The sequence below is a fragment of the Emydura macquarii genome, unplaced genomic scaffold, assembly GCF_026122565.2.
Source record: "Emydura macquarii macquarii isolate MOO-44397 ecotype Brisbane River unplaced genomic scaffold, CSIRO-AGI_Emac_v2 contig_1424, whole genome shotgun sequence".
In the NCBI taxonomy this organism is placed as follows: Eukaryota; Metazoa; Chordata; order Testudines; family Chelidae; genus Emydura; species Emydura macquarii.
The window spans coordinates 74,226-362,583 of record NW_027131561.1 but is presented as its reverse complement, the minus strand read 5'-3'; the positions used below and the strand labels follow the sequence as shown (position 1 = coordinate 362,583).

Sequence of the window (288,358 nt, the reverse complement as noted above, 5' to 3'; positions counted from 1 at the left end):
TATCCCACCAAAATATATCTGAGCACATCATAGACACTGATGCTATTAATTTTCAGACCAGCTGTGTAATTTTTGGAACTACTATTATACCCATTTTAGATATAGGGAACTAACACAGAAGGTGAAATCCTTGCCCAGTGAAGTCAAGAGGAATTTTGCCAATGATGTCTCTGGGGCCAGGATTTCACCCAGAGAGATTAAGTGATTTACCAAAGGTCACACAAGAAGTCTATGGCAAAGCAGTCATTAAATCCAAATCTCCGGAATCAGTGTACAGTCCTAATCACAAGGCCACCATTCCACATTTTTGCATGAGTTTTAACAAAAGAGAAATGACATGATCCTGGGCTGGAAGAGTTTACAATCCGAATTAGATAAATACATTATGCTAAACTGTTAAAGAAGGGAGATATGAATATTACAATAAAGATGTGTGTCACATGGGGCCTGATTCTCCTTTTATTCCTTTGAGAATCAGAGTATCTTGGATCAGATTGTTATAGCTGAGAATAGAATAGGATAAAAGAAAATACATAGGCCTTATAGGCACACAGCTCAGTAGTCAAGCTAGTAGGAATAGTAGGTTTAAGAGAGAAATTTGAAGATGGAGGAGGAAAATGCTTGGTGCATAAATCACTCCAGTTATGGGAACAGCATAAGAAAAGCCACAGGAGGGAAAAAAGAAGCATCCAGGCAAGATGAGTAGGCAGAACATGGATATGATGTGGGCAATAGGCAGAGAAGATTGTAAGCAGAAGCAGAGTTGTGTTGCACTTTGAAAGTGAGGATGGGAAGTTTCAATGAGGATGAATGCCTGAAGGTAAATTAGTTAAAGGACTGAGTGTTTTATTTTGAACAAAAGTCAAGACAAACAAGAAAAACTTGCCCTCATATTGAAGAGAACCATTTTTGCAGCCAGTGTTCAGGACTGTGATATACGTTCCTATTTTGTCGCTTCATTAATGCAGCTGCATAAAGATAATTGAGAAAAGTATGCTAGATTTTTCATCAACAAGCAATAAAACGTGATAAATATGTTACATGGAATGGCAAATGTTAGAATTAATAAGCTGAAATGTTGATGAATTACTGTTTGTATACTTGACATGTAATAATTGCTTCATTTATCATCTAAATCTGGAGAACTTAAATAGCAAGCATTTATAATTAATTTTCTCCTTCTGCAAACTGCAATTCATTCCACAGTCAAAGGAGTCAGTGTTAATTTCTTTTCTACCAGCCACAGGCCATAAGTTAATGTATTCAAAAAATCAGAACATTTAAAATAACAGTCTAATTAAATTATTTCCTCTACTGTTGGAGAAAAACGTGTGATTCTTCAGGAGATAATCAGTCACCACAGTAAACACCATTTAGTTCTCTTCACAAATCTGGCTCTAACCTCTGGCAATCTTAAACTGTCAAAATGAGGAATTCACGTTACTTCACAGATGGCGGATATTGACTTGAGTCTCATTAGTGATTTTAAATGAGAATGACAATGGGAGTTCATTAAACAATAATATTTTTCAATATATTAAATTTTCTTTAGCATGAAGAAGACTGTGTATGTCAGAAACATTCCCTTTTGATCCATTCTTATAGTATGATAAGCTAGAAGACCCCCAGTTCTTCAATTCATTCTCTTTAAATCAAACCAAAGATGGCAGTATCACAAGCCACTATCTTTGATTTTGGGTCAGGACTCAGAATTCGCATGGATTATAAAGACTTGACTGAGTCGCAAGACAGATATTAGCTAAATGGCTCTTGATGGATTCTTGGTTGAGTATCAAGGGCTTGATACTGTACCACTTAAGTCAACGAGTGTTATTCAGGATCAAGCACCAACCGAGGAAGGGACAACAAGGTGTTATTATTTTACTTATTGTATCTGAACTTAAAAGTTAGTGTTATCTTGCTCTAAAACTAGATTCATTTGAGCCAGCTGAAAGAACTAGAAATTTCTACTGGCTTTGGCCAAGAGTGGGATGAGCTCTGGTGGTCTCACTTAAGAATCGCAGAACTCAGAATGGATCAAGCCAAATGTTTCCCGATCTGTTCTGTGTAACAGGCAAGTGGACAATGAATTAGGGTTCAAAGGATCCATGCTTTGGCAGATCTAGTGGTCTAAAAACACCCAGGCAGGTGCAGCACGTGCTATTATAGTAAATAGGCGTGAATAGCAGCCATGGAAGGGCATTTGCAATGCTAGATGTGGAGGGAAGATTAATTTTAGCATTCCCCCCCCCCCCCAACCACCCTGCCAAAATCCTCACTTAGCTGACCATACATAGCCAGATTGCTCAGACTGTGTTGTAGGGAGGATGAATTTCACCCAGTGTAGCTTATTAGGAGACCTGTTTTATTATATGGATATTATGAATTGTTACCACTGAAAACTAATTACGTTGGCTTTTCAGCTATTATATGCTCATCAGAATAAATACAATAATTAAATTTTATCAAGGGTCAAAAAATAGAGTGCTCTGAATTGAATTGTCACCTCATGGTAGTGTAGAAAATCAATTTATTGTCACGATTTTTTCTCCATTTATATGCCAACAAGAAATTCCCAGTAGGATACCTTTCTGCATCTGTAAGTGTCTAAATATCTTTGAGAGTCTGGTCCTAAATTGCTTTTAAAAATGGGACTTAGGTACTTTTGAAAAATTGTCCTTAAGACTATTTTTAAATTTGAAAGTTCTGGATTACTGTTAGGTTTCAGCCTCTGTTGACTTCAAGCCACGAAGATAGACTGTTTGTTGAATCCTGGAAGCTCTTCTTTTCTGCTTGGTTCTGGATACATGATAAGTCGTAATACGCTGCCACCATACAGCCTACTGAAGACCATTAATTCAAGCATTTTCTGTGCATATATTATTAATAAGCAGAACTGTAACAGAAAGATGCAAAATAAAAAATTTATACATAAAGATTTATGATTAGCACTGCCTAATAATTAAGTCAAAGTATAATATTTCCCCTCGCCTCCTGCCACACATACACACTTTTTTATTGTTGCTCTGAATCTCTGAGGGGCCAAATTCTGTGGGGTCTTCATGAGTGGAAATTTAGAAAGTTAAATGCCATTCAATTAAAACAAAAGAATTTTTATGAGAAATATATGAAATATAGAATTTAGAAACTGAACACTTAAACCAAATTGCTGAATTTTATATTACTCAAAATGTGGATTTCATTACATTTTAATAAATAGTAGAGATTTTTTCTTTATTATGCACACAGTAGACTGAATATTTAATTTCACTGGAGTAAGAGACAGAAGGTGGAAAAGTAGACTTAGTTATTATAAGACAGACAACTAGAGAAGCAATTAGGTTTATGAATTGGCAAAAAATGTGAAAGGACAACCAAAAAAAAAAAAAAAAAAGTAATTAGATCCACCAATGATAATTTAAATTTAGAACAAAAATGGGTTAAGTATCTAGCATCTTCTATTCTTATTAACTATTTGTCAAGATGTGGAGAATTGAGCTGTTAGCAATGTTAAGTTCTTGTCATGAAATAGGGACAGCAGAAAGTTTCAGTCTTCTTCAATTTAGAGCAGTGTGTTGTTCTACCATAACCTCTAGTGTTCTGCTGTAAAAATGGACTAAGTGATTAATCCCAGAACAGTCACACAATCAATGTAGGATGTGTTAACATGTTAATACAGAAGTAATACATCTGAGTAAAGCATTATAATAAATGGAAAAATATCAGTCTGAATCCATGCTTGTGACAAAAGCTGTAACAAGTGCTGATATTGTGTGAACATAGATCCTGATCCTGCAACTGACTGATATAGGCAGACTCTTGCGCCCATTTTGCAGATTAGTCCCTATTTTGAAAATTCACTGTGACATTTTATTGCTCACAGATTTGTAAAAAGTTTCAATGAAAAAACAGTCAAGTGAGTTACAGTAATGGGCAAATTTTTTCCATGTTTTTGTGTCATACAGAGAATGAAACTACTACATAAATCAACCTTTTTAAGCACAGTTATAATACAGGTACACTAAATGCAATGTAATTACAATAGTACTACTTTTTGTTGAATATAATTACCACAGATTTACCTATGTTATGAAATATATCCTTGTTGATTTTTTTTTTTAAAGCCAAGCCATTGAGATGCACCTATTACAAAAGGAGGTTTACTAGCTGGAAAGTCACCAGTGATTTCTTGCACTGATTATTTGTATTCATAATCAGTTAATTGTACTGCATGCATGCTGAGTTATTGAAGAGAGACACAGAATGTTTATAAGATGTATAGCAAAGGCTTTGGGAAATCATTTGTAATACAGTTTCAGAGGACTTTTAAAACTAGAAATGGACCTAAGCCCTGGATAGTAACATCCTATAATCTTTGGAAGCATCTGTAGTCTAAAACTCAGATCAGGATTTAAATTTTGCATCATGAGTCCATCTCACCTATTAACCACTTGCTACAGACAGACTATGGAATAGTCTAAGTAAATTGAAGTTTAGCTTCCAGAGTTGGAGCTAAAATTTCATTACATCAAAAGTAATCTGATTATTAGCTTGATTCTTTTTCATAAATCTTATTGCAAACCGATGTTTAACATAGCCAGACCAGAGTGGATTAGGACAGGGGTCTGGAATCCTTGTGGCCTGGGCCCTTCAGTCACAAAAGAGCCTTGGATGTAGAAGTGAGAGAGGTGGCCATCCCTTTTAGTTCATGGCTGCAGTGTTCACATGGGGGAATTGCAGCACAGCACTTTGGTGTGCACTTCTATTCATGCCTTGGTAGTCTGAACTGCCAGGGCAGTATAGACAAGCCTTCAGAGCAATAAGTGATAGAACAGTACACTGCCAATTTCTGTAGCCTGGTTGCCTTCTGGATTAGTCTTCGGCTGGCTGGGATGCCTCACACAGAAGACAGGTATCCCTCAGGTTTAGGCTGAGCATGAGAACTTGTCTGTGGTGTGGTGGGAGAAAGTCTCCCTGGAAAGGGAAGAAAAAATGTTGGTGTCTCCAGGAAATAAGTGTCATTTAAGTACAGGAATAAGAGAATTGTGTATGGGACCTACTTTAGGGATATTTGTACCCAACTGAAGAATGTTTTGCTCCCATTCCAGTCTGTCCCAAGAGACAGAGGAAAAAAATATTAGTGGTAAGGGTTATATTTAATTGCATTCTTAGAGCCACTTCTAGAACATAAGCTGAAGTGAATGGGAATAAAATATAAAAATCAATAGCATAGTTACGTGTTCATTCAATTTTTACTTTTCATTTCTTTATTTCCTTCTCCCTCTCTTCTGCATGTGTTCATCCTCACTTTTGTGCTTTTATTTCCTCCATCCTCTTGTGTAGTCTCTCCCTATCTCTCTTTATTCCCTTGTGTGTCTCCTGCATTGTCCCCCACACTTTCTGTACATCACCAGGTTGCTTGCCCTAGGCATCCTCTAAGATCTGGGCCTAACTTTTGCACTCACCTGGCCTCTGGCCTGCAGTGTCTGATCATTCTGCTATGTCAATCCAGTCATAAGTGGCTCAGCCCTCCAGCTGAGCCCTGGACAGGTCACTCTTTCTTGGGTTGTCAAACCCCAAAATACATTAATTTAAATGAAAAGTACCACGGGTATGGCAAGGCTCCTTTTCTTCAGAGGGCTTCTGGCATGCTGTGACCCACACTGGGCTCACAGGCTAATGTAAAAGAACAGTCCCACCACAACTGAATCTGCATCAGGCCCTCTTTTCCTGCAGGGAGAGTGCCGTCAGGCAGCAATCATCTGAAGAGCCTTTGGCCAGCCGTTTTCCAGAAGCTGAGGACTGGTGGCCTGCTCTCCTCACCCATCTGTCCCAGTTGTTCTGTGCTTTCCCCTTTAAACTACTCCCTCCAAGAGATCTCTCACAGGTGTGGTGGGATAAGGGTGACTTAATAGGGGTAGATCATTATCCCTGTGTTGCCCAGTGTGGCATTTGTATACACTGTCACACCACCCCATAGTTCAAGGTTTGCCAGTTGTTATCATGTGATCTCTATTCTCTTCATCAAACCCTCTCCTGCATCTCTTCTTTGCACAGTTCCCTACCTTGTCATCCTACCCATTCCCCTCAATCACTTTCCTTCACTTGATCTCTTTATCTCAAATTCTATTTTCCTTCCCACTTCAGATTTTCCCATTTCTATTTTCTTCTTTTGAAGCATCTTTTCTCTCTCTCATTGTATCATTTCCCGTTGCTCTGTAAAATGGAACAATGGGTAAGATAATGATTTATGTAATTCCCATGACAGGGTTAATTCTAGGGATGACAATTAATCACAGTTAACTCAAGCAATTACTATGTTTTGAGTTAACTCAATTAAAAAAAATTAATTCCAAAAAATCGCAGTTTTAATCGCATTCTTAAACAATAATAGAACAATTTAAATAAAATATATATATTTTGGATGTTTTTCTACATTTTTAAATATATTGATTTCAATTACAACACAGAATACAAAGTGTGCAGTGTTTACTTTATATTTACTTTTGATTAAATATTTGCACTGTAAAAAAAGATAAACAAAAGAAATTTTATTTTTCAGTTCACCTCATACAAGTACTGTAGTGCAATCTCTTTATCGTGAAAGTGCAATTTAAAAATGTAGATTATTTGTTACATAACTGCACTCAAAAACAAAACAATGTAAATCTTTAGAGCCTACAAGTCCACTCAGTCCTACTTGTTCAGCCAATCAGTACGACAAACAAGTTTGTTTACATTTACAGAAGATAATGCTACCCACTTCTTATTTACAATGTCACCTGAAAGTGAGAACAGGTGTTTGCATGGTACTATTGTAGCCATTGTTGCAAGGTATTTATGTGCCAGATATGCTAAACATTTGTATGCCCTTTCATGCTTCAGTCACCATTTCAGAGGACATTCTTCCAAGCTGATGACGCTTATTAAAAAAAATAATGTATTAATTAAATTTATGATTGAACTCCTTGGGTGAGAATTGCATGTCTCCTGCTCTGTGGTTTTACTCACATTCTACCATATATTTCATGTTATGGCAGTCTCAGATGATGACCCAGCACATGTTGATCGATTTAAGAACACTTTCACTGCAGATTTGAGAAAATGCAAAGAAGGTACCAATGTGAGATTTCTAAATATAGCTACAACACTTGACCCAAGGTTTAAGAGCAGTGCAATGAGAACTCCAAAAAAAGCATAGCACTGCATCAACGGGTACACACTTCCCGTCAGCGCAAGGCAGTGGAGACAGTGCGCTAAATGGAAGTTATGAAGTCGACAAGAGCTATGCAAGCTACTAACTCCCATTGACTGCTGCCAAATTTCACCAGCAGTATAGACCAGGCCCTGGTAACTGCCTGCAGGATCACCAGTCAGTTGATAGCAGGTTTAATTTACTATCTATACTAGAACTGATTGGCTGTAGATCTATGATCAGAATTAATTCTAGCTCCAGTATTCAGGCTCTGATCCTTTTGTGCAGCTGAAATTACATTACAAAGCAGTAGTTATCTTTCTAATCTAGTTCTGCACAGCTGGTGCTAACAGTTCAGCATTACAGTAATCTAATCAGCTGCTTTTTATAGAAGTATTGTAACAATATACATTAAAGGACAGTAGGGTGTTAAATAACACAGTGCAGTGGTCTGAGAATATAGACACTTCAGTTATACAGTTTAATGTGATACTGACTGGATAGTGGAGATCATAAGTTGAAAAAAAGCTTCAGTATGTGCGATGGTGTACTGCCAATAAAGGAATGGTGTTAAAGTTAAGTTCTATAACATGAAACAAAGGCAGGCTGATTTTGCTGAATCCTTTGTTAAACCCAGTTAAGTAAGAAGTTCTGGCAAGGGAATTAGTAAATATTAAACTACAAATAACTTGTATTCTCCACTATAAGGCAAACATCAGGCCATAAGAGTTACTTATCATTATGTAATGCAGCCTGTAAGGGGTTCTTCTGTCTCAGCCCCTTTGCTTGGTTTCCCTCTGGCCAACAAATGATTCAAAGACCCTTTGGTTTGCAGTCACCAGGGCTTTTATTTATTTACAAGGTGTACATGAATTCCCACCACCTTACAGTACCTTGCTTCAGCCAGCAACTTCAGGGCTGTTCAGGGAAGGCCCAACACGGTCCCTCCCTTAGCCCTTTTGGACCAGCATATAAACCCTGCTGGGTCAGCGGGGCAGCTGCTGCCCATTGCCTGATCAAGCCTGGGAAACTGCTCTGGTTAAGCTGACAGCTGCCTCCCCTCAGGTAATCAAGCCACTGCCCAGCTAACCAGCTCTGCTGCCCCTCAGCTATTGAGGCTGGAGTGACAGGGGGCTGGCCAGGGGGTCACCCCCCAGCACAGCCCCAGTCTGAAATCTCCCATTTTTCTCCTACTGCTCTTGATTTAGTTTAATGCAGTGCACCTGACAGGCCAGCAAATGTATATTTCTGATTTATTAAGACAAAGAAAACCGGGACCAGATTTTCAACTAAAGCTTTTGTTTGTATGTGTACACTTTTTGCACCCTATTACACATGCAAGCCTCCAATAACATGCAAATATTGGTTTGCACAAGTTCTGCCATTTGCATGCCCAAGCTACAACAGGAGGGAAAAAACCAGGCATGAAAGTGATTTGACCACACAAGAACTGAGGGCTGGGTTGAGGCTCCTTTGAACATATTAGATTCAGGCAGATTACCTCACTATAGGAATCCTCCAATGGTGTAGATATGTAGTGGTTAATACACCACTTCTGTTCCTTACTGTCAGCATAATGGGTACTACAAGTGTGGCCTTATCACCAGACCAGAACAAAGCAACCAAAGGATCAGGAGGAACAACTGTGCCTTAAAATCTCTATCTTATACCAAATTCTCATTGCTTAGAGCCAAGGATTGGGCTCAGTAAGTCCTGCTGGTAATAAAAGCACATAATCCATTTTCAATATTTTAAGGTGTGATAATGATCATTTAACTATTTTATCCATGATAAATTCTCTGTCATCATTGAAGCCACTGATAAATAAGTAGCCTGGCCTCATTAAAGTAAACCTCTCACACTGCTCTCAGGATTTCAAAGAGTATGGGCTGCATGTTTATAACATAGTTCTGGGGTTTTCTATTTTCCTTTGTTTTCTTGGTTGAGTCTTTTATACTTCACAATCAGAGCTGATAGATGGATAAAAGCTTCCTTGGCCAAAGATATTAGTAATCAAATGCATTTTAAAAAAAAAAAGGCGAAATGGGATTATGTTGGTTATATTTTATTGCTCCATGTTTTAACATCAGTGTCCTCTACACTTATTTACTGTTTTTTCCCAAATTAAATAGAACTCTGTGTCTCAAAATGTATTATTCTGTTTTGACACAATTTTCTTTATTTTGATATACAAGATACATTGTTTCAATTAGCTTTTTCACATTCCTAATAGACTAAATTCAAATATTTGTATAGTAGTAAAAATCCAGAGTAATATGAATTCCGATGGGATTTAGGTCCTAACTTCTTAGGTTTCTTTGAAAATCCCAGTTAAAGCTTTGTGTGTGACCTGAAATCCTCTTTGTGGCATTGGTAGACCAGATGCCAGCTCTTGCCAAGGCTGTAGGCTTCAGCTGAGCACTGACAAATTCACAGCTGGAAACCAGATCAGCTCATCTGTATGCTAGGACTGTTCAAGATAGGTGTTAGACATTTCTACAATCAGGGATGTCTTTATGCCAACTGGCATTTTAAATTTACATGTATAATTGTTTTATTATTAGGTTTGGAAAGATTCAATTTTTATTGGTATATGTTGGTAAATGTGTATTTCACTATACACCCACAAACAAACAAAATATATTTCCATCAATAATAAATTAAAGTTTACAGATAGGCAAAATAAGAAAAATGCTGCTTAAGAACTTATTAGAGTTTGATTTCAGGATATTTACTTTGTACATTTTGACATGTGTCATTGAGAATTTGTCTTTTATTAATTATAAAGCTTCAACTTTTTAATTCTCAACATCTACTGCCATTAAACAATTATTTCCTGACTCTATCCATTGTATGACCCTCCTTAATTTCCTACAATTATGAAAATTTAAATCTATAAAAATAGAAAAACCCAATAATTTTGTGCAACAAGGAAAATTTAAATGGATAAAAAAAATTTAAAATGTTTAAAAATCAACATTGATATTATCAATCAAAATTATTATAAAAAATTCAAATTCTGCCAAGACTACTTTTGAGGAATAACAATCTTATTTGCAAACATGTCAGCATTTCAGACCTTGTAGTACCAGGTCTTCAGCAATGTTCAGCATCCCACAATTCCCATTGGAAGTATTGCTGGGAGTCACTGGATGCTGAGATCTTTTGTTATTAACCAATTGTAGTTGATAAAATAATAATATTTGGTCAGTCATTTTGTTGTGAGAATATATATATATATATATATATAATTTATATTTATATAAAAATGTTTATATTTATAGAATTTATATATATATATATATAAACTAAATATTTTGACTCCTGAACTACTGAGGTCTGAATATCACTGGGTTAGGGCATTCACCTAGCGTGTGTGAGACCCAGGTCTAAATCACTACTCTGCCTGATTCAGAGCAGGAACTTGAAACCAGGCCATCTACTTCCCTGGTGAGGGTCCTTGTGAGCAGGTGCTTAGAATGGACCACACTGAGAATGCCATCCTCAGGGCAGACTGCAAGAAACAGAGCAGGCACACCCCCAAAACCTGGTGGTTTATTCTATAATTAGAGTAATCAAACCAATAACAAAAGGGCTTCTGTAGCACCACAGTGTTTAACAAGAAGCCAAACACAGTCCCCTTTAGGAGTCCAGGCCTTGGTTCCCCTCCAGGCAAACTGGTTTAATATACTGAGAGGTTACTGAAAACAGTTCACCCTATGTGAATCCCAAAGAATCAAATACTTATTCCCCAGGTCATATTTCAGATCTTACCCAAATAACATGCTGCAAGCAAATCCTTAGTAAACTAACTTAGAATTTATTAATAAAAAAAATAGAGATATAAATGGGTAAAAGATCACATACGAACAGATGATTGCAAAGCCCTTAGATCAGGTTTGTAGCAGTAATGGAATAGTCTGCTAACTTGTAAAAAGCCTCTGTGGTAACTTCCAAAAGATTGGATGGTCCTCAGTCAATTGTTCAAAATACTTTTAGCTGTAAATCTACAATCCAGAGAATTGGAACAGAAATAAGGCAAAATGGAGATGTCTCAGGAGTCTTTTATATCTTCTGCCACGTGCATGGAAATTTACTGTCTCAGACAAAGCACACAGTCCCTGTGTATGGAAAGTTACTGACAAAGATGGAGTCTGAGGTCCCATGTCCGCATCACATGCTGTTACATATTTTGCTGAATCACAGGGTGGCCACTGGCACCTTGCTGTCTGAGGTATCCTCAGGGAGAGCTATCTGGACAGTTGATTTTTCCTAATGGCCCATCAAGCTTGAATAGTCCATCCATTGTCAAGACTGGATATAAACTACTTTGTGGACATCACTCAAGAACAAACACATTTGAGATACAAATATATAACCAGTAATCATAACTTCAGATACCGTGATGATCCATGGTTTTAACCAGGATAATCATACTTGACAGATTGTAATTTTTCTATTGACACCTTACATGATACACTTCTATAAGATTTTTTGCAATGGTATAACAGTGATAGCAACAATGATTCAAATGGTCATCTTCAATCATACAGCATCACAGCCCTAACCACTGTGCTAAAGTTTACTGTGGGGGGACTCCCTCAATCTTCCCTTCCTGTTGAAGCTGTTCCACTTTGTATAAATACTTTAATAGTCATTAGGCCTGGGACACAATGAGAATGACTCTAAAGCTGGTGGTAAAGGCAATCCCCTGGAATTTGGAGTAACCTGCGCCCCAATCCCTGCACCAATGACTATTTAAGCATTTCATACAAAATGAAACAATATCAACAGGAGAGATTGAGAAAGACTCGCCCTATAGCACAGTGGTAATTTAGGACACTCAGCCAGGAGCTAGAAGTTCTGGGTTCACATCCTTGCTCTGATTCAGGCACAGGGGGATCTGACCTCACACACTAGGGAAGTAAGCTAAGCGCTGTACTATACAATACAAGGGGGAGCATCACCTTTTTAGCCATCTCTTGTTGTGTAGGGTCCAACTGGTAGTCAGCATCTGAAACCAGGACCTGCAGATGAGAGGCATCATTTGAGGATCCTGCCAGGATTTAGGAATGAGCTAGGAACTGAGCAGCTCAGGACTGAGGATCTGTATCTGCTCACTGGTAGATATTTAGACACCTAGAGGTCTTTAGGTGCCTACAGGTTTAGGCAACTGAGCAGGAGTTCTGAAGATTCTAATTTTAGATTTAGGCATAAAGTGACAGGTGGTGCCTAAATCCCTTTGTGGGTCTAGCTTTAAATGCTTAAACAGACCTTGAAATAGACCTTATTGTCCATTATGTTTATTGATGATATGACAGCAACAATCAGCTTCACTGTTAGTAGAATACATAATGATATGTCATGGAGCAGGGAGTCTGTAATCCTTCTCTGTATTTATCTGATGAGAGAGCACATGGAATATTCTGAGTATCTCAATCCCTGAAATATATTGCAAAATTTGGAAAGAGTTCTGAGACAAGCAATGAAAGTGATCAGAGGTTGAAGAAATTGACTTCTGCAAAAAATTTGAGACCCAAATATGAATAATGTGGCTAAGCAATGACAAAGTAGACAAATATATCCCTGCAAGCATTAGAAGAGTAGAGCACCAGGTTCTCGATGCATCTTTCAGTCATTTCCCACCTGTGTAATTATGCTGACTTCAAGAGAGTTACACTATTGTGTAGGTGAAAGGAGAATCAGGTTCCAAGAATAGAGAGCAATTATTTAGGGTGGTAAAAGTAAGTAATGTGATGAAACTAAGAGAAAATGTAAGCTGAAAAACCTCCTGACACTGAATTCTACTTAGATTGTGCAGCTAGATTCTCTGAAGAGATGATTGTAAAATTATAGATTGTTTGAAAAGAAGAACTCTGCTGGTATATCTATTGAGGCATTTTTGTGTGGAGTTCCACAGTTTTTAAAAGTTAAAAGAGTTTCTCAAGATAATTAAATTTTATCAAATCCTCCAATGAATAGCCAGGCAATCGAAAGAGCATTTTGTAACTCACAAACTTAATCTTTGTAGGTGAAAGAGTAACATTATTATTTGTTCACTACAAGATTTGCTTCATTCCTGCTATGACATCTCATTTGCAGAGTCTGGAATCTAAAGCCCAGGATTTTGGATAAAGTGCAAAAGTGTCTGCTTCTGAAAAGGAAGAGCAATATATCATATTGATTGAATGAAGAAATTCTAATAAATGAGAAGTCACTAAGGGTTGGAGGTAATCTTTGCTACTGAAGATTGAATGTCATTTGCCATTATTTCATCAGGCTAAAAAAATTCCCACTTAAATGGTCTCAAAACTTTCTTCTTTACAACTTCTGACTTCAGCTTAATTGAATGGGCCCTATGAATAATAAGATTTTATACTGATAATGAACTGATAGGAATTTAACATAATAATATATAAAAAAGATTTTAGAATTGACAAATCTATGTTCAAACAAGTGAACCCAGAGATCAAATAAGGCTCACAGATGCATCAAACATGACTACCCATGACTGCAAAGGACAAAACAGATCAACTCAGATTTTATTGCTGGTGTATACAATCACCGAGTAATTTCTATCACTCTGGGAAAAACATAAAACCAGGATATATTATGGTTGTGTGCATTCATTTCTGATGAAGAAAATATGTAAGTCTGTATAAGAATTATGGCTCCGCTTATGCAAAGATTAATGCAGTTGCTTCACTTGAACCATGTGAATAGTCCCATGGACTTTGGGTACGTCTTCACTGATGGGGCAAATTCACCGCCAACAGCTCAATCTATCTGGATTGACTGAGTGGTCAGTTAAAACCTGCTCAATCGATCTGGAAGTCGATGTGTTAAAACCACCCCCGCCGAATTTGTATAGACCAGGCCTCAGATGAGTCTAAGCATGAGCGTAAAGTTAAGCACCTATGTAAGTCTTTGCATAATCAATCTCTTTGTGCATCCCTATGTTTCCTAGTAAGTTGCCATTGTGGCTGTTGAAGCTGCAAAGCTGAGTACCCTTATGCTCTATTGAAGGTACCAGATATTGCTACATACTTGTTCATGTTCAGAATCTTATTTAATGACTAGTCTTGCTGATTCATTTAGAAAGATCAATGATTTTTTAAAAAATATGTATTATTCTTCATGCAATATTAAATCATGGAAATAAAATATGGGTCCCTCAGAAATAGAACAGGTTGACAAATACTCACAAATTACATTGTCAATATATTTTCTCCTGTGAATTGCTGAATACATCATTTCATTATGAAGTTTCTACTTTATTCCAACACTTCTACAGAGAAATAATATTTGTCCAAAATTTGTCATGAATTCTCCCACATCTCATCAAATAAAATGTAAAAGTATTATTTTACAAGCTTTACTTACAAATCAGAAACATTAATAGTGGGATTTCCCCTCCTTGCATTTGCAACCCCAATAATTATTGTCCAGTATTGGTCTAACTGCTCCCAATCAGTGACATCAATAGGAGCACAGAATTAGGTCAATGCACAGCACTTTTGAAAATCCCACCCCCAAGGCCTTTTATTTTTTGTTAAGCTTATTTGTACAGCTCATTGTAGAACTCTCTGGGTAAAAACAAGAGCTGGTTGAAAGTTTTCTGACAGAGTGCTTTCCATCAGAAAATGGGAATTCATCAAAATCTAAACATTCTGCAGGAACATGATTATTTCAACAAAAAATTGTTTAAAAAAATCACAATGAAGGCTTTTGATAATGTCACAATGTTCCTTTTGGATCTTATTGGAATGGATTTTTTTTATTTCTTTGTTTCAAAATAATTTTGCTTCAAAATGTATTTTATATTTATAAATATACAAATATGAAAATCAAAACAAAACACTTTAATTTACCCCCAAGGTTTTTTTCAGAAATTTTGTAACATGGGCAATTGATTTTTTTCTGTTTTGGAGCAAAAGCTTTTTTCCAAGTGTCAGTTTCCTATGGAACAAAAATGCCATGTTGACTGGCTCTAGTAAAAACCAATGTCAAGCAATAAAATGGTTTGTTAAATTTTTATTTTAGGTTTGTTGTACTTCTATTCTAAAAGTTCACTATGTTACTTTATGAACAATATTTCTGATATACAGAAATGATTAAGCATTTAATTCTAACACTATCTGAAAGATTAATATTGTGGATGCCAACTCCATTATGGCAACATGGATTTAGAAGTCTTTGTTTTCATTACCAGACCTTAGGTACTTATATGGCTTCCATCAGACACATATCTGAACACTGCACAATCGTTAATGTATTTATTCTCAGAACATCCTTTGATGTAGGGAAGTGGTAAGGCACAAAGAGGCAAATCTTATTGCACTAGCTCATATAGGAAGTTTATGGTGGCAGAGGAATTGAACTTCGGTGTCCTCAGGGCCAGGCTAGTGCCCTAACTACAGGACCATCCTTCCTGACTATGTTGAGCCTCCTGACGTGGTCACATTAGCAGCCACAAATAGACAGTCTTGACAACTGTGAAATCTATAATGAATTGATGTTGTCATGAAACAACAGATATGGAAGAAACCCAATTACCTCATTAAGACTCCAAAGAGGCTGATATCTTATAAGGATGCTGTGGCAAAAGATTAAATAATAGAACTGCTCCAATACTTGGTATTGACTGGGTAGTACCCTAGATTGCCCATCAACATGTCTCCAGCATTCATATATAGGTACCCTTGCAGTGCTGAGTATCTATCATATAAACTACAAAGTTGCAATATGAACATAGACCAAGGTGTGCCCATAAATACTTCTATCTCAGCCACACCCTCCTCAACAGCCTTAATATAGAGGGAAAATACCTGCGTTTTGCAGCATGCTCATAAATTTAACAAATCCAGGCTCTGTCAGATCAGATGGGGAGCAAAAATTGAATACTATTATGTTCATGGCCTACACACAGGCTACATCTGCACTTAGAGATGGGAGTGTGATTCCCAGCTCAAGCAGATATACTACTAAAAGTAGTAGTGTAGCCATGGCAGCAGGGGCAGAAAGCAGCATGACCTAGCTGCCCTAAGTACAAACCCACCCAGACCCTGTGAGTACTCGCTCTTTTCTCTGCCCATGTTACCACAGCTACACTATTATTTTTAGTGCACTAGCATAATCTGAACTAGCATGAGTATCCTACTCAAGCTGGGAATCGCATCCCCCGCTCCAAGTATAGACATAGCCACAGAGAAGTTAGATAAAAACAAAATACTCTTGCTGGAAATGTTGCAATGTACTTCCTTGGAATTCAGAACACACAGAGAGAGACAAAGCAGGCTGTTTCCTAAAAACAGAGGCACAATTTAACCCACTTTACTCTTGGCTGGCTTTCTGCAAACTAACTCCAATTGCACTCTTCATTACAGAGCCCCTTCACCTGCAAGCAGGACTGGAAATCCCCTTAAAGTTACAAGCTATTACATTAATTTGTAACACAGTTTCAAATCATCACAAGGACCCCTCACAGACTATGTCCTGCCAGCAGCTTCCTTTCATTTATGTTGAGGGAGCTTTAGCTTGATTGCCTCTGCTGATCTTAACTGTTGTATTCTATTCAGAAAAAGAGAAACTCTTAGGTAATCACTGTACAGATTATTTCCCCCCCTAACATGGCCAGAGCCATTTCTTTCCTTTTCTCACTCAGTATTTTTCGTATTGCTCCTGTCTGTTCTTTTGACTGAGACGATGCTCATGTAACCTGCAAAATGGCTAGTAATAATTAGATACTGGTATTTTATTTAAAATGTATGCATCTTTGAAAAGGCTAATAATAATTAGATACTTGTATCTAATTATCTAATAATAATTAGATACATGCAATTTCACAGGAAAAAAATGGTGTTTGTTTAACACAAGACTCAATCTTTAGCTAGGAAAAACTCTTTTAACTGATATGAAAATTTTCCCTGAGGAAAGACAGCAGGACAGAGCTCATGCTGTACTAAAGGATGGTTCAGTGGCAGCACATGCAAGAGTAAACAAGTGAACCAGAGATATACATTCATATTCGTGTAATCCTTCTACCAGTTGGAGTCGGCAGTAACAAGGGCTGGGTTCAATATCTAGGGGTTCCTTTCAACAATACAACACAAAACTGGCTCTAGTCCCCACCCAGACACCTGGGAAATTATATGCCACCCCCTTGGTGCCTCCAAAAGGTGATACTTCTCCTCTTGCAAGCATAGAGTCTGAGTGTAGAAAGAAAAATGTTTAATAAAAGGAGGGAAGTAACTCAGCATGACATTGGGAAAATAGTGCAAGCAGGATTCATAAACATAAAACCGTGAGCAAAAAAGTATATTGGACAGTGTCCTTTGCATCTCCTTTCTTTCTCCCTCAAAGCCCACTCATAGTAGCTGTCCTTGATCAGTAATGACCCTGAGCTCAGGGGTGCATCTGAACAAATTCACCTCCCACTGTGGCTGGGGGTGGGAGAAAGACGGCACCTTGCTTGTCCCGCTGGCTGTCACCATTGCACCTCTAGCCACTCCACCAGCCATGCTGCCAGCCACTCACTGCTCCACAGGTGACTCCACCAGTCACCCGCTAGCCACCCTGCCCTTCACCAGCCACTCTGCAGCACACCATCACCTTCTGCTGTCACCTGCTTTTCCATTATGACCTCTGCAGGTCACTCTTTTGAGTTCCAGTGATTGTCAGCTCTTAGTGGGTGAACCTCAGTGCTGAAGCTGGGCAGGAGCGCTGTCCCATAGTAGATGATGTCAGCTCTAGCAAGTACTTAACAAAACAAAAGACTCCTAATGGAATCTTAATGAGTTCTATCTTTGAGCAAAGGGAGGGGGGAGGTTAAATGATGCTTAGGGCTCTTAGGCAGAGCCCACACTTCCAGGCAGGAATACCTGTCCCCACCCCCATCAACCTTCACAGGGCTCTGGCATCTGAGCCCTTTGCTTAGTCATTTCGGTTCAGATGATAATGACCCTTCTATCAGAGCAGGCAAAGCATAGTTCTGCTGCCCTTTCCTCATACAATAAGGGGAACAACATTTCATTCCCCTGGCATTTAACACTAGAGTGATTTGTAACCCAACACCAGCCAAAGGGCTCATTTGGGCAAAGCAGTCCCATCATGCTGAGCACCTGAGCAGAGTGGGTGTGTTCATGCAAATACAGTCTGGCCCTGATGCCTGTTCACCTCCCCCGAGCCAGCTCAGTGGGCAAGAGCTCATTCAGACCCCACTTACATTTGTTTGGTTAGTAATTTGTGATTCCCCCTCAATTAAAAATAATTTCATCTAGTTGCCACTGAAATGCTACATTTACTACTATAGTTTGCTTGCACTTCTCTGATGCTACAGATTTCATCCCTTTTGTCACAAGGGTGGTCAGTAGTAATAGTAACTTGTCCTCCCCACACTAAACAATTCCTTTCTTCACCCTAAACAGTTCAACAGTCCTTTTCCAGGACCCACCCTAGTCTTCACTCTGTTGATGTAGGAACTGGAACAGGGCTTTGTCCCACATGCTTTGGAAGTTCCAGCAATGGGGTCTCCTGAGAGGAAGCTAGCAGTTTACTCCAATCTCAAGCCTTCAATGCTTCCTTTTCTCACAGTCTCTTCCTGCATTTCTCCAGGGGATCCTTCCAGTCTCTAGGCCTCCTCCTAGTTCTTGTGGTTTCTAGGCTAAGCCTTGAACTATAGACCCTATGCTGAGGGTCCGTCCTCTTTGCAGGCCTTTTCTGCAGCTTCTCCTAGGCTGGTTCTCCATCTGTCTTAATAGAGAATCCTACTCCATGTTTTGCCGCATCCCATATATTTCTCGGCTTAGCAAGAAGCTTACTCTATATAGTTCCAACCCAATCACTTGGTTCCTGGAATACACCTTCCATCAGTCCCTCCATACAACATTCTCTATATAGCCCTTATTTAAGGCCAAACCAGGACAATGGTCACACTTTGCCAGTAGCCTTCCTTAAAGGCTACAAGCCAGATGTGTTACAGACAGGCTTGATAATTATGAGATTTATAATGAACTGATGTAATGAAACAATATGAATGACAGCAATCCACTGGGATTTGCATGCCTCAATATAGTCACATTTAGAGCAACCTCTTTACAATATACCTAACTTATAATTTTTAAGGAAAAAATTGCCTTCCTTATTGAAGACTTCTCAATGAAGTATTATCTTCTGTAGATTAGTTTTGTACATATGTGCATTTAGGCCTATTATAATAACTAAAGAAGTGAGCCAGCTAAACAATGGTCTTTGCAATTATCCTGTTAACTTGGATCACAGTGAGATAAAAGGAGGACAAATGTAAGTTTTTACAGTCAGGCTTTGGAAGTCAATAATTATGACTGAACTTTTAAAGCCTATATTAAACAAGGAATCTGAATGCTTTAGCTTTTGTAGGCAGCTTGTATTGCAGAAATGTCACCAGTATAATTAAGAATGTTGGCTGATATCTTCTTTTGATATTAAAAGGAAAAAGATCCCATGTGAGTGAAACTAAATCTGGTTTTGTATTCCAGATCATCATACAGAATTGCCTTGTATACTTAGTATTGTCTTCCATGGAAATTATGACTGATTCCATTGAAAATTAGGTCAATCTATGGACTTTACTGCTGAGAAACATTCAGGTAAATTATTGTGGAAAAAAAAAAAAAAGACTGAAGCTTCAGGTAATACAAACACTTTTCTTAGCAAAGACTTTAGGAAGCACTAATTCAGGCATAGGATAACATCAAATGAATCCAAACAAGATAAGCAAGAGGAAAATATACTTGTATAATAAAGCATAAGTTTCACAAAGGCCTTGGTGATTAGTAGGCATTAAGTAATACATTAATTTTTACTGAGTGTCTTTAATAACCAAGTGCTTTCCAAGTAAATTTGATTTGAATGATGATGTGCCATAGGTTTCCTGCTCTTCTCTTTTCTCTGTTATAGAAGATTACTTGGGATGCAGTTTGACTCTTGAACACTCCGTTTGCCTTCAAATTGTTCAGGTTCTGATGAGAAATGTCTTTCTAAAAGGAGGATCTTGCAACGTGCTCTAAAGTTACTCATATTCTGGGTGCATCTGACCTCTTCTGCAAGTTTGTTCCACAGTTTAACACCTTAAAATCACTATTCATTTTCTTCTGCTATTACATACTTTGGCCTGGGCTTTGAGAGCTATGCTGTCCCCAGGAAATGCAGCTGTATTCTTGACTAGCTGCAGACTGAGATGAACATTACTGCAATCATCCAATCCCTACAGTGGCTTTCAATCTGACTCTGTTGCCAGTTCATGGCTCTGATCCTTTTATACCTAGCTCCTGACCCAATGATGGCTTTGAAGATCAGGATCAAGCCTTGGAATAGGCACTGAAAGCAGAGTGGAAGATGAGGAAGAGATCAGAGGACAGGAATGATGTGCACATATAACCCACTGTTCATTATATGTCCCCTCTAAATTTGATCGAGGAAGCTCTCAGTTTGAAAAGTTAGCTTTTTTACTCAAGCTGTAGAGACTCATGCTTTTAACTCAGGAAGTTACTAGTGTGGCCACAATGGCAGCTGCCACAAAAGTAGGGATTTGTCTCCATCCCCATAAGAAATATAGGAGCGTAAAGCCATAAACTGCTCCAAAATGTCTGAGGTGGACAAGCAAGTCTTTAAAATAAGAGAGGAATAAACTAGGGCTCGAAAACACCACCAACAGGCTACTGGATTACACAGCATATTTTAAAAATGAATTTGATTTTGTAGTGTAAAGGGATGCCATCCTATTCCTTGTAAACGTATTGGTGAAACTTACTAAAAATCCATTCATTCATTTCAGTAATTTAATCTCTTTGCAGAGATTGACTTGGGTTTTATCTCTCAGGGCAGGCAGCCGCTTTCTCCTGCTAGAACAGAACCAAAAACAACAAGCCAAATGGAAAGAGTGCCACCTTGTGTCTGAGCTGACATGAAATGCTATCCAATCTAGCCTTCTGATGAAGAGTTATCTGTACAATTTTCTGAAATAATTTTCTTACGTTTTTAACTTTCAGTCTTACAAAATCTCTTATGTATTTAGAATACGGATCATTTAAAACCCTTTAGACTTTAGACTTCAAAATAGTGGTTTTAGATGGGATAACTGCAATGCAAGATGTAACCACGTGGCCTACTCCCTTTCGACGGGACAGATGTCAGTAACTTGTGTCGTTCATGTTCACAGTGCTGCTGCCCTGCGTTGTCATAAAAAAGCAATAGATCTGGGTCTGAGTTTTGTTAGTTTGTTGAAACTAGTCCCTATGCTTCTGTCTGAGATTAAGACTTATATTATTATAAAGTAGGGTCCCTGTTCAGCCAGGTGCTTAAACATGTGCCTAATTTTAAATACGTTAGTTGTCCCACTGAGGGCAAAGGGTATGCACATGCTTGAAGTTAGGTTCATGCTTAAGTGCCTGGCTGAATTAGGATGCTAAGTAGCCTACAGCAATGTGTTTGTAGAATCATACTTCACTGAGATAGCAGAGACACACAGAAAGACAATATATGAAAAATAAATATTGCAAAGTCGTTTACATAGACTGTTGATGAGTAGCTGAGGTTTCATGAAATTAAGCTGCACCCATGGGTCTAGTTAGTAAAAGCAGCTTCTTTTTTAGCTGACAGTTAGTATTTATTTGTGTGTAGTTGTGTGTGTGTGTGTATATTTGAGCCTTATATACTTGCTTTATGATGGCAATTTCCCAAAAAGGAACTTTGCAAAGAGTAAACAGACAAATGTATTAAAATCTTTTCTTTATAGTGATAAGATATGTGACTCTGCTCACAGGGCAACTTGTGATCCAGCTCTGAGAATGTTAGATACTAGACTTATCTGGTCTGGCAGTCCCAGCCAGAGGAACCCTCAAGAAGTTTTATTGCTATGAGTACACACATTGGATCACATCTGTTTTTTCCATTTGACTTCAGTGGATTTATCCCATTATGTAATCACATTTACTTGGGAATTATTTAGCTCTGATCCCATGATATCTATTCAAAAACCTTTAAAAGACAGGTACGTTGATAGAGAAGATAGACAATGTTTCTGATTCTTTTCTCCTTTCACCCACTTTTTAGTAGTATAACTCCACTGGTTTTTGTTTTGTTTTTAGGTTTAGATTTCAATAAGGTTACACTGGTATAAAGTTGATGTAACAGAGTAAAGAATCAAGCCCAGTAGACAGATATATCAAGTGCATTAAATTCAGCAGATGCATCAAATTCAGTCTTGGTATAAATTGGTGCCATCCTATTAGAGTCAATGGAGCTTGCCAGGTTGGCACAAGTTTGGATAGGTGTCCAGTCCTTTACATTAATACACCTAATACTTCTCATTTAAGTGTTATAATACATCAGGGTCACTAACAAGTCTTTGGAGCTACCTAGTGGTTTTTGCATCAGAACAGTCTATCTCAGGGGTGACCAAACTTACTGACCCCCCGAGACCCTCCTCCCTGCTGGGCAGAATCTTATAGCCCCATCACCCTGTGCAGGGGAGGCTCCCCCCTGCTCCAGGCTCCCCACCCCAGTCTGGTAAGCGAAGAATGGGGGCAGGGACCTAGGGGGCTCTGTGAGCCACACTTTAGCTGTAAAAGAGCTGCATGTGGGTCACTAACCATAGTTTGGCCAGGCCTATTTGAACATGAAAGGCATTTAGATTGTCTCTGAGGCCCCAGCCCAGAAAAACATTTAACTGTATGGATAGCCTTGAGTAGTCCAATTGAAATCAATATGCTTATGTGCTTTGTTAGGTTATCATGACAGAAGTTTCTTTCAACAGCATTGTATTTTTACTGCCTTCAGCTCTGTTCAAAAACCTGTGATAGAAAGGCCTCAGCAAGCTGGTCAGTCAGTAAAGCATGAATGGCTCACAGGAAAACCTATTAATGTATGACTTTGCGTAAACAAGGGAATCACAAATAGGAGCAGAGAGTTTAGTTACCTCTTTGTTGGTACCCATGCAACCACTACTAGAATATTGCATTCAGTTTGGTGTCCACAATTCAAGAAGGATGTTAATAAACTTCAGGATTTTCAGAGAAGAGCCTTGAGACTGATTAAAGAATTAGAAAACCTGTCTTATAATGATAAACTTAAGGAGCTCCATTTATTTAGCTTACCAAAGAGGAAGTTAAAGCATGATTTGATTTCAGTCTATAAGTATCTACTGTGACCAAATGCACCTCTGTATTGACACCCTACGTGCTATTGTGATAATCTTTGTACAAAATACGCCCTGTGAGGTATCATTTGAAAACTAATAACTCACTGGTCAATAAAATAGTGAAATGTATGTAGCAGCATTGTGTGAAAAGTGATGAAATTCCCTCTGTGTAATGTTAAAGGCACATGTTCAAACTCATGTAGTTAATGGGACATTTTCAAACTCACGTAGCCCTGAGTTCACGCTGGTCTTAAACAAAGTGAGGTGTGATTACCTCAGTTTGCATATAACCAGAGCTCTAGGACAGAGATATATATAAAAAAGGAGACAAAGAAATCTGCATCTCAGCATACACAGGTAAAAGAAAACATCGTGAAGCATCTTTCCTCACTAGTCTCCATGTCTCCATATCTGGTCTGGATTGTACCCCACAATGTCACACCTACATGGGGAACAAATGTTTGATATGGGACTCTTCAATCTAGCAAAGAAAGATGTAACGTGATCCAGTGGCTGGATGTTGAAACTAGACAAATGCAGAAAGGAAAAAAGGCATAAATTTTTAATAGCAAGGGCAATAACCCATTGGAACAATTTATCAAGGATTGTGGTGGATTCTCTGTCACTGGCAATTTATAAAATCAAGATTGGATGTTTTTCTAAAAGATGTTCTAGGAATTATTTTGGAAAAATTCTATGAACTGTATTAAACAGGAGGTTGAACTAAATTATCATAATTGACACTTCTGGCCTTAGAGAGACAAGGTGGGTGAGGTGATTTATTGAACCAATTTCTGTTGGTGAGAGAGACAAGCTTTCAAGCCACACTGGGCTCTTCTTCAGGTCTGGGAAAGGTACTTCCAGCGTTACAGCAAAAGGCAAAATGGAACAGTTTATTTACCATAAATAGTTAGCGCATATTGTAAGGGACCATTCAAGGTAGAGTGCTTGTTAACACATCTGCAGTCATAGGACAAAATAGAGGGGTTAGTGGGTTACAGCTTGTTTTAATAAACCATAAATCTAGAGTCTCTGTTCAGTTCATAATTTAGTATCTAGCAAAGTAATGAATTTAACTCCCAGACTCATCTTTTGAAAGCATTGTGCAGCTTTCCTTTGAGGATGAGAACTGAGAGGTCAGATATAGAGTGATCACATTGTGAAAAGTGTTCACCCACACGTGATAGGGTGTCATTTTCCTGTGTGAGTTCATTCAAAAGCATAGGGATTGTTTAATTTCACCCACATAGTTGTTATTGGGCCTTTAATGCACTAGATGAGGTATAATATATGTTGTAATAGACATGTGTAGGATCCATGGATCTTAAAAAGTGTGTTGTGGGGCGTGTTGATCATTGTAACAGTGGAGATATGTCTGCAGTTTTGCATCTGTTGTTCTGGCAGGGTCTGGTGCTGCTTTGAGTTGGTGTGTCCTGGTCTATGTGGAGCCTGCTTCTGATGATGATCTTGGAGAGATTCGGGGGTTGTTTGAAGGCCAGAAGTGGAGTTCCAGAAAAGATTTCTTTCAGGATGGGGTCCCCATCGACTATGGGTTGTAGTTGTTTGATGATACCCCATATGGGTTCCAGTGTGGAGTGGCAGGTGACAACTAGGGGTGTGTGATCAGTAGGAGTTTTATTTCTGTATTGAAGCAGGTTCTCTCTGGGTATTTGGGTCGCCCATTCAATGATGTGATCTACTTCTCTGATGGAGTGTCCTTGTTTGGTGAAGGCAGTTTTAAGTGTGTTAAAGTGTATATGCCAGGCTTTCTCCTTGGGGCATACTCTGTGGTATCTGAGGGCCTGGCTGTAGATAACAGATTTCTTGATGTGTTTGGGGTGGTTACTGGATCTATGAAGGTAGGTGTGGGGATCTGTGGGTTGCTTCATGTGTATGGTTGTCTGTAGGGTTCCACTGTTGAAGCTGACTGTGGTGTCCAGGAAGCTGATGTTAGTGGGAGTGTTCCAGAAAGAGTTTAATGAATGGGTGATGGTTGTTGAAGTTGTGGTGGCAATGTATGAGGGAGTTTAAGCCATCTGTCCAGAGGATGAAAATATCACTGATGTATCTCAGGTATATCATTGGTTGGCTGCAGAGGTGTTAATGGGCCGGTGCTGGCTGGTCAGGGAAGGAGCATGATGTTCACATCTTTAAGAACATAGGACTGTTCAGAAAGCTGCAAGCAGAGACCGTCTTTCCTGACTGATGGATTGCCATGGCAATGTTGAAATGCCAATGGGTCATCTTGGGGGACCCTGCCTATCCCTTATGCCTCTGGCTCATACACAGGCCACCTTGACAGCACCAAGACGAGATTCAACTACAGGCTCAACAGGATAGTCAGTGGAATGTGCTTTCCGTAAATTGAGCTGACGCTGGCATTGTTTGCTCACCAGATTGGATCTCAGTACAAAAAAATATGCCAATGGTTATAGCAGCCTGTTTGTCCTGTGTAATATTTGTGAAACAAAGAAGGAGAACTTGCTGCAGGCGTGGAGGGTGGTAGTGCAGTGGCTGTCTGCTGAGTTTGAACAGCCAGACACAAAGGCTATCAGACAAGCTCAGCGAGGAACTATATAGCTTAGAGAAGCTTTGAAAGAGCACTTTAACAGCGAGCCACAGTAATGTGCTGAGATGTACCGTGTGCAACCTTATGCTGCAATTTGGAGGCCTGTTAGGAACTGTGTGATGCTTGCTGCTTATCTGTGCATGTATCACTGCTGGTGAAGCTGATAATATTGGGGTGCTTGCTGTACATTTATGTCAACTATACTGTTTGTCATTGAACCTATGCAATGTACAAGATCATTACTTTCACTGCCAGCAGGCATTATACACCATGTGTTGTAAACTAATAAAGATGAATGCCTTTCAGAATAAGAGTTTTTTCCAATTGCAAAAATAGCACCTAACAAACAATCTGAGTAACATAATAGTAAATACAGTTTAACTTAAAACATTTTTGGAACCTTAATAAACAAGGGAAAGGAACATCAATGTCCATTGTAGCTACACATACATCAGCTGTGGCTCTCACGGGTCAGTGTATGAAAAGATGTGGTTGGCTATGCTTTCCCCCAGTGTGAAATGGTAGGGTAGGTGTGCTAGCGCTAAGGCCATGTTGAATGCTGAGAGGGGTGTAGAGAGGTGCTTTGAAGCAGTTTCCCACCAATCCAAGCCCAGGATTGTTGAACCTGGAGGTCCAAAAGAGTCTGGAGCATCCACCGTTGCTGATGGAGAAGATCCATTATTTCCTGATGCATCTTCCTCTCCTTTTCTGCTGGGACTCTGGGTCTTTTTCATCTCTGCTTTTTTCCTTTTGCAGGCTGTATGCAATGTTCATCCTCCAGACCCTGTGTTCCAGGTCTGATGCAGCACTGGCTTGCAGGATCTCAAAGAATATGTCCTCCTGTATCCTCTTTTTTTCCCTCCTCTTTATGTGGGTGAGTCATTCCGCTAATGTGGAGTGTGTACCCCTCAAGGCTGCAGCATCTGCAGCTATGGGTAAAACACACGGGTAAAACACATACGGGTAAAACATGGTCAGTATAGTACAGAAAATGAAACTTAAGATTCATAAATCTCCTCTTCCCTTGCTCCCCTACAGTGTTAAACAAGACATGCTTATTGGCACTTCTGCTCCAGACTGCTTGATCCAGGTGCAACTAACAGCACCAGCTGTGAAGGTGAAGGAAGGAAGGAAGAAAGGTGAAGGAAGGAAGGAAGGTGAAGGAAGGAAGCCGTGAAGGAGATGGGGGGAGGAGAGGAAGGCTGTTGAGATGCATGAAACTGAGCATGGGGCCCTGGGCTGGAATACTGGCAATGTTTTCCACAGGTAGTGGTCGTTTTAGCTGATATCTCACTCCTGAGGGTAACTAAGGTAGAGAGAACTCAGCTGCTGCTGGTGTCCTAAAGTTGCCCGGGCCCATATGCTGCTAACCTGTTTAAGGCTGCCTGCCGAAGTTATCGCCAACTGTTGTGGGAAAGCGTCCTACTGTGGAGGAAGAAATAAAGCGGCCATCCCTAGAAACCTTCGGCAGAGGATTGCAGAATACCTCCTTGAACATTTCACCGAGATCTCTCAAGAGGATTCAAAAGACACCCTTATGTACATAAACAAAGTGCTCCACATGGCCCCCCTGACTAACTCTAGAGGAGAATGAAAAGCAGATAGCAACTCCCCCTCTCTTTGCTGTACCACTAACTCTTCTAGTATGAGTAAATTAATGAAAAATCAGTACCTGTCTCCAGGTAAGATGGGGGAGTCATAACTGTAATTGGAAATAAATTTAAACGCTTTCCTTTCCCTGCGTCAGGCTCATGAGTGCTTGACTGCAGGGACTGGCTGGACAGCAGTGAAGTCAAAAACAGGTCCTGGCTTGCAGCACAACTAGACCTCCCCAGACACTTGTCCCCCCATTCCTCCTCCTCTTACTCATCCACCCCCTCCTCACTGTGCATGGCAGGAATCTGTGACTTGGGCTCTTTGGAGGTATCCAGGGTGGTGTGTGGTGTCGTGATGGGGTCTCTGTCAAGCTCTTTGTAAAAGTGGCAGGTCTACAGCTCTGTACCCGATGATTGTTGGCCTCCCTGATGCTCCCTGACCCTACCCGCTGCAGTTCTTTGGCTTTCACACAACACTGCTGCTGGTCCCTGTCATAGCTCTTCTCCTGCAATCCCTGAGCAATCTGCTTTTAGATGCTGATGTTTCTAGGGCTGGTTCGGAGATGTGCTTGCACATCTTTTCCCCAGAGGCCCAGTAAATCCAATATCTCCTGTCTACTTCAGACAGGAGCACTTCTGGAATGTGTAGCCGGCATGATCAGCTGGGCAGTTGCACACAACAGGGGAAAGCAGCTTGGTGTGCTCGTGCAGCTGGACAATCAGCAAAAGGCATTTCAAAATTTTGCAGAGGTTTCAAAAGGGGCGGGAGGGCTTCCAGTCTACGTGACTTCTTGGCAGTGGAGTTCACTGAGCGGTCAGCATCTGGCATTGTGGGACAGTCTCTGGAGGACTATTATGGTCAACATAGGTAATGCAGCGTCTACACTCGCGCTATGTTGACCTATATACATCAACCATGGCTCAGCGCCACTCCGAGAAGGCAAAATGGGGCACTTACATAGGTGGGAGACAACTTTAAATGTAGACGTGTGCATAGCTAGGTTGATGCAAGGCGGCTTACATCAACCTAACTTTGTACTGTAGACCAGGTCTCAGTCACTAAGGTGCTTTTGACAATATTACCATTAGACTATTCATTTGATCTTTGGTATCCTATAGGATTAGGGTAACTGAATTATTGACAGCAGTAAACTACCTACTGCACATATCCAATGATTTCACGGTGTATCACATACATATTGCATACTATAGAACTTTGTACACTGAGGTCATGGTTCTTTGCTATGCAATATGCTTTTTCAGTGCAGTTGATTGATACTAGATATAAGATTGGGGTGAACTGGCACCACCGGATGAGGATGAAAAGGCATCACCATTAGAGGATTTGGACTACTGCCTGATAAATGTGAGAGGTGTCAGTTCCCAACTGTGGAATCCTGTTAATTTATCATTTATTTTATTTTACTTAGAAGAATAGTGCATGTCTACAAAAGCTTTATTTTGTCGTTTACAATCTTTTATATAAGCTCATTGACTGGGCAAGAATTTTTCACCTTCAAGCTAATAACTATCATCTCACCTTATTTTCCTTTTCTGTTGCCTCTATTGTACCAGATAGGGTTATTTTAAGATAAAAGGAAATAAGTTTGTCCTGTACACATAGCCAGGTTGACTTAACTGGCTAATATTTAACAGAAAAGCTTTTATTTTTATGGAAGGATCAGGAAAACGCATGATACACTTGTGTTACTATAAGATGAGGACTGGAGTTATTGTCTGACTTCTTTCTATTCCCTGGGGACTGACAGAGCACTGCACTCAAAATCTTTCTCTCTTGATATATAGTTAGACAATGGTAATTGTTAACTTGGTGCAATTCTTCTCTGCTTCAGTGTTTTCTTGTCTGTAAAATAAGGGGAAAAAAAAGAATTTCACCAAAAATATAGAAGTTGCAATGTGTAGCATTGTCATAAATATTGATATAATATGCTGTGAGTAGGACGGTGAAAGTTTTCAATCAAAACCTAAAAATATTTCTGCTTTTTAATGTTTCTATGTAAGTCTGTATCTTGAAAAGGGGCTGTGGCCTTCACCCTCATGCGCAGGGGCATGTGCAGGAATTTAAATTTGATCCCTTTTGGAGGGGCACATTCTGTGCCATCCCCTGGGAGGAGCTCACTCTCCTACCCCCCCTCTCTCGCACTGGCCCCAGCAGGAGTTCACTCTTCCCTCCCTGCCCCAGACCCAATCCCAACCCCAGGAGCTCACTCTTCCCATGGCCCCAGGGCCAGAGAAGTTCTGTGTCGCCAATAATTATTGGGGGAGCAGCCTGTGCCCCTGCTTCCCCTCCCCCTTGTGCATGCCCCTGCTCATGAGCAGAACATTCCCTAGAACTGGCACAAAAGGTCTCCTTGCTCCCCACTCACAGGTTGTTTATAACACTCTCGCCCACTCTTCTCCATCTCTCTTCCCCCCCACAACCCATTTCTCCTAATAGTGCTCAGTACTAGAGCTGAGCAAAAACTTTTGGAATAATAATTCATTCACTGAAAAACGGAGTTTTGGTTGACCTGAATTTGACACACATAGTTGGGGATGGGGGAAGGAGAAGCTCTATTACCACCTTTGTCCTCTCTAGCCCAGTGGTTAGCACACTCGGTGGAGAATTCAGTGACTGTGGTTCAAGTGCCCCCCTCTGCTAAATGTGGAGCAGAAGGTTGAAATTGAGTTTACCATGTTGTAGGATGGTGCCCTAACTACTGGGGTATAGAATAGTCTGGATCAGGAGTCTCTTCTGTCAAAGCTGTTCCATTTTGTATAGAATAAATGAATAGGCAGTGAGTCATTTTCACTCTTGCTATAGCCTGGTGGTTAGGGTTCTCACTCAGAAGATGGGAGACCCAAGTTCATGTCCCTACTCCAATGGCTATTTGTTTATACACAGTGGAACAGCTTTGAGAGATTGAAAGAGAGCTTCCTTCCCTCTCCCCCGCACCCAACATCACCACCTCCTTTCTGGCTTCCTGGTTCTACCACTCTCCTGCAATGTAGGAGACCTAAGTTCAAATCTTTTCTGCACATCCAGCAGAAAGGAAAAGTTGTTTCCAACATCTCAGGTGAGTGTCTTAACCATTGGACAAAGGATGATAAAGGAAGGCAGCTCCTGCTGTAGCTGTTTTGTGAGTCTAACACTTCATTTCCTTTTAAAAAGTGACTGAAAGTTAAATGAAACATTTCAGATTGAACAAAATATTATTTGATTCAAAAGGAAAATGACATTTTCAATTCACTGAAGTTTTTTTTTTAATCTTCAGTTTCAGTTTGGGTTGAACTGAATTCCTCCCCTTTTCCCCACTTTTTGCAGAACTGCCAAAGAACAAAACAAAAACAAAACAAAACAAAACAAAAAAATCTACTCATGCTCTACTCAAGACTGTATCTCTGAACCCCTGTTTCACCTTTGGTTGTATGATGAGGGTTAGCAGCCTGGAACAGCACCCTTTTCTCCTGATGGATCAGGAAATTGACCAGCTCATAGCCATTTCCTGCTTAAGATCTTTAAGAATGGTTGGCGTTTCAATGTTATTGTGACGTAAAGTGTAGTAAAGGATAATGAATGCAGTACTCAGTACCCAATACCTGCTGGAGAATGAGGAAGAACAGGCAGGTTGTACTTCCTGAAAGATGTGCACAGAAGATTTTGATGTGGGAGGACAAGAGCGTCTGCTGAGCTCCATTCTACTGCCATAGACAGAAAGAGCAGGCCATCTAGCCACTCCCAAGAAATTCCTGAAGTAAAGAACATCCTCTAATGGCTGCAGTAAGAGATTGTTGCTAGCTATTGGGTCCCACAAGAAATCAATGAATGGTCAGCGTTGGTTTTATCCTTATTCAGAAGCACAGCAGCTTTCTCAATTAGTTGGAGATGCCACAAAGAACATAGCCTGTATAGATATGCAGCTAAATAGACTGAAACTATATTCTTGACACTTTATTGGCTGATAAGAAGCTACACCTCAGGATAAAATGCACACTTGGAACATTTATTTGTCATAGCATCCCTGACAAGTAAAATTTCCCATTAGTCTATAAATAAAGAACAGCTGTGAAAACCTAGACAAGTAAGTATGGGCTGAGATTGAAAATGAAAACAGTATAAAGAACTTTAAGTTCTCTCCAAGTTTATTTAAAGCCTTGAGACTCCACTTTAAAATAACTAATCATGCTTTTCTAAAATGAGAAATGGGGTCCTTTTTTGTGGTACTGTTGGCTTCAGACCTGAAGCTTCGTACAACATGTCTGAGTGTGAATAGTTTAATACCACTGAAAAAAAAATAAGAACCAGTAAGACATGTTTTTATTTTACATCAAGGAAGGAGTCCAAATATCAGCTTGGATCATTTCTAAGCCTTTTAGACTATGCTTGTATATCAAGTACGATCCAGTACACTTTGCGTTTTCCACAAAGCCAAATGAGAAAAAAAAAACCCAAGTTTAGACAGAGATCTATTAAAATAGTCAAGATTATTACTATTATAATTAAAATGTTTACAGTTGATGACAGTTTGTGCCAGGTGCTTACAAATATAATGGAAGATAATCCCTGTACTAGAAACTTAAGATTCACACATCCCCCCTTCCGCTGCTCCCCTAAAGATTTAAACAGAGACATGCTTATTCACACTTCTGTGTCAAAGAGCTTGCACACTAAACATGGTGAACATCGCCTACCAAGAGTGAAGGAAATGAGGAGGGAATTGCTAAGGTGCATGAAACTATGTGTATAGATCAATGGCACTGAATACCAGCACCATTATCCACAGGCGGTGGTGATTTTAGCTGATATCTCACTCCTGAGGATAACACAGGCAGAGAGAGAGCAGCTTCTGTTGGCATCCAAAAGCCGTCCAGGTCCATATGCTGCTAGCCTGTGTAATGCAATGGTGCCCGCCAAAGTTATTGCTGACTAGCATGGGAAAGTGTCCTGCTGCAGAGGAAGAAATAAGGCCGCCATCCCTAGAAACATTTAGGGGAAGATTTCAGAGTATCTCCATGGAAGTTTCATCAAGATGTCCCAGGAGGATTCACGGGCCATCCCCGTGTACATAAACAAACTGCTCCACAAGGCCCCCATTGCCTTGGAGAATGAAAAGCAGATAACTACGTTACCTCTCTTTGTTGTACCACTACCTTGTCTAGTAGGAGTAAATTAATGCAAAGTGGATAGCTGTGTCCTGTTAAGTTGGAATGTCATCACTGTAATGGGAAATACATTTGCACACTTACCCAAGGATCCTTCCCTTGCATCAGGCTTGTCCATGCTCAACTGCCAGGACTGATTGGTGGAGTCTCAAACAGGTCATGGTATGTGGCATGTCCCCCATTCTTTTCCTCTTCCTCCTCCTCCTTCTCCTTGCTGTTCAGGCCAAGAGCCTGTGGCTCGGGATCCTCAGATGTATCCATGGTGGCTTGCGGGGTGGTGGTGGCATCTCCCCAACGTATGGCACACAGTTCTTTGTAAAAGCAGCAGTTCTGCAGCTTGGCACCAGATTTACCAGAAGGCCAGGGAGGCCAACAGTCAATCTCCCGCATTTCCTTAGCTTTCATGTGATACTGCTGCTCAACTCTACTGTACCCTTTCTCTTGCATCTCCTGTGCAATCTGCTGGTAGATATTGACATTGCTACACCTGGTCCATAGCTGTGCTTGCACACAACAATGGAGAGCTGCTACGTGTGCTCACCCATCTGGACAATCAGGAAAAGGCATTTCAAAAATTCATGGGGCTTTAAAGGGAAGGGGGGCCTTCTGCTGTATGTGACCCCTAGACATTGGAGTTCACAGCTGAGTGATCAGTGTTTTGTGGGACAGCTGCTGGAGGACAGGTAGGGTCAATCTATTTAATGCAGTGTCTACACTCATGGTACTTCAACCTCAGTACATCAACCATAGCTCAGCATTGCTCAGGGAGCTGGTATTATGTTGGCAGAATGGGGTACTTACATCAGTGGGTAACAAATTTAAGTGTAAACACATACACTACTTGGTCGACACAAGGACTATGGCTTATGTTGCCCTAAGTTTGTAGTGTAGCTCAGGCCTTAAAGTCTCCATCAAATGTAACTGCGCCTGTTATGTCTGAAGTAAGAGGCAATTTCTCAGACAGCTGGGTCTTGGTTTGGACAGACAACCAGAGCATCATGCAGAATATTGGAATAACATTGTCGTGTCCTTCCACCCCACCGAGCAGTGGGTGTGCAGCCAGTTGTCATTTCCACATAACCATCAGGGTAAGCCCAAGAGAGCTCTGCAATAACCAAGTCTTGATGTGACAAAGGCATGTATTTTTGCTGTGGTTGGGTCTGTGTTTGAGAGGTAGGAAAAATGTCTACCGGAATAAAGTATTTCTGCCAATGTTCTGCTATTTGGGTGTCCTTGAGCAGTGTTGAATCCAAAAGGATTTTGAACCACCTGGACAACTGGAGGAAAGGCACCCTCCAGTGAATGAGGAGAAAAACACACAGGGGCAGAATTTAAGTTTCCTGGGCGACTTTAATTCGGACACTTCCTAACTTTAGAGTACTTGAATTGATCATCTTAAAAACATTTTTAAAGTAGGGGTTTTGAATATAATATACACACCCAAAATAACCCAGGCCAACAGGTGTCTTGTACCTTTCATATCCATGTTTTGATGACTGTTATGAAGCACAGATGTTGCATGAAGTATATGGCAATAAATGGGACATATGTGCATTTGTTTACTAACATCATAATTCCTCCAGGAAAAGTCTTGCTTTAGTATTATAAGGAAATTAATTCTCTGTCCATGACTTATAAGTGGGTTTTTTTTTCTCTGAAGGGACAATAATTCCATGAGGCTCAGCTGGATAGTTAGAACATTTGGAATATTCTATCACAGTGATGACCTGAATACTCACGTTTTCTCCCAAAACATTCTAAAAATAAATATTCAGAAATGAGCACTAAGGTCTTTTATAAATCATTTTAATTTGTTTTTACTGAGCTCACATCACACAATTAAATATAATGGTACATATTCACAGCTGTGAGGTACAGAGCAGTGCACATTAAACAAATTCAGGAGATCCGAATACAGTAAAGGTTCAGCTTTTCTGAAGGACAGATGGAAGCTTTTGAGGAATTTATTTTAAAACTCAGTGCTCTGTGCAGTTTAAGATTCATTTATTTTTAAAGCCAGAAATTAGGTTAATGCATTCTGCAATAATACATTTTAGCAGTAAAAGTCCCATTTGTAAAATATTTAATAGCAACTTTTTTGTTTTTAAGATTTATTACATGATTAATAAATGCAGCTAAACACTTTGGTATGTGATATTGTGCAGCAGTAAATCTTGTACAAGTAATATGCTCTTTTACACTTACAAAATACCTGTACATAGTAATAAAGCAATGTGCCAGTTTAACTCATGATTTTCATTTTTTTAACACTATGTTTATAAGTTGAATGTTGTTCTGTAGTTGAAAAATATATTGGTACCATATATTAGAAATTCAGTGAAAACATTCATTCCAGGGTGTAATCATTCTCTTATGTACATATGTTATTAACAGTATATTTAGGTCCTGGTCCTACAACCATTTAGACTTTCTTCACGCACAGTGAGCAATGGTATTTCCTTCGGTGACGCTACTCATGTGTCTAGCTCAGCACCTATTTAAGCAACTGCAGGATCGGGGCTTTAGTAAAGAGGGGAAAATACAAAAAGACGACAAAAGAGGAATTCTCAGATGAACTGTTGCGGGGCAAGCATGCGCATTCTCCGTCTGGGGTGGGTAGAGTTCGCGATAGCTCCACGGCTATGTGTCGGTCCTTAGCCTCAGGGGTGCAGGTTAATGGCCAAAATCAATGTGGCTGTTCTCTCTCAGAACTGTATGACCTAACGACCCGAGTCAATAGGATGGTCGTGGTTCGAAGGGCAGAGAAGCCCAGTGACCAGAGTCAATAGGGCAGCCCCAGTTCACAGGGCTGTGAGGCCCAGTGGCCAGAGTCAATAGCACGGCCCCTTTTCACAGGTCAGCCATGCCTAGTGGATGGAGCCAAGAGGATGGCAGGCTGCCATCTAGGGGTGGGCGGCAGCCAATGTAGGGGGACCTGGGCCCTCTCTTCTCCACCAGGTCCCAGCCCAAGGCCCTGACAGTGGTGGGATGTTCCACCGCTGGGTCAGCAGGGATCCGACCGCAACACGCTGACCCCGTCTGGCTTAGCAGCTGGTCCTCTGTGCCCCTTCCTATCCTGTCTCCTCGACTGCCGTCTGTGTGTTCTCAGGGTCCTGTGCTCCCTCAGCTGAGGTGGCTTCTCCTCGGTCTGGCTGGTCCAAAGCATCTCGCATAGTCCTGAACTCCACCAGAATCTCAGGGTTTTCAGTTTCCATGGCCCAGGGATTCTGTGGCTCCCTGGTTGGAACAGGCAACCTACATGTTCCCTCTTCATTGGTCTGCCCCAACTTAGCTGATGGCTCCCTTTTATACCCAGTCTCCAGCCAGACCATGCCCAGCAGTGCTGAGGAGGTGGGGTCTCCTTGGCCCACAGGGTAGAGTTAACCCTGGGTGAATCATGTGGGGCATGCATGCCCTGTCGCATGAAAAAAGTGTAATTTTTAAATTATCATTATCATAGTGCCTAGGCACTTTAGTCATGAATCTGGACTCTGTTATGGTAGGTACTGTACAAATACAGAACAAAAAGACAGTCCCTGCCCCTAAAAGTGTATAATGAATTTTTACACCTCTTCAGCATCCAGGAAGGCTCAGTAGAAAGAGTTAAAAACCAATCCTTCCACTGATATTCATTGGCTTTTTTTATCAGAACCTAGAAGTCTAAAGGAGAGCACTGATCTGTTTTTCTTCTCTTTGGAGACCTCCATTTTTTTGCTTCTACTGATATGGAGCTTTGCCTCTTAGAAGTGCTTTTCAAACAGAGCTCTATGGCAAAGAACTATTTTCACTTTCAAAAGTGAATTTGGTCATATTCTGATCTCAATTGCTTTAGAGTAACTCTGGTGACATGAATGAAGTATTCTATATTTACACTGGTTTAACTAAGATCAGCATAAGGTCCACTCTCTGTAAGGAAACTGAAATTTCTAACCACTTTGAGTTTGTTTCTTGTAGTAGGTATTTAGAAAAACAGAACAAGAAGACAAGAGACTCAATATTTCATGAGCTTTATTTGGAAAAATGAGTGGGAGAAGAGCTTCTTTTTAAGAGTAGTTTTTCTTCTAATGTAAATGTCTGCTGGCAGGTTCGCCTGGTTCTCAGACGCTAACACATGTAATGATTCAAACTCTCCCACGGGGACAGCTTTATTCATATCAGAATTTGACATTTACAAGTTTATGTAAAGTCACCTTTCCCCACACACTGAGAATTACTATGCCATAGATTTTCCTATTAAATGAAGCCAATACCCAAGAGGGCAAGCGACCAAATGCAATATCCTATTGCTGGCAAACTACTGTCCTAAGCTTGTGAGAGAGGAGAGAGAAGATGATGTGTTCTACTTTGCACTTATATGGCAGTTTTCACTGAAAACCTTAAAGCACTTTACAAAAATATTGCTAAGCATTATCATTTTCATTTCACAGATGGGGGAACTGAAACACAGAGGGGAAAAGGAGCTAAGCCAAACCCCATTGAAGTCAACAGAAAGACTCCAACTAGGCTATGGGAAAGGTCCTAAGTGACTTGCCCAAGGTAGCAGAGCAAGTTAGCTACAGTGTCAAGATTCAAACCCAGGTCTCCTGGCACACAATGTTGTGCCTCATTAGCTACATTATAGCTACCATGCACAGAAAGGAATATTTTCTGACATCTCACTATTTCAAGGTTCTGCAGTGTGCTAGCCTCTCAGGGCCATATACAGACCTGATGCAACTCCATAGAAGTTGATGCAATTACATCAGGTTTTGATTTTTTCCCCTGGGTGTCACTATCCAATAGAAGTCTATGGGATTTCAAGTTCACTTGTAATTACAATGTGTAAAATTTATACTCTAGTAGTCTGCCCTTTGGTGAAGTCTGGTTGAAAATGGTATGAAAATCATTCTCCTTCACCTCTGCCCCACTTTTTTCCTGATTTACGGTTAAAGCTAAACTGCCTTTATGCAAGATTATTTTCTGCCGTTTTCCTATCATAATAACTCTTTTTTTTAAAGTTCTTAAACTTGTTTTCATTTATATTTACATTTGTTTTTTCTCCTTTATATTCATACATTCATCTGCTTTGTTGCAATATTATTTGTATTTTTCCTTTCACCTGCATAAATGAAGCATAAAATGAAGGGACAACTTTGCAGCCTATAACAGCATTGTTGTATACAGGGCTAAAATTCTCATAGAATTTTTCCTGGATCCCCCTATTCCCTGTCCCCCAATATGCTTTGAAAGCTGCAGGGGGTGGTGGTGGTAAAATATTTACCGGCACTCTGCTTCAGACAGCTCTGCCTGAATTTAAACCCTGGTTGTGCATAAAACATTGTCACAGAACAGCCAAAAAGTACTCACCTCACCACCTCTCTCTTTGACTCTAGTTTCACTTTTAGAGTCAGCAACCTTGACCTCAATTTGACTTTGCACTTTCTCCTACCTTCGAATCCATCCAGATCTATACATCTACCAACTGTCACCTCCAAAATATTACCCACATAAGACACTGCCATATCCACTTCTCTGCTGCAATTCTTATTCATATCCTGTGTCATCTGTCACCTGGGAAATTGTAATTCTCTTCTTTATAGTCTGTCCCTAAATCCAAACATTTCAGATCAAATTACTAAACAATTCACTAGATGTGGAAACAGAAACACAGACTCCTATTCTCAGACAGACAGGGATGATCATGTTCTTTGTACATTTCACGTTCCTATACACATCTCCATTCTCATAAAACGAGATCTAGATTTTCATCATGGAATAAAAATATTTGTGAATGCTATATATGGAGCACATTTTAATGTTGGACTTGCATCTCTCTCTCTATATATATACACACACACACACATATATGAACAAGTATGACACTGGAATTGTGACAAGGTCATCTTATCTACCTTTGCTTCTGGCCATGTCTCTACCTCAGCTTCCTCACACTGATTAACTCCCTGTTTCCCCAGGTGGTCCTGTAGCTCCTAGCACTTTTGGATCCCTGATGTAACTTAGATTTTCAGCTGAGACCACCCTTTCCATAATAAGCAAACAAGAGTCCAACACAACAAAACAGACATCCAGAAATCTCATGCTGGGTCTTCAATCCAACTCCAGGCTCAACTTCTGCTCCTCATTTCAAAGGGTTTTCTCATTGCCTCACTAGAAGGCCTTGTAGGGGAACACAGGCCCTCCTTCTACTTTGGGTTCCAGTCCAGGGACCCTGTGGTAAGCATACAAGGTCTACCTCCTCAGAATCCTTGCTTCACTTCCTTAGACACTTCTTAAAGGCTTGTCTCTAGGCCTTTCCCACAGTCCCTTCCACAGGGGTCTCTGTGCCTAGGCTTCTTCCTGGGCCCACTGCAAATAGCCTCCCAGCACTTTCTGCTACCCACCTAACTCTACTGTAGATAAGCCTTTGTACTCCCTGCAGGCAGGCTGCTGGCACTCTCCCAGCTCAACGGAAGAGGCTCCCTTTCATCTGTCTCAAAGCCCATTGCCTGAGGATGCAGCTAATAAGGCATCATATTTGAGTCTGGCTGCCCTTTCTTTCTTTGTTCAGGGTTTGAACCCTCTACAGATGTGACATTTATCACTCATATGTGCTTCCCCAGACACATAAGGCAGCTGGGTGCAGGTCACTCACTGCCAAGATTTGTTACCTGAGTGACAGGACTTGAAGCCAGGAGAATGAGGAATGAGTCCAGTACCGGTACCCAGATGGGAACCGGCAAATCCAGGCTACTAATCACTAACCTGAACTTAATCTTATAGCTAAAACTATGTACAAAAAACTCTAAACTAGCCTACAACTAACTGAACAGATGTTACCTACACTAAAGAGTGTAGAACTTGCAAATGCAAGAATAGCAATTCCAACAGCTGTAATGGGCGGTAGAAAGGAACTTAGGGGAATAGGGGGAGTTCTGCCATTTTTACTTGTGCTCAGTGGCATGAGGCAGGAGAGGGTGCTTGCATAACTGCTGAGGCAAAAATCTCTGACAGCTGTGCACGGGGCACACACACACCTACAGTGAAATGCACACGTGCAATCACTTGAAGAAGAACCAATAGTCATGCCAGGAACCATATCCAGAACCAATAGCTACACCAAGGGCCAGAACTGGAGTCAAGAACCAGAGTCAGAGGAGGAAGTCAGAGCCAGGAGAAAGTTGAGGTAGCAAGAACTGAGCAAGAGCAAGGTTGGGGAACAAGACAGGAAAAGGACTAGAAGCAGGGCTGGAGCAAGGCAAAGAGCAGCAAGCAGAGGGAGAATCACAGCTGCAGGTGTGAACACTCAGAGCAGCCAGAGAGGTGCTGTTGCTCCATCCAGCCTCTCTTCATGACCAATCCAGTGGTGCAGTCAATCTTGTGCTTGTTGGGTTGCCCCAGGAGACTGATTCTACTGCAGACCTTGGTCCCTGACGTCCACTGCCCCCCTTTAAAAGTGTAGAAATAAACTGTTAAAAGTGCAAACCACTTCCCAGTGATATAGAATTTCTTATCAGTGAGCATCACCCCATTTAGTTTAAATAACCAAGTCAACCTTAACTTTGCTGCAGTTATTACTGTGGGTATCTATTAAATCTCATGCCAATAATTACCTAATAAGTATAGTGGTGGTTTTCACCAGGAGGAAAAAGCTCCAGCAAATTAAGGCAACCTTACTCTTTAGTGAGAGCATCCACCTGGGGTTTAATACACTTTAACTTATTGTAAGGAGTCTATTAGCCCCTTACTGAAACTTAGTGGGTTTTTTCGGTTGGCATCTCTGGAGGAAACAGGACCCTGAAACAGACACAGACCCCAGGGCCAGTGGAGAGAGGCCAACCCAGGCCAGCCTGACTGACAGGGCAGACAGGCCAATGAGGGAGCCAGGAGGGTGGGGGGGGAGCCTGGCCCTCCCTGTGAGCTGGAGCTGCAAGCCTGGGCAGAGCAGAGCTGACCAGAGCCAAGGACAAAGGAGCCAGCAGCTGGAAGAGGAGCACAGAAAGCTGGGCTGAGCTGACTGGACCCACAGCAGCAGAACCAGAGGGGCACCCCAGGGAGTCGAGCCGAGTGCAGCTGCACTGAGCAGAGTGAAGCAGGAGCCATCTGAAACTGGGTGCGGTAAGCAGCTGGGGAGAACCAGGGGGACCCTGGGAGTGTGTGGCTACTGCCAGGGAAAGTATCTGACTTTTTGTATCTCTGCAGCATAGCCAGGGCCTGGACAGTGGGCCTGCAACGTGTGACACAGACTGTGAACCTTCGCTACACCCCGGAAACACAGTTTGTGGTGCCCCATGCCAGGGGGCAGTGTTGGGTGTTTTCCTTTAACCTTTCTTCTCTTTTCTTATTTTTTTTATTTGATTTTTGATTGCTGTTTGTGTAATGAATTGTATTGCTTTGCATTGTATGCAATGATTAGTGGGTCAGCGAAGCGCCCAGTGCAGAGTTAGTACCCCGGAGTGGGGACACCCTAGCCCCTGCCTTAGGGACCACAGCAAGATTGGGCGTTGAGCCCCAGGAATCCTGGGCCCAGCCTTGTTGGGATTACAGGGTCCCCACCACACAGGAGAGTGGGAGGGGAGCCCTCGAGGTCAGGTGGGCCTCTGGGTAAAGGGAGTGGAAGCAGGGACTCAGATCCTTTTGCTAGCCAACTCTACCAGGGAAGTGTATAAGCAAGGAAAGTTTCCCACAATAGCGGGCAAATTCCCCTGCTTACATAATATGCATTGACTTTGCAGCTTTAGTTGATTCCTTATGTAGACATGATTTAAGACACCTAGATCCTTTTCAGAGTCACTGCTGTCCAGGATATAGTCCTCCATTCTGTAAGCATGGCCAACATTCTTTGTTCCTAGATGTATAAATTTTCATTTGGCTCTATTAAAACACATTTTGTTTGAATGAGCCCAGTTTACCAAATGGTCCAGATCACTTTGTATGACTGTCTTGTTCTGATCTTTATTTGACACCCTGCCAATCTTTGTTTCATCCACAAATTTTACTGATGAAAATATTGAGTAGTGTTGTGCCTAGTACTAATCCCTGAGGAATCCCACTAGAAATACCTCCGTTCAATGATGAGATCTATTAGTTAGCCAGGTCTTAATCCATATAATGTATACTTTACTGGTATTGCCTGCTGCTAATTCTTTAAATCCGAATTGAATGCCCTACAAAAGTCTAAGTGTATTACATCTACACATATGCAAACTTGACACAATCAAACTGGGTCTGAACAGGGACTTGGAATGGTTATCTCATTACAAGAAGTAATTGTCACTGTTCACACATTCTCACCTTCTAATCAACGGTTGTGAATAGGCCTCATCTATTCTAACTGAATTGACTTTGTTAGCACTTGCCCTCCCCATTGTTGTTTCTTACCCTTGGATGCATCTATATACCTCCTATCTGTGATTTCCATTTCATGCATCTGACGAAGTGGGTTGCAGCCCACAAAAGCTTATGCCAGCAGGAATTTGTTAGATTTTGTGGAAAACTGATCATGTCAAACCAACCTGATTCCATTTTTGATGAGATTTCAAGTTTGATGTATCAGGGTCATTGTGTAGATGTAAAAACAACAAGAGTCCTGTAGCTCCTTAAAGACTAAGATATAGTGATATACTTGCTATTGCATGTAGAGCACAAGGCAATTTACATATGAGGGTAAATATAATTATCCAACTTTATTAACTGAACAATTGAAATTCAAGGAAGTTGAATGACTTACCCTAGGTCATCCAGTGAGTCACTGGTAGAGTCAAGTATACATCTCCAAACTCCTGATTGCAAGTAGAATGCCCCATTTACTTCATTAATAGTAGTTATTAATATGCAAACCCATTGTGTGTGTGTGTGTGTGTGTGTGTGTGTGTGTGTGTAGTTCATATGCTTATATAGATACATAGTAAGAAGCAGCGTATGGAAAATGAATTGAGAAAAAACTAGTTTCTATTGTATTTTAAAATCTATATGTTTTTGCTAGTCAGCTACCTTACTTTGTACATTGACAATTAGGATGCAAATCAGGTGCATTCCACTTGGTATAGTTCCGAGAAACTGAACTCATCCCATTGGGAATTGAGTTGAGTTAAGCAATCTGTTAAAGTTTCTGCAGAAGACTTGACATTTATGACAAGTGAATCCCTAAGGCAAATAATGCATCAGTGCCAAAATGCAGCACTGAGACCAGTTTGCATCAAAACCAGGGGTGCTTGCGCCTCAGATATTTCAAAAGAAGATTCTTAATAAGTTTTAATGGACATCTGAAAGAATCTATAAGGCACACTTGATCTGAATAACAGTTTCAGGGCATGTCACTTGGGAAAAAAAAAAAGTCTGATAGACAGTCTCACATAACATTCTCTTGTCTGGACTCCTAAAGTTAAAAGTTTTTGGATCAACATCTGCAAAAGAATTTCCTCTTCTCCCAGGGCAGCATTTTTGGCCTTTCTCCTCATTTGCTTTGAAGTTGGTCTCTGCTGCATTAACTGTGGCTAACAGGGTTACACTAAGAAAGTGGAAAAGTACAGCTTAGCCAATGCAGGCAGAAAAGTTGGCTGAGTTGGCAACTTGAAGAAACTTTCATGCAGTGGGGATAAAAATTAGGAGAATATTTAACAAAATTTGGAACTCTTCTGACAAACATATTGAAGACAATACATAGATTTCCCTCAGTACTCTCCTTTTAATACATAAAGACACAGGGACTTCTAAAACATCATTACCACCCAGAAAAGATCCTCTCAATATAAGGCTGATGCAGAAAGAGGCACCAGGAATGTTCTTTTCTAGGAGAAATGGGAGCAAATACCTCATAAAGTAAAATCCAAAAATATCCTAAACTTTTTGTACCTTTAATAAAATAATTTTACAACCTATTTCTCAGCAATTACTTTATTATATAGAAACAGGACTGGTTCCCCACTGCATTACATCTGTGTAATTCCTTTGACTACTGTGGAGTTACAACAGGATACAACTGGAGTAAAATGGGGGAGAATCTGGCCTGTAAACTGCACAGCTGCTTTAGGTAGCTCCTGCCTTGGGTCCCATCCTTTGAGAATCACTTTACTTCTGCTGACAGCATGACGCACAAAGGCTTGTGTCCATATGACGGCCTTGTAGACTCAGACTTTAAGGCCAGAAGGGACCATCATGATCATCTAGTCTGACCTCCTACACAGCCTCTTGGGAACCCATCAGTGCTCACTGTGTGAGAGCCCCTCTCTCCACGTCTGGGCAGATGGTATTATTTTTAAGTGCATTCCTTTTATTTTTACTTATGATAGGCACCAATCCTAGGCACTGGTGCTTGGACCTTACACTATGTATATTAGTATTTTAAAATATATAGAAAAATATCCACATGGACGCAAAGTTAACCTTTAAAAAACTCACAACTTCCTTCTTTACCAACTCATCCTCTCTCAACGCAATGTCTCCGTGACCTGTCCGTGCCTAGGGAAGTCCTGGGTCACAACTGAAACCAAGGAGAGGTGACAGAATGAGAATATAATTCAGGAATATGGGACCAAAGCTGAGCTTGCATAAGATTGCCATCAGATAAAGCCATTTAACCTTTTCAGGGAGAAGTGGGTTGCAGTCATTACTTCCCTAATAACCTGCACCCAATAATAGCCTGGTCCTGCTTCTGTGGAGGAATTTTGAATTCTTAGGGATCCTTCCCCTTCCAGCTGGTAGCACTGGATTGGGTTTATGCATGGAGAATATCCTTTTAATTGGGACTTTTCTCTGTGTTCCAGGATTTAACCCAAAAGGGTTATTTATCTTACTGCAACATTTTCTCATGTAACCATTACTGTAATTTCTTGAGAGCCATCAGGAGTGCTATTGATGCTAGTTCTTTCTTAATTTCATTGAGTAGTATGAATGGAATTAATTTCAAAGAAGGGAAAGACATGATTTAGTAAGCATTTGGAGAATGTAGAAATAATGAAAAGGACAAAACTCATCAAAAGGAATGGCCCTAGAGTGGATAGATAATGAGTATAGAGGAAATGTTACCAACATCCTTTTTTGTGTGCTGAGAATGTTTTCAGTAGATGCATTCTCCTATATTGTCTTTTTTTTTTTTTTCTGGGTGACAGATAGAAAGAAGTAAATTCTGATCACAGAAAAGATGATCAGTTGATCCAGATAGGAGAAAAGATGAAAGAATAGATGGTGAAGTATTTTAGTACTTAGCTCATATCCCTCCATTACTCTTGGTAATAACTGATCTTAGCAGATGAGACACTTACAAGGCATTGTTTGGAGAATTATAGGCTATTCTATTAACACTTTTTCATTTTTAGTTTTTAGAGCACAGAGGTTGCATTGAAAGGTTGCTTAACTCTACTGACTGAAAACTGAAATCCTCTGGCAAACAGAACCTGATTTGTTCCACTGAAGTCAATTGGAAATTTTGCTCAACATCCTGGAAGCATCCATATTACACAACTCAGGAATGCATTAGTAAATCTAAAAAGCCTGATGATAAATGAATTCATCTTCTCTGAATCCCACTGTCCAGAATCTATGTCCAACTTTGGGAGATTCAAGCCCAGTTAAAGAAAATTTGGCCACATTCAGGATCATGTACTTCCTTACCTTAATTACCTTGAGAGTCTAATCATGCTGTCTATTTCCTCATGAACAGTTTGCTTGGTCATCTAGTTTTCCCCTCAACATTTTCTATTCTCTGCTTCAGTGAAGCAGTTTCAGACATGTCATTATTTTCTATTATCATTTGTATTTCATTCTCAAGTGTTTCTAATCTAGTTTTTACAGCACACAGAACCTTGGATAAGGTTTATATGTCTTCTGAGATTTTGTCCAATTTACCTGACAGGAAATCTTTAAGTGCTGAGATTTCCTGAGAGCAAGCTGGTTGCTATGCTGCTGAATCTGACCTGGGGCTCTTCATAGAATCACAGAGTTGGAAGGGACCTCAGGAGGTCATCTAGTCCAACCCCCTGCTCAAAGCAGGACTAACCTCAGCTATATCATCCCAACCAGGGCTTTGTCAAGCTGCAGCTTAAAAACCTCTAAAGATGGAGATTCCACCACCTCCCTAGGTAACCCATTCCAGTGCTTCACCACCCTCCTAGTGAAAAACTTTTTCCTAATGTCCAACCTAGACCTCCCCCCCTGCAACTTGAGACCGTTGCTCCTTCTTCTGTCGTCTGCCACCACTGAGAACAGCCTAGCTCCATCCTCCCTGGAACCCCCTTTCAGGGAGTTAAAGGCTGATATCAAATACCCCCTCATTCTTTTCTTCTGCAGGCTAAACAAGCCTAGTTCCCTCAGCCTCTCCTCATACGTCTCGTGCTCCAGCCCTCTAATAATTTTTGTTGCCCTCCGCTGGACTCTCTCCAACTTCTCCACATCCTTTTTGTAGTGGGGGGCCCAAAACTGGACACAATACTCCAAATGCGGCCTCACCAATGCCAAATAGAGGGGAATGATCACTTCCCGCGATCTGCTGGCAATGCTCCCACTAATGCAGCCCAATATGCTATTAGCCTTCTTGGCAACCAGGGCACACTGCTGGCTCATATCCAGCTTTTTATCCACTGTTACCCCCAGGTCCTTTTCTGCAGAACTGCTGCCTAGCTTGTCGGTCCCCAGTCTGTAGCTTTGCATGGGATTCTTCCGTCCAAAGTACAGGACTCTGCACTTGTCCTTGTTGAACCTCATCAGATTTCTTTTGGCCCAATCCTCCAGTTTGTTTAGGTCCTTCTGTATCCTATCCCTACCTTCCAGGGTATCTACCACTCCCCCCATCTTAGTGTCATCTGCAAACTTGCTGAGGGTGCAATCTACCCCATCTTCCAGATCATTAATGAAGATGTTGAACAAAACCGGCCCCAGGACCGACCCCTGGGTCACTCCACTTGTGACCGGCTGCCAGGTAGTCATGGAGCCATTGATCACTACTCGTTGAGCCCTATGCTCTAGCCAGTTCTCAATCCATTTTATAGTCCATACTTTTTTAATTTGCTGATAAGAATACTGTGAGAGACCATATCAAAAGCTTTGCTAAAGTCAAGGTATATCACGTCCACCGCTTTCCCCATATCCACAGAGCCAGTCACCTCTTCATAGAAAGCAATCAGGTTGGTCAGGCATGATTTTCCCTTGGTGAATCCATGTTGACTGTTCCTGATCACCTTCCTCTCTTCCAAGTGCCATAAAATGGATTCCTTGAGAACCTGCTCCATGATTTTTCCAGGGATTGAGGTAAGGCTGACTGGTCTGTACTTCCCCGGCTCCTCTTTCCTCCCTTTCTTAAAGATGGGCACTATATTTGCTTTTTTCCAGTCATTAGGGACCTCCCCCAATTGCCACGAGCTTTCAAAGATAATAGCCAATGGCTCTGAAATCACATCAGCCAACTCCCTCAGTACCCTCGGGTGCATTGCATCTGGCCCCATGGACTTGTGTATGTCCAATCTTTCTAAATAGTCTTGGACCTGTTCCTTCAGTACTGCGGATGTTCACCTCCTTCCCATACTGTGCCACCCAGTGCAGCAGTCGGGGAGCTGACCTTGTCTGTGAAGACAAAGGCAAAAAAGGCATTGAGTACCTCAGCTTTCTCCACATCCTCTGTCACTAGGTTGCCTCCCCCTTTCTTTAAGGGGCCCACACTTTCACTAATCTTCCTCTTGTTGGTAACATACCTGTAGAAACCCTTCTTGTTCCCCTTCATGTCCCTTACTAGCTGCAACTCTAATTGTGCTTTGGCATTCCTGATTTCATTCCTGCACGGTCGAGCAATATTTTTATAATCCGCCCTAGTCATCTGACCAAGCTTCCACTTCTTGTAAGCTTCTTTTTTGTGTTTAAGTTCACCAAAGACTTCTTTGTTAAGGCAAGCTGGACGCCTACCATATTTGCTATTCTTTCTGCACATTGGAATGGCTTGTTCCTGGGCCCTCAATAAGATTTCTTTAAAATACAGCCAGTTCTCTAACTCTTGTTAGGGGAGTTTGTCTCAAACCTTTAATTACCCTCTAATTTCCTAGTTATTGAATCTGGTCAGGCACAGGAGGTCAGCACTTCCAGACATTTGCCAAACCAGACAATTTCAGGAGGTCTACAGAGTGCGTTTAAGTGATCTAAGCAGCCATTTTTGTTTGTGTTCCATGTGACCCTTCCATATAAAAATGCTTTAAAAATAATATAAAGCAGACAACAAGAGTGAAGAAAGGTTTAGCTTCCATCCATTCTGTGGTCTTGCCATGAAGAGAAGGCCTTAATGTACAAAAACTAATTGATACTTACCGTATAGGTGATATTTACCTTTTCATGTCTTTCAAATAAGAAATATAAATGATTTTTTCATGAGATACAAATAAAGTGATCAGTCTTACTCAACTTGCAATTTCTAAAATATGCCTGTTGCAACCTCAAGGTGAATAGACAGGTTAAAACACTGACAGTAAGTCAACTAAGATGCTTTCAAACCACAAAAGATATTTATCCTTCCCATCCCTAAATACAAGATGCTGTTTCAAGAAAAATTATGGATGAACACATAGAATAATGTCCACAAGTTGAATATACATGTGCACACAGTGTTGTGCAGGCACAAATAAAAGCTTAATGACTGAAACCTGATAGCAGATGTGACCTTAAAGATCATCATCATGCATTAAAGGCCAAAAGCATATGTACCTTGAGAGGCTGAAGTTACTCAGCCTTTGGGCTAATGCCTCACAACTCACACTGGGCTTGCATCAGTGATCCATTAATACATTCCAGGTTACATCTCATTAACTAAGCAGCAAATACAGAGAATTTAATAGTTCAAATGTACATCTAAAATCCATTATTAGCTTTAACTGAAGATGAAACTGAAATAAGTGAAGACAAAAGAGCATGTTTTATTGAGACAATAAAGAGGAGTCAGTGATACATGAATCAATAAATTGCAATAAGAAAACACTCATGTCCTATTAGATAAACCAAGCTGTGGGGAGGAATGATGAATTATTGGTGGAGTGATAAGTGTACCCTCAATACATTTCACATATTGGTATTAAAACTTTAAGTTGCCATTTTCCTTTTATCTGGCTGTTACTTATTTCAAGCACATGCTATTCTAGCTTTCTAAATCATATCTTTTGGTCACATGCCACAAACCTGGCTGCTCTATACGCATGGAATAAATTACATATTGGAAAATAATTTAGGCCTTAACAGCAGTTTGATCATCACGAGAATCTGTAGATCTTAACATTTATAAGCAGAAGTGCCTGAGTTGCATATTAAACCACAAAAATCTTGTTTAGAGTCATGCTGAAGGTCTGACATACAGCAAGACATTCAAGTGTACTGAAGTTGAAGCTGTTGATGACTAATAGATATTACACAAATGTTATACAGATATTACACTGCATTTCAAATGCAAAATCATTGTATTGTCAATTTTATAATTTTGATTTCAAAATTAAAATTAAAAAAAAAAATCTTATGGCAAAGTGACCCCAGAGATTGTCTCTGATCCAATAAAACACTTTAGACATATGCTTAACTGTAAGCATGCAATCAGTTCCACTGACTTCAAGTACTTTTGTATATTTGGCTTGCTATTTAGTTAAATGATTTAAAAATTATTTTAAAATTCTCAAGACAATAATTATTTATGATTCTAATTTATTTGTCAGTCTTTTACTGAAGAAAATCATATTCCTATAATTTATTTCATGAACTCTTATCTAAAAGAGTGGGTCAGCATTTTTGACTGAAAATAAAACAAAAATAAAATGAAAATTTCAGTTAAAACAAAATGAAATTTATTTCATTTAAAACCAAAAAAGTCTAACTTTTGTTTTCTTTCTCTAACCCCTTCACCTTTTTTCCTTTTTCATCACAGAATGCCAGAGAATTAATAATGTCTAGTTCTCCAACCTTTTCTCCTTCCCCTCCACCTTTCCTTTTTCCAGTCTAACTCTTTAAAACTTCCTCACTTTGGAAAAGTTAGAATGGCAAAGGGGGGGGGAAAAAAAAAAAAAAAACCTGAAAGAAAACCCACTGGACATTATTAATTTTATTGCACTGAATGACAAAAAAGGAAAAAAGAAGGAAATTATCATTCAAAATTTTGAAAAAAAATCGAGAAAAAATTGGAACAATTTTTAGGTTCTCAGTTTCAAATCTTTCAAAATGGAAACCAGGTTGAAAACTTCATTTATTCTCTGCAATCCTTTTTCCATTTTTCTTTCAGTTCTACTATCTGATAGGAGGAGGTATGTGCAGTTTTTGTGAGAAAATCCCAAATCACATGTATCTCTCCTGGCTTTGAGTTTAGCTAAAAACTGGAAGCTCAGACAAGGGTTGTCAAATGACTGGCTAAGGTTTATGAAACCTTCAGGTAAACCCAAGCATAGTTTTGAATGAAGCTGGACCTAGCTTTGAGTGAATCTAGACTGATTTATGGTTTTGCAGCAGACATGGAAAATTTGTGATTTTTATGTTTTGGAAGTAGAAATAGATGAAACTCGGTTATTTCTTACTGCATTCCACTTTGAGGTTTTTAGGCCTCAATCCTGCAAACACTTAAATATACAATGACATCATGACATGATTTTAATGGGAGTTACAGCCAGTAGTAAAGTTAAGCATGTGCTTATGTGTTTGCATGACTGGACCTTGACTTATTGGAACCCCAAACTCAGAATATAGTTGAGTGACCAAAAGAGAAGAAAGTTTTTGTAGGACCCTGCAAAGTCTAGCACAGATCTAGAAACTGAGATGGCAATGAGTGTTTACAGCTTAAATTCCTTAGCAGAACCATTGTGAATACTGCACCTTCATACAACCTGCTCTAATTTAGGACTCAGAAGAACTGGCCAGGTTCTCTTTTGGTTTTCATACATATTTACAGTCTTTAGCACACCTTAATGACTTTTTGTCTTGGAATAAATAGAATATCTCTTTCATCATCAATAATAATTTACTTCATTCCTTGCATATTTACAGTGATAAAATTTGGTGCATCTGCTATTTTGGCATGTAACTGTCCTTGCATATCTGTCCAGGTGGTTTATATCATCAACATTTATAGGTAAGCAAATGTGTACACTGTGGAAAGCAATGCTATAACCAGGGACTAGCATTTTGGTGAGGCTCCACTGTTGTATAAATTATTGCTCTGGGGAGACAATGTCACTTTTTTCTTCACTTAAGATATTCTTGAATTACACCAGTCAGAAAGCCAGTGAGGTTTACTTTTCAATAGACATTGCTCCTTTAGTACCACTGATATTAATGTTCATACTAATGTAAACATTGCTTATTTTCTGCAACAGTTCTTGAAAGTTTCTCTCTCTTTGCTACATATAGGGAGGTACAACCCTTTAAACATGCAGCATATTTGTCTACTTAGCTGGGCTGAGACTTCTCAAAAATGTCAGAAAGGAAATTTATTAGAAGATGAGATCTCTGGACAATCTATTTTATGTAAACAGATTAGCTAAAACAAACAGCTATGTGAATCCAGACCATATATGATCTGATATGACCTATAGAAATATTTGTTATAAGGACATCTAACTCAAAACAATTACATTTTAAATGTATCACAGCTGAATAATGCTTTGCAAAGATTTTTTTGAATTTATTCTAATTGCAAATGAATTTCGGTTCCCATAGCCTGTCAAACTAACAAAAGTCATGACTGAAAATAAATGACAGGGTAACATTTGAATGAAAAGGCAAGCATTTTTAGGTATTGTGAAAAAATAAATAGGAAGTTCACATATAGTAGGTGAACAGGAAGTGTATAAAGACTTAATTTATTAAGTTAATAGACTTAACTAATTAATGTAAGAGGATGATGTATTAGATTTGGTCTATTAAATCTTTAGCAGTCAGTATGGGACAATAAGTAGTGTAAAATAGAAGGTTTTTAAAAAATTTCTTCAATGCAAAACCAATAGCTGGATACTGGTAGAATGTTCACTTGAAAGTACCTTCTATATCTGGACTCTGTCTCGCATGACTTCTTCAGTTAGTTCCTATCAGATCTTTAAACAAGAAAATCACGTTTCTCACTCATCTGGAAATTAATAGTTACTCAAAACATTAGTGGGTTCACAGAAGTTCAAATCTAACTGAAGATGCCAATCTGTAACATATGACCCAGCCACAAACAAAATTCAGCACAGTCCAATTCCACTAAACTAAAACAAAAATATTCTTCACTCCTACCCACGCTCACTCCTCCACAGACTGTTACCCCTTCCTGAGCTCTGCAGAGATGTCCTCCCATTCTTGTGCAAAGTGATATCCCCAGGGCTTTCTCCCTAGAGATATAGTTCCATACTGTTTCTTTACCACCTTTTCCAGTGGCCAGTAGGAGATTCCAGCCCTTGCTCTCCTCTGGGTTCCAGACAAGGGACCCCGTGGCAAGCAGCTAAGTTCTGCTTCCTCCACTCCTTGATGCTTTGGACTACTTTTTTTAACTTGGTCTTCCTTCAGGCCCGTTCCCACAACCTTCCCGGGGCTTACTGGACATTTGCTTCTCTCTAGGCCCTTCCTTCACTCTCCAGTAAGCAGTGAGGAACTACAGAGTTCTTTACCTCTTTCCCTGAGTCCCCTTCTTTTTGGGTTTTGCGGTGTAGCAACCATTCATTGGACTTTGTAAATAGATTATGACTTAAAGTCTGTCATCTTTCCCAGTATAATTAAAGAGTGGCAGAATAGCTTTTTAATTGGGCCCCATTTTCCTTGTATTCTGCATAGGTGTTGCAAAGAAAATTTTGTTACTCTAAGGCTTCTGAGTTTTCCATCTTGATATCTCCTTTTACTGGCAGAGTCTTTATAATTCCATAAAAGATGATCTATTGTTTCCCTTACAAGTTCCATATAATCCATCCCTATGTTTATTTATTATAAACAGATTACTATTTAATCCACTGACTTGTTACAGTTCTGAACAGAGTCCCTTTGCTCTTTCACTCAGAATTAAATTATATCAAAATTTGCAACTTCTGGGTGTACAACATGGAATTTTTCCCCTTTCATTTCATGTGCCCACAGTTCTTGCCATTCCTTCCTTAGCTTATTTTTGACTAAGTGTTTAAATTCCAGTTTGCTCTAGGTCAACTTGTTCATGACTAATGACACTTTTTGCCTCATTGTCTGCCAATTCATCGCCAGCTGTCCCTATATGTGCCGGGATACATCCTATTACTATGGTCACATACAGTTGTGCCAGTTTGGTTGTTAGCAGTAATATTTCATTAAGTATACAGTTTCTGTTGTCAGTGACATTGAATAGTGCCTGCAGCCCTGATAAGGAATCAGACAGGATGACCATGGCAGCTGGCCGCATATCTAAGGCCCAGATTGGTGCCAGCAATATCCCTGATATCTCAGCCATGAAGACAAAGATAAAATTAGATAGTCTTATGGCTTTCTTGAGTCCAAATGTAGGCACACAGAAAGCTATTCTCATTTTACCCATTCCTTCCTTTTTGAAGCTGTCAGTATGCATTTGACAATAGTGTCCCCACTTATTGCAGATACCTTGATTTGCTATATTTTGTATTGTTATCATTCTTCTCCTTTTGTTTATTTTATTACATAATTCCATGTTTATCTCGGGGGGAAGAGGAGGGAGGAGTTTCCAGTGATAAAGCATTTTCCCATAATTCTAGATTTTGACCTCTTTTAATCCTCTCTTCTCATTGAGATTCTTTAGCCTACTTGCATGAGGAATTTTGAGGTTTTTGTCCTCCATTTAATTCCCAATAATCAGTATAGATTAGCTTAGTGTTATCATCTTAACTATTATCTAGTGCTTTGGCCCAAAAGGTTAAGGCTTGTCGCTTCATTCTAAGAGTGATAGGCATTTCTCTTCTTGTTATCTGCCTTACACAGAGAGATGTAGTAATGAAGGCATCACATGCTACAAGCAATGCTTGTACTTGGATATAGTCCTGTTTTCTCAGATTTGTTTTTGATACTGACCTAAAGGCCTGGCAGCCATAATCAATAATAGGTCTTATTAGTGCTCTCTACAGCATTATCACTGTTTTTTGTCTGCTCCTCAGGATAAACTTTTAAGTTTATTGTTCCTTTGCACTTATCTGTAACATTTTCAGTACAGTCCCTCAGGTGAGCTTGTTATCAAATATCACATAAGGATCTGTATATTCACTATACTTATCTCCTGGTGATATATCTATGTCTATATATCTATATAATATAGATATAATTTTTCTCTCTTTTTGAATCTTCTGGGTTGTGAAGATCATTCCCTTAGTTTTGTTAACGAAGAACTTGAAGCTCACCTGTTTCCCCATTCAGTAGTCCTCTGAAGTGCATCATCGATTCTTTTAGTGGCACTTTCAAGGTTTCTGCTTTGGCACAGCCATCAGCCAATCCTGCATACAATTTCTTTGAAAGGTCATTTATCATGATGTTAAAAAGGTTTGGCTAATGACATTCCCCTATGGAGTTCCATTTGTAATGAAATACATGATGGAAAAGGCTTTTCCTACCTGGACTTGTATAATTCTTTTGCTTAGGAAATCCCTTATCCATCTGTACATTCTTCCTGCAGTACTGAGGGTTGCAACTTTTATATAATAGTCCCTCTCTCTCCATAACACATTGGTGGCATTTTCTATATCCAGGAAGGTTACTATAATGTGTTTCTTGGATCTCAAGCTTTGAGCTTCTGTATCTATCCATACAATGTTGTCTGTCACACTCCTACTCTTCTGAATCCACTTTGTGTTCCATCTCTGAGCTCATTTCTTTCTAAAAGTGCAACTAATCTCTCTGTCACCAATTTTTCCATAGTTTTACCTAGAAATGCCATGAGGGAAATTGGTGTGTATGCCTCAGGCCTGGAGCACATCTTGCCTGGCTTTCTCACTGGTACAGTAATCACATGTTTCCAGTCCCTAGATATTTCCTCTTTCCTCCATATTCTATTGTATCATTTTAGTATTTCTCTCAAGCTTTTGTCACTTAGGTGTTTGAGCATTTCAAAGCTTATTTCATCTTCATTTGGTGTGTGGCTTTTGTTCCTGATTATCATTTTTTGGAGTTTCCTCATACAGAAGTTTTCATTTAACATAAGATCCACATTCTTCCAATTTGCATTTTTGCTTTTTGTTTGTTTGTTGCTTAGGTTAGGGCATTAGAGTATTAGTCTCATCTTCAGTATGTCCTTTTCCTTGATATTAAATTAATGTTGGGAAGTGGTCACTACCCATTCCATGCTCTCTGTAAATTTCCCAGCTGCATTACTAGGAGCTATTCCCTGGTCTGGGCAAGAAAGGCTACCATCCAGTGCATTGAATCTGGTAAATGCTCCATCATTTAATATTACTAAATTATTATTTTAACAAAATTGCTCGAGACATTTTCCTTTATCATTTGTCCTACCTCCCCACAATCTGTGGTGACTGTTCAGATCAAGCATGTGACATCTGCAATTAGTCCCCTTTTCCTCTGGGTTTCGTCCCTTTATGCTCCCTACACAGCTCCTCCGGCACCTAGACTTCATCTTCATTTGGGCCTGGTCCACCCTCCAGGTGCCTTAATTGAGCTTTCCAGCTCCAGTTAACTCTTTCAGTGCCAGTGTGTGTTATATACTCCATCACAAGAACTCATAGTAAATGCTAATTTTTAATAAGAATCACAAGTGCAGAAAACACTGTAATATTTTCAAATATACGTAAATACTATTGCAAAATCACAAGAGAAATATCTATTATTATTATTATTATTTTATTAGCAATTTAGTGCTTCTCATCCAGGGATCTTAAAAGTGCTTTGTAATGAGGAAGTATCATCAGCCCCCTTTTGCAAATGGAGAATTGAAGTACAAAGAGGTCATATGATTTAAGCTCTCACAGTGAATCAGAGTTTGAAACAGAATAAAGGACTCCATACTCCCACCCTGGTACTCTAGATACAGTACACAAAAATGGTTGGTTGCAGAATCACTACTAAATTGCACTGTATCAGGATAATCAGGATACTAGTTATTAGACAACCATTGCATTTACACAGCAATTGAACTGACTCTGATCTTCCTTATGATACTGAAAATCCAGTGAAGTCAATAGAGTTCCCCCAGTGTAAAACTGTTGTGAGATCAGAATACAGACCATAATAATGACACATATACACTTAAGCTGAGCTTTAACAAGTATTTTTGCTATATAGTGTTGTTTTTATATGGACACTATTCACTGCAGAGTGAGACTTTTTGGTTCTCTAAGATTATTCCAAAAAGTGAAGTTTTCCTTTCCATTACTGGAAAACCTTCAACTTTCATAGACAATTTTATTATATGTTTATTATTCACCCTTCTGGCACATTATTGGGATGTCTTCCTTCACTCTAGTCTCCCTTGGATAGGTGTACATTTAGGAGGATTACAGTATCTTGAATAAAAGAAAACAGCTCAAATCTTCATCCATCCTTCAGTTCAAATGAAAACTTCCAATTATGTACCTATGAATCACCAGTTCTCACCTGCAGTGTGATGGGAAGAAGTTGGCTGCTATGCCATACACTTGCATCAAGGCTATGCCAAACTGTCTTCCATCAAGTGGTGATTCCATCAAGCGGTGGTGCTCAGAAAGATAATGGAGCAAATAATCAATCAATCTGTAAGCACCTAGAAGATAATAAAGTGACAGTCAACATGGATCGAGAACAAATCATGTCAAGCCCACCTAATATCTTTCTTTGACAGTGTAACAATCCTTGTGGCTGCGGAAAAGCACTAGATGTGATATATCTCAACTTCAGTAAGGCTTTTGATACTGTCTCACATGAACTTCTAATGAGCAAATTAGGGAAGTATATCCTAGACAAACCTACTATAACGTGAGTGCACAACAGATTGGAAAACTACTCAGAGTAATCATTAATGGTTCATAGTTAAACTGAAAGGGCACATTGAGTAGGGTCTGCAGGAATCTCTCCTGGGTCTGATTTTATTCAATATCTTCATAACAGATTTGGATAATGGCAGAGAGTCTGCACTTATAAAGTTTGTGGATGATATCAAGCTGGGAGGGGTTGCAAATGCTTTGGAGGACAGGATTAGAATTTCAAATGATTTTGACAAATGGAAGAAATGGTCTGTAATAAAAAGGCATTTGTCCTTATTGAAGGTCATCAAGGTGTTACATGTAAGAAGGAATCAATTGCACAAATACAAGATAGGAAATGACTGCCTAGGAAGGAGTACTGTAGAAAAGGATCTGGGGGTTATAAGGGAAGACAAACAAAATACAAGTCACCAATGTAATATTATTGGGAATAAAAAAAAAAAAACTAAACATCATTCTGGGATGTTTTAGCAGGAGTGTTGTGAGCCAGACACAAGAAGTAATTCTTTGATTCTGGCTCAGCACTGATAAAGCCTCAACTGGAGTACCATGTCCAGTTCTGAGCACCATGCACTGGGAAAGATGTGGACAAATTGGAGAAAGTCCAGAGGAGTACAACAAAAATGATTAAAGATCAGAAAACATGATCTATGGGGAAAAGATTGAAAAAATTGTGTTTGTTTAGTCTGGAGAAGAGAAGAATGAAGAAAGACATAAGTCTTCAAGTACATAAATGGTTGTTATAAAGAGGAGAGTTAAATTGTTCTTCTTATCCACTGAGGACAGGACAATAAATAGGCTTAAATTGCAGCAAGGAAAATTTAGGTTAGACATTAGGAAAAACTTCCTAACTGTAAGGGTAGTTAAACACTGGAACAAATTACATTGATACGTTGTGGAATCTTCATCATTGGAGGTTTTTAAGAACAGGTTAGACAAACACATGTCAGGGATGGTCTAGATAATACTTAGTCCTGTCTCAGTTCAGGGGACTGGTCTAGATGACCTATCAAGGTTCCTTTCAGTCCTACATTTCTATGATTCTATGATCTTCATCATTGTCAGAATGCTTCGGCCAGCCAGCCCCTTATTTTGGTATAATTTCAATTGGCCTCACTGATTTCATTCCCTTAAAATGTGAAAGATATTTTGGGATCTAGACAAAACTTGTATCCAAGTGTGCTTCACACAGATCCTTATTTCCATCTTGTGCTGTGGGAATTTTTAGTCTTCCAGAAGTCCTACTACTCCTTCTGCTGTATTTCCCATCTTAATCACACTGGTCTTCCAAAGGACGGCATCTAGTCCTTAGTCTAATCAGAATGACATAAATAATATATAAAAAACCACAATGCTCCATTTTTATCTGTTGGGGCCCAAGTCTAACCCGTTTACTCATAATGGTAATAATGGCCAATGAAGTTTTGTCAGTGACTTCAGTGGGACCATGAGTTCTACTCGTGAGGAACTGTGGCAGAATCTGGCCCATAATAAATAAGGCAATAAGTTCATAAGAAGAATACAACATTCAAAAGCTCACAATTTACTTGATACTCTATTTGTAATATATGATCTCACTGTATTTCCTAGAGAAAATGTTTAAAACAACCATAGTACTTAAGCTATCATTTCAGAATCTGTGGTCACATTGAATGACATGTGAATGAAAGCTGATTGCTATTTGCCTAAACTACATTACTATTATAAGCAACCAAAGTAAATGAATAAATCAATTTTGGCTTTAACATTACAAAAGCGTTTTATAAACTAATAATAAAGTAATAAACCGAACACAAAACTCCTGCTGTTTTTCACATTCTCAGCTCATTACTAAGACCAAACAACGTCTTCATTATCTGACACTTACGTATGAACATCATTCATTGGAAACAGAAGCAGAAGGAGTGTGGGTTGGATTATTTTTAATACAGATTTTTTTTAGTTAAAGTTCATTTGTATGATAAAATAAATTATATTATTTTGTAGGCTTGTACAAATGACAGGCTAGATTAGAACATTTTGGGGGTTTAGAATATCATATCGTGTGTTGATATTCTAGGTAAGAAATTTAGTGAGTTTAGCTACTTAAGACACCTAGCTCTGCTGTTGACATGTTGTGAGATCATAAGGTAATTGTAAGGAAATTGTGTGACAGATATTGCAATGTATTTGTAGATTCATATTCTTGATTTTAAATCATTAAAACCCATTAGAAAAGCCTGAGAAAAGTGCATTTAGGTAAAGGGTTATTCAGTATGGGGAATCAGTTACCAGAATTAGGAAGACCAACTTTTATTTAGTCATGCCTCCCATATATACCACATACTAAGCCAAGACTTCGTCTTGAGCTACAAGAACATTATCTCTTCCTTGAACTAAGCTGAGACCTCACATGAGTCAAATGCTTTCAAATGTATCTGTATTTCCTGCTGGTGGTATTATTGACTTTGTTAGACTTTTGCAACAAGGCAAATCTACTGATTTCCTCAGACAGGAGAACACTCCAAGAAAACACTTACTCAGCACAGTAAGAGAATGAAGATATAACAATATGAATAATAAATAAATGATTAATACTTAACTCTAATATGGCACTCTTCATCAGAGTTTTTACAAAATTAGTAATAATTCTGAGAGACAGGTAGGTGTCATTATCATCATTCTGCAATTACAGCATCCGTTACATTGAAGGATTAGTACTTTTATCCATTGCCTGTCATCAACTAACACCTAGATAAGTCAACTGATCCTTTCCATGATGAAAGGCCCACTCCTGCTCCCAAAGAAGTAAATTAAAGAACTTCAATGTGAGCACGATCAGATCCTTAGGTTTCAAAGAGGGTATTTCTTTGGCCAGCTCTATATTAAAAAGTTAGATCAACCTAGGTACTGTCACAGAGGGGTGTGAAAAATCCACATCCCCGAACAACGTAGGGAAGCCAACCTAATGCCCAGTGTAGACAGCGCTAGTTGATGGAAGAAGTCTTCTGTCAACTAGCTACAGCCTCATGGGGAGGTGGATTAACTACAGCGATGGGACAACCCTCCCATTGCTCTAGTGTCTACACAGAAGTGGTGCAACTGTGCCATTGTAGCAGTTTAAGTGTAGACGTATCCTTTGTGTTTTTACTCACCGAATTGCTTGTTTGTGTGTTAGTGGATGTTGCACTGGGACAAAGAACCAAGACAGAAATATTAAACAGCAGACTAACAAAAATAAATCACTAGAGGGGGAAAAAATGAGGATAAGTTTCAGGCTATTGTCTTTTCCCAGAACCTGGAAGTAGGGTTACCAGATGTCCCAATTGTATAGGGACAGTCCCAATATTCAGGATTTTCTCTTATATAGGCACCTATTGCCCCCCACCCCCATCCCAATTTTTCACACTTGCTATCTGGTCAGCCTACCTGGAAGCTGACTTGTTTCAAATAATATAAGGCTAAAGAATCCTATGATAAATTTGCATATTAAGCAGCATTCAAACTGGGGAAATAAAAGTCTGGTACATTCCCTCCCTCATCCAATTCTCAATCATCTCAGCTGTTCTCCCATCGTTCTTCACCCAACTTATTTCCCTCTTTCCTTTTGTACCAAAGAAGTACAATAAAATGTTTAAATAATATTTTTATACCAATGTACCTATCTAAACATCCAAATTCAGATCTTCAGCTGAACCAGAGATCTGTTTGAAAGGTGCCATTTTGCACCAGGGAGTTATGAGGGGAGAGGTGAATGGCCAGTAGAATTGAGTGAATAATTGCTTTTAAGGGTAAGTGGCCAAACTGAAAAATCTGAAAAAAAATAGGTAGGTTTGAACTGAAACTGGTTTTCTCAGTTTCTTGCCAAAACGAAAAACAGGGGAAAAAACTGTTCAGATCACAACAAAACATTTTGAATGTTGATTCAAAATGACCCTTTGAAATGAAATGCGACATCAAAAAGGACACTGAAGAGTTGAAAATATCATCATGTTGATTGAACACTTTCAAAATGATTTGTTGAGGGCAGGAGGGTTGGAAATTTATGTTTTCAGATTTTTTTTGCGTGAAACTGTTTGCCAAATACAAACTGAATTTGTGAATAGTTTTAGTGCTCACCCCAAAATGTATATCTTGATGACCTTACTATTTGCTGAAATATTTTTGCTTAGCTCTAATAGCCAGTTGTAGGCAGAGTCCTCCTTGTTAAACCAGTTTGCTAGCCTCTTAGTGCCACAGGAGCACAGAAAGATATTTCTACACTGCAATTAAACCCCCATGGCTGGCCTGTGTCAGCTGACTCGGGCTCGCAGGGCTCAGGCTGTGGAGCCATAAAACTGCAGTGTAGACATCTGGGGTTGGTCGGGCTGGAGCTTAGGCTCTGGGACCCTCACCCCACATGAGGCCCCAGTGCCTGGGCTCCAACATGAGCCCAGACACTTACACTGCAATTTTATAGCTCCGCAGCCAGAAACCTGCAAGCCCAAGTCAGCTGACGTGGGCCAGCTCAGTGTTTAATTGCAGTATAGACTTACCCAAAGGGACCAGAATGGTGGCCATGATCTGGACCTAAATGGGAAAACTTGAGTCTAGTCAGAATGGAGTAACTGTGATGGTTTCACAAAATGTATAGACTTACATTATATTGAAGTTGTTAGGGTATATGAGAATGGTATGCAGTTTGTCCTCAGGATTTAGTACCTCGGAAGGTGCAGTGCGTGACATAGAATTTCCCTTGGGCATGTGGTACTTCTCCACCCATTAGCTCCTAAAGATGAGGGGATTTGGGTCATTTTAAAGTTGCATTTTATCAATGGATTGCCACTCAGCATTACTAAATAAATTATTTAAACATACTGTAAATATTGCTGAACATTCTATCTACCTCCCCTCCCCCTAGATAATAGTTACATGATATGTCTTCTGGGGTAACAATGAGGGTGCCAGATATATTCCATGTCATGGAGCTTATTTTCTATTCCACTGCAGGGGACACACCTTTTGCTATGTGGTGACCACATATTTATTTCCTGTAACACAGTTGCTTTGAGTGTGCGTGTGTGTGTGCATGTGCATATGGGTACACACACACACACACGTAACGTATTAATTAACAGTATTAGTAAAACAAAGTTTAAGCACTGAATACTACTGTTTATTGCTCACGAACTGATTTGGAGTCCAGATTAGCTTCACGGATTTGTGTACTTTATCTTAAAATCAGGTGTAGTGACTTTGAATTGCATTTCCCCCACTTCTGTACACCAGGATTGAGGAAGACATAATATTTTGAGTTTAAATTGATTCAGTAATATATTTGGAGACACACAGTTCCATGAAGATATGACCTATTAAACTGTAATGTGTATGTAACACCTGAAACCTACTAGACAATTATATAGTTAGAGTTTTTTCAAGGTATCAAAACTACTTATCTGTACACAAGATCAGATTTTCTGACTGAACGTCTGCCGCTCCCATTGACTTCAATTTAAGTTATGGGTGCTCAGCATTTTGGAAAATCAGGCCTAGGCTTTTTTCCTCAGCTGAAACTCACATTTAGTCTCAAGATTAGAGCTGTCTGAGACTATCGGTTTTCACATGCAAAATTGCCTTGTTGGGGGGAGGAAGGTAAGGAGGAGAAGTTTTTTTTTTAAATGAAACCGCAAAATATATTTTAAAAAAGGCAAAACCGATAAAATTCTGATTCTTTGATAGAACAGCAAATGTTTTGTTCACTGCTCTGCTGATAATGTTTACATTTAATTAGCTCTGCACCTAACTAGCTGAAAATGGACAAATCCACACTTTCAGCAACTTGTGGATATATGAAGAACTGATCATAGCTTCCTGGGGGCCCCAGATCTCAGGGGCCTTGCAACAGAAATAGTGCTTAAAATGGGTTTGTCCTTGTGATTTTGTAGAGCACATGAAGGTTCCTGCCCTGAGATTCATTATGAATACCATAAGGCCTCAAACCATACCAAGTTAGAGGTGATAAAAGCACTTCTACTTTAGCCAAAGTTGGTTGGTACTCACTCTCCCATAGCTGTACTGACTGTCCTAAAAGCAGTAAAAAATAATAGAAACTTATTTTTTGTAAGAAATAGACTTTACCCTTGTTCATGTCAGGTAGCATTTTATTCCACAAATACTCCCACTGACTTCAATGGGACTATTTATAGAGTAAAGTGCTATTTGACAAAACATGTTTAAGGCTATTAGAATTTGGGCCAGAGTAAGCAGCTGTGTACATAGGGAGCTGATCAGCTGACTGATTGTGTCATCTTCATAGAGACTTTTTTCCTGACCAAAAATCACACTTGAAATGGGAAATCTCAAGGCTGCATTACAATTAGACCTAACAGCTGTGTTTTGGTTTGCAGGCTGGTGTGTGCACACAGCCACATTTCCCTCTTCATTCACTCTCCTTCTACGCAGGCAAGATATTGAAATATATGGGTATCCTTTCTCACAAGTACTGTAGGCAGTAAGCTTTTTGTAACCATCACACCATGCAGGGTTACCAACACAGAACAAAGGGAGCACTTGTAATCAAAGGCTTCTGATCAAAATAAGTTTAGGCCCTGCCTGCATGATTGTTGGCACACACACAGGAGAGAAATGGAGTTTTATCAGCACTGCAGTCCTCACCTTGGAGAGCTGATAGATTTATTAGGATCAAAATGGAAGTAAATGTAAGCTGCTAGAGGGGGTCAACCAGCACTGAAAGCCTTTACCATGCAAGATTTTTACTCTAGGGCTTTATTCTCAGATTTAAAGATTATGTATCACATGTTATAGAAAGAAAAAAGATTTAATAGAAACCCTGCTCTTTAACAATTCCTTTTTTCCCTTTCTATAATTCCCCCTCAGCAGCTTCTCACCTTCAAACCTGAGAGAGACTGTCTTCTGTATAGCTACTTGCTTTAACCCTTGGCACTTAACTGACCTTCAGGAGTCACCCACCAGCCTTGCCTAATTGCCTGACCCTTCATCTTTATAGGTTAGCTGCGAGGAGGTTAATTCTCTTTCTGTCTATTTTAGCTACCTTGGACTTGTATAGACTAGTGCTTACTTCGGTATAAGTCGCTCAAGGGTGTGAATAAGCCATCCCCATGAGCAATGTAATTTACACCGACCTAACCGCCAGTTGGACATTGCTGTCCGCAGGTGATGCTCTCCCGCCAACATAGCTACAGCTGCTTGGGGAGGTGGAGCGATCATGCCGACAGGAGAGCTATCTCCTGTCAGCATAGAGCGCCTGCGGTAGCTACATCAGTACAGTTGCACTGCTGTAGTGCTTCTAGTGTAAACTAGCTCCTATTTACATGGCCTGCATTACTGTAGTACCTGAGCATCTCACAATTTGTAATGTATTTATCCTCACAATACCCCTATGAGGTAGGGAAGTGCTATCATCCACATTTCACAGATGGGACAATGAGGCACAGAGATGCTGAGTGACTTGCCCAAGGTCACGCAAGATGCCTGTAGTGGATCAAGGGCTTGAACCCAGTCACTCAAGTCCTTTCTTTCTCTGCCAGTACCTCAGAAGCAATTTTTAGAAAAAATATGTTCCTGAGGTAGCTGTCATTAGGTGCCTGTCAATCTTGACTTTGCCCCTACAATAAACACTAATTTCTCAGGCAGCTTATTAAATAAGAGAGATAAAAATTGGTGTGTGTGGGTGGGAGGGAGAGATATTGCTAATTACAATGTTGCAAAACAATCTTAGGAATACTGTGACTGAAAATTATCTGGTGACAGAGGGAGAATAGATTTGTGAAAGTACTGTCATAGGCATATCTGTAAATATGAGGGCAATCCTGCAAAATATCCATATTGTAAAGGAAAGTTTTCTGACTTTCAGAATTTCTTTCACTGTGAAGAAAAATAGTCTTCATTAGGCTGATCCACTGATGGGACTATCACTCAGTCAATGCAAGAACAGTGTGGTTGCAATCATAAAGATTAGAAATGTTAAATGCTTGAAGTACTCGTCATTCTGTAGGAGGTGTGTGAAAGGATGTACCTGACCTTTGTGGTTCCCTACAGGAGGCCCTATGGCCTTCTACACCCCAGCCAGTGAAGTGATGGAAAGGAGCAGGGGAGGGGGCCTTCAGGCTTGCCTAAAGAGGCCTTACAGAAGCAGCCAATCAGAGCCCAGCAGGCTTAGATAAAAGGAGCTGCAGAACCTTAATAGATCAGTTCCTGGCTGGGACCAGAGGGCGGGGCGGGGCGGGGCGGGGCGGGCCGGGGCGCGGCACGGCACGGCACGGCACGGCACGGCAAGACAGGGAACTCTTCTCTGACCAAAGTAGATTAAGGGATAGGCAGAGTTTGGGTCTGGCTGCATTTACTTTGCAGGGGGCGAGACAACATAAGACTCTTAACCCTGAGAAAAAGAAGATGCTAAAAGGGGCCAGGTAAGAAGAGGCCCAAGGAAAAAGCAGCAACAAACTCAAATTGAGCAGTGCATAAGGTGGGAACCCAGAGTAGTGAGTGGGCCTGGGTTCCCTCACTGGCCACAGTGGCATAAACACCAAGAAGGGCTTATTTGCAAGCCTGAACAAAAGGCTGAATTTAAAGGGCCAAACCTGGGACCTTGGTGAGGGCAATTGGACTGTTCATTTATTGGACTCTTTACTACCCCAGAAAGGGTTCATTTGGACTTTGTGATGTGGCTGGAAGGCCAAGCATTGGAAGACCTGTCAAAGTCTGCCAAAGCCTGCAGCGGATACCAGGAGTGAGAAAAGAATTGCAATACAACATTCAGTTACTTGGAGTGCCCCCCATTACAATGTGATAAAAATATATTATTCCCACTGGTAGAAAGCAAGCTCTATCTCCTGCTAGATGGTAGAAAAGGTGGCAATATGCCTATTAATTAGGTGTCAGAGGGCTTGCCATGAAGACTTGGTGTGAAATCTGAGCTTCTTTGAAGCCAATGGCAAAACTCCCATTGACTCAAGGGCCAGGATTTCATGCTTGGTCAGCTAATGGGAATTCTAGAGAATGTCTATAATATCCATGCCATCATCATAGGGAGGTGGAAGGGCAGTAAGAGGCATGCGAAAATGAAATCTTTTCACAGCAAAAAGAAAAGCATATAACGAAGAATCTGTTTAAAAAAAAAAAAAAAAAAACTTGTTCATAATACATTGGAAAACCCTATTCATGCTCAAGTCACCACTTTGCATATTTCATCTGTATAGATATTTTGTGCTACACTTCTGGAAAGAGACTTTCCCCATTAAAACACCCACTTTCATGTCTTGGAATTAAAGACTTGGCCTTGAGTAGACTAAGCTACATTGCATACAATGGACTTGATGCTCTATTGCATGGCACCATGTATGACCATTTAGAGAAGGATTTTCAAAAGCACTTTACCCACTGAAGTCAGCATAATTTTTCCTGGACACTTTTGGAAATGTGCACTCCCCCTTTGCACCACAACAAAGTGGGTACAGCACAGCACCAGTGTATGTGACTGGAGAATTTGGATTAGGTAGCATTTCATACCCACTTTAAGCAGGTTTAAATGACCACACAAGGTTCAAAGCAGTGAAAATCAGGATTCTAGGGCCAGATTCCTCATTGTTCATCAGCCCCTTTGTGCCAACTAAGCCAATTCAAAGTGGCTGCAAAGCAGCTCCAGAGCTATCCAGAAAATATAACTTGTGTAGTACTTCTTTCCTCAGCGTGCAGAGCTGGCATAGCCAGCTCTTTGATCCTAGCCAGCTCTTTGGCCCAAGCAACCACAGGAGCCCTCAGCATATGGAGTGCTGGTAGCAAGAATGGTGTGTCAGGGGCAAACACCCCCAGTTATTTCCTGACTGTTTTCCCCTTCATGTTGATAGCAATACAAACTGCATAGTAACCATATGGTGCTCAGAGAATCAAGTCAGCAGCAGCAACACTATGCTCATACCACAAAATCCTAACCAGTGCAACACAGTCATCTGGAGGAGGTGTTGAGTGCCTTGGAGGTGGGGCCCTGATTCACCAGAGCTGAGCCCAGTGCAAGGGACTGAAGGACAGTGAGTTAGGCTTCCAGTATTGTACTGTATAGTATTGCTGGGGACAAATTTGGCCCCCAGCACAGGCTGGGTCAATTCTCAGATCTATCTAAAGTTGAGCCTCAGGTGCCATAGCCATTACGTGCATTACTGCACAACATGTAATACAGCGTTTCTCTTCTGATAAAATGAATTTAAATCCTCCATATTTTCTCAGTAGCCATAAGCTAAAGTATTTTCAGCTGGAAGGATCCATGCAAGACTACACGTCTGTGCAGGAGGGAACTGGTTCCATTGCATACAAGAACAAAATGCTTACTGCAAAATAAGGTTTTGTTTTAGAGGAAAAATAATCACACTACACAAATATAGAATATAAAATTCCTAAAATAGAATGCAATGCAAACCTTCCACAAACATATATGCACACATACACAGGTTGAAATCAAACTAGTAAAACTTGTAAACTTTTAAAAAATAAGAAAGTATGGAATTGTAAAGAAATAATTAATAATCTGCATTAAAAATGTAGTCAAATTTTCTAATTAATAAGTACTGTATTTTTATTTGGTTATAATACAATAAAATCAATATGTCATGTAAAAAAAAACAGATTTCAGTGAATGAAGCCGCTAAAATCCTTACTATTTCTGTTTCATTTCCCCAGACTTTACTTACGATACTGGAATATTTTGACAGAAATTGTAACTAAGAATATTCAGCTGTGCCTTGCTTTGCAATATAAGGTTCTTGCATCACAATTCTCAGCCATACCACCTTCAAAGATATTTTATTTATTTCACACCCAAATTCACTTCTATCCTACACAAATCTGGTTTTATCAATAATGTAAATAGTTGACAGGCTACATCCTGAATATGATGTTATAGAAAATTTTACACTTTACACATACTAATGAAAATAATACATATAATTTTAAAAGTGACCTGCAAGTAATTAAAAAGGGTGCTGTTCTTCTATAAAGAGGACCTAGAAGGTTTGTATATTTTAAAAGTAGTTTTATGCTTGGGTTTGTTTGTTTTTTTACATTAAAAAGTCAGGTCTTGTCTACCTTGGAGAGCTCTGTGAAGATGAGAGAACTATTAAAATTATGATATCACAAGAGACTGTAAACTGAGAAATGAAAAGGGAAAGAGACTTTGAATTTGATTGTTTAACTCTCTCTATTTTTTGTTAGCAAGTGGATGATTATATTTTATATCAGTGAAATTTGATGATTTTAGCTTTTTCTACCCCACCTGCTTTCTAGCTGGAGGGGTAATTGTAAGAGGAAAAATATCTTGGTATGGTGTAGGGAGGTCAGTGCCCCGAGTTGTGTTCTCTGAGACTAAAAATAGATTTTTCTTAGCAGAAATACTTTTAGGCCAGAAGCCTTCAGTCCTACCTCTTCAATCCACACCCAACCATAGCAGTACATGTATTTGTCACATCAACTTGCTCCCACTGGTCTTCCAACCAGAATCTGCACTCGGTAACCTTCATGTCACAGTGCAAGACACTTATTTAGTTTAATATTTTACTATTTTATGTATTTGTTTATTTCTTTGATCAGGTGGTTTGTAATAATTTCAAAATCAGTTGTTCCACGACAATATTGTTTAACACAAGCCTTGGATACAAGAGCAGATGAGTTTTAATCTCAGCTCTGGAATTGAGTTGGAGCCATTTACTGCAAACAGTACAGTCACATTGATACCCCATGAATCTGAATAACCTCAATGACTTCCATGGGACTGTTCCTGTAAGGACTCGTGTTTGAAAAGCACTTTGAAGACGCAAGGTTCCATATAAGTAGAAGTAATAGGAAAAAATGGAGGTCTCCAAAGAGTTTAAAAAAAAGTGCTCTCCTTTAGACTTCTAGGCTCTGATCAAAAAGCTAATGAATATCAATGGAAAGGTTGGATTTAACTCTTTCTGCTGAGTCTTCCTGGTTGCTGAAGAAGTGCAATAATTCATTATAAACTAATGGGGACAGGAACTGTCTTTTTGTTCTGTATTTGTACAACACCTAGCACAACAGAGTCCAGTGCGTAGGCACTATGATAATGATAATAAAAAATTACACTTTTGTTCATTGACCAAGGCATGTTTACCCCACACTGGTTCACCAAGGGTTAACTCTACCCTGTGTTCCAAAGAGACCCCGCCCTCTCAACCCTGCTGGGCATGCTCTGACTGGAGACTGGGTATAAGAGGGAGCCATGCAGCTCAGTCAGGCCTGACCGCTGAAGAGAGAAGATGTAGGTTGCCTGATCCAGCCCTGGAGCCACAGAATCCCTGGGCCATGGAAACTGAAAGCCCGGAGACCCTGTTGGACCTCAGGACTATGCAAGATGCTCGGGACCAGTCGGACCTAACAGGAGCCACGCCACCCAAGGGAGCACAGGAGTCTGAGGATGTGCAAATGGCTGTCAAAGATAGGAAGTAGCTGAGGGGACCAGCTGCTAAGCCAGACAGGGTCAGCAAGTTGTGATCAGATCCCCGCTGACTCAACAGTGAAACACCCACCATTGTCAGGGCCCCGGGCTGGGACCTGGTGGATAGGGAGGGCCATCCTATTGACTCCGACCACTGGGCAATGCTGTCCTGCGAAACAGGGCTGCCCTATTGACTCCGGCCACTGGGACTTGCTGCCCTTCAAACCGAGACCGCCCAATTGACTCCAGCTGCTGGGCCTCGCTGCCCTGCGAACTGGAGCTACCCTATTGACTCTGGCCATGGGGCCTCGCTGCCCTTCGAACCAGGGCCACCCAATTTACTCCAGCCACTGGACCTCGCTGCCCTACGAACCAGGGCCACCCTACTGACTTGGGCCATTAGGCCATATAATTATGTGAGAGAGAACAGCCACATTGACTTTGGCCATTAAGCTTCACCCCCTGAGGCTAGGGGGTTGGGACACACAGTCGCAGGGCTATCACGAACTTTACCCGCCCCAAACAGGGAACATGCACGCTTGCCCCTTAACAATTCATCTGAGAATTCCTCTCTTTTGTCGTCGCTTTGTATTTTCCCCCAATTACTAAAGCCCGATCCTGCAATTGCTTAAATAGGTGCTGAGCTAGACACATGAGTAGCCTCATTGAAAGAAATTCCATTTCTCACTGTGCACGAACAAAGTCTAAATAATTGCAGGACCAGGACCCAAATATGCTGCTAATAATGTATGTATATGTGAGAATAATTACACCATGGAATGAATGTTTTCATTGAATTTCTAATATACAGTACCGATATGTTTTTCAACTACAGAACAACATTCAACTTATAAACACGGTGATAAAAAAATGAAAATCATGAGTTAAACTGGCACATTACTTTATTACTATGGACAGGTATTCTGTAAGTGTAAAAGAGCATATTACCTGTATAAGAATGACTACTTCACAATATCACATGTAAAGTGTTTAGCTGCATTTATTATATAAATCTTAAAAAGCAAAAAAGATGCAATTAAATATTTTACAAATAGGAATCTTACTGTTAAAATGTATTATTGCAGAATGCATTAACCTAATTTCTAGCTTTAAAAATAAATGAATCTTAAACTGCACAGAGCACTGAGTTTTAAAATAAATTCCTCAAAAGCTTCCATCTGTCCTTCAGAAAAGCTGAACCTTTACTGTACTTAGATCTTCTGCATTTGTTTAGTGTGCACTGCTCTGTACTGCACAGGTGTGAATATGTACCATTATATTTAATTGTGTGATGTGAGCTCAGTACAAACAAATTAAAATGATTTATAAAAGACCTTAGTGCTCATTTCTGAATATTGATTTTTAGAATGTTTTGGGAGAAAACATGAGTATTCACGTCATTACTGTGATAGAATATTCCAAATGTTCTAACTATCCAGCTGAGACTCATGGAATTATTGTTCTTTCAGGGGGAAAAAAGCCACATATAAGTCATGGACAGAGAATTGATTTCCTCATAATACTAAAGCAAGACTTTTCCTGGAGGAATTATGATGTTAGTAAACAAATGCACATATGTCCCATTTATTGCCATATACTTCATGCAACATCTCTGCTTCATAACAGTCATCAAAACGTGGTTATGAAAGGTAAAGGACACCTGTTGGCTGTGGTTATTTTGGGTGTGCATATTAAACCCTTCAAAACCCCTACTTTAAAAGAATGTTTTTAGATGATCAATTCAAATACTCTAAAATTAGGAAATGTCAGAATTAAAGTTGCCCAGGAAACTTTAATTCTGCCACCTGTGTATTTTTTCTCAAGACCCCTGCCTCATTCACTGGAGGGTGCCTTTCCTCCAGTTGTCCAGGTGGTTCAGAATCCTTTTGGACTCACCACTGCTCAAGGACACCCAAATAGCAGAACATTGGCAGAAATGCTTTATTCCAGTAGACTTTTTTCCTACCTCTCAAACGCAGACCCAATCACAGCAATACATACCTTTGTCACATCAAGGCTTGGTTATTGCAAAAGCTTTCTTGGGCTTACCCTGATGATGACATGGAAATGGCAACTGGTTGCACACCCACTAGTTGGTGAGGCAGAAGGACACAAAAACGTTATTCCAATATTCTGTATGATGCTCTGGTTGTCTGTCCAAACAAAGATCCACCTGTCTGAGAGATTGCCTCTTGCTTCATTCATAACAGAGGTAGTTACGTTTGATGGAGACTTTAAGGCCTGAGCTACACTACAAACTTAGGCAACATAAGCCATAATCCTTGCGTCGACCAAGTAGTGCATGTGTCTACACTTAAATTTGTTACCCACTGATGTAAGTACCCCATTCTGCCAACATAACACCACCTCCCTGAGCAATGCTGAGCTATGGTTGATGTACTAAGGTTGAAGTACCATGAGTGTAGACACTGCATTAAATAGGTTGACCCTACCTGTCCTCCAGCAGCTGTTCCACAATGACAAAACACTGACCACTGAGCTGAGAACTTCAATGTCTAGGGGTCATGTACAGCAGAAGGCCCCCACTTCCCTTTAAAGCCCCATGAATTTTTGAAATGCCTTTTCCTGATTGTCCAGAGAGGTGAGCACACCTAGCAGCTCTCCATTGTTGTGTGCAACTGCCCAGCTGATCATGCCAGGTACATGCACCAGATGCACTCCGGCTTCGAGTAGACAGATGTTGGCTCTCCTGGTCATGTGACGATAAGAGGCTGTGCAAGCACAGTTATGGACCAGGTGTAGCAATGTCAATATCTACGAGCAGGTTGCATGGGGGGTTGCAGGAGAAGGATTATGACAGGGACCAACAGCAGTGTCACTTGAAAGCCAAAGAGATGTGGCAGACATACCAGAAAGCCAGGGAGGTCAACAGTCAATCCGGTGCCAAATTCAGACCTGCTGCATCTACAAAGAACTGTGTGCCACACTTCGGGGAGACGCCACCACCACCCCACAAACCACCATAGATACATCCGAAGATCTCAGTCCACAGGCTCCTGGCCTGAACAGCAAGGAAGAGGAGGAAGAGGAAAAGGATGGGGGACATGCAACCAGGGGGTCCATTTATGCCACAAATCATGACCTGTTTGAGACTCCACCTCAGTCTAGTCAGTTGAGCATTGACAAGCCTGATGCAAGGGAAGGATCCTTGGGTAAGTGTGTAAATGTATTTCCCATTACAGTGATGGCACCCCCAACTTAACAGGACACAGATAACCACTTTACATTAATTTTCTCCTACTAGAAGAGGTAGTGATACAACAAAGAGAGGTAAAGTTGTTATCTGCTTTTCATTCCCCTAAGCAATGGGGGCCTTGTGGAGCAGTTTGTTTATGTACACAGGGATGTCCCTTGAGTCCTCCTGAGACATCTTGATGCAACTTCCACGGAAGTACTCTGTAATCCACTCCCAAATGTTTCTAGGGATGGCAGCCTTACGTCTTCCTCCACGGCAGGACATTTTCCCACACAAGTCAGCGATAACTTTGGCAGGCACAATTGCAGTACACAGCATATGGGTCAGGTAGGCTTTTGGATGCCAGCAGCAGCTGCGCTCTCTCTGCCTTTGTTACCCTCAGGAGTGAGAGATCAGTTAAAATCACCACTGCCTGTGAAAAAAGGTGCTGTAGTCAGTGTCATTGCTCTATACACATAGTTTCATGCACCCAAGCAATTCCCTCTTCATTTCCATCACCATTGGCAGGCCATACTCACCATGTTGAGTGCACAAGCACTCTTGACGTAGAAGTGTTAATAAGCATATTTTGTTTAAAACTTTAGGGGAGCAGCGGAAGAGAGTTCTGAATCTTATAATTTGGTTTATGTTGTGACTGTACTGAGAATGGCCCCTCTGTGTTTTGTCCGCAACTGCTACCATTGTGTCCTTAAGGGGTTCTCCCGCCACTCTCACGGAATGCCTGAGCCAGATAAGAAGGAGAAAGAAGAGGACTCAGGATAATATGTTCAATGAGATCCTGCAAGCCAGTGCTGCATCAGACGATTAGCACAGGAGTGGAGGGTGAACATTTTAGCCAGCCTAGAGAAGGAAAGAGCAGAGAGAAAGGCCCAAGAGTTCCAGTAGGAAAAGGAGAGGGAGATGCACAAGGACATAATGGGGCTTCTCTGTCAGCAAACACATGCTGCAGACTGTTTTGGACCTATGAGTTCAACAATCCTAGACTCTTCTCCTTTTGCAATCCATGGAGAATTCTACTGCACTACCTCTCTGCACCCCCGACAACGTTCCACACTACATCAGGAGCCGCAGCTCTACCTCTACCACTCAATCCCAGGTGCCATTTAAGACAGTCACACTAGCTTTCACATTTAGTTAAAATGGATGTGAATGTTCTTTCCTCTGGATAACTGCTATTCTAATCACTTAGGCTTGGTCTACACTTACCCCAGCGATTTGGCGGCAGTCGATGGGAGTTACGTAAAGTACGCAGATAACTTGCATAACTCCCGTCGACTGCTGTGTGTCTCTTCTGCATGCTGTCTTCACTGCACTGCTCCAACGGGAACCGTGTTCCTGTTGACGCAGCGCAAGCCACTTGCTGGGGTGGATTAACAGCGTCGACTTCTGGATCGACTGAGTGGGTCTTCACTGACCGCTCAGTCGATCCAAATAAGTTGATCTGACGGTGGCGACTTTGCCGCTGTCAGTGTAGACATAGCCCCTGTAACTTTTTAATGCATTTGCTTTTACATTGCATGGAGTTTTCTTTTCACTGATTTTGTTACTGAATAAAATTCTATTTTTTTGGACTATAATTCATCTGTATTAATACACAACATATGTTGCAGAGTGCCTAACAGTTCTGAAAGCACTGCAAAATTAAAGGCACGTAGACAGCGTTCTATTCATACATGCACACTAAACACCACACAATTCCTATTAGGCTCCAAAACAGCAGGGCCAGATAGAGCACAGTACACCGCAGCACGTTACTGCGGCTCATTGTTAAAGTGCTCCTTCAAAGCCTCCCTGAGTTGCTGAGCTCTTCTAACAGCCCTTGTGTCTGGCTGTTCAAACTCAGCAGGCAGCCGTACTGAGCTCCATCCCCAGCAGCAACTTATCCCCTTTGCTTCTCAGATATTATGCAGGACATGCGAGGCAGCTATAACCATTGAGATATTTTTCTCACTGAGATCCAATCTTGGGAGTAAACAATGCCAGCATCCCATCAATCTCATTCAATTCTCATTCAGCACCTGCTGAGCTGGTAGCTGAATCTTTCCTTACTGCTGTTGAGGTGGCTTCATGAGCCAGGGGAGCAAGAGGTAGGTAGGGTCCCCCAAGATGGCCCATTGGCATTTCAACATTGCCCATGGCACTCTGCCAGTCAGGAAAGAAAGTCCCTGCTTGTAGCTTTCTGAACAGTCCTGTTTCTTAAAGATGTGCGTGTCATGCACCTTTCCTGACCAGCCCACTTTGGTCAGTGAAGTGGCCCAGGTGATTATTCAGTGCTTGCATAACCATAGAAAAGTAGCCCTTTCTGTTGATGTACTCTGTAGCAAGGTGGGCTGGTGCCAAATTAGGGATATGCATGCATTCTATTGCTTCATCACAGTTCAGGAACCCAATTTCTGCACCTTCCACTATGTCCTTCACATTGCCGAGGGTCACCGTCGTGCATAGCAGGAGGCACTTAATGGCCTTGCACACTTGCATGATAATGGCCTCCACAGTGGATTTTCCATCTCCAAAATGATTTTCCACTGACTGGAAGCAATCTGATGTTGCAAGTTTCCACTGTGTGACAGTCTCTCGCTTCTCCACTGTGAGAGAAGCTCTCTTTCTGGAGTCCCTGGAGGTCTGGGTCAAGCTCGGCACACAGATCCAGGAATGGGGCCCGGCACACTCAAAAGCGCTGCAGTCCCTGCTCATCATTCCAAGCCTGCATTATGATTTGACCCTGCCAGTCAGTGCTTGCGTCTTGGGCTCAGAAGCGGCGCTCCACTGTCTGCAGCTGTTCCGTGAACACCACCACCAACTTTGAATTGGTTCATTCTATGTCCAACAGCAATCTGTCCTCCAATAAATTGTCACATTCCCTGCTGATTCAGTTATTCTTGTGGCTGGAGGATTCTGCAGCCTGTGCTTGCAATGCTTATGAGAATAGGACAGAGCTGTGCAGGCTCCAGGCTTCTGTCAGAGATGGTGGATAGCAAGGAGGTCTGTTCAGCTTCATGGGATTTTTTAAAAAGGCAGACATATTATGAGATATAGGTGACATTATGGGATGGAGACAGCTGCACAGTGGGAAGTTGACCCCTTGCTCCCAATGACCTCTGCGTGACTTGTTTCAGTGCTGCTATGCATTGCCAAAACTTCCCAAAAGACAGTGTCCTGGATGGTGACAAGTTGCGGACTGGGATGCCTACCCATGGTACACCACACTGTGCATCAACCCAAGTACTGTTGGTGAGTACATACAGTGCCAACGCAAAGAGCCAACTATGCATGTGCACAAGCGATATGCTAACTATGGATGGCTTTATGCTGGCATAATTTGCATCGACCAGAGTTTGTAGTGTAGACATGGCCTAAGGCTGACAAAGCCCAGGTTTGAACTTAGACCGGGCATTCCCATGGAATTCTCCTTTACTCAACAATTAAATACCCAAGAATAGGCTGAAATTGAGACTTGACGCCCTTCTCTTGCAGCAAAAATAATAATATTACTTAGCACTTGTATAAAACCTTTCATCTATAGACTTCAAAGCATATTTCAGAGATGGGAAACACAGATGAGGCATAGATAGGTTAGGTGATAAAATGCAATGGTTGAGTGTGCTAAGGAATAAACTATCTAGATTTGATTCCTTTCAACTAAACCTTTTCAGTACATCTATCCTGGAGCTGGAGGTGTAATTGCCAACTCAGATAGACATATGCATGCTTGTTTTCATCGAGCTAGTACACTAAAAATAACAGTGTAGCAGGAGCATCATGGGTAGTGGGACAAGCTAGCTGCCCTAAGTATAATCCTGTCAGAGACCCTAGGTATATACTTGGGTGTCTAGTCCATCCTGCCACCTGCATCACTGTGGCTCCACTGTTATTTTTAACGTGCTAGTTTGATCATAGCTAGCAGGAGTATGTCTATCTGAGCTGGAAATTACACCTCCAGCTCAAGTGTTGACATACCTTTTGTCTATGGGGTAGGAGTTGGAGAAAGGAAAGGGGTCTGTTTCCTTGATGGCCTGATCCTGCCATGCGTATTCAAACTAAGTGATACCTTATTCCATGGATAGCTCTGTTGGGGAGGTATATGTCTAGATCCTTTAGACTACTTTGAAAATCTCAAATCCTGAGAAAAGACTCTTTAAAGTGCTATCGTTGATTGGTAAGATGAGAGTGCTTCTTTGTGTGAGGAAGTATTTCAAACTTCATGCACCACACTGTCACAATGTATTTGCTCATTAGAAATGACCTTGCTTCAGTCAAAGTCACCAACTTTTATTTTAAGAGGCTGAACAGTCTCTGGTAGCTTAGCTTGCTGGTGGTGATCAAAGGGGAAACAAAGAAACAAGGTGACTAAACCCATTAAAGAAACAATCCTTTGAGAAGGATAGCCTTTTAAAAATTGATAGTAATCCAATCAAAGAATCACTGGGGCTTTTAAAGGCCAAAAGCATGGTATCTTTTAACGACGGATTAGAGGAGATCTTGAAAGTTTAGCCTTAAGTTATCTATTAGAATATAACCACTGAAGATTTACATACTCAGTTGTACAAAGTATTATAGCATAAAGGTTGCTTTTAGTTTTGATGGGTAGTCCAAAATACTCTATATCTTGAGATGGGTGTTGCATTGAACAGATTTGGAGAACTGGCAAATGGAAAAGAAAACCATTAACTGTATCTCATTTTAGATTTTTAGAGGCTTTTGGAATATTACACCTTAGAGAGCAATAGAGAAACTAATATTTTCTCTTTCCTTTTTAGGTAGAATCGTCATAAACCACTATCTAAAATTAAAAAGGTCATATCCTGCCATTGATTTTGAGCATTACTGCCACTTAAATCATTAGGATTTCAGTAGGGATTCAATGCATATGCTTCAAAGACATGACTTTGGGAAACAATTGCAAAAGAATGTATCTATTTTTCTGTCAGTGACTTTACAGCAACACAATATTATTGCTGTATAGCTATAAGACAATAATACAAGTAATTTGAAGCAGTTTAGGAAAATGAGTACTCCCAGTGAAGCTCATAATGAGTACTCCCAGTGAATACAGGCTTTTGTCCTTATTATAGCAAACACTGAAACCTTTTTGTGTGTGTGTGGATATTTAGGACCAGATTCTGTCTCTCACAGTATTCTTATCAGCAAGTTAAAGAAGTATGGGTTGGATGAATGGACTATAAAATGGATAGAGAACTGGCTAGAGCATAGGGCTCAACGAGTAGTGATCAATGGCTCCATGTCTAGCTGGCAACCGGTCACAAGCGGAGTTCCCCAGGGGTCGGTCCTGGGGCTGGTTTTGTTCAACATCTTTATTAATGATCTGGAGGATGGGGTAGATTGCACCCTCAGCAAGTTTGCGGACGACACTAAGCTGGGGGGAGTGGTAGATACCCTGCAAGGTAGGGACAGGATACAGAGTGACCTAAACAAACTGGAGGATTGGGCCAAAAGAAATCTAATGAGGTTCAACAAAGATAAGTGCAGAGTCCTCCACTTAGGAAGGAAGAATCCCATGCACAGCTATAGACTGGGGACCAACGAACTGGGCAGCAACTCTGCAGAAAGGGACCTGGGGGTAACGGTGGATAAAAAGCTGGATATGAGTCAGCAGTGTGCCCTGGTTGTCAAGAAGGCTAATGGCATATTGGGCTGCATTAGGAGGGGCATTGCCAGCAGGTCACGGGAAGTGATTATTCCCCTCTATTCGGCATTGGTGAGGCCGCATTTAGAATATTGTGTCCAGTTTTGGGGCCCCCCACTACAAAAAGGATGTGGACAAGTTGGAGAGAGTGCAGCGGAGAGCAACAAAAATGATTAGAGGGCTGGAGCACAGGACTTATGAGGAGAGGCTGAGGGAACTGGGCTTGTTTAGTCTGCAAAAGAGAAGAGTGAGGGGGGTTTTGATAGCGGCCTTTAACTACCTGAAAGGGGGTTCCAGGGAGGATGGGGCTAGGCTGTTCTCGGTGGTGGCAGATGACAGAAAAAGGAGCAACGGTCTCAAGTTGCAGGGCAGGAGGTCTAGGTTGGACATTAGGAAAAAGTTTTTACTAGGAGGGTGGTGAAGCACTAGAATAGGTTACCTAGGGAGGTGGTGGAATCTCCATCCTTAGAGGTTTTTAAGCTGAGGCTTGACAAAGCCCTGGTTGGGATGATATAGCTGAGGTTAGTCCTGCTTTGAGCAGGGGGTTGGACTAGATGACCTCCTGAGGTCCCTTCCAACTCTAATAATCTATGATTCTATGATTCTCAGCAGTGCCTTGTTCGCACTGAGGGCAGCTGGGAAGAGGGATACAAAAGAATTATTCAATATTAGTGGCCAGCGTAGTGCCAGCCCAACCCCCAGAGTAATTTAGAGTAGCCTTAGGGTTGTCCTAATTTGTATCAAATGCCAACAGCCTCCAAGGGCCATTTCCCTGGCTGGGGTTTGATAAAATCCAGCACTCCAGCCACTCACCCTTTTCCCCAAATAGTCACCCAAAAAGTCTTAATAGGGCTGAGTATCTAGTCCTTACCAACTTGGATGCACCACTGTCTGATTTGCATACAAACTGGTGATAATTGTGCACACAAATTTAGCTACACAACTGAATGTATAAATCTGAGGAGCTACAAACTTAAAAAGAAAATTTGTTTGTATTGTCTGTTCCCTTGGCCTCAGATAAAAGCTTTTCTCAGGAGTCCAGGACAATGGTCGTTCAAGACCCCCAGTTCAACATAAGCATGGAAGGGAATTAGGAGAAAAAATATGTTTATTGGAATGGTTCTCAATCAGGTGTACGCATACTCTGAGGTATGCAGAGGTGTTCCAGGTGGTATATTAACTTGTCTAGATACTTGCCTCATTTTACAAAAGTCTACATAAAAAGCACTAGCAAAGTCAGTACAAACTAAAATTTCATACAGACACTGACTTGTTTATACTGCTCTATATACTATACACTGAAATGTAAGTACAGTATTTATACTCCAAATGATTTATTTTATAATTATATGGTAAAAATGAGAAAGTAAGCAATTTTTCAGTAATAGTGTGCTGTGACACTTTTGTATTTTTGTAATTCTGATTTTGTAAGCAAATAGTTTTTAAGTGAGGTGAAACTTGCAGTGTGCAAGACAAAACAGATTCTTGAAAAGGACACAGTAGTCTGGAAAGGATGAGAGTCACTGGTTTATTGCATATAACCTCAGGGGTTGGAGGATGGTCCACATGGTGATGGATTCATTTATCTCTGTCCATTTAATCTGTGATTCACTTAGGAATCTTATTGACTTGGAAGGCTGAGAGATGACATTGGCAAATCACATAGATCTATGCTTCTATTGCTTAGGTACATTTTATTAATCAGAGCATTATTTCTTCAACAAGCTGCAGTGCGGAAGCTGTGACAAGAGAGGACATTCTGCTTTGGCCTTTCCTGTGACTAATAAGCCAATAATGCCTACAAATATGAACACCTGAACAAACTATTTGGTTATGGAAGCACCAGTCTCAGAAACTGTGCCCTCCTATAATGAGATAGCTTGTGAGTTATACCATTTCACCGAAGTGTAGGTAATGTGGAATAGCTGGGACTCAAATACAAGGAAAATACAAATTATCTGAATATGGAAATAAAATGGATAGACAGCCTGCAATATCTGAGATTTCTGAAGAAATGTACAAACAACAAATCATCGGGTGCTAAAAGTAGAAGAAAATCTTGTTTTGAAAACTATACTTGAGGAGACAAAAAAGGATCAGAATGCTTGCAGGTCACTGTTAATTAGAAAAGTTCCTGCTTATCCTTACAGTTAATTATGACTGAAATTGGGGAATAGGTGTTGGCAGGAAGGTACTGGATTAACAAAGAAGTCTTTGGTGAGCTTAAACACAAAAAAGAAGCTTACAAGAAGTGGAAGCTTGGTCAGACGACTAGGGAAGATTATAAAAATACTGCTTGAACATGCAGGAAGGAAATCAGGAAGGCCAAAGCGCAATTGGAGTTGCAGTTAGCAAGGGACGTGAAAGGGAACAAGAAGGGTTTCTACAGGTATGTTACCAACAAGAGGAAGATTAGGGAAAGTGTGGGCCCCTTACAGAATGGGGGGAGGCAACCTAGTGACAGAGCACGTGGAGAAAGCTGAGGTACTCAATGCCTTTTTTGCCTCTGTCTTCATAGACAAGATCGGGTCCCAGACTACTGCATTGGGTGGCACAGAATGGGAAGGAGGTGAACATCCCTCAGTACTGAAAGAACAGGTTCAGGACTATTTAGAAAGGTTGGACATACACAAGTCCATGGGGCCATATGCAGTGCCATTGGCTATTATCTTTGAAAGCTCATGACGATTGGGGGAGGTCCCTGATGACTGGAAAAGGCAAATATAGTGCCTATCTTCAAGAAAGGGAAGAAAGAGGATCCAGGGAACTACAGACCGGTCAGCCTCACCTCAATCCCTGGAAAAATCATGGAGCAGGTCCTCAAGGAATCCATTTTAAGGCACTTGGAAGAGAGGAAGGTGATCAGGAACAGCCAGCATGGATTCACCAAGGGCAAGTCATGCCTGACCAACCTCATTGCCTTCTATGAAGAGGTGACTGGCTCTGTGGATGTGGGGAAAGTGGTGGATGTGATATACCTTGACTTTAGCAAAGCTTTTGATACGGTCTGCCACAGTATTCTTATCAGCAAGTTAAAGAAGTATGAGGTGGATGAATGGACTATAAAATGGATAGAGAGCTAGCTAGATCATCAGGCTCAACGGGTAGTGATCAATGGCTCGATGTCTAGCTGGCAGCCGGTAACAAGTGGAGTGCTCCAAGGGTCGGTTCTCGGGCTGGTTTTGGTCAACATCTTCATTAATGATCTGGAGGATTGGGTAGATTGCACCCTCATTAAGTTTGCAGATGACACTAAGCTAGGGGGAGTGGTAGATACCCTGGAAGGTAGGGATAGGATACAGAGTGACCTAGATAAATTGGAGAATTGGGCTTAAAGAAATCTGATGAGGTTCAACAAGGACAAGTGCAGAGTCCTGCACTTAGGACGAAAGAATCCCATGCACAGCTACAGACTGGGGACTGATGGGCTAGGCAGCAGTTCTGCAGAAAAGGTCTTGGGGATTACAGTGGATAAGAAGCTGGATATGAGTCAGCAGTGTGCCCTGGTTGCTAAGAAGCCTAAGAGCATATTGGGCTGCATTAGTGGGAGCATTGCCAACAGATTGAGGGAAGTGATTATACTCCTCTATTCGGCATTGGTGAGGTCACATTTGGAATATCGTGTCCAGTTTAGGGCCCCCCACTACAAAAAGGATGTGGACAAGTTGGCAAGAGTCCAGCAAAGGGCAAAAATGATTAGGGGGCTGGAGCACAAGACTTTTGAGGAGAGACTGAGGGAACCAGGCTTGTTTAGTCTGCAGAAGAGAAGAATGAGGAAAGATTTGATAGCAGCCTTTAACTACCTGAAAGGGGGTTCCAGGGAGGATGGAGCTAGACTGTTCTTAAGAACAAGGAGCAACGGTCTCAAGATGCAGTGGGGGAGGTCTAGGTTGGATATTAGGAAAAAGTTTTTCACTAGGAGGGTGGTGAAGCACTGGAATGGGTTACCTAGGGAGGTGGTGGAATCTCCGTCTTTAGAGGTTTCTAAACTGAGGCTTGACAAAGCCCTGACTGGGATTATTGAGTTGAGGTTAGTCCTGCTTTGAGCAGGGGGTTGGACTAGATGACCTCCTGAGGTCCCTTCCAATTCTAATATTCTGTGATTCTATGATTCTACTGAGTTCAGCAAATTACCCAGAAGAGGGAGAACTGAGATATTAAAATTATAATTTTGTTTATTAGGTTGCTAAAGTTTGAAGTATTGATATCTGCATTTGTGTTAAACTTCAGTCATGTACTACGGCTGAAGATTAATACTGAAGTAGGTGCATGATTATATGATCTGGGCATTGCTGGGAATGGTAAAACTGTGCCTGATCTCTGGTCTTCTGAGTGACACAGAGAATCAGTGCTAGACTGAAAACTACTAAGCCAATGAACTGTGGGGAAAAGAAAAACAAAGTAACTGAAATGAGCTGTTTATATATATAAAATTCACTAGAATTAATAACAGATCATAGACAAAGGCAAATGTCATAGTTTCATTCCTTAATTGAATGTTCATGTCTATTAATTTCATAATTAACTAACCAGAAAGAAGGACTGTGAATAGAAACCTGAAAGAGTTTCTATTTTAAATGTTAACATTTACAACACACACTTTAGTATGACAGCAGAAAAAAATCCATAAAAACAAATGTTCAGGTTCTGCTTCTCCTTAATCGTCATCATTTTTCATTCAAATATGTTCTTTATTATTTGAGGTTGAAGGACACAATGACAAACAACAACCGCTCAAGAGTATATCAAAAGATTTCAACTTAATTCAAGGGAATCACAGAATGATTTCATACACTATGCCTTTTCCTCAGTGGCAGAAGACAGTATATAATATGGTGTTTTTAAATGAATGTGATGTGCATGGAGATATTGAATAAGAAAACTATGAATATATAGATATAACACTGATATATTCATAATGTACATTGCATGGTATTATAGGACTTTGGTCATCCTGAACATCCTCTTTTCCAAATGTGTTGCTAATAAGTCTTAAAATGTATTTGGTGTTAAAATGACACATTAATTTGGGTCAAGGGTAATTTACTTTTATCATGTAGCAGAATGGATCTTAATTTAAGAGTGAGACTAACAAAGCAGAATTATTACAAATATGGCACTAGTATCTCTCATCAAATGCCCACAGTCAAACCCATAGTGGTAACAAATATGGTCTTGAGACTGATTTTTTTTTTTAAATTCACATTGGGCCTAATGGGGGCTAAAGTGTGGACCTTGTGATGGTACTTTCAAGAGAGGTGAATTTCACTCTTAAGAACATTAAGAACATCCATACTGGGTCAGATCAATGGTCCATCTAGCCCCGTATCCTGTCTTCCGGCAGTGGCCAATGCCAGGTGCTTCAGAGGGAATGAATAGAACAGATAATCACCAAGTGATCCATCTCGTTGGCCACTCCCAGCCTCTGGAAAACAGCTCTTATTGTGTGTACACACACACACACACATCTCTCATTATTATATTAGTATATTTTGAAAAAATCTGCAGGATTTTAAGCTTCAGTTATTGGTTTTTTTTTTCTGGTGAATTATGAAGCACTAATATTATTCCTCAATAAACTTCAGATTTGGTGTGAGACCTGTGTATTGTGGGCCCAGATGCTGGAACAATATTTATAGTGGGGGTGCTGAAGGCGGAAACCGTGTATTACGGTTGTTGTTATTACTACTTCAAGCCAGGGGGTGTGGGAGGACCCCTAGCACCATTAGTTCCACCACTTAGGGCCCAGGCCTGTGAGCTACTTGAATTTTGCATGGGACAGCGATTCAGTAGACCTGGATTCTATTTCTCCCTCTGACATTGAGTCACTTGAACAAGTCATTTCACCTCTCTCTGCCTCTGTTTCCCCTCTCACCCTTGGTCTGATTTGTCTATTTAGATTGTCTCTTAATACCTCCTTGTGCAGTGCCTCACACAATGGAAACCCCACCTTGCTTTGATTGTCTAAGGTTATTATTGTTATTTTTGACAGCAACAACAACTACAATCTGATCAACTTGGTCCCAGGCAAAATTATGGAAAGGCTGATACAAGATAAAATCAGTGAAGAATTAAAGGATGGTAGCATAATTAGTGCCAATCAACATAGTTTTATGGAAAATAGGTCTTGTCCAACAAGCCTCATATCATCTTTTGATGAGATTACAAGTTTGGTTGAGAAAGATAACTGTGTTGATATAAGAGACTTGGGCTTCTGTTGGACATTTGACTTAGTGCCATACACCATTTTGATTAAAAATTAACTTTCAAAAAAAGCACTATAGGACATATTGAATGAATTAAAAATTATATAACAAATAGATATGAAGAATTATAAATGGAGAATCATCATCCATAGGGGTGTTCCTAGTATGGTCCCCCAGGAATCTGTTCTTGGCCCGATGCTATTCAATGATTTATTTATCAATGATCTGAAAGAAAATCATTGCTGATAAATCTTGTTGATGACACAGATATTGGTAGAGTGGTAAACAATGATAAGAACAGGTCAGTTATACAGAGCAATCTGAATCACTTGGTAATATGGGCTCACTTAAGCAACACACATTTTAATACAGACGTATGCAACATCAGACATCTAGGAACAAAGAAAGTAGGTCACACTTACAGTATGGGAGAGTGTATCCTGGAAAGCGGTGACTGTGTAAAAGCCTTTGGGGTCTGGTGGGTAACCAACTGAACATAAACTGCCAGTGTAGTGGTGTGACTAAGAAGGCTAATGCAATCCTTGAAGGCACAAACAGAGGATATTGAGCAGGAGTAGGAAGTTGGTTCTACCTCTGTTTATATCATTAGTGAAACCATTACTAGAATACTGTGTCCAGTTCTGATGTCCACACTTCAAAAAATGGTGAAAAATTTGAAAGGATTCAGAAAAAGAGCTATATGAATGAGGTTGGAAAATACGCTTACAGCAAAATTCATAAGTAGCTCAGTCTATTTAGTTTATCAAAGAGAAAGTTAAGAGAGGATAGATTCACAAGGGGGACACAGGTACCTAACTGCCATCTTAGGTGCCTAAGTTCAATGTTTGGGCACCACCGGCATTCACAAAACCACTGTTTAGCTACTGCCTAATTCTATATGTGCCTGAGTTTCTAACAGCAAAGTCCCCTTGAGATGAAGGATTTTGAGCTGCACTATTTTGTCTTAAGCACAGCACTAAGAGCACTGTTCTGCCACCATTAACTGAAAAAAGGGGAAAACATTAAATAAAATTAGTTCAAATTGTAAAATATGGGGTGGCAGTGGTAGACCCTAACATTAAGGTGTATAAGTTAAAAATTAAGCAAATATTTTAAAAAATAAGGTGGTGGTTTATAGTTTAGAAGTCTGGTGTACAATGTTGGCACACAGTCAAGGACAGTGAGATGGCAGTTTTAAGCAGTTTAACTTAAGGCCAGTGATTTGTTAGGCAGAGTGTGGTAAAGGTCACTCCAAAACTGCAGGGAGGGGTCAGTCAGGCATGCTCAGTGAAACTTGTTGTGCAACAGCTTTGATTGACAACCAGATTTAGCAGTTGTGATTGGTCTGTAAGTATGGACTCATCAGAGAGGGTCTGAAGGTGATTGGAGGATAGGTATGCCAATCTAGGATTGAAAATAAGCCAACCAGAAGAGGCCAAAATCTGTATATAAGGCAGAGAGCAGGCTGGCAAAAGTCAGTTAGTCAGGCTGTAGTAAGGTGCTGTGGCCTTCCTCGGAGCCTGGGTCCAAGGAAGGGCCATGATGCCCCTGCTGGATGGAGCAGGGAACTGTGGGCCTCAGACTGCAGGAGCAGAGGAGAGGGGCGGGGCCAAGACAGACAGGGGAAGTATAAAAGGCCAGCCTAGAAGCTTGATCATGGGGAAGCTGTTGCCAGAGAAGGATATGCCTTCCCTGAGGCTGCAGTCTGAGCCCGACCCAGGTCCCGTGCCTGGGCAACATGAGCCCTCCACTGACCAGAGCCTCAAGGGCCTGCTGGGGCTACTGGGCCCTAGTGACTGGGAAGAGCTACCGGAGACCGCTGACTGGGAAGGACCCCCTGAGGCCAGCCATGACTTAGAGGGACCCGTTGGAGCTGCCTGAGCCCTGTGTGCTGGAGAACCCACTGGGGCCCTGTGACCTAGAGGAGCTGCCATCCGCTGATGTCCCTGAGAAGTTCCCGGACCTGCCACTGGCTGATGGTGAGGGACTGGTGGGACTCCCTCTAGCCACCTACCCTGGAGAATCTGAGGAAGACTCCTGGCTCCAGGTACCCTAGTTCAGGGCTAGAGGAAGTAGCCCAGGGGCAGCTGATTACAGTCTGGCTGAGCTTGCACTCGTACCAGTGTCAGCACATTGCAGCTGGAGCCCCACTGACCCAGTGGCAGAACCCCTTGCCACTGGTAGGGCCCTGGGCTGGGATGCAGTGGAGTCGGATGGGCCTCAATCCCCCTTTCCCAGTCCCCCCGGGAGTGCTAGTCTCCTTGGAGTCCTGCAGCCGCAAAGGATACCAAGTGTTGGTGTATATAGACTCTTTTGCCAGCCCCACCCCACAAGAGGGGTGGGGTGGGATGGGGGGGGAGAGGGCAGCTGACTCTTTTGCTAGCCCTGCCCTACAAGGGGGCCGGGTGCAAGCTGGAGCGGTGACCAAACCCGCTAACTTTCCCGTTGTAGTAAGGTGCTGTGGCCTTTCTCAGAGCCTGGACCTGAGGAAGGGCCGCGATACTCCTGCTGGACGGATCCGCCAGCTTACACAGGTGCAGAAGAAGAAGATCAGAAGGGCTACTCTGGGATCCCTGGTCTATTTTTGGGGTAACACCCTAGGCACCTAAATTTCTGCAGGTGGGCATGCACAAAGCTGCCTGAGACCTGATAGCACCAAGAAGCTCAGTGCCTAACTCATTCATAAATCCTGATCAGATTAATAAACTAGATATTCCCTATCTATTTCACCTACAGAATCCAGTTCAGTAGGTGTGATTGGGCCTCATGCAAAACACAGAAGAGGTGGTGGAGGTAACCTGCTTATAACCAATAGCTCAGTGAGAATGTGGGACACAGGAGTTCAAATCTCATCTCTGCCTGATCCAGAGTAAAGATTTGAACCCAGGTCTCCCACCTGAATGCTCTCACCATTGGGCTATCGGAGTGTATTTTGAGGTTGTGCTCTCAGTCTTTCCTGTTCCACTTTATATTAAACACTATTTATATTAAACACTTAAATATTTATTGGGCTAGAGAGAGAGTGAGGCTGACTCTATAGCCCAGTCATAAGGACTCTCTAGACGATGCAGAAGATATGGGCTTGATGCGGTTTTACGGCCTGTGTTATGCAGATCAGAGTGGATGATTATAATGGTTCCTTTTGGCATTAAAATCTCTGAATCTGTGATAATCTCCAAGGCAATTTAGAAGCAGGAGGGAAATTTAAACTCAGAATAGTCTTAGTCACAATGCCTCCTGGGAGAAATCCTGGAGGAGTACAATTTGTGCACCATCTCTTTCTTAAGGTTGTGACTAAAATCCAGTCTAGCCCTAAGAGACAAAATAGCAGGTAAACTCAAAATGCCATTTTTAGTCCCTTTTCTCTCATTAAGAGATTCAGTCTGGATTGATATTTTTGGAGTGCCATCTTGTATAAAATTATTTGTAAATGGAAAAAAATATTCTCATTGATTTCAGGGTGACTACTCACAGAGTCAGGTGCTAATTAACACAAGTGGCAGATTCAGGCTGTAAATAATGAAGGGCCAGACTGTGCCCTTGTCTTCCTTGGCTGAGAAGGGCAATAACTCCTCTCTATTCCTTTGCTTGGCTTATGTGGATCCTGGGTTATGATGTGGTTTGGAGGACAGGCCCTGCTCTCAGATATGCCCTTCCTATGAATAAGTGGCAGAGAGGGCGGTGGAGTGAGTAGAGCATTGACTCCATCCACCATGTAGGACAGAGTAGAGAACCAGGCATAAGGAGGAAATAAACTGCATTCATTTTCAAAGGCTGAAGTACTCTCCCTTCCTTGGAGCAAGATAGGGGCAACAGGGAAGAAATTGGGACTCTGAGCTCCCCTTACCAAGGCTGCTCCTGAAGTGCAGCAGTTATCATAGAATCATAGGAATATAGGACTGGAAGGGACCTCAATAGGCCATTTAATCCAGTCCCTTGCACTGAGACAGGACTAAGTCTTATCTAGACCATCCCTGATAGGTGTTTGTAAAACCTGTTCTTAAAAATCTCTAAGAACAGAGATTCCACAACTTCCCTAGGCAATTTGTTCTAGGGCTCAATTAACTTGACAGTTAGGAAGGTTTTCCTTATGTCTAACCTAAATCTCCCTTGCTGCAATTTAAATCCATTACTTGCCTCGTTCTCAGTGGTGTGATGTTAGTAAACCAAGTACCAGTTCTTGCCAAGTCCATAGGCATTAGCTAAGAACGGACAAACTCATAGCTGGAAACCAAATCAGCTCACCTGTATGATAGCTTTGTTCAAAATAGATATTAGTGTTGTATTTAGTGTTTAGATTTCTATGTGATGCTTGTAAATGTTGCATGCATTAATTTCACTTGTAATGTCTGTATTCCATGCTGTGATGGGATGTACTGGAGACAAAGGGGTTAAGCCTATATGCCTAGCAGCAGAAGCCACGTCCCCTGCTCCTGCTGGTCATGCTTCAACTTCTCCTCCAATATAATGGGGTGGGTTGCTGAGCAGGAAGGAGGACACATGGTGGAGGCTTCAGTCAGGGAGTCGGAAGGTTCCATGGAAACCACGCTCGCAGGCCGCTACACCTGCCACTGGAGTTGAGGACCTGGGAAATTCCTGGATGGCGACTTAAGAAAACAGGGTAGGAAGTGGCCCAGGGGGAAGGCTACTGAACGGCCTTTGAAGAGACAGAGCATTTTGGTTGGATCCCTGCTGTCACAGTGACAATCTCGAGTCACTGACAGAGCCCTGGGCTGGGACCTGGTAAAGCATGGAGGATCCAGGTCCCCCGAACCCTGGCTGCTATCCCCCTGGTGGTGGCTCCCCCTTATAATGAGTCACTAGGCCACCTGGCCCTGAACCTAAGGGTTGCTGCCAGCTCTGGCCACAAGGCTTCCCCCCTTTATTCTCTTTTGGGCAGTGGGATCTATGTGCCCTGTGACACATGCTCTAAAGAAATATGTAAATTTTGCTGTATGACTTTGAAAATATTTGCACTGAACTTGTGACCCCAGGCATGGGAATCATTTCCCCCCACCCCTGCCCATTCAGGAGGTCTATCAAGATTAAATGGGCCATAAGGAACATAATACAAAGAATCCATGAATGGTCCCATCACACCTTGGAAATTCTGTGTGAAAATGAGCTTATCTCATGTACTGGAAGGCTAAAGGTAAAAGATAAAACAGGGTCAATGAAAATTTTTCATCTCATTGTTTGAATTCTCATAAGGCAGAGATCTCCAGCGGTTACCCCTGGGTCTGCCCTGAAAGACATTTTAAATGGACAGATTACTACATCTTTGTCATCTTTAGGAAGATAGATAGTAACTCATTTCTGTGTATATGCTTGTTTGCTTTAACATGTAAATAACTCTCATTTCTTTTTCTTAGTTAATAAACCCTTAATTTATTACAGGATTTGTCACAAGCATTGTCTTTGGTGTGAGTTCTGAGATACAAATGGATCTGAGGTATGAATGAAAATAACCTGAGCATTTTGTGATCTTTGGTATAGGTGACCATTTATCACTCAGTCCAGCTTCCCTGGGTGGCAAGATAGACCCAAGGGTAGTGTCTATGTCTCCATGGTAAGAATGTTATACTGATCTAGACGTTCACATTTGTTACTAGGTTGGTGAAATCTGATTATAGAAAATACCACCAGTTTGGGGTGTCTGCCCTGGTTTTGATAGTCTGCCCTGAGGTAGGCACTTGTGGTCAAGAGCCACTCCAGACAGTGTGACAAGTGATTTAGGAGAACAATTTATCAATATCCTATTTATAACAACCTTTTATGTTCTTGAAGTCTGTTATCATGTCCTCTCTGTCTTCTCTTCTGCCCTAAATCTAATCTTAGAAAATATCACATTTATTAGACACAGGGTTAGCTTTTGGCATTTAGCCACAGGCCTGAGTTAGAAGAATACAGAGCCATACAGCTTCAAAAGAAGGTCCAGGAGGGATTTTGACTCCACCAGTCTCCCATATGCAAGTGGAGTGCTACTGTCCTGCTTTTTGGCTACTTTCAAAGCAGTTTGCTTCCCTGGGAGTATATGGAATTTCTGTGATACTCGGAGTATAGGAACTGATTGTGGTTGGTCCATGAGTGGAATGAATGTGCAAGGTAGAGGGATGGCTTCTGGCTCTATTCTCCCTGTCACATTTACTTGGGCAGGAACAGTATGACCTATAGTTTGCATAATTTCTTGTCATAAATTCATGGTGCCTTCTGTTTTTATCCAGTCAAGATTCTGCATTATGAAATTTAACTTAAATTCTGCACCCCATTGTTTGAATTGCAAAAAAGTGATTTCATTGACCTATCCTTCCAAGTGACTTCATTTTCCATGGTAATTACTTTGAACTTCCCTTGAGGAATGATAAACTTCAAATACACACAACTTTCTACTCAGATTCATGCAACCAAACTCGGACTATAAATTAAGGATCAACATCTATTGCCTTTTGGTTTACTTTTTTTGCCTTTGGCATCTTTGCTACTAGTAGGAAATCACTATCACGAACAGGAAAAAAAGACAATATCCCAGATAAGTGAGGCTTCTTACAAAATTCGCCAATATTTCTCAAATTTTCATCTTGCTCTGCCCTTCAGTGTATTTTTTTAAACTGTTCAATCCTTTGTGTTGGTGTGGGATTTTCTCTTCGTAACTCTTCAAAACACAAAACTGCCAAGTTTACCATTGCGTTTAACTTATTCAACCACTTGTTGTTGTTTTTCTTAATATACCACAAATTCCACATGAATATGCTGAAGTCCCAGTAAAGGAAATATGCGGGTCAGGTTAGACAGGATTCCGGACAGATGGACTCCAAACAACTATGAGAGGTAAAAGGGAAAGGAATAGAGTCTATTCCTTTCCCTTCTATCAGTTTCTTAAGAACAATTCTAAGCAGCTTGCCACTTTTTAAAAGTAGATTAAATAGACAGTTTTGTTATTATATTAAATAAATAACTGTTTATATCTGAGAAAGATCTTGTGACACTCAGGGAAAACTATGGCAAACATTTTATTTAAAGGTGATACTGACTGTATATATCTTCTATTTTGCTTTCTCTGTTTTTATTATTTGGGACATGTAAACTGGCTGTTTTAAGAACTTCTATAGTGTGTGTTTTTTTTTTTTTATCTGGCCTGAAATCATCATCTTCTGTTTGTAGCTAATGGGAATTTTGCTTGAGTAAAGACTGAAGGATCAGGGCCTTTTAATATAATAAACCAAATCAGTGAATTGATACTCCATATTTGAACAGCAAATACTCTTAAAGTACTCTTAAACAATAGCATCTTTCTTTGCCCAAGTGGGCTTGGTATTTAATGTCAGTATTACTTGATTACGTAAGAGGCATTCAGGTTTATTTAAAATTGATTAAAAGCATCTCATAAAATCAGATTAATTCTGTATAATATAATGTTCTATTAGTCACTTGTAGATCTCACTTCACATAACCAGTATGTGGCGCTGTCTCCTGTCAAAAAACAGCTCTGACTTTAACAAAGCTGCTCTTCAGGCCAGCTAGTGTTTACATTGCCAGCTGTAAATGTCACAGCATAACACTGAAGAAGGACTAAATGTGATTTTTATAGTAGCATCAGGTCAATTTATGCTTTTAAGGATTATTTTTGCTTGAGTTTTAAATGTTGAGTGATGACTTCTCTTAGTTTATTGCGGCGGGGGAACGGGGTGACGGACGGGTAGAGGAACAACTCCTAGAATAAAATAATCAAAACAAACAAACAAAACTAGATAAATATATTTTAGATTTTGGGAAGAAGAAAAGAAGTGTACTGTATAAAAATTACACCATTCACAAGATAAAGGTTTTTTTTTAAAACAGAAATTTAAGAGTGGTTAGCAGTAGTCAGTAGAAAAATTCACTCAAAACAAAAATCTTGTTTGCTTTAACAAATTACTAATTTTATTTTATGGGATGTCTAAAAGATGTGTGTTGGTTTTAATTTATTAATCTCTTGTTTGCCTCTGAAGTTTGCAAAAAACATGTCACTTGGTACATCCTATTTGTTTCCAGATCTCATGTTCCATGAAGAAATTTAGTAAACTCTCTCCCTATAACTCACACACACACACACACACACTCTTATGTGTATGTAATCTCTCTCTATCAATCAGGTATATATTTAGTCCTTATGGTTTTTGACTGCCAACCTTGTGCTTGAACTACAGTGCCTGAGTTTCTCTAGTTTTTTTTAATCTCCTTGTAAGGGCACATGTCCTGTGTGAATTTGGTTTCAGGGGCATTGAACAGCCAGCCTTTTGTGTGCTAACCAACTCAGCTTCACTTAAAAGGAATTCAGAGAGTACACTGATCTCTGTAACCATGACTTTTCAAACACAAGCAACTGAATAAACTGTATTCACATACTTTTTAATGATTAAGGACTCTGTGCCTTTTGCTACCAATATTTATAAAACCAAAGAAACAGCAGGATTCATAGACTTTTCATTTAATTTTAATACTCAACATCAATTCGGTTAATACAATATCACTAACAGTGGGAATAAATCTGTCTGCCTGTCCCCCATACCTGTAGAATTTGAGCACCAAATATGATTATTAAAGATGGCTGCAGATTTTTTCAGACAGGCATTATTATTTAATAAAATGATGTCAAAAGTTGAAAGCATTTGGCGTATTTGTAAACATAATGAATCAGTCAAAGGTAATGGGCTTTGTCAGTTTTCTCATCCCCTCCAGCCTTGGGGCATCATGGAGGAATTACAGAATTCTTAGTCAAGGTTTCGTAAAATTTTAAAACAGACTAAATGGTTCAGAAACAGATATTTCCTGAAGTGGATAGGCAGACCTAGACCACCTCTGACGAAAAAGGATGTAGCTCTGGACTTTATCAGCGTTGTTAGGGCTCTACCACAATTTCCATAATGAGGATGAATTTTTACTACAGTTGAGGTGCCAGATTGGGCTTGATTCCTTTGGGCATGTTGAGTCAATGGATTCCACCAGCTGTTGCTAGTAGATCCCAGGCTGTGGGCCTCCACTGATAGGAACTCTTTTAGAAATGGGGGTACAGTTTACACCGCAACAACCTCCACTCAGATGAGGGGATCAGGGCTGGCTGTCACAGCTCAGCAAGTGGGTGGAGCCTTTTGAAGAGGTAGTTGGAACAGCTCCAGAGCTTAATTGGTGCATCTCCAAAGTAACCTTCCATTTCAGGACTCCTAGGGCATAGCTACATTGCTGTAGCTGTCCTGGGTCAGCTGACTTGGGCTTGCAGGCCTTGGACTGCAGGGCTAAAAATTGCAGTGTAGACACTTGGGCTAAGGCTCTGAAACCCTGCGAGGCTGGGTGGTCTCAGGGTACTTCTACATGGGGATAAAAAACCAGTGGCTGGCTCGGGTCAGCTGACTCAGGCTCGGGCAATTAGCCTGAAAAAGTGCTGTGTAGACATTTGGGCTCAGTTTGTATTCTGAGCTTCTCAGTTTGTATTTTGGGACTCTAAGAGGGTGGAGGGTCCCAGAGCTTGGGCTCCAGCCTGAGTCCCAAAGTCTACATTGGAATTTTTAACCCTGCAGCCTGAACCCTGTGAGTCTGAGTAATTGACCCTGGCTCTGAGATTTGGTGCCACAGGTTTTTTATTGCAATGTAGATGTAGCCTGATGGTGCACTGCACTGATTAGTTTTCAAAATTGCTCTCCCTAGCAGAACCCCTTTCGGTACACTGGTAGCACTGCCATCAGACCAGTCGCTCTCTGGCACAGCTGCTTCCCTCAGGAACAGGAGGATGAAATTCATAATTACAATTCCCCAGCCATCCACAGGGTGAATCTGGCCCATGGACTTCTAAGAGTTACCCCAGATTTCTGCCAGTGAATCAAGGGCAGAATTTGATCCAGAAATACTTTAAGCCACAAAAAGAAATTAAAAGTGAAGACTTTTCTCCATCCCTTTTTATAGCTACATATTGCTAGTGTCTGATGTTACCAAATTCCTGTGCATTGTAACACCTAGTCCAACCTCTATTTTCTTCTATTCAATTTCTTATATTATGCCCAGCACTTAAGTATCCCAGCCTCATTTTGAATAGAATTATAGCATTAGATATGAATGTCCTTGCTTTAGGCTTAACAATGTACTTGGTTCGTAAGCTTAACAAATGTTTTTCGGGTTTGATGCTCCCTTGATATACTTGTGTATTGCCTGATGTGGACAATGACAGTTGCCTGCATGTGTTCAGGGGAAAATAACTTCCTTGAGTTTCTTGCTTGCATTATGCTGGTGTCAGTTTGGGTGAGGAGAGTGGCATTACACTCGTGTAAAACTCGTATAAGTGAGATCACAGTCCTTGTTATATATTGATTTCATTGCAGGAGATTTTTCCAATGTACATTTAGCTGTATTTTAAAATATATTCAGCAAAAGAGACTCCAACAGCCAGTAGACATAATAACCTATAACATATTTTGACAGCAGACATATTTACATATCCTGCAATGACCTCAACTCTGAGTGTCAAGTGATACAAGCTTGGGGTCACCTAGTTTGGGAGATTTAATCCACAGACTACAGTTAGGAAAGAATATATTTGCTCCTTCTATTCATGGGTTTATTGCAGCATATGAGTTTACATACAGTATTTTAAAATTAATGCATAATGTAATCTATGTGCTTTATACTGTGTGCATGCACTATAAATACACAAACTAAAAGAAACAGAGAAAGCAGTTCTTGTGCATGTATTTTAGTTATTTTGTTTTAAAAAGCGCAAGATGTTAATCATTTTAATGTTGTCGTTATTACCTAACACACTGGATTAAGGATTTATAAAATTTAATTTTTAAATTACACACTAGGATGAGATTTTATGGAATGAGATTTTATGCAAGCTCCAGCCTGGAACAAATGTTTAGCATTGACTTGGGATTTTACTATGTGAAAACTCAGTCTTCGGTAAACCCCAAGCTGCAAATTCACTATACATTTTTAGACCTTAACAAAAAAGATTGAGGAATTGTTCATTAGCTGCATTTCTCAAATGTATTTACATTTATGAATGAATATATCTAAGTCTGTAAGTAAAAATAAGTCATACTATGGACTCAGTAATATTATTAACAATAGATTAAACAAATACCAGTTTTGACAGTGACAAATCAACGGACCACAGGGTGCGCAGATGTGTGTGTCTGTGTACATTCTGGGTGTGTCTGTTTAGGTCTGTATGCCTCAATGTTTCTCAACCTTTTTGATACCAGGGATGGTTCCTTTAACTGTGTCAGGGAGATCTCAGGGACCTGTGCATGGACCAGTTGTTGAGAAACAGGCTTAGTCGGTCTGTGGAGCTATGTGTTTGTGTTTGCCTGGATGCATCAGGCATGTGTGTGTCTGAGGATAAGTAGCTGTACCTGTTTAAGGGCGAGATCCTGCGGGTTGCTGCGTCTCTTCAATTCCCTGTATGTCAGTGGGAGCAAACTGGGCTCAGCACCTGGCACAGTCGAGCCCAACGTGTATGAGAGAGAGAGAGACTGTTTGTATGCGCACTAGGGGTGTCTGGGTTGCGGGGGGTCTACCTAGGAACAGCTGAGTGACTGCGTAGGCAGGGCTGAGTGCTAGTCCCGTGAATGGGGGTCTGTGCAGGGTCTGTATCAGAGTGTTGCCGGGGGCGGGGGTGCATGCAGGGGGACCTCGGAGAAGTTCACCAGCTCCCTCGCGCTCTCTCTGTCCCCTGCCTGCGGTCAGGCCGCCCGTCTCCGCTGTCACTCACATTTCTTGCAGCCAATGGCACAGCCTCCTGTCACCCTCACCCCACCCCCTCCAGGGAGTAAGGGGAGGGGAGGTCGGAGGGGAGGGAGGGGGTGAAGAGAGTTGAATGATTGAACTTTCTTGTTTGAGTTTCTGCAGCGTTGAGGTTCCCCCCCTCCCTCCCCCCAGCCCAGTCCAGTCCAGCAGCACCCGATCGGTGCACGGGAGCTTAGCCGGGTGTCTCTTGCTCTCTGCAGCACCCTCCTCTGCTCAGAACCCACCCGCCCAGCGAGCGATGGTGTTCAAGGCTCCCGGCGTGTCTCTGACCCTTCTCCTATGGATTACGGCTTCCTGGAGCTGCCTGGCTGCGGCTGGCGGGGTGGCTGCCGCTCGCAAGCAGGACGAGGCTTTCTCCGCTGTCAGTGTCTACAGAGCCAGATGCACCTCCCGGTGCCTGAGCCTGCAGATCACTCGCATATCCGCCTTCTTCAAGCATTTCCAGGTACGGTAAACTGCGCCATAGACAGAGCGGGACCCTGCATCAGCACCTAGCGCCTCGGCAGGGTGACGCTGGCTGGGCAGCGTGGCTGGCCCAGGTCTGGAGGGTGCACGCGCGGGGCGGGTGTCTGGGTGCTAGTGAGTCTCGGTGGGACCGCTTGGACTTCATCGCCTCTTTGCAAACTTCTCGGGCGGGCGGTTTCCGAAAGGGGCTGGCTCGGGTCGCAGGAGGGGCATGCTTTCCACCTCCGTGCGGTCGCCTCAGAGGTTAGGCAGGTGGAAACCCTCAACACCCCAGGAACAGCCCGTGCGGCCAGAACTAGACTCGGGGGTATTTCTGCCCAGGCTATGCAAACAAGACTTTTGTCCTGGCCCCGGGACTTCCTGGGCTCAGTTCGCTGTGCTTTCTGCGTGGTTAGCCAAATGCTGCCACTGCCTGTGAATTGCATGGGTACGTCTCCTAGACCTGTTGGAACGGGGTTTGTTTGTGCAGTGCACGGGTTGTTGGCAGGCTCCTTCCCCCGAAGCAGGCAGTTTGTGCCACGGGAAGGTGACTTGTACAGGCAAGGCAGCGCTCTTCCCTCATCACAGGTGCCCAGTTTGCTTTGCACTTCTGTCTCGGATCATTACGTTGACAACACAGGACCTGCATCCCGGAGCCTCCGCCGAGGGCTCCTGAATTCATGCCCAGGCGTTGTCCTGGGATTGTTCTCTAAAGTAGCGCGTCTCTCTGGTTTTTACTCAGGAGACTCAGAACTGGGTGAAAACTAAACCGGACAAGACACTGGGGCCGCGCGTGTGTGTGAATGTGTTTAGATGCTGAAGAAAGTCTGTGACAGGCCGATTATCTGAGTTTTCGATACTCTGATGTTAAAAAGCAAGTATTTCTGATGGTTTATTGTAGCATTTTTAGTTGGTTTCTCTTATGGTCTACTTGAAAATTTAGAATATTTTCTTTAGGGCGATGGCCAAGAGTTTGTAGCATCTGTTCCGATCTCCCAGGGGGAAAAAAAAGTGGAGGGGGGGGGGGCGGATTATAGCTACAAACTATACTACAACCATGCAGGACGAATTGGTGCGTCGTGGTGGTGGGGATGATGATGATGGGGGTGGAATGGGACACGATCTTGGGATGTAGGTCGAGATGCGTGAGGTCTAGACCTGTCTGAAGTGAAGTGAACCACACTTCTTCAACTGGTGGGTGTAAACGCGTATAGAACATTGCGGAGCAGATCTTATTAGGGAATCGTGTATCCAACTCCTTATGTCCACACCTTCCCTCTAGACGACCTCTTCCAGCTTAGTTCCCACCTGTCCTGTGCTGATGAAAAGCGTGAACTTCATCGACCAGAAGGAAATGATTAAAACACTTTACATTGCATATAAAAGCAACCTTCTCTCCCCTTAATAAAGAGACCTCCCACCTATTTGAAAAGAGGAACACATTAACGTTGTAGAGAAATGTCCCAAACCCAGATGGAGATAGGGTGAGAAGGAAATGATTTTTCTTCTCTCTTTGCGCATTGAAACAAACACTGCTAGGGAACTATTTGCATAAAGCCGTTTTGTTTATCCAAGGGCAAAGGAATTCACATGAAGTGTTGGCTTTTACAAACCGGATCCCCATATGAATATTTTATTTTCAATCGAAAAATAAAACCCAAATGTTTCATATTTCTACTACAACAGGAGCTGTCTAGCATCTGCGGCTGAATTTAAAGACTAAAAGCCTGGGAATGCAAAATAGCCCTGCTTAAATGGGAGAAGGCGGGGGGTTGGGGTACTATAATGACTGTCCACGTGAAAAAGAAAGGACACGGGAAAAGTGCATTTGAACCTGCATCTTCGCTTGTGTGGAAAAGAGCACGTGCAGTCCCAAGGTTTTACCTGAAGGTGTCCTGGATTTTGAAACAGCAAAGTGCCTGCTATGAAAATGTCTTTGTTTCAGAAAATGTCTCGAAAGCAGGGAAAACATGAAAACCAGTTCGTTAACTTGGAGGGGGATTAGTATTTTTTATTGCATTGTCAGTCGGTTGTAACTTATTTGTTTTACGGTTTCAGTGGCTAAAGCGCCAGTTTAAATCAAGCCAATTCCTGGTGAAAGGCTTTTTTGTTTTTTCTTGGCATGATTTCTTTTCTGAAATAAAACTGCTGACAGAATGCACATTGCCAAACAATACTGATTACATTTTAATTAGCTAGGGTGAAATAAGCTGCAAATTACTCAGTTAGGACTTAATAACCGGCTCTTTTTGGTAATCAATTGCAAATCTTTGAGTTTTAACCCTAACCTGCTAAAGCACACTGTAATTAATCTAAATTACAGGGGATTGAACTCCCTTTAGATATGAAAGGACTGTAGTGTTTAGAAGAAAATGATCTCGTTTATAAATGTTAAGCTTCCCATTGTCTTTTAATGAGAGAAGGAAGGACAGGTTCAGGGTATGGTAAACATACAATGTTTAATATGCATAGTGGGCTATAAGGTTAACACACCTAGGTGACATTATTCATTGATGAAAAAGCAGACAAAGTTCCTCCTTTCCTCAAGTACTAAATAGCAGTTGCTGAAGTTCTTTCACTGCAGATGATGCCACATTATCTCATTATCTAACTCAGCCTTTGAAGTGATCCAAACATTAGCTCAGCCCAACAGCAGCAGCAAAGTTCACTAAGGATCACATGAAGAACACGCAGTGCCTGTCTTGAGAAGACCCTCTGATTTTCCCCAACCCCTCAATCACAGTCACTAGTAGTTGGGGTCAGCCAGAGAGCTTGGGGCGGGGGTGGGGGGAACAGTACTATTGCTGGATGACACATGGCTCATGGGGGCTGCCCTACATTGTAGAGAAGGATTGGTTCTAAAAACACATCATTTAGGGTGTTACAGCAGAAACATCAAGTCACTGAACAATGAAGAAACCAATGCAGGGTAAAGATTATTTTTGTAGTTCCAGGCTCTTCTTTTCCCCAATATCCTGCCAAAAGCTAGTTGATATTTTTCAGATTTTCAAAATGTTAACAATATTTTTCATGAAGAAAATGGAATGGTTTTCGCTATGTTCCTCATTCTTTAAATCCCCTCTAGTTATGACGGGCGGTTGAAGTGCTCTGTTTCCTTTAACTTCCATGTCTCACTTTTTTCATGGAAATATTAGTATTTAACTGCCTCTGAGGGGTGTCTAACACCCAAAATACCCCTACGAAGAAGCCCTATGCACTCATTGAAGGGTGCATCTTCACTAGGAAGAAGGTGTGTTCTAACCATATTTTAGCTAACCTGGTAAAACCCTTGGGAAGGCAAGACAATTTGTAGTTTTCACACACATTGGCAGGTTCTATCCTAGATATTAATGTGGCCCACATCACTGATATATCTAAGAACCTCACAATCTTTAGTGAGCAAACTAGGGAAACTAAGCAAACTAAGAAAATGTGGTCTTGACAAAATTACCATAAAGTGGGTGCAAAACTGGTTTAAAGACCATATTCAAAGAGTAGTTATCAATGGGTCATTATCAAACTGGAAGATAGTATCTAGTAGGGTCTCACGGAGGTCAGTCCTGGATCCGATACTAGTCCATATTTTCATTAATGACTTGGATAATGGAGTGGAGAGTATGCTTATAAAATTTGCAGATGACACCAAGCTGGGAGGGGTTACAAGTACTTTGGAGGACAGGATTAGAATTCAAAACAAACTTGACAAATTGGAGACTTGGTCTGAGATCAACAAGATGAAATTCAATAAAAACAAATACAAAGCATGTCACTTGAGAAGGAAAATTAAATGTACAACTACAAAATGCAGAGTAATTGGCTAAACGGTAGTACTGCTGAAAAGGATCTGGAGGTTATAGTGGATCACAAACTGAATATGAGTCAACAATGTGATACAGTTGTGAAAAAGGCTAATGTCATTCTGGGCTGTATTAACAGGATGTATTATGTAAGCTATTTGTCTCAATCTACTTGGCACTGGTGGCGTCTCAGCTGGAGTACTGTGTGCAGTTCTGGGTGCCACACTTTAAGAAAGATGTGGAGAAATTGGAGAGAGTCCAGAGGAGAGCAACAAAAATGATTAAAGGTTTAGAAAACTTGACCTATGAGGAAAAGTTAAAAAAAAATGGACGTATTTAGTCTTGAGAAAAGAAGACCAAGGGGGGAACCTGATAAGTCTTCAAATATGTTAAGGGCTGTGATAAAAAGGACTGTGATCAATTGTTCTCCATGTCCACTGAAGGTAGGACAAGAAATAATGGGCTTAATCTGAAGCAAGGGAGATTTAAGTTAGGTATTAGAAAAAACTTCCTAACTATAAGGATAGTTGAACTCTGGAATAGGCTTTCAGTGAAGGTTGTAGAATATCCATTCTTGGAGATGTTTAAGAACAGGTTGGACAAATCCCTGTCAGGGATGGTCTAGTTTTATTTGGCCCTTCCTTAGCTTGCGCGGGGGCTGGGCTTGATTACCTCTCGGGTTCCCTTCCAGCCCTACATTTCTATGATTCTCTCTTATCCTGGACCGACAAAGAGTCATTGGAGTAGGGGCCTGAACTCTGGGTCTCCCACCTTGTCAGAAAAGTGCCCTTACCAGAGTCATTCTTTGTTTCTCTCTCTGGCCCAAAGACTCTATTTATCCAAAGTGGAACAGCCTCAACAGGAGAGACTGAGGGCACCCTACATCCAGACTAATCCATAGCCCAGTGGTTAGAATGCTCTGTGGGAAGTGGGAAATCCCACTTTAAATTCTTTCTCCCCATCAGGTGGGAATTGAACGTGATTCTCTTACATCCCTGGTGAGTGCTCTAATCAGTGAGGTAAAAGTCTGGCCATTTTGCAAGGAGTGAGGCCTATGTCTAACTCATTCTTGCAAGAAATGTTTTAAGCACCTAAACTGTCTGACTTGAGAAGAGGTGTTGCTGGCTATGAATTGGTAGTAGGTAGGTACATCCCTGCAGCTCAGACTTAAATACCTATCTCCCTGAGAGGGGTGGGGCTTAGGACACAGCTTTTTTGACAGCCTCTTCCATTGGCTAGTTTAGACATCTCCCCTGCCTGATGGGCTGGCTTTTGTGGATTGTATTCTTAGATGCCTGTCTCTCCCCATTCATTGTATAGAGAGCGTAGGTGCCTAACTCAGGTTTTGTGAATCATATTGTTCCTGTGATTTTCTAGATGCCTTAAAGTTAGGTGTTGCAATGCTCAGTGTCCCAATGCCTAAATCCTTTTGTGGATCTGGGCCTGTGATTATTATAAATAGCTGATGGGCGATGTGGTCCACCAGAGGTAAGGAGTTGGCTGGGGAAGCTACACAAAGCAGAAGTTAGATTTACATAGCTACCTCTAAGCATAAGGCATGTTTAGATAATGAGCCCAGGAGACCCGCAGAGCCTCTATGGCTCCATCAACATAAAGTATAGGTTAGATGGGGCTCTAAAGTCTGAACTCAGGTCTCTAGAGGTGAAAGGCTTAAGCCTCATAGAATTGATTTACTTGGGGTGAGGGTAAAGGAAAACTGTGCTATTTATGACTTTATAATGGCAGACCACTGCAATTTTTCTACAAATGTCTTGCTCTATTCTCTTCTACCAACACTTAAAAGGATCCTCTTCTAAGAATTGAGAGGATGGGATCCTTGTATTTAGGTGGGGGACTAAAAATTAAAGGCATGTAGCAGAGAAGACAGTTCCATATGTGTATGCTTCTGCAATCAGCACAAAAATGTTAGGTCAGATTCCTGGCTTCCTTGCATCTGCAGTTTACTTTTAAATAGCATATCTGACAAGATTTGTATTTTCAAGGAGGAGAATTTTATAACGTTGTGTTTGTAATGGGGACTAATCAAGCCATTTAGTCTAACTAAACATTTTGTATTTTCAGTAAATAATAATTATACTATGGTGAGAGAATGTTCTGATCATTCTAAATGTACCAGTTTCCTGCCAACAAATGAATATAGGAGAGCTAGAGTTTTTGACAGACTAAATGAGGCACATTCTTAAAAAAGGTCTCCAGTTTTTCACCCCTCCCCGACACTTCTGGGTATAAATAATTATGTGTGCAAGTGATAACATTTAGATATCTTGCAAACATATTGCACCTGCAAATCAGTTAGCTAGTTATCTAAATGCCAGCACATCTGCCTGCATATGATCATTACCCCCTACTTGATAGCTCCTGAAACATTTAATCTATAATTGATTGCAGGTGCAAAAGTTGCAGGGCCAGGTTGAGAGCCCTTGGCAAATTTGGCTCTCAGTGCTCTGCTACAGAGGTAAGGAAAACTGCCAGCTTCTTTTCTCCTTCTAAGTTCCTCTTCATACTGAAATCTTTTCAGTGCAATGTAATAACTGTTACTGCACTTCTCAGGGTATTTTCAGTTTCTACTTCATGCTTCATAAGGTGCAGTTACCAAAACTTAACACAGTATTCTCATGAGAATCCATTAATTTATATAGCTAATAGCATTATGACATTTTTTTGTTCAGCTTCTTAATCTGGTCTTACATCTTGTACTCTTTTCTGACTACTCTGTGACATCTAAAAATCTTTCTGCAGTGATTAAAGTTAACTTAGAACTCAATGATCTCTGTGAAAAGCTCAAACTGTTGCTGTAAATGCACTTGTCTACATTCAATTTCATCTGCATAGACTGCCTATTCCTCTAGCTTTGGTAGGTCTTTCTCAACATCCTCAGAATCTTCTTTAGACTTGACTGCCAAATAAATGTGTGCCAACTGTCAGGTTAGCCATTTTCATAAAGTCCTCTTCAAGATCACTAATAATTATGTTAAATAATGCTTATCCTACTAGGTATCCTTGGGGCACGCCAGTGGTTACTTTCTTCCACATATACAACCTTACCATTTATCCAGAGAGTTTGCTGTTTCTTCATCAGTTTCTAATTCAAGACAGAATGTTACCTCTCACCCTATGACTACTTAGTTTCCACAACAGCCTTTCTAGGGGAAAATCCAAATCCTCTTTTCACTAGATTGCTTGGATCAAATAGAATTCAGTGTATGTGGTTTGGCTATCTAGTCTTATATTTGGTCTAATTCCCTTGTTGACATCCATCATCATAGGTGATCAGAAGGTGTACAGATATGCTTTATGATCCTTTTGAAGGACAGAATCCAAGTGGATCAACAGTTTAGTTTGGAGACTGAAGGTAGCATGTCAAAAGCATAAATCATTCAAAATGTTGGAAATCCACATTGGGGATCTGAGATAGAATTAAGGCTTTACTGCAAAATCCAGCTCTGTGATGTGGGTCACACTGATTTCAATGGGAGTTGTGCCCATTTTCTGCAAGGCTGAGTTTGCTCCGTATAATCCTGTAATTTTGACAGATCAAATTTGGGACCTTTGGACAAAATTTGGTCAGTGTTCCTTTAAATTTGAAGTGCTTTTATCTGATCATGCTGTAAGTGTAGCTTTTTAAAATTTAAATCAAATGAACCTTACAGAAAGATAAGGAAATAGTGAATTTAATGAGGAATAAGAATTGGCAAGCTACTTTCACTTTGCTACATTTTGCTTGTGGCTGCTTAAACTTTCTTAAAATAATACTTGATACTGTCATGCCCTTCAAAAACAATTATCATTTTATTTTAGATTGGGTCTGAATCAAAAATACATTTTCAATGGGAGTATTGTTGATATTAATATCTATTACACCAGGCCAAGAATTGATAGTTATTTTTAAATCTGGAAACACAATTCAGAGAAAGAAATATTCAACTTTTTAAAAGTAAACAGTTACATTTTTCTTGCACTCTGTAGCAGCGTGCTAAGTAAGTTAAGGAGGACTTACTCTTATGCACAGCTACTTTTAAATTTAACTCATTAAAACATCATTCACTATCTGGATATGAATTATTTCTGTGATTAACTGGTGTTCTGAAATGTATTTGGTTTAGTATGCATCCTATGAGGAAAAGGTCAATGAACATCTAAAACAGCTTTAAAACCAGACTGACTTTTCTATAAGTTGAACATTTATCATTTTGCAGGGAGCGAATTTCCTAGGAGCAAATGCTATCTTTGTGCGCCTGTGAAAGGAGATTATCATTTGCAAGCTGGTCTTCTTTTCTTGTGACTTATATATCATGTTAATTTTTTGTTTCTTTTTCTGCTATGTCTACTCCTTCCAGACCCAACTCTGTAAACGGAAAGGATTATCTTTTAGATTTCATATTTTTAAAGACAAAATGATGGTTCATGGATGCAACCTAGAAATAGAGTATAATGAAAGAGAGGAAACATGGTTCGTATTGACTTACTTACTCAGTTCTTAGCAATGAAGAAGCTAGTGGGTTCTCTGAGCAGGTGTAAATCCTGTAGCAAAACAGGACTCAAAATAAGAAGTGGCAGAATGCAGCTCCCTGGTATTACATTTCCCACAGCTGGGCTTTATGGTCCTAGTCCAAAGCCCTCTGAAGTTAATGGAAAGACTTCCATTGATTTCAGTTGGGTCAGGCCCTAATATGAGCTTTGAGGCCATGTAGCTAGCAGCTCTGATACTTGCTTTGTCAACAAAGAAGAGAACCTTGAACCTGCCTTCCCAAGTACAGTCCTATCTGTGTTCCAGTCTTTTAATGTCCCAGAGATCAGAGGACAAGAAAAACAGTCTGAGAGTTTGAACGTTATGTTGCAGGCACGAGAGACTTGAAAGCACAGCCCCTTTCTTCTCTGATTAAAATAATGAAAAATACCAAAAAAAAAAAAAAAAACCTCAACACTGTATTTTTTGTGGGTGAAGATGAATATATTGAACACCACTTTTCTTCCTCCCCTCCCTCCCCCCGATATTTCTAGATATGGGGCGAAATCCTGGTCCCACTGACTTCAGTGGAAAAACCCTCATTGACTTCAATAGCCCCATGGTTTGTTTAGATTCCAAAAGAAGTATAAGATGTTTGCAGTTTATGAAAGCACTGTAATATAGAACATTATTCATAAGTCTTCCAGGAAAAGAGAGAGTTGTGGAGACAGTAGATGTGGTAGTGGCTTAATATGCTAAAATGTACTGAGGAGTAATATTTAACATATTGTTATACTGTACAAAAAGAATCTTTCAAGTACTGGTGTGACATCCTTTGGCCTCTGTAATATAGTGAAGTGATGTTATACCACCAACTTAAGAAAGTCAACTAATGAGAGTGAAGACCTCATCCTTTCACACTCTTTTCACCTGCGCTTCTTTAGGCAGCTGATGTAGAAGTTATAATCCAGCTGCCAAGTTTTCAGGTGGATCCAATAAGAGGATAGCATGGATGGAAGAGCAAGTGGAGAAATTTCTGGGAATAGATTTCTACAAGTGAAAGGAAAGTTGTGCATGGTAGCAATAACAGGATGGGAATAGCATCTACTTCTAGTCAGTAGAACAACTGACTCCTCTCTCCTTGCTTATTTTTCTCTGACTTTATAGTTCTGGGTCTCTATTTCTTTTTTCCTGTATTTTGCCCCCTTAGGTTTATTACAGAATAACCCCCAAAATAACATTTTTGCATATTAAGGCGATGATTTCACATGTAATTACATTTGATACACACTGCTGTGATTTGGCATTGCCAGTGCCTTCCTGAGAGAGGGAGCCCTGTCATTCACACTAGTCTCTTGTTGGTATTGATTTGTATTACTGAAGCTCCTAAGATCAAGACCCCATTGTGCTAGAACCTATACGGTCACTTATTGAAAAGTCCCTGCCCCAAGATTTTATAATGTAGATTACAACAGAAGGCATCAGGTGAATGAAACTAGCAAGATGGGGACGGCAGGGGGAGGATGAGGTAATAGTGAAAACAGTTCCTAGCACAATGAGCATTAGTCATGGCTTTTTTTAGAATTTAAGCTCCTTTAAACAGTTTAATGCACCCCTGCAATGGAGTTAAGTTGAATCACACCATTATCTGTTTTTTCCCCAATTTTCTTAGTCACAAAGGGTACATAATATGTTGACTTTTGATCCATAAATAGCAACTCTGTGAAGAGAACTGCACATAAGAGCCTTGAGCTGTCTCAATTTCTTTTCAATTTTGTGATTTATTTTTATGCCACTATGAGCTATTAGATCATGAACTAACTAACAGTCCTTTGATCATTGTAGATCTGCAGCTGGTGAAAGAAGCATGCGGGGTTAGGCAAATTGACAGAAGCAGGTTGAAGAACTCTTTTGATGAAGAGAGTGTATCCTTCTGTCTCTTTACACAGTGCTGAATATCAGCTACAGGACACACCTTACAGAGTAGTTAAGGAAAGGGGATATTTTTCATTGCATCCTGGTGGCAGCCTGCTGTTGGATCTTCATAACTGATATTTTTTTGAATTTTAAAACAGCAAGAAACACAACAGGCTATTTGCAAGTCAGCTGTCTAAACACATCTTCCATCCAGTAACCAATGAATTGTTGATGAGCAAGGAGCATGTGAATGGTATTGAATGTTATGTACCCAGCATATTAGCTTATGTCATAAAGTTTCATTTTAAATGCATGCGCATGCGTGCGCGCACACATCCCATTAGTACTAAAAAGCACTGGAAAACATTTCTTACTGGGGATCAAAACCTTGACAGCTATTAATAATTAGACAATAGTTAAATTTTTTTCCAAAGTTTTGGAAATCTTATTGCTCTCTAGTTTCTACTAGGTAAAAAGGCAGCAACCTGGTTCACACCTGCAAACTAAAACAACAAACTTTAGCAAGTTTCAAAATCACAAAAGGACGAAGTATTCATAGTTTGTGAAATTCATATCAGCTGTCTTCATTCAGAGATGAAAACCATTACATAACATGTACCTATTTTAAAAATCTAGCAAACGGCACACTGTTATGTGGAGACAGCTAGTAGCTCTCCTACAGTTATTGGTCTTTCAGTCTTTCTTCTGATTTTTATTTATTCATTTTCAGTTTATAACGAAGACCTTCCCCTGCCATAATTCATATTCTGATGTGGGATTTTCAGAAGAGTTCAATGTTGGCCAACTCTGGTCCTTTTGAAGTCAATAGTAAAACTCCCATTGATTTTGATTGGAGCAGATTTAGACCAATGATGAGTGCTTTTGAAAAATCCATTTTGAGTGCTGTATTAATTTCAGTGATCAAAACAGTTAAAAATGTTATAAACTGATGTAAAAACAGTGATACAGAGAGGTCTGGAGACCTTGGTTTCTTACACCAAAAAGCATCCATTCTAAAGTTGAAAGTTTATTGACCAAACACAGGAAAGAACAAGAAATGAAACAAGCGCGTGTAGTGAACCTGAAATTGAGTGATTATGCAAAACAAACTTAGTCAAACCCTATCAAAGTTTCTCTCCTTTTGGCATTAAAATATTAGTTTGTGATTTTTATTAATAACCTTGCTCTGATGAAACAGAAAGGGTTAATTTTTCTCTCAGTCCTGATGTATGAACTGCATTCATATATCCTGTTTTTAACAAACAGAAATACACAAGGTGAAGGAGAGACGAGTTAGAAAAGATGGGTGCAACACAGCTTTTGTTGATGTTTTGGAACACTGGACTGCTGCTTAATTACGAGTGGATGCTTTGGCTGGCAAGTTGACCGTGACACCTGCTGCTTGGAGCCTGATTTCAGGATTCAGTTAAAAGCTGCTAGAATGAGAGACTGGATAGAATGAAAGAAAAGATGGGGGCAGAAAACAATACAACAAGGGAAGGGAAAATCAGTACAGGATCTTATGAGTCTTTGGTGTGGGCAATTCTCACTGATGGGCTGAGGTCTGGATGTCATGATGATATGATGACATTCAGTACTCCAGGTGAAAACAAAGTTCCTTAAACAAGAGCAAGACCTGCTGGCCTTCCTCTGGGAAGAAAGTCCCTTAGCCTGGTCTGCTCCTTCTGACTTGGGGTAGAGGAACCTGAGATGAGTTGAGATGAGATACAATGCTGGCAGGTCAGGGGATGAGCTGGTGGGAAGATGACTCTTTTTTCAAAGTCTCTTTTTAAGAACCCAAAAAAGGAGTAAAAGTGGGTGCCATATTGTATCCTCGTTATTTTGTCCACCAATTAAATACATTTCTGTAAGGCTAAACTTGGCTTAGGTAACTTTGCTCACACACCTTGTTTACTAAGTATGATCTCACTACAGTCCTTGACTTCTATCAGGAGGCCATATTTGTTTGGACTGCTTCAATTTTTCTGTCTGGTTTTCTTTCACCTGTTCATAATATTTATTGAAAACAACATGATCTATTTTCCATGGTTAGTTTTCAGGCAGGCAAAAAGTCATAGGCTATTGTGACGTCTTATTAAATTTTACATACATTTCAAAGTTGATCTTAGAATAAATTTTGTAGGCCCAGTTGCCACAACAGTGTCCAGACAAATACAACAAGAAAATAGTACATTGATTAATGACAAGAAAAAAAAAATTCCTTCAATGCCATCTTAATGCATCCTCACATCATCCTCCCCAGTTCAAGGCCAGAATAAATAGATAAATAGGTCATGAAGGTAAAATCACAGTGGGTTTTGTTAGGCTGAGAGAGAGTGAATTTAATAGTTTAAGCAGGGCCATTCTCCAAAACTGACCTGCAACCTACCACCTAGAGTTCGAATCAAGGGAGAGGGTGTTAGAAGAAATGATTCCAGATGGTCTTATCTCCCACAATGCTACACTGGGGGAGTAGCAGTCTCTACAATAGCCAGGACCCACCATTCAGGGCTTTTAAATTAAGATCAATACTTTAAATTTAATCCAGAAGTGAAATAGGAACCAGTTTATGATTATTACTGTAACGTGTGCATCCTGGCGCCCTCAGACTCAGAAACATCCCAAAAATGTAAACCTCATCAACAAATATAGGCTAAATCCCTCAACAATGAGGGCGGATGTCAACCCTTCACGCCCTTAAGATGCTTGCCCATACCTATAGGCATACATTCAGGATCAAACCTCAGCCAAATCATTCTCTTCCAAGACCCTCTCAAAGCCAAACATGAAGAAAGCAGAGACCATCCCTTCCAGGTCCAATGAAAAAGATAGATGGATTTAAATGTCATCAGCATATTGATAGTGCCACAACCCAACACACCTCATTATCTGCTTTACCAGCCTCATACATGCAGGAAGATTGAAAAAATGGGAGAAAATGGGGAATAACACATAGCAGATGTTATTGATGTTGCTTAATGCGCTACTGGAAGTTGCTTAGATACTATAGTGATGAGCATGGTATACGAATCTGAATAAAATAGAATAGAATGGGGGTAGAGTTCTTGGGTGGATAAGAAGTTGCCTAACAGCAATACCTGGGAACTTCCAAAGATGGAGCCATTGTAGCATTATATAATGCTACTGGGAAGGATGATTTAAAGAAAAAGTACTGGTCTGTAGTATCAAAGACTGCTGATAGTATGAGCTGCAATATATTGGAATAAGGGAATTTGAGTTTATTTGCATTTTCTGCATTTAAGCACGTTATATTGTGTGTGTGTGTGTGTATGTTGTGAGCTGCTACCGCATGCCCTGTGTGGCCCCACCTCTTCCTGTCCCTCATGGACTGAGGGTAATGGAGGTGGGCTCTGGCATGTTGGCCAAGGCTGCTCCAGGCCCCCACCGGCATGGGGCTGCTCCTCTCTATCCAGGTGCACTGCTGGTGCAGGGCTGGGAGCGGCTGCTGCTCTGCTCTAGCTAGTATGGAGCTTGTGGGGGGCCGCGCTTGGCCAGCGTGGAGCTTGGGGGGCTGCTCCTCTGCTCTGGTTGGCATGGAGCTTGAGGCTGCTGCACCCAGTGCGAAGCTTGGGGGGCTAAATGACCTCAATATTAGTGAAGCCTCATGGACCCCCTGTAATCTTTGGCACCCCCCCAAGGGTTTCCCACCCCCCCCAAGTTGGGAACTATTTAAACTGAGAGGTGGCTTTGAGAACTAACACATTACAAAGCTTCCAACAGTTGGAGCACAAATGAGCTTGTTTATTTTTTCCTTCATTTACCTGATGCTAAAAACATCTGAAACATGACTTGTCAGTAAATGATTCCTCTGTATACGAGTTACCCCTCTGGTGACCAGGCATTATATTTCAGTCTTGTCCTGAAGTGATGGATATTTTCTTTTTATAGTACATGATACATCCTCATTAACCAGTTGTTAGACTGTCTTCAGGGCAGCAGATACGTGACAGGCTTTCTGATTTCTATAAAGCTTTCTCAGAACATGCTAGAGAGAAATACTAATTTAATTCTTCCATTTTCTGCCACTGAAAATAATTTTTATAGAGGGATTTGGTAGCTCCCCTGTAGTTCAGGCTTGCGTAATAGTTAACATTCTGTTTCTTTGTTTTAGTGCCTCATAGCTTTCTGAAACTTTCACATACCAGCTTGATTCCCCCCCCCCCCCCCCCCGATTGTTGTATTTCTAGGATAGATAATTTTTTTTCTGGATGGTTTGGGTAAAATGTTTTAGCTATTTTGGAGTGAGAAGAGCATGAAAAAGGAGAAGAAAACAACCACTTTTCCAATGATCAGAAAATAATGTGACTTTTTAAAACCAGCTAAGGCACTGAAATGGCAGGGTAGGGAGAAAGAGTGTAGCAACTGAAATTTGTCCTGGGAAAAAAGCCTTCAATGAGGCAAAAGTGTCTTTGAGTGTTCTGGTGAAAAGTGGTTTGTAATTGACTAAGCCTTTGAAAATAGCACTTAGAGCAGAATACAGTTCTGTGTTTATTCTTAGAACCTTTTCAAATATTCAGAGTGAAGTTGGGCTGTGCAGCAGGTTTACATTCAATTCTTTGGTTCCTGAATTACCACAAGTTGGTTAGGACCCATTTCTAAATGTTTCTGGGAAACTCTAGACCTGGTAAATGGGATGCTTCTCCATACTCATCCTGTGTACTGAATGAAGCAGGGTTCTTGTGGAAAAGAGAGCTTGTGATCATATAATTAAAGCTGGCATGTGCTAAAGAGAGCCATATTAAAGTTACACGGGCTACTTTAATACTGGCATTTCCCAACTTTTGTGAGCTTTCTTTTACAACTTTAGTAATGTTCTCTTAGCACATTTTTTGTTTATGGAAGATTATATGTGTATGTATGTATAAATGAATTTGCATGGCCAAATTTCACATTGACCACTTTATTTATATGTTCTATCCTTTTCTATCCCTGGCTTTTATTTTCTTTTGAGACCGTAGGCTTTTTGGAGCAAGGACTGTGCTTTTCTGTATGTCTTTACAATATCTAGCACATTTTGGGCATTCGTACAATATGCATGATGATGATGATGATGATGATAAAAATAAGTCTATTGCCTTGCACAGAGTCCAGAGGAATGAGAGAGATATGTAAGAGATTTGGGACTGAGAATATGGGACAGAATGCTGAACCCCTCGGATACAGCAGGGAGTTGTGAACCTGCTGGGTACCCTTATCAACTATTTAGCTTGGGATGGGTTCTCCGCTATACTCTGGCTAGTGACAGACAGACAGCCTCTCTATGCCCTGTTATCACTCAGCCTGACAGCAGGTGGTGCCACACTCCCAATTTAATTGCCAAGAATGCGCTGCTTGAGCAAACATGAATACAAGCTCCACCCAGTTCACCCCGAGCTCTCCCATCTTAACCACACCCTGAGATAATATCGTTTTATGCTGGACAAAGATTTGCCTGGTTATAAACTGATTAAGTCTGCTTTCCCCTTTATAGGAGGAAGTCATGCAACTGCTTTTATTACTGAGCAGAATTTGTCTAAATGCTTCACTCAAAAACACACTGGTTAAGATAAACTTGTTTAATGTTTTATTAACTATAGGAAAATAAACTTTAAGTGATTATAAATGGCAAGTGTAAAGAGATTAAAAGTAGTTACCAAAAGAAATAAACATAAAATGGTAGTCAATTCTACACACTAACAGGATTTTAATTAGCAATGTCTCACCCTTGTTAGCTGGTACAAGCAATTCCTTAAATGTAGGGTGGGCAACTTTCTGTCCCTGGGAAATCCATCCCCCCTTCAAAGTCCTTGTGTCTTTCAGGCATTCCTTCAGGTGTTCAGTTCTGAAGAAGCGGAGCCAAGCTATGATGTCACTCTCCCCCTTTTATAGTCTATTTCATTTTGCTAGAACAATTAGGTCTGGTGATCTGGGGATCCTCATTAGTCAGTCAATCCCCATTGCGAACATGCGTCCTACAGTGAAGCCTACAATGTAACCAATCCTGAGTAGTGGAATCTTTCCTTGATGGGCCATTCACATGTCTGGCTACTCCACTGCTGTACCTGAGAAGCTGGCTTAGGTGCTTCCCACCTCACAACATGTTCTAGTAGCATTTACAACAATATTTTATAACTTCACATACAATGGTAGCACATATAATCCAACAGGATATTAATGTTTAGCAGATCAAAACTTAATACCAAACAAGGCATACTTTCTACAGAACATATCAGACTTATATGACATAGGTGAATATGTAGTTTCTGGAGTCTTATCAGACACAGGGTGTCACAGAATGTTTGATGCAGACATTTTCTGTTGAGGGAAAAGCTGATTTAAAAAAAAATGAGAGAGAAGGCACCCATCATCTTTTGTGGGAGATTGCTGAGTGATTTAGATACCATGTTTGAAATATTTAATCTCTCAGGAGCCACCAGTACAAATCCAGCAGAACTAGCTCACACCTCCATCCTGAATAGAGATAATGAATTTGTCATTTATCCTGTTACATTTTCAGACAATGAGACTGGTAAGAACTATAGTTTAATTAGGCTAGTATTCTCATGAGTTTAGCTTGTGCCATGTATTTTAATGGTGATTAATCAGATGCTATATAGATGTCAGCTTCTAAGATGTGATATTTTAATATACAAATTATCACAAAGTTTAAAGAGTGTATTTTCTTCAGTGTGATGTAGACCGACTGAGTAGGCAGCAGTTCTGCAGAAAAGGACCTGGGAATTACAACGAACAAGAAGCTGGATATGTGTGAAGAGTGTGCCCTTATTGCCAAGAAGGCTAATTGCATATTGGACTGTATTAGTAGGAGCATTGCCAGCAGATCGAGGGAAGTGATTATTCCCCTCTATTCAGCATTGGTGAGGCCACATTTGGAATATTGTCCAGTTTTGGGCCCCCCACTACAAAAAGGATGTGGCCAAGTTGGAGAGAGTCCAGCAGAGGGCAACAAAAATGATTAGGGGTCTGGAGCGCATAACTTATGAGGAGAGACTGAGGGAACTAGGCTTGTTTAATTTGCAGAAGAGAAGAATGAGGGGGGATTTGATAACAGCCTTTAACTACCTGAAAGGGAATTCCAGGGAGGATGGAGCTAGGCTGTTTTCAGTGGTAATAGATGACAGCACTAGGAGCAATGGTCTCAATTTGTAGGGGGAGGTCTAGGCTGGATATTAGGAAAAGCTTTTTCACTAGGAGGGTGGTGAAGCATTGGAATGGGTTACCTAGGGAGTTGGTGGAATCTCCATCCTTAGAGGTTTTTAAGGTGTGGCTTGACAAAACCCTGGCTGGGATGATTTAGTTGCGGTTGGTCCTGCTTTGAGCAGGGGGTCAGACTAGATGACCTCCTGAGGTCCCTTCCAATCCTAATCTTCTATGATTCTATGACCTCTGTCAAGGATAGCTGGGTTCTGGTATGCTTGGTTAGAGATGGCAGCATTTATGGCAGTGGTCTTGCCAAAGATCCCTAGAGCCTGTAATTACATGTGAACAGACTGTAATATACTGTTGCTCAATTAACACAATATAACATCATACTTTTTTCACAGCAACCTGAGAGACAAGTGAAGCGTCCTATAATACTGAGTAATGTTCTGTATATGCCAGACAAATAGAGTCCATGAAAGTCATTTATATGGCCGCCATGTAGTATACTGTATTTAGCATACTAATTGATGAAGTATAATGAAATAGATGAACAGCGAAAATTCACTAACATTTACCGAGGCTTTGAATTAAGTTACAAAACTAATGGCTAGATTGTGCCAGTAGGCTCAGTCCTGCAATCAGTATCATGGCCACACATGGCAATAGAACCTTTCTGCTATAGAACACTGTCATGTGCTCTTACATGCCATATATTTTATAAACTGTTTTAAACTGTTTGAAAATATTTGATCATCACTGTTTCTAGTATCCTTAGCTCTACAAGGACATTAGATACTGGAACCTTAAACCTGTCATTGATTCAGGAATGAATGCTGCCCACACTGAACCTCAGTCCACTGTAATTTTTGGAGGAAAATGGCACAGTCTGGATGAATGATGGAAAATTTCTCTTGCATGCTGATATACGTGGGGCAGATGGTTGAAGCTACTCAGCTTTTTGAAGTGTTGGAAGTAGTTCTGGAGGAGATGTGTTAGTGGGTTAGAGCTCAGGCGAATGCAGTATATGATAAATACTCTTTATTCCAAGTATATTTGCAATGTAGCACATGGTCCATATATAATGATATTATGTATGTTATATATTGCAATTATACAATGAAAAATAATATATTTTTCCCATTACAAAATCAAATTAATTTGTAATATAGGTTTCGCACAAATGTTGCCCACACATTACTAAACTTTTAAAGGTACCTCGTTTGGGACTCAGTCAGACTTTAATGTGATTACTAATATAGTCCAAATATGGCTGCTATATTTTGTGAAATATATCTAGCTGTTTTTACTTTTGGTATAAAAAATATTTCCAGCAGGTTATATCCTAGGTGCACATTACTTTGCTAGTTTCTTCTCTCAGTTCCAGTAAACTATTGTGCACTTTGACAGAAAAGCTACAGTGGAAGCATTTACAAACAAGCACACAATAAGCCTAATATTGGTTGTCTTATTCATGCAAGTAGATTCATTGACTTCACTGGGACTAGTCACCTGAGTAAAGCAAGCAGGATTTGGCCCAATGCATATTAAATGCTTTTGAATATGAGATTCCATATTCTACCTTCAAGTTATCATTATTTGCTCTTGGTTCTTTGTCTCATGCTCCTTATTGAAGTTTATTTTAAAAATCTAAAATTTTATTTCATAATGTGACTGAAATTGCTGCTGTATAAAACAAAACTTCATTGGGGGATGACTTCTGGAAAGTATAGTGGAGTAGTTCATGAAACCACAAGAAGACGGTCATAACTCAAAACTCAGAAAGATTGCCTCTGCTCATTTGTTTATACAGCTTTGTTTATCTAATAGTTTGTGTGTCCATTTTTAGTAGACATTGTGGTAGAAAGAAGAAATGTAGTCTTAATTAAAGGCCTAAATTAAAGATAACAATGTATGGTGTATAATTTCAAGACTACTGATCTCCTGTTTGTTCTTCTGTTAATAAGGTTTAGATTTTTGACAGCTGTGTCTCCAGGAATGTTGCAGGCCTTGTACACCCTTTTGGGGTGAGGGAAGAGGTGTTGCAGCCCTGCAGTTGGGTCTAACTGTTCCCACCCTGTGCTTCAGGGAAACATGGCCTAGTGGCCTAAGTCAGTATGGTTGCCCCTCTCATCTGGGCTGTATGGTCTAATGGCTAGGGTCAATATGGCTGCCCTTGCCATCAGGGCTGCGTGACCTAGTGGTCAGAGTCAATAAAGTCCCCCACCTCTGTGGGATAATATGATCTATTGGCATGTTGGGGAAGTGGACCACCACCTAGAGATGTGTGGTGGCTGAGTAGGGGGGCTCAGGTCCTCTCTACTCCTCAGAGCCCCAGCCCAGGACCCTAACAGTGGTGGGGCTACTTGCCACTGAGTCAGCAGGGATCCACCTGAAACACACTGACTGGTTCCCCAATTCTCCCACCATAGTAATGTTTAAGTCTCCTGGGCTACTTCCTACCCTGTTCTCCAGAATCAAGCTCCGTAGCTTTCCCAGGTTTCTGGGGTTATCAGCTGGCGCGGCTCCTGGCGACTCCATTCCCTCTGGGGTTCTTTTGGACAGTGGGGTGCCCACCCGGGTTGCAGCATCCTCAATTTCCATGGTATGGGGCTCTGGGAACTCCTGGGCAAGAGCCTGTCAGGTGCATCCTCTCTTCTCAGCAGTCCACCCCAACTGAGCTGGGCTGCTCTCTTTTGTACTGAGGCTGCAGGTGGATCACACCCAGTAGAGCCAAGGTGGTATGGCCTCCTTGGCCCACAGAGTGGGATTAACCCCTGCCAGTTCAGTGCAGGTCTTGTACACCCTGTCACAAGGAGACTATTAACTATGATGGCCAGACAGGAAACATTGAAGTCTCGGGAGTTTCTGTAGCACTAGATCCTGATTTTATTTTGTTTAAATACTCAGAAAAATGTTCATGAATTTTATTTTGCTGGGTCATATCTTTTTGATGAGTTATAGGTTGTAGTTTGACACGTTTCACTATAAATTTGAATAAATACAACAGGGAAATTAGGGTTAATCCTTGAGATCATTTACAGGAATAACAGGAATGATCAGTAAAAATGTCAAGGAGAGGATACTTTGCCATCATTTTCTTTCCCACCTCTCTATAAAAGTGAAACATAGATACCAGTGTTGCACTGAAGTCCACAGAGTTGCATTTGTGTAAAACTAATGTAAGTGATAGGGAAATAAGGCACTGTTCATAATTTGACATTGATTGATAATCTGGGACATAGGAAAACTAACAATATTGATGACTAATCTAGAAGACTAAATTCAATATTTGTTGTTAGGCTGTATGTTATCCATGGTAATTACATTTTGGTTTGTACTTATATAGATGCAATTAAGTCATCAGGACAGATCATTAGACGTGTCAAAGCTTCATCACTTCTTCTGACAAGCAGTGATCCTTATAACTTCACTCTACTGGGTTAGCTGGAAATCCAGGTTTATTTTCTGCAACACAGGAAATTATGACATAGCTACCCAGGGTTTTGTTCAGAAATATATGATTTTATTTTGCTGTGAAGGATTACACAATATACAGAGTTCTCCCACTCAAAACAATAGATGCACACCAAAATATGTATTCCAAAATATGGACTACTATTTTGGCTTTCTTCGCAGGGTACCTCACCAAGTTACTTGCAATAGACAGACAACTAACCCCCTTTTTATTTATTTAAAGGATGGTAAAGGAAATGCTAGGAAAAGGAGGCTGTGATGATTTTATTTTACAAACCTCATTCCTGTTTGCCTAACTATCAGTAACAATCATTCCTATTTCCTTACACAAATAATACTTAACGTTAATGTTCATTATTATTTACCCTCTTGCATCACAATTTACCAGGTCAGTAAACCTTGATAATTTAATTTGTTATTCCTTTTACTTACTAGAACAACTTACAACAAAAGCAGAGACCTTACTCTGTAGTTAATCAGTTATTTGAGGCAAAACTCGCACTAAAAGAATAACCTATGTAGAGAAGAGAAAAATCTGTAGGTATCAATCTGTGGAGTTTCTTAGCAATTCTTCTTGGTGTTCCTCCTCGGTGTTCTCCCTATGGCAGACTCCAGGGGACCAGACCCCAAAATCTGTAGATCCCTGGGATATGAGCGTATCTTAGATGGCTCTGTATTCTGGCAGACCACCGTATGCAGGCCTTGTGCACTTGCCACTCAGACAAGCTGGATTTTTATGATGAAAGGTTATTAAAACCAAAATCACCATTCATTAGGTTATTCCCAGTCCCAAAGGTCAAGTTACTGACCCCAGTTCAATGGATGCTCTGGCTCTCACACCAAAAACAACATCGAAAACCAATTCTTTAGTAAAGTAACTAATGATTTATTAGCTAAGAAAAAGAAATGAGAGTTATTGAGAGGTTAAAGCAGATAAAATAGATAACAGGTGAGTCAGAGTTCGTAAGTCCAAATCATAGCAGTGATGTGGTATCTGCTGGTTTCACATAGGTCTCTCAGGGTTGCCCAAAATGGATTTGGGGATGTTTCTCTTGTTTCTGGAATGTCCCCAACAGCATCCAAATAGATCAGAGATGCAGAGTTGCTCGTAGGGTCTCTTCTTATAGATGAAAACAGTCTGGCAAGTGTTTCCATCACAGCACGGATTCGTAGATTCCCCATTGTTGAACACACAATGACCCACTTTTTGAAATCAACATGTTCTTTCATTTACATTTCCAAAGCTCTATTTCTCAAAAACATAATGTAAACACAGTGTGATAGCCAGAAACAATTCTTCATTAGTTTTCATGCAGCTTTTACCTTAAATTCACATTTAAACACTAAAATACATTTTAATCTAAGACTAATTAAGTACAGGATACAGACAGATGGAAACAATACAATCAACATCTCTCTTGATTTCTATCAGCACACAATTCTAACAGAATTGGACTGAATACATATTGACACACTCCCATACATATTGACACTATCAGTCTGATATTCAAACACAAATGAATTGCTGTGTTGCTCTGATCTGAGCTGGTCTGTCTGTCACAGAGCTGGTAACCTGTTTAGACAGCAGCACAAAGTCAAACATCCAGGGGCTGTCTGAGAGACTGGCTGTCATTCTAGCCACCGCCCACATATTGCCAACTGGGGTAGAAAAGAGGGTAAACAACAGACAGTGGGACTTGGGTGGTGGTCAAGGGAGTTAATGGTGGAGAATGTGGGCAAACTACACCTTACACAAAGGGTTAAAAAAAAGGTCTTAAGATAGAGCCCCGCTTCTCTGCGCAAGATGGAACCGGATGGTATAAGTGGGTGGTGGAGATGCAGCAGTTCCAACAGCAGTTTCTGCAGCAGTGGACCCCTGGCAGCAGGTTTAGGCCACCCAACAAAAATAGCTGCTGAGGGAACTGATGACCTAGCAGCAGGAGTTCCAAAGGAAATGCTACAGCAAATAGCGTTGGCCCTACAGCCACAGGGAGTGCCAGCAGGTCATGCTTCTACTGAAGGGGTCCCTTTCCTGGTACTAGTGAAGCTTATCAAGATGGGACTAGCAAATGACCCTGAAGCCTTTTTAATCACTAGCAGCCTAGTGTCCCCAGAACACTTATCTTTGCCCTATACCTGACTTGTCTGGCACAAGCTGCCTACTGTAATCTGGATTTAGAACAGGTGAACAGTTAGAAGTAAGTGAAGTCTGCCATCTCGAACTATTTGGATATTTTGGAGGAGACCCACCACCAATGGTTTAGGGCCGAGAGATACCTCAAGAGGGCGAGACCTCGAATGGTAACACAGTGGCTGAAGGAACATTACTGGAAGTGGCTCCACCTGAAGGAGGTCACAGGAACCCAAATAGCCAAGGCCATTGTGGTGAAGCAATTTATATGTGGTAGGGGGGTGCGTACTATGGCATTACCCAGGGATACTATCAGTAGTCAGGTTAATGGAGGACTTTGTAGAAGCCAAAGGGTCATTCAAGGCAGAATCAGCTCAGGGATCAGCAGGGTAAGGGACCTGGCAGGTGAGCCAGAATCAATAGCAGTCTCTCCGGGGGGGGGCGGTGGTGTCGACTCCCAAAGGGGCTCTTCCAGATGGGCAGACTGCCCCTTAGGTTTGAGGAATCCCTGGGGGGACAAAGAGGCTGAGTGCGAAGGCAAGTGGCCCGTTGGACTGCCAAATATCCCGAACAGATGACGTGTGACCCACAGATGGAGGTCCAGTCAACACCACGCAGACGGGCTCCCTACAACCTAGGAAAGGGGCTGACAACCCCAGCCAATATAACATGCTACTTTGTGGGCAGATGGGACACATAACAAGGGAGTGCCCACTGATTGAATGCAAGTTATGTCTAGGGCTGGATGGTGGAAAGCTGGGCATGGAAAAAAAAAACTCCTCCTAAGTTCGTGGTACCAGTGATGGTCCAAAGGAAGCTGGTTCAAGGACTCTTGGACTCTGACTGCATCCAGATGGTAGTCCAGGCTTCCATGGTGGAAAGTGACGCCACTCTCAAAAACACGATCCACCTTCAGTGTATCCATAGCAATGTCAACCTCTATACCAGCCAGCAGTTACAACTGATGCTGGGAGGCCGTACTGCAGTTATAACCATGGCCTTAGCACAGGGGTCCCCAAACTTTGGGCTGCGAGGGCCACAGCCCTCAGAATTTCTCTTCTGGTGGGCCTGTGTGGCTGGGCCCTTGTCACGTGGGAGGGGATGGGTGGGGCCAGGAAGGAGAAGTGTCCACTGCGTGGCGCTGCTTGGGACTAGGAGTGGCGCATTGGGCCCATGTAGTAGAGAGGTAGGGGGGAAGTGTCAGGGCTGGAGGGGGAGAACGGACTCATTGCAGCACTGCTTGGGGCCGGGAGTGGCGAGACTCCAGCCAAGGCACCGCTAGGCCCACGTGGGAGAAGAATGGGGCCAGGAGGGGAGAGTGGCCACTGTGCAGCACTGCTGGGGCCGGGAGTGGTGTGCTGGGTCTATGTGGGAGAGGGGGGGAGCGGGCCAGTCAAAATGTGTCAGCAGGCCATAGTTTGGGGATCCCTGCCTTAGCAGATGATCATAGTTTGGGACTGGCCTTTTTTTGGTGTGTCATCAATACCCAATCCTGGACAACAAGCAAGAACAGGGACCAAGTGGTGACACCAGTTCCCCAGAGCTTGGTAAGACTTGGGGAAGCTGATGACCCTGGGGAAGAGATGTCCTGAGCAACACAGCTGCCAACCCCCATGGAGAGGAAGAGGTAGGCCATTGGGATATGGAAGCCCTCTTACAGGGCAGGAATTTCATGCTAGAGCTGAGAAATGACCCTATGTTGAGCTGGGCCTAAGAGCAGCTGGTCACAATAGAAGAAATAACAGAGCTTCAGGGAGGCAAACAGTACCCACACTTTGCACTTAAGAAGGAGTGCTTGTACCAAATCAAGAAAAGTCAGCAGACTGGGGTGGTGAGGGCCCAGCTGCTGGTACCATGCTGGTACCAACAAGCTGTGTTGCAGCTAGCGCCTGAAATCCCCCTGCATGGGACACCTGGGGAGAGAGAACACATTGTGTTAGATATTATCTTGATTCTACTGCCTTGGCATACACCATGAAGTGAAGAATACTGTTTCTCCTGCCCAGAGTGTCAACTAGCCAGCAACAGAGGGATCCCTAAGACACCCTTGGTTCCTCTGCCCCTGATTGAGATCCCCTTTCAAAGGATGGGGTGGACATAGTCAGCCCCCTAGAAAAAATTGCAGCAGAACATTAGTACATATTAGTGGTTATTCACTATGCAACCAGGAATCCAGAGGCTGCTCCTCTTTGCTCCCCGAAAGCGACAGCTATAGTTTCAGAGCCCTTGAGCCTCTTCTCACGTATAGGGTTTCCTTGTCAGATATTAATGGACTAAGGGACTAATTTCACCTCCCAACTGATGTGGGAATTATGCTTCCTTCTGAAGATTAGGTCCCTGAAAACCTCAGTATACCATGTATAGAGACGGACAGTCTAGTAGAGGGGTTTAATAAGACCCTACAGGGAAAGTTAAAACATGTTGTCAACAACAACCACTAGCACTGGGGCTGACTATTTCCACTGCTTCTATTTGCCATTAGGGAGGTCCTGAGAGCCTCTTCAGGGTTCTTTCCATTTGTGTTGCTGTATGGCTGCCAACTGCAGGGCATCTTGGGCTTGCTAAAAGAATGGTGGGAAGAACAAGATGTGGGGGCCTTAAACATGCCCAATATATCCTACAGTTAAGAGAGCAACTTAGAAACATAGGGGTGTCTAATTCACCAGGGAGACTTTGATGAAGACAGTAACCCTAAGAAGATCCATTGGAATGAGAAATGTGAGGAAGCGTTCAGGGAACTGAAAACATGACGATGCCAATTTTGGTGCTTTAGCCCCAATTTTTCCCCCGAATTCATTCTACAATCAGATGCTTTGAATATCACTCTCAGCGCCGTCCTCTCAAGGACTTTGGAGGAGAAAAACATCTGGTCCTATACCTAAGTAGGAAGCTATTCCCTCGAGAAATGTCATACTCAATTATTGAAGAGGAGACATTAGTGATCAAAAGGGCAACAGACACCCTCAGGTATTATGTGTTGGGATGCCCCTTCTCTGATCACTGATGATGTGCCCCTATGCTGGATCCAGACCATGAGGGACACGAGCCCTCATATAATGAGATGGTACCTTGCATTACAACCCTATGGTTTCTGAGTACAACATCAGATGGGGAAAGAACATGCTAATGCAGATTTTATTTTCATGAGAGAGTGGGGATGGTGGCAACTCCGCCCTTCCTCCCACGAATGGCCTTCCCATACTGAGTGGTGGGGTATGTGAAGGGACATGCCCTCACACTGGGCAGGAGGAGGCTAACAAGCTCTTCTGGGCCTGTGCTGTACCAACAAGGTGCACCTGCCAGGCTTGTTCAGTCAGGAAGAGGAGAAGCTTAAAAGGGGGAACTTACCACAGGAAGGGGCTGTGAATAGGAAGAAGAGTGCTCCGTCCAGAGACTTAGGCTAACAGAGGCAGTCCAGCCAAGGAGAAGACAGCTGCAGGATACGCTGCTCCCGGAGCCTCCCTGGATGTCAGCAAATCAGTAGACTTGTAGAGACCAAGTCCATGTCTATACTACAGAGTTAAGTTGACTTAAGTTATATCGACATCATAAGTCACTTTAATAACATTGGTTGAGCACATCCACACATTGTTCTTTTTGTTGGCTGAGTATGTCCACAGTCGTTGCTCTTACATGGACAGAGATAGCTACCCATGATGCAATACTATCTCACTGTGCAATTAACTACCCTCTGTCACCCTTTGCCACTTGTAGCTATGAGAATGGATTGTGGTGGGTCATGGGGATGGAGTTGCCATCCCCTGATGCAGTTCTTTCCCTCCCATCATTCCATGGATTTCCGACTCCATTTTGCACTGTTTTTGAACAGCCCCTATGAACTGTGCACCCATCATCTCTGCCTGATAGCATGGATCCTGAGTTGCTGACCACTGTGGTGATGGGTGTTATGAACTCAATACGGCTGCTCCTGCAGTATTTCAGGAGCAGCAAGACAGAGAGTGAATCGGTGATGCTTGCCCTGCTGTCTGCCATGGAGACAAATAATTGAAGGTTGCTGCTGGCATTTGCACAACAGCTTGCCACGTTGGACCGTTGGTACTGGGCTCGGGAAACAAGCACTGAGTGGTGGGATCGCATCGTGATGCATGTATGGGATGATGAGCAGTGGCTGCAGAACTTTCAGACGTGCAAAGCCACCTTCCTGGAACTGTTTGCAGAGCTTGCCCCATCACTGTGGCACAAAGACACCAGAATGAGAGCTCCCCTCACTGTGGAAAAGCGGATGGCGATAGCTGCGTGGAAGCTGGCAACTCCAGACTGCTACCAGTCACTTGTGAATCAGTTTGGAGTTGGAAAGTCCACCATAGGTGTTGCCATGATGCCAGTGTGCAGGGCCATTAATCGCCTCCTGCTATGAAGGGCTGTGGCTGTCAGTAATGTGCAAGAAATAATTGATGGCTTTGAGGCAATGGGATTCCCTAACTGTGGTGGGGTGATAGATGGACACATATTCCAATTTTGACCCCCACCCATCTTGCAACAGAGCACATCAACCAAAAGGACTACTCCTTCGTGGTCTTGCAGGTGCTGGTGGATCACCAGGGCCATTTCACTGACATCAATGTAGGGTGGTCAGGGAAGGTGCATAATGCATGCATCTTTTGGAATACTGGACTGTATAGAAAGCTGCACAATAAGACTTTCTTTCCAGACCAGAAGATTCCAATGGAAGATGTGAAATGCTAATAGTGATCCTCGGAAACTCGCCTACCCCATGCTCCCGTGGCTCATGAAGCCTTACGGTGGGAACCTGGACATCAGCAAGGAGCACTTCAAAACAGGCTTTGGGCCTTTGGGTGATTAAAAGGACGCTGGCACTGTCTTTTTGGCCAATTAGTCCTCAATGAGGAAAATATGCCCATGGTGATTGAGGCTTGCTGCTCTCCATAATATTTGTGAATCCAAGGGGGAAAAGTTTCCCCCGGGGTGGACCACTGAGGCTGATCGGTTGGCTGCTTATTTTGAGCAGCCAGATACAAGGACAATTAAAGGGGTGCAGAGGAGGCTATTCAAATCAGAGAGGCTTCGAAAGAGCATTTTAACAGTGATTCCCAGTAATGTGTCTTTATGTGATGCATTGGGCCAGGCAATGTTTACTTGCTGTCTTGAATTATACCTGTATTGTTTGCATTAATTGCAAGGAGCAAATATTCTTACCTATATCCACTGTGTTTCAATGTTTGCACTGAGCAATATATATATGTATGTACTTCACAAATAAAGACTCATTTAATTTTAAAGACTGAAGTTTAATGACAGGATCAAACACAAATTTTTGGTCAATCAGAGGACATGACAAAGAAGAACAGTCTCGTGGTTAGGCTCTCGCAGCTGGGTGTAATTCCAGCTTTCATAGGGAAACCAGTCCCTAGGTGTGGAATGCATGGGGTACTGTGAAGGACCGGCAACATGCAAGCAATGCGGTGGGAGAGTTTGGGGAGGGCATGGGCTAGAGTTCTGTAGTGACTGGAGGGGTGGTCTGGAATGGATGTGTTCGGATTGAAGGTTAATGAGGGACTTCAACATCTCTGTCTGGCTCTTCAGGAACTTTATCATCTGCTCCTGCCCCTGTGTCCTTTCCTGGCTATCCAGCCAGTCTCTTGTTTCACTATGCGGTGCATCTGTTGACAGCAGCACTTCGCAAAACATATCCTACTTATTCCTCCTGGCTCTGTGCCTTATCTGTCAGAGGTGCTCCGCCGGTGTGGAGGAGTGGATCCTCAAGGGCACATCTGCAGAATGCAAAGTAAAACAATGAACAGAGAGTATTGTGTGTGCGCTCACAGCCATGAATCACAAAAGTTACACACACCTATTTCTCTCTGTTCCTTGGCCAACACACAGGTCAGTGCTAGTCCCAAATATGGTAAGTTCGTGGGGAGGGGGTGGTGGAAGGGAGGAATGGACAAAGGTGGTTTGTGAAGGGGGTAACTATAAGCAGCTAGGGAGAGTATTCTGAATATTGGTACCCTTTTTCACAGGCTAGGGCAATCAAACTCCTAAGGTAACCTATAAAGCAAGGGTGCATCTCCTGTCTGCATGTGGCTTCAGATCAGCTCTGTTTGCCACTATCCTGTGTGCCACTGTGGTCTCTGTAGAAACAATTGCCAGTTGGCGTGGCAAAGTTTCCTACAGCAGAGGGAGAAACAAGGCAGCTCTTCTAAGGAATCTTCGGCAGAAGATTGCAGGATACCTACAGGAAGTTTCTTAGAGATCTCTATAGAGTATTCCCAGGACATCCCCATGTACATTAACAAACTTTTCCGCCTTGTTCCCGCTGCATAGCTGGACAGACTCTGTTCTTAAGTTCTGTCCCTTATCCCTTCTGTACCATATAACAAACTACATGAGAGCTCAATCTCCTCTCACTGTGCAGTATCAAAGCAAAATGAGAGCTCCCAGAGCTTACCAGAGCTCTTCTCTTCTGCATCCTGCATGCTAGAGTCGGAGTTCTGGGACTGGTTAGACCCATCACCTCTGGAGTGGAAAAAAGATCCCGATTCACTGCGCCACTGGACGACCCTGCTGCACATCATCCTCCAGCTCCACTTCCTCATCCATCAATTCCTCGTCTGGGTTGAGTCTGCTGGCTACTGCCTCCAGTCCCTCAAAGTATCCACGGGGCTCTTGGTGGTGGATGTGGGTCATCGCCGAGGATGGTGTACAGCTCCTTAAAGAAGTGGCATGTCTTCGGCACCAAGCCGGAGTAATGGTTGGCCTCTCTTGCCTTCTGGTACATCGACCTCAGCTCCTTGATTTTAGCATGACACTGCTGAGTGTCCCTCTCGTGCCCCTTCTCTTGCATGCCACTTCCAATCAGCCTGTAGGTATCAAGCCTACAGCTGGTGCGAAGCTGCGGCTGTACAGCCTCCTTTCCCCATATACACAGCACATTCAATAGCTCCGGTGTGCTCCACACAAGAAAGCATCTGGTGCATACAGCCAGCATGATCAGCTGGGAAGGTGCTGTGTGTACTGAGCACACCGAGCAAACAGGAAGAAGAATTTCAAAAATTCCCAGGCCTTTAAATGGGGGAGGTGCACATACCTGCGTACCTTCATGGTGGTAGAGTTCAAACAGCTGACCAGAGTGGTCATGATGGGCATTGTGGGACACCTCCTGGAGGCCAATTAGGGCAACATAACAAGTGTGGTGTCTACACTGATGCTGTGTTGCTCTAACTATATCGGAAAAAGCTCTATGCCGCTCATCGAGTTGGTTTTATTTTGTCGGTGTAGCAGGGGAGTTACACTGGTGGGAGGAGCATTTCAGTGTGTACCTCTCCACTGCTTTGATGATGAAAGCTGACTTTTGTCAACAAAACTCTACTGTAGATAAGGCATAAGCCGATAAAGTCAAATATCCAAAGTCTGTCTTGAGACTGGCTCTCATTCCAGCCACCCACCACGCGTTGCCAACTGGGGTAGAAGAGAGGGTAAACAACAGACAGTGGGACCTGAGGTGGGCAGTCTAAGGAGCCCTAGCAACCCCTTCAGACACACACACCATCCCAGAGCTGTATTGAACATGGATAGCTAACTTCTTGGCTATGCAATTTAAATCCTAGCCTCTGCAAATTATAGGAAGTTAAACAGATGTAGAAAATGCTGTTCCCTGTTCGAATGGGTTAATTTCTGTTGTGTATTTTGTATCTTGCCTAATTGCCTGGGTTGCCCTAGCGACAGAGCTTAGCTTGTTGCCATAGTAATAGAGTTGGAGTATTAGGGGATAGCTCAGCCAGTCCTGGCTGGTTTTAGTGTTAATTCAATAAAGACTTTTCATGGGTTTGCATCTCTCTGTGTTCCGTGCTGATTTCTCTCTGAATACAAGTACTTTCCAAGGATTTAACATAATAAAAGTAGTGATGGAGGATGGGATCGACCTGTGCTGCACCAGCAAAGAAGTAAAAGTCAATGTAAGAAAAAACATGTTTGCTGTTTTGGGGGATGGGCTGTTTACACTGACAGTCCAAACTGAAACTAAAACAGGCTCTGCTTTGTTCTAACTGAAGTGAAGCAGACAGACTGGGACCAGTGATAGTGAATGGAAATCACCAGCAATTGTGTGTGAACAATCCCAACACACATGAATAAAAGACATTAAAAGACAAGAGAAAGAAAGGGGGGGAGGAAGAGAGAGGCGCAGCAATGGCTACATTTACAGGGCTCCTGGAACATTTTGATGAGACTCTAAAGAATTGGAAGTCATATACTGAGTGTTTTCAGTTTTTTGTTATTGCAAATGAAATTACAGAAGAAGGTGTCCATTTTCTTAAGTGTTGTAGGAGCTAAAACTTATACTTTATTGCACATCTTAGTGCACTCTGATAAGCCAGAGACAAAATCTTACAGTGACATTGTGAAAACCCTGGAGGCACATTTTTCTCCATAACCACTGGTAATTGAAGAGAGATTTAGGTTCCACAAAAGGAATCAAGAAGAAGGTGAAACAATTGTGCAATTTATAGCAGCTCTGAAGAAGCTTGCTGAACTCTGAATTTAATGATGGGTTAAATGACACCCTACGTGATAGGTTAGTGTGTGGTCTGCATAATGAAGCTTCTTTAAAGCACCTATTGACAGAGGTCCAGCTCACCTAGCAGAAGGCCATTGAAATTGCAGCTGGCCTCAAAGGAAGCCCAATAGCTCAGTGCATTGTCCAGAGTGCATAAGGTGTCACAAGAACCTATCCCCAATACAGTGGGGAGTTGGGAATGTTACCACTATAGAAAGCCAGGTCACCATGCATCGGATTCTGGTGTAAAGACCTAGTGTGTCAACAATGTGGCAAAAAGGGACACATTGAGTGTGCCTGCAAACAAAAGAAAGAAGAGTCAAAGAGAACAGGCAAACCGGAGAAAAAGAAGCCTGCTATCTGGTAGAGCGAAAAGGAAAATCTGCACGTGGTAGAGCGACTCAGGATGATGCAAGTGACACCCAATCAGAAGAAGAAGTTCCATTCCATGTCTTGTCCATGGCAGTTGGCTGACATGAATACTGGGTACCCCACGGTTGGAAGGTAAACCTGTACTCATGAAACTGGACACCGGTGCAGCAGTTTCGCTGGTCTCAGACACTGTGTATAAGGAGAAGCTGAAGCTGACAAAAATTGTTCTGAAGAACAATGGAGAAGCTGTACCTGTGTTGGGCACTACTGATGTTAACGTGGAGCTCAGTGGACAGACTGCTCAATTGCCATTGTTTGTGGTGGCAGGCAATTACCCAGGCTTAATGGGAAAGTCATTGCTTAGGAAGATCCAGCTGATGTGGGCAGAAGTGCACAGGATGGCTAAAGAAGAAACAGGCCTGACAGCTGTATTAAATAAACATGCTGCTATTTTTGGAGAGGACCTGGGAAGCATGAAGGGAATCACTGTGAAATTGAACATTAAGCCTGACAGCCAACCAAAATGTCTGAAAGCTAGAACTGTGCCATATGCCATAGGCCAAAAATTGAAGCAGACCTGAGTGCTTGGTCAAAAATGGAGTCGTAGTACCAGTTACCCACAGCCTATGGGCAACCGCAATCATTCCAATCATATTGAGGAAAGATGGCTCCATTTGGCTTTATGGGGATTTTAAGATCACTGTTAATCTGGTGGTGTTTGCAGAGCAGTACCCTCTTCCCCTCATTGATGACCTCTTCGCTGCCTTGGCTAGTGGACAAAAGTTCAGCAAGATTGATCTGAGTCAGGTCTATTTACAGATACATGTCGATGAGAAGTCCCAAGAGCTGTTGACTATCGTGACACACAAAGGGCTATACCAATACTGTTGCTTGCCCTTTGGAATAACATCTGTTCCAGCTTTGTTCCAGAGGGCTATGGACCAGATTTTGAGTGGCTTGCCAGGAGTCCAGTGCTATCTTAACGGCATCCTGGTCAGTGGCAAGAATGAGGAGGATCACCTGAAAAATTTGTGGACTCGTAGGCCATACTCTTCCAGTCTTTCCAAGACACATGTAAATTCTTTCAGCCCTCTGTTGAATAGTTGGGACATATCATAGATGCTACTGGTCTTTGTAAGGCTCCCACAAAAGTCAAGGCTACTGTGGAAGCTCCACTTCCTCCAAAAATAAGCCAACTTTGCTCTTTTTTAGGGCTATTGAACTATTATGGAAAGTTTATTCCACTGTTAGCAACAGTACTCAAACCACTACATGGACTCCTTGGCAGAACAAGGTCTGGAAGTGGATTGAAGCCTGTGATGTTGCATTTAACAAGGCTAAAAGCCATTGGTAAATTCAGAGGTTCTGAGGCATTTTGATCTCTGAGGCATTTACCTCTACAATTGGCCTGCGATGCCTCCCGTTATGGAGTGAGGTGGTCGTGTCACACATTATGCCTTTGGAAGAGGAGAGACCCATTGCTTTTGCCTTGCACACCTTAAGCAAAGCAGAAATTAACTGTGCTCAAATAGAACATGAAGTACTGGGAATTGTTTTCAGAATTCAGAAATTTCACCAGTACCTGTTTGGATGGAAGTTCACACTTATCACCAACCATTAACCTCTAACATGAATTGTTGGACCTCGCACAGGCACTTGGCTGCTAGTCGTATGCAACGATGGGCATTGTTGCTTTCCGCGCACACATATGAGATCAAATATCAGAAATCCACTCTGCACTGCAACACAGATGGTCTCTCAAGGCTGCCTTTACCAGTTAAACATCAAAATATTGGCCAGAAAGAAATCTTCTACTTTGAACGGGTAGAGAACACACCCATCTCTATTACTTAAGTAAAGGCGGCAACTCGCGTTGACTCAGTACTGTCCCAAGTTATGGATATAGTGACACATGGAACATTTCTACAGGACTCTCAGGTCTCACCTGACCTTCGCTATATGTCCAGGAGGATGGAGTTTATCAATCCATTCTGGTTGCTTGTTGTGGGGGATGCGTATCGTCATTCCACCACTACTGATCACAGATGTTAGAACAGCTACATTCAGGTCACTGTGGAATAGTGCGCATGAAAGAAATTGCTTGAAGGTACTTTTTTGGTGGCCTGACCTGGACAGTGCCATTGAAGAGAAGGCAAGAGATTGTACTTCATGTTAGAGTGTGAGGAATGCACCTCAGTGGTAGCCCCTACACCCCTGGGACTGGTCTGAAAACCCATGGCAGTGTATTCACTTTGATTTTGCTGATGCATTTGAAGGAAGCATGTTCCTGGTTGTTGTAGAAGCCCACTCTAAATGGTCAGAAGTCTCTGTAATGCCGTCCACTACTGCTGAAAGTACTATTCAGAAACTGCATGAAATCTTTAGTCATTTCAGTCTGCCAGAACAACTTGTGAGTGACAACGGACAGCAGTTAGTCTCTCAGGAGTTTGAAAATTTTATGAAAGCAAATGGGATACATCACATCACTTCAGCACTGTACCATCCATCCACCAATGGATTAGCTGAAAGGTTTGTGCAAACCATGAAACAAGCTTTAAGATCTGCAAGGGGACATTCATCCATTCAAAAGTGTCTGGACACCTTCTTACTATCCTACAAAAACACACCACATGTTATGACCAAAGTGTCCCCGGCCTTTCTAATGATGGGATGACAGCTGTGCATTTGCTTTGATCTGCTGAAACCCGCCAAAGCATGACAAGTTGTGCAACGTCAATAGCAAAACAAAGTAATCAGACGTGGACACAGAGCAAAAGATCGAACCTTTAGTCCTGGACAGCCTGTCCTAGCTTAGAACTAGGCTTCTGGAGCTAAATGGGTCCCTGCTACAGTCATCGCCCAAACAGGACCTTCTTCCTACACTGTCCAGACTGCAGATGATCTCACCTGGCAGCGGCATGTAGATCAGTTGTTGCCAGGTCATACATCTCCCAAGGACACATCTCCAGTTGAACTGCCTGACCTCACCATTATAGGTGAGATATCATTGAGTCAAGAGACACCTGTTTCTGACTCCCCTTCTCAATCCACCCCTGCAACAGATACAGTCCCCTCCCCTGTTTGAGCAGATACAACATCTTCACTTATTCAAGCTACAAGTTCTGAGCCCATTGTTAGACCCGCACCAATAACACCATTTGGTGCAAGAACACCAGAAGTCCACTGTAATCCATCAAGAGAAAGAAGGCCTCCTCAACGGCTGGATCTTTAGCTGGGGCAAACCCATGATACAGGGCAGAATAATCTCCAGGGGGCTAGCCAGGAAATGAGCACTCATTCCCTCGTTTAGTGATTGTTCTGTTAAATGGGCATTTTCATTAAGGGGGGGGAGGAATATGTTGTGTATTTTGTCTTGCCTAATTGCCTGGGTTGCTGTAGCAACAGAACTTAGCTTGTTGCCATAGCAATAGAGTTAGACTATTAGGGGATAGCAAGCCAGTCCTGCCTGGTTTTAGTGTTACTTCAATAAAGACTTTTCACGGGTTTGCATCTCTCTGTGTTCTGTGCTAATTTCTCTCTGAATCCAAGTGCTTTCCAAGGATATAACATAACAGTTTCCATATTCCTGAAGGTGGATTGCCTGTCATTTTTGGTTAGGTAAAAAGGAATCGCCAAGACCCTGTAAGAAATTCTCAATTATTTATTTATGCTGTGCATATACATAAATGCCATAAACCCAGTTAATGAATTAGTGTGTGAAAGTGTGTGAGTGGTGATAGAGTGTTATATCAGTAAGGCAAAAGTGCTGTTTCACAGCATATAATGTTTAGACTGCAGAGATTGCTGACAAGTTTAATGAAAAATGTTGGGAATAAAATGCCTGTATGAGTTGCATTTATAGTGTTGTTAACTGATGTCATCTCCTTAATGTTTGCCTCAGCAGCAGTTATTGGTCTGTCTGCTCAGTAGCTCAGTTTCATATAGGTGACAGGGTGTCGTATGAAGGACTTATTTCTACACTTTTCTCTTCATTTGTGGGTTTTTTATTTTTGACAGAAGAGGCAGCTTTTGAAGAATAGGTGTTTCAATCAAAGATTCAATCAAAAGTGAATCAAAGATTGCAGAAAGGAACAGATTTTCAAAAATAGGGACGTAGGGATTGTCATCCCAGATTAGACGAATGGTTCATCTAGCCCAGCCTCTTATCTATAGCAGTGTCAGGTATCAGATACTTCAAAAGAAGGTTCAATAAACCTCAAAATGAAAAATTATGGAATAAGATGCCAATGAGGGAAGCTATTTTTGCCATATCTTGCCTCCATAGCTGGCGGTTTCCAGTGCTTTTGGAGGAATATTGTGAAAATAATTATTAAAAGTACTTCCCTGATGCAGGCCATAGATATAGAAAAGATTCTTGAACTTTTCATTGCTTTGCATGTTTACAAATTGTCTTATCTGGCAAGGTGTTAAGAACCTTCAGTACAGTGCTGGATTCCCTCCGTTTCCATTTACTATGGATTGGAAGGCACAGAACATCTGTGCTTTGCATGTTTACAAATTGGATCATACCCTTGAAGGATCAAGGGTGGACAATTGAATAGTGCAGTGTGCATGTACACCTGTCAGAAATGAAGCATCTAAATATCAGTCAATTTCTTTATAAATATTTGTTGGTCATGTTTTCATCAAAGGCTTGAATTATGTATCTTGTAATATTTCCAAGGCAAATGGCTTTGTCCTCTTTCACTTTCTAACCATTTGCTTTTGCATTTTTGGTTTATTTGTTTCAAAATTCAGAAGTAAATTTTCAAAGGCAATCTGCCCCTTCATTTATAGATAAAGTAAAATGGTCAGGTCAGATCATGGTACTATTAAAATCAAAGGCAAAACTCCCATTGACTTAAGTGGGACCTAGATTTGGCTCTATAGAAATACAAATAATGCAAGGGAATCTAGCAAGTAAAATGTTCGAGATAAAACTCAGGAATTCAAATATTTTATGTTTCAAAGTTCTGTCCAGATGGCTTTGTATTAAAAAAAAAAATAAAAAAATCACTTTTTGAACCTAAATGCTATTTGTATTAGCCGTTTGCAAAGGGAGGGGAATCAGAGTTCAGCATTCTAGTTTCCATGTTCAAATAAAGCATTGAAAATTTGCTCTTTCACCTTATAAAGTCAAACTTTCAATTCATGTTAGTTTGTATGCAGCTGACTCTGCTAAGTGATGATTTTATGTGGCTCTGAACTTAGAATTGTTTTTTAATTCAACACATACTAGTTTTCAATAGGAAAATGCAAATGTTTGTAGATGTAAAATATTAAAAAGAAGGAAAGCCATCTATCTGGATATTTATTGAGGTATTGTTCCAAGTAACAGATATAATTCAAAAACAAGAATGCTTTTTCTGATTCAGTGGAAGGAGCTGCCTAACTATGAAATAAAACAAGTTGCTACTAATCTGTTATTGCAATCATTGTTATTTCTGTCACTTCTTATATGAAGAAGAAAAAGGGAAGAAAATGAAAGCAGTATGTAAAATATCGCTTTAACATTTCCGCTGGCTAGTTTTGTAAAGGGAAACAATAAATTCTAGAGTGACATTAAGGATACTACTAAAGCATTCCCACTAGTGTGTGTTATTTATAGGGATCCTAACGTTTTATTTAATCTAGTTATGTCTTTTTAAGGGCTTGTGTGTGATTTCTGTTTTCATATTTAATTATTCTTGTGCCTACAAACATTTTAGCTAGTCAAATTCTAAAATAATCACAGCTAAATATAAGATTGTAAGTATGAAGCAATGGTTATATAGTAGATAATTTGGGAAGATCAAAAGGCAAATGCATACGAAATACTGAAATCAAATTATATGAGTCAAGGACCTTTTAAGACTGCTACTAAAATAATCTTTGGATAAATGGAGCATGGTTATTCAGCTTTATATACCATCCTCTTATATATTCAAGAAAATAGCTGTGATGCTAAAAACATCTATTCTGCTCATATAAAAAATAAATTGAACTAAAATACATTATTGGAACTAAGTGGGATCTCCTGACTTTCGGATGATGGATCCTCTCTTCTACCATATTCGTCTCCAACAAGCATGTACATAATTTTAATTGAATTTGAGCTTGTAAAGTAGAAGTGTAATTCTTGTTAATTCAGTGTTTTTAATGTCAGTCCTTGTACTTCAGAATGTGCCTGATTCAAAGTCCATAGAAATCAATGGACAGGAGAAAACTCACTTCAGTGGGCTTTGGATCAGGTCCAGTATGCAGGTCCAAATTCAGAAAGTGTATGTACTGAGCCATGCCACCATCAACTATCTATTATTATCACAGCCATGTGGAATTCAGTTGTAGTAATTCAGAGCCCAAGTTCAGCCAAGTACTTAAGCATGTGTTTAACTTTAAGCCTGTGAGTTGTCCTGTTGATGTCAGTGGGACTATTCATGTGTTTAAAGTTAAATGTGTTTAAATGCTTTGCTGTACGCTTTACTTAGAGTATGTCTATACTGACTGTGGCAAAGTCACCACCATCAGATCAACCTATCTGGATCGATTGAGGGTCAGTGAAGACCTGCTCAATCGATCCAGAAGTCGACACTGGTAAACCACTCCCTCAAGTGGCATAGCGCTGCGTCGATGGGAATGCGGTTCCCGTTGGCACAGTACAGTGAAGACACCGTGCAGAAGGGAAGCACAGCAGTTGACGGGAGTTACTCTGCGTAGCTTGCATAACTCCTGTTGACTGCCGCTGAATTGCCAGGTAAGTGTAGACCAGGGCTTAGTGTCTTTAAGGTGTTTTAAGGGGAAAAAATGGCCAAAATTATTTCCCTTCCTGTGCTTTTATCCACAGACCCCACTTACAGGGTGAGAGAAAAATAATGGATGAGATTTTGCAATTTTGGGTAAACATGCACCCTAGCAGGAGGAAGGGCAATAGTGGTTTTACTCCTTTGCATCCTGTCAGTGCTGAGCTACTCTTGGGGACTGTAGAGACCCCTGTCATACTTAGACTGCCCTAAGAGCTTGTCAAAGTTACACCAGCCTCCCCAGGCTGCCCTGTGAGCTGAAGCACCTAGAATCTCCATAGTGCTGCCTGAAGTGCCCTGACACATCCCTCATGTTCTTGGTTCTGCCCCTCAGCATGCCTCTATAATCAGTGCTGGTGGGGTCCTCAGAAGGCAGCCTTATGGCTAGATTCCTCAGTGCCTGTGCTGGTGGAACTCTTTCTCAGTTGTAACCAGGGCTTTTAAGGGACCTTTATGCCACTCTAGGTCTTTTACCCACCGTAAAGGGGCAAAGGCAGGGATAAGGACCTCACCCAGTAACAACTAAACAATTGTCAGGATTGTTACTGATACTTGGCTGATACCGTCACATCAGTTTCTAAACAGAATTAGAAGAGGAGTTCAGTCTAAAAACTGATGACATGATCTGGGCAATTTTTAAGGACATATTAAATATTAATGCCCCTATTTTTTTCTTTTGCAGAACAATGGTTCCCTGGTTTGGTGCCAGAATCACAAACAGTGCTCAAAGGTATGTCCTTTTTTAACTACCCAGGAGTTTTCACTCTGTTTTATTGAAATGAAGCTTTTTTTTTTTTACTTTAAGAAACTTGCCTTCTGAAGGAGCTGATAAAGATTTCTTCTGAAACCCCCCCTGCTATGATAAAACATAGTCCTGTGATGTTTATAGGCGGATAAAGCACTTAGAGTGCTATATCTTCTGCTGGTGGACATGGGAATAACCCTATGGCAGTCAGTGGAATTATGCCAATGTACACCAGCTGAAAATCCAGCCCATAATTTCTGTTCTACACAGTGTTTTAGAGAAGAGAGTGAAGCAGCTAATCTTGTTAAAGTGTATGTGCAATAACTCTGAGATACTCTAACATGAGACATTTTATTCAGTTGGATACCCAATATACAGCATGGGACTGAATTTCTTTGACAAAATTCTTTCCCAAATCCCAGTGGCTCTACTGTTACTCTTTCTCATGCTGACTCTTTGACCCCAAAAGCTTAAGGGGTAAGTGAGCTAATAACCAATTTATTTTTCAGGATAAGAATTTTGCTAGGTTGCCTGGAGAGAAGCAACAATGCTTCAGCAGCCTTAGAGGGTTAAAGTGGAACTGTAGGGTCTAGTCACTGACTGCTCTTCTCATGAACACACAATATTAGATGCATCCATTCCCTGCCTTAGTAATTCACCTGAAAACTGTGAAGACTGGACAATGAGGAACTGTGGAAAAAAAGTTTACAAGCCCTAAATCTCCATGATGATGTAGGTCGGCAATAATTTAGGCACTGTAGCTTGTAGTGACCTATATTCAGTGTTTATTCCCTGACAGATTTACTATAAATGGGGTCAAAACCTAGTAGCATTATAATGGAATAGATCACTTGCTAAAGAGGTACATTGTTTAGTTTACATAGCTCAGTGTACTCTGTTTTATGAAGTCCAGGCTTCCCATACGCAAAAAGGTTTGTGCATTACTGTCTTAATGTAACCTGCTTAAATACTGATGCTAACATTAGTGCTAAAATATGGTGATCCTTGGTATATATTGTATCAACATTTCCACAGTAAGAATTTTAGTTCATGTAGGTCTAATCCAGCTCCCTTTTGAAGACAATGACATTTTTCCAGTTGATGACATTGGATAATCAATTTCTTATTTGCATGAAAATCAAAATACATCATAAAAAGGTTATCAGTCTTATCAATGATAAAAATGCTATATTTGTAAGTGGCCTATTGGTTGCACATGAACAGTAGCATGTTGGTATCAGAAAAAAGAATGAAAGCTATTCCTATTAGCTCTGCTCATTTTCAATACTCAGACATCCTGAATTCTCAGGGAAACAGGTTCTACTGGTTACACTGTTACTGAGAAAGCTCACTGCCCGTTAAAGAGTTTCATTCAGAATATGTGACACATCATAATTAAATCACCTCCTTAAGAATATGCTGGGACTTTCACATCCTTTCATTGATCTTGATGTCGCTTTCTCTCCCTTTTTATTATTGTGGCTGATACTGTACCTCTGCTAATCTCTGAAAGAAACTCATTCAATGGCTTTTGTCTGCATGAAAATAAAAGGAAACAAACAAAAATGTAGCCCAACTTCTAAAGCAGGGCAGAGGTTAAATGAACATCCATTTGAGTCACTGCCAAGTACATAGAAACCATACAACATATATCTTATCTAGCATGAATTTGAGGGCAACCTTTAAATTGAATTACTGTCTTGAAAGGAATGAAAGAATGAATGTTCCAATTTAAGATTTTTTTAAAGACTGAAAACATGGCCATTATTCAAATCTTGTGTTACTGAATGTCTATAGTACATATGATAGCTTGTCTTATCATTCCCCAATAGTTAGGAGGGTAACAAATATTTTGCATAACAACAAAAGGTTTGCCATTTATAAGGCAAATAAATAAATAGGTATTAGATTGTATTCTTAGTGGTACTGAACACCAGCTGAGTCAATAGGAAATATGATTTCCCAGAAGTTTTTTACAGTAGGCTTTGCCCCCATCACGTTTTGCAATTTATAATTAAATAGATGGGTCACATAAAAACTGAGATTTCAAAGCAGTACAAGGGATGGATTTTGCCAGACATCTATATATATCCCCTCCACTGCTCCAGTTATCTCAGCCAAAGAGTTTAAAGTGAAGACAATTTTTTGACATTTCAGATCAAATTTTTAAAAGGGCACCATCCAACTTCCATTTTGTTCCTGCTGTTTTGTTCCCACAGTCCTCATGGGTACAGTGGTGAATAATTATAGGTGCAAGCAATGGTAATAGATGCTACCTTTTACCTTGTTAGCAAGTGTGTTGAGACATAAACATTGAAGTGTTGTCATTTGCCACCACAACTATTTGCATCTAATGTATGACAGAGAAGCTTGTCAAGAAATCATGTCAGTAGCACATGGCATCTCTCTGAGTAACCATGCGGTTAATTTATTGGTTTATTTTTACATTCCGTTATTTAAATTAGTGAAGTTTTTTTTCATCAGATCTCTAGACAATTTTAAAGAAAAAGGAAATTGGGTAGTAAAAATAACAGATTTGAAAGGCCTTGGCATGATAGGGCACCCCCTCCCCCTTGTGTTTTGAACTTGTGTATTCTTTAGTGCCTAGATGTTTTACATTGTAAGTTAAATATTTTCAATTTCCTAACTATTTAAAATCCTTTATGTAGCATGAGAAAAGTAAGAAATAGAAGAGACCTGGTAGGCTATCTAGTTTGTCTTCTTGCCAGGATTGTTCCCTATATTTTTCTAAGGTTTTCTCCATTGTAGGGACAGATCACTGTCTCCTGTGATAAAACCTACATGTGGGAGCTTTGGGGAAGAAAATGCCCCCCGAAATCATTCTATCAAGAGGGGGACTTAAGTTTGATCCTCATTGAAAAGACAATGAATCCCTGTTTTGGTCTTTGGTTGGCCTAGGCTTGGCCCCCCAGGCCTCTTCTGAATTCCTTCAAATAATAATGTTGCACAGCTAAAGATCAAGCTCATAAATGTACTACATCTTTTGGTGCATATATAGTATCTAAATAAAAATTCTAAGGAAATAATATGTATATCTTTAATGCTACTGTTTTTCTTTTTAAGGAAGCTCTTTATAAGTTCAACATAGTTGAAATTAATTTTATTGATCTCAGTAACTCTGAAGTTACAGCAAAATATTGTATCAATATCCTCCAATACAAAAGCATGGAATGGTCTTGGTAGCCTGAAAAAAAGAAAATAGAAATTGAATATATCTGAGAACCATTATTTTTTTTAAAGAGATGCAAATCTAATGAACTAAAACAATTACAGTTCTCATAGGACCAGTTATTGATAAGCTATCCCAGTCCTAAATGACCATTTATTTTTGTTATTTTAATGGAACAGGTCACAAAAGCACGACTATGAGTGGCAAGATATGCATCACTGGTTTGATACATATGATTTCATCTAATATGATCTCTCCAGTGACCTATTTCACAAGATAAAACTGAAGAACACATCAGAAGGTGCTCTGCAACTTGGATATTAATAGATGGGCAATTTCAAAACTGTTAGTGGCCTTTTATAATCATTAAGACAATCTCCATAATTACAGAGAGAATCTTTAAATAAATTACTGTTGTTCCTTAAATGCACCCACTACCAGCATGGACTCCAGCATCTTCATTTTGGACTCTAACATCTTCATAGATTTCCATGGAAGCCAGAGGGATTCCACGGGGGGTTGGGGACTGCCCACATGGAACCCATTGCAGAAGTGAAACAATAACTGGTAACACATCCTATGATAGATACTGTAGGCCTCAACTTTCTCCCACTGAAGTCAACAGGAGTTTTTTCATTGACTTCAGTGGAAGCAGGATTGGGATCAGTTTATTGTTTTAATGTCCTGTTATCATTTCTATTCAATTTTCCACATTTTTTTGTTTTCTTTCTTAAAGAATATTCCCTAAATATTGTTCAGTAATTTTACTTCCCCCCTCACCCCCCCCATCCTTTTCTCTTTTCTGTCTCTCTTAATCTTGTCACTTTCTCTTTATGGCAGTATATGTTTTTTGGTCTTTTTGTTCAGTTTTTAATAAATCTCCTAGTTTTTCAGCCCTAGACCTTCAGTCCTACACCTGTAGGTGTATTTTACTTCATCTTGTCTTGTCCTTAAACGGATTGGTTTTTGGCACTGAAGCCTATTTTAAGATCACTTGCTAGGTGAACTTGAGAGCTGCAAATAGAGACAGCTAGCAGGAGAGTTTGGAGGTAGTTTGAAGAGGGAATTTCAGTATCTTTTTCCTTCAATGCTCAGGTCTACATGCAATTTCAGAATGGTGCTGGAACAGCTGTGGTGACCTGCAATGGATGTGCCATGTCGTCTTACCTGCCGAAAGCCGAAAAGGACTTTCTGTGCAGGAAGTGCAAGTTGATGGCTATGCTGGAGGAAAAGATTATTGAATTGGAGGGGCAAGTAGAGACGCTACAGAGAATCAGAATAGTTGAGGAGATCCTAGACAGCGAGGTTTGGGAAACATCAGTACCCCAGGTTCAAGGAAGAAAGGAGCCGGCCACAAAGGTGTCAGAGAGAAAGCAAATCAGAGAGGAGGCTTGGTAGTTTGTAACTACCATTATGTCATTATCAGGACATAGGCAATCTGACCTAGTGGTCAGAGTAGGAGTGGTGATCCAGGCCAGGTCAGATACCAAGAGATCGGAGTCTGAGATATGCCAGAGGGCAGATCAAGCGTCAGGTGTCAGGAGGCAGGCAGAGTCAGGTTACCAGGAGATCAGAGTCAGGCAGTAGAAGCAGGTAGCACCAGGGAAGCAGTCCTAAGCTGGGGAATCCCAGTTGCATGGACAACTGCCTGTTCTTGTGCTTGGTTTAAATAAAAGTAGGAAACCAATCAGGACCCCCAGTATTCTGTCAATCAGATCCTCGGACTGAAGTCCTCTGTCAGAGTTGAGCTTCTAATTCTGGTAACTGTTAGCCGGTCACTGGGTGTCAGGTTGGAACTTATTGGCTCCTAAGAGCCTTGTGGACTGGCATTTGAGACCCGCAGTCCCTGACGTAGTGGCAAGAGGTCAAGGCAGAATTCTACACAGCTGGAGGCAGATGAGGCTATGCAGGTTGTGACCACCAGACAGAACAGATGGAATATGGAAGCTGTGGAAGATCTCAAGATCTAGCTCATCCTGTGGATGGGAGCTCAGCCCAACCTGTAAGAAAATCAAGCTTGCCCACAAAGAGCTCTCCAACTGTCCAAGGAAGACAGATAATCCTTGTTGAGGAATCAATACTCAGAAGAATTAAAGGAACATTTTGCAAGGAACAGGCAGACAACAGGAGCCCCAATACATGGGATGTCATTCTAAGATTGGATAGGCTTCTGGAGTTGATGGACAGGGATCCATTGGTGGTGGTTTATGCTGGCACTAATAACACTGCATTGCAGGATATCTCACAGATAATACAGACTTTAGGGAACTCAGAAGCATGCAGAAGAAGAATGTCCAAACAATCTCCTCAGAGATCCTTCCAGTCCCATAAATGAAGGAAGGCAGAAGATTCTGGAAGTGAGCCATTGGCTAGGTAAGTGGTGGAAGGTTTTAATTTTGTGGGATACTAGTCCACCTTCTGTGTGTAGAGGGAACTTTGTAGTTTGTATGGTCTTCAGCTCAGTAGAAGGGGAACCAATCTTCTCAGGGACAGGCTGAGTAGAGTAGTCAGGAGAATGTTAAATGAATAACCAAAGGGGAAGGTAAAAAGCAGGAAGATATGAGCACTCATTTAGCACAAAATCAAGATGTTGAGGATAAAATTTATTCAGGAAACCAAAGGACATGAAGAGAAGAAATTATTTAATTACCTATACAGCAGTGCTAGGTGTCTGGGTAACAAACAAGAAGAATTGGAATTGATCATTTATGACCACAAGTTCAATCTAATTGGTATTATTGAAACCTGGTGGGATGATTCACATGCCTGGAATGTTAAAATCAATGGTATAACCTATTTGAAGGATTGAGGGGCAAAAGGAGAGGAGGAGTAGCACTCTATGTCAAAAATGGCATACCCGTTTCTGAGTCCCTGTCAGCTTGGAAAAACTCGATTTTGAATGCTTATGGATCAATGTCCTAGAAGATAAATACAGAATGGGGTATTAATTGGTGTTAGCTACAGATCAACAAGTTACATTAGGGAACAGGATGTCTGGCTCCCTATGCAGCTATCTATAATGCATAGGGAAAAAAAGCTGCATGATCACGGGGACTTCAGTTTCAGTGACATATGTTGGAGGTCTCATGCTGCCAGTATGAAATTTAGAGATGACAAATTCCTAACTCAAAAAGTTTTGCATCCAACATGGGGGAATTCAATATTGGACCACTTTGTCTTGACAGATAAAAAGGAATTGATCACAGAACTAAAAAATAATGGTAGCTTAGGCACAAGTGATCATGACTTGATCACAGTTATAATGTGCAAACAGAATAAAATTCAAACCATTAAAAATATATACTTGGTGTTTCAGCTGAGCAAAAAAAAAAGGTATAACATGATCCAGTGTGTGGATGTTGAAAATAGACAAATTCAATCTGGAAACAGGGCATGAGATAATTAACCACTGGAACAATTTACCAAGGGTCAGGTGGATTTTCCATCACTGACAATTTTTACCTCAAGATTGGAAGTTTTACTAAAAGATATGCTCTAGGAATTATTTTTGGGGAAGTTCTATGACTTGTGTCATACAGGAGGTCAGACTAGATTATCACAGTGGTCCCTTCTGACCTTGAAATCTATGAATCTAAGCTTGTGCTTTGCTAGATAAAGCTGTAAAACTAATCCGAATAATTTGACTCTTCGTAAGTGAAACACTTTGATAAGCAAACTAAAAGTAACAATTTTCAAGTGAGAACTGGGATTTTTTTCTGTGAAGAAAGGGCATAAAATTGGTAATTCCATCCTGGGACATTTTTTACATAAGCATGTCAGTATGACAGATAAATACTGCATATGGTAAGCTAAATAAGGGTACGTCTACACTACAAAAAACAAAAAATCACGTCAGTGAGTCTCAGACCACAGGTCAACAGACTCAGGCTTGTGGGGCTTTTGTTATGGGGCTAAAAATAGCAGTGTAGACATTCTCACTTGGTCTGGAGCCCAGGCTCTGAGACCCATCCTTCTAAAGGGGAGGACAGCAAGGTGAATTGTGTTGGGCTTGCCCTTGACCACACATAACCATCGTCTGGATCCATCCCCCACTCTTGGAAAACAGCCTTCTGCTGCCAGCTAACATTATTAGTCCTGTAACTCAACTACTACCAGTTTGGTCAGAATTAAAAGCCTGCTGATGACGCATATTGTGGGAGTTGTTATAGCTGTGCACAATATAATTAGTTTTTACTTTAAAAAGATAAATCCTCAGAAATGGTACATACACACAGAAGGGAAGTTAAAAAAAACTTTATTCAGATTGCAAAGTCAAGCATTCTAAAGTTAGGAAATGCCAGATTTACAGTTGAGTGTGCAACCCTAATTCAGCCCCATGCACATATGTATTACGATACAATCTTTAATTACATGAGCACTTATTTTTGTCTATGATATCCCTGCCTCATTCCATCTTTTTTTGTATGGCTTCAAAACAGCAATGTTAGATTTCCAAGTCTAGCAGGGAATCCAACTGATTGCTTCTGGCAACTGATTGCTTCTGGTAGGGTGGATGGACCACTGGAATATGAATATCTGGGATACTGACTGATAAGGTGTTACATAGTTTGAAGTCCATTTCTGCAGTCACAAATACAATTGTGTCTCAGTCCCCACTTATGGAGAAGGTAGGCGCAGCTGCCATGTAATGTGGAGATGTGGTTCAAAGTGGACCAAATTTTCCATGGAAGTGAAAAGCCACTGGATTCTTTGGTCGGGTCACTGATGAGGTATTTATTTGGGACACTGGTATCCTTCCACCATGCTCACCATTGATCTTTGGGGGGAAAAACCCTGAGTCTTTGAGCTCTCGCACTGTAAGCAAAACAGGAATTCTGGATTGAGTTGGAATCTTGGTATACTATTGAGATCTTTGTGTATTGCAAGATTCTTGTTCCCTGAAATACAATGAAACTCCTGTAGAATTCATATGTCACGGTGAACTTGGATTGGGTGCATATGTGCCAGAATGGGAGGTCATGGTTGTGGTATTGATTTTACTGTGCCTGTAATAATCTGCATGACAATGTTAAATGGAGAATCGACAAGTGATGTGTGGGAGCTATGTGTCTAGATGTGTGAGCAATATTCTTCAGTAGAGTAGACAAGGGCCAGTGAAGAGGTAGTAGAGCATTTGCACTGGCTCCCCAGATTGTTCTTGCCAGTTTCTGTATGAAATTTCCACACACCTTTATTTTGTCTTGAATATTTTTCAGGTGCTGATGGTATGTGAGGCTTTGTTCTAATGTCGTACCAAGATATTTCAGAATGGGATCGTATCTTATCTGCTGGTCACAGAAATCCACATGTAGTTTTGACTTAGTATTTCAGCTGTTTAGATGAAATGCTGACATGACAGTTTTAGTGAGGTTTGGTTTTAGCTGCCTGTATAATAAATATTCTTCCATGATTTTAAGATCCTTAGTTGGGATTTGCTCTGTGGTTGGTAAATCCCATGCTAGTAAAGTCAAAGCAGCCTCATCAGCACAGACAAATTTCCATGGTGATGTTTGGGAAAGGTCACTGGTGTAAATATTAAACAGGATCATGCTATGACTGATCCTTGTGGTTGGCCCTCAGGAAAACATGAAACCTAAGATTGGTCAGAATGTCTTCGAATAATTTTATTGTTGAATTGCATGGGATAATTTAGCTGGCTTTCAGGAGGAGGCCATTGCTCCATTTGGTAGATAGGTCTAAGAAAGCTGCCCCAGTGTGTAACAACATGTGTTGTTAAGGCTAATACTTGGTCAGTGCAACTGTGGCCTGGTTAATAATATTTTCTCCATGAGCTTGTACAGTGTGCAGAGGAGTGAGGCAGGCTGTTACAATAAGGGATTATTGGTTGGCTTCCCAAGTCTGGCAATGGCAATGACCACAGCCTTGTGCCAAATCCTCAGAACAAGCCCTAAAGAATGGACATTGACAGTGCTGCCATCCATTCCAGTCCCTTGGCTCTGAGTTTTTTTGGAAATTTCATGAAGACAGCCACAGGCACTGGAGCTTTCCTGGTTTTGTTGAGTTAGAGGGCCTTATTTACCTCCTCAGCAACGAAGGGCACTGATAGAGGGGAGGAGGCAGTGAACTGAATATTTGTTGGAGCTTTCTGCGCACTTTGCGCTTAGTTCACTTGTCCCCTGGTGGTTTTGAATTCATAAGAAGCATTCAGGGTTTTGATGTTTCACTGGGTTTGCAGTCCCAAGTTGAGGCAACAATAACCAAGCTTTGCAGGTGGAATGAGTAAAGTCCAGAGTTCCAAAGAGCTCAATCCATCTTTGATGGCACACTGAATTCAGTGACTCTCATAGGGATGTTGCTGCGATCGGGGCACCAGATGTTTGGTTCCTTTAATAGCCTTTCTGTTTCTGGTTCCCAGTATGGGGATTATCCTTTTCAATACCCATGAGACATATTTTTCTTGTGGGTATTCAGACAAACTGGATGAAATGATCAACATTTTTGAGCTTTGGTGGGATGGCATCTCATTTGGTCTCACTTGTCGCAGTGAATTCTGACTATGATTACTGGGAGTTCAGGGCCAGTGTGGATCATCACCAGTCAATGCTGTGTGTGTTGGAAGTTTCTAAGAATAGTTCTGGATGCATTCTGAGGGATTCCAAACTGGTCTTTGGTGAGAAAACAGAGATGTGGGCTGTAATCTCTGTTCCAGCAGGCAGAATGAAAAGTGTCTCTGTCCTTCGCATTGAAAAGTAGGTGTGTGTCTTTGTCTGATGGCCATTCTTCAAGAGGTTCACCTGCAGTATCATTACTATTATAGCACCACATTGTGTGGTGGCTACAGAAATCATCACCCATATAGCTGTATGATAAGCTGTGGGTAATGGGGGAGAAGACCAGACTGTATTTGAGGGTTTATACACATTAACCGTCATTATCTTGCCAATTCTTATTGAAATGGTGAAGGTTCTAGGGTTGCTCCTAGCATCTACCATGTCATAATCCTTGATGCCCTGCTTGATGTATGTGGCAAGGCTGTGTTTCAGGTGATGGAGAAAGGCAAGGAGACTGTAGCTGGCAATATGGCAGTGTGATTTTTGGGCATTATCTTTGATATGGGCTTCTTGCAGAGTGATATCAGTCATATTGTCTTGAATGACACAAGTCAGGTCATCGCTTTTAGCTCAGGACATAACTTTGATGTTCAGTTGTCAAATTCGTAGAGCTGGGCCTATGGTTTTCTTGACGTGGCTCTGGGAGGAATCACATTTTTGCACATTAACTATTTCCATTGCTGTTCAGTCCAGGACTTCATTGAATGATGTTTGGATGTCGATTTGATGGCATTGGTTGTGCCTTAGCATGTGACAGGGCAGACCATGAGAAAGCCATCATCACCTGCCTCTCTTCATTCAGGGCCCAGATTGGAAGTACATGTAGGCAGAATTAAGATTGCATCATAAAACTGGCACTTCTCACTTTTGAATGCTTGACTTTGCAAACTAAATACTGTTCTATTAACTTCCTTATTTTGTGTGTAATAGATACATATATACTGTGCATAGACATTATTGGGGCAGAGACTATCATTTGCTACATATTTGTACAGCACCCAGCACAGTGGAGTTGGCCACTGTTACATAAATGTTAAATGTTACATTTTAGGACAGGAAGTAAAGAATAATATAATATTCAAATGAAATTGCTGGGGAGATTTAGATTGGCAAAATACAATTAATCAAGTTAGGTTTGGCCAAGGCAAGACATGAGTTTCAAATTAATTAGTTACGTAGCTGCATTGTATCTTAATATAATCAATACTGTAACCTTGATTCTACAAGTTTCAACTAATGTCCAACACTAAGGTTTATTCTTCTTTGATGTATGGGTATAACCCGCCTTAGAATTCTAAGAATTATAATCTACATGGTTTGAGTCATTTGGTATTTATAATTTGTATCTATTCTTATGATGGCAGTTGCAACAAAGTTTCCTGTTTAAAATCCCATTAGTTGCAATGTATAGATGCCTAGACAGATAGAATACCTAACATTGTCAGGTTAGACATATGTAGTATTTTGTATTTGACATTATCATTTTTATAGTTTTTAAAGGAGTATATTTTGTAATCCATAATCAATAATCAATCAAAAATGTACAGGTTCACATGTATTCAATAATTAAAAGGCCCTCAGATAACGAAGATAACTACTTAGCGTGGCTTAGTTTATTATAAAATTGTTAGTCAGCACACCACGGAAAAGACATATTACCAAATCAAATCCATTAGAACCTACTCCTGCAGCAGTGGTAAGTCTGATCTCAGCTTTGCCTGCCTGCTTTCTGCCTGTCACAATTATAGATTCTTGGGGGTGTAGGTGGAGGGGAGTTTACAGTTGCAGCTCCTAGTAGTACTTCTTTTCTCCCTCAATATATATATTATTTTAATACATTTCTAGACTTCCTGTCATATTTCATACATTTATTAACTACATCATTAACATCTGCTGTTTACTCATTTTTGTTGTTGGCACATATTTATATATTCCTGTCTAGTGTGATTTAAGACATTGCTGGCTAAAGAAAACAGGGCACTGTGTTAAAGGTCATTATGTCTTTCTTAAGAAGTTTAGCAATCTTATATTTTCCCCCTCTTAACATGACCCTTAAAGCATCAAGGAAAGACTGGCTTACAGGCAACACCTTCTACTTATCAATGTTCTGTGGGTTGTTTTTTATATTTCTAAAATTAGACTTTAGGAACAAATGTCCCTGGATCTGTTACCTGAAGTGTTGATCTTAGTTGTGGATTCTGCAGTCCTTCTGTCAGCAGAATTCCCACTGACGTCAGTGGAAATTTTACATACAGAGTCCTCAGCAGAAGTTTGCAGTGCAGAAAGAAGAATGTTGCCCAGTTATAGTAATCACTGTGTGCATGTTTTTCTCAAGCTATTCGTCTCCATCTTCACTTGTAATTCCCCAATGTTTTTGACAGCGGAAAATAATATGCCTGACTTTGTTCTTTGAATAGCTGCTCTCATCTGGCAATTTCATTATACTGATCCTCAAGAGGAAGCATAGGTTGTTTAATGGGTGTTGGAGGAAAGGAGAAAATATTCTTCTCCATTTCATGACTGAAATCTGCTATGATATATGTTAACCCATTGCCTAGAAGCGAGGGGCACCAGTTTTTGCATATGTCACCTCTGATCTATTGCACACAAATAAAGGACCCAATTCTGCCACTTTTATTTATGTTGATTAGTACCTTACTGCATGTGTATTTAGACTGAACACAAAGGGCCAGATTCTGACACTCTTACTTTTGTTGACTAGCACCTTCTCCTGAACAAATAGTCCTACTGAAGTGAATGGAACTTCTGGTGGAATGAGATGCCATTCAGTGTGAGCAAGGTTATCATAATCTGGCCAAATGAGGCTAGTTGTGGAGGAAGAACTACTCAGCATGAATAAGGGTGATAGTATCATGCCTGAAGTAGTTTTATTTGCACACAGGACCAGATTCTGCTCTAATTTTGCTTTGTAGTACCTCCACTGAGTCATCATCTGCTATCACATCAAATTTAAATTTAACAGCTCTTTGTAATTCTGCCAGAGTCTCCCTCCTTATTCTGGCCCTATATAAACCTGTTTTAACAGCCCACTTCTGCTGTGCTGCTTACAATGAATCAAACTGAATGGTATATACATTGTATATAATTTGCTTATTGTCACTGTTCCCTTTCCCCTAGCCTCTATCTACATGTCTCTTCTCAGATTGTGAGGTTCTCAGAGTAGAGACCATCTTTCTTGGGTGTCTGAGAATTGTTGAACGTTTGGTGGGTATTCCCGTAAATTAAAAAAAAAAAAAAATCCAAACCAAACAAAGCAAACAAAACCAATAATAATTGACACCAGTGCAAATCACGAGCGACTCACTGAAACGATGGGGTATTCCAGATTTATACTGGTTTAAGGGAAAGCAGAATTTGCCCCTGATGAGTATTTTATACAACAGGGAAATACCATTTTAAAAGTATCCCTTAAGTACAGATCATGTTGGTTACAGATCCTTCGGCAAGTTTCACAATTTGTGAGCAGCTGAAAGTCAAAAGACCAGCAGGCTTATTTTAGTACTGCGTGTGCAGTGGCATTTACAAGGACTGGAAATAAATGGAAATCATCGTAATGCACCATGAATCTCAATCCGACTTTCTTGTTCACCTCTGCCAAGGCACAGACAGTATCCCTTGATTGACTGATCCAGCGATGAGGCTGAAAGCCTGTTTTGAGTTTTCAGAATAGAGAGGATGTGTGAAAGACAAGATAAATAAGTTTACAAATACAGCAGCCAAATAAACATTCTGCCTCAAAAGAGAAGGCTGATTTCTCTAGAATAACACACACTCCTGAATTCTCTCTGCGAGCACTTGTTCAAGGCTTCCAACAGAGTCCTTTCCAGAGATAATGCAGGTGGAAAGATGAGTTAATGGTTTAAACAATTAGAGATTTGAGGCACTCTTCCATCTGTCAAAGCCCACTGAAATGAAATCTCTCAGTTTTAATTTGTGCCTCCAGCATCTAATTCAGCCTGAAATGATGTCAGTGATTTGCCCTGCCCACAGTACTGTCATTCTTATGGTAAGCGTTCTGTGCACTCATGCTGGGAGACTTTTATCAGACATATTAGTGTGCATTGAAGGATCATTAGCCTGCAGTAGCGGGAACATTCCAGGTTTCTTAGCCTAGAAACTCATATCTCTGCTGGAAAGTATGCTGAGCAACCGTTACAAACATACAACACAGGAGGTGTTGCTTTGTAAGATTTGAGAGAAATAGTGTGTGTTGATGATCTAAATATATCATGATTTAAGTACCACACATAAGAAGTTGAGATAATGTGTATTTGAGATAAGGCTTTAAAAAAATGGAAGGGGGGAGAGGAAGAAAAAGTGAAGATTTCTGTTTTTGCTTTCCTAAACAAGGAATTTTCTTTCATCTGGTGAAAGATTAGGTAAATCCTTTCAGTAAGAGATAATGGCATTTGCACAGACTATGATATAGAAAATGTATGAAGTGATCCTGACCATATGAAAAAATCTGGAGGAAGATGCATTATGTAGTGATTGTGTCTTGACAGATGTAATGGGTTTATCCACAATAATGTAGATAGGGCTGGGAGGGCATTAGTGATTTGAAGAATAGAGCTAAAAGAAATAGGTTGACTGAAGTTGCTGGGTGTTTTTGATTGGGGAAATAACAAAAATTGCTTTGTAATTAAATGCTTTTGATTTTGAGCTTTTGTTTCCATGCAGACATTAGTATATAATGGTGCTGTGATGTCAGCCATCGACAGCAATAGAACAAAGGGGTTACTGCTTCACTAAGTTCTTCAAAAGAGGATTTAAATGTGGATTATGTTTACAGGTGTTCACAACTCTATTAGAGATCTTTAGATTTGTAATGTCAATATTAATGGTTCTGTTATCAAAAAGTAAAGCCTTGCAAGAAAGTTTGGATTGGGAACCTGGGAACTGCCATATTGGATCAGGCCAGTGGTCCTTCAACTCTAGTATCCTGTTTCCAACAGGGGCCAGTACTAGACTCTTCAGAGGCAAATATGGGAAACTCTGCAGTTATGGAATAATCTGCCACCAGGGAAAGTTTCTTCCGAAACCCCATTAGACAGTAGCTGGTTTATGCCCTGAAGCACACAGGTTAAAATCCCTTCCCAACTCCTGGGTTTGATTTTTTTTTTTAAATCCTCACTACTATAACTCTGTGTGTTCCTTTTATGATTATAAATACCCATATTAAAATAGGTCTCAATTTCAAGTACAGAATAAACTTTGGAGAGAAAGGTATTTTCCCTCAGGGATAACACTAAATTGTCTTATTAAATAATTTGTATCTACTTTATGACAATCAATTATAGTCAAGAGTCCGTTACATATAATGCCCCTTGTACCTATTAACTTTTCTCTTCCTGTAAATGGCTAGCATCTATGGAGCAAAGAAAAATCCCTTATATGAGTAAGAAAGAATCACATTGAGTGTTTGCCCCCCGCCCCTTCCCAGATGTTCACTGATTCAGACTTTTGCAGAGTTTCTCATGGGACTGGATCAGACTGTACAGAGAAATGGCTTGGATTCCTTGCTCTCCTCGATGTTTGTATCAGTTCCACTTGTTAATGAAGGGGAATGAGTTTGATTACTGTGTTGTTCTAAACGTGCACAGCTGAATTGCTGAACTTGGCCTGCCAAAGATGAATTAGCCCACTTTCCCAAGGAAAGGACATAGTATTGTCACTAGCGTCTGAATTGTTCCACTGTATGGCTTCAAGTAGAGTGAGGAACTTTCCTTAGGAAACATTTGAATCTTGCCTTACATATTCAACTTTATCTGTATGTTCCTGATAATCTGTGCATTAAAGTAAAAAAAAAAAAAAAAAAATAGCGCCCCACAAAAAGATACCTATTAAGGCTGGCATTCTGAAACACTAAATGCTTCTTTAACTTTAGCTTTGTCTGCTTCAGTGAACATTGTGTTCAGAATCCGGGATATTCACACTGCAGACCCTGAACCACCCCTTTCTTTAGAGCTATTTGGGCACAAAAATAATCCTTTCCTAGAACCTTTTGAAAAAACAACTGAACTATGCAGACTAATCAACTGTAAATCTTTGCCATCTAGAAAGCAGTTGATTAAGTAGCATCTAACGGTAGCCCAATCATCAGTGAAGCAGAGTTGATCGGATGCTTTAAAGACAGACAGCGCCTCTGAGACCTAAGGCAAATTAGCAATAAGGCTGCTTCAAAGTAAGTAGCAGATTTATCACTTTAAATCTTTAGATAGTCTTCCCAAGTCTCCAACTATCCAGGTCTCTCTATATTAATATATAGTACTCATTTTTCAATATTTTTTCTCTCCTTAACTGGAAAAAATGCAAAAAGTGCAGCTGTGCTTGGGACTTAAATTTTCCAACAATATTTTTAGTTCAGCAAACTCAGCTACACTGATGTGAATCTGGAATATTAATAACTCCACTGAAGTCGGTAAAATTATCCTAAAGTTACATCTTTTCAATTGAGATCAGAATCTTTCATTTATCTTATTAAATTTAGGAGTATGTTTTTAAACCAATTAATCATTTGATCCAAAACAGGATATTGTATTCTGATTTAAGCCCCTGATCCTGTCTTCCTCTTGTAGGAAAGAACTGCAGGATTAAGTTGCACATATACACCGTTAAGTGACAAAGTTGAAATATGGCTGAATTGACCTTGTTTGATATGTTTTAGTAAAGTAGCTAGCAGCCATTGTAGAGACACACAACCTGAAACACATACCTGCCTGTATCTAAAGTTTGGCTTTCCTGGGTGTTTTGCCTGAATAAATGATCCAAAGCCCATGAACTTCAAGGTAGGATTATGTTTTTTAGGGAGCTTCAGGAGGCTCACCACAGAGGTGCTCTTATACCATGGTAATGGGTGAGATATAAAAAGCTGGAGCAATTAAATATTATTACTGTGCATAGAGGAAGCAGTGTCTTTAGCTGTTCTTATGCACACAGTGGATGTGGGCTACAGCTACACACCTTATGAGGGTGAAGTTGCACTCCCCAGTCCAGCTAACCAGCACAGCTGGCTTATGTAGAGGTTGGGAAACAAGTTGCCTGATCTCTCTCCTTTTTCATGTGTCTATTTCCACTAACTGTGCACCGTCTGTGTGCTCAGCTGAGTGTAGAAATTGTGACTCTATTCAATTCTTGCCTGGGAGCAAAGAATTGGGACACAACTTGTTTCTTCCCCCACACACCTGCACAGATGTGAAACAAAGTCTGTTCCTAAGTAAGAATTGCAGGATTTTGTGCATAGTGATTATTGCCAGCCACATTAATTTAATAAGGTATTAAAGAGTTAACTGCATTTGAGCACACATAAATAATTTAAGTAAGTCTCTGAGCACAACCAAAACAATAAAGATGATTCTGAGAGGTTCACTGTCAGAGGCTCATATCACACAACCAATTCTAAGCAGATCTGCTGACTGGGCATCATGGAGGAGTTCAACTTAAAATCAGCAGCATGATATAGACCAAAGCTGATTTTCCTTAACAGTTATTCCATATTACGATACTCACCACGTGGATTACAAATATTTTTTGTTCTTAATCTAAGCATACAGTTTTAGCTATCATAGCAGCCTGAAGAGCTTAAACCTACAGAGGCAGGAAAGAAGGTAGCCATGGAATAATCTTCCTGCAGTGTATAAGTAACCAAAAATGGATCAGAAAGACTTAGGTATGCAGCTAAAGCAACAACAGGAGAATATTTTGGGTCAGTTTTATCACTGTCTTCAACCTTGTATAGCCATTTAAACTTGTTGAAAACGGGCATGCAACAATATCCCTGGATTCCAAATGCACAGGATAAATTGTCACAAAAAGTGTAATTCAGTGGAGAATCTGGTCCATTGACATTTCTTGGATTTCTATGTATTTATTTAATGTTTAGGCTAAATACATTGAGATGCTTTTTGGACATTCCCAACATATGGAATCTTCAATTCTAGGAGATGCTGGCAAGTTCCACCTTACTGAAATTAAAGAAAATAAGTAACAACTACTTGGTGTATATATATATCAATACTTCTACATCATTGGTGTCTCTGATCATAAACGAGATTAGCTACTTAACTATGGTGATACTTGCTCATGTGCTTAGGGCTGAACATATTTCCACACTTGGGGCTGGGAAGAAATTTCACTCCAGAGCATATTGCCAAGAGCCTGGTGAGATGTATTCAAGGCTCATTTGTGGTGATCAGATGAAACAGATCATAGTATACAGTCAACTTTCTACAACTGCAAGGTGTGGATAGTAATGGACATAGGAAGATGTAGCCAATGTTGTTCGGGGAAGGCGTGTTCTTACTCCAATAGAAAAACTCCTTCTGTTGGAGTAGGTTGCATCTACACTAGGAGGCTATGCTAGCATTGGTTCTATAGTGTAGCTATAGCCTCAGAAATACCAACTAAAATTAAAAAGCAACCTGGGGACATATTACACCCTTTACAAATAAGAGGAGTTTATCCAGAACTAGGATTGCAGGATCAGTCCCTAGAAGAAGTTCAATGACTGAGTATTCCCCAAATCTGAAGATTGTTTCAAGCTTTCCATTGTCTCTTCAATGTTTTGATTATAAATTGCTGAAAGAGGGGATTGAATTTCTTTCTATCTTTCATATCTGCAAGAGCCTAATAAATAATAATAACTGTGATAATAATTAGATAATGGCTGCCACTTACACCAGTGTTGGTATGTTCACTGCATGCAACTTTTTGTTTACTTGCATATGACTGAAGTCTGGCCCTACAGACAAGGGGATTTGTGTGTGCTACTGTACAGGCATCAACATCAGGACAGCTAGAGCTGTCTCCATAGAGCCTGAGAAAATGACATGGAGTATAAAACGTATCCTGTATCATTTAAAAAAACCCACAAAACTGGTTCACTCAGTCCCTGTTCATATAAGAACTAACCATACTTGCTTCTGGGTGGCAAGAGCACCGAGGGGAGATTTGGTCAGACCCAGCAGGAAGGTCTCAGTCTGGATATGGTAGTTAATTTTTGTTTGGTTCCGGATCTTTCTTCTGACTGATATGTGTAGGTCTCATTATTCACTCAGTGGGTGGCAGGTAAGAGCCTTTTTTCTTTTTCTTTTTTGGTGAGATTTTCACCAGGGTCAGAAGTTGCAGCAGGAAAAGATGCATTGAGACAAAGACAACTGACAAATAATTATTTATGTCGACAAAAACAATACCCAGGAAATTGTAATTATCTTAGAAAATCATAAACTTACCAAATATTTTTTAAAGAACACAGGTGCCATACAGAAAACTTTCAACAACATTATATTTGGGAACTATTCTACCCATATATTATTCAGGTTGTTTCCCTTTGTTCATTATTTTTTATTAAGGACATCTGCGTGACAATAGTACCCTGTTTCCTAAGAGTTTAGCTATCCCTGCAGTATATTTCCCCATCTGCAGTCATCATCCTTTCTGTGTAATAATAATAATCCTCTCCATTGAAAATTGTGATGTCACAAATAGAAGGTTAGGGTTTCTAGTACCAAAGACCTAGCTGAGCAGATGAACTCTTTCATGCAAATACTCTCGGTAATATACTCTATGAATGGAGGAAAAGAAAAGGAGAAAAAATCAACTCTCAATCTTTCAAAGTTTTCCCTGAGATTCACCAGGTCTTCCAGTCACTTTTTATGTTCATATCTCAGCATTTTAAAATTAATCTATAGTTACAGTATAGAGTTTCATATTAAAATGAGAACAGATTAAAAGACAAATAAATGATTATCACTTTTTTTTTTTTACCATTTAACTATTTATGTTAAAGTGAAACCAGCAAAACTAAGAGTGCAGTTTTATTGCATGACAATAATACTTTCTCTTTATGAACAGTTAATTGCTGCATGAAGTTAAAATATTTACCTTACTCAAAGTAACTTTTGGATGAAGATGTCATCTGACTTTCATGTTTGCTAGTTTTAATGACAATTTGAAAGTATTAGATAGAAAGGATTTAATCCCTGACATGGTTAAAATAAGTAGGTCATCATCATCATTTTTAAGGAAAGACTATAATATATTTACTCATTATTTCTTGGTCCAGCATTATACAGGCTATTATATAATAGATTTGAAAATGGTTAAAGTAAATAAAGTAGTTTGAAGAAATCCATGCAGCATTTTCCTTGCGGAGAACTGTTGATAATAAAACATATTTCCAAGAACTATTCATGTGTATTATGTTTTGGCATCATAAGGACATCACTAAAGTTGACTCACTGGATCAGATATTCAGCCCTCCTTATTCCCATTTGTGCTGCATCTGTAACAAAGAGGGAACTTAAAGCTGCCTTAAGGTTGCCTCTGGGGATTGTCTTAGCATAGAGAAATCCTAAAGTAACACAGGGCTGGTTCATGGACCCTCTCAAGAATAGGGCACAGTCCAGGCTCAGTTTCTGGTTTATCAGGGGTGAGAAGAGTGGGTGGTGTTGAAGTATGGTGTGCTATCACTGGCAGAGCAACTCCTTGAAAACTATGATCTGCTAATGCAAGTAAGAGCAGCTTCATGTAGGTCTAATTTGCATTGGAGTCAGCTTGTCCCCCAGCAGCCTTCTGGCTTAAAGTAGAGGGAGTGGAACAGTTGCAGGAAGCCTAGAGATCTGGCCCATTGAGTGTGGATCATCAGACCAGGTCCATATCAAAATAGCCTGTCAGAACTTAGAAAAAAGTATTCGTATCTCAAAGGACTTCTCGATTTGTCTTTCTGTTTTTAAAGTAATTTAAAACCTGATACTGAAAACCTTATCCAAATGAGTGGTCCTTATTCGTGTGAATAAGGGCTAGTTGCAAGCAATAGGCTTTTGGTATTGGGCTGTATTGTTGGTGAAAGCTTCCATATTAACAGGCAGGAAATTAACATCAGCTCCTCTGGCCTGATCTTGCAACAACTGAAATCACTGGGAACTGAGAGTGTTTGGAAGCTTAGCTCACTGAAGAGATACACAGTGTAGATCTGCAATACAAGCTTTCCCACATTGGCCCACTGATGTCCCTCGGATAATCAGGAGGGACAACTTCTAGGGGTGAGCAGCTAGTTCAGTCTGCAATTCCTTTGAAATCCTAGGCTGCCTCACGAGTTTGCCTACATGGCTGCCATCTGGGGGGTGGGTTTTGCTTAGTAAAAAAATATATATATTTTGTTGCTATGTAAGTACCTGTGATTTTGGCATGATATGGAGGAGCAGATCAAAATGTAGCACAGATTGCTGATGCATTGTGGAATGTAGCTGATTTTAGAACACCAGTTACAGTTTTACTAGTGAAACTACTTTTCATTTTGAGTTGGCACGTAAAGACAATACATGTACTGTTTATCACAGAAAATGAAGATATTAACAACAGAACTAAGAACATGGAAAGGGCTTATTTGTCAATTAATTGTAAAACAAATTTTTTCTGATCATGAGTCACCACACTGATCATCTGAATAAATCTGTATAATTTAAACTTCTGATGAGTCCTCTTAGAAATATTTCATTTTTACTAAGATGCTTTGTTGGGTTCGTTTGATGTTACAAAGTGCCATGTGAAGTGTACTTCCAGTTTTCTCCCAAGTAAAACTGAAATGCCTCTATAAATTCTTACTTCTTTTAATGTAGTTTTGTGAAATTGCAAATTTATTCAAAAGCTTTTAAATATGTTTTGTCCCTCCATTGTAGAAAGCTTGTGAAATTTTCTTTATTGCTCACATTTGGTGCTTGATGATAGGTTATCAAAGAATACTGTGCTATTTAACACCTTAGGGCCTTAGGCAGACACAATGAAGAAACTTGTGACATTTGCTCAACAAGAAGCTCAGTATGTTTGGGGAAAGTCATTTAGAAGACAAACCTGTTAAGGTGTCAAACCCATTCTGACCTCTTTTGCTCCTTTTTATACCCCACTGTTTCAGTTTTGCAAGTGACTTCACATTTGGCACTTTAATCTGACCTGAAAGTAAACATCATGCAACCCAGAAAGTAAATAAATGTGTCTGCGAACTGTTTATCATCCTCAACAATTTATCCTTTTTATTTATTTTTTTAAATGTTTGCAATCGCATATTCCTGTATTATAGCTCAAGAAAATGGACCAAATTTTTCATAAACGGCCTCTAAATATTAAACCTAGTCTAAGTCTTTTTATCCATATTCATTTAATGTAAAATTGAGGCTGGTGCTCTTTCTATGTGGTGAATACTTGCATAAGCCCCATAATACCATTGGCATGTGGCATTTTGTGTACCTACAGTAACTTGAGCTCTACTGTAGTAGTGTACCAAATTCACTTTACACAATCTGCATTATATTTTATCCAGCATTTCGGATAATGTGACACTCTGACCTTGTCTGATTGGGGATCTCATTTACTGTGAATGTTACAAGAACAGTAAACAGAGCCTGGGAGAACTGTCAAGCCGCCAAGTTGCATTGTTCTGTATCTTTTCAAGGCAATGCCACATAATTTTATCTCTCTTGACATCTTTTTCTTTTGTATTACAAAAGTCTTAACTAAATTCTCTTATTTTATAGTCCACCATCTAAAAATGCCACATATTATAAAGAGAACAGGTGAAAAGGCCTTTATAGAAGAGACTTCAGCAAGTTGGAATGAGCTAGGAAGAAGAGAAAGGCAACTAGGACCTCTAGGGTATTATCTGAGGTTGACACGATTGTAATTGAAACAGGGTCACGCATGCAAATATTTAAAGAATATTTTAGTATTCTAATTTATAAATAACTGTGTATGAATCTACTAGGTAGATGTGTTGTTGAAATATGTGGAATAGCATAGGATATGTTTGCTTATGGTCTGGTACCTAGTTCTCAGTTTGTGCCAGGACTGAGCCCTGGCACCCCTAGGGTTGGCAGTTCATAGCCCCGGCACCTCTGGGCTTGCTGCATCACATAATTGCTTGAGCCTCCTCACCTCTTTCATTACAAATTAAGCACTGCTGGTACCCACTTTCAAAGGTCAATTAATGCAACTAATTAGTGACTGTGGCAAACCATTGAAATGTCTGAAACTGGGATTTTCAAGGAAGCTAGATTCCCCGCTCCTGTTGGATTTATGCACCCCCTTTAGGCTCCTTTTGAAAGGCCTATCTTAAATCAATGCAAAATAATTAAATTTGCTTTGAATTGTTATTCCATTGTCTGATGATAAACTTTGCTTTTATTATAGAGTTTTATGCATGGAGTGAATAAAAGACTGAGGTACAAAAAAACACATCTTGATACTGTAGCTGGGTTGTGATCTAATTGTTAATACTAGCTTTTTGTTTTAACTAGTTTTTAAAAATTAAAGATAAATGGAATTGTTGACAGTAAAAATCTCACTGTATTAAAAGACAGTGACAAACAGAAAAAAAATAAAGGACTACAGCAACATGGCAGTCAAAATAGAAATTGTGGTTATCTATACTAGAGCGTTACCAGTATTCAGGTTTAAGGTCTGTCTTTAATTTATTTATAACAGTTAATCATCTTCTAGTTGATCAGTTAAATACTGAGAACATCTCTTTCTGAGTCTTCTTATACTTCAGCCAATTGACAGGAGCTAAGCTTCCATACTCATCCCTCCCTGCACTTTCAAAGCGCAGTGGAGCTTGTTATAAATGAATGACTCACACATAGGGTGGAACAAATGCACCATTGGTAGCCTACAGAGATAATAACACTGACCTCCGGTCATTTTACAAGAGAACTCTCTCGCGTAGGTCAATTTCCCACTGCTTTAAACCCAGCCTAAATAGACTATTCATGGGGAACTGGACTGACAGATTTGAGATTTATAGGCACAAATATGGGCATTAGCAGCAGGGTTTCTTCACTTTAGGACACAAGAGGCAGTTCAAATGGTCTGACCACTGAGAACAGGACATTTTTCTGTTATAAAAGTGGCTTAGTAAACTCTGATCAGCTTGACTGAAATCCATATGATAGTCCTATGGACCCAGTTCAGTAGGGTCTCCTCAGACAAAACTCCCCTTGGTTTAATAAGAGTGGTTCAGGAGTAAGGATTGTAAGGTCACTCACTGTCTGCAATCTTATATCTGAGGTTAGAGTTTCTTCAAAATAAAAAAAGATTTTCAGGTTCTGAATAAATATTTATGTAAACACATACATTTCTCTCGCATACACACGTGTGCATGTGTGCATGCACACACACATACAGAGCAAGAGGAGGATGAATGGATTTGCAGAGGTAAGAAAATTAGTATATGCCAAAGCTAGTTTGTCATCAGCTTTAGAACCATGAGAAACTAAGTTTAACTCCAGAAGTTGAATGTGAGTATAAAGAACAGCTCCATTTTTATAGCACCAAATATAACATCAAAGGGTGTCAAATAATTTCATTTCCCAGGTATGGATTAAAACATTAATATTCATAAACTGAACTAGAACTGAGCCACACAGAGAATGCTAAAGAGAAATTTAATTTGTGCCTCATTGCAAAAACAAATGTATTCTTCTGCCTGACTTTAACAAAGGACCATGTTGCAGAGGATGATTTTGAAGGAAATGACACATTTTTGCAAAGAGAAACTCATTCTAATAATGAGGTGTTCTCACAAAAGGGAGAAAAACAAGGAGGAAGAGGGAACATCAGTCCCTTAAACTTTTTTAAGGAAAAACATATGCTTTATAAACTCTCTTCCGACCTTCCTCCCTAAAAAAGTGAGAAGCTTAACATTATTTCCCCTCCCTTCTGGGCCCTCTTAATGCAGGACTCTGAAGTCTGTAGTCAGATCTGTCAAAAAAGGTTGTTTCCTAAAATATATTATAAACTTGCAGGGACTTATATGCAGAGGCAGAGGGTGGTAACTTAGAAACTGCTGAAATTACCAGTTCACTGTATAGGAAGTGTTGAAATACCTTCTTATTATTTTAATGCTTTCTACATCCTAAACCTGGTCTTTCAACTCATCTCTTAGTTATTTATCAAGTGGAATATAGTCTCATGTATATTTAAAAATAAACTAAAAAGGATATGCATGAAATGCATAGTACAGAAAATAAAGATCCAGAGGTCAAACATTTCAAGTGCTCTTTCTGATTTTTTAACCATTTATTCTATACTGAAAGGTCATTTCAGCCTGGCAAATTGCCCCACTTTCTGGGGCAAGATAGAGAATTTGCTTAATCACTGTTACCCTCATCCTCTGTTTGCTTTTTACACTAATTTGTTGCATCTTTGTCTTAAATTATAGTGTAAACTTTTCAGGTTAGGGGCTGTCTCTTTTTATGTGCTTATACTCCTAGTAAAATAGGGCCTTGATGTGTCAAGTCCTCTGAATGTCATGGTAATGCAAATAAATAGATAATAATAGCATAGTTTTCCACACAAAAAATCAACCAGGCATGCTCAAAGGAATCCTTTGCCCTGGCAAACATGGTTTAAAGATTACACATCTCTTTTTGCTGTGCATTATATTGTTTGGGTGATGTACTTTTGTCAGCCAAACTGAATTAAGGTACATATCTTAATGTTCAGTGCTGAAAGGGTAAGGAAATATGAAACATGATCAAAAACCTGGCAGCTCTTGTCTTCTTTGTCTGACACAAGATTTTCTGTTACCTTTGAAATGCAATTTTTTTTTAAACAAAAGAAAAAAAAAACCAGGGAAGAGACACTTAATTTAGAGTTAGGGTTTTTTTTGAGGGGGGGTTGGAACAGATAAGATGGGGTTTTGGGGAAGAGAGTTGTATTAATTTTAATCATTGTGCACAGGCTACTTCTTCAACTACAAAAAATCAATTTTTTTTTTAAGTTGTCTTCATCACTCAAGAGTTTTGCAGCTAGGATTGATGAGTTAATTGGCGTCTCTGCAGCAGTGTCTGACAAGGGAGTTCTGGTCAATTGGCAGGGCAATGCTTATACATCTTCTGAAATTCATTATTTTTAAAAATAACATTGGGTCTCTTTCTGTCATGACATGACCCTATTGACTTCAATGGAGTTCCACTGGGGGTTAATTTGAGATACTGTCTCCACGAGGTTGGGCCAGTTTACTTGTTTTTCCTTAGCTGCATTCAGTCCTAGTCCAGGAAAGACCAGGGAATCAGTGCTGATATAAAGAATTAGATTAGGCCTAACTCAGTTCACTTCTCTGCATTAGAGCCTGCCATTTAACCTTTATCCTCTCAATGGAAGTGAAAGCCGGTCTTCACAGGGACGATTTGTAGGCAGAGCATAGCTTCTGCTGTTATTGCTGGAGTTCAATTAGCTGGGCTTTACTGCTGAGTACATGCATTTGATCATTGACTAGAGTTCAATTCAACTTGAGGAAAATCTACTCAGTAAACTTTTTCTAGATAATTACCACTAGTAAACAAAAATATTTTTCTATAGTCTTCTTAGACCATTTTGAGGCACTGGCTTAATAATACAGACATATATGGTTTCAGGTAGTCCTGTGTGTCTGAAGGAAAAGATAGACAAGAAGTTATTAATTATGATCTTTGTAAAAATGAATGAAATACATGATAGAAAAACATGATACATCTTGAAAGATTTATTTCTATTTTATGTATCATAATTATGCAGGATATGGTGGCTAATAAAAATCTGTATGCAGTGAGGATGAAATTCACCCTTGTGCAGAGGGACAGCACGTTATCTATACATCATTTAAGCCCCATATAGCAATTTTTAGGGAATTAAGTGGAATTTCAGTGGTGTGTAGTGCCTTGCACTATCCCACCACACAGGAGTGACTTTCACCCTGAGAGAATAATAATGATCTTGTAGTTAAAACATAAGATTATGAGAGCTGGTTTCTATTACTTGCTCTGCCATTGATTGTTTGGGCAAGCCACTTATCCTTTCTGTTCCCTGGTTTCCCCATCTGTAAAATGGGAAACATACTTACCTGATAAGGGTCTTGTTAGGATTAGTTCATTAAAGTTTGTAAAATGTGCTGGGATCCTTGGTTGTGCTATAGAACTGCATATGATTTGTGTTCCATAAGGCAGGCATTGCATTTTTGGCCCATCGTCGGCTGAATGAGTTTCCAAGCCCTGATGGATGGAACAAAAAGTTATACTTGTCAGTAGCTGTCCACTAGGAAAAGACAGATGTAGATATGATTTAAAGTGACAAATGCAATTTAGGTGCTATAGCTGTCATTGTAGGATAAACAATTCAATGAATGTAGACACAACCTGCTGTCCAGTGTCACTTCTAGGTGTCCCTGTTAGTGCAAGACTACCTTTTAGGATCCTGTGTACATTGGAGAAAGGAGAGAGGTATGAAAAGAGTGTGTGCAAATGTGATGGGTATGATCATGTTAGCAACAAACTCGGGCCTAGTTAGAGGGCTGCTCAGCTATGAAGTTGCAGCCCCAATTTTAGCAGGTTGATTGCTTTACTGTGGTCAGCATGAGAAAAAGCTTGATGTTATTTCTAGGACTGACCAAATCCCTTTAAAATTTCCAGTTTGATGATAGTGCAGATTATTAAGCAGACTAATCAGCAGAGGTTTGACAGCACACATGAAATCTGTGAGGTGGTGGTGGAGGAGAATTAGGGTTTAAATTAATTTATTATGTAACAGACAAGAAGGGAATGCAATAGAAAAATATCTGCAAAAATATAGCCTTGTATTTCTGATATGTACAACAAACTATTGGAAAAACTTGCTATGTAGATTTGTGCTTCCTCTAACATTGCATATAGTGGGCCTAATTCACCACTCAATTGTTCCAGTTTTACACTGGTGAATTTCCATTGAAATGTACAATTTTAAATTATCCAGTTATCCTAACACACACACACATAGATATGTAATGTCAATGGTATTTCTTTTTACTATATGATGATATCCTAGCTGAAATATCAGAAAAGGCTTTTGTATAAAGTGACAGCTGATATAAGGATGTTTAATTGTGGAATAATCAGTTCTTCATAGTGTATTGTATCTGTTCACTTGGCTAAAATTAGGCCCTGAATTATATGAGCATGAAGAAAGATCTTGTGTCTTTCCTTTGGAAGATAATTTATGCTGAGTATAGGTATGAAATAAGTTTGTCATATTTAGCGCCACATTTGCAGCACTTTAGATAGGTAAAGGTAAAGGGCATGATTCTCCTCTCACACCAGGAAATCTCTCTACTGGAGTAAATACAGTTAGAACAATGTAAAACAAACATATTAGATCAGTAGCAGTTTCCCCAATTACTTATAATTGCCACCGTGGTATTTTTAATTTAATTATTAGTTCATACTGATCTTCTGTAGACATTCATTGTGATAATCATATCAAACAGCTACAGTAACTGACAATAAAAAGTGAGCTTTTGCCGACAGATACCACCTGCTGGTATCTGGGACACCACCGTTATCTCCTATACCTATGTGTGGTAACTGCTAACAGATGGTGATGTTTTAATGGTGGGCATTATCTTCAGAACATTTCTGCTGTCAGCTGTACAGTATTTATTTGTTTGTTATTTTGGGACTTGGAATGTACAAAAGATACAAGAACAGGTTCGTAATTATGCAAATACTCTACTCTTATTTTATTGGATGACACCTGTAAATGTTGTCATATTACTTTGGTCTTCTTAGCAATATGTCTCTCATTTAACTGTTAAATGACATGCAAGAGACAAATAAACTAAAGTATGAGTGTCATCCAGCAAGGTAGAACAAACTTGATTTCATGTTCTGACTGAAAAATGGTCATGCCAAAGTCTCCAGTGAGCCGAATAAGTATGAAAAGCAATGATTGCACATAAGCTTTTGGTGTTTTTTTTGTTCTTAACTCATCATGACTTTGTTTTTAAATCTATCTGAAATTAATAATGGTCTGGCTGGATGTTCCTGAGGAAAGAATTTTCATAAAAAGCCATCTGTAGAGGCCCTTGTGCTTTTGAAATTAGCATATAAAGGAGGTTATACGATGAAATAGTGTGTACTGTTGGCTGCCAACTCTTTGACTAATGGGTGTATTTATCTTTAGTTGCTATGTCTGTTGAAATCATGACAATGTGTAAAACACATTGTGTGGATCAGAAAATAAGTAATATAATTCATTTAAATATTGTTGCAACTTCCACTTGCTAAAAGAAAACATCTGAATTTCACTAAAATGTAGATTTTAAATGAGTATTTAATTTTCAAGTCAAACTTTATTTTTTATATAACCAGAGTGAGTTTATATGATTAAAACCATATAATAGACATGAAAGAAACAATTAACTGATCTGGAAGCATAACAAATCTGATTTACTTTGTTGTTTCATCAAAATTATTTTGTTGTTTATGTTTTTAAAAAGGTCATTTTTTACATAGAATAACCTTCAATGCCTATAAATATTCTGAAAATTCTTGTTGTTTTCCACTTCTATGACTTTTTTTCTCTTTTCACACAAGATAGACAAACGACCTCAATATCTATAGCTTAGAGGACAAAATACAATAAATAAGAAAAAATTTGAAATAAGAATAAGATTAACCAGTTCAGTTCATCAGTGCACAAAATAAATTACAGCTGTAAAATTTGTACTACAGTATGAATATATCCAAAGATTGATATGGGTTAGGATATTTCATTTGTTTGCTATCAGCTTTTCATAGAATCATAGAGTTGGAAGGGACCTCAGGAGGTCATCAAGTCCAACCCCCTGCTCAAAGCAGGACTAACCAGGACTAACCTCAGCTAAATAATCCCAGCCAGGGCTTTGTCAAGCCGCAGTTTAAAAACCTCTAAAGATGGAGATTCCACCATCTCCCTAGGTAACCCATTCCAGTGCTTCACCACCCTCCTAGTGAAAAACTTTTTCCTAATGTCCAACCTAGACCTTCCCCACTGCAACTTGAGACCGTTGCTCCTTGTTCTGTCATCTGCCACCACTGAGAACAGCCTAGATCCATCCTCCCTGGAACTCCCTTTCAGGTAGTTAAAGGCTGCTATCAAATCCCCCCTCATTCTTCTCTTCTGCAGACTAATCCTTTTCCAAATCCTACAGCTCCATAAAAGAGTGTACCATTACCTGATTTGCAACTGACTTGACATTTTCTTATTCTTCATCGGAAAGTATTTTACATGAAAACTTAACTGATTCCAAAACAGAATCTTCCCTCTGTCTCCTATACCTAGGCAGTTCTGTCCTGTGCTGCTATTGTTATATAAGAATGTGGGTTATGGCACTAGATACTAAAAGTCATCCTCCGTTTTGGAAGGTAGAGTAGTGCCTGTGTTGCCAGAGGCTGGTGGATTCAGGGAAGTGATCCAAAGCAGGCACAGACAAGACTCCCTCACTCAAGGGCAGATGGTAGCGAGATGCCTCACAGTCCTGGTATCCCTGGAAGCATCACATGACAAATTGTTGAGAGTCACTGGCCTTGTATATGATAAATAACCAAACCATTAGTAGTAGAAACAATAGCATAGCAGTATTTGAAGTAGCCACCGTGCAGTGAGTCTAGAGTAACCATAGAGTTTCAGGTGCAAGTTGGTTGTAGCTTTATCCCGCATCCACAATAACTTTTTTACTGTCTGTACATCATTTTGAATCTTGCCACAAGGTCTTTTCCCCACTTCTACTGTGCATACTGAGATGTACTAAGAAGAGGTGTCATTGGTGCCTCAGAAGTTAGGGGAGAGAAGGCAGAGTAGCTGAGATGGTGGGCAATGGAAGTTCAGTGAGCGATGTGGACATCTGTAACTTCGGGTATGTCTATACTGACAGCAGCAAAGTCGCTGCTGCCAGATCGATCTTTCTGGGTCGATTGAGAGGTCAGTGTAGACCCGCTCAATTGATCAGGAAGTCGACTGAGTAAAACCACCCCCTCAAGTAGCGCAGTACAGTGAAGACACTGCGCAGAAGGGAAGCACAGCAGTCGACGGGAGTTACGCAAGCTACTGCGTAGCTTGCGTAACTCCCATCGACTGCCGCCAAATTGCCAGGTCATTGTAGACCAGGGCTCAATGAGGCCTTTTCTCCCCTTTTATGAACATGAATGGCAGCATTTATTAGACTCAGAAAAACTCTTCCAGCCTTTGAGACCTGGTATATTTCACAATGAAAAGGTTCATATCTTCTGCAGAGGTTCCTTTGTCTCCCACACTTTCAATTCCCAATTTCAACTGAAAGAATGAAGGACCTGGTCCTGCTCTTGACTAAAGGCTAGTCTATACTTAAAATTTACAGCGGCACAGCAGTATCAGTATAACTGTGCTGCTGTAAGAGTGCTTGTGTAGCTGCATTATGTTGGTGGAAGAGCGCTCTCCGGCCAACATAATAAAACCACCTAAACAAGTATCACTAGCTATGTCAGCAGGCGAGAGTCTCCTGGTGACATAGCGCTGTCCGCAATAGCGCTTATGCCGCCAAAACGTATGTCGCTCAGGAGGATGGTTTTTTCACACCCCTGAGCAACAAAAGTTTTGCTGGCATAAGTGCTAGCGTAGACAAGGCCTAAGTCAGTTCAGGTTTTGGTTTTGACTTATGGTGACCAGATTTTCAAATTGAAAAATCATGACACCTGTCATGGTGTGCATATATCGTGTGGTTTTGGAAGGTTGTGGAAGTTCTATTACTGGAGGATTCTAAGAACAGGTTAGACAAAAACCTGTCAGGGATTCTCTAGATAATACTTAGTCCTGTCTTAGTGCAGAGGACTGGACTAGATGACCTATCACGGTTCCTTCCAGTCCTACACTTCTATGATTCTGTAATTGTTAGAGAGGTTTGCTATGGGGAGTTTTGTTAACTGGGTGAGGGGAAGAGATAAAAGGAGTCCACTTGGTGAGCACCATTTTTTTTATGGAAAATAGAGTCAACACAATATTTTTTCACAAAAAGTGTTTTCTTTCCATGGAAAATTTTAACAAACTATTTTTGTAGTTGTTGAGGTTTTCTGCAGGAAAGAGCACCATTTTCCGACCAGTTCTAGTGCTTGCTTTCTTCTTTACCTCATCTCATTTAAGCAAGATTCCTCCCTCTCATTAACCTGCCACACTATGGATTTGTGCTGTGTTGGGGCATGCAGCTACATGGGACCTATGGGGGTTTACAAAAACTGAGGCAAAACACTGATGGGGACTATGGAACAGGCCCTAAAAATGGAGACACTCCTGGTTTTCAAGGACATATCACTACCCTACATCCTACCCTACTTGAGTGGTAGCAGAATCAGAAGCCCCTAAATTAGAAGCGCAGATTAGAGCTGTGGTTGTGATCTCATTTATACCCTTGAAAATCATGAGTAACTCAATTGAAATCAGTGGAGTTACACTGCTGTTAATGAGATTCTGGGGAAGTAATGGGATGAGTCAGTTAGGGACTTGTCTACGTGAACATTTAGTTTGTGGCAAACTGGGGTGTGAATCTACCCTGCACTTGCCTGCCAGACTAACTGGATCTTTCTGACATGTATTAGCAGTTTGTTAGTGTACTTTGATCTAGTCCTCTTTAAAATGCTCTCTTTACTCCTTTTCCATATATCCCCTCCTTTTTCCCCTCTATCTTCCCTGTCTCCAGTCCTATCCTCCTATCCCCTTTTCCCTATTCCTTTCCCTATCTTTAACTGAAAAGCAGGTGCTGTGCAGACTCCAGGGGTGAAGTGGAAGTTTCTCTTTTCTTTGACATTTCTTTGAAACTTTCTTCTTAGAAAAGTAGAGTAAGTGCAGAGAAACCAACAATGAAGCTCTTATGTTACCCTCATCAAAACATGTACAGAGAATTCATACATCCTTAAAATACCAAAAAAGTAAAAATAAATACATTTTGATGGGTAACTAAAAGGAAAAATGTATCATTGTAGTGACCCTTTGCTTTTTTAAAAATAACAAGAAACTATCATTGTTTATTTTTAACTAGTGATTTAGTATTTGGTATGGAATGCTCATAAAAAAGCATAATTTAAAGGAATGCTGTCAAGTTTAATAATTCAGTGTTATCTAACAATGAAATATACAATATAGATAATGAGTAAATCATCCAGAATCTTGTAGCATCAGTTACTGAACTAAGAAAATTATAATGGCTATACCTACAGTCAGTTGTAAAGACAGACATCAAAAGTCTTTAATGGCAACCAATATTTTTCAAACCTATGTAAGAGATTATTTTTTTCAAGATCTTTCCCTGTGTTAAGCCATAAGGACATTACATCATTTAGAGTCAAAGTCAGGTTTTGTGGTCCACATAGGTTAATATTTCATCCAGATATCAGTAATAAACCTAGAATTTCTAGTAAAAATTCCCATTTCTATCAAATCACACAGCCTTTTTATAATGTTACACTGGAAAATAAAAGGAAACAAGAAAATGTAAACTAATAAGTTGTGTTCAACAGGTCTTGGAATTTTTAAGTGCCAAACATGTTTTGCATGCTCAGAATCTATTGACCAAAGTCTTTTTGAATTACAAATTATTTGTAGCTTGTAAGCCTGTTGTTAGGGAAATACAGGCTGTGAATGCTAATTTGGTTCTGCTTGAGCAATTAAGAAATGTAGATGGAGCAACCCACATTTTCTTTGAGTAACTCTTCATAACATATATAGAACACATCAGCAGACTGATGAAGTTATAAAACTTGTTAATGGTCAGATTTAATAATTAGTTACAATATTATTGAAGCTGAAACAGTGGCTACCAAAATGGTATAATGGTATCTCTGTATAGAAGCTAATCTAAATAATCATTTTTGTATCAGAAGAGATTTAGGGGAGAGGAGTTTTTGCTTTTTCCCCTTTAATGCAAGTAATTCAGCTGCTAATTCATAGCAGCATTTGGTAACTGTTAAGGTATGCTCATACATTCACCATAATGCAGTAACTGCTTTATAAAAATATATATATGTATTGAAACAATCACATAAAAAGGTTTATTGCAATAAACATTTCTCAAGTTTTATAAATGTAGACTACACATGACTCTTGGTTTTGACATTATACTGTATACATGCCCAGCAGAGGACAGAAAGTGTAACTTGCAATCTTAAAATTGCAATGAAAGAAGGTAGCCTGCATTTAATTCTTGAATAAATAAGAAACATGCTGAGGGTGAAATTCAGAAGACTAGCAGGAAATGGATTTTGCATACGGGAGAGATTCAGGGTCTTGGGGGACAGGCTCCCATCCCGGCCCTGCAGAAGCACTTCATCCCTTGTATACCTTTCATGTGAGATCTTCAGGCCACTGCAGTAGCTGCCCACAGCCTTGTACTATTTCCCAGGTAGGTTTACACAAAGTTGGCACTGAACTATCCTCTGCCAGGCATAGTGTGTATGGCATTCCTGTGTATGCCTGTTCCTCAGCAGCCCTCTCTCTGCTTTGTGGAACCATAGCGGTTCTGCTGTATTGGGAGCTTTCCATCACACCACACGGACTGCGGCCTGTGTGACTATTTCATCCTTACTGTATTTTAAGCAATTAAAAACTGTCCGATTCTGAAAGTTCCTGTTGAAAAACAAGGACAAATTTTTGCCAAAATATTTGCAAAGAATTCATTCCCTTTTCCAACCAGTTGTGGAGCTGGTCAAAAACTTTTGAATTTCAATTTTTTTTTAGTTGAAAAAGAGAACTTTTGTGAATAATGTCCCCAATTTTCAACCATCTGTAGTTACGACAGTGCACATGAGCACTAGTTATCTTTCAAAACTGAATTAAAGCCCATTGAAGTAAATGCAAGGATCCTGTTGACTTATATAGGCTTTGGTTTGGTACTTCAGAGAACACTATTGATAATACTTTGCATTTTTAACTCTTCTTTCTTATAATAGAAACTTGATACTACAATGCCCCCCCCAACCATTTTGCTATTGCTTTCAATTTGACCAATATTATATCCTGCTATATTTTTAGTTTTCTAGGAGTCAATATATGTCGCTTTGTTTAATTGTGTGGCTGCAGTTAGGCCATGTGTGCACTACATAATTATGTCGACCCGTGTTAAGTTGACTTACAGTCACCGCAGTAATTACTGAGGTTTTTCATGTCCACCCTACCCGCCTTCTATAGGTGTTGTGCAGCGTTACCTGGGGCGCTTGCACCGACTTAAGAGGGACAATGTGGAGGCTGAGAGCCCAGGCTGTCAAATCCCCGCTCCCTGTAGAGCTCACAGCTGGAGTCCAGCTGCCACCCGGGCTGTCAGCTCCCTGCTCCCCTTAACATTGTAGTGCAGACATGTTAATAATAGCTTCAAGAACAATGGGAGGGATTTCCCCGCATCCCCGTACTAGCTCCTGTATGCTGTTGAGGTTGAGTGAGAAAGCCATTGGCTGGCCAGGGGAGAAATCTCCTGGTACAGACACTTAGCAGCATCACACAAGACCCTTTGAAACCTCCAGAGTAGGCGGGTTGTGAGGTGGCAGGGTAAGGGCACGAGGGGCATGTGGAAGACTAACAAATATGCATGCAGTGCAATTGTAGCTGTGTCGGTCCCAAGACATTAGAAGGACAAGGTGAGTGAGGTAATATAACTTAAAAATAACTTAAAGTTGATCCAATAAAAGATATTACCTCATTCACCTTTTCTCTCTTACAAATCAATAGCAAATTACTTCCCACTGAATCAAGGATGGAATCAGGGACTGAACGGTGATTCTGAGGGTCATAGTGAGGTCTCTGGTCTGCTCCAATGGCAGAACAACTACCTGCTACCCGTGTTCAGAACTTGTGTTAACTCCAGAATCGAACTCTCAGATAGCTCCCAATTTACATCCTGGGGTCCTCTTACTGAGACCTCCAGCAGAAACAGGGAAGAAGAGGTTTGACATACAGTAGAATCTCAGAGTTACGAACACCAGGGAAGCAAATACAGTACAGTGCTGTGTTAAACGTAAACTACCAAAAAATAAAGGGAAAGGAGCATTTTTCTTCCGCACAGTAACTTTTCAAAGCTGTATTAAGTCAATGTTCAGTTGTAAACTTTTGAAAAAAACAACCAGAATGTTTTGTTCAGAGTTACGAACATTTCAAAGTTATGAACAACCATTCCTAAGGTGTTCGTAACTCTGAGGTTCTATTATATTTGATATTGTAAAGTAAAGGACTGTTTTTGGAGAGTAGGGGACTCTTTCAGGCCTTTTAAATACAAACAAACAAAAAAAAAAGCATTAACCAACTTTTTTTTTCTGGCCATGTAAAGCCAAAATTTCTTTTCTGTCTTGTAGGAGTATGAATACCCATGTGGAGGCTGGGTATAAAGAAGACAAAACTCAATTCTTGTATGAAACAACCAAGAAAGGACAAAAGAGGATACACTTCATGGCTCAACTGAGGCCTAGTCTACACTAGAGAGTTTTGTTGACAAATGTCACCTTTTATCGACAAAACAATCCTGGTGTATACACTGCAATAACCCTTTTGTTGACAACTGCCCTATTTTGTTGACAAAATAAAACCACCTAGATGACAGGTGTAGAGCCTTTTTTGGCAAAGTTTTTGTGAAAAAGCACGTGTGTAGACACTGCCCTTAGGTTATGTCGCTGAAAATAGCCTCCTGATTATTCCAGCATGCCAGGGGAGGGGTGTAACTCCTGCTGCACCGTGCAGAGCCAGGGAGGCAGGTGGGGGCTGTGTCGTTCTACTCACCCCTGCGGGTGTACTGGACCCGTTTCTACTGAAGGCGGTGGAAGAACGGGGGACGTCAGCTATGAGCTGTCTGTGTAGCAGCTTCTGCCTTGGGATTGATTGCTTCCAGCTGCTGCTGTCTGAACTTAAAGAGACAGGATGTGTGCAGACACACTCACTGTCCCCCAACATGAGCTGTCTGTGTGTGTGTGTGTGTCTCTCTCTCTCTCACACACACACTCATTCACTCACTTTCCCCCGTCCCCTGCTTCTGTGGGCTTCTTGTGTTTGTGTTCAGCAATGTCAGCTTGGCTGACAGAGCAGTTTAAAAGCAGCTGTCAAATTATTAGGATGCCCATGGAACGATGGGATTCAGAAACCTTCATCATGTGACGCTGTGCCTGTCCCGGGAGGCATTGCAAACCCTTCCCAAAGCACCCTGCATGCAGTTGCACAGTGGGATAGCTACCCCAGTGCACTGCTCGCTTTGTCGACAGAAAAGCTCATAGTGTGAATGCACTCCACTGACAGAAGGAGACAGTGAAGACATGCAACAGCGATTTAATTACAGCGGTGGCTGTATGCTGGCAAACCTTTTGTTGAGAAAACTTTCTAGTGTAGACAAGGCTTGAGGACTATCTCACATTAAAAAGAGCCCTGGGGCCTGCTTTTCCTCTCACTTAACCCACTTTTACACCAGGGTTAACTTCACTGACTTCATTGGAATTACTCCTGATTTACAATGGCGTACGTGGAGAGGAAAATCAGACCCTCGAACTTTAAGCAAGATAAAATGAAATGCTATTTTATTTGATACTTTAGCAGAGAGAGTGCATCATTCTTCAAATGTGTATTAGTCTTATTCAGTCATGTGATTCATGCTTCAATTTCATTGCCTGCATTGCAGAAACATGGGCTCTGGTGATGCCCTTGTGTATTAATTTATATCAGGGAAAAGTGAGTCTAAAGTGGTTGTAAAACATAATCTTTCGAATTTGGCAGTATTTTACACCCACTTGTTGTAAATGATTATACCAGGTGCAAGGCATTGGAGAATTGGGTCCGGTGCTGGGCTTGCATTGGCATGTGACTTTGAAGTAGTTAATTAAATCAATGTTATTTTTAAAGGTGCCTTTCTTCTTTTGCCTTAAAGCAATTCTGCTGCTAAGATCATGTCTTTTACAAAAATTAACATAAGATTTTCCAAGGAAGGGGAAAAAAAATGCCCACAATTCCTGACATGCACATGATAAATTGTATGTTCAGCTGGCTTTTTTGGGGGGGTGAGCGTGGAAAGTTTCAGCTATTACTTACTGTTGTAAGTAAACTCTATGAGAAATGTTGGTTTGTTTCCTCTGTGATGATACATGAAGGCTTTTGCAGTGCTTAAAATTTTGTCCTGCTTAAGCAATGGAAAATGGCAGACTGCACCAAAACAACATGAAACAAATGAAAGCAAAGCTCTTACAGAGAGTTCCTGTTCATAACATTTTGCAAAGCTATTTACGAGTTGGGAAAACAATCAGTGGCAGTGAATGAATTGAAAATGTTCTGTGTTACAGATTATGAGCAAAATATTTTCTTTATGTTCTTGGTTCACATTTCTGCCTTAGAGGGCTGCTGACATTTCTTCAGGAAAGCAGTTATGTCTGCCATTAGCTAGAACCTGTCCCCTCCTTTCTTAAATACTTTAATTGTAATGGTGCTGTGCCATGCTTTTGTCATGTTGGTGTCAACTTCAAGTAATAAGAAAAATATAAAATTAGGCAAAGTCTATTCCAGAAACATTTGTTGGTATAGCAAGGTGGGTTAGGAAAATGATTTTTGTAACATTTCTGTACTGGCAAAAATGCTAGTGTAGATGCAGTTATTCTGGCATACTAGTGCTTTTGCTGCAGAGGCTTATTTCACTCACCAACCAGGGTGAACTATACTTGCAAAAGCTCTTTGTTGTCAGCAGAAGCCTCATCTACACTTGCAGGGTTTTGCCTATATTGGAAATTTTAAGTGTAGACTAGGCCTAACCTTTTGCTGCATTTATGGCTTCCACTGGCTTCAATGAAAGTTGGATATATTCACCCAAGGGCAGAATTTGGCCCAATATTTCCAAGTCACTGATGTCAAGAACCGAAAGCATGTGATTACTTTGTATGTACAAGCACATTTTAGCATAACTGGAGAATGCATTTTATCAAATGGCTGCAGATTCAGTTCAATCAGCAAGGGTCTCACTTCAGGAAGCAGCAAAATGCAAAGGGAATGTGAATTTCTTCATAATTATGTCTTATTAAGATTTTTTGTAATGGTTGATGAAATACCACATGCTCTTCTTGTTCTTTATAAAAATCAACATTATTGGTAGCAGTGTGCAATGGTACAAATAACAGGATGTTTCTCATAATCAGTTTAATTATAACTGTCATTTACAACAAACATTGCAAGTCTATTTTACATCAGATGTTATTCTGCAAACATCTTTGTTAGATTAACAGTTCTGCCTATGGGCAGTGAAAGGTTTACATGGCGATGGGGACACCTGACAAACATCACTAAAAGGGATTATTTATTATGATTTATATAGCACCAGTGGTGTGTTTGTTCAGACAAAGACAGTTCCTATTCATTTTTTTCTGGCCTCTTACCCAGTGAAATATTGTGGAAAGTCCACAGTAACGAAGACTATGTCATTTAAAGCAGCAAAAATAATGATCCAGTGGATTTATGCCATTGATGGATTTGGTGGAACACATTTTAAAATTTAGCAGCAGTTGAAAGTCACCATAGATTGCTCCCCTTTTCTTTCCTTCTCTCCTTCCCCTTTCACACTGCTGTTTTCTTCCTCCTTGTTTCAGATTCTTGTGATCTTTCCCTCCTTTCTTATCCCCCTCCCCCCCCCCAGTGTTTCTACCACCTCCACGTGGCCTCTTAATGCCTAGTCCTGCTCATGTTGAGATCGGTGGCAAAACTGACTTCTGTGGGAGCAAGATCAGGTACTTAGAGCAAAATTCTGCAGCTCCAAGGGCCTCAGTGGCAGTTTTCCAGGAGCCTGAGGAGTGTGGCTAGTTTGTATATATTTTTACAGGATTTTAATTACTGATAAATGCACCTGGTTATTTTTCTTTATATAGTGCTTTAAGTATGTTCTGTGCCTTATCATACTCACAGCAAGACATAATGTACTTTTTGGGCTGCAGATTTAGTTAATAGTTTAACTTCTTACTTGGTCCTTGGGCAAGAACTGAACAAATATGAATTCTGAGATATGTTGGGCACCTGTGGCTTCTGTTTCTGTCAGTGGCAGTTGCAGGTGCTTAGTAACTCTGAGGATTGAGCCTGGAGTTAGAATTTCTGGATTTGGTCCTTTGGCTATGCTTCATTAACTAGTGTTTCTGTGCACACGTTTACATATAAAGGCAAGTTACTCGTCTCATCTGTCAGTCTATGGAGTGCTGTGCAAAAAGCCTCCCAAGGAACTGCATTTTCAGACAATTGTCCCCCTCAGGGTTTTAAAACCAATGTGCAGCCACACTTTTACCATATTTGATCCCTCTGAGGACTCACTGCGGAGTCCCATTAAGATGAGTGGCAGCAAGTGAGATGAAGCATCACATTTCCCAAGCTCCCACTTCACAGTTTTGCTGTGTCTCAGCAGCACCTTTACCACAGACCATTCAATTATAATGTATTTCATCATCCTGACATACACACATTGTGCTAGTTCGCATAATGATGAATATAAAAGTGTTACTATCAATCTTCCCCTTTATGTGATGTGCTTTATGATTGGAGGGATCAATGAATTTTAATAATGTTAGAAATCAGCGGACAAGTCAATCAAAATACTCAACTCCCAAGCTAACGTCTCTGGGTAAAGTACAACAATTCTTCACATTCTGCCATGATCCTCTGGTTCTTTTAGATGTAATATCTTCCAGTTGAGTGAAATATTTTAGTGCTTTTGGATTGGCCAATTAACATCCTAAAAGAATACATTACAGCACCATATGAGCTGCAGGGCTGAGCTGCTACTTGTGCTAAGCATTCTAAACATATTTTCTGCAACGGTAGATAAAGATTATTTAAAAAAAAAAAAAATATATATCTTTTAGTTAGCTGCATTTCTTGGCTCCTTACTTTTGCTGGTAGTGAGATAGTTGAAAAATTTCCATTGGGAAAAAATAAACAACCAAACCGTGGTTTTTTATCAGACCTCCTTTGAAGGCCAGGTGAAGCAAATGGGCCCTGTGTGTGCCCTGGAAGTCATCTAATCTGGACTGTTTCAGACTAGGGGACATTCCAGAAGCTCCAGGGGCCTTACATAGAAATTGGTCTGCCAGTCACTCAATCTCTATTATATCTAAAGGGACTTAGTAGCCATGCCTCTGCTGACTGCAACTGTGACAATATATCATGGGGAGAGAGGGGAAATTCATTACTTATATTAAGTAAATACCATTTTCTAATGACTAGATGACCTAGACATTGAATAGCTGGTCATAAATGTATTGAAAAAAATCATATTTGTACAATATTCACAGTGGTCTGTGCACCACTGGAGATATGTTGCTATGTACTATAGTTATTATGTACTATCGGAAGTTCTATGGCCTGTGTTGTAGAGGAGGTCAGACTAGATGATCGCAACGTTATCTACCATAGGCCATGGAATGGTGTCTGCTCACATGCAGCTGTGAATAGCTGTCCACTAGTCTGTTCAGTCTTTTTCTCTTCAGAGAGCACCATCTCACCTAGACAACTGGAAAGATCCAGCTGTTTTCTTGAGCAAACTCTTAGGCCACTGAGATGGCCTACACGGTCACGTGCCATGAGAGTTTAGCTTCTGTGCATCTGAGTGCACTAGGAAGCAGAACTGACTCCTGAATCTCCCTGTCGAGCTGGGCCGCTCCATGCTACCCTGAGTGCAGGGGTGTGCCTATGCGGTGCGGCCTAGCTCTATAATCATAGATTAATTAAAATAAAGTTAAGGTTTACACCACTGTAGTCATGAGTTTGTCATCATTTTGTTATAACTATGTGTTTCCCGGTGTTCCTAGCTCTGCCATGAAGTATCACGCTGGTTTACTTGGCTTACAAAATCTCTCTGCCCAGGAGCAAATGTATTCATTTATTTTCATTATTGAAATAAAACCCTAAGGGTGTGGGTTTGAGATTCTGTGGTGGGCCATTAGTCCATATTGTTGTCCACTTGCTATTTTGAAGCCAAATGTTGCCCCTGTCTTTTGGCATGGAAAATCCTATACACCGTGGAACTGCAGTAGGTTCTGGTTCTAAGCACAATCCCTTAGAGTTTGGGTAGGAGGACTTCACCCTCTTGTGTGCCATGGAGCTGTTTTGTATTGTCAGTAGTGTGTCCCTCCACGGCAGTGAAGAGAGGATAGGTTGCTGAGGAGGACAGACAAATAGTCAATGAATCTAATACTGTAGAGATCCACAGGTCACAATAGTGGGATGAGGCGGGATGAGATAAACCAGCTGCAATTACATCCCATAATATTGTAGTGCAAAAGTGGCAGTGCAGCCACTCTGCTGCTACCTGCAAGAAGCTGCCAGTGTGTAAAGAGCATTACTTCTATCCATCCATGTATGCATTCATCCTCCATCACCACATCCCCAACTTGTGCAAAGCCTTGTTACTGGCTTTGTGAGAGATCAGACCAATATTTGGTTTTTAGAAACAATATCTTTAAAAAGACTAGATGTCCCCTCCAGAAAAATTAGCATAAATGTACCGTCTTGCTGGTGTGTAGCATGTGTTGCAAGATAATAAACAAAAGGAAAAAAAAGGAGCTATTTTGTGTCCCTTAACCTCTTAATTTTCAGGTAATACAGGGGCCTCCTGCCTTCCAAATGGCAAGTAACAATTAAATATCAGAGAGACGATCTTAAAATATTATTCAATGCCCTTTATTTATAGACCTGTCATTTAGCTAGACCCATTATTTATCATGTGGTATTATTTAAAACATTTAATGTGCCCGCAGAGAATAGGATATGTGTGAAGATGGACCTCTTGGCTCAATCCTATAAGACTTTGGCACACAAACATCTGTTAGACTCAATGGGAATTCTACATACAGCGATGCTTTTCAGGGCTTAAATGAGAAACATTATTCGTGCTGATGAACTGTAACTGGGAGAGATTAAGCTAAGTGTAGAACATTTAACATGTTGTTTTCTTCAAGACAGTGTAGTATATTATTTTCTGGACCTAGTGTAACTGGGATCATGTGGAGTGAACCTTCATCCTTATGGAAAGAAGCAGTAGCAATACTAATTACAATCACATTCAAACAATAGGGAGTTGATTCTGTTTAGGAACACCGCATTCCTTTTCTATTCCTGATTAGCCTGTATGTTCACTCCAAGGAGAAAGCAGAAATGCAAAACCAAATTCTTCAGGGTTTTTTGTCTTTTGTTTTTCTCTTGCCCAAGCAAATTCATATCATCTTAATCTGCTTCTGAGCCATGGACTTTGTTTTGTTTTCATTAGAGCACCAAGTGTAGCACTTAGCACATTTAAAAACAAAAACTAAACGTAGACAGATCTTGTTCTCTTTTACGGTATAATCAATGAGGCATGCACAGATTTCCCAAATATTTTGGTAAAGTGGTAGAATGTATTTTTTAAAGAGGATGATTTTTGAGACAAACCCCCCTGCCCTTTTTTTCTCTTCCTTTTCCTCCCCCTTTACCATCACTGCATAAACTCAGATGCCTGCTGCCAAAATGTGGTACTTAACCTGACCATCAAACAGGCCTCACAAAGAAAAGCTTTTCAGATCCCCCACTGAAACAACCTCAGTATTTTATTATGGCGTGAAATTAGAAGTGAAAAGCCCTATGGCTCTTGCTATTTAGTAATGCGGAATATGTCGTTTCTGATGGCCATGCTGGTGCTGGGAGGGAAGTCGAAAGCCAGAGAAGAGAAACAAAATAGCAGTTTAGACAAAGAAGGCCTTCCCCCTACCCCATCTCTGATTGTTTGGTGGTCTATAAAACCATAGCACTGAGGTGGATACGAGGCAAAAGAACATTTTGTTGTGGCTCCATCATTCAGACATGTATGTGTGAATTTGAAGGGGGATGTATAAGGAGTATCATCTGTTATCTGATGAGTTCACTAGTTTAGCTCATTTATAAAAGAACAATAATAACAACAACAAAAACTTGACTTTGCTTTGAGAGAGCAGTACTAATCTGACAGACACTTTGAGTACCGTATCAAGATGGTGCTTACAACAAGGCTGTGCATGGTTATCTGAAGCCGTCTTGTAACAGTTTGGATGGGAAAGTGCCAGCTTGTGGAGTTTTTTCTTCCTTGCCTTCTTTTGAGATTAAAAAAAAATGTTTTGTTGATGAAAATTACATGTAGATATCAAAGTATCAAAATATTTAGGATTGATTTTTATTTTAAAAGCAATCTTTGAATACCAAGGAACATAGTAAACCATTACGAACAGAGAACACAGCAGACGAAAAAGACAGTAGTATTTTAGAGTTTGAGATTGATTGGATTCGGGTCTGTGCCTTCTTGTAAATTTGTCCAGAATCTAGCATGTTGGCAGTACAGGGAGCTAATAATAATTACTATAAATAATATTAAACTGTGTAAAATAACGCTTGAAACCCTATGCTATACAGATTCAAACAGTTAACAGTAAAGGTTTTTTTTTTTTATAGTTCCTAGAGGGCATCCTTGTCATAAAGACTGGGCAAACCCATAATTAAAGACAGTACCTGCCTGGAGGAGCTTCTAATGTAATAGACATGGTAGGCAAAAGCTGCACTAGAACAGAAAGGAAAATTACCTTGCTCAAAACCACACATCATGTTAATGGCAGAGCCAAGACTAGAACCCAAAAGAGGAGATTTGAGCTAAAGCAGCTGTACTGCGGCTATTTAACCCATCTCGTTATGAATAATATTATAATTACATGAATAATAATTATAATGAATAATTACAAATTTATTATTTGTATTACTATATTACCTAGAAGCCCTAACCAGGGGCTAGGTGCTATACAAACGCACAACAGAAAGATGGTCCCTGCCTCGAAGAACTTGCAATCTAAGAGAGACAACAGCTGAATACAGAAAATAGATGAGAGGAGTACAAGGAAAAAATGAAACAATACTGGTCAGCATGCCAAACAGCAGTCAGAGCACATCATCCGCCTAAGCAGTGTGAAGTTCTTTCTAGGCATGACAGCAAAGCGGAGTCTTAAAGAGGGGTTTGAAGAATGATAATGAGGTGGCTTTGCAGATATGTACAGGAGCTCCTTCCATACATAACAGGTGACATGTCAGGAAACACAAAGGTGCTTGTTCAAAAACTTAACAAATGGACAATGAAGGCCAACATCACTGGCAGGAAGGAGTATAGAGATTATAGGAACAGTGGGAATAATCTGTGTGTGGCCTTAAAAGCAAAGACAAATAGTCTGTGCTTGATGCAGTGGAGGTGGATATGCCAGGAAAATGGTCTTTGCAGCAGTATTTTCAGTGGGTATGAATTTGTCAAGGCCAGAAAAGAGGCAGTAGCTGTCAAGACATGAGATGATGAGGGCCTGCCAAGAGTTTTAACTGTGTGAATGGGCAGGAGAATCTGTATCTTATTATGCTGAAAGAATTGGCAAAATTTAGACTCAGCCTGGATGTGAGGATCTAGATGAAAAGGCAGAGTTGAAGATATTGCACATGTCATGGAGCTTAATGACAGGGGAAAGAGGGGCTTGGCCATGTTGAGCTCTTTAAAATATTGTTTAGTTTAAACCACTGTAAAAAAAAAATCAATGAAGCTTTATTCATCTTGCACAAGTGGATCCTAATACATAGGATCTTGAAATGGCAGCAATCAATGTAGTATTTGAGATCCTGCGGAGGCTATTAGGAGTATACTAGTGTGTATTTTTAATTTATTTCTTTCTTCTCTCTCTTTCCTTCTCTATTTTTACTCAATTTCTTCACTCTCTCTTCATTTTTGTCATTATCTCTTTTTCCTCCTATTCCCCTTCTCTCTCCTTTGCTGTTACTAATTGCAGCTGTGGGAAAGTTAAATCAAAGAAGTGAGTTTTACATGTCATCCTGAAATCAGTGAGTTTTGTGGTCACTCTGATCTCCTCCAATAATGGATTCTAGAGTTTTAGCCTTGTTCCTGAGAAAGCCCTGCTTCCCAGTCTCACAAGTTGGATCCTTGAGGATGACTGCTTCATAGTTCATAAGGAATCCAACTGTTGGGGACAGTTATCATGAAGTGCTCTCTGAGATATCTTAGACCGATTCTATGGAGATTCATGAGAATTAACATTGAGAACATGAATTTGAACCTCTATTTATTATGTGGGAAGTCAATGTCGTGATTGGAGCTCCAGGGTGACGTGCTCTCAGTAGCTGGTGTCACTGAGGAGGCAGATTTCTGTATTCTTGACTAACAGAAGTTGTTTTGATGTCGGGGTGCACATATCTAGGTTTAGTAACTTGCAGTACTTCAGCCTGGAGGTCGCAAAGAGATAGATCACTGTGGCTAGGTCCGTGTTTGAGTTGGGACTCTATCAGCTGGCCAAAAGTTTTTGTAGTATTTGTCACTATCTTTGTGTCCAGCAGGAAGATACCTAGGCTGCAGACTGGTTAGGCCATCTGGGGACAAACCCCATCGATGGAGAGAAAGGTGATGGTGGTTGCTAGGACTTTGTTGAATCCCTCTGCCCACCCACATCACCTACCTCTTGCCTGAATTTAGCATCAACCAGATGTTTTTTATCCAAGTGCTTATTTAATCAGTCATGTATGCCAGGGCAGCTCAAAATATCATTGTTATCTTTTGAACTTGGAGAATTTATAAGAGTATTAGCCCAAGTTTACTCATTTGTTAATAAGGCTACCACACTATCCACAAATTGATTTGGTACTGGTCTGATATGCCTTAATATTTTGGTAGCCAATTTTGTGCTGACATAGCTTTGTATGATTTGATTTGGCAACAAAAACTGGAAACATCGACCCACTCCTAGGTTTGTTCTTCTGTCATTTCAAATGAACGGTGCTATTGGGAAGGGTTGACATAGCAGATAACTAAACCACACTGTAGGAAGGCGCTGCCTTTACTTCAACATTCTTTTGGCAGTTTAGACAATTGAGACAAAATCTCTGGCTACAAACCAGACCCACTAACAGTTCACAGTACTTCCATTTGGCCTTTCTGTGGCCCCTCAAATGTTTACCAAGTGTACTGCAGTCGTCACCAAATTCCTGAGGAAGCAGAAGGGACAAGTCTATCCATACCTCAACGACTGGTTGGTCAAAGGTCACAGCAAGGTGCAGATGGAAGCAGAGGTACAATTGATAAGGTCAACCTTCACCAAGTTGGGCCTCCTTGTAAATGTTCAGAAGTCGACCTTGACTATCATTCAGAGGACCGTTCTAGATTCAAACCAGGCCAGAGCTTTGATTCCAGAAACTCGATTCTGGACTAATGCTCCACCATTGAGGAGTTAAAATGGTACCCCAACACCATGACCTGAAACTGCATGCACATATGTCATTCAGCAAGCCAGACTATGTCTCAGACCACTCCAGGCCTGGCTAGCCTCAGTGTATCATCCATCCCGTGACCACATAGATAGGGTAATCTCGCTTCCTCCATCTGTGGTAGAAACCTATTGATTCAATCCAAAGTTGTTCTGCGCAGGAGTCCCCTTCTCCACACGTTACCCCTCGCTATTCCTGGTCACCAACTTCTCAGTGATGGGCTGGGGACCTCATCTAGAGGGGGTTCAGGACTCAAGGCCTCTAGTCCCAGGCAGAGCTCTCACTCCACATCAATGTAAAAGAACTGAGGGTAGTACACTTGGCCTGTCAGACCTTCCAAGCCCACCTGGAAGGCAAATGTGTATCACTCATGATGGACAATACAATAGCAATGTTCTCTATAAACAGATAGGTTGGAGCACCCTCCTCTCCCCTGTGCCAGGAAGCCCTCAGACTGTGAGACTTTTGCGTAGCCCACTTGATACACCTCCAGGCATCTTACCTTCCAGGATCTCAGAACGAGTTGGCGGACCACCTCAGCAGGTCTTTCTCCAACCACGAGTGGTCTTTCTGCCCAAATGTGGTGAACGACATCTTCCAACAGTGGGGAGTTCCCTGCATAGACTTGTTTGCAATGAGACGCAACAGGAAGTGCATGCAGTTCTGCTGCTTCCAGAATTGCAGCCCGGGATCAATCACTCTTCCCTTGGACAGGCCACGCGTTCTGCCTATCCCACGTGTTAACAAGGTCTTGCTGAAGGTCAGGAAAAAAATGTCCTATGCTTTTCTGGCAGCCCCAGCATGGCTGCGTCAACACTGGTACACCACGCTCCTCAACCTCTCAGTGGAAACTCCTATCAGTCTGCTGCAAGTTCTGGGCTTGATCACTCAGGACCACGGCTACCTTCATCACCCCAATCTAGAGTTTCTCCACCTCATGGCATGGAAGCTCCATGGCTGAATTCTCTGGAATTAGAGCACTCAGAAACAGTCAGAAAGATCCTCTTTGGCAGCAGAAAAGCTTACCCCAGGTTCTCCATCTGTGGTTCTCCATGTGGTCAACACAGAAGGATACTCTGTCCACGGTGTCATTAATACCCTTCATCTTGGACTATTGTTACATCTCAAACAGCGGGGCTGTCGGTGTCATCAATCAAGGTCCACCTGGCCGCAATCTTGGTGTTTCATTCCTGGGTTGCAGGCCGTTAGGTCTTCGCCAGCCCCATGGCAGGGCGTTTTCTTAAAAGTCTAGACAGGTTATACCCTCAAACCTGTCAGCCAATTCCCCAGTGGGATCTCAACTTTGTACTGTCAAGACTGATGGGTCCTCCGTTCGAACCTCTAGCAACACACTCACTTCTCTATCCTGGAAGGTGGCCTTTCTAGTGGGCATAACTTTGGCCAGGAGAGTCCCAGAATTCAGGGCTCTCACATCTGAGCCTCCTTATATGGTTTTCTTCAAAGACAGGGTTCAGTTGCGTCCTCACCCCGGTTTCTTTCTGAAGGTGGTGTCACAATTCCACTCAAATCAGGATATATTCCTTCCAGTTATCTACACAAAGTCACACACCAGCAGCTGAGAGCAGAGGCTACATTCTTTGGATGTTAGACAGGCTTTGGCTTTTATATCAAGAGGACTAAACTCTTTAGAAAAACAACACAGCTCTTCATAGCAATAGCAGACAGGAAGAAAGTCCTTTCCGTATCATCACAAAGAATCTCTTCGTGGATCATATCATGTATCAGGATGTGTTATAACCTGGCGAAAATACCTGCCCCAGCGATGACAGCTCACTCCAAAGGGACACAGGTGTCCTCAGCAGTGTTCCTCGCTCAGATCCCAGTCCAAGATATTTGTAGAGTCACAACGTGGTCATATATTCATATCTTTGTGGCACACTATGCTATTACACTGCAAGACAGAGACGATGCTGCATTTGGTAGAGCGGTACTGCAATCTACAGGTCATTGAACTCTGACCCTTCCTCCTATGGATCTGCTTGGGAGTCCCCTACTTGGAATCGACATGAGCAAGCACTCAAAGAAGAAAAAAGTTACTAACCTTCCGTAACTGCTGTATTTTGAGATGTATTGCTCATGTCCATTCCAAGACCCACCCACTTACCCCTCTGTCAGCGCCATCTGGCAAGAAGGAACTGAAGAGGAGGGGTGTCAGAGGGGCCCTATATATGGTTCCATGAGGGTGCGACTTAAGAGGGCTCGAGCCAACCCTACGGATACCACTGGGGGAAAACCTTCTGGCGACTGTGCATATGGTGGGCACACACGTACTTGGAATGGACATGAGCAACACATCTTGAAGTACAACAGTTGCAGAAGGTTAGTAATCGTTTTTTAAAACTTGGTTACAGTGTGAGATACTTTGGGCTCCTTACCACAAAAGCCATGGGTACTTCACATCAGACTTGACCTAAATGTTGCATCATGGCTCTTGGGCTTTGCAGCTGTCCAATAAAGCAGACAGGAGATGCTGGGGCAACCTCAGATAAATTTTTAAAATGGCAGGTTTTAGAGGATTAATATTATCCGAATAGCCATCTTTCCCAAACTTTTGAAAGCAGAGCCCCACCTCCCACCCATTTAGTTAAACAAAACCAATCCAAAGCCTCCCTCTGAAACATGACCTCGTTTCATCTTCTGTGCATCTTCTGTGACTCATCTATGACCCTCCCACTTCCTTCATTTTACATTCTCATGTAGATCTTCAAATCATTCTACTTTCTCTCCATTTTACATGCTTTGATGAGTGGTGAGAGAGTGGAAAATATTGACATTTTAAATATCATTGTATGCATCTGAGTTAACACCATTCAAATGAATGGGGCAGTTCACACCTTAGAGCTAATGGTAAAGGCTCTGTGTCGGCTCGGGTAGACTTCTTTGCATCAGAGATATTCAGCAATTAATATTTAGGGGAAAAAATCACCATCTAAACAGTGAAAGATTTAAATACAGAAAGAAAACAAAGTATCTGGATACCTCTTTAGGGGATATGTCCATGTAACTCAATTAATTTCTTCCTTGGTGGAGCATAATTCACTCTTAAGGAAACAGTGCTGTATGATATCCCTGTGTTGTTTAAGTTGATATTATATTTAAATTATATTATGTTGTCAGCATACTTTTAATTTTCAATGTGCTGCAGAACTTTTTATTGAACGTTTTTATAAGTGTGTTGTAGAAAGTGTTGGGCGAAGCTGGAAGTGTTGGTGGTTGGGTATCGGACATTTGGAAGTTTGATTTCTGGGTGTAGAAAGCAGATTGCATTTGTGAAATGGTCGTTTTACTTGGATGTTAAAATGATCTGTAGTGAAAATAAATACTACCATTTTAAAATAAAATATGCGTGATCAGAGTTAGCACCACACTGAGATGAAAGGGGCAGTAGACACCTCTCAAAGCTATTGTTTCAGATTCTCACCAGACAGAGGAAGGCATCACTTCATTGGTTCACGCTCAGTTCATATTTGGAAGATTGTCTTTTCAATCTTTTTTTCAGAGGGAAGCTGTTTTATTGATGGTGCAGAGACTGCTGCAAGGAGGGAATCATAAATCAAATTGTTCACCTGAAGAATCAATTAAACAAACAAACAAACAAAATAACTGATGCGTATTGAATCAAATATGCTAATAAATATTGTAGAATACTGGTAGGGAGATCTTCACAGCCTTACTTTTAGGGATGTAGCAAATGCTGCCAGGAAGCATGCTTCTCATTACACCTGCTTTTGCCCTACACAGACTTAATACCTTCACCAATCACTGCTTGGCTGCACTGTCATAAGAGTCATAACTAAATCCTCAGTTATCTAAAACCTCACTACATGACTATTAAATCTTGGCTGAGAAGTGGGGTAAGACTGTTGTGCCTGGTAGAAATTATTAGCCTAGTGGATTAGCAAAGTGAAAATTATCTAGATTCTGCTTATTATTAATAATTCTATTTTCATATTAACCATATTAAAGAAAATCACACATTTCATCAGGTCTAAATAAACCAGATGTAATGACTTCAGAGAAAGTACTATTATTGGTTCATTAATGATCTTTTCCTCATAGATTAAATATTGCCATATCAATAAAAAAAAATATAGACAGTCTCTGTTCCAAAGAGCTTATAGTCTAAGGTCTGGTTTACACTTACCTTAAAATTCGGCGGCAGTCGATGGGAATTATGCAAGCTACACTGAGTAGCTTGCATAACTCCTGTCAACTTCTTAATTTCCGTTGTGCGCGGTGTCTTCACCGCGCTGCACCACTTGAGGCGGTGGTTTTAACAAGTCGACTTCTGGATTGATTGAGTGGGTCTTCACTGACCGCTCAATCAATCCGCATAGATCAATTTGATGGCGGCGAATTTGCCACTGTCAGTGAAGACGTACCCTAAATAGACAATTCATTGGGAAGCCAGAAAAGAACATTAATATGATTTAAAACAAATAATGTTATTGTTAACTCACTGCTTGTGGACATCACAGACATGAGTCCGTATCTGTCCGCTTCACTGCTTGTTCACTCAGTCCCTTTTAAGATGGTGGGGTACTGAAGAGGATTCTGGTGTGCTTAAACAAAGATCCTGCCATTTCACAAGAAAGGCTCAAAGGTTCGGTTTCTTTGCCCCTTTTAGGTCCAAGAAGCTAGTCAAAGTTCAGGGCTCTTGGGATATTCCATTTGGGAGTAGAAATTGATAATGGAGTTGATATTTTTTTTGATGCAATCTTGATTGCACAAAGTCCTACTTCTCCCAATGTAGCAGGAACCAGAAACAGGGGATAGCTTCTTGCTTATAGCTCCAAGCCTCATTAGGCAGCACCAGAATTTTCTCTAGGTTTCTCCCAGGCTCAGATCAACACAGATTCACAAAGGCATTGTGATGAAAGGGGTGCGTCTTTAAGCCCCTCCCCTTTCTTGGAGATAGGTGCCTATCTCTGCTATCGATCCATAAACAGGAACCCCTCTTCTGAAGTCAGTTGGCTTAGGTGCCTAAGCCAGTGTTATCCACCTCATAACTTTTAACCCAGTGGTTAGAACATTCACCTGGGATGTGGAAGATCGAGGTTCAATTCCCCTGTCTACCTGAGGGGAAGAAAGGATTACTGCTCAGGAGAGTGCTGTAACCACTGAGCTGCAAGGCTCCCTCAATCTCTCCTCTTGAAGCTGCTCCACAGTGTACACTGAGCCCTGGTCTACACTTACCGGGAGATTTGGCACCAGTCGACGGGAGTTATGCAAGCTACACAGAACTGTGTTCCGGTCAATGCAGCACTACACCACTTGAGGGGGTGGTTTTACTGCGTTGACTTCTGGGTCGACTGAACGGGTGTTCACTGACCACTCAGTCGATCCAGATAAGTCGATCTGACAGCGGGGACTTTGCTGCCGTCAGTTTAGACGTACCCTCAGAGTCATTGGACCTAGGAGAGAGAGAGTGATTGAGAATGACTCTACTGCCCGGTGGTTAGGGCACCCACATGGGAGGTCCAGTCTCACTGTTGCAATGATTAATTATACATAGTGGAATAGCTTGGACCACTATCACCTCCTCCACCGGTCAGATTTGGAATGGGACCTGATCCAGTAAGGGGCCTCTGAGCCCACCTACTGGATCAAGCCCCACATGTGAGTTAGGCAGAGGACTGCCTATCTTCCCCCCATTCATGGATCATGCCGGGACTTAGGCAGGAGATAGGCACCTGGATACCTAGAGGGAGGCAGCAGTGCACATGCCCAGAGAAATATAGGTGCCTTGGGAACTTTTCCCTTGAAAGTTTAGGTACCGAGTGAGTTTAGGCACCTACAGTGTTCGGTGGGAGTTTTCTGGATTGAAGTGAAACCTAAACCCCCTCCCCCCCCTGAAAATAGCAAACAAGGTGGAATGGGGTTGGGGAAAGCACTGCAGGGGAGTAGGAAGGGGTGGTTAGTGTGACTTTGGCTTCCCATTCCTTGCTACTTCAGAGCTGACATCAGCATTATGCTCCTATTGCTGGACTTGGAAGGGAGAGGAGATAGCGACTGTGAGAACTTCTCCAGCACCCAGGGCCTCGTACTTTTCAGGCCTGCTCTTTTGATTGGGAGAAATTTTTAAGAAGCAGCTAAGATTTTTAGGTAAGACTGGTCAAAAAAATTTCCATCAGAACTGGTTTTCAGTGGAAAAACCGGGTTTTTGAGTAAAGAGAACCTTTTGTGGAAAGTGCTTTTGTCAAACTTTTGTTTTATTTTGGAAAACTAAAAACCTGAAAACTTTTGGCCTCTCCTTCAAACTTTTCTGTACTTTTCAACTGACAAATTTTAAAATTTTCACAGTTTTCTCTGAAAATGTTTTGGTTTTCAGGTTTTCCTGGTTTGTTTTTAACTACATTGTCAGTGGACCTTCCCTTTCTCCATTTTCTTATCAGCTCTAGATTGAGAAGGACAAGTCTTATGCTCCTAACCCACTTTTGTAAATCCCTTCCTATGATGGGCTCCCTCACCAAACACAATCAGGAAAAGGTTAAGAGCCCTCCTTGCCTGTGCACAGTAAAACCAGCCCATCCAGCTCAGCTGTGAAATATGTCAATTATGGAGAGAGGTGCCCCCACTGGCTGTAGCTAATGAGAGTAAGCTCAAGTATAAAGAGGGAGGCACATGTGTAAATGGGACAAAAGAGCATTTCAAGTGCAGAGAAGCCCTTAGAGAGAATGCCTGGAAGTACAAGGAAGGTAGATGGAAGCTCTGAGATCCAAGGGCTTTGTGACTCATTTATGTTATACTGCTTCTCTTTTTCTTTCTTTGCTGATTTGATTTAAGCCACTGTTGCCTAGGTCAAGGACCGACCCAGGACCCTTGAACTGGAGTTTTGCACAAGGCGCTGGTCCATCACTGCTGACATACCCCTTTAACCTTTCTTTCTCACAGTGTAGCTATGATAAATACTTCTCTGTTTATCTGGGGTGTTATAGGGCTTCAGAAATTAAAGCTTGAAAAGGGCCTCAAATAAAGAATACTTTGTCAAGACACATTCCTGTTATGTCTTAGGGCTAGAATTCAATACTCCTATACACACTAAATAGCACCTTACTCCATGATTGACTTCATTGCACCTTTTTGTAAAAAGTGGGTACAATTCAGTGTTAGTAAGGGGATCAGAAGCTGGTCCTTACTATTTATATGATAAGTGCTATTTTTTTATTCAAAGGAGCAGTATATTTTTAGTTTCAAGTGTCATATGCTGTTTTGTTTTTTTACCTGAGCAGCTGGGATGTCAGGAATAGCATTATAAACAGTCTATGCTTGTAAGGAATATGGTGTTTGAATATTGATTGCATCTGCAGGATTTTTCTTCTCACCTTGATATCTAGCAGGATTTCTGTTTCTAAGCATAAAGTTACAGTGAGTGACTATAGAAGATGCTGGATTTCCCAGCAGTACACTAATGGAGTAAAATGGATTCCATCTTTAGCAACACCGGCCATACACACAACGCAGTGCATCATTAGAAAATAAAGATGGTGGGTGATCATTTCAGTCAAGATCTAACTAATGATCCTAAAGTATTTTAAAAGTGCCAAAACAACCCATTCATACATCTCATCTACAAATTTAGTGTGTTCAAAATCTGAGATCTGGCTTTTATTCACAACCAGCTCTTCAATTAGCAAGTACTTTCAGGCAGTATCAGCTGGGTTCCCAGTCAGCATGATCGTGCCACAGAATAACCCTAACTGTAACTAATTTAATTAAAACTCAAACACAAAACTGCCCATCTTCACCAAATGGTAGTGCTCACTGACCTACAGTAGTGAGAACATGGACAACATAGACTGGGATCACTTCTGTGTCATTTAATCCTGTTGTTTTTCCAGTTCCAGGAGAAATATTACTTGTTTTATGTCTCCCTTGAGAAGCTCTTTAATGTGGACACAGGAGGATCTTGAGGGCAGCCATACAGAGCTAATACTTTGTACCTAATAGCAGGCTTTATAACTGTCAACCTTAACAGACCTATTCAGTATTTTAGAGATACTTAATAATCCCTCTCAGTTTAGAGTGGTTGTGGTTGTGGTCTAGGAGCTAGAATGTCAAATTTAGTTTGTAAAGAGATGATCAGTAATGTTACTGGCTCGTCAGCCTATGGGCAGGGGAAAAGAAAAACAAGAGAGCAAGCATGTCTCCGTTTGGGATGGATCACACAAAATGCTCACTGGTATCTCAGGCAGTGTATTAATATAAGCTAGCCTGACAGCTGCTGCTTCCCCAATTTAATATTCCTCCGTGAGTCTGTGAGATCTTTGAACTGAAGAGTTCAATAGTTCACGAGTGTATCTCTGTCTCTAATTTTTTATTTGTTGCATGTTGTTCAGAGAGAATGCTTGCCTGAGTTTTCCATTTTGTTACATTGGTTTGATGCACTGGATCACACCAGTGTACACCAGCTAAGGATCTGGTCACTTGCATTAATAATGGACAAAACCCTAAATAAGGAGAACATGAAAAAATATCACAGGAATCTTTTAAACAATGTGGGAATATTGTGTCATTGTCTGTAACCTCAATTGGATGAGCAAATATATTTTCATTGTAATGTACAACTCAAGCCAGGTGTTTAGTGTGGGATGGTGTTAATAGAGTTAAAGGAGAGATGATATTCATAATGAAGGCTGATAGAGAGGTGTGATTGTTGCTTTTTCTTCATTCATGGTTATAGTCTGATAACATGTTAATCCATTTCTTGAGAAGTATAAATCTTAGAATTTACATGTGTGTGTGACATTTTGGGATCCACCCAGACCAGTAAGAGGTTCCATTACTACCTGCCTTATAGCTTTTCTTTGTGCTGTGAAGCTAAGACACCAGCAGTCTGCCCTCAGGCATAAGGTCTCACCCTGGCTGTGACACCAACAGCCCTTCCAGCCTGGAGTCTCCCCAAATTTGTCCTTCCTGAATTCTTACTTACCAGACATTTGACTTGTTCCCCTCTGGTTTGTCACCCCCAAAGGTGTGAAACCAGCCCCCCCAGTTGTTCCTGACACCTTGGCATATAACAGTTTGCATACCAGAGACCTGCTTGTGATAAAAATAAATAAAATGCTTATTTAATAGGAAAAAAACCAGAGATTCAAAGATGAAATAGTCAGTGGACAGCAAACACATACAAGTCACACTGAAAATAAACATAAAAATGCAATCTCAGGCTTTACACTTTCATATTAGATCCTTTTTCTATGGCCTTAAAACAGTTTCCCAATGTACTCTCTAGTTATAGAAGGGATCCACTGTTCACAGACAGCCTCCTGCCGTGAAACTGTCCACCCAAATTCTTGATGCACTTCAGTTCCAACCCCTTTTATTTTAAAAGGGTTTGCAGATTTTTTCTTCAGTCACTATAGATATTCCAAGTGGGGAAAACTCTCTTCTTTCTTACTGCAGTGTAATCCCAGGGTTTGAACTCTGGCTCAAGCCTACCCCCTCTTCCTTTTACACACAAACTGCGGTAATGCGGGGCTCTGGTCCAGGGTGTCAGGACCCCATGAGTGTAGAGAGTCTGAGACAGAGTCAAGCTGGGATCCAGAGTTCAAACTGCTTAGACACAGCCCCATTGGACTCATGCTCTGGGAGTGCACCAAAAGTCTTCCACCATCCCACAGACCCACTTTCTTTGTCCTCTGGTCAGTCAAGTATGATGGACAGTTAAGTTTTCCCACACTGCACCACGAACAACAGTGTAGAACAGCCACATTTTGGAAGGATGTTAGGAAGTCTGGGATATGGGTGGCTGGACTTGGGTTCACATATGCAGTGTAGATGCTGAACCCCCAAGGTTGGGACCCAGGGTTCAACAGCTTCTAACTTGGGGTTACAAATGTGTGTAGACACTCAAGCCCTAGGTTAACAAACCCAGGGTCTGCTTATTTAAGTTCTACTAATCCTGGGTTTACATTGCACTGTGGACATTTTCTTAGTTTTTCGAAGACAAATTTTCTTTTTCAAACTGTTCTCATTTGCTTTGATAATTCCTCACTGGTTATAGTTTTATTTATTTTTTTCCTAGGCTGGACAGTTGTTAGGTGTTTGAAGCCAGTATTGTCTGGTTGGGAAGATAGTCCCTCCCTCCCTAGTTGTTTCACTGCCCTCTTGTGAAGTGATGCTGAAGTTGCACTACAGTTACAATTACAATTGTCTATATATACATGTATAATTCATGTATGTATACCATATCCTGTACACATATCTCATAATAACTATTAAGTTCAGTGCGTTATGAGCTTTCATAAAAGATCTTACTCAACATTCTTTACAGTAAAATAACATTGCCTGGAATCAGTTGGTTTAACTGCTTATTTTTGGCGGGGTTAACCTTTCTGTTCTCTCCTTGGGATGTTTGGACCCTGATTGTCACACTGGATTTCCTAAGTGTAAAAATGCCAATACAGACTTCTTGTATCTGAAATACAGCAGTGCTGACAATGCAGGGCACCTACTTTGTTTTTTTTTAAATAGAGTGTTAAGATTAAAGAGTAGACTTTTTGGCACTGAGACGAGATGCTTCTGCTGGAGTGTGAATGTGTGAGGTTACTGTATGTATGGGTAGGTCAGTTGAAATAATATGCCAAAAATTAATGAAAGATGGTTTGTTTCCATAGGCATACCACAAACAGTCATCTTGTGTTTTAAATAATAAGTAGCTCCTGATATCTATGCTCAGTTCTATTATGAAAAAAGTTTCAAAAATGTAGCCTGCATCTCATGACTCTTATCTAGTAAAGAAGAAAAGTGAATGTCTCACTGTGTTCATGGAAAAATAGGGTTTGTAATATGAAATGTCTTATATCTAATATTGTTGCATTAGGTTGTCATGCTAAGTGTTTGTGGATTTGGACTAGATAAGCTTCTCCTGTCCTGAAGCCAAAAGATTGCATTATTCTGGCAAGTCATGATGCACTTTTTGATACTCAGAGTGTAACAATTTCCATTCCAATTTATAATTGGAGAATGTCCACAAGTATCTATAATCATCTAGTCTCTTTCTAATCCCTTTTAGGTGTTTCGATAGTATTTAGCACCATGGTCCTAAACATTTCACAAACTAAAATGAAGAAAAGCCTAGATTAAAAAGGCATTTTTCTCACTTTCCCTTTAGGCAGAGGAGCTAGACTTCAGATTAGAATTTTTTTCCATTTTTTTTTTCAGAGCATCCATTCTAAGGGAAGGCTTCACTGAAAAGATGTGTTGTAAACCTTGATGAACACTGTCATTCTTTAGCTGTGTCTGATCACTCTGGCAAGTTCTCTGGTTGGGGTCCTGCCACCAAAAATGGTCTATTCTCAGTGCCAGATAGTCACAGCCTACGTCTTTCCAGATCCTTTGATGCTGTGGCGTGCAGGTATCTTACAGGTGGAAGACAATTTTTGAGTTATTTAGGTCCCAGTTCATTAAATGCCTTAAGATGGCAGAGTACGCAGTGGTTTTTTTTTTTTTTTTTTTAAGAGTAAATTACAGTATCTCTAATACAATATCCTAGATGTCTGGAAATGTCTGTTGTAACAGATGCTAGAAAAGAGAGGTATGCTTAAACAAGGTTTTTCTGTCCCATGAGAATTTTTGAAATTTTCCCCATCACAAAACAGGATGAAAAGTCAAAATCTTGAATTTTTTTATGAACTGGTAATCAGGAAGAAAAAAAAATTCAGATCAGGCCAATTTAAATGTTTTAATAATTTTGAAAATTTTGTTTTGATGTAAACTTTAAAACTATTTTAAAACACTTTTAGTATAATTAACTACAATTTTAAAACAAAGTGTTTTAAAAATGAAACTTTTTGTTTGCAATGTCAAAATGGAATGTTTCAACGAGCAAGAACTGAGAAAAGGTATAGGGTAAAACCTAGGCCTCATTGAAGTCAATGGAAAAGTTCCTATGGAGTCAGGATTTCACCCGTAGTGTCTTCCCTCGTATACAATTGTAAATCAAGACTAAGTCGATCAAAGCCAGTTGAGGGTTGTAAAATTAGTGTGAGAGCAGAATCAGACTCAGACTATGGTACTTATAGCACAGAAGCAAAAAAACTCTGGAGTTGATTAAACTGACAGAGTTTAGTGAAAGCTTTAAAAAGTAGCAGTCTAATTATGCTAAAGTGTATCTCGTGGTTATAAAACTGCCAGAAGCTGGAATTAAAACATCAAAATACCAAAATGTGAAATGGGTGATGGATATATTTCATTTTTATAGCCCCTGTGAATACTTCTATGAATTTTTTCCCACCAAATGCACAGATCTCTTTCACTAGGAGTAAAAAAGCCAAATGTTGTTTCAGTGCATTTAGTTTTTTGCCATGGCATACATGGATAGCTATAGGTTGTATGTTTATGTTCATTTCTAAACGGTGACTCTGCTGAGTCCCTCTGAAACATCTGTCCCTGGTCAGAGGCAGGATACTAGGCTAATGGACCATTGGTCTGACCCAGTGTGGCCATTCTCATGTTTTTATGTTAAATTATTGATTCTGAAACAAAATGCATTATGTATTTAAGGAATACAAGTGATTTTAATGCTAAACTGTACAGCAAGAGCCTTATTCTCCAGTGCAGATAAGCAGCTTTCCCCTGAGGCCAGGGACAGTACATGGTATTTACTCTCAGCTCTATTAGTATTTTCCAAAATCTTTTGCCTTAAAAACAAAAACACCTCTTTCCCCCCATCCTCCCCCCCCCCCCCCCAACCAAACAAATAAACAAAAACAAAAACAAAAAAACCAGAAGGAAGAGTCAAGATTTTAGGTAGTGGTATCTGGTTTACTGTAGGGAAAATCTTTTCCCTTCTCCATGGCAGTAGAGGGCCCCAGCCAGCATGGCTCTAGTTTAGCTTTGCTGTGCAGTGTGGATCAGATTTGGGAATTCTCTGCTGGGGGTCTGCATACCTGTGTGCCATGTTGCTAATTTCACTGTACATCCCTGTGCAGTGGAGTTTGAAGGTGAGGAAGCAGTGGTGAGGGACTGAGGAGAAATACTGGGAACATTTATTATAATCTAACAGTGGTTCAAAATGACCTTGATCTGAGGTTATGACACAATCTTGTCATCAGGAGAAGTAGTTTAAAGAAACCTATTATTAACTTTCTATGGGTCAAATAAAAAATAAAGCAGTACGGTCAGTTATGAATGTTACTTCTTTCCCTTCTTGACAGTTTCCTTTTTTTCTCTTTTTCATGATTTTTCCCAGTGCCTGGAGCCCTGCAAAGAATCTTGGGACTTGAAGAAAAACCATTGCCAAAATTTCTGTGAGGTAGGTCAGCCCTGAGGCTTTCTTTCTCACTTTGTTCTGGCTGTCTCTTTCATTTGTACTGCGATGGTGGTTTGGATTTTAAGGTGGCAGCTAACACGCATAATGTATGTATGCCGCATTCTCATGTATTTTGGGAGGATGAAAGTATAACAATTTAATAAGTTTAAATCTGAATAACAAACATTATTTTCACAATTTGAGACTGATTCTTTTATACCAACCAAGTGTTTTCCTCAACTTGAAACTTTAGTCCCCCTATCTTGAAAACACTTACTTAACTTTACAAATATGAAAAGTTCTGTTAAATCCCTCTTGCTAGTTGCTGTTCTTGCTACACTCCTTTCTATCCCTTCAGGCAACATGTAGTAAAAAGTGTGTTTGAAACATGTGAGCTAACACATTAAAATTCTAGGGTAGGTGAAGCAAGACTGAGGATTTGTCCACACATTAATATTATTCTGGAATATGGCAGAGTGTGAATTTAATGCAGATTAACGATTCCTATTAACTCCATGTCTGGACACTCTTATTCTGGAATAAGAATGCCTTTTTCTGATTTATGTTAATCCACTTCCAAAGTGGATTAAGTTAAATTGGAGAAAAGCAATCTTATTCCAGAACAAGAATGTCTAAATGTGGAGTTGATCAGGAATAGTTATTTTTGGGAATTGCTATTCTGGAATAGCTCCACATGCAGACAAACCCTGATTTAGGACTGGAGTGAAAAAAACTACGCCTCCAAATGACATAGCTATGCAGTCAAGAGTCCTTTTTCCGGTATAGTGTATATTGTTTGGGGAACTGGTTTAGTTACACTGGCCTGCTCCTTAGTCCAGTATAAAATGCATATGCACTAGGGGGCGCTGCCACTATAGCTATACCCATGTAGCTGCATTGGCAAAGTCATTCTAGTGCAGACTAATTAAATCAGTGCAAAATGCTGTGTAGATAATCCTAGTTGGTTTGAGAGTGGTTTATAGTGGTTTAATTTATTAGTTCCTTACAGATTTAAACTTAACTGAATTTAACCCCAAATAAGAATTTCTACACAGGGCTTTGCACTGGTTTAACCAAATCAGTTTTAAAACATCCTTTAGTTAAATTAATGCAAGTCTGTGCATAGACAAGACTTTTGGTTTTGTCTCATGGGGAAGTGTTTTTGATTTAATCTAAAGTGCTAATTTAAGTGATAAATTTATAGTAGTTTTAACTCTCTCCTCCCCCCCACACTCCATGTGGACCTCTCTTATTCTGGTATAATAATGATTCTTTGGGGGTCTTTGTTTTATGTCTCTTGGGAAGGAATTTAAACTGAATTTTAAAAAGCCATTTTTATACTGGAATAAGTGTGTGTCCACATGGGTTCAGGTTATACCGGTGTAACTATGCATATATAACTATGTGAGCATAACTGGTAAAACTTCCGTTTGTAGACAAGTCCTTAGATTTCCTTAAACTAAAGTGGTTTAAACTCTTGCAGCTTTCCCATGTAGACAAGACCTAAAGTAGTGTACAGTGGGTGTAACTTACATCATCTCATCCTTTCACTGTGGTTTTACATCTCCAAATTCGAATGCACACATTTTGGTTAAAATAAAACATTAGTAGAACACTGCTCTATTGTATTTAAAATGTGCTAGCATCCCTTTTTGATTAGTGATTTTGTGATTGAAGCTAAATTTAGAACCTCAAAGGCCTGTAATGAAGAGCAGCGCATTTAGCAGCTAACTGAAAAATGAGCTGTGAAACAGAGTGCGGAAGAGAAGCCTTGAGGACATATTATGCCTCAAGGGGCTATAAAATTTTTTAATTAACTAGCTGCAAATTTGTGATGTTTTAAGATTTGAAATTAGCCTCTCCCTCTCGCTCTCACACACACTCACTGTCACACACAGTCCCACTACAGATGATGCCATTTTGATTGAATTAACCCATGCCATTCTCATTTGCAGTGGAATTCTGTCAATTTTGCTTTATTCAGAATAAAATTTGGAAGCAAAAATTTAGCTTCAAAGTTCTCAAAGAAGTAAGGACCTGATTCAGCATTTCTTACTCATGGGAGTAATCTACTGACGTCAGTAGGATTAGTTGTGTGAGGAAGGGTTACTCGCAAGAATAGGGGTTTGTAGAATAGGACTCCAAAATCGTTTTCTGAGAAAATTCACAATACTTTTAGAAGCAACTTTAAATGAACTCCATTAGCTCATTACTGGAACAAAAATGATACATGCTTTTAAAGAATGTGCAGCTTTCCATAGAACTGGAATCTAATTTTTCACAGAAGTAGAATTAACTGATCATTGAAAAATATCTCTCCTTAAAAAGATTTTGACATTATCATTCGCTCTGAAGAATCTGGCATTGGCCACTGTTGGAAGACAGGATTCTGAGCTAGATGGGCCATTGGTCTGACCCAGTATAGCCGTTCTTATGTTTGTATGTTCTTATTAGCATAAAGATGTTGGTAAATCCCCTCATATCAATGTGATTCAAGCAAGTTAGTGAAAATATTACTAGTACATTTTGGCTGTTTAATTAAGGGTGGCAGATGCAGTATATTATGGGTAAAGTGCCATGAAATGCAAAGGAAAAATGCAGAATAATCCCCCAAAGGACTGTCCAGACAATCCTTTCCCTTTGTTTTGTGAATGTTTTCAATCTGTCATTAAGCAACTTCGAGGTCAGCTAATATGAAGAAAACAAGAGGAAAGCTGGCAGATAAAAACAACTTAATTCCATAAAAGACAGTGGTCTTGCATTCTGTACTCTGCAAGCATTCTTTAGAAGCTACATAGATATACAAATCCTTAGAGGTAGTCTTGCAATAGCTGAAACTTTGAATTTTCTTTCCAGAGGTCTTGGAAATCTTTCAGCATTATCTTTTTTTCCACTGAAGATTTGTACAATTGTTTTATGTTCCCTTTAGCCTCTTTTCCCCAAGAAGAACTATGAATGCCTAACTAGTTGTGAATTCCTCAAGTACATCCTGTCAGTGAAGCAAGGAGACTGCCCAGCACCTGAGAAGGCCAGCGGTTTTGCGGCTGCCTGCGTTGAAAGCTGTGAGGCTGACAGCGAATGTTCTGGGGTGAAGAAATGCTGCTCTAATGGATGTGGACATACATGCCAAGTACCAAAAAACCTGTACAAAGGTAGAGATCATTAGGCGACACTTTTAGTGAGCTAAGTGTTTTAGCCTGTAAGAAAGCTGCCTGGAAAACAAGACCTTTAAGTTTACAGGGAAGTGTGTGTGTGTGTGTGCGTGTGCGTGTGCATGTGTGTGTGTGTGCGCGCGCGAGAGAGAGAGGTGGTTGTGAGGATATAATTGTAAATGGAGGGAGAAATGACAAAAATAATTTTCAGAAAATTAAGCCACTACTTTTGTTCTTAGCGAGGTTGTAAAATCTCCATCATTGGAGCTTTGTAATAACAAGTTAGACAAACACCTGAGGAATGGATTAGGTAGTACGTAGTCCTGCCTTGAATGGAGGGGATGGATTAGATGACCCCCTGAGGTCTCTTCCAGATCTACACTTCTAAGACTCCCTTGTGGAATCCCTGTCAGGGTGTCAGTGAACAACAGAGATGAAGCCATAGTGAATCTGAATCATAAACAGAACAAATTGGCCAATCAATCTATGGAAAGTGTCACTTAATTTTACGCAGATGAGAAGAACAATTTCAACAGTGAAAATATTTAAAGGTAAACACTTTAAGATACTTAAATCAGAGATAATCTTTGTTAGTAAGAATCAGGTGGGTAGCACTACCCAGTACAAAGTATGAGATAATCCAATTGGAGAGGAAATGAGTGCTATATTCTGACTCAATGGCCTTGACAGCTTGCAGATAAAACAGTGAGAAAATACTAACAAAATCCATGTAAGCAGTATTTCAGTATTTGAAGAATATGAGGAAACAAATTCTATTAAAATGTTTTTAATTGCTTTCACTGGAGTCTTGAAATTCTGGGAAGAAAGTTTTCCTCATCATGCAACAATAAGATACTATAATTTAAGGAATAATTGGCTCTAAGAGTCCAGATTTTAATTTGTTAACATTTAAAATAACTTTTGTGCACTTACATATTCTTAAAGTGTGCCTCTAACCCTGAAAAATGACTGTATAAAAGGCACTATCTCACTCCAAAGACTTGGTTTGTGTGTTTGTGAGGCATCAGTTCTCCTTAGTTTTGTAAGAAAATAAGATTCTTGCAGTTTATACTTCTGTTAGAACTGTCCAGGGCATCATCAACACAACTGTTAACTAAATTCCAAGTGCAGGACCAAATCAAGCCCACAGTCTACTTATCTTGACTTTCCAAACCCAGACTGAGGTTGCAGAGTTACCAGTTAGAAAACTCTTTTTTAATTTACTTACATAAATGGAGCAAATTTGATCATAAAGTTACTGAGGCACAGTAAACCTCGAATCTACAAAGGCACTATACATAAAGTACTTTGGGATGACCTGCAATAAGAACTTGATCCAAAGCTCATTGAAGTCAATAGAAAGGCTCCCACTGGTTTCAATGGGCTATAGATCAGGCCCTACATAATTATAAGAAATCAATACAGTACTATAACATCACATATTAATGTGCAAAAGATTATTAAAATGAATGATTTCACTAAATCGTTCATTTTCTTTTTGATGCAAATCACCAAAAGTGGTGCTAAAGTAATACAGTATCTCTGTTGCATGTGAGCAAAGGTTATAGGACCAAACCTCAAAAGTGAAGTTATATTGTAAATTTAATTCAGGGCATTCCAATGTATTTTGACAGAACAAGGAGCAACCATCTCAAGTTGCAGTGGGGGAGGTCTAGGTTGGACATTAGGAAAAAGTTTTTCACTAGGAAGGTGGTGAAGCACTGGAATGGGTTACCTAGGGAGGTGGTGGAATCTTCATCTTTAGAGGTTTTTAAGCTGAGGTTCCTTCCAACTCTATGATTCTATGATTTTATCATTGGGGCTGAAATTAAAGGGATGTATGTAGGGGACAAAGCAAACACAAGATATGATATGCTGTATGACTGCATAAGCAGAAGTTTGGCCTAATTATATAGTTGTAGCACTAACATTCTACTCTAACATCTTATCAGTTATCTCCAGTAGGTGATTGTAAGCATACAGATGTGTTACACAGGAAGGGCAGAACTAATGCACTTCTGCTTTCTCAGTTGATGAATTCAGCTAATTAACCTTTCAAATTGCCTTCCTACAGTGAAGAACAAGCTAGAGCTAGGCAGACTTGCTTTTTATTTTCTCCAGGGGCAAATGACCTCCCTGTCACTAGGAAGAGCAAACTCTGCGAGCATGATTAAGATCTAGTGAACAAACATAACACTCATTCTAATCTTTTTGACAGCATTCAGAGCTAGAAAATGAATTCAGATTGAAACTAAAAGAGTCTATGTAAGTTGCTATAGTTTCACTGTTCATCAAGCTTTGGAGATTAGTGATACACCGAAAGATCTAATCAAAACTTTTAATTAATTTAATATGCTGCCACAGTTCAAGGCAACTGCACCTGTATTTCCCCTCCATGGTTCAGCAAGGGCACATGCTTTTAGCCAGTTTAAACTCAGACTATTTTTCCAAAAGTCCTTTTTTTTGTCTGTTGGTCTCTAGAGAATCCAGTTTGAACCAATATACACAAGCGACTCCAGCTGGCAGAGGTGTTACACCTGAATCAATTTGCCTAATCATCCCCTATTGTTCTTAGATCCTGGAGGGCTGTCATCCTCCCCCATAGAATTACATAAATCCCTGGCCCACAATGTTACATAATGTTAATACAGTAAAATCTCTCAAAGATATTACAGGACATTGTCACATTTGTCTTTAACTTTAATGAAAATAAAGGCCCAACGTGCAAGCACGTATTCCCATGAGTATAATTTGAGTCGCATAGAAGAAATCATTGTATGACTTGTTGTCAGAACTGCTTGCAGGATTTAGCCCTCTGTTATCATCAAATGGTGTGAGTTTGTGTATTTTTCTCTTTCCTTTTGTTAACTTTGCCATAACACTGCTCTGCAAATTTATAGTTATTGGGTCAAATTCTCTGCTGTTGTTACTGAAATAAGTGGAGGTAGGCCAGCAAAAACTGTGACACATTCTGTTTAATCACTAAATCTATCTTTTTTGTCAAAGAGTATTATTCATAATTTACATGGTACCTTCAACTTTTTCTCATGACTAGGGTATATAATCTGTGTTTCCCCTCCTCTACTCCTCTGTAGTCTGTTACTTCCACCTTATTATTTTGTCTCAATCTATAGTCTAAGCTATTTGGGGCAGAGACTGCTTCTCACTATTATATCTTTATACATTGCCCAACACAACCGGGCCCCGTGCCCAAATGACCATAATACAAGTAACCAGTGTCAAAAGTGTGGTTGGTGTTTTGCAAACACACAGGGACACAAGATCCTTGCTTAAAATCTAACTAGAATTAAGGATGTTAAGTTTACTTTCTGTGTCCATCCCATGTTTATGTTGGGTTTTTTTAAACTTCCTGTGAGCTATCAAGGCAGACAGGATTGTCACAAATTGACATTTAATTTTGTTTGAAATTATTCCACTCACCCAACTATACATATATTTTGAACACTCCGCTGGCCCCCAAGTCTTAAGTTACTTACTTACTTACTTAGGTTACATTTGAGTAGTATGCTTTCTTATGTTTGATCATTATGTATTTACTTTGCATGGCCCAGATAGGTATATATGAATTGAAAAACACCTTTTGTAATACATTTCCTGGACTGTGGTATTCCACATATGAAACAATACATGGTTTGAATTCTTCACTGGAACACTGGATTTTGGAAGACTAATTTGTTCAAGAATGGTTAAGGGGACAGACCATTTACATAATAAAAAGCACATTGAGAAGTGATTGGATCCACGCATCTGGATATGAAATTGATGATGCTGGTTCCACAAAAGTACTCTAAAATGCACTTGTGCTATGCTCTAGTTGTTTGTGCTTTTGAGATACATCTGCACACAATTACATACACCAGAGAGGTTGAGTTACTTCCAATCAAGCGAATCCAAGTGACTCTAATGCAGAGCAGATGGAAGGTTTCTTAACATGCAAATTGTAGGATTATTGTACATCATAATTAAAGAGAGATTTGAAAAATGTAGAAATTTGAACTGACATAGTTCATGATGCTCATTATATTAGATTATGACTTCTAGCTCTTGAATGATATCTAGGATTTAAACCTATGTGGTAACAGGATTTGGATGCTGAATTTTCCTCATGATGCTTGTAAGTTTCTTCAACACTTCAGTATTTGTCTATATTTACGATATCATACTATGTCATTGGAATGCTTTTGGGACAGGTCTGTTTATAAAGCTCTGCAAAAGGTAGTTTGTTGATCTAAAGAAGTGAAGGAATTGGAAAAAGTAAACCTCAGATTTTCCTCATTTAAATATTTGGTAGAAAAGAGACAAGTGGATCAGAGAAAGCTCTAATAATCTAAGTTGCTATTCTGGCATTTTTGGATTTGCTTAGAAGGCATAGGTGCTCCCATTACCTCCCCTCATCTGATACAACCCTAATGTAAAAGTATTGAGCTCTTAATATTACAACTATTTGTCATTTCTTGGAGTCATCTGTGCCTGACTATGTAGGGCAAAAGCATTTAAAGTAAATCATTTGGCACCAGTCCAAACAGGGCATCCTTGCACTTGTGCAGAGCCTTATTAAAGTCACAAAATAATTAAAATACATAGCACAAAACTGATAGGACGGTTTAAATGTCAACACAGTAGTTTTATATGTGATATGACCTGAAGTAAAAGAGTGCTAGATACTGAAATACATGTGTTCTAAAAGAGAATCCATAGAAATACAACTAAGAACTTGATTTGCTGATTTAATCAAAAGAAACCAGCTCTAGAAAGTAATTCCTTCCCCCAGTCTGTTATAAATGTTGCAAAAAAGGTGCTATAGCCATGATGACAAAACAGCAGAGAGAACATAATTATCTATCAATATGTGTTGAGTGATCGCTGTACACTTTTAAAAGGCAATCTCAGTAATGGATACCAGAATGAAATGTAACAATTAAATTGTGTATATCTGAGTATAATTGAAGATGTAATGGAACTGCATTCTCTAGATCTTTGGAAAGAAGTGGTTGGTGGGAGATTGGATAAAAGTTTGATACAGTATACAATCAGGTGAAAGAGAAGGCCATGCAAGCACTGGAGTGTCAGTAAGCAATTTAAAAGCATTAATTCAATATTGTCAATGTGTGTTTTGAAATCACTCATTATGAGATAAGAGTTAACTTAAAACATTCAGGCCTTTAAATGTTGCTTTAAATAGCTGTGGTTGATAAAGGAAATAATGAAGTAGGGTGGGATTTTCAAATGCACTCTGCATTAACTGTACCCTGATTCCGCTGAAGTTTAATATGAGTTTTACCACTGTCTTCAGTGGGAACAGAGTTAGGCCAATTCTGAACACTTTGGAAAATTCCACTCCCCATTCAAGTTAAAATCCTTAACTTTTTTTTGGTCTGACCAGCCATTTCACTCTTAATTGTTCCACAACACTTCCTACATTTGCTCACACATACACACCATTTTGTAACTGTCTTAACATTTTGTCTGTATCCTCCTATTTCAGGTGTTCCATTGAAACCCAGGAAAGAATTAAAATTCACAGAACTTCAGTCTGGACAGCTAGAGGTTAAATGGTCTTCAAAATTCAATATTTCAATTGAGCCTGTGATCTATGTGGTACAGAGGAGATGGAATTATGGAATCCATCCCAGTGAGGATGATGCTACCAGCTGGCAAACTGTGGCACAGGTCCGTCGTTTGTATGATAATCTCTAGCTCTTGTACGAGTAGATCTCAAAGTGCTTTTTACAAAGGAGATCAGGATGATTAGTTCCAATTTACTGGTGGGGAGATGGGGGCATATAAAGTTGAAGTTACTTGCCCAAGCTCACCCAGTATGCTAGAGGCAGAACTGGGAATAGCACCTAAGTCTCCTGAGTCCCAGTTTAGTTCTTTATGTATCCTACAAACAGGATTTTCTGGCAAGTGTTTTTCATGTAAGAGTAACTTCATTTTCCAATATCATAGTACTTTTAGTATTAACATATTAATACCAAATGCTACCGTTTTAGCACTTTATTTCAGTAGATGGTGACAAAGTGGGAAAAAAGTTTTTAGTATGAATATACCAGCAAAGATGTAAAGGCTTCTGCTGAAATCCACTTTTTGACCTATATTTTAAAAAATGATGAGTAATTTTGCGTGCCTCAGTATTTAGGTGCTCATCTGGAGATGTTAACCAGGCTCCTAATTTTCAGGGACTGGGTGGTCAGCATTGTCTGGAAATCAGGTCCCTTTAAGCTGTGTCAAGTTTGGCATTTAAAAATGAAGGTATCCAAACCCATGAGTCACTTTTGGAAAGTCAGGCTTATATACCATATTATGCCTGTGGATGCATATGACAGGCTCCTTTTGAAATCAGCAGGGCCTATGAATAACATCCAATGATAGAGCTTGGCTCTAATCAAAACAGTAGAAAATCGAATAAAAGCCAATTGTCTTTAAAAGTAAAATAAAAACAAAGTGGAAAAAAGAATAAAACATATTTTTTGGCCTGCTTACTTTAAACTATAATTTCTCTGACATTTATGTATCAATTCAGCAAACTCTCTGATGTCATGCTCTTATCACTCGTAGCAATCCATACTGTATATGTAAGATTCATGTACAAATGCTTCTTAATAAGAAGCAGCCAACAGAGCATACATTTTCACTTAGTTCCTTCTCAATTTCAGTCTGTTTCTTAACATGGTGACAGCCCACCTGGATGGCAAAACTCTAGCAGTTTATCTTATTTGCTTCATCCTCATACTTGCTGACATGGAAAGCAAAATGTTGATCTTAAAAAGAGCTGTGAAATGTCTTTGCAGCATATAGCAAGGGAGGAAAAAAAGTAAGTCCACAAGAGACAGGAATTTAAGTTCTGTGATGACCTGAGTTTATTCTCCATTCAGGCTACATACAAATAAACTACATTAAAAGAACATTGGAACTGTACAGTCAGGCACTAAAAAATTAAAAGTGCCAGAATTAATACTCCCTTGCAATCTTAACCTGGCACTTTTGTGCGTGTGTACTATATCAGAGTCTTGTCCAGTGTCACATAAAAAGGCTATGACAGAGCCAGGAATACAACCCAGCTCTTCTTATGCCCTATGTAGTACCTTAACAAAGCAACTTCCTTCCTCTTCTTCTAATTCTCATCTTCATCTACTGTCAATCTTGTGAAATGGGGTGCTGTAGAACAAACTGTATATGAACTTGTCACTAAAGACTATATCATATTGCATATGCACGAGTGACTAAATTAAGGGCAATTTAGCTCTGGCATTTTCTAATTTTTGAGTGCTTGACTTGGTAGCCTTAACGTTCTTTTAATATCGTTTGTGATACGTAATTTCTTAAGGGTGTGTGTGTGTTTTTTAACAGTCTCAAAAGCCAGATATTCCATCCTGTGGAAATATATAGATCTCATATGGGGAGTCAGTAGGGCTTAAATCCAGAACTTCCATATCCACAGCATAGAACTCTACCACTTGAACTAGAAGAGTAACTGAGAGAGGGTCACAGCCTATCCTCGCCATGTGGATTACACGTACTTTATGCAACTGTTTGTTAGATCACAGTAGAATATTGAGAGTCTGGCTCTGGTGGTGAACGTGGGCCAGTGGTTGTAGGCAGCACAGCCAAGTACACGGATTTGACACATTCATTCTGAAGGGCAATGTGGCTGAGTGGATGAGAATTTGGTTCATCATATTAGAGACAGGGTTAGATTACTAGTCCTGAAGCCCTAGGTTTACCTTACCTATAAAATTGAGGAATTCTATTTGTCTGCCTCCTAAGTTTGGGGTATAAGACCTTGTTCAATAATCAGGGTGGTCAAGTGAACAGAATTATTTACATGACTCAGTGGAAAAACTCAGAATTATTGGTATGTTCCTGGCTCCCAGCCCAGCACATCTTCCTCTGGTCCAAAATTGTGGTGGCTGCTGCTGCTTGTTGATGTATCCTTTTTTGAAGTTCAGGCTTGAAAGGATGAGGAAGATGTGCTCAGTGCAGATGGAAGGTCACTGAGGCCATAGCCAGAGATCTGGACGTCTGTGTGCATGGGGAGTAAAGCGTGTGGGTTAACTGCTTCCATATTATTATAAACAAATTTCACACTATTTCTTCAGCCTAATAAAAAAAATTACTGTCATGTTTTTTAGAAGTGAACCAAGGGAAACTGAGGCTCTATCAATATTACTGTTCTGAGCTATGTTTTTCTAGAGATTGGGTTTCCCCCACATTTGCAAAATATGTTATCTCAGATGTGTAGATTGACATGATACACTAAAACGACGCTCAGGGATCAATAAAAATATAATGTACAATGTCATAAACAGTTGTGATAATGTACCTTATACTACTCATTTTCACAATTTAACCATCTGCACTTAGGTACTGAAGGATAATGCCATATATGTAGTAAACATGCTTTATAGAGAGAGACTGAAGGAGCTCAATATATTTAGCTTAACAAAGAGAAGGTTAAGGGATTACGTATCCAATATAAGATTAGCATTGTCAAACAATAGTATAATTGTAATTGAATGATCTCTCATATACACTGGTACTGTTGCAGATGTGTGATGAAATTCAGCCAAGCAGTATTTAATATTGTACTGCACTCTGTTTTATTTAACTAATATATAGGACAGCTATTTAAAAAAATGATGCTGAATATTATGATCTGGGCTCCAAACATAGTTAATGTAATTTTAAAAAAAAATGCAATTTACCATTAAACTGATATGAAATGTTCCATAAGCATTTAACTCTTTGTTAACGTTTATTGAAATGGCGAATAGCTGATGAGTGGTTCAGTGTTTTAGTACTCCAGTATCATATCTCTGGAGCTTCAGTTACATATACTATATATAACTTGCAAGAGAAAGCCTAATAAGAGTTTTGCCACTGAAACCAATGGGAACAAGAGTAGGCCTGGAGCCAGTTCACAAATTAGAATAAGTTTGACTGTCTCAGACTAGACACAGTTTCTCTATTTCTCATAACCACCACACAGTGATGGCGCAATTAGCATTCTTTGTTCAAAACATTCCTAGATTGGAATGTTACTGGTCAGGACTGTGAAGTCTTGGCTGAGAAACTGAGAAATGTTGTGCTATGTCTGGCTATTCTACGCCTGTTTTATGACCACTCATTTCACCCAGAACATTTAAAAAATAAACATCTAATTGGTATTACTAATGTATTACCTCTAGAGACACTGGTCCAATCTCTGATCCCAGTGACACCAGTGTAAATCTGGACTAACCCACTGATTTCCATTGATTGTAACCCACATCTCTTTCCTACTGTTACTCCCGTTCACTGTGCCACTATTTAGATTCTAAGCTTTTTGGGTCAGTAACTGTCTTTCTTTCTCCTGTGAAATAATGGCACACCTTTGAGCACTATAAAATTAAGAAAATAAAGACTGGTTCAGCTATGTTCTGGCCTTCAGGGGACTGCATAATTCAGTCTCTCTATACATAGTAAAGAAGCAGATCATGGGGGGAAGAACATGCAAAGGCAGAATATGAAGGGAAAGAGCTGTAGCCTCCACCTAGGCTGCAGCAGTGAATAAGGGAATCCTAGATTTGTGCATCCAGATGGAGGAAGAACAGCTGTCAGCAGCAGCAACTGGCTGGGCCCGGAGTGTATTACAACCACAGTAGCTTAAAACAGAGACCAGAGAGGTAGGCAAGAAGGCACCCTCGCCCCACCCCTAGTATCAAATATCTCTATTTCCCTGACCTTAGCCTCTTGCCTGGTATGGTTATCAGGGAGAGGCACCTGCAGGCATCACCTGAAAACTTTAGTGACTAGTGCTCTAAAATAATTTTGCTGGGTAGACAGAGCATCTCTCTGGCTCACTCACTAGGCCTGGGACATTCATAAACATCAGGAATATCTACATGAGGCAACGTTCAGTACAACTGGTTCATTTGCTCCTTATATAGTATTGACATGGGAAACACATATGTAATAATGGGCTCTTCATTCTAGCAGAGAAAAGTATAACACCATACAGTGGCTGCAATTTGAAGCTAGACAAATTCCGACTGGAAACAAGACCTACATTTTAAACAGTGAGTGTAATTAGCCACTGGGACAATTTACCAAGGGTCATGGTGGATTCTCTATCACTGACCATTTTTAAATCATGAGTGGATGTTTTTCTAAAAGATCTGCTCTAGAATTATTTTGGGGAAGTTCTTTGGCCTTAGCTACACAGGAGGTCAGACTTGATGATCACAGTGTTCTCTTCCGGCCTTGGAAGCTGTTCAGCAGATGTGGAGCAAACACACACAAACTTTGCCTCCTCTGGAGGGTTTGCCATCACAGGTTTCACAGCAACTCAGCAATGGATCTGATACTGGGAAGATGGATTAATGAGAAATTAACTAACTTGATACCCTTTTTTTTAATGAGATTACAAGTTTAGTTGACAAAAGGTAATAGTGTTGATGTAAGATTTCTACAAGGTATTTGATTTGGCACCATACATTTTGATTAAGAAACTAGATTGATACAAATTCAGATCAGCACACATTAAATGGGTAAAAAACTGGCCAACTGATAAGTCTCAATATATAACTGTAAACAAGGAATCATCAATGAGTGGGTATGTTTCTAGTAGGGTGCCCCAGGAATCAGTTCTTGGTCCTACACTATTTAACATTTTTATCAGTGACCTGGAAAAAAACATAGCTGATAGTTTGCAGATAACACACAGATTGGAGGAGTGGTAAATAACGAAGAGGAGAGGTCACTTACACAGAGCAATATGTATTGTTTGGTAAGTTGGATGCAAGCAAACAACATGTGTTTCAGTACAGCCAAATGTAAATGGATATATCTAGAAACAGAGAATGTGGGTCATACTTACACGATGGGAGACTCTATTCTAGGAAAGAGTTACTCTGAAAAGAGACTGAACATGAGCTTCCAGTGCTACACTGTGGCCTAAAGGACTAATGCAATCCTTGAATGCATAAATAGAGGAATCTCCAGTAGGAATAGAGAGACTGGGTTGCCCTTGTAATTGACGCTGCTAGAATACGCTGTCCAATTCTGGTGTCAAAAATTCAAGAAAGTTGAAAAATTGTAAAAGGTTTAGAAAACAGCCATGAGAATGACTAAAGGATCAGCAAATATGCCTTATAGTGAAAGACACCTCTTATCTAAGAGGTTAAGAGATGACTTTGGCACAATAATAAATACCCATATAAGGAATAGAAATTTGATTATAGACCTATCTTCACTCTAGCAGACAAAGATAATGGCTGGAAGTTGAAACTAAACTTAAAATAAGTGCAAGTTTTTTAAGAGTAAAGGTATATTTTAAGGGTGTTTAGCCATTTGAACACTTTATCAAGAGTTGTGGTGGATTCTCCATCACTGGAAATTTTTAAATCAAGATTGGATGTTTTTCTAAAGGATATGGTCTATTGAAACAAGAGTTAATTCAAATAATTCCTATGGTTTGTGTTATACAGGCTGTCATACTAGATGATTGCAACTTCTAACTTTATAATCTATGATTCTCTAAAGATTTCTTTAAGAACAGATCCAGGATGCAGCCATAGCTGGGGAAGATAGCATGGCTACAGTAGAGTCTAACTCTCAGGAACCAGATGGATGACACTGTCTCCTGTGCAGTCATAAGGATCCATAGAGTTTTTGGATAGGCCTCAAAGTTTATTCTGCTAGAAACTACTCCTGCCTTATCTCTGCAAGGAGATCCTCATGGAGATTTCCTCCCCTTAACTGATTTACACAGTAATTATAATTAGAAGACATTTCCATCTAATTCCCCTGAATTTATATAGGTACAGCAGAGACCAGAATCTTGCCCACTTAAGTCACAAGTGAATGTAAGCTTTGCCACTTAAACTGATTTTTTGAGGGATATTTTAAAATAATAAAAATGCACACTGCTTTGTATAATTTAGCCAGGTAAAAAACCTTTGCTCAGAACTGTGAGTGTGTTGTAGTTCAAGACTGAGGTGGGCTGGCATAGTAACATGAGGTAGTTTGTATGATATCTGCCAGCACCAATGATTTTGCAATTTTTTGTGTACTTAAAAGCATTTCTCCAATGTCTCCAACCTCAAAAACCCTACTGAATAAGCAAAGTGTTGTGTCAGTAGGTGCGAAACATTTCAGAATAAACGGAGTCAGTGTGTTGTGACATTTTCTCCACCAGACTACAGATGAGAGAGTACAACTGTCTGACATAAGACCCAGCAGGTGGTATCAGTTCCGAGTGGCAGCTGTTAATGTGCATGGGACAAGAGGCTTCACAGCACCCAGCAAGCACTTCCGCTCCTCTAAAGGTTAGTATTCATTTCCTCCATCTGACCCTCACCTTCAACTTGGTTACACATTGAATGCAACCAGTCTTCTTAACATTTTCTTAACATTTTATTGTAGATTTTCAACAGGTAGGTTGTCTGTATTTAGCTTTAGGAATGGCCCAGATTTGGTTGAAGTTCTCACATTAATTAAAGGTTAAGGCTGACATTATTTTTTCATCCGCAAGGAGCTATCAAAATTAATGAACCCCCTTTCAGGTTCTTTCAACACAGCTAGTATGAGAACTGAAGTTCTCCTGAGCATATGATATTGAATGTGAAACATGAAAGAATTGAGGTCTCAACATATTCCTGTTTCAGTTTTAATTTTTGTTCTTTTCATAGGGAATATATTCCTGCCATCTGCTGGGCAGACAGTATCACACAATTTTGTTGATTGTATTCAAGCAATAATAGCTCCAGTATTTTGACTTAACTCTGCTCTGTCTGTGCTCTCCCTTCCCCCTGCCAGCAGAGATCACGAGGGCTTTGCCACCATCAAAAACATGAACACCACGCTTATTTCACTTGCTGAACTGGTATAAACTATACTGGCATAGGCACTTTTTTGCTGGTGTAACTGCATCTACATTAGGATTTTTCTGTGTAGCTATAAGGGCATAGTTGTGCCAACAAACCTTTTCTAGTGTAGACTAGGTCTAAGTAGCATGCCATCTGATCCACAGAAATACTTATGCTACACCAAGGTGCAGATGTCTGGCAGTAGCAAGCTACTAGTAGCCAGAGCAGCAGTATCTTGCTCTGTTTTCAGTAGTAAATGTCGGTTTTTTTCTGGGGTAGCAGATATAACATGTTGACTTTTCTCTGACTCCCTTCACATTTATTCACACCACACCTCAATTATTTTGTTGGAGTTTGTGAATCTGATGCAAATATTCTGTCTTCCTGGATGCAATTTGAAGTTGTAATACTGTAGAAATGTAACATGTTAACACTGAATTTTTGGCTTGTGTATGGCATTTTCAGGCAGGATTTGTAGTAAGTTCTAACACTTTTCTTCACTCCCTATCATGCTAGCTCCAGGAACACATGACTTTCAATACCCACATTGAAAATGACAACATTTTAGATAGTGGAGCCTCCCATTTTCTGCAGCCTATCCGTCTGTTCCTTCCCAGCGCTTGTGTGTATAACCTACTATTCCTGATTGTTATGTTAGCAGAAAGATCCCTAAGAATTCTGTGACAAGGACAGATAAAGCCTGGAGCATTTTTTACATTCTGTTATGGAAGAAACTAAAATAATTGACATCTTTATAACAGCAGAACATATAACCAGCCCTGTTCAAAAGGTTACTGTGACCCTCACAAGTAATTGTTTTTAATTCTAAACTGTAGTCCTCAACAAAGAACTGTGAATTGTAAGCAGTAAAGAGTAGTTAGTTTATCAATTCCATAGCCAAATTTCTCTCTCTTCAGGAGTTTGTGTAATTATTTTTAGAGACTGGTGGCACTTTTTGTGGCAAATCAAGTAAGATGAAACATGTCTAGAATGGAATAATTGTTTCATAGCCCTTGTTTTCAGAGGATTGCTTCAGCTATTGGGTACTTATTTTGAAATATTTGAGGTCTCCCTCCACAATCTTTTTAGACTGTAGGCTCTTGAAGGCAGGGATTGTGTTTGAAAGTGCTAATTACACTGTGGACACTACCACAATATAAACATAAATAAATACATAAAAAGTAACCCCCCCCCCCCCCAATAAGATCCTATATTCACTGGCTACAAACCAGAGACTGTTCATGATTCTTCCTATACTAAGTCTGTTAATTCCATATGATCTCAGACCTCCTTGGAGTATACTGGGATTATATAACGTCAATATAATGACTAACAAAGTCATTTCCACTGGCTAGGCAGGATGCAAAGCTCAAGGGAGGCTTGTGGCAGTTCCTTTTTTATTCCATCCCCTTTCAGACAGCAAGATTTTCAGATAAATTACAATCACCCATATTTACCTAAACTCCTGATTACCCAAATTAGTTTCACCACCCTCTTGTTCTTTTTTATTATTAGTTATTCAAAATATAACAAATATACCAAGATATCAGATTCATCATAATACACAAAATAAATAGAGACGGTTAGGATAAAGAGAGGGGAGGAGAAGCGACACATCTATCCTCAGGGTCTATATTAATCATAGAGCTCTAAAAAATCAGCCCAAATTCCTCTTGAATTTTTCAGGCATTCCCTATCTGTGGAATTCCAGCCATTCATTAACTGTGAGGTCAGACATATAACTGAGCCAGGTATCAATATTTGATGGGGATTGATTTTTCCATTTGTGCAGGATTATTTTTTTATAGACCAAAGCTGCACACTGCACAATTTGGTCCTTTGACCCATCTCATATCAGAATTTCTTGATACAGAGGCACTCCCAAAACACATGAGCTACTGTAGCATCAAGGGAGCTACATTTCCAATAGTGATCAGCATTTATGAGGCCCATTACTATTATCCTATGTGTGGACCAGCATATTCAAAAAATATCTTTTGGTGAATAAATAGTAGTCTCCCATCTATAGCTGCTTTTTTAACATTAGATATAATTGTATTCCATTGGGTGGAAGATAGATGCATATCCAAATCTCTGTTCCAAGCAATTATCCATCTTGGGGAGAAATTTTTGGGCCAGAAAATAGTAAAATGATACTGCAGGCCGAGTAAATCCAGGAAGTTTCCTCCAAAATAATAAAAGTTCTGGAGGTTCTAGAGCTCCCATTGCATCTAAATACATTCATAAGTAAATACTTTTACTGAAGATATTTCCATGGTCCAGAAATGGGTAAGACAAATTGTTTTTGAAGATCTACAAATGGTTTAAATTTGTCATTGTCAATTAGCTGCGTGCTCATAATTCCTCTCTCCATCAATTCCCTCCACATCAAGGTTTTACCACTGATTTTAAGGATAGGAGTGCTTCATAGGACCGCCTCCCATGGAAGAATGGATGGAAGCAGAATTTTCTATCAAGTTTGACCAAGTTTGCCTAACAGCCATTACTGGGGTAGCTCTGGAGCCATCAAGTCTGTAATAATTCAATCCTACAATGCCTGAAACGGCGCGAGGGTATATCAATTCTTGTTCAATATGAACTCAATGTGGGTCCATATCTAACATCCACAAAGATTCCTGGCCTAACAAAAAGGAGATATGATCATTTTCCAACTTGGGAAAACAAAATCCTTCCTGAGATGGTGGAGTTGCAATTTGTTCAGAGTCAGTCTAAGTTTCTTACCTGGGGCACCAAAGGAATGTTCTGAAAATATTATTGAATTTCTTAAAATAAATGTGAGGAATAGAAATATGGAGACCCTCTCAGGACATACAAAATTCTGGGAAGGACATTCATTTTCAGAGCAGGTGGGAAAGATTTCCTCATTCTTATTCTCACTGAACATATTAATAAATTTAGGTAAATTTTTTGTAAAATTCAACTGGGAACCCATCTGCACCAGGAATCTTTCCAACCTTCACTTCTTTGTAGCCTGAGTCAGTTCTGCGATTTCTAGATGGTCATCTAAAAGTTCCTCCTGAGAGTCAGAGATCTGTGGCAGAGACAATCCACTAAAAAAGATATCTAGGGCATCTTTACTGATCCCCTCTGCAGCTAAATATAGTTTTGAATAAAATTGTTAATTTTTTTATTAATAGCTGACTCCGTTGTATATAATTTATTGCTACTGTCACAAATAGCAGCAATCTTATTTCTGTTAGCCTTTTCCTTAAGTCTGTATACCAAGAGCTTTCCAGTTCTCACGCTATATTCCCAACATTTTGCTTCAAAGAGAATAAAGCAAACTCAACCCTTTGGGATAGATGCTTGTTAATTTCAGATCTTAAATTGATGAAGGTTCTGAGTTTCAATGAGGAGGGGGCAGAAAGACATACATATAGGAGCATGGTCAGATATAACAATAGTAGCAATGCCACAATCACTGGCAGAATTGATCAAGTCTTGTGACACTAAGATATAGTCCAGTATTGAATATGTTGGATGAGCTACAGAAAAAAAACTATAGTCTCTGGCTGTAGGATTGCCCAATCTCATCTTGTCTAAATCAGCCATGTATATATGAAGTACCTGACGAGTATTAATGTTTTTATATGGAGATGGAGAAGATTTATCAAGGACTGGATCCAGAGTTTCATTAAACTCTCCAACCATAATAATAGGATGGAGGCCCATGTCATTTACACTCATGACAAATTTGGGATCATCCAGGTTTTTCCTGTGGTGATTGGCAAAGATGATTTTAGTATTGCCAATTTCAGCCTTGAGAACAGTAAATCTGACCTTACTGTCAGATATTGTCCTCACAATATTAACATTAAACATTTTATGCATTAGTATGGCAACATCCCTAGCTTTAAAATAAAAGTAACTAGAAACTGAGAGGTCTACCCAATCTTTATTCAGTTTACAAGCTTCGTGTTCTGTCAGATGTGTCTCCGGGAGCATGACAATGGCAACTGTTTCTTCTTTAAGCATTGAGTCTTTTTTCTTCTTTGATAGGCTTATTAAAATCCTTTATATTCCAGGTGACACATTTAATTATTGGAGCCATCATTGTTAAAATATACTGGATAAAATATAAAGTCACTTTGTGAATAAATGACATAGCAAAATTTCCTGAGCCGCATACAGTTCTTACATATTTAAGCAGCAAAAGTTATATAATCCAGGGATAAGGTGTTACTTCCTGGTACATATTCTACAAGAATAGGAATGAAATTCCCAGCACGGGACAGTAACAGGAAAGAGGGCAGAAAGAGAAATTAAACAAGTGAAATAACAACATGGAAAAGATAGTGGGCGGAAAAATAAATACTAGTACTATACAATCAAAAAAAGAAGAATCTGTTTCAACAGTCCAAAAATACACACTTGACATCCAGAGGGGTGACTGGATCAGCTGAAACTTGGAGATCTTCACAGCCTCCTGTGGCCTCAAACATTTACATTGATGTTCCTTTCCTATGCATTAAGGCAATAGAAAGGAAATTGATAATAACCCTTTAACCCTTCAACTCCAGTGAGAGAGGAAAAAAAAGAAAAGGAACTAACGTCAATATCAACCAGCACCCATCAACTTTTTTAGAGCAGCGATATCAGATCTGAGAGAGAAATATATATAGTTTCTGTACACAGTCAGATCATTCCATAGATGTCTCCTCTTGCAAGGGAAGAGTTTGCAGATGTTTAAGGTATTTTTCTGCCTCCTGAGTGGAACTGAATGATACTGTCTTCTCACCATTTTTAATATGGAGTGTTGCCATGTAGTTAACAAAAATACTTCAAGTCCACCTTACTGGCCAATGGTTTTACTTGATTAAAAGCTGCCCTCATTGCAACCACATCACGAGCATAATCATGAAAGAGCAATATTTTAATTGATGGTTCTCCCCATAACTGCTCCCTTTTTCTCTGGATTTCTGCAACACAAACTCCTTAGCGGTAAATATCAGGCACTTCATAGTCAATGCTCTGGGCTGATCTCCTGCAGCTGGGTTCAGGGCCAGGGCTTGGTGTGCCTGCTCTGTATCAAAATAAAAATCTATTGGCAGAGCCAACAACTTAATTAGTAGTTTAGGGACAAATTCAGAAGATTTACTTTTCTCTGTTCCCTCAGGGACGTCTACAACCCTGATGTTACATCATTGTTAGCGGCTTTCTGGATCAAATAGCGTGGCCTTGATAGTCCTGATATCATAACACTTCTTCATAGCCTGTAATTTGTTCTCTCAGACAATACCTTTCACTTCAGAAATTCTGTGTTCTTTTTCAGCCATCTATCCAGTTAGAGCTTGTAGTGCACTCTGAATCTCAGTCATGGTGACCTGTGGGTGGAAACTGAAGATTTAATTTCAACAGTATCTGCGACCACCTAGTGTAGTTTAGCCATCAGTTGCGTTCCATCAGGCTCAGGCGCCATTTTGTTTGTAAAAGTGAGGGAGGCAGATCTCCCTCACTTTTGGTGCTTTTGGATTTGGAGAAGATGATGTGGCGCTAGACGGCATCTTAGGGATTGCAGCAGTTGGTGCAATATTTCTTAGAGGTTTTAGGCGACCATGTTTGGGAATTCCCTGTGGGCCGCTTCAGACTTCAAGAAACCTGCATCCATTTGGATCGCCGTGTCCTCTGGTGTCTTCCACCCACTTGTTCTTAAAAAATAAAACAAAACAAAAAACCTACTTATTCCATCAAACACTTCAGCGATAATGATCCTACACTATAATGAGTCTATTCTGTTTGATTTTATGACACATTGTAGTCTCTGGTGTCTTTATATTGTAAGGATTTGAGGACAGGGACTCTTCTTTGGCAGCAGCTCACTTGTTTGTTTATGACACTATATAAATAATAAATAGTATTTATTATTACACTCAAGTAATCAGTGACCTGATTGGAGATAATAACAATCATAAAATATTCAGAATGTTAAAAAGGGCCAGCTCGTTTTTTGTGTGCTTGTTTTTCCAGAAAAATGGTTCAAGTGAGACCAATATGCATGGCTCTACATTGGGAGTTGAGTGGAGCTTCACCGCCCTAGGGGAACTCCTTAAGGGATTGTGCCAGAGAAAGAAAGAAATCCCTTCCTGAGCTACTAGTTGCATGGGTGAGAGAATGCCCAGCTCTTTGAGTCAGGGACTGTTGTTTTGTAAAGCACTTAGTACAATGAGGTCTTGGTCCATAACTGGGCAGTGCTGTACAAATAATAATTATCAAAATGATGCTCTCCACTACAGCAGCTTTAGAGATTTTGAGCTTTTGACTTTTTTCTCCCAGTTTTTGCTCGTTTGAGTGGCTTAAAATTTTAAAAAACTTAATAAAAGATTTTCGCCAAAAAAAAAAATCAAACATTTTTCTTCACATGTTGGTTTGGTTCTACTTCCCAGTCGGTGCCACTGTGCTCTGGAAAGGGAAGGAGGAGGGCTCCTTGGGAGGCAGCAGTTCCTGTGCTTCATTATTGTGTCTGTGTGGCAGCAGAAGATTGTAGAAAGCTACTTGTGCCCAGCCTCACCTTGTGTGGATGTTCAGATGCCTGGCTGAAAAGTGCTTTGTGCTAATAATATGATTTGTTAGGTAGTGACACAGTATGAAATTCACTTATACAGAAGTAACACAAGTGCATTTGGGTTAGTGTTTTGAAGCTGCAGTTGTAGTATTAACCTAATCCAGCTTTGTATATAATGGAGGTTTAGTCTCTAAAGAACAGGGGTTGCAGTTAAACGGAGGGATCAACACTAAACATTAACATGTAATACATTTATTTTTCAATCCTATTCCTAGATTAATTTTCCCAAGCAAAAGGAGGCTATATAGGTCATCAAACACACACACAAACAGCCAAAACACTCTACATCTGCTAGAGGCTTTTGTCTTCAGCATGAAGGCAGTTACTAGTGCACACAGTATAAATTACCAAGAAAAAGGAAGCAGACAACATTGTTTTCACAGCACATTAGTACCATGCTGGATGTGATTTCATGCATATATTACTGAGTGTTAGTAAAGCCAGAACAGACACCCCACTCCTAGCAATAAAACTCTTTATGTTGCTCCTGTGAGACCAATGATTTTTTTATACTGTTGCACAGCTGGTTTATGTGTGCCATTTCCAATGGGCAAAGCTGATCCCTCTGTATATGATTTGAAACTGTTTAGTAGCAAGAAACTTGTCTGTGGTGCAGCTTCAACAGTTTTGTAAAGACTTACAAGATATAATGTTTAAAAGACAATGTTGGCTGATCCATTATATAGAATGTAAAATGAAAAACAGTCCTAAATTTGCTGTCACTATCACAATTCAGAAGATTTCCAAGTTCTAGTGTCCTTTTTTCCTCTCTGGCATCCAGTACAATTTATTTTTTCAATATGCTCATTATACATTCAGTTACCAAGTTTCAGCCAAGAAATGGTTGCATTTCAGTAATGGATGAAGTGATCCCAGTGCAGTTTGTACATATTGTTAACGTTTAAAGTGCTTTTGGATGTAAGATTGTTTTCAATATAATAAATTTAATTAATAAGATAATTAATATAGCAAAACATTTTTTATAAATTATCAGGGATATGGGGAGGGTGTTAAACATCAATGATTCCTCTTTTTGGGAGGACAAGGATAATGTTTTGCCTGTGAAGGCAGAATAACCAGCAACACAGGAATTTAAGTCCTATGGATGTACAGAGGCCAGATTTAGTGAAGACAAATGTAGTATTTGCCCAATGTGCTGTGACGATGATCTCAACTTTGACCTAATGAAGCTATCATTTCTAGGGGTGAGAAGTGATTTACTTGTCATGTTGCTTAGCCCAGAACTATTTCCAGATTGAGGACAGGTTTGTGGTGCCTAATTCAAGTATATATGATGATTTTTTTTTTACTTGAACTAGAGTACTATCCACAAAGGAAAGAGTTGCAACACTGATGTCAGTCTTTCTGCAATCAAAAGGTTTGATTGTGCCCTCAGATAAGCACATGCCTATGCAACAACAAAAGTAACAAAAATGTGCATTTGCGAAACCAGCAGCAGCCTCCATTCCAAAACTGGAATTGTAAAATAGTGTAACCTTCCAAAAAGGTGTATTAAGACAAATGGATAAATGGACCTATCTCATTTATAATTTAAGGTGATCAATAAAAGGGGCTTATGAAGCATAACAGCAAGATAACAGGTTAGCAGTGTAGTCACATTAATCAGTTTTTTGTTTCGGTAGAACAAAATAAGCAAGTTCTCTCAAGCTTTAGCAGGATTTTGATACAAAATTTCTATGCCACCAGTATTTGTCTAGACATACAATGATATGACTTGTCAGCACCCTACAGAAGTGTAACTTTTTTCATTCAGGAATGCAATAGTAAATAGTAAAAAAAATCATTGAAAAAACCATATGTTATCAAATAATTGGGGAACACAGTACTAGGGAATAACACTCTGGTGAGGCTATTGCCATGTTAGTTCTGTGTTTGATATTTAGGAAGTTTGTTTCACATCACGCATTTTTCGTTTTCAAAGTACACTAAGTCTGGTTTACCCTCTATTGGTTCTCACTTGTGACTTTTGTGAAACAAAAACCTTTTCAATCATAGAAAAGTGGGAGGTGACCAAATATTTGGACTTTCACGGTGATAGTTTTGTCAGTTATAGTGGTGATGAGTGTCGTAGAAACATCTATAAATAAAATTACATATCAATATTTACATGTAAAGTCATTAGACAAAGTAATAATATGTTAGCATTAGATAAAATGGAATGGATCCTCCACTGGCGTAAATTGTCCTAACTCCAGGGATTTCAATGGACTCCATTGACTTAAATGGAGTTATGAGTTTATACCAGCTGGAATTCTGCACCTAAATCACAATCTTACAAAATATTCCCTACTTCCAGGCAATATTTTATTGTTACTGTCCAAACAGGCAGTATTCATATTGCCTTCAACCTGCTAATTTGTCTTCCCAGGATTTATTTTATTATTCCAAACTTTTAAGCAACTTCAAACAGTGCTATTCTTTTTAAAGAAAAATCACCAATCTAAAAGAATGTTACCTCTTTTTCCCTCAAATGTGAAATTTCTCTCCCAAAAGTAATCCTTCCCAAATTCAACGATGATAAAAATGAAAAACCAGGACATATTTGTGGCAACATTGTTAGGGCCACAAATTAGGTACACAAAAGAAAAAAATACTTTGAAAAAATATATGGTATTGTCACTACTGCTGGTTTGTGACTCAGCAGGATCTCTCATATATTCCTTAGAAAAGAATATTTTTTTCCAGCAACATAGGCCCAAATCCTCAAAGGAATTTAGGCACCTAAATGGAGTTAGGATCTGAGTCTTAGTGTCTGAATGAGTTTTTCATGGAACTCTGAAGAATCGTATTAACATTCCATTTTAGCAAAAGAACAACTTTCAGAGTCTGTATTCTCATTCAACTCTTCACTTCTTACCAAACACTTTTCCTCACACTGCGTGCTTGTTCATCTGGACTGTTGGTTTCTGGTAAACCCAGAGCAAATGTTACTTGGTACAGCAATGTCTTCCACCAATATTTTGTAATTATAAAAATACGAGTGAAATCCTGAAATTCAATGGGAGTTTTGCCTTTGGCTTCAGTGAGGCCAGGATTTCATCCCATATGTTTTCACTGATTAAATGAAAAAATAAGGATATTTCAGGTTTCCTGAAAGAAGTTCTCAGACACTGGGAGGTGTAATATGAAAAAGAACATATTGTCAATTTACAGGATGGACAACATTCAGTTCTGGGTACCGGCCACTTTTCTATACATGAAAAATATCCATTACCTGCAGTCCTATCAGGCTAGAAGCAGAATCTTTATCCATTTGGGAAGGGGAGATTCCCAGCTTCTCAAAGAGATATACAGCACTTGCTTCTAGCCCTTAATGAGCCTGAGATAGTAGATTTTAAAGTTGTCACAGTTATACATCTGGAGAAGTTATTTCAGTTCATCTTTAGACATTTTTTATGAGCTCCCTCTCAACTCTCTATAGCTGCACTATAAAAATGAAGCAACCTGTCTTTATAGAAGAAGGAATAAAAAAATAGTCTTAACTTATTTTTTGTATCCTTCTATCAACAAAGATATACTATTTAAATAAGTCTTAAAATAATTCTTCTATAATATATATATAATGGTGTCTTGTGATTTTATTGACCCTCACATGAGATGACCTGTATAATTCACCTATGGCTTTGCCATCATGGGCAATATGATGATGATTGTTATTATCTACTCATAGAATCTTAGAAGATTAGGGTTGGAAGGGACCTCAGCAGGTCATCTAGTCCAACCCCCTGCTCCAAGCAGGACGAACTCCAACTAAATCATCCCAGCCAGGGCTTTGTCAAAAAAGGCCTTAAAAACCGCCAACGATGGAGATTCCACTACCTTCCTAGGTAACCCATTCCAGTGCTTCACCACCCTCCTAGTGAAAAAGTTTTTCCTAATATCTAACCTAGATCTCCCCACTGCAACTTTAGACTGTTCCTCCCTGTTCTCTCATCTGCCACCACTGAGAACAGCCTGGATCCATCCTCCCCTTAATCCCCCTTCAGGTAGTTGAAGGGCGCTAACAAATCCCCCCTCACTCTTCTTTGTTGTTTATATTGTCATAGTGCCTGGGAGCACATCCAGCACTCATGCTGATAAAACATTTATCGCTTCTCACACCATCATATAATATACATAATATGTAGTTATAAATAGCTAGCCAAAACTTTTAATCAATCAAAAATTTGTCCTTAGCAACAAATTCAGTATTTGGCCCACAGCACTTGAATCATGAAACTGTATAACTGTATATTTTTAATTAATTTAAATAAATTTCCTTGTGAAATGATAGTTGTCATGTACAGATTGTTTTAACAAATGTAGAAAGTAGATGATAAATTGTATTAGAGCACAGTCCAAGGCATTAGTTTAAGATTAACTAGGGAAATGCATCACTCAGAGTTGCTCCTCCAATATACATAGTTAGATTAATAATGTACTTAGGAGGGAGGCAGTGGATTTTTCACAGTTAAAGAAGTGACTGTAAGGGCAAAACTTCACCTAAGGGGAAAAAGGAAACTGGTTTCTAAGAGAGCTGAAAGATTTTGAGCAAGTGTGAAGAAGTGAGGAATCCTCATTACTAGGGAAAGTCAGATTGAATTGTCAGAGTCCAATAACTCAAGTATACTTGGTAATTTTTATGACCAAAAATTAGGTTGAGTGGAATGTGTGAGGAACAGGAGCAGCCGTTATTATTTCAGATTCCTTTTTAGAAACATTAATAAGCCATTCATTATTTCACATCTGCTAATCTTTAAATAGGAAATGCTGTCCTTATTAATTGTGATCATGTCAGTTTGCATCCCCTAACTGATGGAATTTTTCAGTGAGACCATTTATCATGGGGATTATCTGATGAACTTTCTGTGTCTGGAAAGTTCATTTAACAGCTCATTTACCATTATAAAAACACTCAGGTGAATCATGCAGTAAATGAATGTCTGGTGTCCCTTTTACACACCTCCAGCTTTATTTCTGCTAATAAGTGATGGTTCATTTGGCCTACAGTTCACATGCAAAATGAGTCTTTTCAATCATATTATATTGTTTTTTACAAGCTAGTAATATACCTTAGCATTTGGCAAAATGTGTTATTCTAGCTGATATGCTTTTTAATTTAAGTGTAAATCTTTCTTGTTTTACTGCTTTACTCTGGATCAAGAACTTCTCTTTTACAGTTCTGTAGTGTTTTGGTGCTGATGGTGGGCTAGAACGTGCATAAAAATGAAGATTAATTGTCTTGTTTTACTAAAGAGTTTGTCATTTAAAATATTGGACCAAATTCACTCCTGGAATAAGATGATTGTCTTCATTATGATGTTGTTTACCTTAATTCAATCCCCTTGTACCTATGCATTATGACACGGTCTTTAATTACATGATCACACATTATTTTTTCCTCAGGTTCTCTGCCTCATTCAGTGCACAGAATAGATCTGCTCTGGAGATGAATTGGGGTGTGTAGTTAAGGAGGTTTCTGTGTGTAGAACCTGAGCCTTGTTTCTTGCAGAAGTTGTGAGGTGTATAGTGAATGAGTTGGGATTGCAGGAAGAAAAAGGAGGGTCTCATGGTTAAGGCAGCTGATTGCTGCCCTGATGAATTGGATCCTATCCTAGCCTCTGCCTAAAAGTTTCTTTGTGATGCTGGACCAGTCACTTAAACCAAACTTTTCACAGGAGGACACTAATTGTGTGTTCCTAATTTCCTGGTTGCCTGACTAGAGACCCTGGGGTGTGGTTTACAGAATTACTGAGCACTCAGAGCTGCAATTGAAGTCAATGGGAATTGTGCTTTGAAGTTGTAAGGTGCTATGTGATGCGAAATACTCTGAAAAATCAGTTCATAGGTATCTCAAATTGGGCATCCAAAATTAATAAATACTTTTGACCTTAATCTTTCTGTGCCTCAGAGAGTAAAAGAGGGATAATACCACACCCTCACTCACAAGGGTTTTATGATGACAGAACTATCCTGTGCACTGAATGCGGCAAGGATCCTGTGGAAACAACGTCATGAAACTATGTAACTAAAGACTGTTTTGTAATGCATACATACAAGGGAGCCAAATTAAGGTTGCACAGATTACCTTAATTCCAACATTTCCTAACTTTTTGAATTCAAATCATATGGCTTCCCCATCCAGGCTGCCTGGGTGCCAACAGGGTGTCACTGGAAGCACAGGAGTGTCACAGGGAAGCACAGTCTCTCATTTTCAGTACCAGGCCATACACTGGCCCTGAGCAGCTGGGGCAGCCATTACAGTGAGCCATTGTAACCTTAGGCTGATGCACCAGCACTTGCTCTATAGGGGTTAGTGCATGTGCTGTCTGGTCATGCAAGGAGCTGTGAGAGACTCAAATGTGCTCAGTGAGGATGGAATTTTTGGAGATTATAATATTTAAACTCTAGTGAATCTCTACTGAGCATGGGCAAACTAAGATTTTTCAAAGGCTGACACCTTGGTCAAATTTGGGTGGATTTTCACAGGGTTGGCAAAAGGCACATTGTGACACAAAGGCCACCTCTTGTGAAATTTCAAGTCCCTACTCCAAATTATGGGGCTGCTAGAGCATTTCAAAGAAAATTTTACCAGAATTGTTTAACAAGGGTTAAACAGTGTCTTTTCCCCTACTGTTGATCTTGAAAACATCTGGACCATTTGGATTGAAATTTTGCAAAACCACTCAGCCTGAGGTGGACACTTGACATGGAAAAATTCAGCAATTTTAAAGTAGGATCTTATAATGGGAAGTGTCAGGCAACCTTTATAATAAGTGGTGCTACCAACCCTACCTATAATATATGGTCCTCATAATCAGGACTCCTTTGATTCTCTTCTTGGCTCAGTCACTAACTTGCTTGCCTTTGTCATAGTTTGCCACTTTGTGCTTGCTGATCTGTCCCAGTTGCAGACAGCAGAAGTGCCCAACTTGGACACTTCCTGTGTATGAAAGAGGGGATGACATTGGTAGCACATTCTCTGACAGAGTCCTCAGCTTTTGAATTCACTCTCCTGTGTGGGGAAGAACAGTCCATATATTGACCTTGAGGTGAATCTTGAAGCATGCCCTCTTTACTCATGCTTTTGGAGAGAAAGGAGTATTTGATAAAGGCTAATATTTTTGGGTATTGTGAAGATGTTACCATTATTTCCATGTTATTTTCTGGTTTTTGGGTGGGAGGCTGTTTTTTGGCTATATATTTAAAATTGTCTTTTTTATTTTAAATTATTTTTATTGTAAATCCAAAGAAATCTATAACATGGCTCTAATAGTACTTCCCTAACTTAAGGTGTTGTGAGACTTAATTTATATTTGTAAAGCTCTTTGAGATCCTTGAATGAAGATGCTACTGCTGTCTAGATTTTAAGGTGATAGGCACATTAGAATTGTGTTGGCTATTTATGTAAATCATTGGGGTGATGCACACGTCCACACATACAGAGGCAGTTTCAAGATCCACATTACTTACCAGAAATTAAATAGTAGGCCTTGTAAGATGCAAGTACGGCTCACTGCTCTTATTTATTTGAAATAGAAAGTATAGATGAGAATGATGAGCATGTAGAGTATTATCAGCTTTCTGGGTTTGTACTTCTCTGGCTGGCAGGAAAGGATGAGAAATGTATCAAGTAAATGCTCAAGTATTATGGTGATGGGTATCTGTATGAGAACCTGGAAGGATGGACAGATAGATGGGGCATACATAGCTCTTAGTTCTCTTGTGATACTGAAGAGAAATATTGAGTGTTCTATTCTTTATTACTGGAAGGAAGTTAATTTTTCACTTGGACCATCTCTAAAACATTTTTGTTTTATAAAATTCCTTACATGTGTTTTGTGTCTCAGCCAGAAGTAAACCTTGTAATTTAATATTTTTTAAAAACTGAACATTATAATAAATGTTGAGCAAGACTTGCAGAATAATGGCACTACTAAACCTAATCTCAGAATGTACATCTTAAAAGAGTTTGGATTCTAAATGGTATAATTTAAAAAAGTTGATGAAATGTATTCAATGTGTTTCTTAAAAATCTAGGAAACTTTGATGATGATAGCTGGTGTTATGGGTTCAGCAGTTAAATCTGTAGAATAGTTACTGAGAAAGGTCATGTTTACTTAATCAATATTACTTCATATTCTTGGGTGGTTTTTTTTTAACTCCAGACCCATCTGCTCCACCAGCCCCAACTAATCTCAGAATTGCCAACTCCACTACAAATAGTGATGGAAGTGTAACTGTAAAGATTGTTTGGGATCTCCCAGAAGAACCTGATATCCCAGTGCATCACTACAAAGTCTTCTGGAGCTGGACAGTCAGCAGTAAATCTGTCATCCCAGCTAAGAAGAAAAGAAGGAAGACTACTAATGGGGTAAGGAGCAAACTGGAAAATGAGGCACATATGCTTCTCCTCAGTCATGGTATATTGTATATTGAAACACGTTTCCGGTTTAAAAAAACAAAACTGCACTGTGCCAAATATATGTGGTGTCACATAAATAAACATGATCAGAAGGTATATTCTGTTAGATTTATAGCCAATTTTGTTTTTAGAAATAAGCATTGCTATTGTTCTGTAGATGCTCATTGAAGTCAAGTGGAGGAGCAAGTGTTGATTGACAGCAGAATTGAGTCCATAGAAATAGAGGGAAATATTTTAAGGATCTACGTAACAGATAAACTGAAACCTATTGTAGATGTAAAATTAACATGTAACACAAATTATTTGTCTAACATAAGACTTATTTTATAGGTAGCCTCTGAATGATGGAATGCTCATTTAATAAATGTCACCTGTAGCAAAGTTTTTTCATTATATCAAGTGGTCCCTGGAATTGATGTTTTCTCATATCTGAGTTATTTCTGATGGTTTAGTTATCATGTAGGTCCAAGATAATGACAAAATCCTTCTTAAATAAACCTATTGTGCTGAAATATTTCCATTGTAGAAAATTAATGTCAGCTTCTGAATTGTTACCTAACACTCTGGTTTAATGAAAAACTAGCTGCTGTGATCCCCACAGGCACACTGTATTTTATTTTTACAGTAGGTAATAGAAACAGAAATAATTAAAGGCTGGGCCAGACTCTTATCTTAGTTGGATTAAGAGCAATATATTAGCAATATATTACAGTTCTGATTCTCCACTACATCTGAGAACGTAATGGAGAACATTGGGCCACAAGAAGGTGACTCCAGCTCTCTGGTCCTCAGCCACCTAGCCCTGGTAGAAGTGAGAGCAGCAGGGGGCCTCCTCTAATTTCCACGACAGCATAGAATCAGACATAGTGGAGCTCTGTTTCCTGGAATCACTCCCTGGTATGCCACTGATACATCCATCCCCCATTCCCCTGGATTAGGGGATTAGGGGGCACCAGAGTTCCAGCAGCAGAGCGATTCCCTGCAAGGAGAGCTCACCAGCTATTTCCAGCCATGATTTACATGACATAAATTGGACTTAGTGGAACAGAGACTATGGCTTTATGTGTTCTTCTTCAATAACAGGTTCACTTTCAAAGCCCCATGGTAAAAAACACATAGAAAGGGAAAGTAGCTTTCCATGATATCTCTGCTCTCTTAGAACCACTGCATATTCCACAGGGTGACATGGGAACAGAGCAGGAATATCAAAGGCAGGTAGTGACGTCTGCAGTTCTCAGGTAAAGTACCGCAGGCCAGAGATCTTTAAGTAAAGAGTCCTCAATCCCATGGATCCCTAGCTGCGTAGGCAGTGAATCTGTCCTGTACATCACAAAAAGAAAGGAAATTCTAAATAGAACTGGATCCTTAGTGTTATTTTAACACCATTTTAGCTGTATGAATAGTATGTATATTACATCAAGATGTGTTAAGAATAGATGATAAATAATATCTTGCTCATATGTAGCACTTTTCAACAGTAGATCTGAAAGCACATTACACAGGACTAAGTATCATTATCTCAGTTTTCCATCATATAAGGTGATATGTTTTTATGTTACTAAGTTCTGTGCTTAAGATATGTTCACAGCTCTCATTGAAGCCTATGACAACCAAGCACATACATCCAAGAACAGAGATTAGCCCCTAGAATACCTTTCCTTTTACTCTGAGGAGAGCTATGTCATTGTGCTTTGTTCTTTCCCACAGTACTGTGAAAGTTGTGGAGTGATAGTAATAAAGGAGGAAATTTCCTGATGTAACTCCATTGAAGTCAGTTCTAATTACTGATTCGTTGAGTATTAGAACACCTTTTCTAGCAGGCAGAGGTGTATTCCTCTTATTTGATAAGATCACTCTGACAATTTTTTAACCAGCTTTGCTTTTAGAAGTAACCCAATCAATGCTTTTATGACTAAATCTATATGAAGTCAGTGGAGTTGCCAGCAGAGAATTTGGCCTACCATAATTAGAAATGAACAGTGCCACTACATGAATTGGGGAAATCAAAGGGCTTAATCAATTTTATAAATAGAACTCTAAACAAACTAAGTAATGGTTATTAATTTACAATACATTTAGATGTACTAGTATACTTTTGGCTGTTAAATATGACACTGCATGGTTAACACATCACTCCTGGTTGACACAAGAAAGCTGGACAAGTAACAAGGAATTCAGAGTAAAAACACAGAGTAAAACTTGTGCCTGACAAAATGTGCAATGGATGCATTTTTAGAAACAAGCAAATAAATAAATTCAAAGAAATTTGGAAAGGCTGGGTCTCTTGTTTGCAGTCTCATGGGACTTGCTTTACTTTGTGGATTGTTAACTGAAGAATGAAAATCCAGTTCACATGCTTCTCCATACAGTGACATGAGAGAACTGAGTGGTTGTTGTTTTCCCCCCCCCCCCCCCCATTTCTTTTCTTTCTATAACAAAGATGAAAAGCACCCTTGTTGATTTTTCAGCAATAACAGAAGCAAACAGAAAAATATCGGTCAATATGCTGAACAGTATGTTCTATCTGTCTTCAGACTAGCTGTCTCTACACAAGATTCCTGTTGCTTAGCTAATCCAGTCTGTCCAGGAGCTGGGGAATACAAAGTTTAGATTTCACTGGCCAAATTCTTTTTGGCATCAGAAAAACTTGTTATACATATAAAAAGAAATTTAGTCTTGGCTTAAACAGCTGATGCCTGTATTTACTAAAGACAGGCAAGTTCTGTAGACATCACTAAGTTTAGCATTTTAAAAACAACTCAGCAAAACAGAGTCCAGATAAAAGAGAGCATGAAATAAAAATCAAAGAAAAAAGCAAGTTGAGTTCTGGTGAAATTTATGCATGTTTCTTTCCCATTCCAACAAGAGTTTTGTGTGCCTAAGACAACAGGCCTGCTTCTAATTTAATAAGAGCCAGTGTTTCAGTAATCCCTTAACTGTTCTGCGTATGTATTTTCTTTCATTATAGTCCCAAAATTATGTGGTCCTGGAGGGACTCCAACCCAACAGCAACTACATGGTGGAACTGCAGGCAGTAACATATTGGGGACAAGTACGACTAAAAAGCGCCAAGGTGTCTCTCTATTTCAGCTCAACTCAAACGACTATTAATAGTAAGTAACTGCATCCAAATTTCTCTTAACCTCAGTTTTAACTGATGATTTCTCCAATTTAAAAAAAATTCACCCATTATAGGTGGCTGTACTGAAGCATGCCTCTGTGGTCTTGATACAGTAAATTAATTTTTCTGTCTTAGTTTCCTCATTTGTAAATTGAAGATAATAAGTCTTACCTACCTCACTTGTTTTGAAAATTACTTAAAAAAAAATGAAACATGTTAAGCACATGCATATTTGCAGGACCAGGGCCGTAGTGTTATATCAGTGCTAAAATCCCCCCAGATATACACTAAACCCTCCAGTAAATAGAGCAGAAGCAACTCCCAGACCTCTGGCTTAACTGTACAGTTTTCCCTTGCAAAAGTTTTTAAAATGTTGGCAACTTCAAGTAGTCCATAAATTCAGATTTTAGGCCAAATGTATAAATCCTATGCATTCTGACAAAGGATCGATTCTTCTACTAGGATCCTAAAATATAAAAGTGTCCATGGTTGGTAAGAAGTTAACCCCAAACTTGTATCACATTCATAGCACCAACCTTCAAGATGAGGTCTTGAGGTACTAAGTTTTTTCTTAAAGTAAACTTACATGCTAAACAATACTATGTTAACATTCCTCAAATCCCAAGAGGCCTATGCTGTGACAGTCAATCTTAGTTAAATACTTTGAATAATAATTTGTCTAAGGTCAAGGTCAAAACTGATCTGCCCTTGCAACTGCTGATGTATCACATGATTAACCAAATATAACCAACGGTGATTATGACAGTAATAGTTTTCAAGATTAGAGAACAAAAAGTTTCCAAAGTTTGCCATTTTACCCATCTTTGCCCTTCCTATCTTTCATTCCTTTCACTTTAGTTTCCCTTTTATATTACAATCAAAATGAAAATGAATTGCAACCATTTTCCTAACTCTTAAATCATTCTGTGTTCCGGTGCTGAATATTCTGATTGCTAATGTAGTTGGATTGGTCTGCAAGCATGTTCAGTCTATGTTGGATTCAAATCAGATACGTTTTATATATACATACATATAAAAGTTGACAACTATGCAAGAACCCTTTTATAAGCAATGGTACTCTTCTTTTCCTGTAGCAGGAGGGAGAGACAGAAGTTTCCTTTCCCCTCTGCCTGCAATACAGCACACATTATTCTGATATGAAATGAGTCGGTTCTGATATACCCACAAGGATTATTTTGCTACCTTTCCCCAAATGCTCAAGCTAAATCTGTTTCTAGAAGTGTCATTACTATGAAGATGAGTAAGTTGTGTTTAGTGTGTGTATGTGGGAGTGGGGAAGGGTTCAAAAATGATTTGACATGCCCCAGAGCTGCCAGCCCCAAGCATTCAAAAATTATAAAATAGGTTCTAAAAAAATCATCCGATGATTTCAAAAAATCATTCGATTAATAGTAATTATTTGAGGAGGTTGTTCTTTCCCTTCTGGTTTTTGAGCAGTTAGAGGTCATGTTTTTAAGCTTTTCTCCACAACCATGAAGACTAGAAACTTAGACCCAGATCTTCAAAGGAATGTAGGCAGCTAACTCCCATTGATCATCAATGCCTTTGAGGATCCCTGGGCCTTATTTAAAAAAAAAAATGAAAGCAGAAATTCTCATATGATTTTCTTTAAAAAACCTTAAAATCATAATATGAAAAAATATTGTGAGACTTGCTGTAAAATCATGAGAATAGGCAACACTGAGTCCCATGCAAAAATGCTAAGACTGACTCTGGATGAAGTTAGCAAAACCCTGGAAATTAAGGGCTTGGTTCTTCTCCCATTGCATTCACTGGGAGTTTTACCATTTAGTTCCATGGGAGCAGAATCAGTCCAGAATTTGTCAGCAAAATCTCTTCACTGGTTATTCAAATTGTAGTAAAAGATCACAAAACTGGGTAGTTCAAATGTGAGCATAGCTATTGCTTGTTGTATAGCAAAGGCTTGAATGCAGGACTTCAAAGATCAAATGCTCTGAATTACTAGGCTATCTGTCCTGTGAAGCAAGGCTCTTAAGTGGCAATATTTGAAATGGGTAAGCTCCTAAGAAAATATCTATGAGATTTCTAATGTGTTATTCTTCATCATCATACTGAAATTCTGGTTTAAATGCTTTTAAAATTAACCCCAAATACATAAGACTTAGCAGCTCTGTTGCAGTTAATAAGAAGTAGATTTGGATGATAAAACTAATCAAGTGAGCTTGAATTAAAGTAAAAACATCACAGAATAGTTAGGTGTGTAAACTATAGACACCATGATACATAGGCAAGTGGTTAGAATATAGAACTGGGAATCAGGGACTAAAAGTACTGTCCTCTGATTGTGGCTCACTGAGTGACTTCAGGCAAGAAATTTCTTTATACCTCACTTTTCTCATCTATAAAATGGGCATAATAACATATACTTTTCTACTTCAGAGGAGTCTTGTTAATCAGTTATGTTTCTTAAGAGCTTTGAGTTTCTCTGATGAAAGTTGATATACCAATGCTATGAATTAGTATTTACTGTTGTTATTGTTAGTTTTCAGCACAGTCACTGGGCAAATCATGATCTCTTTTCCATTGGTGTAAATCTGGAGCCTTTTAGTTTAATGGAGTCTCTCCTGGATTCAGGCTGGTTTCACTAACATCACAATCTGGCTCACTGTTTTGTGCACTGTATTGTTACATCACCAGTGCCCAAAAGTGCCTCTAGAGTTGGTGCTGCACTAAGCCTCTGCAATCTCACTGCTGATTTTACTAACAGGTTGTGTTGTGGAGGGGAAAAGTAAGGGAGCGAGGAACTTTTGCTTCACTTTCCTTTTCTACCCTCTGACACTTTGCTACCTCTAGACTCCAATGCAGATCATATTTGGCTTACAAAACCTTTGCCAACAGGAGTCCAGTTATACTAAATTCCACATGTTAGTTTTGTGTTTTCATCAGTTTCTGTTCACGTCAACAGCACCTCTTTCTAATCACCACCACTAACTTTAAATTATCTTCTACAGCTTTCTTGGGATAGTCCAATCTCTCCTTGACTCTTCTACCCTCTGTAGCTTCAGAAAATAGATAAGATTATATTTCTGTAAAGTCTGCTATCTATCTCATCTCTGATTCCTTTGTACTCGTGATCTGTTTCATATTACTTTGGTGAATTGTTAGGCTATTGTTTTGACTGTTTTCTAATTGTTTTGTTTTTTTAAAAACCCAATTACATGACAAAACTGTACTTCTGGTTGGTCTCAAACCTCTGTCATTATCTTTAGTAGAGTTGACCTTAGTAAATTTGCACAAAAATATTCAAGAACATGTATTTAATTAAAGCCTGTGATTTCATTCTGACCACAAATCAATTCAGTTCACTTTGTTGCACAACTCTTTATTCATCTTTTCATGAACAGTTGCATGAGCAATTTATGTGCACGTGTGTGAGGATATTCACAGAAAGTTAGTCTCATAAATACTTGTATGAATATTATGATTGTGTTAGCTGTTATTTATTCATTAGTGACTTCAGTGGAGCTACACCAATTTACATCAACTGAGAAGCTAGCCCAGAGATTTTGCAATGCTTGAGTATACATACTTTATAGATTGTACTACATTTTGTATGTGCTGTTGTATATTAAAATAATCGTCATGTAAAATGCCAGAAAGAATATCTGTTCCAGACCATTTATTCTTATATTATCCAGCGTACACCATTGTATATAATATTTAAAGCCTCTATAATTTAGTTGTCAACTTTATTATCCCTTCCTTCTGTTTGCTAGTGTTCTACTCACAATTCACTCAGAGGAGGTAAATGAAGATTGATGAAATGTTTAGATTGGATTTTTTTTCTAAAATATATTCTCGAGGAATTATTTTGGAGAAGTCTATCAATAATCCCTTCCAGCCTTGCAATCGATGAATCTAAGAAAGTAGAGCTATATTTCAGTGGGAATTGGGAGCTTAATTCCTTTAAATTCAGCCTTTTTCCAATTACGGGGTATATCACTAGAGCCTGACTCTAGAGGAGATATTAATTTACAGAGTATTTTGCTAAATAAATATTCTAATTTCTCACTGCCAAAGAGACACTTTTCAAGGATATTAGAGAGACAAGGCGGGTGAGGCGATGTCTTTTATTGGACCAACTTTTGTTGGTGAAAGAGCCACGCTTTCGAGCTACTCTGTCTGAGCTCTTCTTCAGACCTGTGTAGCTCGGAAGCTTGTCTCTTTCATCAGAAGAAGCTGGTCCAGTAAAAGATATTGCCTCACCCACTTTGTCTCTCTAATAGCCTGGGACCGACATAGCTACAGCAACCCTGCAAACAACTTTTGAAGGATGACAAATCAAAACCTATCATGCCATATATTGGAGCATGCTTCCTAATTTTGAAAGTCTTTTTGACTCCATGTTTTCAGCTAGATAACCAACTACAGAAAACATAAGACTTGATCCAAAGCCCAGTAAGGTAATTGAAGTTAATGGAAAGACTCCCATTGACTTCACTTGGCTTTGGTTCAGGATCTAAGGAGTTTCTCCATGCTCAGGAACATCTTACTTTATCATTCCACTCTGCTTGTCTGCTTCATTCTTGTGGAACATACAACATGAATACCTCTTTCTGAACTGATAGATATATAGGGAACATCTTATTCAAGGGCCTGATTGTTCCCAAGAATGGACAGACTGACAGAGGGAAGCACAGGCCATGCACCTGTAAACTAAAACATACCCTATGGGTCCAATTTTTGTTTGTCCTTCTTTGTAACACTTTACAATCTGCTTATACTATGTTGTGATAATAGTCACAATATAGAAATCTCTCTGCTTGTGTGCACATGTGTGTGAGTGCATGCATGTGCATGTCTGTGTGTAAAGAATAAAATTATCCACATGTGGTGATTGCTTGATTTTTCTTAAAAGAAGGAAAGGAACAAGTGAATAAGTTGGTTAAGGAAAGGAACGAGGCACTAAAACGTATTTGATGAATATTAAGCAATTAGTGCTTTAGTTGAAACTAGTTGTAAGTAAGGCAGAATCTTCAAATATACTCAATTATTTTAGTGAAGAAATCAAACCTTCCTCTTTCTTTCAACATGTTGTTAATTCCTCAGCAGCTTCTTTACCATTTGCATCTTTACCTTCCGTTTAATTCCTGGAATTAATTAAAAACAGCATGTTTCATAACCAGATGCAAATATTGTCCTCTAAATAGGAATCTGCATGTTTCAGGTAGTGAAAATGTTGATTCAATGCTTGGATTCAATGCCACTGTTTTTAAACTGAAGTAATCTGGGGAATATTCAGATTCTGTTCTTAAATACTGACATGTGTTAGCATGCCGTTTCAGTACACCAAAGGCATATTTACTTCAGTGTAGTACCCACACCCTGTAGGTTATATTGTATATTGTAGTGTGGGTTCGTGTCTATTTAACTTCTGTATGAAAATACAGCACCCAAAAAGTTATACAAAACTACAATTACATATAATGCCCATTAGAATATCAAAGTATCAACATTTCTCGCTCCTAGGGTTATAAATACAGTAAAACTTGAAGGGAATATAGAACTATGGAAAATTCTGACATTAAAAATAGATTTAAAAAAAAAAAGCCTTACCCTTAAAACTGAAATATTGTTAAATAATTAATTTGCTTCATTATTATTTTATGTTCTGTTTCTTCTTTGCATTTATTTCACTCAGCTTGGACAATGAAACAAGAATGGTTAATTTTCTAGTAAGCTTCACTTGCTGACTCTCAGGCACTATTAGCACAATGCTTCAGTGTTTAGGTGGCACTGTATTAAACTAAGAAATTTCCTGACGATGTTGTATGTTGCAGAAGAACAGACCTCTCCAATTGGGAAAAGCCGGAAAGGATTAACTGATCCTCTTCCACCCTTTCAAAGAAGGAGACCAGCTCGTCTTCTTGAAATTGGAGCTCCTTTCTATCAGGACAATCAGCTTCAGGTCAAAGTCTACTGGAAGAAGACAGAAGGTTTGTTGAAAGTTCTCCTTTAAGCAGGGACCCACCTGTCTCGGAGGTGGAGACGTTCTAACACTGATCACTGTTTACAGTGAACTCTATCAAGCAGTTCTGCCCCCAAATCTTCTATTGACTTGTCAAGTCCAAATACAGAGGAACCACTGCTGATCTGTTCTTCTAGGGGGAGTCTGGCTGGTAAGAGGATACACAGAGAGAATGCACATCTCCTGTGTGTTGAGGAGCTGTGATCTGTGGTGGTGCGTAAGTAGGGGCTTTAGGATACAGCTGGGGAGGGGGGGAGGCAATGTGTTGTGAAAGGAAAAGTGATGACTTGGGCCTAGTGATCAAAACTTGTGGGCAGTAATAACAAGGGAATTGAAGTATTCCTGTACCTGTACTGCCACACCCTCTTCAAGTCCCCTTTGTACGATTTTGTGTAGGGGGGCAAAATTTGGCCTCATGCCCTTACTCATGCAAAATTCCCATTGAAGTAGGGAGTGGTTTGTCTGAGTGAGGCCAGAAGTCATTCCCATTGAAGCCAATGGATTCTCTCTGTAGGATTGGATCTAATATCAGTATTATAAGAAATTAAAATCTGGAACTGAATGTAAATGGAGGGACAATGGGGCTTCCTGGCTTCCCTGCCTATGCCCTGTCCCGGTCTGCCTCCACCTAAGTTTGGGGCTGTGCTGATTGCCAGCAGGATTCATACGCCAGGATCCAACACAGTGTCTGCCAGCATAGACCCTGGAGTAAATGTGAGTGAAGAATACATCATGATAGCAGTAGAAATCTTTACACTGGGCTGGTTTTATGTGTTTTAGGTGTTATGATTTTTCAATAAATATAGTTCCTAACAATTTTTTTTTATGTTTTAATCTTTCTTAAAAGACAAATGCCATAAAATGTAAGTGTCTTATTAGGTTTGGAAGCAAGTAGGTTGCTGCACATTGTTTCAGTTTTGTACCGTAATCAATATCCTCACACACAATTATTTGAAACTATGCTAACAATGTAGTGGTTTTTTCTTGTAGCTATCTATAAATGTGCCTCTCAAGTTTATATGCATATAAAACATTAAAATAAACATCAGGTTCTAAGTCAAATCCTTTAGAAGGAATGATCCCTTTCTCCTCTTGACTTTTGCAAGTGATTTTAAGAACACTGAAGATTCTTCTATTCACCATTAAAACTACCCTCATACTAGCTCCTCACATCAAGGTTCTTTCAAACCTTGATGCTTATTTCTGCACAACATTTCAAAGATCCACTCTATGCCCACAATTAAAATATTCATCGTCTTCTGTCTTGACTATCTCAGCCTACTCGGCTGTACACTGTCCACCTTGCCCCCATTCAGATTCATTCAAAATGCAATGGTTAAGATCATCTTTCTGGCCTGTAAGTCTGATCATGGCTCCTCCTTCTTCACCACATCATATTCAAGCTTCTTGTCCATCAGTCATGCCAATGAATTTATATCTTAGTATTTAAAATAAATAAATAATGACTTAAGCTACCTATTCTGCTCATCACAAGATTATGTTATCATATACGCTTATCACTGTTACCTTTGTTCTCACTCTGATAATTTATAACAACTCATTGTGTCCTGTTTAAAATTAGACTGAAATTTTTTTTGAGGGAGGGACTTTGTCTTGCTTTGTGGTTACACGGTGCCCACTGTGATAGTGCTTTAATCCTGAATGGCCTCTGCTCCTTTAATACAAATAACGATGAAAAGAGTTGTAGAAATCATGTTCACATATGTCCCAAAAAGACCTGAAATGGAACACGTGGTGGAATGAAAAGCTAAAGTAAGTATAGATCAGAAGTTTTCTATTCCTCCTGAAAACTTTGTATTGTTTTTGTGTGCATGGTTTTTTAATATTCTAAATCTAACATTGAACTTTAATCAAATAGCATAACAAATACAGTAAAAATAGAGGTCTCATGACTTCTTTAACAAGAATATTGGTCTTAGTACTGATGTCTTGGCCAAATAAAAATTAAGAAAAGAAAACTACTGCTGCAGATTGAAGTGGCTGTGCTATTTTTCTTCACTTATTGTCAAACTAGCTAGAGACATAAAGGGTAAAAGAAAGCATTCTACAAATACATTAGAAGCAAGAGAAAAACCAAGGACAGGGTAGGCCTGTTACTCAATGGGGGAGGAGGGAAATGTGGAAATGGCAGAAGTGCTAAATGATTTTTTTGTTTCAGTTTTCACTAAAACGTTTAGTAGCATCTAACTTAATGAATGCCGGTGAAAATAAGGTAGGATCAGAGGCTAAACGAGGGAAAGGACAAGTTAAAAATTTCTTAGACAAGTTAAATATCTTCAAGTCACCAGGGCCTGATGAAATACATCCTAGAATACTAAAGGAGCTGACTGAGGAGATATCTGAACCATTAGCAATTATCTTCGAAAAGTCATGGAAGATGAGAGAGATTCCAGAGGACTGGAAAAGGGCAAATATAGTGCCAATCTATAAAAAGGGGAATAAGGACAACCTGGGGAATTACAGACCAGTTAGCATAACTTTAGTACTTGAAAAGACAAGAGAGCAAATTATTAAGCAATCAATTTGCAAAAACTTAAAAGATAATAAGGTAATAAATTACAGTCATCATGGATTTGTCAAGAACAAATCATGTGAAACCAAACTAATAGCTTTCTTTGACAGGGTAACAAGCTTTGTGAATAGGGGGAAGTGATAGATGTGGTATATCTTGACTTTAGTAAGGCTTTTGATACGGTCTCGCATGACCTTCTCATAAACAAATTAGGGAGCTATAACCTAGATGGAGCTACTATAAGGTGAGCGCATAACTGGTTGGAAAACCATGCCCAGAGAGTAGTTATCTGTGGTTCACACTTAAACTGGAAGGGATATCAAGTGGGATCCTGCGGGGATCTGTTCTGGGTCTGGTTCTGTTCAATATCTTCATCAATGATTTAGATAATGGCATAGAAAATACACTTACAAAGTTTGTGGATGATTCTAAGCTAGGAGTGGTTGGTTGCAGGTGCTTTGGAGGATAGGATTAAAATTCAAAACGATCTGGGCAAATGCAAAGTACTCCACTTAGGAAGGAACAATCAGTCGCACACATACAAAATAGGAAATGACTGCCTAGGAAGGAGAACTGCGTAAAGGGATCAGGGGGTCATAGTTGATCACAAGTTAAATATGAGTCAACAGTGTAACAGTGTTTCAAAAAAAGCTAACATCATTCTGGGATGTATTAGCAGGAGTGTTGTAAGCAAGACATGCACACTCTATTCTGTGCTGATTAGACCTCAGCTGGAGTATTGTGTCTAGTTTTGGGCACCACATTTCAGGAAAGATGTGGACAAATTGGAGAAAATCCAGAGAAGAGCGACAAAAATGACTAAAGGTCTAGAAAACATCACCTATGAGAGAAGTTTGAAAATACTGGGTTTGTTTAGTCTGGAGAAGAAAAGACGGAGGGGGACATGATAACAGTTTTCAAGTACATGAAAGATGGTTACAAGGAGGAGGGAGAAAAACTGTTCTCTTTAACCTCTGAGATAGGTCAAAAAGCAATGGGCTTAAATTGCAGAAAGGGCTGTTTAGATTGCACATTAGGAAAAAGTTCCTAATTGTCAGGGTAGTTAAGCACTGGAATAAATTGCCTATGGAGGTTGTGGAATCTTCATAATTAGAGATTTTTAAGAGCAGGTTAGACAAACACCTGTCAGGGATGGTGTAGATAATACTTAGTCATGCCTTGAGTGCAGAGGACTGGACTAGAAGACCTCTGGAGGTCCCTTACAATCCTACAGTTCTGTGGTTGTACGAGCAGTAGCAAAGTGTTGTTGTGTACTATATTAACATCTTTCATGCTCCAGACCAGAGATGATTGTGTTTTAATGATGGATGAAGTGGCTACATTATACGGTGTTTTTTGGATCTTTTGAACTGAAAGACAGTTAAATTGATGAGATAGAGTATTTTTATCTGTAAGAAATAATTTATTTTAATAAATGATTACATTAAATCTTCTCAGTAAAACTGTAAACAATGAAATGTTGTTCTTGTACTTTATTAACAACCATTAAACAATTGTTTTTGTGTACATGGTTACAATGGGCTACGTCATTCTGCTAGCCAAGTTACTTGTATAGATTCAGGGAAACAACAACTTGGAACTTGTGAAGTTTCCTTGGATTTTTGTCTCCAAACAAGGTTTATTCTTCAACCATGGATCTAGCTATTTAAGAATTTCAGCTGCTGCCCATCATTGTAGTATCTGAGTACATTTTATGTAGAATAGATTAGCAACAGTGGAGTCCCTATTGATTTTCATAGAGTCTCTGGCTCTTCTCCTTCTTTAGGATGTTGAAAGTATTCCAGGCTTTCTGATTTGGTTGTTTCAAGTCTTTTTGTTTTGTCTTTGTATTTTGGTTTTATTGTTGTTCCCCAAGGAGAGGTGCTAGATAGGGGTACCAGTGTTGAGAACATTGTTTCTATGACTGGCAGGGGGTTTCAGAGCTGGTCCTGTGGTTCTTCTTCGAGTGCTTGCTCATGTCATTTCTACCTTGTGCACAGTTGCTGGAAGGTTTTTCTCCCAATAGAACCTGTAGGGTCGGCTCTTGAGCCCCCTGGAGTCGTGCATCCATAGCACTCCATATAAGGGCCTGCCGACCCTCCGCCTCCTCAGTTCCTTCCTACCGCCTGTGATGGTCGGCTGGAATCCATTGCCTCTTGCTCAGCAAGAGTTCTTTTCTCCCAGTGATTCAATCACTTCATACCTGTAAATAGTTCAATTAGTATTAATAGTAGGCAGTTAAGAACAGTAAGTAGTTAGTCAAGTAGTTTAGGCAGTTCCCTTAAGGGAACAGTCTGTTCATCCAGAGATCGGGGCATGCCTCGGTCCCCTGGATTCAAACCGTGCGAGGAGTGCAAGAAGCCCATGCCAAGGAGTGACCCGCACTTTACATGCCTTAAGTGTCTTGGGGAGGCACATCAGAAAGACTGGTGCAAAATCTGCACTGATTCCGCACTCACACCCAGAAGGACAGGAGCCAGAGATTGAAGTTCCTCTCCATCTCCAAGCCCATCGAGCTGGTGTCCAGTGCATCGGCAAGAAGCGTCCCAGCCTCTGACCCAGTGCCAAGGAAGGACTCAAGTACTTGAGACCCTTGGCACCATAAGGAGTCGCCGGCACTGCGAATTGAGATTGCTGGGCATCGCTCCCATTCATTGGTCCCTAGGAAGAGGCACAAGAAGTTGGACAGGTGCCTCAAGAAGTTTTGCGGTGCCGTGGCTCCCTCAGTGACAAAACCCATCCCAGTGGCCCTTCTGGATCCTGTGGGCTTTTCACCATGCACAGGGACTCCAATCCGGTCGGTCCTTGTCCTTAGAGTCAGGGAGCAGGCTCTACCAGACTAGATCAGAGACCCTCTCCTGACCCGACACCGGTACCGAGCAAGTTCTCGATCCTGGACACAGTACCGATTATGGAGGCACCTTTGTTGGTACCGAGTCCGTTGCCGCCAGCACTGTGGAGGAGATGAATCGCTCGGTACCGCAGGACCCTCTGGATGCTGAGGGTCAAGAGACTGGCCCATTAGTGGAGTCATCATTCTCCTCACCGGAGAAGGCAATGGAGGTTGCTGACGAGGGAACAGACCCAATGACTGATATATTGTCCCCATCGGGGCCGTCAAGGATGGCTTTACCATTAATAAAAAGTGACAAAAATATGAAGTCAATTTGGCAAACCTCATCCTCAATCCCCCCAATTACAAAAATGGTCGAGTGCAAATATTTCATCCCATCTAAGAGTTACGAGTATCTGTATACCCTCCCCCTGGGCTCCCTGGTCATCGTGGCTGTGAACGAGAGGGAAAGGCAGGGGAGCCAAGGCCCTTCACATAAAGCCAAGGAGGCCAAGAAAATGGACCTATTCAGCAGGAAGGTGTATTCCACCAGGGGCCTACAGCTTCCGGTGGCAAATCAACAGGCTGCCCTGAGCAGATACTCCTATAACACCTAGGGGTCTATCCAAAATTTTGCGGAGTCTATCCCTATTGACTCCAAGAAAGAGTTTGCAGCCCTCATGGAAGAGGGCAAGACGACAGCAAAAGCTTCATTACAAGGGGCTTTAGATGCGGCGGATGCAGCTACCCAGACTATGGCCTCAAGGTATCTATGCATCGCAGCTCTTGGTTACAAGCTTCGGGCCTTCCCCATGAGGTCCAACACACAGTGCAAGACCTACCCTTTGAGGGCCAGTCACTGTTCTCCGACCAGACTGATGCAAAATTGCACAATTTAAAGGACTCTAGGGCTACCCTTAAGTCCTTGGGGCTGCACACACTGGTACCCCAGAGGAGACAGTTCAGACCGCAGCCTCTTCCCTGGTTTTGCTAGCCCCATCAGAGGCATGATTCTAATTGTGTGAGGGGCAGAAACAACAATAACAACAGAAGAAAGCCCTCTCAGTCCTCATCTGGTTAAAAAAAGGGCCTTGCGGAGCAGCTCCCGGGCCCAAAACAAAACTTTTCAGGATGTGCTAGAGGACGGCATAGCAACATAGCACTCAGATACTCCACCCCTATTATTTTCAAACTGTTTATCTCATTTCATTTGGACCCAGATTACTTCAGACGAGTGGGTTTTACGCATGGGAGAACTCCTTCCCACCTTTATGCCCCCCCATTCCCTGTCCCTCTTCAGGGACCCCTTTCACAAGAAACTTTTAATTCAAGAAGTTCAGCAGCTTCTGGAGGCGGGATCAGTGGAAGAGGTTCCTATGGCATTAAGGGGAAGGGGGTTTTATTCATGGTTTTTCCTAATTCCAAAAGCGAAGGACAGCCTCAGTCTGATTCTGGACCTAAGGGACCTCAACAAATTCATAAAGAAGCTGAGGTTTCGTACGGTCTCCCTAGTATCAATCATCCCCTCCCTGGATCCAGGAAATTGGTATGCCACCCTCAACCTCAAAGATGCATATTTCCATGTGTCAGTTGTTCCAAGACACAGGAAATTCCTCAGATTCATGGTCAGCAGCCAGCACTATCAGTTTACTGTACTTCTGTTCAGCCTCTCGACTGCTCCCAGAGTCTTCACAATATGCATGGCGGTGGTGGACGTCTTCTTCAGGAAGTGGGAGATACAGGTCTTCCCATATCTGGATGACTGGCTGATCAAAGGCAAGTCCAGACAACAGCTAAAATCAGACATAGCATTCATAAAGCTAACATTCACCCCTCTGGGCCTCTTGGTCAACACACAAAAGTCTGTCCTCACTCCCACGCAAAGGATAGAATTCATAGGAGCAGTTTTGGATTAAAACAAGTCCAGGGCCTTCCTGCCAGACTCTCGTTTTCACAACATTCTTTCTGTCATAGAGGAGAGGAGCTGCCACCCTATGGTCGCAGTCAGAAGCTGTCTAAGACTGCTGAGACACCTGGCAGCCTGCACTCAGGTAGTTCAGTACAGCAGGCTACATGTCAGATCCCTACAGGCCTGTCTAGCTTCAGTCTACTGACCTTCTCGGGATTGTATAGACAAAGTGATGTCAATCCCAACACCAGTGTTAATTTTGCTCGGGTGGTGGCTAGATCGGGGAGTGGTCTGTGCAGGAATCCTTTCTCGAGCCCACAGCCCACCATGACACTGGTAACTGATGCCTCGGACTCAGGTTGTGGGGCTTATCTAGACTAGATGAGAATTCAGGATCAGTGGTCACAAAGGGACCCATCTGCTCATATCAATGTGAGAGAGTTGAGAGCAGTATGGTTAGCATGTCAAGCCTTCCAAGATCATCTGGTGTGAAAACGCATCACAGTAAAAACAGACATGACAGAGATGTTTTATATAAACAAACAGGGGGGTGCTCCCTCCTCTCCCTTGTGTCAGGAAGCCTTTGACCCCTGGCACTTCTGTATAACTCACAAAATCCATATAGAAGTGTCTTAGCTCCCGGGATCCCAGAATGTTCTAGCAGACTTCCTCAGGAGGTCAATAGCTGCCTATGAGTGTTCTCTACACCCAGACATGGTGAACAACAGATTCCAGAGGTGGGGAATTCCCCAAGTAGACCTGTTCGTGATGAGGTTCAACAGGAAATACATGAGGTTTTGTTCTTTCCAAGGACGCAGTGAGGGCTCAATAGCAGATGCTTTCCTCATTCCCTGGTCAGGTCGCCTGTTTTACACTTTTCCACCAATCCCATTAATACACAAGGTCCTTCTGGAAGCGAAAAGAGACAAGTTGGTGATAATCCTTATTGCCCCAGTGTGGCCACGCCAACATTGGTTCACCGCACTGCTTGAGCTCACTGTAGAGACCCCTTTCAGTCTTCCATTGGTACCAGACCTGATTATACAGGATTGGGGTTGCCTTCGTCACCCGAAACTGCAATCTCTTCATCTCGTGGCTCGGAAGCTCCATGGATGAACCAGTAGGAGTTGCAATGCTTGGAGCAGGTTAGGGAAATCCTAATGGGTAGAGGATAAGAAAAGGAAGGTAGCTACTAAGAGCTACCTATGGGGCAAAGTGGAAGAGATTCTCTCTCTGGTCTTGGCAAAAAGGGGTTTCCCCGAGGCTTCATCTATACCATTTATCCTGGACTATCTGTTGCACCTTAAGCATCAAGGGCTATCAGTATCCTCATTGAAGATCCACCTAGCGGCAATGTCGGCATTCTATTCATGGGTGGAGGGGTGTTCAATCTTCTTGAACCACATAGTGAGCTGTTTTCTCAAGGGCCTTGTCAGAATGTTCCCTCAAACTCATCAGTCAGTTCCTCAATGGGACCTTAATTTGGTGCTGTCTACATTGATGAGACCACCATTTGAACTGTTGGTAACATGTTCCCTCTTGTACCTGTCATGGAGGATGGCCTTCCTAGTAGCCATTACATCGGCTAGGAGGGTGTCAGAGCTGAAGGCTTTGACATCGGAACCTCCATACATGGTGTTTTTAAAGGACAAGTTTCATCTGCGACCACACCCGGCATTCCTCCCATAGGTAGTCCTTCAGTTTTACTTTAATCAGGACATTTTCTCCTAGTTTTCTACCCCAAGCTGCATGCTAGCGACTATGAGCAGAGTCTTTATTTGCTAGATGTTTGGAGAGCTTTAGTATTCTACATCGAGAGAACAAACCCACCCGCCTAACCCTTTGTCGGAGTCTCTCAGCAAGAAGGAACTGAGGAGGCGGAGGGTCGGCAGGCCTTTATATGGAGTGCTATGGATGTGTGAGTCCAGGGGGTCCCAGAACCGACCCTACCTTCTGGCAACTGTGCACGAGGTGCACACACACCTAATTGGAATGGACATGAACAATGCATCAGTAACTGTCTTTTTCCTGTAGGCCTTCCACAAAGAGACTCTCTAACTGACTGAAAAAGTCTGGAGGATTTCAAGGGAAAATGATGATGCTGTTGCAGCCATCCCCGCATACCCAAACCAATCCACTATAACCCCACACAGGGAACCTATATCATGCTGTGGCACTTTCAGAAGAGCTGTGGGACAATGGAAGTGAAGCATGATGCAGTGAAGACTGCATTGCCTCCTTCCACAACTCTCAGCTGGGATTCCACCAGACTTCTGTTTTGTCCGTCCCAGGAAGTGTGGGGGATAGTCCAACGCATTATTTTCCAAGTTTTTGGCTTTAATATACCCTCTAATACATATTTCTATTTATGTTGGAAAATCATTTAGATGGTTGGAGTGGACTTTCAGAGCATCTTATTTTTATATATATGCATGCCAGTGCATGCCATAGGTTGGAAGATAAGATTGACTTCTCTGGGCTTGATCTTCTTTTTTATGGGCCTCCTTCCATATGTCCCATTAACTTCACTGAACTTGGGGCATGCAAGGAATGTAGGATCTGGTCTTCTATGTTAAAATAAATCACTTTTTGCAATAATATTCAGGCTGAATGCCTTTTTATGATGGCAATAATACATACACTTCAGGATGTTTGTTCACGGGAATAATTCCACACCTCAAGTAGTGCAAAGCACTTAGCAAACACACATCATTTTACTCCGCATAATTATCACAAAAGTATATAGTAATTAGACAGATACAGCGGTTTCTTGTTCAGAAGAAAAACATGCCTTTCATTTGCTTTCATTTGAAACACTGTACATTCCATAAGCAGCATGAATTCAACTTTTGTCAATGAAGAGAAGAACTTGCTTGTGGTTGGATTTTCTGGCCAACTTCATGGTGTGAAATTAGAAATTATGTGCTATTTATGTAATGCAGTGGAACCAAGTCAAACAAATCACTTTTAACTCCTTGGCGCTGGAGACTGGAGAGTCATGAAGTGAAGTCTGTTGCCAGGAACGGATGCACTCTGAACCTCTAGCCTAAAAGGATTAGCTGCTTATGACAATTAAGGTCCTAAAAAAAATCTTGTGCAGTAATCAAGACTGAAACTGTAAAAATAAAAGGTTTCTCAGTGGTTTGGTGACTGGGGAGCTGGGGTTTTGGACTTTGGCTGAGAAGCCTTCAAGTTCCTCCAATGTCAAATACCCTCAGGGTTTTTAAATGAAATATTTCCCATGGAATTACAAAAGAGGAATTCTATTCTCTATAGATGTATTGCAATAATTCTCATCACTTACAGCAATAATTCTCATAAGTGAGAGTAATGTACCTTAATTTAATATGATGATTTCCTTCCAATGCAAAATGTCACAGTACTGTGTCTTAAACCCATTGTTGTAGCCACAGAATTGATGTTTTAATAGCTCTTAATTAGGGATAATACAGCTATCCTTACTTAGGAAAACTCCCATTCAATCAGTGTTCTGTCTGAGTCGGGACTATAGCACTTGGCCCATATGAAACATAATTTTATTCTGTTCATCGGTGTTTCCACTTAGTGTTGAATTGTTTGGCTCTTGATTTTGCTTGAAAGGATAGATGTTTAAAAAACATTAATATTTGGTTTCAGGTTTGATTCTTTCCTTTAATACTTACCAGAAATACAAAGCAAAGAATGTCTTAAACAGGGAATGAAGCAGAGAGGGGCTGATAAATCAACAGAACAGAAATAATCAATTAAATTACAGGGAAGAATAAAACACAGGGCAAGGCAAAGCAAATAGAAAACTGCCACAAAAGCTTTTAAAACCAGATAATTGGAGAACAAAACTAACTCTTTCTTAGAGCAGGAAGATAAATGAGGCAACTGTTTGCACAGACTGTTTGTTTGTAACAAGTCATTTTCATCCTGCAGGATTAAAAATGATGTAAATGCTTCCCAGTATGATTTCTAACAGGCATAGAGTCTATTCCTGCAACCCTTCTTGGTACAAGCAGTTCCATTAAGTTAATAGGACTATTCAATGTGGCTAAGGGTTGCTGGATCAGACCCAGTAGACAATATATTTGTTATTGCGGGGAAATCATTAGTGTTGCCCAAGCATCAAGGAATTATTTCAGTTAGTAATAATGATGACAGTGGGGAGATCAGTGTTTGACTGTCTGTCCATTTACTAATTTATCATGCTATCTTATTGTAGTTCCTCAAACAATTAAACAGTTTCACTTTAAATTATCACCTTGGTTCAGATACTTCCCTCCAACAAGAAAATGCAAAGTTTAGGGCATCACATTTCCCTCACTTCATCCTGATGAGAGGTTGGGAACGCGGCCCTATGGAATAAGTGTGTGTGTGTGTGTGTGTGTGTGAGTGAGAGGAACCTCCAGTACCACTAAACAGAAGGTATTTTTGGCCCCAACAACAGGGATCACTGAGACTAGCTCTGTAGACATTCCCCATACACAATGAATTATTTGTTTTCCAATTAGCTCACATGGTGCTATTGGCTTCCTCACCACTGCTGAGCAACCTTTTCCAGGGGGAGCTAATGTAATGATGGGGAAATTAATGCCATTTACCAGATATAATCTCAGTGGGAAATAGCTAGGGCATTTCATCTACTGTGCTAGAAGCATTCTGCCTAGAGCAGCTTCTGCCTAGCTTTGGCTTCATTTGTTTTACATAGTCCCAGAATAAGCGCAGAGCCTCTACTGTATGGTACTAGTGTTGAAAGACTTCTCTGACTATGGTTATATGGGGCATGCACAGCTATCCTCTTTCCCTTGGCCTATTGCTGCCCTCCACCCAGAGGAAGGAAAGTGGAGCATCCAGCCAACTATGTATGGTTATATTTGTTACATCTTTATAAGCGAAATAGCACTCAAAATATTTATTTTCTATTTGCTGAGATTCTGGGTGCCTATCCCTATGCTTTAAGTGCTGGCAAAACTTAAAATCTGCCTGGTGAGATACATGAAACAATAACATATAAGAGAATTAATAATAAAACAGATAATATGTAAGTTGGCTATGTAACTGATGGATGAGATGAGCAGTAATGCTGAAATGTCAGGACCCCAGCACAATATCTTTATGCCATGTTGGGCTAGAATGGTGTCTGCAGATTTCAATAACCCTTACACAGAAACAGTGCCCTAGACCTAATTCCAAACCAAAATGGCTTCTGTCCATTTCTGCATACCAAACCTCCCGCATATTCAGCATGGATATAGAGGCTCCTTGCATGGCTGTTTTATCTGTGGCTGCTTTGTATAGTCTCATTCCAGAGTTTAAGTAATGCTGGAGGCTCTGCTGCAGACCTCCATGAGATTGAATCTCACCGCAAACTATAAGTAGTTGTGAAAGAGTATAGGCCTCAATCCTGCAAACACTTAGGCCCACATTTAACTTCCCTCCTGAGTATAGTAGTTCATTTACCCATTTCTAAAGAGGTTTGTTGTTACCATTTCAAGAATATAATTAGTTTTAAGTACAAGTTTGAACAGCACAATTTCTTTCAAATTTGCATTAAAAGATCAAATTAAAAAACTGAGTGCAAATTTAAAAACCCATGATATGAGTGTAGTCCATGGTGTACTTACCATACTGTGGAGTTTTGTAAGATTGCTGACAGGACATACAATGTCACATTAGTTAGGAAATTGTTTCCAAAAAATAAACATGGAATAAAAAAAAAATTAGCCAGCCATTGAACAAACTGTTTGTCCGAATTTATTTTTTACTGTTCAAGAAAGACTGGTATATTTCCAAAAATATCATCTTTCTTTTGCTTCAGTAACATCTGTTTATACAGTTTACATTTTTCACTTTTTCAAATTCCTTCTTGTCTAGTTAATCGTCTCTCTATAAAGTGAATTCTTCTAATCACTGTTAAGCTACATTTGAAGATGTTAAAATTTCACTTATTTGGAGACCCAACATATCAATGCCAGTAAACTAACCACCTTGACTAAGGGACAGATTTTCAAAGGTATTTAGGCACTTAAAAGTACAAATAGGTCCCTGGTGTAATTTTCAAAAGCACCTAAGCAATGAGAGTTATGTGCCAAGATTTTCAAAAGCATCCATCTGTATCTTTAGATACCTAAATACCTTTGAAAATCGGGCCCTGAGTCTCAGCTTTTTATGGTGCCAGACATGGAAAACTGAGGCATTATAGTTTCTACGATAGTCAAAGCTTCCCTTACAGAAAGTGGGATGCCTGCGGACATTGCTGGCAAACATAACTCTTGGTACAGAATATTGTTTTATTTACTCTACCGATGGGCTCAAGCCAAATCCCTGGATGCAAACCCCCTTAGTCATTGGTGCAGTATGCATCCAGATGTGGATATACACATTGTAGCTTGGGCCCATCTTTAAATTACACGCCTTCTGTTAATGTCATTCTAAGAAGGGATTTACCATTTTATTATACAAACAATGCATTCTAGAAAGAGAGAGAGAGAGAGCTTGTTTTAAATGGCATGGAGTGCAGAATCAAATTCTTAATAATTTAAATCACAAGCACTAACATTCCATATTAGAGCAGGAAACAATGTTTTCTTCTTATGGCATTGGAGAGGTAAAGGAACAAACAGGTAAATTGTCATGCAAATGTTATTGCAGAAGCAAACACGCCGAGGACCTGGTCTACACTTACCTGGAGATTCGGCGGCAGTCAACGGGAGTTACGCAAAGTACGCAGAGTAGCTTGCGTAACTCACGTTGACTGCTCTGCTTCCCTTCTGCACGCTGTCTACACTGCGCTGTGCCTGTTCCTGTCAATGCAGCGCTACGCTACTTGAGGGGGTGGTTTACCAGCATCGACTTCCAGATCGATTGAGCAGGTCTACACTGACCGCTCAATCGATCCAGAAAGATGGATCTGGCGATGGCAAATTTGTCACCGTCAGTATAGACATGGCCTAGGACTGCACAGGAAGAATAAAAGAGAAGAGGAGCAACAAAACTTGCAGGAATGTGAAGGACTTTTGTGGGGAGACCCCTGCCCCGCACTAAACCATTAGGACAGTACAGGACACTCACCCAAAGGAAAATAGTTTTGTCACTAGAATATTAAGATTAGAACCTCATCCACAGGTGAATGAATGTTACAGGAAATGCCATTGAGAATTCAGTCAGTTAATAGATTCACTTTTTCCTCTAGTTTCGGAGCCCTAGCTCTGGAATAGAGTTTATAATATTTGCAAAAGACACCACATTTCACAGAAGATAACACACCCCTTTAGCAAAACAGGTAATATATTTAGCTAGTTAACATTTATCCAATTTGTTGAGGTCCTTCATGATGAAAGACACAACATATTAATGCACAGTATTATCATATGCTAACACTAATTTGGCTTAAATTTGCTACTTGTACTTGAAACATTCCTAATTATATCTTTTCATCCCACCTTAATCAAATCTTTTTTATTTCTAGTTTTATAGTCTTTTTTTATCTTATTTTTATCCCATGTAGGCACATTTCTTTCCATTGTGAATTGTCACACACACCATGTTTTTTCAAATTCTCTGTCAAATACAGAGATCAGTCCAGTGTTAATGTATGGCGGGGGTGGGGGGTGGAGGGGTGGGGGGTGTCAGTAGCTGAACTTGAGTCTTCATTGCAATTAAATTCTAGACTATTCCATCCTTGTTGAAATTTGTCAAATTTGTCCTGTGCACCAAACTTAGATTGCCAAATTTGAACAAATTGTATGTAAATCTTTTGTATAGATTTGTATAGGTGCACAGGGAGAATTGGAATGTAGGGGGAGAGACTGCAGAAAACTACGACAGGCTTTGGTGTAACTGGCTAAGATAAAAGTTTTGAAGAGGCTAGCCATACAAGCCATAGCCTGTCACTATGTTCATTGTTTTCAATCAAGCCTTGTTTGATGGAGTCTTTGAAATAAGTTTTCATGATCCATTTGCTCATAAACAAATGCCCTCATATGGAAAGCAGCACTATCACAGTTGGCACTCACTGGTACTCTTGCACCGACATGTATCAACAAACATGAATAGAACTGAATAATACTAAGAAAAATGCCAATTATTTGTCATTGAGAATTTAAATAAAAATCTTTTTGTTCATTTTTATCATAACTTCTCATTAAGATTACTTAGTTTTTTAATGAAAAAAACCCTACAAATTTTGGGTTTAAAATATGTTAAAAAATGGTTTTCTGTTTATGTAAAAAAAAAAAAAAAAACCCAAGAAAATTACATCTTTTTTTTTTTCAGCTAAAACATTACAATGAGCTGTAGTGCTTGTCACCTCTGAAATTGAACTCACTTCTAGTCAGGCACCTAGATATGGATATAGGGCACCTGTTTAGGAAAGCATTTAAGCATATGCTTAAATCCATCCCAATTCAAGGTAGCACTTAAATAACTTAAACATCTGCTTAAAATGCCATCCTAAGTAAAGACGTTTTCCTATACCTAGGAATGTAACTTTAGTCACCAGTGTTTGAAAATGTTAGCCCTAGAAATAATAACCAAAATGATCAAAAGAGGCCACCAATTTTGGTTGAAGCATCAGCTTTTGTGTGCCCATCTAGGACACCTAAGAAATGAATCTAAGATGCTTAATGTTGGCCTCCTAAAATAATAACATATGAAAAATTGTTTGTATCATTAAGATGTTTGTTATGAAGTTTGGTAACAGGACTAGCTGTGATAATGAAAGAATCTTACTGCATATTCTTACTAATAATAACTCCACAAACAACTTTTCATATCTCACTTCCAGGTATAACTGTAGATTATAGTTCAACTGGCTTTAATTCTGAATCATGAGCCTTGGTGACACTGCCATTAGACTGAACAGCAGCTTGCATTGGTTGCTTATTGCATTAGCAGCAAGAGTTACTGTTGGCATGTTTGTAGTTGATAGATTAATGGAAAATATCCAAATAAAAGTACAGTATTGATCTCAGTGAGGAACAATACATTTTGCTCATGGAAAGAGCTATAATAAGTTTTTTCATTTGTATCTGTTTAAATCTCACGGATATACACTACCCTATATATAAAAATCAAGGAGTCACAAATTTACACTCACAAATAGCACTTTAATAAAGAAAAAGTAAATGCATTTTCAAAGGTTTAGGAAAGTTTCTCACTTGGGTTCGGCTATTGTGTCACAACCACACTAGATCTCTTTGTTTTCAAGTATATTAGGATATAGTTATTTTTAAAGGTGATATTGTTACTTCAAGTGAATCTTGCATACACAAAGCAAAACTTTTTATATCTGTTACTCTGACAAATAAAAAACATACCCCTAATCATTGACAAAGTACATTGCTAACCTAAAGACTGTTTTACCTTCCCACACTTCAGTTTTCTATCCCAAATCACTGGTGCTTTAGAGCCATTAAAAAGTGTCACAAGAAGGGTTTTTGGGTGGGTTTTTGGTTTATTGTTATTTATTTGAACTTCCTTCCAATCTTTTTGTTAGCCAAAATACCAGAACTCTTTTTCTTTTGCTCAACCTCTCCCAAAATGAGGCAGAGACAAAACCTGAAAAATTTTAGCCCCAAAAGAACAAGTTTAGAAAAGTCTGCTCAATGAAAAATGGAATTTAGAATGGAAACACAGTGGGTAATATTAACTGTATCTATCACTGTTCATGCATTCTACCCATGACTGGTTATACATATAATGTTGAAACAAATATTGGAAGTAATTTTAACTGTTTAAAAAACTGAAAAATGAAGGCATATAGTTTTGGTGCAGCAGTTATGTCTTGGGGGTCAGTGGTCAGGTTGTTATTGGGATATCAAATGTGAACGATAACAAGTGAAGGGTTTTTTTTAAAAAAAACAACAGAAAATATGAGCTGTAATTACATATGTTACAGACATTCTTCCCACTAGCCCATCTGCAATTTCATTTGATTCCAGCAACAGAAGACCTCTTGGAAAGTTATGCTTTGAGTTCACTTCTTAGCTTCCCTGCCTATGTAGAGAAATCATCAGAAGCTTACCAATGAGTGATAAAGAGGTTGCCACTGCCTGAATGGATAAGCAGGAAGGAAGAAAGGAATGAGGTGTGGGCCGGGTATGTGTACACCAGGTGGAAAGATCAGATAACGGGTGGGGAGCTGGAGAGAGCCCCAGAGTTCCCACAGAATTTCCTACCAGGCCAAAACCTGGAAATATATGAAATCTTGTGTGAAAAGCCTAATTTCATGAGATGTCTGGACAGAGGATTAGCTACACCTCTAGACTGGTTAATTAGGATACTGAACCAAAGCAAACTTCCAAACCTGGAGGATCATAGAAGTGTAGGACTGGCAGGCACTGCTTAATTTGTAATGAAAGAGATGCTGGGACTCAAGCAAATAGGTGGTGGGGCTCAAGCAATTTTTTTACTTTCATAACCTATGCGGCAAGCCCAGAGATGCCAGGGCTCTGAACTGCCAAGCCTAGAGGTGCCAGGGCCCAGCCCTGGCACAGATTAAGCACTGCTGGCAGGGTCCTGAAGAGCTCATAAGGTTCAGCCCCATCTTTCAGTGGTTGTTCATATGGGGGTGTTCAGTGGGCTATTTGATTTTTATTGGTCTTCTTCAGTTCTTGGTGGACAGGTAACCTGCCCTTAGTCAATCCATGACAAAGCCTACTGCAATACTTCTATGTAATGACTAGTGAGTGTATTGAATTTAAAGTTTACATAGATCTATAAGTGGTCTGCCTTGTGTAAGTATACTTTAAAAGAATGAATTGCTGATTTATCAGATAGTGGGAGATCAATAAGAAGATTCACTATAGAGTCATTCAGCAGAGGTTTCAGATGGTTAATAGAATAGTACCAGTATGTTGAAGCCAGGTCTCTAGAAGCCAGTATGTCCCATGTGTTTGTCTAAGGAGAGGTAGCGAACAGAATAGGCAATAATTGAATGAATCATAACAGATGAAATCAGATGAGACCTAGTTGCAGATGCACTATGAGCTTGTATCTCACTCTGACAGACATGTCTAATGGCAAAGCCACAATGGTCATTCGTTTCTTATTGAAGAACTTTGGCCTTTGAGAGCAGTCATGAAAATAATTAACATATATGTTGCTATGAAGACAACAGCTACAAAAATCCATTTTGAGCAAACTTCCAATCAGTCTTTCTTACCAAATACCATTTGTGCTAGCTTCAGAGACTACCTATTTTCTCTTTAATTTATAATCCCTCTCTTCTACTTCCAAATTGCTCATAGCAGTCTATTGCCAGATCAACCCTAAAGCCATCAAAGATATTTCTTTTCCCTTCCAGAAAACCATTATTACGCGCTTGGCATGAGCAACTCTTGTGTACCTAGTTAATTACTTATAACAGATATTTAATTTTATATCCATTATACATAGAAATATGAATGCTAACTCCAGGAAAACAAGAAGATATATTTGTATCACCACAATGAGTTTTCTGTCTTAATTCATTGCTCTTCATTTTGCCCCAGTCTGCTTTAGCATCCAGTCTAGACTGAGATGAGTGGTTATAAATTGTTTTGCCTGCTCCTACAATTCTGAATGGAGCTTTCAGAGAATTTATACTAGAAATCGCTGTGATGATTTGCTGGAATTGCTGTTGTGGTCTCCACCATTGAAGTCACGGGAGTTTTGTCACTGGCTTCAATGAGAGCAAGATCAAGCCTTTAGTGTTCCTAAGAGCCATGGATAGACTTTCACTTGGCCACATGTGGAGGCGGTTTGATGATTCTGAAAGTATAAAGTTCAGGGACATTTTCACACATGTCCTAACACAGATTTACTGAGTTGGGCCATGCAGCAGCACTGCAGTGTTCTGACAATGTAAACAGTTACAGATGGTTGGCACTAAGTCATTCCCATCATTCCCAAGATGTTTGGCAGCATAAACCATGGGGATTTTTTCCCCCACTCTCATTACTGTTTAAATTTCTGCTAAATCCCTTTATATATATATATATTTTTTTTTTAGTTCATCCTTACTGCCCTAACACATGGATTAAGTTATTGACATGTATAACATTTTCTTCTTTTCATTCATGGGAACTTTAAATGCTTATGAGCAGCAAGGAACTGATACTTCCAAAGTTCTTAAAATCCCTTGATTTTTATATCCAGAAAAGCCAGGAAAGCTGCTGATCGCTAAAGCATAACTGTAATGTATGTTTTCCTCTTCCCTTTTTTTTTTTTTTTGCTGTTTTGTTCATTTAGACACTAGCATGAGTCGATATCACGTCCAGTGGTTCCCAGAATCCTGTGTGCACAATGAAACTAAAGGGCCTGAAAAAGCAACTGGCCTGACCTATGTAAGTTGAAATTCAGTCCCTTGCTTAACTTGGAGTGGTTTCCAGTCACCAAGGATGGGGGAAAAGGAAGAGGGGAAGTGATATATAATAGCAGTGCACCTGTCATAGGTGCAGTAGGAGTAGTGTTTTTATTTCACTGCAGAGTAGTGATATATTTGGGTTTGTTGATTTAAGGAAACATGAAAGTTAGTCTAAATGAATGTCCTGCATTCAAATGCTTTACATGAGTATCTGAAATGTTCATATTACACAACTTGACAAACCTATTTGTACAGTGCATATATGGTTATACATCAGCTAGTACTGCTGCACGAGGTCAGAGAGTCAGATACTGCAGATGGATTTAAAAAGAGGATAGATAATTCTGTGATCAGTAACAACATTTGGAGTGATGTAAGGGAAAGCAAATATATTTAAATAAGTTTATTGCCACTAGAGGTCAGGAAAGTTTTTTTTTTTCCCTCCATGAACAGCATTGCACAACAGCCCAGGTGCATTATGGTTTTTTGGTTTTCCTGTAAATCACTGGAAAATCCTGTGTTTATTTGTAAGTTCCAATCAATACATTGAGATCTAGAATATTATTCTAAAACAATTAAGAAACTGCCTTCAATAAACATGTGGCTACAAAGGGCCTGATCTTGAAAACCTTACTCTCTGTGAGACTTCCAGTGATGTCAATGGCAAACTCCCATAGACTTTCTAGATGTACAATCAGACTCTTGAGTAATCTTGAGTAGGAAATACATGAGTGCAGGTCTGCAGGATCAATTTTTAATACTGTAGTATTCTACTTAGGATATATCCTGCGCAATCTGATGTAACAAATATGGGGCCTAGTCCTACAATCCTTACTCATGCCAGTAGTTACTTCAGCATCACAGTGGTGATTTATCCACAAGTACTGTTCTGGTGGGAATCCACTGGCATGTCTCAGTAATCTACTAGTCATGCACTTTTCATGTATGAAATTGTTGTTGTCGTGTCGGTCCCAGGATATTAGAGAAAGAAAGTGGTTGAGGTAATATTGTTCATTGGACCAACTTCTACTGGTGAGAGAGACAAGCTTTTAAGCTTACACAGAACTCTTCTTCGGGTTTGGGAAACTAAGGGTATGTCTCCACTACAAATTACTTCAGCATAATTTAGGTCTCTCAGGGGTGTGAGTAATCCACCTCCCCAAGTGATGTAAATTACACTGACCTAAGCACTTATGTAAACAGCATTATGTCAGCAGGAGAGCTTCTGACAAAATAGCTGCCACCCCTCACGGAGGCAGGAGTTACTAAGCCGACTGGAGAGTTCTCTCCCATTGCTTAGAGCGTCTTCACCAGAAGCGCTAAGCAGCGCAGCTGAATTGGTGCTGCTGTGCCACTGCAAATGATGTAGTGTAGACATAGCTCAACGCAAAGCGTCACAGCTAAATACAACATTTGAACAGATTGTTGAGCATAAGTAGTTAACACGTATTTGAAGGAACCATTCAAGGTGAAGTGACACGTTAAAATATATTGAAATATGTGTTAACTACTTATGCTAAAGAATCTCTTCAAATCTCGTATTTATCAGTGACACTTTGAGTTAGTTTCGCAGACCAGAAAAAAAAGCTATGTGTTAGCTCTAAAGCTTGTCTCTCTCACCAACCAAAGTTGGTCCAATAAAAGATATCACCTCACCCACCTTGTCTCTCTAATGCACTTTTCATATCAGCTATGAGAAAATTAACTTAGTTTAGCTCTAACACTCTTCAGCTGTTTTCAAACACAGAGTTTAAAATTTTCAGAGTCTCCTAAGTAACTTAAAGAGCTGAAAATCAATGGGACTTGGAATATTAAATCCCTTAAATTACTTTTGAAAATATTACCCAGAAGCTAGAATTTCTCGTATTAAACTTGATTTGCACATAAAACATTCAGGCTGGGATTTTCAAAGGTGTCAGGGCTCTTGTTTAGTTATTTCCTTAAAGATATCATTCCACATATAATTATGTTTTACCGCTCAGTTGTGGATCCTTTCCTGCTTAGAGGAAAAACATGCTATATCAAAGGGTGGAAGTAGGATGTACTCAAGGAAAGACATATAAGGCCTTTTTGGAATTTGTATACATGTTAAAAGGAGTTCTTAAATGTAGACTAAACCTGTCTTTAATAGCACCTTAAATCTGCTTCCATACGTTTGTTTAATTGGGTTAGAATTTTTCATCCTCACTGCTATCATGCTAAGGGATTGTTCCATATGTTAAAACTTAGCTACTTTGATGAAGCATGGTTAAGGCATTGCATAGAATTGAAGAAAGTATCCAACCACCAGGATAAAGTTTTATTATTATAATTTAATAATAATATAAGCAGTATTTGATTTGTTCTCTGAATAAAAACCACATTTCCATGTGCTAATCATGTAGAGAAAAAACACTTTATTGGAAAAAACATTTAATTTTATGCCAACATTATGGTTTTTAAAAAAGGTTTATTTGCAGTATATACTGTTTTTCTTGGTCTAGGAAAACTACATAATTCTTCAGGACCTGTTGTTTTCATGCAAATATAAAGTGACCGTTCAGCCAGCAAGATCTAAAGGTCGTTTGAAGGCTGAAAGTATTTTCTTTACCACCCCACCTTGCTCTGCTCTCAAAGGAAAAAACCACAAGCACATTAGTTGTCCTGCTGAAGGAGGTAAGTCAAGATCTGAAGAACTTGCCGAGTAGATTCAAGTTCACTTCTAGGCACTCAAAAACAAATTTTATAAAGCAATTCTCAAATGTGTTTTGAAAGACTTATAATAAGTAGAGAAGACTTACATGTCCAAATACCATTGCCTGGTAAGTAAGGTTCTGCAACATTAAAGTGTCATTGAACTCTTTTAGTAGGAAATTTGTCTAACAAACACTTCTAAAATTTTTCCCTGTTACAAATGCAATCAAATTAAATACATAGGGGTGTAGTTTTACCAACTTGAAAAGGTTATCACAGTGCTGTTTGGCCATTTAGATAATAATTTCAAGGGATTATTCAAATATAGATCTTAGTATTATGCTTTACATTGCTATTCTTCTTTCAAGGACTTGTTTGTGTAGGAAACCAGTTTTACAGATACTACAGTTATTAATTATACCTTTAAATTCACCTTGTGAATACTCTTATTCAAGTATAAGAGTAGCTGTTTTTGGTTTAACTTAATCCCTTTCCAAATAAGCTAAAGCCAAAAAAAAAAAAAAAAAAAAAAAAAAAGAGCACTTTTATACCTGTATAAGTTTACACACAGAAAGTTATAGTGGAATACCTTATCAGTTTACATGTGCTACCTTACGTTATATCCAAAAGTACTTTCCTATTGTCGAGGAAAAATCACTCTGCTATACTTTAGAGTTGGATCGAGTGCAGCATTAATTGTGACACACACACCTATACAAAATACTTTAGCTAAAGGGAAGCCCAGGCAGCATGTCTGGATGCTGGACACTGGAACTTCGCCTGGCTATCAAAAACAAAAGGCTTATATAGGGTTTGCTTAGGTTCAGTTACATGTTGATTGCATAGTGGAATTTGATTAACAGTTTATACTTAACAGGATAGACAATCACAATGCATAGTGGGGCACACCAGACGTCCTCATAGGAATGCCCAATGAGTCACTTGAGTGTACAATGGAGTTTTCAGGGACCCTGGTTAACTCCCAAAGATGGGTGGTGACACAATACTTGTTCAAAAACTAATTGTATGGAGTGAGTTTCTATGGGGCTGGTAAGACAAAGGGACAGGTACTGGTACTTATAGAAACAGGTGAAGTCTATTCACAGACTTCAATAAGGCTTAAGGCTCATAACAGAGAACTTGCCTCTCGGATGTGGTTCAGAGACCTCTTCGGGGATTTTAACATCTTTATCCTAATTTCAGTTGAGGCATTCTGTTAATGGTTTAGCCTGAGGCTTCTATTTCAGTTTCAGGCTACAACTTCAGGCCGGGCCTTCTATGACCAGTTTCAGGCCAGGCATTCTATTAATACATTTTATGATTAATTCTTTGATTCCACACTATGCTGAAAGGCCTAAAGCTGTGAGGTTGAATTGCCAGTACCTTGCACCAGCACCTGTTCAAAGTGAGTGTAAATTGCTTCCATTTTGATGTGGCAGATTGCATATCATTTTGCATTCACTTTCCACAGATAAGTGACCAAACAAAATACAAGTCAGTTAAGAATCAAGCCATGGGACTAGATGCAATACTGAGAAGTTGTCTTGAAACTCTCCTAAATTAGAGTTTATACAGTTCCCTGTTCAGGAGTATCTTTATCAAGTCTGGTATCAGAAAGACAAAGTGTTTTCTTGCCATCCCATGAGTTTTCCTGAACTCCAGCCAAGAAGGGAAGAGCTTGTGTTCCCTAGTGAAGAAATACTGGTTGCTTGTCCATGAAAAATCTGTCCTTTGACATGGCACCCCCAATGTCACAGGTCACCATTTATATCACCTCAAGCTAAGGGGACCTTGATCTGGAGTTTGAATTTTGGCTAGAATTCCAATTAAAATAAGCCAGACATTGATAAACAGCTTAAGAAAAGAGATGGCAAAAAGTTGGCAGAGTCTTGAATAACCCAGATAAACAAAAACAATAGACATGTCAAGAAACAAAGTGTGACCCTAGGATCTCAAGCTATATTAACACCATTTTAACTGTTCCTCAAAATTTAACTCGTCTTCGTTCCTCAATTTTTTGCAGCATCAGTTCTCCCCAAAGTGCTGGCCAAACCCGAGAATCTATCTGCCTCTTTCTTTGTTCAAGAAGTAAACATTACTGGTCACTTTTCGTGGAAGATATCAAAGGCAAATCTTCATCAGCCCATGACAGGGTTTCAAGTCACCTGGGCGGAGGTTACTACAGAGAGCAGACAAAACAGCTTACCCAACAGCATCATTTCCCAATCACAGATACTGCCAGCAGTAAGTTTGTTTTCTTTTCATTGCTGGGAGCATTGCATGTTTGTGTGCATGGCTAATTTTGTATTTTTAGTATTGATTTAGCTGCCAGGCATCATTGTGTTCTCTGGTACTGCATGTGTGTCTGAGCAGGAGAGACAGACAGTACAAGGACACAAATGAAGGGGATCCCTTCCCCCCTTGCAGGGAGAGTTAAATAATGACAATTTAAAATAGAACTAGATCTCTCTCTTCATTTAAACTGGAAGAAGATTTAACTTGCACTCTTCCCTCTTTTCTTCCCGAGGGCTCCTTTGCTGCCTTCAGTTCCTCCTGTGTTGGCCACAGCAGCAGCAGGCAAGAGGGAGGCCTTTCAAGAAGTGTTGCCAACTGCACCAGTGGCAGAACTGCTACTTAAGAACCCCAGGCCTAATGCAAAGCCCACTGAAGATAATGGAAGTCTTTCCGTTGACTTCAGTGAGCTAGATCAGGGCAGTGACCCCCCCTGCTGAGCATACTTTAAATGCTCTGCTCATTGCCTGCCAGATGAAATTGCTGTGCCAATTCCTGGAATGCTTAGTGCAGCAATCAGGTGGAGTTTATTTTGTGTTTGTGCTGTGTTTAGTTCCGCTGACCCTAGTTTAATGCCACTAATCCAGTTCTCATATTAGTCCACCTGATGCTTGTCTGGTGATTCAGCAGCCCAAAGTGACTTGGGAAGAAGTTGAACTGAAGGTCTGATTCTTCACTGCTTTGAACATTTCCTTGAGTCATTTACAAATGTGCATTCTAATTTGGAAACATTTTACACCTACTGTGCGCTTATTTGTCCAGGTGTAAATGATCACACAAGATGCAAAGCAGTGAAAAGTCTGGCCCATGTTAATTAATAGTGACAACTCCCACCGCTTCAAAAATGGGATTAAAAATTAGGGGCCAGATCATCAGCCTGGGTAGATGAGTGTGGCTCCATTGAAGTTAGTGGAGCTACACTAATTTTCACCAGCTGAGGCTGTAGTCCTTGACCCAAAAGTGCATCAGTTATAAATCAATGGCATCTAAAGACAGATGTTGGCTTCTATAAAATATTTTATGAGCCATACAGTGAACTTGTTAACTGAAAAATAAATAAACCCTAGAAATAAACTCCATTCGTGATACTGACAGTTTCATTTCAGAAAACTGACAAGAAAATTTAAGTTCAACATAACAGGAACTGGCATCACAAAATGTGCAAGTGCAATCTTAACTATGGGGAAAGCTGTATTTTTAAGGGAAAAGGGAAGAAATATCCTGTGGGTGAATTCTCGGGGTATTTTTACACTAGAAATGTTACAATTGCAGGGCTGCAGCTGTGCCATGGTAGCACTGACACTTACTACAGTGACAGAAGCGATTATTCTGTTGGCCTAGCTTTGTCTGCACCAGGGTTGAGGTCAGCTTAACTATCTCTCTGAATTTTTCACACTCCTGAGTGATGTAGCAAGGTTGACCTAAGATTTAGGTGTAGACCAGACCTGAGAACTGGCTTTATTTCCAATTCTTGCTCTGCCAAGTGTTTATTGATGCCAACTTTTTAGGTATGTGCTAACCAAACCAAAGAGCAGTGAACTAAATAATAAATGTACAAATTCTTTAGTATAAGACCTTAAGAAAACAATCTATGGGAGTTGCAACAGTTTAAAATACAGGTATGTATATGAGAAAGAAAGTATCTACTTAATGTAAATTTCTGGATGGAGCAATTTTGTCTATTATTTCTGGTAGCCATAAGAATTTATTCCTTTCATATATTTTTAGGATCATTATGTGCTGACAGTGCCCAACCTGAGGCCATCGACGCTTTATCGATTAGAAGTGCAAGTGCTGACAACAGGTGGGGAGGGGCCAGCTACAATAAAATCATTCCGAACACCTGATCTGCTGCCATCTTCACCCCACAGTAAGTGTTGTGACCTGACAGAAAAGTATTTAGACTAGTGTATATGCAGAGAAAGGTACTTAAGATATTATCTATCACAACTATTAAAACAAAGTCATATGGTTCAACTGCTATACAGTACTCTCTACAGTGAGCACTCTTACACTGGTCTGTTTTTAGAGGTATTATGGATTCCAGGGATATTCCTCTATTTACAATGGAGAATCCTGATGGAACATTTAATGTCTCTGAAACCAGAATGAACTTTTTAATTGCATCCACTGTATATTTACTGCACAATTTTCATTGTATTTCCCCCATATATAAATACATATAAAGGGTAAGTGACCCAATACTTTTAGAATACTTAGCACATGAATAATGATAATGTGTTTCATAATTACTTTCTCCTAATGTAACATTGCAAAATTGCACCGAGGTTTAGTAGAAACGATGGCTATATAAAAGCAGAGCCACAAACTGTTTATCAAGAAATGCTGGTAAACACTCTGGTAAGATAACTAATGATCAGGTACACAAATATTGATTCAGTTAAAAACAAACAACCTGCCCTTTTTGGTAGTATTGCTAAGATGGTAGCTCAGATGATCAGTTTCCAAAACCTGTTAACTCCAGATTGCTCTTTGGGAAAAACAACAAAAAGTTTCTGGTGATACTATCTGGTGATACTATCTCAGGATATCAGGGTCACATTGATGCTATTGCAGAGTACTGTAGCAAAGAAACTACACACTTGTGTCACAGCCAGTGCATTGCTTTGAGAGAAATCTATGGATAAAATAGGCTGGGATACAAAGGTGATGTAGAGAGAAATGCAAATAGTAAACAAGTGGCTGAATATAGGAATTAAGAGTTCTAGAGTGACCAGAGGTTTAGAATATAAAGCATCTGACTTCTTAGTTATCTCTTGAAATCCAGCCCAGATTAGAAGTGATCCAAAGATTGTACATGTCCTGGTTCTCTAATGGCCTATATGCACATATGTCCATGTGTCCAGATTCTCCCTTCCTCCCCCGTCCCCCCAGCTCCCCGGAAAAAAAAAGAGTTCCCATGAAAATTGGCAGTCTCAGCACAGAGGCCAAGAAATGGAAAGTTAACTATCTACAATAGCAATGGAACCTACAGGACAGGGTTGAGGAGCATTACGGGAATTTTGCACTGTACTGCTCATTCTGTACATCTTCAGTGTTATAAGTGGTCAGTCCATCACCATGTGTGAGCACTGAAAAAAAAAGAATGGGAAGTAATTACTAAGGACCAGATCATCCCATTGCACAGGATTTATCCACCTAGGATAAATCCACCTAGGAGGTTCTATGAAATTCCCCTCAAAGTTTCCAAGACATTGCTCCATCAGTGGGAGAGGGGGAGACTCGAAGGAAGAATTTGTATCACTCTGTGAAACAACAACATTTGGCCCCAAAAAACTGGATTCCTCTGAGATCCTTCAGGGGTGTCCACCTGAAGATCCTATGTCACCTTATTTCTTATAAGCCATGGTGTTAAGGACTCGGCTTCTAACCACACTAAAAGAGCATCCACAAAACAGAGGAAAAGTTATTGGTACTTCAGACAATGTTAATTTTTTTGAGGGGGGATTTCACACTAGAGGGATGATGGGCAGACAATGTATAATTCTGCCAGCCCCATGCTTGCTCTCGTTCTCCTCCCCATTCTGTGGATCTGGAACTTCATGGAGAGACGTCAAGGGGGAGTGATATTGCCCAGGAGAGGAAACTTCCATTCCATATCCCTTCTAGCAGAATTCCACTGTTTTTTCTTCACCGCCATCCATAGAGGGGATAATGTGACTCTACCTGAATGTAACCAAATAAATAAAAAATGCATTATCTAGAGGTGAAAGATTCTTAATCCTATTAGCTATCACCTGAGTCATGGAGTCCCATCAGTTCTCGCAACCCAGTAATAGATACCATAATAATATATTTATAACTTCATAGTATAGCAACACTTAACGGAGGTACTGTAATTAGCTCTTATCAATGTTTCCGGTCAAAACCCTGAATTGTAGGGTATTTGCCACTGATTTCATTTGAAGTGGACATAGTAATATATGAAATGTGGTTATTTTCTTCTTCCCTGCAAAGAATATTCCCACAAATCATTGCACACTATTTCAGTTAATAGTGTAAATTGATTGAAGAATAAAAGCAAAAAAGGTAAATTATGTTATTCATTAGATAATAAATGCTACCTAAATTTATTTTTGCCAGCAGTTTTATGCAGTTAGATTTTAAGAAGCTCGGTACAACAAAATGCTATTTTCTAATAATTTGGAATAGTACAGCTTAATTTTGTGGGAATCCAAGAAATATCTAACAAATTAGTCCTGATCTGACAAAATAATTCATCTACTTGGATCCTTCCACCCTTTCAGAACTCCACTGAAGTCATGTGAACTGCCTGTGAGCATGTCTCATCACCAGCAGAGATCTTTGCACATTCAGGGCCTTGAGTGCAATTATTCCACTGAAAGGATGAATGGTCCACTGGTTCCACTGGCAGCCTGGCCTTTAAGAAACCCAGGTTTAGGGCTTACTCTGCCACAAACATCCTGTGTGACTCTGTGTAAGTCACTTAATATCTCTGTTCTCTGCCTGTAAAAAGGGAATAACAGCACTTCCCTACCTTATAGCCCTGTGGATAAATACATTAAAGATTGTGAGATGCTCTGATTCTATTGTGATGGGGGCCTAATTATTGTATCACACATAGAACAAAGTGGTGAAATACCCTTTCTTCTTTACTCAGGGCCTCATCTGAAACAGCATCATCCACATCACTACAAACCACCCCCAGAAAAATACTAGACAGCTTCAGATGATTAAACAAATAACTGAGAGAAAGACTGAGCTCCCAAAAGAAGATCCGAAAAATGCACATCTGTAGGACCAATACATCATTTTTTTCCAGTGGAAGTTACCATCCTGTATGATTTGTAGCTACTTCTACATAGTTTAGGCATGAATAATAGTATTTGTACCAATGCCAGGATGAAATGTACAGCAACTATCATGACAGTGCCACCCCTCCTCTGCTAACTGAGGATTGCATCCAAGTCAACACATCGGAGAAAAATCAAATGTATGTTTGTTGTAAGAACGTTTGGTTTCCTATGTTTAAAGTAGATTGAAAGGGTGCAGTGAGTAATGGAGGGTTTTGTTTTGCTAGTCTTTATAATATCTGAAACGTTGTTCTTTTATGTACACATCACTTTGAAAGCCAGAGGCCAGATCTTCAACTGGGATAAGTTAGCATCTCTCACTTGAACTCAGTGGAGCTGAGCCAATTTCTGTACTATATTTCTGTAATACAATTTCCCATTAAAGGAGATCTCTATTTACCCAAAATACATGAACAAGTAAATAAGTAGCAATAACAGACACACCCAGGCAGTCTGCAATGGAAGCTACTATTAACTTAGCAATAGAAAAAAATAGATCATAGTAGCTGTTTCTTTAGTCACAATATCTATATTTTGTGTGGAAATGGTACCCTGAAGATCTCTTCTTAACCAAATACGTTAACAAGGGAGATTTTCAAGAGCACAGATGGCAGTTAGGTGCCTAATTCCCATTGATATTCTACAGGAGTTGAACACATGCCTTTGAAAATTGCCCCAAAATTTGATTCTTGCTATTTTGAAGGGAACCTTGTATTTTCCCTGTTAGAGAATTAAATAGTGAATGTTAACATTTTAGACATGGAAATTCTAAGGGACATGTTATGTCATTAGGTGTAGTGCTACTTTGGGGCTTCTTTGACTTTTTGATGTGCATATCTATTTTCCCCAAAGATCTTTTGAACAGCAGAATGGATGTACTGGCTACATGGTGGTCTGATCACAGAATTATGTGACAATACACTGATGTCTGGAAGTCATTGGCTTGTAGTTTATTGGATGCATTTTTCAAATTCAGGCATGAAGGATACCCTGTTTTTAACCGTAAGGGAATGCAGATGACCTTATTGTGCAACTTAAACAGGCAGAGTAATTTGCCACACAGAGAGACAATCTTTAATGGTAAACAGAAACTGCTTGGATTTATAATCAAAATGATGGAAAATCTCTCTCTACACACTATGTTCATACAAATAATCCTGATGATGCAACCTCTTGTCCAAAAAACTGCTGTCTCTGCATTCTCATGTGCAGATTCCATTCACATCTTTAAATGAGGCTAATACAACTCAAGCTCTCTGTAACTTGCAATTATTGACAAATAACACAACAGTTATTTTATGGAATCCAACAACAACAACCATCACAAAAACAAACCCAAACCTGACTACAGATAAAGTTTCCGTACTCCACTTCTTCCTGAGATATAGCAAAGTACAGAAGAAATTCAAATACAGATGATCTGCATTGAAAAGGTTTGACCAGGCTGATGCTACCAAGAGTCAAGAGCCCTATCGTAATTTCTGACTAGTTCGTCCATTCAATTTTTTCCAACATTTGAATATTTTTAGAGAAAAGAACACAACTCAGAGATTAGTGCATTAATTCCTCCACTCTCTTTCTATTTTTCCTGGTACCTTTCTGACATATGCACTCCTGGAGCAAGTAACTTCACAAAACTGTCTTTAGGGTTACAACTCTTGGGCCTTGGATAGTTACTCCACAAGGTATTAAGGTTTTTTTATGCTTTGGAGAAAATAGAAGAAAAACACATACCACAACTTCTCTTCCCTATTACATAATGTGAGCAAGCTTTGAGGGTAACTGCAATTAGCAGAAAGGCAACATTTTTCACTCAGCTGAAATCTGACATGCATCTACGTACACAGGTCTTCGGAAAGAAACTACTAAACCTCTGCAATTTGAATAGGACCAATGTGTGGCACCATTTTTACACATAAATTACACAGGACATAAGTACGGCTAGGAAAGCGCTCTGGAGTTAGATTGGGGCACCTATCCCTTAGGCTTCTTTGAAAACTTCAACCTAAACCTTTTGGCCAGACTCCATTCTCAGTAATACTGGTATAAAGCTAGAATAAATTGACTGATGTTATGCTGAAGTCACGTTAATATAGCTGAGTGCAGAATTTGTCTCTCTGTCTTTCTGAAATCCAACATCGATGGCAAAGATGTGTTCAAGAATGTAGGACTTGGCAAGTCAACAGCTCTTGATGCTAGGTCTTGATTGTTGAGTGGAGTGCCATATTCCTCCAAATGGATTAATCTGCTTGCTAGATTTATTTTTTCTTAATTGGATGTTTCAGGTGGAGACTAAAGGTCATTAAAAAAGTAATAAAATTAATAAATATTAAAATATTTATAAAATAGTATAAAGGTAAATTATTTATTAAAGGACCAATCAGCCTTACTCAGGCAAAGCTGTCATTGAAGAACTGCTATTGAGTTTTGCCTGAGCAAGGACAGCAGGATTTGGTTCTTGATATCTTGGAGATAAATATGAAGGGAGTGGGAGTGGATTGAACAGATTATGGTTTATAGACAGATGATTAACACTTTAATCTTGCTCTTTAATAATCAGTTTCTCAACTCCTAATTCAGCTATAGAAATTTCATGGGAGTAAATGATCCTGAAATCATGAGTCAACCAAACCACCAACAAATGGGGCATAGGAATATATCTTATTTGTTCTTAAATATCAGTCATTTTCATATAACTTTTTGAATTTAGCATCACATAGTTGAAGACTTTCATGCCTAGATCCAATGGGAGTCAGATGCCTAAATACCACGAGGATGTGGGTCTTAGTGCCTAATTCATAAAACTTCATTTACTGAACTGTACAGGGTATATTACAGTTAACCTAATTTGGCTGTCCTAAATCATGCTAATATTGCATTCAGCAATGCAGTTTGAAATCACTACTTGAGATTTTTAGTTAAAATTTTTTTTCTCAGTTTTTGTTGTGTAATAAAGATCTAATATGGATAATGGACTATCTAGGTACACTGCACCTTTAAACCTATATATTACAACTTAGCATATGATTCTGATGGATTTATGACTTAAATCATGGATGAAATACATTTTGTTTGCTAGTTTTTTCCTAATGGAAAATTATAGGATTATGCCATTGTTGCTCTAACTTCTTTTTTTATGCATTTGAAACTTTTTTTTACATTGAATAATGTTTAAGAATTCTTTTTCTTATGGCAGTTCATTTTTAAGATGTTCATAGAGCAGAGTAAGGACTAAAAATTATTTCTGTCTTAAAAGGAGAACATTTGTGCCATACTAATATGTGTCTCATGTGGCATTCACTGGGAATATGGCTGAAGGGGGCAAGAAATTCTTAAAAATGAAAGATATGAACTGCAAGATACTAAGCACCCTCAACTTTCATGGCATTCATCTGGAGTTGAGGACATAATGCAGCAACTCACAGGTGGCACTAGTATCTTGCAGAGTCATGCACAAAATCAAAGAAACACTGGTCTATTCCTGCACCATTAATGTGAATGGGAATTTTACCATTGCCTTTAGTGGAAACAGGCTTGAGGCTGAAATACTCTGTGGGTCTAATCTGAATTCATTTCGCACCCAAGAGTCCCACTGATATCAGTGAGAGTTCTGGATATAGAGGTCCTGCTTCAGGAAAGCATTCCTATTCAGGACAGAAATTAAGCACATGCTTAACTGTATTGATGTTAATTGGACATGTTAAAAATTAAACATGTGCTTAATTGCTATCTTGAATAGGAATAAACTTAGGCATGTCCTTAAGTGCTGTCCTAAATCAGCACCTTAAAAAATGCAGAATAAGGCCCAGACTGTTTTAAATCCCTTGTACAACACCCTTAGAAAATTTATTTTGTCCTATATGTCTATAAAGGTAGTTGTGATATTGACTTATTTATTAATTCCTTTTCTTTCTCTGTGTGCAAAGTATATTCTGACATTTTTATCAGTACCTGTGAACACCAGTTACTATAAATACTGTTATGCAAACTTGTGCATTGTAACCAGGAAGCTGATACTAAGCTGTTGCATGTAGTTTAAATAAATAAATAAAAATTTATTTAAAAACTGTAAATGAATACCTTCAGATGTTGATGATGATTATATATGGTTTTGCATGCCCAAACTCATTGTTCAGTTATAGGCATGAAGTGTAATGACTGTCTTACCTCTACTGAATATATTAGTAAGGTACAATTTACAAAGTAATTAACAGAGGTCTATATGTAAAATTATTTTTCCTCTTTACTTAATTATATTGTAGTGCTGAGATGACAGAACTACTTATCTGTTGCCCAAATTGGCTGTAGAAATTATGTTCCTATAACTGTCATTTAAAGTCAATATTTATTTATGTATGTAATACAGAAGAGTTGATTTTGTGTGTGTGTGTGTGTGTCTGTCATGTTATTTAGAGCAAAAATGCTTCTTGTAAAAACATTTTGTAAAAAAAAAAGTAATTGTAAATAGAGTCTGATATTCTGTTACTCAGTATTTTCATGTTTAGAATTTGTACATACCGTTTAAGTAATAAACTATCCTTCTACATGGAAATGTAGCTGCATTATCTTCTGCAGAAAGAGTTTAGAAGCTTTTGCTTCTATTATTTTCTAGCTTTATCCTCTTCTTACATAAGTTAGCTTCAAAGTGCATATCTCTGCTGTGTTCATGTGTCTCAAATCAGGATCTGGAGAATGTTAATGAGAAAGCATCCTACTTTAATTAAGTGTTTCAGAGCTTGATAGTCATCACCTCTGAAGGCTTTCATCACATTTAAGATCATTATTCATAGTATATAAGTAGAAACCATTAATGCAGACTTCTTCAGTATTATGCTTTTTTACTTTGGAAGTGGTCTCACTACACTGAGATTTCATTTGAGTGCTTTATGTTCTGAAAGATTTACTTTCCAGCTACAATCCTTCAGGAGAAAAATGAGATGGTGTTTCCGTTTAATATAAGAGAACATAGTAACACTATTCATTCACCTTTGCTTTTTACAAATGGAAAGAGGGAAGAAGAAATTAAAATATTACCAATTATAAACCAATGGCCTGGCCCTGCAAACTTTCAATGTATGAAACTTCTAGTGAAATGAATTGGAGCTCCATGAATGGAGGGCTTCTGAATTTGATCCCAATTCCCATACCCCCATTGTTAAAATTATATTATTTTAATTAAAGCAAACATCCGACTTTCTTCAATATCAGGGTTTAACCATTAAAAGTGAAGGAGTCTCTTGTTCAAATGCAACACTGTAGATGAGCATTAGTGATGAGGTGTACAAAGACCTATGCTCATAAGGTTCTCTCCAAGTCTAACTATCCTGATGCCTAGCATTTCCAATTATGGTACAGTACCATCTCACAAGAATACACATATCAATCATTGATGGTTTGCTGATAGTAATAGACATGCCATGTCACCTATATTGTGACTCAAGCCATACATTCAATTTTTTCTGCCCTGCCCACTAATAAATGTTCTGCTTAGAAGAGGCGATACTAATGTTTCCAACTAAGGGTGTATCAGTGTTACTGGTCAGTAAAGGTGTTTGCTTTTTCCTTGATGTAGGTACTTAAATGACCCCCCACACACACCTCCCCAAGTATTCAATGAGCTGTCAGCATCATTTATCAAGTTTTTCTGCAGCTATAAATGGACTGCATAAAGGATAACAAATTAGAATCCGTTCAAACTGCACAAAGCTCCACACTCAGTAAAGATAAAAGCTTTATTACAACTGATCTTCAAAGTATATTCATTGCATTGAACTACTTCATGAACAAAACAAACTTTTACTTCCATTTTCTTCTTTTTGCAGGTGTTGTATTGTCATCATCTGGATAAATGTCAACCTCTCTCAGGAAGGCCTTGGGTCAAAATACTGGTCTTTATCCACTCAATGACAATACAACACCTGTAAAAGAAATACACTGTGAAGTGCAGTGAGGGCATAAGTTTGAAGTGCAGTCAAAGCACAAAACTCCAGTTGACTTTACGGAAGCATGGTTCAGTATCTCCTACTAGGACTACCCCCAGTTGGATTATTTGCAACGGCCTCCTTGTTAGAAGATTTGAATACTGGACATGCTAGCAGCCTATAATAAAATAACTAATAAAAGATTTGGAAGTGCAGCATGAAACTTATATTATTTAATATATATTTAACTTAAATATTTGATTGAGAATGCAACATGTTTCTAGATCTGAACAATTTATGATTACATGCTTTAAGAATCATTCATTGATGAAGGTAGAACATTAAATGGACAATTCTAGCTTTTTAAGCAGCCAAGTTTTGATGAAATGATGCCTCAACAGTACATTCCTGTTGAATTATTTTCTTCTCAGTTCTTCAAAGTTTATGCCTTTTCCCAAGACATTTTCTCCACCTAAAATGTAGATCAACTTGGAATATCTAAATATTGTTCCCAATTACAGCCAAGGAAATAATTTGTAATGAATCATTTATTTGACAGATTTAATTATTTTTCTCTATTTGCAAGTTATCTGGGAAAAGAGTGTGATATTTCACAAATTTATTGATTCAAAATTATGTCAGATAATTTCTGCATGTGATTCTTGTTCTGTTGATGGCCATGACCAACTAGTTCATTGCAATTTGCCAATATTCTAATTGTGAAAAATTTTGTTTAGACACATAAGGTAAAGTTGTTGGCTAATATACATGGTCAAACCCCACTGAAGTCAGTAGAGCTGTGTCCTTTCCCAAGAGTAGAAAACAAGGTTTATAGATCACATGTTTGGTATTATGTGTGCCTTCCCCACACAAGGCCTGTTTGGGTAAAAAAACCCCAGATAATCCTGTGACCGGCTGCACCTGGAGAAGAGTCAGGGCTGATAAGCTTCAACTGATAATGAATCCCAGATGGGCAGTGGCAAGGTTGAGCTGCTATAAAATCAGGAAATAGCGTGTAAGAAGTGGGCTGCAGTGTAAAGGTCTGTAGTCACTCTCTTGGCCTAGAGAGGGAATGAGGGAAATTGAAGCCCTGGGATCCAGGCTGTAGGTTCTGAGGGAAGGGTGTACCCAGAGAAAGGTGGAGAAGGAGCCTGGTAGAGATGAAGTAGGAAGTAATCCAGGGAAACAGCAGCAAGGTTTGGGACAGTATACAGACCTTGGATGTAGGATCCCTGGGCTGGAACCTGGAGTAGTGGTTGGGCCCAGGTTCAAATAATAAATCCTCATTCATCTAATTTATTGAAGAAGTGATTTAAAGAAACTGTCCTGTGTTAGCAAATCAATTTTATTTTTACTGTAAATTGTAGCTAGTACACAATAATTCATGTCAGTTCAGCACTTACAGAATATAGTCTTATTTTGTTATACTGGCTAGCATATCTTGCTATCAATTTTAATAGTAGGCATGCAAGCAGCAGTAAATTGTTGAAAGTACATGGAAGTGTATTGAACTGGTAGGTGTTGGTGATGTCTGTAGATTGGCAAACACTGCAAATGCCATAAATTATGCTTAGGTTAGTTTAATACATGACTTAGACTCCAGAGCAAACTATTTCCTGTTCATCTGCAAACAGGAGACATGGATGAATAACAGAGGCAGTTAGATGGACAGATATGCAGAAAGAGCAATATAAGCTCTTCTGCCTGGACAAAATCATAAACCACAAAGTTGACATTACTTAAATCATCTTTATACGTTTGGTTTCCCACTAACTATTAATGCATACTCAGTCCTGTCATACCTAGGCAGGAGGTGTCATATGGGTCATTTGCATTTTTGTTCTGTACACTGAATCCATAACAAGAAAAGAGATTTTTATTTGAGGGTTTTCTGATAATAGTTATCCAAAGTCACCTTTGGAATCAGACAACAGCAACTGTAGCAGTGTAATACTACAAGGATAGACACTTTATTTACTTCACCTTGGGATGATTTTACTTCCTGAAATTCAGTCTATACCTGCAGAAAAATAGAAAATTTCAGTTCTAGGAGCCATTAGCAATTTTTTCCAGCCGTGATTCTTTGAAGCCTTTATTAGATACTTTAGGTCATTATGTTTTTAGTAACAATTGTCAATAGTCATTAAGGAAATTTGTTTTCATATCTTAGTTCATCTCTAAAGCTATAACATAATTGACTCAAAACCTTAAGTCAATTGATTGTGAAACGACAGAACAAAAGTAAGTGAAAAGTCAAATGGTGAATTTAGAATTGAAAGTATGGTTTTGATGTAACCACATATCTAGTCTCACACTACCATTAAAATTGCATAAGAAAAATAATATAGCACACCATGAATAATTTTGTTGTCATTATGGACAAATCAAATGACAAAGAAGTCAAAACAACTGCCTTTGAAGCAAAAGTATTATGGATTCTTTCATTCTTAGGCCTGGTCTACACTTACCTTAAAATTTGGCGACAGTCAATGGGAGTTACGCAAGCTACATGGAGTAGCTTGCGTAACTCCCGTCAACTTCTTAACTTCTGTTGTGCACAGCATCTTCACTCTGCTGCGCCACTTGAGGGGGTGGTTTTAACAAGTTGACTTCCAGATTGATTGAACGAGTCTTCATTGATCGGTCAATCGATCCAGATAGATCGATCTGATGGTGGCGAATTTGCCACCATCCGTGAAGAGGTACTCTTAGTGTTAACTAGAACTGCAATGAATTTACCAGAAACTGGGGTGAAAACATGGTTCCACTGACTTCAATACAGGCAGGATTTCACTCTTGTTCGCACAGAAAATTAACTTGGAGACTTTACCCACATTTTTCTTTTGGCTTGCCATTGCAAGTAAGCCTAAAATAGTGTGGTAAGCTGTGCAGCCAAATTTCTAAAGAAATCATGCTCGTACTGTAGGCTGGTGAGATGGGTATGGAAGTGGGTAAGCACTTGCTTAACCATTTTGCTTACAATAAACATTCACATTTCTACAGGATACCATAAAGTCTGTCCCCACTGGCCACCCCGCACTAAAAGGCTATAAAATTGTTCAGGAACTGTGGTGAGAAGAACTACATCGGTACAGGCATGGACCAATGGTAATCTAATCAATGCCAGATCCCTCAAAGGAAGTTGAACTACCCTCTCCCCCACAATCCCAAACATGCTGGACTTAACTGTGCAGCACCATAACTAGGGATTTATTTTTCCAGGCACCAACTGATGATCATCCAAACAAGATTACACTGAGTCACTTAGAACTTGCAGGAAAAATATTAGGGCAGAAAAAAATGCCGAATGAATGACGAATGAGATAAGGAAATAAAAACGAGTTTTAGCTATTGATGACAAGCAGTCATGAAAATACTTTCACAAGTCAGCTAGTCCAGATCAGATGCAGCCTCAGGAATTAGCCAGTACTTTACCACAGAAAATTATTTTTGGAAAATCATGGAAAATTTAAAAATAATGAAAATGTGATCCTGGCACTTACCACCCACTTACCATAATCACTCTCCCCAGTAAACTAATTAAACAAATGTTGACAGGAAAAAAGTGCTAAATGTCAGGTTGATATTGTAACTGTGAACAATATTCAGCTAAAATCTCCAAAGGACAACTCTTGCCAAATGTAAGTGATTTCTCTTTTTGACAGAATTAGACATAAATAGTTGATAAAGGAGAAGTAGTAGGTGGGAAATAGCAGGATTTTACCAATCATCTGACACAGTGTCACATAAAATCTTACTCTCAAAACTAGTGCATTAGATATGGACATAGCCATATAGACTGCAAAATGGTGGATACACCACAGAGTTCTGATAAATGGCAAAGTAGTGAATTAGCAAAAAGTGGTTAGGGTTGTGCTGCAAGTATCTGTGTTAGGCCTCGTACTATTTAACATCCTCATTAATGATCTAGAGGCGGGATTAAACAGAACAGTGATGAAATTCAAAGATGTCATAAAATTGGGAGGAATACTGCCAGACAAATACTCACAAATACTGTGTCAAATACTCTCACCTTCCCTTTGTAACTTGTACAGGCTTTGAACTGAACCAGGCAACTGATCTGGGACGACTCATCTGTAATAAAGTCCTCTTACAAATCAGTCACCTCTATCCCTGAATCAATTTTAAACTTAAAAGCAGTATTGCAAATCTTGAGAGCAGCAGCCCCAACTTGTTCATGAATACTGTTTTTGGAAACCGATCCCAGTAAACAGACATCACTCATCCTTGCTTGGGTTATCTCACCAATTTCTTTGTGTTGACAGACAGAATCTCAATGCCCTTTTATTTTTCCTTTACATTCCTGTACATACTTCCGCTAGCTAAACTGACATAGTTTCCTGTGCTCTCCTTTGAATATACCAACCATATATCTGCCCTGGAAAGCAATATCTCCTCAGAGGGATCTTTAAGGTGATTCTTTGTGTCTCATAGGAATTCTTTCTTGGCTAATTTTTTAGTCATTTCTCCCCCTCTACTCTCTTGCTCAATGAGTTGCATTTTTACTAGGTCAGACAGTCTTGCATCTACACCTACTGTTTCAAAGTTAGCTCAGCCACTATCTAACTAACTAACTAACTATAAGATTTCTTGTATAAAATCCCTACTACTAAACAATTTCTTAAGTGTTCCTTACTTACTGATCTCAAAGCCACATTGCACTTCTTGCTCTTATAAATGCTTCTACCCTTTCTCTGGCTCTTTGTACTCCCTGGTCAAAGCACACCTGTTTGTGTATTACATACCCATTTAGAATGAAATACTTATAAGATTTTTTAAGAATAATATCATAGTTCCTCTTATCTCCTTCCTCAGTGAAGGCGCTTGGTCTATAAATATTATCTTCACTCCCCACTGCATAAATTAATGAGGTGATTTGTTCTTCATCATTCTGTGTTAAGCTTTGTTTCTTCAGTATCTGATAAAGTGCTCCTTCCCCTCAGATGATTCTGGAAGCTTAGTAAACTGATGTCTCACGGAGGATTGAACATTATTCAATTCCTTACACCATGTCATGTGAAAAATGGTAAAGAATCACAGAGAGTCTTTATCTTCTAACACTGAACACACACTGTTAGATAAAGGAAGACAATATTATCTCTTCAACTACTTTTTCTGAGACTTTCTGCCTCATTATAGAGCTTCTGGTTAGAACGTTTCCAACCCCTTCTGCCTGCCTGCCAGCTACAGATCTAAAGAAACATTATTATATAACCTTGCAATCTTTGTACAGTAAATCAGACAAAGGACTGAATACAAGAAGTATTGTTTGAAATCTGTCATAAACAGGACTTTGTCCTTTGGATCACTTCCTGCATTCAGTGTATGTTGACTCAAACCACTGTGAAAATACACTGTTTACAAAAATATAACTTCAGAAAGTATTTCAAGAATGTATATAGAGCTTTAGTTAAGTAAAACCTTACTACCAAAGATATTTATTCTTTTTTATAACCACTTTCCCCATGGGTGGCCAAAGTTTTGTTTGTTTCTTTTTTTATGTATGTTCCGTCAGGATTTAGCTATGGTTAGCAAAGTGATCCCTGGTATTCCCAACTGCAAGTATTCAAAATCATGGTTCAGGCGCTCCTGACTTTGGAAAACTCTAAAACTGTCTAAAACAAAATCAAGAGATTAAAAAACATTTATACATCTGGATTCTTTATATTTGCCTTCTGGTTCATGAGCCTTTAAGATTCATGTTTAAAACTTTCCTCCACAACCATGAGCGCACGAAGGTTATTTTAAAAAAAGAAAGCAAGCTGAGATTCTTATGTAATCAACTGATTTCAAGAGCTGGGACTGCAGAAAAACTACCAAATATCACAAGACTTATGGCAAAATTGAGACAGTTGGCAACACTTGATCCCTACTATGTAACTTAGGAGTTAGATATGCTGGTGGGTGGAAGGATAGTTGTAATGCCCAAGTGGAATGTCACTGAGCGATGCTGCCAGTCATGTCAGGTCAGGGAGCGAATGCCCTTTGTAGTGCTCCTTATTGCCACTCCAGAGAGGGCTGCATCTTCTCCCAGTGAGTTGCTGCTCCTGCTGACAGAATGTGTGTGACACTTCCGGGGCATGGCCATTCTCCCAAGCCAACTTACAGGGCCTGTGGAAAGCCCTGCATTTCTATGATTACAAGGGATCCTAGAAATCTGTTTGCCACAGAAAAATGTGGAAAAACATGGAATTTACATTTTTAGAGAGAATCTTTAGTTTTTACCTTTTGTGGAAAAAAAAAGCCATATATAGTAGAACCCTGTTTTTTCCTCCCTTATCTGGCTCTCTGTATTAACTAAACAATGGCACGTGCTGTCATTCCCGGTTCGCTTAATACGGAGAGACAGATAATGGAGGCTTGGATAAACTGAATTCTATTGTGTATCAGTAAAATATCGTATTCAACTGTTACCTATGTATATGTTGGCTAGAGAAACTATAGTTCAGCATTTCATTTTAGTTGAGGAAAAATGCAGATTTTGATGGGTTTTTTAACAGAATTTTGTGGGGTTTTTTATCATGCAAAACTAGGATGCCTAATGATTACACAAACCTTTTCCTAGCACCCCAGGAAATACTAAAACTGAGATTTTCAGATGCCTAAGGTATTTGAACACCCAAATCCCATTAATTTCACGACTTTATCTGAGATGCTTATTGATGATTTTTTAAAAAATCAATATTTTCGCCTTTCTTTCTCTCTTTCAGAAGTTAGGGTGGGATTTTCATGTCAGTGGGTACCTGTGCTCCCAACTCCATTAAGTGCTTCTGAAAATCCCATCTTGGTCTACAAGAATTGCATATAAGCCTTATAAAATGCTATACAATGTGTTCATAAACGAAAAATACAGGGGGGGAAATGAAATTAAGACAATGATAATTATATCTGAAAATTTTTATATCTAAAATGTTGGCAGGCGTTTACTCCTTTGGTGTTTATTGTCATGAATGAACTATTAACTCTTCTGTATTCATGTGGATGTGATATGTAATTCCTTTTTGAAATATTTACAGTTGTACCTTCCTGAGATGCACCATCTTGTGTCCAGGTACAAATTATTCACAGATGTAGTACTTCAGTAGGTTAAAAGAAAAACATTATTTATAAAAACTCTAATACGTTAGGATACAATATAAACTATACCTTGTGGGAAAGTGTTCATTGGGAGTTAGGCAACTAAATGCCATTTGCACCTTTGAAATTTTCCCCTATAATACTTAGTGACTGAAATCAATTCATTGAAGAGCTATGGGCCCAATCTTACAAAATGTTGGGTGCCTCCTGAATGACCACAACTCCCATTAACCTCAGTGGAAGTTGAGAGCTCATGCTACATTTCAGTAGTTGATCAAGATCTGAACTCTCCACTCATCTAATCCAAGACCAGAAGGAACCATAGTCATCCAGTCTGACCTCCTGTATAACATGGAGCAAAGAACTTCACCAAAAATAAATCCTAGAGCATATCTTTTAGCAAAACATCCAATCTTAATTTTAAAATTGCCAGTGATGGAGAATCCACCACCACTCTCAGTAAGTTGTTCCAATGATTCATTACCCTCACTGTTAAAAAATGTATGTCTTAATTCCAATCTGAATTTGTCTAGTGTCAACTTCGAGCTATTGGATCATGTTATACCTTTCTCTGATAGACTCAAAAGCCCATTATTGGACATTTTTCCCCGTGTAGATACTTATAGATTGTAAATAAGTCACCCGTAGCCTTCTCTTTGTTAAGATACATAGATTAAGCTCTCTGAATCTCTCCTGTTTTCTAATTCTTTAATCATTCTCATGGCTCTTTTCTGAATCCTCTCCAATTTATCAACATCCTTCTTGAATTGTGGGCACCAGAACAGGACACAGTATTCCAGCAGTACACCTGTGCCAAATACAGAGCTAAAATAACCTCTGTACTCCTACTTGAGATTCCCTTGTTTATGCATCCCAGTATTGCATTAACACTTTTGACCACAGCATCACATTGGGAACTTTTGCACAGCTGATTATCCACTCAAATATCTTTCTGAGTCACTGCTTTCCAGGACGGAGTCCCTCATGCTGTAAATATGGCCTTCATTTTTTGTTCCTAAATGTATACAGTTGCATGTAGCCATATTGAAACAGATATTTTTAGCTTGCTCCTAGCTTACAGCATGATCTGGATCACTTTGTATCAGTGGCCTGATTATTTTCACTTTGTATCAGTGACCTGATAATTATTCATTATTTATCATTCCCCCAATTTTTGTGTCATCTGCAAACTTTCAGTGATGATTTTATGTTTTCTTCCAGGCTATTGATAAAAATGTTGAATAGCATAGGGCCGAGAGCAGATCCCTGCAGGACCCCACTAGAAAGAAACCCATTCAATGATAGCAGTATCAATTCCTAAATGATGACAAAGGAAGTATAAAAGCAGCTCCTACTGTAATACATTCTTGAAATATAGAAAGCCTTGTTTTATTATCACTATATAACAATGTTTGTTTGCAGTTCAAGGAATAAATGCAATATAAATTCTCTCAGTTTACTCCTCTGCTTTTCTTTCCTGGTTGAAACTATCAAAAACTGGTGTGTTAACAAAAGATCTAAGGATTCAGTGTCAGGCCACACAGCAAAAGGAAATAATAGCTGCCTGTGACTATTTGCTCATTTTCTTCCTTTATTTCCCCCCCACCCCCCTCAAAACAAACAAAACAAAACAATAAAAAACAACAACCACCAAACCATTAAGAACAAACTTCACTTGCAGTCATTTATCTGTTAGCAATTTTTAAGACAATGGAGTTCAGTTCTCACTGCCACAAGAGATAAGTTCTTCCATTTTTGTAGAATAAGCTCATTCTCTCCCTCTCTTACCCTTTAAGCTATAAAGCACTCTGCATTATTAGCGGTTCCTTTTGAGTTTTATTTACACAGCTTTAAAATTTTGCCAAAATTCTTCAACAGCATGACTTGCTTTTCTTGCCTTTGATGAGTTTGCATTATCTGAGCTCTTCAAGAATGGCATTATATAGGTTGTAACCAAGAGGAGAATTTGGCCCATTTGTGGTCTGCCTGAGATTATTTTTGGAGCCTGCCTGCCCAATTCCCAAATTTACTTTTAAAAGTTTTACCCACTCAAGAGGCCACGGAGCAGGAGACTTAGTGAGATATCATAAGCATTCCCCTGAATATTGCTATAGATACTTTAGTACCAGAGCACCCTTTACCACCTCACTACTCAACTAGATGACTATAGTTCTCAGATGAAGAAGCAGGATGGAAGGAAGAATACTGAAGCATAGTTGCTGGATACATAGTCTGATACAGGCAGGTAAAGGGTATCACCCTGCTCTTACTGAAGCCCTACCAAGAGCAGGACAAGAAGTAATTGGCAGCAAGGGAGATATAGGCTAGATATGAGGAAAAGCTTTCTAACTATAAGGATAGTTAAGCACTGGAACAGACTATGGAGGGGGCGAAATCCCTGTCACTGGAGGCTTTTCGGAGCAGGTTAGACAAACACCTGTTAGGGATGGTGTAGATACTTAATCCTGCCTCATCATGGAGGGATGAACTAGATGACCTTTCAAGATAACTTCCAGTGCTACATGTCTATGATTCTAAATCACTGGGAGTTTTGCGATTGACTTTATTGTGACCAGCATCAGACCATAATAGCACTGACACGTCTACAAATACAGCACCATCAACATAGTAGCATATCTATTAACACTGAAATAAAATTTAACCCAAGTACATTTAGAAACTGAGACAAGATTATACAGAAAATTGCCCTACTTTAAAGAATGAAATGAACAAATATGTTCTTATCTTAAACATTTCAGCACTATTATTAGTTACTTTTATTATAAGATTTAAGACGTAATAGCTGATATCATTTGGTAAATACATCTACAATCTTCCCACACAATTCGGAAAAATATATATCTGACCCAGAACTTCAAGTAACAATCGTTAATAAATTACTTTATATAAAGTGCTATATTTCAGTACTACAGTATTACGCTTTCACTTCTAATTGTTGTGAGAAAGAGTAAATTTCTAAGAGCAGGCTAGTGTGCCTTTAATGAAAGTGTAGCACTGTATTTACAGAAGTAGCTCTGTTGATTTTAATGGGATTACACCTGTGAGATAGATTGTTTGCATAAGAAACGGTTGCAGAATTGAGTCCAGAGTCTAAAATGAAAATCTTAAGGGTCCGTCAAATCTCTTTTTTTTTTTTTTTGACTGAGTTTCTTCTGCCTTACAAATAATGACATCACAAATACCAAACTTTGTGATAGGAAGGGTCTTTGTGATAGCAAGGGCCTATTTGTGATAGCCTTTGTGAAAGCAACAGCCTATTTCACCCAAAAGTCATTTTTAGGACCTTTTCCTGCAAACCCTTATTCACAGGCATGGGCTGACAAAGTAAGGGCTTACATGGTAGTCCCATGAACTACTTTGGACTAGTTTCACTGAAAGATTATTTGTATGAGTAAAAGACTGGATCCTTTAGGCCTACTTCCCTTACATACTCTGATTAGTTCCTAACTGTAGGATTAGTTCCTTTAGTCTCCTAGGAGACTAATCCTGAGGAGGATTAGTTCCTCCTCAAAGGCGACATTCTCAGTTCTTGCTCTCCACCACTTATGAAGACAGGAGAAAATCTGTCCCTTATTTGTTTACGTTTACAGGACCCATTGTCCTAGAACAGTGGTTCTCAAACTTTTTGTATTGGTGACCCCTTCCAAGCCTCAGCAAGCCTCTGAGTGCGATCCCTGATCTCCATGGGCACCTTCATTACCCCAGCCCCCAGGGGTGCCCTCCCTTCGCTCGAGCCCCTGTGGACTCCCCACTCCCCCTCCACAACTGGGCCTCATAGGCTCACCAGTCCTCCTTCACCCCTAACCTTTGCACTCCCACTATTTACCCCTAACCTCTGCACCCTACCCTTCTGCGCCCACTTGGGGAAACTGACCTGTGTGCATGGATCAGCTTGTATTGCGGCTCGCCCCCTCTCCCCCCAAACACTGCTCCTCCATGCCCTTCTAGGAGCTGTGATGGGGGGGACTGAGGAGCAACATCAGGGCTCCCTGCATCCAGGTCACTTTCCCCACCTGGGCAGCATAAGAGGAGGTCAGAGACCAGCAGCTCCTGATGCTCACTTCACAGCACAGCCCAGGTGGGGAAAATGACCTGGATGGAGGGAGCCCTGGGGTTGCTTCTTTCTCCCCCCTTCACAGTCCTCTAGGGAGGCACGGAGGAAGGTTGGGGGGGGGGGAGGTGAGCAGTATCTGTATGTCACCACTCCACCGGGAGGAATCAGGGAGGCTCGCAGCCCCGTGCCTGGCGGGGTTTGGAACTCACAGCTCCATGGTTGGTGGTGCTCTGAGATGAGCTCACAGCCCCGTGCCTGGGCGGGGTGAGGGTTCACAGCTCGCGACTCCTACATAATGGGGGTCACGTCCCCCAGTTTGAGAACCAATGTCCTAGAACATCTGTCCACTGTCTAAAAAAGTGCTTCTAATATTATTTCTGTTGCATAGGAGTTGAAAACTCAGTTCTGACTATCTTTTTATGTATGAAATCTGTATGTATTGCTGCTTTATCATTTTCCAGCTCAAGATGTCTTTGGAAACATTTTTTCCCCCTGGTCAAAAGTAGAATTAATGTACTTTGTTATTCCTGTAAAAACAATATACTTGGACTGTGTGAAAATGAAATCTCATGTTCATTGCACAAGAGGAGACTTACTGCTAAGGAAGAATGCTTCATTAATTCAACAGTGGCATAAGAAAGATTTGAATTCCTGAGACTTGAATTGCCACACTGAGCACGCTGATCAGTGCAAAAACCTCTTCTGATTCACTGATAAGTTATGAAAAAAATATCATTAATGTCATTCATGTGAAACAGGACAGTCACTGAATCAAGACCCTAGTTTACTGCCCTTACTCACATAGAGTTGTACCTTACTGTGTAACTAACTCAGTCAAAGCTGCTGATGGAATATTCTCTGCTGTTGCAGCACGTGTGGATGATGTGTGCAAGCGATACAGTGGGCTATCATAAGATCTATTTCTGTCTTCAAAACACAGAACTACATGTGCACAATGTCATACATTGCTAGTTGCTCTATAGCACACATATCTTAAAGGTGTCCTAATAAAACAAGCACATGGTTAGAACAAGATGTTATACCAAGGCAGTGATGCAGTTTCCTTTAATAGAGACATACAGTATGGGAAGAGTAAATATTTGCTAAACAGACAAAAAGCTAGAGAGAGGCATGGATGCCAGATATTGAAGTATATCCATGTATGTTTCTGCCTAACACTGTAATATTGTTCATCTAGTAGAAATATATTACCACTTGTGTGTGAATAAGGTCAGTTTTGGCTTGGATTTTCTGCCATCACTAAATATTTCTTCATGCCTGATTGATGTTTATATGCACCCAGAAAAAAATTGACAAATATCCTGTAAAATGTTGGTATTGGTATCTTGAGCAACACTGTGAAATATTATGACAAAATTGCCATTACTTTAATTTAACTCTAACGGTAACTTTCTATTTCGGTCATTTTATTTTGACAATTGACATTTAGTTGCTCTGATCTAAGGAATGAATGTATTTCCCTTCCCCATTTCCTGAAGGGTGCAGATGCCCATGATGTAGGGAATATTCAAAAAAGGAATCTCATGGAGCATCGTAGGCAGTGCCATGAGCAAATAATGCAATAGCTCATGGTGTGTTTTTCATTCCTATGCCATAAAAGTAACAAGTTACCTTTTGTGCACTGCATTATATCTTAGACATCCTTCCTCTCATCAGGCATAAAGACCAGTCATCCGGTTAAAGCACTGGACTCAGATGATCTGGATTGAATTCCAGACTTCCACAGTTTTGCTCTGAGACTTTGGGCAAATCACTGTTCTTTTTGTCCTTCGGTTCCCCATTGGTGAAAAATTGATGAGAGTCCTTCCTTTGTGTATTTAGATTGTAAAGTCTCCAGGCCAGGGACTGGCTCTTTGTTTATGTATATGTACGCAATGCCCAGCACAATCAGGCTACTAGAGTGCAGAGACCATTGCCTATCATATTGACCAGGGCGGCCGCGGCCCCAGTCCCCCCATCTGCCTGACTGGGAGGCTTTTAACTGCTGGGGCAAATTCCTTGATTGACCCCAGCTGGCCTGATTGGCCTAATTGTCCTGGAGTGGCCGCAGCTGGCCTGATTGGCCTAATTGGCCTAATTGCCCTAATTGCCCTGCAGTGGCTGCAGCTGGATCACCCAGGGAACAAAGATTTGCTAAACCTAGGGCTGATATATATGCCTTCCAGCACCCTCCTATAGCTGTCAGGGCTGGCCCTGTCACACAGGGTATTGTCTGCACTTCAACTAGGCACTTGAAGCTGGCCGGTGCCAGTTGACTCAGGATCACAGGGCTTGGACTGTGATGCTGTTCCATTGTAGTGTGGACTTCTTCGAGAGCTTGCTCCCGTCCATTCCACATTAGGTGTGTGGCTCTGTGTGCACTATTGCTGGAGATTTTGGGCTTCAAACCTGCAGCAAATCTATGCCTGTAAGCGAACCACACTCCAGTTGTCTGAAGTGTTTTGGAGAAACTCACGTGACAGACAAGTGCCAGATTTGTCAGGACTTTTGACCCCACACAAAAAAAGACAGAGAAAAAAGACTGAAGGCTATCTTAATGGAAGCTGCCCTCAGACTGGCCTCAGAGCCAAGCTGCTCCAGTTCTGGACAAATCACTTCAGCCTTGATGTGAAGCACTCTTCCAGCATTGTGCTCTTCAGGTACCATTCACCATCTCTGGGGCGTAGGAAAAAGCACAAAAAGCAGTGCTCTGACAGAGGGCACTCACTGGTGCAAAAGAAGGACAAACATGGAGAAGGCAATGGAGTGCCACCCGCGTTGGGCCAGTCCTCCATCCCCGGTCCCACAGTGGCACCATTGATTCTGCTCACAACATTGAGTCTGGTGTGGGACCCTCCGCTGACACCTGGAAGCCACTGCAGCACCAGTGGCCTAATGGTACCTTTCACCCTGGAGAGGCCTTTGCAGCTGCCATGGATTTACTATTGCTCCTGACTCTCATGACTCCAGTGGGACAGCTGCCAGCACCAACAACCACGAGCAGCAGGGAGAACGGGGTTTCTGGCTTCTTCCTGGCACTGGGCCTCCCCCAGGACCTTCTACGAGCAAGCTATCTCTGATACCATCTGTAAAGATCCTGAGGATTCATTAAAGAACAACCTATTGAATGAGTAAGGAATAGAACTTTAACAACACAGACGGGAGTGACTCCAAGGAGTACAGGTGGGAGCAGCCATGTTAGATCTGATGTAGGGCACGTCTCCCAATTTACACAACACTGTCCCATGCTAGGGAGCATCTCTAAATCACAATCTTCTACAAGCATACTCTACACCATCATTTCAACCATCTCCAGGCCACTGCCGGTCCCCGAACCCCGGCACTGAATGAAGGCCGAGAGGGGTACTGCTCCACCATGATTGCCCCAAGAGGATTCTTCATCTAAATCCAAGGTGAAACCCTACATCTAGCCTAACGGCCACCACCAGTACCCAGCCTGGATCCTGGACCGGCACCTGGCCAAGTGGACAGTGGTCTATGCAGTGGCCATACTGAAACCCTTGGGGGGTTTCCCATGTTACTGGATCCTCCCTCCCACTGATCTTCCAAGAGGCGAGCTATGGTCCTCCCCACTCAGCACCAGACCCTAACTCTGGTACCACACCCAGTACTGATGTTCAGGATGTGGCTCCAAAGGACATCATTGAGGCCAAGGAAAAGGAAGAAGTCCCTCCTCCAGTACAAGCCACCTCCTCCTAAACTCCACCCCACCAAAGGTCCCTCGTTATGTTGGCAGCCAAAAAGAGGTACAGATGAGCACTACCCGCAAACAAAAGGACACAAAAAAACTGGACCTGTTTGTGAGGAAAATTTATTCAATGGTACTGCCATATAGTCTGGAAAATCTCATGCTAGAATATGAATATTATATATTATTTTATTATAAAAAACACATTGTAAAATGAAATGCAGCATAAACTTCAGTTAGTATTAAGCCAGCAGTTTCATAGCATAACAATTACATGCAAATATCAATACAAGATGCAGATGACAGTGGAAAAATTAATGTTTAAAGATATCCAGTCAAAGACCAATAGAAATATTATTCCAAAGGACAATATTTTGCCTTCAGTACTTCAGCATTCCTTGAAGTCTATCTTTCCAAAGTCAAATAGCTATTTTCTAATCTCAGTTCCACTATTGTAAATTCAGAGTAACTTCAATGAAGTCAATTCAAGATCGTCAAAGTTATTCCATACTTACATCTATGTAACCACAATTAAAATATGGCCCAAAGACATTACTTTATGTATAAACATTAATAGAGTAATATCAAACAGTCCATGTAATCATGGTGTGATGGGTTGTTCTGCCCGCTTAAGGGTAGTGGTGCCTAATGGTCAGTCCACTCCTGTCCTGTGGTGTGGCTCTTTAAGATTTTGAGAGGTCCAATATATATACAAGAACCTAGGAGATATTGATAGAGAGAAAGAGGACTGAGAATAAGTGGTGCGTGGGATGAAATGTCACTGTGTCTTTAAGGGTCGAGGGTCAGGAGCCTTTCAGAGTGGGTGGGCAAGTGTACCCACTCATCCAACCAATTGGGGATGAGCTGGGAGAAGGGACCACCATATATGCTGTCTTCTCCCGCACAGCAGGATAGACACCAGCAGAGGAAGGGGGCCCTGCTGAAACCTTTGAGTTTGCGGACTAATTGGAGAAAACTGACCAGCTGAAGAAGAAGCAGGCTAAGGTTCTACAGCTGGCTAAAGTACAACAAGGATAGCTGGGGACTCTAAGGATAGAGAAATAACTCCCCAACTTACCCAGCTCCAGGAGGAGGGTTGGGCCTCCTGTTTAAGGAAAGACCAAGACTGAAAGGTAACCTAAAAGGCAGAATTCAGAGAAGCCCTGAAGGCCAGAAGAAACTTTTGTTCAGTCTTGTTACCCTGAAAGGGGCTTGAACTAATTGAACTCAGAGTGACCAGCCAGAGGGTTCAGCCACATGAACCCTGGGATGGGCAATAATCCTGGGAAGAGGAAACTGAGGCAGAGAGTGCCTGCAGTGCTGCACTCTGCCAGCAGGGGGCACTATAAGTCACTCACACTCAGGACACTGTACTTGAACTTTCATGTGAATAATAGCTTCATCTGTTGCTGCTCTTGAGTTCAATTCTGTGTTAAGTATGATGATGGTGATGTTGATGATGATGATGGAATCTCCCATCAATTTCAATGGATGGGCTATAGTCACTTATTATGAGTCCTGAGATAGGACCAAAGACCAATTTTGGACCTGCAGCCCCGTCTGTAAGTGCCACAGGTGAGGACAACTGATGCTTGTGCACTCCTTTTAGTTTTATGCTTCACATGTCTCTCCTTGATTGCTGCAATCTGCAAGCTCTCAAAGCCTTTCAGTCCAAGGTATCAGAGTTGCCACCACTGGATCTTGTCATGGGATAAGAGCATCCAGATATTGAGGTCAAGACTGGAGAGTGTCTTTGTAAGACTTTCTTGATCTATCCTTAAAATGATTTCCAGTCCGCAATTCTCTGTAGAAGACAGCCATCACTAATCTACATTCAGACATACAACTCACATGACCACACCATCTCCATTGCACTCTCATTATAAAATCTTATCTTCAATTCCTGAGATGTACAGTACTCAAGGACCTTGTTGTTTGGAACCAGATATTGCCCATTATCCACTGGAGACTTTGTGGGTGGAATTGGTCCAAGTGTTTTTTGTGGTGTTGATATGTAGTCCATTGAGGAGTGTGGTGATGATGACAGCATAGAAAATATCAATTTTTGTTTGAAGTCTGACACCATAGTATTTCCAACGATGAGTCTTAAGTTTTCTAAAGGCACCACTGGCAGCACCAGTGCACTTTGTAATGTCATCATCAGTCCCTACAGGTCCTGAAATACACTGTATGT

At 40.0% G+C, this 288,358-nt stretch overlaps 1 protein-coding gene and 1 long non-coding RNA gene across 2 annotated transcripts; both read left to right on the top strand.

The window, feature by feature from the left end:
• Positions 1 to 96,073: 96,073 nt before the first annotated feature.
• Positions 96,074 to 269,907, top strand: ANOS1 (anosmin 1). Its single transcript, XM_067552999.1, has 14 exons — positions 96,074 to 96,280; positions 135,600 to 135,647; positions 195,736 to 195,798; positions 198,725 to 198,947; positions 204,454 to 204,638; positions 211,147 to 211,276; positions 226,568 to 226,773; positions 229,793 to 229,937; positions 235,768 to 235,923; positions 255,447 to 255,541; positions 258,045 to 258,216; positions 260,258 to 260,478; positions 262,255 to 262,396; positions 265,169 to 269,907. The coding sequence occupies exons 1-14, from the start codon at positions 96,074 to 96,076 to the stop codon at positions 265,225 to 265,227; spliced, it is 2,052 nt and encodes a 683-aa protein (XP_067409100.1). The 3' UTR covers positions 265,228 to 269,907.
• LOC137156285 (uncharacterized) lies at positions 106,562 to 107,987 on the top strand. Its single transcript, XR_010920730.1, has 2 exons — positions 106,562 to 106,714; positions 107,728 to 107,987. It is a non-coding gene; the product is annotated as an uncharacterized lncRNA (long non-coding RNA).
• Positions 269,908 to 288,358: the final 18,451 nt, after the last annotated feature.

Coding starts and splice junctions, on each gene's coding strand:
- ANOS1 (XM_067552999.1), top strand. CDS start 96,074: ATGGTGTTCAAGGCTCCCGGCGTGTCTCTGACCCTTCTCCTATGGATT. Junction 258,217..260,257: donor TAGTTGTCCTGCTGAAGGAG/GTAAGTCAAGAT, acceptor AATTTTTTGCAG/CATCAGTTCTCCCCAAAGTG. Junction 260,479..262,254: donor AATCACAGATACTGCCAGCA/GTAAGTTTGTTT, acceptor ATATATTTTTAG/GATCATTATGTGCTGACAGT.